This window comes from Pholcus phalangioides, unplaced genomic scaffold, assembly GCF_987345545.1.
Source record: "Pholcus phalangioides strain wild (caught in Gottingen) unplaced genomic scaffold, Ppha-v1.0 ptg000022l_1, whole genome shotgun sequence".
Classification (NCBI taxonomy): Eukaryota; Metazoa; Arthropoda; class Arachnida; order Araneae; family Pholcidae; genus Pholcus; species Pholcus phalangioides.
In genome coordinates this window covers 39,303,627-39,538,238 of record NW_028301615.1, presented here as the reverse complement: position 1 = coordinate 39,538,238, position 234,612 = coordinate 39,303,627, and the positions used below count along the sequence as shown (strand labels likewise).

Genomic DNA, 234,612 nt, shown 5'->3' with positions numbered 1-234,612 from the left:
CTTTACGAATTAATATTCAAGATCCTAGTTTAGCGTATTTTTCTCAATGAAGTATGGTCATTTGCTCATTTGAATGTTTTTTGTGAAATACGTTTTTGTTTACTGTGATTTGTTGCAGCCCTTTATTCCCGCATCTTTCAACAATTTTAGCAGTAATCAGCTAATTGCATTCCATCCAATAAATTGCAATTCCCGAAAAAAAGTTAGCGTATTTAGTATCGCAATTTTCTGAATTATCATCGATGATGTATGGTTTGCTTAGTAAATTGAACACCGGCAATCATTAGTTTAGATAAAATGAGAAGTTCGATAAAATTTTCTGTTTTAGACTTTTTGTGTATCGAAAACTTTGAAATAGCAAATTATAATTAACATTTTGTTTTAATTATTGTAATAAATTAGTGAACATATGTATAACACATACAATATTATTTGAACCCATCAACTACAACGGATGAATAATTTTATCAAGTCTGCATGCAGACCACCTACGCTCGCCACGTAGCACATCTCGTCCGCGGACCATAGATCGAGAAGCGCTGCTGTATGAGGGTCGGATATTATACAGAATAACTTGCGCAACTCCACACCAACAAAAAAAACAGCCGAATTTTCTTTTTCTGATTCTATTTAATACCAAATCTCCACTTGCGATCGTCGAAGCGTTTAGGTAACGATCTAAAGAACATAGATTTAAACCAGCAACAAGAAAAAGAGAGGAAAGGACATAAAAAGAATCACGTGGTTGTGGTGCAAATGGCCTTTTGAACATCAATTGGCTTCTGCCGTGTACCAAAAAAAAGGAAGGACAAAAAAGAGTAGAAAGACACAATGTAAAAAGGAGATATAAATGGATAAGTACGAGTAATTGAGAAAATAGACGAGCCATTCGTCTCGTTGGGCACGTGCTTTGTGGGTAACTTCAACCAGCGACGACCCTCTCTTTCTCTCTCACCTTTTCATTCATTCAACTAAACTCAATGGATGAATGTATAGCAAGAGAGACTTTACACACAGCGAATCAAGATAAGTGAAGATAAAAGCAATTCCGTAATTGCTGTATCTTTTCCTGGGTGAGAAATCTCTCTCTCTAACACACATTTTTATCAGCAAAACGACCCTGTGAAAACCCCTTTTTAGAATTGCCGTAATCTGTATTTCTCCTCTTCTTTCTTTTTTATACTGTACGAGATTTACTGCCATTTTGTCACTCGGAAATGACTAGGAGAAAAATAAAGAGAGAGAAAGAGAAAGACACTAATTAAATCGATTTTTTCGCAGTTTTTGGTACCGTATAACAATCCGTAACCGAATCAATTTCACGGCTCGTTTCGGCCAGTTCCCATTTCGAAAATATTATACAGACGGTAGTTAAATATAGTGATTGTGCAGTGATACAGGTATGAGAATTCGGTACTTGGAATGTAATTCGTCATGTTTGTGATGCTTAATCAATCATTAACTCATTTCAACACTTTATAAAAAAAACACCATTCCACTGCAAAGTAATTCGATCGAGGAATCCAATCGTTTTCAAGCCTCTCCCACGGATCAGTTCACTTTTAAATTTGCATCAGATCATCACGTGAGACAAGTTATACCATCGTGTCACCATCACAATGTTACCGATACGTAATTCATTGTCGCGTTTTTCATACTGAAATTGACGATATTTGACTTTAGAGGTTTTCGCTACGACTGTTTTTCGTAAACGAAATTTCCCTGGGATTAACTTCTTGTGGGTGGGGAATGAACCAAGTAGGAGCAAATATTTGTGAGTCAGAGTGCATTGGAACCAAGCCTCTCCATTGTGGCAATGCTCATCGCCGGGAGGGGGTTACAGGGTCCGCACCCCCCAGTGCCGTCTTAAGGCATGGATCCACCCGGGGGCCTCAAGCGAAGAAGGGCCTCACAAAAATGAGATCTGGCTGAAATTTTCGAGAATTTGTTTGGTATAGCAAAAAAATCCTCTTTGGTATAGCCTGAGAAAAATCAATTGGCCCGGGGGTCCATGATACTCTTGAGACGGCCCTGGGTACCCCCTCCCCCAAAAAAAAAAAAATTGTTTTCTCATGGTTTTTCTTTTTTTTCAATTAAAAGATCAAATTTCTTCATATTTGTCAGATTCAATTTTTTTTCCCCATTCTATATATCGAACTGACAATAATATCTGGTCCGTGTTTTCTTCATATTCTGGGGGCATTTAAAAAATTGACACACCATTGTTTGGGAACTAAGGCAACAAAAATAGACATTCGGAAGCCATTGTTGCTGGATAGTTTTTTGAAACAAGCATGCTATTATTGCAGTCATAAAACTAGATTGGAAGAAGATTACGCAACAAGTTATTTGTGTCTTAGTTCTATCAATGACATCCTGAATGATAAATATTTATAAACAAAAAGCTGTCTTTTCTGACTAACACAAATTTTATGCACATAACTTCAAATTTCGTTGTACCAGAGGTTTTCACCTTCACTATAATTATAATATTATATATTTATTGTTATAAGTTTATAATTTTTTTATAAAGCAGTACAGCAATCGCCGAAACGATTTACACTGGGTAAATATGTAGTTACACTTGTTTTCATTTTAGCTCTGAAATTTCCGTGTATCTACAAACACGTGTTTACAAGATATAGTTTTCGGTTTTCCTGAAACTTTTTTTCCACCAATGTAGAACGACGATATTGTTCCAAACAATCACAATTTCTTCAGACGTTTTCTGTGATACTGGCATTATTTCAAGGTTTCCTCAAGAACAAAGAAACATTGTGAAAAATGATAATAAACCACATTCTCCAAGTTTACATATGGTGTACACAAACCTGGGGGCCATAAACCTTAACCACTTTACACACACATTCAGCCAATAAAACATTTTTCCATGCACACATTGTTAGTTCCATACAAGTTATACATTATTTATTATTATTCACACAATACAGCAATGCAATATTTCTTTTCAGCGAAAATAATCAATCTATTGTAATAAATTCATATTTCTATAGTTATATATTAAGCAAAGATATAACTATATAAGATACGATGCAAAGATATAACTATATAAGATAAGATGCAAATATATACAAGAATATTTATGCAGATTCAAGTTATCATGGCTTCGTTAAACTCCAAAAAAAAAAGAAATGTTTCTGTAAGTACGAAAAACTAAACACATCGACTGAAAACTTCAAAATGCATAGAGATTTCTTTTGATGCTAAACAAGTCGAAAATGTTATAAAAGTGTCCCAAACACTCCACTCCCATGTATATTTTTTCTTATATTTTATTCTTCTCTTTTATATAAAAGTAAAAATTCTGTTTTTCTTTCAATATAAGACATGCAATATTTATTACATCCGTCGACGTCAAAGACACTCCTTTTACTTTTAGCTATATATCTCTGTGTTTTTCTCATTATTTCTACATTTCTTAGAGAAACAAAACTTTGTTATCTTACCCTTTTTTTATCACGAGATTCTCGTTTTTGGCGTAACTTTATTGGATACGATATTCGGCAACGATTTTTTCTATATAATGGAGTCGTGGTCCAGTAAAATGGTCAAGGCACGCTGCTGTACGCAATGGATATTTTTCAAGTGATTCCTGGGCTACGGATATTTCTCAGACGATGGCTAGGACCCGAATATTCTCACTGACGGTTCAGATTGCTTGCCATAGTTATTTTCTGTGTTATTTTGATTGATGGAGATATGGGTATTTTCTCTGGACTTCAATTCTTAACCATGGATATTTTTCAGGTGATTCTGATTCTTAGTCATGAATATTTTCCAGGTGATTCTGATTCTTAGTCATGAATATTTTCCAGGTGATTTTGATTCTTGGTAGTCATGAATAGTTTCCAAGTAATTTTGATTCTTAGCCATGAATATTTCCAGGTGATTTCGATTCCTGGCCATGGAAATTTTCAATATTTTAGTTTAAAAAAAACCGTTCTCTAAGCTATGTATATTGTAATACCTAATACTGTTTCAACCATTACATCGAGCCAGTAAACATCTCTCCACGAATATACACGCAGCGATACAATAATATAATACATAATATTTATTTTCGGTGCAAAATTAGCTTACGACTGTAAAATAAATTAAATTTTATTTAGTTATCAACAAAGATTCCATAAAACTACGAGTACGTTCATGCAGATTCTCAAGTATATAATCATGTTTTCATTAAACTCCAATTAATTTCAATTCAATTCAATTTCAATTTCAATTTTTATTAATATGTTAGATGAATGATAACAATACATTAGGTTAGTGAAAACCACCAAGGAGACACCAAGGTCCCATACTGGTTGTTACAATGAAGTTAATTCAATAACATTTCAATTATTCACTATTTACTGATTTTTGAGATTGAAAACAAAAAATCATGAAAAAAACATCAAAATAGGAAGGGGGGTTGGGGTGGGGGGAATGCGATTACACAAACACATATAATACATAAAGTACAAATATATATAAATAATGCAATAATGCAACAGTCACAGGGGGGTGCTTTAGTGATCATAAAAAAAACTATAAATCAACATATGATTATGTATGAATTGGACTGGCAGAGCAGAGTTGACAGCATGGGTATTTTAATGAATAATTCGACAGCTGGAGGTGAAAAGACAGTAATACACACACAACAGGGAGTGATTGAGATTCCGTGGATGAAATCAGAAATAATTTTCAATATTGAAAATTTGTAGCATGTGTTTTTTGAGGTTTTTTCTGAAAATTGAAAATGAGGGGGACTGTATGAGATCATTTGGAAGGCTATTAAAAAATTTAGGAATGAGAAAGCTAAAATGTTTTTTGAGGATAGTTTTATGAACTAAAGGTATTGAGTAAATAAAATTGTGTCTATTAGATGTTCTTGACGAGTTCAGAGGTAAAGAGAATTGGTTTTTTTAAATTATAAGTATGGATCGGTAAAAGTATAGATGTCTTAAAGGAAGGATGTTTAATTGAAGAAAAAGTTCATTTGTTGGAGTGATGTAATTGCTTGCCAAAATTCTAATAACTTTTTTTTTGTAAAGAAATAATGGGTGCAATATTGGTGACATAATCACTTCCCCAGAGTGGCAGACCATAAAGTAAGTGTGAATGAAACATTGAATAATAATAGGTTAACAAGAAAGATCGGTTTACATATGGTTTCAGGTTGAAGAATTTGTATAAAATGAAACGAAGTTTTGATTTTAAATGATTACAATGATATATCCATTTTAGATTTTGATCAATATAAATACCTAGATATTTTATAGAGGATATTTGTTGTATACGTTGACAGTCACATGAATTATTACTAGTACAATTTGGTTCATGGGAAATTATGTCATAGTCAATATGGGGAATATTGTGTAAGGAAAAGTTGATAAATTTACTTTTGGAAATATTGATATGAAGATCATTAGCAATAAACCAATTACGAACTGTTAACAGATCGGTATTTATATTGTTGATAAGTGTTGGGTAGGCATCTCCTGAATAAAGAATTACAGTATCATCTGCAAACGTGATGATTTTACCATTGATATTTAAATTACATAGATCATTGATAAAAATTATAAATAATAATGGTCCTAAATTAGATCCTTGTGGGACTCCTTTGATTATCTTCAGGGCCTTACTTAAACAATTATTGCATTTAACTTTTTGAGTTCTATTAGTGAGATAAGAATGGATAAAATTAAAAGTATTTCCTCTAATTCCATAGGAGTACAATTTTGAGAGCAAGATTTCATGATTCACGCTATCAAATGTTTTTCTTATGTCCAGAAAGATACCTATTGTTTTTCTAGATTGGTCAATATTCTTGTAGACATATTCAGAAAAGTTTAAAAGAGCAGATTCAGTATTTCTATTTGGTAGGAAACCATGTTGATTATTGGAGAAGAAATTATTGTTATTTAAAAAAGAATAAATCCTTGTTTTAATAAGTGTTTCAATTATTTTCGAGGTAGGTGACAATATTGAGATGGGCCTATAGTTGCTGAGGTTATTCTGATTACCATTTTTAAAAATAGGAATAACTATGGCTGATTTGAGTGATTCAGGAAATTCACCCCTTTCAATGCAATTATTAATTAGGTCAGCCAGTAATTGATACATGCATTCAGGAAAGCTCTTTAGAATTTTAGTAGTCAAGGTATCATAACAAGATGCAGTGTCCACAAAAAAACAGTTTCAGTAGAAGTTAGAAACTTTCTGATGCAAGACTTGCATGTAGATTTCTTTTGATGCCAAACAAGTCGAAAATATTATAAAAGTGTCTCAAACACTCAAAAAAAAAAAAAAAATTATTTTCTTTAATTTTTATTCTTCTCCTTTTTATATATAAAAGTGAAAATTCTATTCTATTTTTGTATTTTATCTCGAATTTTCTTTTAATATAAGCCATACAATATTTATTACCTCCGTCGACGTCAAAGACACTCCTTTTACTTTTAGCCCTATATCTCTTTTTCTTTTTGGTCTCTCTTTCTTATTTCTTCTAGTTCAACTCAAAGAATATCATTTCTTAGAGAAACAAAACTTTGTTATCCCACCATTTTTTTCCCCCCTTAAGAGATTCTATTTCTTTTTTTTTTGCATTTTTTTGCTCTTTTTTGGCGTAACTTTATCGGATGCGATATTCGGCAATTCTTTTTTTTTCTTATATATATATATAGCGTTTATTTTCCTTTTTTTTTCCATTTCCCCGATGTCCGGCGTGAAATAAATGGCACGGACTGAATCTATTTATAAGGGATAGGATCCAAAAGGAAACGACATGCCTTTGTTGAAGTCCAAGAGACGTGCTCCTATTTTCTTATCGGGCAGATAGTATAAGAAACTTGCCCAACGGACCTTTTCGAGTCTTTATTCACCGATTTCTTACACTTTGGCGAGTTTTCTAACCTCATAACTGAATGTATTATTCAATATCGTATTTCTATATCCTACTGCCATTTATATTTGTATGATATTTTTCATTTATTTTTCTTCGTCGGAAATGTCATTGCGATGATTCGAAGAATTATTTTAATGATCCGTAATATTGTTAGGTTTTCAACTGGAATTGATACATATTTTCAGGGCTTTTTATGACACGGAATTCCCCCTTGCAGTGAAGGTCAATGGTTCCTAACTTCTATGGTTCCTAACTCCTAGGCGATAATACGAGCTGATCCAACACCATCTATAGTAGAAAGCCTCCGCGCAAAGGTCGTGACGTCACTGAAAAAGTCCAATTCACCTATAGTCACTGGATAAACTGCAAAAAGTGAAAATAAAAAAATATATCGCATACGTCGGCCGACTCTATCCAATTGCTACAGGCGTAGAGGACATCATCAGTGACGTTAGCATTAGAACAACAAAAACCTGTATATATATGTGTATATATAATGTGATACAAATATGTATTTAATCATCACACTTTACTTTTGAAATAAAGGTGGCAGCACTGAAAAATCAGTCACTCATTCATGGTTAATGCCATGGTTAATTTACTACCGATCCAGTTGCTCCGGAAGTATGTGTGTATAGGTACCTAACACAGTCTCAGTGCATATATAGTATCATGTTTTTGATTTTTCAGTGCTGCCAAGTGTACTGATTGAATATTTATAACGTTGTAGGCGCGTATCTTTCTGTGGCGAGACTTTTTAACGGTAAGATTGACTCGCATTCGCACCTCGAAGTTGGGAACCACAGAAAACCGATTACAAGTCGAAAAGTGGCCGGCTGTGGTGGGGTTCGAAGTCGGGGCCTAGCGATGCTAGTCCGTCACTATGACCACTCGACCACCACAGCGGCATCACTACGCTTCGGCTAGTGCAATGGTACTGAAAAATCAGACACAATACTGTATACGCACTCAGACTGTTAGGTACACACACTTCCAGAACAACTCACTCGGTGTTAATTGACCATGTCTATAGGCCGGAGTTGTGTTAGGTTTGAGAGAAAGAATATCTTCCAAAGGTCCATATGATATGCGTTACGGGGCGCAGTTTGTTTTTCTAATTTTTGTTTCCGAAAATATTTCGGTACTTACGCATTATCCTTATCAGGTTGCCAACGCGAAAAAACTATTGTATGTATCGGAGGTAGCAATTATATATATTCTTCACTTTTCGTTTCTATGAAAATGATTTTATTTTGTTCATGTAAGTTTTTAATTTTAGCAAATTTTGACGACAGCAATAAAGTTTGTCGTCTCGAAACTGCCATCTAGTATGAATCTCTCGAACGAATGTGAGTAATAGCAAAAACTGCTGCTTCTGACAATTTGGGGGAAAATATTGTAAAATTTCATAGAACTATATAATTTTTTAAATAATTACATTATTTAAATGCATTTTATTATTTCTTGACTTGGATATGAAAATATTTTTTAATATTTTTATTATAAATAAAAATAATTATAAAATTAAGTAATCTATTCGGGTGTGGCCAGCTTCAACCGTCGCTTTAATGGTGTTCGTAACGGTTTTTTCAACGGCTTTCTGTGCAAGTCAAGATGAATTCTTGCAATATCGCTGGTTCTAATACCAGTGATACTTTGTGTGTGCTGTGATCGACCAGTGTTTCTTCCCCCTCCCCAGTGCATACGTCTGCCCCATATTTTCCCTTTTTATAGGTTTCTGAATGCACTTGGATAGCGTGGATTTACAGCTGGAAGTGAAACAACGACACGCATTGACAGTGTGAATCCAGGAGAGGCTTCGACTATCATCGACTTTTTGTTCGAGTTGTGGTCATCAGTGGACAAAAGAACCCTCAACCTGTTTTGTATTTCAGTGTCGCGGATCGATCTGTGTTTTTCCGCTATCTGCGGTTGTTTCTTTTGGGCGAGATATGTATGTTGTGAAGTGAAACCCGGTCCAGACCAGAGACGTGGCTCATCAGGGGTAAGTCTTTGCTTTTTGAGTGCTCACTTAAAATGCCCCTTCGTTGTCCCTATGCCGATCCGGCGGCAATCGCTGAAATTGTGGCTTTTCGCCGGATGGCAGAGAGTTTCGTTTTCGAGGGGAATCATAATTTTGAGACACTGACAGAGAAATTTCTGCCTTGGATTGAGAACATGTATGATTTGAGTAACGATGGCATTAGTGATGAATGTTCTGTGGTTGATCAATTGCAAAATCTGATAACATATTTTGTTGAGTTCAAAATGTCACATAACAATGATACTGTACTCAAAAAACTAATTAGTACAGGTTGTTTATTTTTTGGAGATCTTGAGGGTATTGATTGTGTTCATAAGCTGTCTAACAGCTTTAAGAAAACGCCTGTAAACTTGGTAACTGATCCTGGTCCCAAGTGTGCTAAATCAATTCGTAAGAGTAAGAAGGTAATGGCTGATAATTTATGTGTTAAAAACTCTGCTACAGGTAAAGAATTTGTGAATGGAAATGTTTCAAAGATAAATGATAAGGTAATCAGCCCAAATAATATTTATGATTGTATCAAATCAATCGATAATTCTGTATATTTATGTGATAAAAATGACTTTAATTTTGAAAATAGTGTCAATGATATGAAACCATGTGATAATGTTAAGATGGTATTAATTCATGATGCATGTATCAACAAATCGAACGAAAATGTTATCAAATCAGTTAATGGTTCCATGTATGTATCAAACAGAGTTATTCATGATAATGATCATGACAAGTGTGGTGTAAATGAAAATCTAGCATTTGATAATGATAATAGTAACCCAAAAGTCAATGTTAACAATACAGATGTTGTTGATGCTATAATTCTGGGTAATGTGGTCTGTAATGATGAACATGGTATCAATGATGTCAATGTAACCGATTGTTTGGTAAAAGAACTTGTCATGAATAATAATGTCACACTACTACCTAATTCTGATGTTGAGAAATTGGGTAAATTTGTTACTATCAGTGAAGGTTGTGATGATGATGCCAACATATCTGATAATTTGGTGAAGGCCTCAATCAATGGTTTCAGTAAAAAGCGTCATATTTCAAGTAAATGTAAATCACGTAAGCATAATGAAGCCCTTAAAAAGAAGTTGAAAAGATGTGTGTTATCCAAACTTGTGTCATCTCAATGCCCAGTGCCGAATGAGTGTGATAAGCCTCAGCAAAAACGATCGGACTCTGACACTGATACTGATCATGATGATCCGGCACTAGTAAATAGGATCACCAAGGAACTTTCCGACTGTGTTAAGTTATCTAATTCAACGGCTAATCCAGTTTTGCCATCTGTAACTGGAAATTCAGTGATCCCTGACGAAGGCAATGGCAACGAAAAAAGCAGATTCAACGTGGGAAAATTGAAAACCAAGAACTCTAAAAGTGACAAGCATGCTAACAAAAATATCACTGTTGCCAAGGCCCCTCCATCTAATGCATGTATGGCAAAAACTTCAGATCGTTATCTGCCGTCTCTTCAATCCAGGATCTCGAAAGAGAAACCGGATCCAGCACTTGGTTCCATGGTCACAACTGACGAGCCAGATAATCACCCAAAATTGACGAAGTCACAGAGATCAAAAGCTAGAAAAAAGGCAAAAAAGATGTCTACAAGAGCAAATGAGGTGATGCTCTCCACGGGAATTAACAACTCCACTGGAGCTACTGCTACCCCCATATTTGAAGATAAATCAACAAATGAGTTTGCAATCGCTTCAACAAGTCATCGAAGTCCAGTGAGAGACTCAGGTGGGGTTGGAGAGTGCAATGCAGAGTCGGATTCAGTGGAACCGAGTAGGGTAGAATCTAGAATTGACAATGATTATCCTAATGGTGACAACGATGAATTCACTCAAGTCAACAGAAGACGAAAAAAAGTTAATGTACCCCAAATTGTCTTATCCTCTTGGGGATCCAACTGGCTTGCAACCTTTCGAGATATAAAAAACAATTGTGAATTTGCTCCAGTGTCTAAAACGACAGAGAAGAACATTCTGTTAAATTTATTTAGTGAAAATGATCACAGGAACGTCACAAGGTTCTTGGACGATAACAGGTTCGAGTATCATACGTACCAAATGAATAGTGAAAGGTCCTTAAAATTTGTAATACGTGGTCTACCAGCAAATGTTAACCACTCTGACATCACCAATGACTTATCAAAACAAGGATTCGATGTGATAAAAGTATGCAATCTCAAAAACTATACTTCAGGAAGAGTACTCCCGCTCTTCTTGGTGGAAGTTCCGATCAACTCTAAAGAAATTGCCAACTTGGTCGACATCGACGGGGTTCCAATAGAGATTGAAAGATACAGAGGAAATCGTTTTCCCTTGCAATGCAGGAACTGCATGAAATTCGGACATACAAGTTATTTTTGCCATAATCAAGCCATATGCGCATTTTGTTCAGAAGGACACAGTACTAGAAGCTGCTTGGTTAAGGGAGATCTGAACAAGATAAAGTGTTACTTCTGTGGAGGCCCTCATACAGGAACGTATTCTAAGTGCCCTGCCAGACCTGCTTCCACAGGTGAATCTAGAAGAACCTTCATCTCCAAGCTTCCACCTTCGCTTCGAGATTTCCCCCTTCTAGGCAGCGTAGGAAATAACGTAGTTTTAGAACGAGGAAGAGACAGAAATGGGGAAAACAACTTTTCTGAAAATAAGTTGTCTACTAAAACGGAGTCAAATCCTTGGGTCAAGGCTAGTACAATCCCGTTGGTATTACAACGTTCTGTAGATGAAGTCTTAAAGGGACCACATATTCTTGGAATAGGCAAAGTGCATCTCACGGAAGCCGAACTGGTCGAGGAGCTGAACAGAAAGTATAACGAAGCCGAGCAAGTGAAAATATTAGATTACAAAAATAATCAATTTGGAATTAATTTCACAGATGTAATTCATGAATTCAACAAACATCTTAATAATCGTGATGATTCTTTCGGCGATCACATAGTTAAGCCGTCTGAACTTTCCAAATCTTATAATAATTCTGTAAACAGGCAAATGCCAGTACCTTACCTTGTCATTGATGAAACTGATGTCATTGATTCGTCTCTACATTCAGTTCGTATGTCTTCAACTACCAATGAAACAGTGGAGAATTCACAGAAGAAAAACATCGAGAACTTTTCCAATGTTGTGCGAGAACTTTTGGTCAATATGGGCATTTCTGAAGATAAGGCTCATAACCTTATTCAAATTCTGTTTGGTTTTATTTCAGCGCTCAAAAATTAATACACCAGTGTCAACTATCAGCAAACCGCTGAAAATTCTGGCATGGAATGCCACTGGGCTTAAACAGGAACTACAAGAATTCAAACAATTACTCTATGACCTACAAATTGATGTAGCACTGGTTTGTGAAAGTTTTTTAAAACCTTCTCATACTTCCAATATCTCTAATTTTATCTGTTTACGTGAAGACCGTCTACATGGAAGGGGTGGTGGAATTGCGGTGTTCGTTAAAAAGGACATTCCTCACCAAAAACTTTCGATTCCTTCTTCAACTGAAATGGAAGCTTTGGCAGTAAACATCTTCTTCAACAGATCACCAATAACCATTTGTGCAATTTACAAACCACCTAATAACCATGTTGATATCAATCTCCTAAACTATCTCGTTAATATCAACAATCCGGTACTAATTGCTGGCGACTGGAACTGTAAAAGCCCTACATTCTTCAGCCATTCCACAAATAGACAAGGTAGAGTTCTAGAAAGATTTTGTAGGAATAATTGCTTGTGCATTCATTCATCGAACATTCCAACCAATTATCCTACTAGTCGATTTTATCGACCCGATGTTCTGGACTATGGAATCTCCAAAAACTTTAGGCACAACATCTTTTTCGAAACAACTGCCAAACTTAATTCAACTCACAACCCTATTATTTTCACCATCGATATAACTAGACCAAAGGATATTCCATATCAACTGGTTACCAACTGGGAAATCTTCCGCTCTACGCTGGAAACATTACCAGTGTGGAACTCAGCGGAATTGACGACGAACTGTATTGAAAATGCAGTAGTTGATGTGACTGAACAAATTAAAACAGCTATTCAAGCCTCTACCAGGAAGATTAAGGCAAAAGAAAACAGATTTGGCATTTCGGAAGAATTACGGGACAAAATCAGACTAAAAAATCGGGTCCGAAAACTCTGGCAAAGATTTAGAAGACGGTCTGACAAAACCACTCTAAACAGACTAGAAAAGGAAATAAGACAAGAAACAACTGAATATGTCAATGAGAGATTCACCCACTTCATTGAGGAGGCCACAGCATCCGATGGCTCACTTTGGAAGGCGTGGAAAATCTGTAAACGAAAATCTCCAGCGGTGGACAAAATTACAAACGAACAAGGTCAACTGTTGTATACAAATGAAGAGATTGTTGAAACGTTTGCTGATAACTATGAAAAGCAATTCATGCCAAACAGTCTGCAATCTCGAAGTATTGCTTCAGCTCATCATGGAAAAGTTCAAGAATTCCTGGATAGAGTTCGCTCGGATGCCTTGCGCGGAATGGGTGCTGCCGGTTTGACCAATGTTGACGAAATCAGGGGCATGATTAACAAACTCAAAACTAAAAAAGCTTCTGGTCATGATGAAATTTCAAATCTCGCTCTTAAAAATCTTCCTCTTTCTATCCTCAAATCATTCACTAATATATTTAATAGCATGCTTCAGACAAGCTATTTTCCTAATGTCTGGAAACTTTCTATTGTCAAACCTCTTCATAAATCTGGAACTGACCCACTTTTCTCTCAAAACTTCAGACCTATCAGCTTACTCAGTAACATTTCTAAAGTCTTTGAACGTATCTATATTTCACGTCTTGACGCTTTCCTGTCCTTAAACGGCATTCTTCGAAGTGAGCAGCACGGATTCAGGCGGGGGCATTCTTGCGTTACTCAGCTGCACAGAGTTACCGAGTTCGTGATGACTGCGTTCAACTACAAGGAACATGTCTGTGCTCTCTGTCTGGATATGTAAGGCCTTCGACAAAACGAATCACACGACCTTATTATCCAAACTAATTGACCTGGGTTTGCCTGACTATTTCATCATCTTTTTAAACAGTTACCTTTCCAATCGAAGATTCCAAGTCAAAAATGGCAACTGTCTCTCAACTGTTAGACCAATAAGAGCGTCTGTCCCGCAGGGTTCTTGTTTGGGACCACTGCTCTTTGCGTTATACATCAATGACTTCCCAGCTCCTCAGCGCGGAATGCTTGGTCTATTTGCTGACGATGCCATCCTGTTGACCAATCACAAAAAAGGGAAAAAATGTATTGAAAATTTACAAGAATCAACTGAAGACGTTGAGGACTGGTGCCAAGACAACGATATAAAGTTGAATCATCAAAAATGTCAATATATTCTCTTCACAAGACGGTACAAGTTTCCAAGAACTCCCATATACATCGGCAATACGGTGTTGACAAGAAAACTCCAAGTCAAGTATCTAGGTTGTATACTAGATAAGTCGCTCTCATTTTCTCCTCAGGTGATGTACGTAAGAAATAAGGCCTCACAAGCAGTTGGGATGCTATCCAGAATCACATTCCCACAGGCCAGGCTAACATTGAGGAATAAAGTAATTCTTTTTAAAACTATTATTCGTCCTATTCTGACATATGCTGCCCCAGTGTGGGCTCATGCCAGTCTTGCAAATATGAAACGTTTACAGACACAGCAGAACATCATTCTTCGTCAGTTTACCAGAGCCCCCTGGTATGTGAGAGGAAAAAACATCCGTAAAGATCTTGACTTACCACTAATCTTGGACTATATCAAGGAGCTTGCCAATGCTCATTTTGACAGGCTACGATCTTCTGAACACCCGCATCTTAGAGAAATTGTCTATTATGACCCTAGAATACCCACAGTACACTCTAGGCCAATGGACTTGCTGAGCGTGGATTGGGTGACGAATTGATGTAATTTGCAGAACATTTTCATGATTTTGATTTTTTTTTTTTTTTTTTTCAAATTAATTTATCAATCTAATATCAGTTTTGTTTGATATTGCGGATGCTGTGATCGCAATTCAGAGGCATTTATATGTTTTTTTTTGTTTTTTTTTCGCAATTAATAATTTTTCTCATTTATTCATAATTTGCGCTTGCATAAAATGGTGCATTTGGGTTCGTGTCGTGTTGAAACTGATGTTATTACAATACAGAGATGGTATGTGTCATGTCTTCATTATAACTTTTTCTTTGACGTTCTTGATTATGGTTATATGACTGATGAGGGTTCAACAGTACCTCAAACATCTCTGGTTAGTGTCTCTCGATTATGTAAATATTTATAATGTTGGAGTTTTTGGGTAGCATATCATCAGCTACTTCCCCTAAGACATTTCCCCCTTGTTCTTCGATTGTGTTGTGTTTTATCTCGATGAGCATTCATTTCGCGAAGATTTGTAAACAATACTCTCCTGGCTTATTCATTCTTTACACACACACGCATACACTACATACCTTACACACATGCACAAACTTGTCTTTTTCCTTCTCATACCACCCCTGGTGATCTGTAAGTCGCCAGACAGCCTGCAAAGGCTGGGCAGCGACGGAAACGTTCAATTCTGGTCTGGTCTGGTTAAGTAAACTAATAATTTTATGAAATTTTATGAGTCAGAGTACTTGGTGTTAATACATTTTTTCACTGTATTGGTTACTATAACAAATGAAAGGTATACCGTATGAACACTTTGCGAATTATGTAACCATTTGTTATAATCTATATACAGGGTGATTATAAAAAAACTATCCCGACATATGGGCCCCTAACTATCATACCATTCACAGAAACTGAATGAAATTTTGGCATAAGGTATTTTGATGTATGCGCTCAAGAATGATATGGAAAACAACAGTGTCACTCTAACAGTTACGGTTACAGTGAGAAAATTTCGAAAATATCAAATGGCAACACCAAGTTTTTTGTATTGGAATGTGATCTCTATTGTGAAAAACCCTAAATAGCGTTCGAACGGCAACTGTAGCATGAAAATCACCGGCGGTAGATAGGCTAAAAGTGAGGACAACCAATAAGGACAGCGAAGCAGCATAAAATAAAGCATTTTATTGTGTTTCACAAATTTTCCACATGACCTTGTGGAGGACTGACTAATCAGGCTGGGATCTCAGCCGAAGAAACGGTGTGACGAATGAAACGAACATTAATGCTCTGGTGCACGGCAAAGTCCTCTTTCCTTGCCTAGCTCCAGGGATTTTCGTGCTACAGGTGCCATTCCAACGCTATTTAGTGTTTTTCAGTATGGAGATGTCACCAAATTTTTTATACTTATATACCAAATGGGACCGGACTTGAACAATAGGCTACTTTCAAATTTCGTAAACAGAAATCAGTGTTAAAATTGCCGATTTTACTGTAGAAATAAGACGCGAGCTGCGGGATCGAGGGGACGACATTCGCGCTCGGAGGACCCGTCTTACGAGCCAACAAGAGAGATAACACGGTTACCTATTAAAAAGTATGGCTTACGGCCGAGAAGAAAAGCATCGGTTGTTTCACCGACACCTAATTATCGATATAATTTACGCCCAAGAAGACAAGTGTCAACTGTTTCATCCTTTTCCGGCGGATGTGAATGAAATGGAGATGCCGGCCACATATACACGTCAATTTATATCTTATTACGGCTTGATTGATGAGATTGGTATATTCTAGATTGGATAAACTCAATTCGAAATTCTATCCCATACAAGACAAAAATTATGCTTTGATTATTTATATAAGGACTATTACGATTACGGACTGATTATCTGTGGATGATGCTATATGATCACAACTTTTGCTCCAGATTATTTATTGTACATATGTATATCTGTTATTTTCACATAAATGAATAAATTTCCGGATACACCCATCCCCCGGGAAAGCTTCGATATCTCTCTGAGATGGGAAGCGGGGTGTGTCCGGTCCTTCAATGTTCAATGTAGAAATGCAGAAATTTAGTGGGGGTTTTCCGGCACATCAATAATTTTAACAATTGTATTGAATTCGCGATTTTTGAAACATTGAGTTCGCTTGGAGATATACGAAGCCCAGGAGATCAAATATGATGTAATAAGCCTGACCTATATACTTTTGACTTGGATATTCATGCAATAACATTGATTTCAACCTTTTATTTATCTCTTCTCAAGCATGAAAATTAATGTCTCCGTATTCTCTTTTGATATTCAACTGCATCAATTCATGTGGGATAGATTATTTTAAAATTAATTATATGGGCCCGTAAAAAGTACATCGAAAAAATTCCACTGCTGTAACTACGCATTTTCGGAAGCAAAAACAGGCAAATGGTTAACTTGAAGTTCAGGGGCGGGGGGGAATCGAAATACCTAACAACCCTTAAAAAAAGAAAAAAGATCACTTGTACGTTTCTTTGATCTAGATTTGTTTCTCTCATGAGTCGCGCAGGAAGTCCCCATATTGTTTAACTTAGACACGGTTTGTATGTCCCTGAAAGAAAGAAGGGGGAAATCACGTGATCCAAAAAGAATCATTGAAGAAAACCCGGGCAGCGCCGAGTATAGCGAGTCTAATATAATTATCAGATGTGCAAAAGTAACATCAAATGGTTCTGATTGTATGAGGGGGGGGGGGGTTATTAATGTTCTGTAAATTCTAATAACCATTTACAAGTATGTTTGTCGAATGCTCAAAAGTCACATTAAATGGTTCTGATGGCATTGTTCGGGTTTTCATGTATATACTTATAGACATATCACCTTGCTCTAAATGAAAATATACTGTAAAAGATGCTGTAAACTTATGTTGTAAAAGATTGGTAAATTTAGCAATTTGTGGCAAAATAAATCACTTTGGTGAAATTATATTTAGTATTGTAGATATTGAGAATGTTTGCGGTGTTCGAGATTTATTTTGGAAAATATGTATGATCTGAGTGAAGTAGTAAAAGATGTTTTAAATTCCGCAAATTGTTGAGAATGGAAATCAATATACTATTATTGTATTGTAGTAGTGAGAATATTTTATTTATATAAAGGGTTTTATATAATATAAAAAAAATCACCGATGGTGTTTTTAAGCAACCATTTTGCCATTGTCTGATGAATGTCTCTACCTAAGTGGAGAAACCAAGACGGAGAAGACATGAGTTCAGTGCTCGGTACTTCGCATCAACTAGCAACGGCAATCGTCGTGATCCTCAGTAACATGCCAGGTAACAGAAGAGCGCCAGTAGAGGGAGCTCTTTTAAAGAACCTAAAAGTGCTCACATAATGCCAAAAGTGGTCAAACCAATCGCTCTTCTACTATGGAACGCAGACGGATTGGAAAGTGAATGTGGTGATTGAATATAATTGAAACCGTTTTAGGCTTGTTGCTCTCTGTGGCGACGTAACGGTGGAATACGAACCCAGTTTCCCGCAGTGCGGGTCCGTCACTATGATAATATAATCAGCAACTTAACTTTCATTTGACAATTATTTTTGGCGATACTTTGTGGTATCCGGTATGGACGTTGATTTTTTATTTTTCGTATTTTTATGAAGGATATATGGTCGGCCTAGGTATTTATTGTATTGTGTGTATTGATATGTTTCTATCGATCACTTTTGCGGACTGTAGTTCACCCATCACTGCCGTATGTCCGTTGCTGCAAATTACCGATTTGACTATTACTTAACCGTATATGCATCATGTAAAGTTTTCTCTTGGGGTATTTCTAACTGTTTGGCTACATGCAGGAACGTGTAGTGAGTAGATGTGTGGCACTGAGGTGTTTGTTTTTAGAGTTATGCTTGCTTGCTCCGTGTTCTAGATGTGATGCAATCTTTCTTCCATATTGTGAAATGAAAATGGCGAGCTCCTGAATTTTCATGTCATGTGAGTATCGTGTAGAAGGTCAGCATGCACAGAGTTTTACTGTGTATGATGCCGATACATACCTATACTCTGGGCACAGACTTGGAGAAAGACGAATGAAGCTCAGTACTTTTTAATTCATGTTTTTGTCGAAGCAAATCTGTATAGAGAAAATCAACAGTTAAATCCTTTTTTTAGATGTCCTGAAACTTTAAGACTGACTAAATACAAGCGCGGATACAGGACGATGTGTCGGGAGGGGCGACTTGTGTAAGTTCATTGGATGGTTCCGTATCCAATGGTTAATCGACATATTAAGCTGCGAATGAATGGGAGGTAGATGTCTTCAGCTTCGATTCGAATGAAACGAAGGCAGACATCTTCATCTGCAAATGCAGCGATGGCAGGCGTCTTGAGCTGTGAATGGAGCGAAAGTAGATAACTTCAGCAGCGAATGAAGGGCAAGTAGATATCTTCAGCTTCGAATGGAGTGAAGACAGACAATCACCCTCTTCCTTATTCGAACCTGCCTACATATACACTAAAATTATTTTTAATTAAAATTATATAATCCCAGTCTAACTTATCAATTATCCAGTTAAGACCCATCAGCATGATTTCAACCAAGATATATCTAGGATATATGTATTATAAAAAAAAAGAATAAAATTGATGAAAGAGATTCGCGGCGAATTCCTTTTTGAATCAGTCAATAAGATTTCATTAGCGTTCAACATGAAGAGAAAGGGCAGAGTTGCGCATACCAATAACAAACCCACGCCGACATTGATGATATTATCCTAGACAAGCACGTATTCGAGAGAGATGGATGGTCTAGTTAGTGAACGTTTAAACCTCCCTCGGGAGTTTGCCACAGACTTGTTTGAGGTAAACGTCAGTTCTAACTGAGACGCGGAAATATAATATTAAAGCCAGGATCGAGTTACATTGGGAGAACGACTTCATCAACGCACGTTCGTCGCAGGTGTACTCGAAGCAAACAGTTCAAATGATGTTCGGTCGTGTCGGGTCACGTTAAGATCACTCTGATCGATCACAGAGAGGAAACCGACTCTGATCATCATCTCTGCTGCTAAATCAAGATGTCTCTACAAATCTCTTATTCAACGACAGATACATATGTTTACCAACACGCGACTAGCACGATAATGTCCATTGTGTGCATTCAGTCAAAAAATATCCACGATATCTTCGTGTCTTCTCTTTCTCTGTGATGCAGTCGAATTCCATTTCAACGAATAGAGAGAAAATCCCGTTTTAACGAACACTTTTCTAATCCCGATAAGTTTACATAGGAACTTACATAAAGAAAGGGGAAAGGAAACAAAATACAAAAAGAAAACATACATTAAATAAGGTTAAGAGAGAGTGTTTTTCTTTTCTCAGTCTTCTCTTCATCTTCACTCTACGTGTTCTCTTTCGCCCTTACATGCATATAGTATAAACGTACATTATATGTGTGGAGGGGGGGGGGAATCATTAACAGGAGTATAGAACTAAATGAGAGGGAAAGAAAAAGCAAATTCAGTGAATAGGGTTACTATGAAACTTCATGATGGTGGAAGGAGAGGAAAGAAAACACAGAAAATTTGTTTGAATTCATTCCACTAGTGTTTGGACGCAACATTGTATATGTACAGTGAACTTTATAGTATTGCAAACACCAGGACCAGCAAAGCAGAAACAACCCTTCTCTTGCACATTATGTGTAATGAAATACAGTATCTCCATAATTCGTGAATAGTTCAAAAATTCATAAAATTTGAAGGAATTGCAAAATTTTAATGCAGTGTGTATGTGTATGTTTGCGAGAAAGCTATTCTCACGAAAAATAATTGCTTTTGGTAGAGGAAAAGCACAGTTCAATCTTTTGTTGACAGAGGGCACTGCACAAAAGTGAATTACTGAAGATGGAAATTGGAGTCATAAAATGCAGGGTGTACGATTAAAACAATTTATTTCAGAATTTCCCTGCTCCTGGCTCTTACAGAAGGTTTTCTTTGTGATGCCGATATTGGTGGATAAAACGCAATTGCTGAAGTGGTTTTAACACTGGAATGCAGTATTTTGGTTGTATTTGACATTCATATTTTTTATGGCAATCTTGCCTGATGTGGACTCTGTGGAAATTTTCGAGTCGAATTTTTTCTCGATTTGCTTTAATTTTTTTTGTGTACCGAAAAAACTCCCTTTTCGTGAACCGCATTTAAATATACCAATTATTTCAATTTTTATGAATACTACAGTCGGCCCCGCTTAATCGGATACCGACGATTAATTTTAAAAGGTTAAAGTATATAGTTTATATATTGAAAACTGATGAAGGATAAATTTTAATAAATCTTCTCGATTAAATCAGGCATCAAAAATGAAATGAAACTATATTTAATTAAAATTATCACAATAGATAAGATTTTTTTATGAGCGCTCCCTATTAGCTCATCAGAGAACAAAAGTAAAATAATTAAATGTGCGTATTGAAAACAACTTGAATAGTTGGAGAGTCCAGTACCTACTCTCAATTTTTTTTTTAATTAAATCTTAACTTAGTAACATATTTTCTATTAATGTCAAATGTTTTCTTCAATAAAAACATTATGTATACAGTGATATGTGTATATGTGTTAACAGTTAGAAGATTCGGTAGCCATTCGGTTAGCATTCAAGCCGGTTCGTAGAACGAATTCAAGAAGCCAAAATTTATAAGGGGGCCTCCCCCCATCGATGCTGAATGACTCCTTCCCAAGAAAAATGAATATTATAGCTCTTGAAAGATTCCAGAACAAGACTCTAAGGCGATACACAGGTCTACCATGGTTCGTCAGAAATGTTAATATCAGGCAAGATTCTGGAGTGCTTAACATCACAGCCTACACCAACAAAAAGAATCAAAAAGTCTGTTCGACATATTATCTAAATCGGAAATTCAGCATCTTACCGAAATCTCTCCATACGATAGCAGGCAGAAGCTACGATTAAAGAGACAAGAAAAGTTTTCTACATATGCCTAGGCCTGCGTAATGGGTCTTTGAACACATTATTCAGTTCATATGTGATAATAACTGGAAGTCTATCTATCTGGGGCACAGATCTGGCAAAGATAATTTTGCATGACTGTAGTTATTATTGGTGATAATTCTCCCCCATTGGCCCTGATAAGACTCCCTTTTGTTCAAAAAACAATAAAAAAATAAAATCTGGTCGTTGTGACTTGGCTTTCTTTTTGAACTGCTGTTGGTAAAGTTCCCATAATCCAGCCATAATCTAGCCATAATCCATCTAGCCAGCCGATGTAGCTTCGGGAATGATGAAAATCTCCTAATTGCCCAGGAGAATTAAGACGTAGGATGCTTATGGAACAGGAATGTGTGCCTAGAATGAGCTAAAACATCTGGGTGTCCGAACATTAGCTGACTTGGACAAGGACATGTGACGCAAACATGACATCGATTCGTCGTTGTGCGGCCTACACGACTAGTGACATCCAACGAACGCGGACGGACCGCCACCAACGGAATTTGATTATCGAGTCCGGACGTGCCCCAAGGACGCTATAATATCAATTTAGATTTCGATTCTTAGATCATGATTTATCATAATTATTTCGTTGATTTATACTCCTGTAATTGGACTTGTTATTTTGTTATACAAATTTATATAGACATATATACATATACATATTTAATAAAATTCCGGATGCACCCATCTTTCGGGAACGCTTTGATATCTCCTTGAGATGGGAAGCGGGGTGTGTCCGGTCCTTCAATGTTCAATGTTGGTAAAGTTGTGATCCTGCTTTTCTTGTGATGAAGAAGTATTATTTAGTCATATTTAGCCATATTTAATCACATGATCGCATTTACTCGCATTTGACACACTACATTGAAGACTCTTATGTATATTGAATCGTACACTGCATACCAGTGTGATTGTGCTTACTGTTTCTGTAAAAAAAAAAAATTATAGCCCCCCTGGGTATCAGGTGAACTTATGCATTCACCCATCTTATATTTAACTGTTATTTCAAAGCGCACTACTGCAGCAGGAATTGACAGTCATGATGATGGGGGTTTGATGTGTTATCACTACCTATTGAAACCCAGTATCACCAATTATGGTTTTCGTTATCGGTAAGAGCAGAAGAAAACACGAGACATTCGCAACTCTATCATATGATACGTTAGTACCATGCATATACATACACGACAAGTTTCTACACGTACCGATTCGTCAGAAATTCCGATGAGGAATGTGTGAGAGGTGCATGTACGGTTTTATATAAGTATTAGTTGACGTGTGAAGCGTAATATTCGATTGAGCGGGAAAAAAGCGGTTGAAATTATCATATTAATTGGGGAACCTAAAAATTGTCTCTATGGGAAACATTATGCTGCCGGATCCGTTTAAGCGGGTTATTTGCTTACCGTTTATCTGATTGAGCGAGACCGGCTGTATTTACGAATTTATGGGGCCCCGTGTAATTCGACATTTTTTTTGCCAATATAATGCATTAATCGTACAGATATATTACTGGGTCATACCAAATTATCTGTATGTTATTTGTAATAATATACAGTCGAATCCCGTTATAACGAACTCCAAGAGACCGGAGAAATGACTTCGTTATAACGAAATTTCGTTATAAAGGAATTTCAGGTTTTAGCATTGCTCCTATGTAAACTCATTTAGGGGATTAGAAAAGTGTTCGCTAAAACGAGATTTTCGCTATAACGATATTTGTTAAAACGGGATTCCACTGTATATACATTGAAGGACCTGAGACATCCCAGCTCACATCTCAGAGAGTCATCGAAGCTTTCCCGGAGGATGGGTGTATTGGAAATTTATTTATTAATGAAAATATAACAAACAACGATGTTTCATATATGTATATAATATAATATATACAATAAGGAATCTGGAATAAAAATTGTAATCATAATATCGTCCACAGTTGATCAGTCCGTAATCGTACGATTGTCGTGATGTAGATAGATAGAATCGCTCACAACCCCGGACTGATTCAAAGCACCTTACCTTGGATGAAACAGCTGACGCTTGTCTTCTTGGGTGTAAATTACATTTTTTTTATTGTAATGTGTATATTACAGCTCGATGTTACACGTGAAAAATGAGTAACTAAACACGTCCGACTTTCGAGTAAATTCACGCAGATACTTCATTCCAAATACAAAACGAAACGTGTCGTATAGACCATGTGTATCTCTAATGGTACAGCAATTCATTTCCGATTCAAATGATGATGGTGATGAGAAAGACAAGGGGAAAATCTTTGGACATTGAAAAGAGTTGCCGGGGAATACTGTACCTAGTTATACGTGCACACCCCACATCCGAAATTACCATTCAAAATCCCACCGCATTCGCGGTTACAAACGCCTTTGAATTAATTTAGCATGTCGTGAATTTTAAAACGGGACATGGACAGAAAAGACTTTTGCTATAACACGTGATTACTCTCTCGACCGTCAGAGTCGAATCCATTCCTTCTTGTTCATTGCTGTCAATGGAATGAGAGAGGTTTCCACCATGTTATCAACCGAATTCATAATAATTACATGGGCTTGTCTTTCATTGTGACAACTGCGTAGAAAAGTTATTTCAGAGCACGTTCGAGAAACTAATAAAATTGGATTGCTTATTAACTATGGAAGTCGGAATCACTTGTAAAACTACTGAATTCACAGAATTATCATTCTGAACCGCGAGAATATACTCATATTCTTTATAACCGCGTTCGGTGAATATTTATGAGGGAGCGTATTTGGTATTAAGTGTTGTCAGAGCGACCGATCGACATCAAAATGGATCACGGAGAACACAATAATCCGTCCATAATCGAACATTTATTCTCAGATAACTGTAATTTAAAATATGATAAATAAATATGAGTCAAAATATATTTTTCTTTAGTATCAAAAGGTTACTTGGGATTTAAAACGTTAGAGAATATTCAATTCAAAAGAGTTCATTTGTGTACAGGAGTATTACTAACACTAATAAATGTAAAAACGCTACAAATACTCGAACATCATTAGGACGGCAAGAAATCACACAGAAAATGATATCGTATAATGACTAATCATCAAGACTTTGTATCTACTTCAACTGAGTTTCGGTTTCTGTTACATGAGAGCGAATAGATTCAGTTTCGTTTTTCGTGAGTAATCTGCTGTTGCCAATCACGTCATCGTTCAAACCTACAAATTACTTCTTTTTCTATAAAATTTTAAACTATTTACGGATGGGACACCCTGTATGTTGAATTAGACCGGTGTTTATCCCCCTTTCTGAAAACAAGGACCTGTAAAATGTCTGAAAAATTTGACGGACCACTTGCGTCCCGTATTACGGGTCTTACCTGTAATTTCCGTTGTTCTGATTTTTTTATGCATTTGCCCCGTTTTCCGTTTTTTTAACAATACTTATTTGAATTTGTGATAATTACTACAGTCGCAATACACAGAAACACACACACACAACGTTTCATAATTACATGTATAAATTATATTATAATTATAAAAAAAAATTATAAATATTCATCTCACGTATTTGTCAGGCTTAACGCTTTAGTCACAATTTTTCATCAATTTCAATTGGGATATGTGATTGAGCCTACTTTAGGCAACGTTTTTTGACGACGATTGGCGATTTCCCGTATTTTACGGATGTTTGATTCGATGAAATATAGTCATCGGATCATTTGGATATTTTGTCGTGAAATACTATACATTCTTGTTAACCCATTAACGACAAATCTGATTTTTTAAAAACAAAAAAATAATGAGTGGAACCACTTCCACCATTTATTGGCGAAGAAAAAACTTAAAATTTAGAATGGCAAATTTTCTTATCAACCGGCGATTTTTAACATTCCTTTATTTCCATACCATTCAGCCATTAGCAGTAATTGGCAAATTGCTTTTAAAGCAATAAATTGCAATTCTTTGGCGCTATTTTGTAATATTCCGCATTTAAGATCGCAATTTCCTGCATTTTTCTCGATGATGTATCGTGACCCTAAGTATGAAGGTATAATTTTATTTCAACCAATTTGGATATTACTAATATCAATTACAACGGCTAAATAATTTTATCAAGTCGGCTTCCGGACCCCTTAAGTCATCGTCAGGGACCACCTCTGGTCCGCGAATCATAGGGTGAGAAACACTTGATCAGACTTAGGAAAGATAAGGAAAAAAGGTCTAATTCGAACAACATTTATTTTCATTCGTTTTCATAATAGGAGAAATAATCCCACACCCTGCAACTTCTCTTCACCTGAAAAACGGGTTTTAAATTTCAGTCAGACAAGGTTGAATTAACATCTCATGCCCCACTTACAATAGTTTAATCAATATCCTATACGATGGGATTAATGATTTCCTCGACTCAAAATACGCCGACGAAATACACAAATCCATTCCAATCATCCATAAGTCTCCAGAACTACTTTTCCAGAAAAAAAACCCCAACGACATGATTGTAAATGAAATGATCATTAAATTAATATCCACTTTTGCATGTATTCATAACATAATTACCAAGAACAATGCGACGCTATTTTCCATCTTTATTCGCTTACCATCGACGTACCACATCGTTATTTAACATCAGAAGCTTTAAAAATGAACACGGAATGCCATTAGAACGTCCTGATGACAACACTGGCAACAAAATAAAACTGAATAATAAACCAATAAATAACAAATATTATTTTGTTTTCAATGTGTTTTTTTTTTCTTTTATTCATTCCGAATCTGTATCTTTTCGGCACTCAAGAAAATTGTCTTGCTCCGAAGTAGATGGAATCATGTACCACGGCTATTGATGTTCCGGAGAAACATGCTGGCAGTATACAGAAAATTCCACGGAAAGGGGAAGAATGCCTTGTAACGGAATTCCTTGTCAGCCGATACGATTTTACAGTATATATGTGTATTTTTTGTTGTTGTTGCTATTTTTATTATTGTGTTGCTTAGGAAAAGAGAGAGTTTACAATATATACCTGAGATAGGGGGAAAGAATCGATTAGGGAATGAATGTGGCTGAATCCGTCTCCGTTTCTTTTTGTATTTCCCCAAGATACTCACATATCTTCAGCAAAGTTACACAATAGGAAAAATACGAACTGGTTTTGTTTGCGCAGTTCATATTTCAAGTAAAAATAAATGGAGTATTTATCGAAGAAAAAAAAAAGTTTGTCTTAAAACTATAATAATGTCTTCTCATTGAATGTAATATCGTTTTGTATTAAATCAAAATTGGAATCTGACCGAGTTGGTTGCTCTTTGCTTAAATAGAGATTAATTAATTAAAAAAAAATTAAAGAGAGAGAGAGATACTAGATTTCATGTTATGTCAGCATGAGCTGTTATGTCGCTGTTGTGCATACAGAAATTAGTCTGGTGCTTTGATTTTCGGTGGTCGTGAAATAACTTCGCCGATGCATGTGGCCGCAAAAGTCAACGAATGCAATCCGAGGTATATATGTTCCAGATTATTCGCTCAAGAATGCAGTGAGAAACAGAATCCTAGATCCCGCGGTTACGGACGCAGCAACAAAATTTCGGAAAGTTCAAATGGCAGCACTCAATCACAGGAGACTCTCAAAAACCGGGGTGTGCCCGGTCTTCAAAGGTGATTTAGGTAATCCTGCACACCCTAGTTTGATATGTGAGCAAGATTAGCGAGAGTCTATTATGTAAATCAAAGTCCGAAATCTTTGAATACCTCTTGCAACAATAGTCTTTAGTTTTAACACACACACTCTGATTTCTTCGAATATATTCTTCTTTCACAGGTCTGAAATAAATCCATTTCCAACCAGTGAAGTTGAGTGGGAAATGATGGCGTTATCTATCGATGGTCGCTGCGAGCTCAGTAGGTAAAGAACTTGATTCTGATGTTCTTTGGCCAGATTCGAACCCGTGGATCTCGACGGTAACCTTCATAGTGTTCGTCGAGCATCTTAATACTGCGCCACGCGGACACGTATTTTTCCTTCCGGAACATGTCCTTCCTTTTTTTGATGGCTCGTTGCTTTTATGGCTTTACATACAGTGATACCTCGACTTAAGAATTTTTTTTCAGACGAAGTTTTTTTCCGCGATTTTTCTGCCTCGACTAACAAATATGGATTCGCCTAACGAGCGTTTTCGTAGGTATGGATGTTCGTGCTAATACAAAGAAGCCGCTACTAATAACTACTACCACTTAACTGTACATGCACCTCGCACACACTCCTCTATGGAATTTCGAACGAATTGGTACATGCCTTGATTCGTGTACGTGTTGTGAACCTAGCGTGTCGTTTGTTTCTGTGTAGCGCTGCCATCATTGTTTCTATGTATGAGTTAAGTGTAACGATTGAATAATCATACCGTTGTAGGCCTGTTGCTCTCTGTGTCAAGACTTTTTAAACGCACCATGAGCTGCATTTTACCTCCCAATCATCAACAGAATTACTGTTACTCGAGCGTAATAAACTCATGACCAGCTCTGAATCATTTTAAAGATGTACTCCTCTTCTCTTTTGAATCATTTTGTGAGAAATAAAAAATTCAGTTAATCAATAGAAAATGCATTGGTGGGAAAAAAACCAGTCTATGTTTTCAGAGCTCATGATCTTTAGATGCGAAGCTCTCGGCATCAAATTGAACAGCTTGGACCAAAGATTTGTTCTGGAGATTCCAGTAGCTCATGTTTTCCATCTGCAGGTATCAGACGCAGAAAAATGATCCGACTAAATCACAAATGGATGGGGACACCTATGAAATCGACTGGATTGTGTCAACGGCAAGTAGTAGAACAAAGTTAAAGATTGTGTCGACTGTTGCCAGAGGTTGTATACATATTGTAAAATAAAAAGATCTTCGGCATGTCATCTGCCTGTAAATTCTCATTCATCCAACTTTGAAGATGTTCATTTTAGCCTTCGGTCGGTTTTTTCTTCATTTCTAAAGCGATCCTCGGTGTTCTAAAAAACGTATCTTGGAATTTTTCTCAATGCTTGGAACTAATTAAACGGTTTTCAATAAAACCTACGGGAAATCGGATTTCAGAAGGAATTAATCTCGTTGGCCGAGGTACCACCGTAATAAGTATATAAACCTTTTTTTCCACTAGTATCAATCTAAATCACTTAAAAATCACGCATCGTAATTCCATAAGCTCATTATATTCTTACGACATTTACTGGAAATACTATAAAATGATTTCTCAAAATTCTTCAATTTTATTTAGTTTTTCTCGCAGGTCTATGAGTGAAACAATTTTGCAGCATTTGCCGCTAAATTTGTCCGAATCATTCCAAGTCATATATCAACGATGCATTCGTGACGGGAAATCCGTTGTAAAACATATCACTACACTAAAAATCATATTTTGTTTAAAAACTTTTCGGACAGTACCGTATTTCGCGGTAGAAACAATCAACGAGTAATACAGTCAAACCTCGTTAATGAGTCACTCTTGAAAGAGCAAAAACATTACTCAGTAAGCGGAGCGACTCCTTAAACGGAGTAAGCCATAGCTGTGCCAATTCCTGCCTGAGGACAATTGGAACTTCCAAAGAGTGACCCGGTAAGCGGAGTGACGTTTTAACCAGGTGACGCACTAACGAGGTTTGACTGTATTTCATTACCTCATCTTCAAAGAAATATTTGACCCAACTTCATCCAATATATTTTTTTAAGGGGGATCCAAGGGTAAAATACCGGATATATCCCGTTATATAAGGTATGTGTTTCTTGTTCACTATCGGGTTTTCAGTCACGCAATTCACGGGATGCCTCCGAATGGTGTTCGATTCCCATGGCTTAAACTCAGAAGAAAATAGAAAATAATAAGAAAAATGGCAGAGCTTTTATGTCCTCTTTAATAAGCGACCCGACACCCACAGCATCTCGAATCTCTCTTCGACTTTTTCCTCTTTTTTTTTTCCGATTTTTATATTTCCTTTTATATCGCTCCTGTTCCAGGAAATATTAAATTAATCATCCAGTGTTTTTCTTCTTTTCTTACACACATCTTATTTTCCGATCACTTCTTTAGATTTCGAGTCAGTGAACATAACCCAATATATCTATAGTCATCTGCAGAATCCTAACAGCGGAAGCAAATAAGTAGGGGATTCGAAAGAAAAGAACGGGAATAAAAACGGGAGTACATTGTTTTTTTCTTTCTGGTCCCGTTTTGTTTTATCCCTACGACGGGGGAAAATAAAATAGAAAACGGAAAGGAAAAGTAATTTTTAACTGAGTTGTGTGAATGCCATGTCTTCTTTAGTGAGACCCCAGCTGCATGAACTGTTTTTCAATCTCTTTCCAGTTTTTAAGCCATTTACTATGGTTGCCCGTTTTTCCCCCCTTCAGAATCTACTTGGAATATCAATTTATCAGGGAAAAAGACGGCTTTATAAGGAAATTATAAAGCTGTATATATGTTACTTTTTATTGGTTAACTCGAGAGAATTTATGATCGGATAAGCATGTGAGAATACTGAAATTGCAATCAAGAAAGTACCTGTGTGTGATTGGAGAGAGAATTCTGTGAGATGGTATTCTTTCTCTCTCTGTGTTCCTTTCAGTTTTTAGAAATTATCGGCAAGTGCGACCCATCGCCTTCTGGCAATTCAGTACCATCAGCCCTGGTAGTACTAGGTTAGCACAGAAATTTATTAATTAGAGAAGAACCGGCCGAAGCTTCATTGGAATGCATATGATGATGTGGACTCTTGCAAATTTGTGTGTATATTCCAGCCGTGGTTCCCAACTTCAAGGCGCTAATACGAGTCGATCTCCCCCTTAAAAAAGTCTCGCTACGGGAAGCGACAGGCCTACAACAGCAAAATATTTAGTCATTAAGCTTCACTCATTGTTAGAAAAATTGATGGCAGATGGCAGCACTACACGTAACAAGTACTACAAGTACTTTGACAAGTACACTACACACAGAAACAAATTTTGCATTAGGTTCACAACATGTACCAATGCGTTAGAGGAGGATATTCCTCATATTCATTCATATTCCTCTGCGTAACGCAGAGGAATATGAGCGAGGTGCATGTGTAGTTTAGTAGTATATTCCAGCCGACATATCCATTGATCATTTTTTGTGTCGCACCACGGTCACTTTAAGCCCACGAGGGCTGATTACACCGCTACCTACAATTTATTGCCGATTATGAACGGCAGGATTGTTTTTAATACTCATCGGGAGGTTGGTGGGCTAACCCCTCTGTAGGGGACTCAATGCGGTAGCAATTTTTTCTGTGGCCATGTCGTCGTTTCAGTTGTACCCCTGTGTCAGGAAAGTTTTCTGACAAGGACGAACCGGGTGTCGAACTCGCGACACCTCTAAACACGAGATATCCAGTAATCATGGCACTGCTATCCCCCGATAGGCACGACACCAGATCCTTATCCCCTTATTAATACTTTATCTACTGACGGCACCCTTCAAATTACTGCGTTAGTTAATATGAACTCTAATTGTTTTTTTTAATTATTAATAACTAAAATCTGCTACAAAATAATTTACATGATAAGCATTTATTATTATTCTTATACAGTCGGCGCTCGTTATAACGATCCCCTTCGCCTTATGGATGGGAACCAGACTTTATACCAGGAGGTAATTATGCCAAACGTTTAAAAAATTATAAAGTTTAGCTTTTCTGGAAATGATTCGGCTATTTTTGGCTCTCAACATCAATTCCTTGTCAACCTCCGAGAAACGTTTCAATTTGACATCTAAATATACAGCGCGCTTTCTTTAATAACGTGAGCCATGTCGAATGAATAGCTTTCAGTAGGAAAACACGAGTTCGCTTACCTGAAATTGCTCAATGGAATATAGAATAAGATGAAAATTCTACCACGAGGGAAGTGGGAGTGAGACACCATGTGCGGAAATATAAACAGAATCGTAGGCAAAGGTAAGGGTAAGGGGGTTTATATTTTTATTTATTCGCATGCAGTTTGAACCATTGGAAATTGTGTTTTCTCAAAAGATGAACAACACTAAAATAAATCGCACCTACTTTGGCATCCGACAATACAGATAAATAACTTCGTAATGCAAAACACTTCTTGCATCCCGGGAAAGAACGCAATACGGAACACCTTTCTTAACATGACACATGCTGTATGCCCATGAAAGCAGCGAAACTATGTGTGAAGTTATGTGAAATGAGTATGTTTTTACATGATTCCCATGCATTGATTCACTGTTGTTCATATCGGGCAAAATTCGTGCTATTTGAGTCATCGTATTTTTGTTACAACTGCTGATGACACGTGGCAGTGAGGGATGGCGTTTCTTCATCGATGATATTGTTTTTTTATACCACGGCAGCAATTTTTATGTCATCGGATAGGCTACACACAAATTATTGCTTAATTTGCTAATTCCGAATGTTCATGAAGAGATTTCCATCCGTCAATTGGTATATTATCCACACCATTCTCGCATGCATTCGTTCAAAGTTATCATAATTATCACCAAATGGCAGGGCTTCTCAAACTGCGTTCCGCGGTGCACTGGCGCTCCTCCAACGTTTGCCCGAGGCGCCCCACGAGCGATGACCCTGACAGAGGTTTTCCGAAGAGATTCTTTGTTAAACAACTCTGGGGAGAGACGGTGAAGCTCGCGGATAAGCATTAAACAGCGGAAAAAGTTTGAGAACCCCTGCTTTAATGGTACCAAGTGTGTCCAGAGGTTTTAAAAATTTACAACATAAGTATTTGTTTCATTCATTTACAACGTAATTGGTGCTCTTCAATGATTCGAAACCTTATACGGCATCGACTAGTCTTAACTCCCTTTTACCCACAGACTTTTGGAAGCACATTTGAACTATATATAGTTGAAGTACCAGCGATATATCTAAGATGGTATCTTTCCTGGTAGTAAAGGATGATAACTGATGAAAGAGGATATCTTTGCTGGTAATAAAAGATAAAAAAAATTGAGTGAGGCAGGTTTTTCCTTTTCCTTCTCCACCAACAACAACCCTACACAGGTATATAGTTATTTTACTCATCAAACCCTACCTAGGTAAAAATTGTAAATGAGTGAAGGAAAAAAATCCTGTTCCATAGGGTCACCAATGAAGTGTCTGGGTAAGGGTAAGAATAGAGGAGATCGAATGTATTCCTTCCTTTAGGCCGAGATATCTCGCCCTCCTAAGCTTGATGGAAAGAAGGGAATCAAATGTGAACCGCATAATACACTAAAACCTCCCCACAACCGTTGAAACGTGACCGCTATTGGGAAGTGGCCGTTTTATTTCTGAAAAAAAATATATAAAATTTACGTACTATGTAACAGTTAAAATGATAAACCATTCTTTAATTGATTACAATAATTATATAATTGATTATATTAGAGAAAGCACGATTATATTGATACTGTACATTATATTAATTGATTAATTGACAGGGCTTTAACTAGAGGGAATCAGGAGGGTCCTGGTGCCCCGCACGAGAAAGAACTAAAATGTCGCGCTTTAAACTCTCCTCAAACATTACAACGGGGAGCCAAAATATATGCTTGCCCCGGTTGACCAAGCATCTGTAGTTGCGCGGCCCCGTAAATCGATCTACGGCTCTATTTTGAGATCCTAAAGCTTAGGCTTGCAATGCCATAGCTGCCAACTTTTGAAAATGAAAATTCGGGAGATTTTCGCGCAAACCCGTATTTTATGCTAAAACCACTCCCTAATAAATACAATAGGGATTTTTCCAAATAAAATAGGGATTTTCCAAACATAAAAGTTAAAGCGTAGGGAATAAAATCCCTACTCAAAAACTGAAGTCAAATTAAAATAGGGATTTTACACACATGGAAGTTAAACCCTTGGGAATAAAATTCCTACGCAAAAAACAAGTGAAATTGGAGGCCAAAACTTCAATGATGTAAAAATAAATATTGTGTTCAATCAGAAACGCTGTGAACAAACATTCTGCGCGAATGACTCCAAAATCATTGGAAGATGAAGGAAAAAAGCGTCAATTTTTGAAGAACACTGGCTTTTTGTGACACTTGCTTGATGTTTTTTTTTTTTTCATTTCACGAGTGATGATGGCAGTCTTTCCATGACCGATGTTTATGTCCGTAACACAACTTGTACAAAAAGGAAAAGTCGGCCCTCTTCTGGAACGTTTGATGAAAGGAAATTCATCGGGGAATAAATATGTTTAAAATTGATTATATATGTTTCTGCGGGTCTAGGTCAATTCGTCGCGATCAACTTGTCGCGCGACAATTCGTCGCAATCAATTTGTCGCAGCGTCAATTCGTCGTGCTACAAACTCGTCGCGGTACAAATTTGTCGCAGAGTCAGTTCGTCGCGGTACAAATTTGTCGCAGAGTCAGTTCGTCGCGGTGCAAATTTGTCGCAGACTCATTTCGTCGCGGTACAAATTTTTCGCAGAGTCAGTTCGTCGCGGTACGAATTTGTCGCAGAATCAGTTCGTCGCGGTACGAATTTGTCGCAGAATCAGTTCGTCGCGGTACGAATTTGTCGCAGAATCAGTTCGTCGCGGTACAAATTTGTCGCAGAGTCAGTACGCCGATCAAATAAATTTTCAAAATTCAGTTTTCATGGTATTCATGCCACACTTCCCGCTTTCTGGCGGGATCTCCATTTCTCGCAGCGAGGGGCGTTGGGCGAACACACCAAGATGATAAATTACGATAAAATAAATTTTCAAAATTAAATTTTCACCGTATAAGCCGCACTCCCGCTTTCTGGCGGGATCTCCATTTCTCGCAGCGAAGGGTGTTGCGGGAACACACCAAGATGATAAATTAGGATCAATGCCCATCCCAAAGCACAATTTGCCTAAGGGGTCATTCAAGTATTACGTCAGGATCGGGGAGGGAGTTTCGGATTTGTTGACTTTTTATGGCGGGGGGGGGGGGGGTTGAAGGTCGCTTACGTCATCAACCACCCCTTTTTGAAGATATGAAATATTCTAAGCTGCTGGTGAAATTTTGCTGACGGGGAAGGGGATGGGGGTCAGTGTTTTGCTGATTTTTGCTGACAAGGGGGAGGGGGTCAAAAATGGCTGAAAATCTGCTTACGTAATACTTGAATGGCCCTAATTCACTATTGAATATGTATCTGCCATGTAGAGAATACATCTTTGAGGAATTTTTTACCGACAATATATCTAAGGCTAGCATTACACTATGAAAGTGTTCTAAAAGTCCTTTTATAAAACTTGAAAAATTCAACCAATAAGATTATCGGTTGCATTTGCTCGAATGTAACCTATGAACTTTATTGGTTGGATTTTTTGAGTTTTTAACTTGAGCAACTTATCCGGTGCAAATTAAATTTTGAAAATGTATGTGATCGCAATTTATCATCTCGGTGTGCGCCCCAACTCCCCTCGCTACGAGTAATGGAAATCTCGAGAGAAAGCGACAAGTGTGGCTTATCCGGTGAAAATGAAATATTAATTAAATTAAATTATTAATTATTTCAGGTTCTTGTGGAGATACTGTAGTGGTTAATGTTGGTGGGAGTCTCGATTCCACATGGGACAGATACAAGTTTACACTTAAAGAGAGCCTCCGCTGTACTGTAATTTGGGGAATATCATAAACTTCGACATTTTTTTACAGAATTTTAAAATTTTATCATAGAAAAAATGATTTTTTTTAACATTTACAATAATTAAATAATAAAACATTAATATCAATTGTAATTTTAATTTCGATGTAATTTCGAGGATTTTTTTCGAAATGACAAAAAAAAAAATTAGCAAACTGTGTGCATTTCTTGATGGAAAAAAACTTTTCTTCATGTTTATTTTTTCACGTATGAGACAAAAAACCTACATACAGATCGCGTGACGAGTTGACTCTGCGATAAATTGACGTCCCGACGAATTGGTTACACGACAAATTGTCACTGCGACGAATTTGTACCGCGACGAATTTGTATCGCGACGAATTGGCTCTGCGACGAATTTGTATCGCGACGAATTTGTACCGCGACGAATTGGCACTGCGACAAATTGATGCGCGACGAGTTGAGCGCGACAAGTTGATTGCGACAAATTGACCGGCTACGTGTTTCTGCTTATCATTATTCATGCTTTGTTATATCGCACGTACGTAACTTCAACAAAAGAAATTTTGACCATATGCGCGTCACTATAATCTTCAATTATTATCCAGGACTATTGGCTGCTAAGCCATTTCCCTGCACGATAAGACAAACAACTTTCTTGTTACCATCAGAGGGCTTGTAAAACTTCTTTAAAAAGGGAATTTCCCCATTTATGACGTGTGACGTCATTTCGAAAGGGGAAAAAAAGAGGCTTTATGCCCCACAAGAAATTCCTTAGGGATTGTTTTCATAAGCGGGGATTTTTTTGAATGAAGTAGGGACTTTGTAGGGACAATTAGGGATTTTTGTGATTTTCGTAAAAATTCGGGAGATTTAAGAACTTTTCGGGAGATCGAGCGATGAAGCTAAAATTCGGGAGATTCCCGAAAAATTCGGGAGACTTGGCAGCTATGCAATGCTGAGATAGAACACCACAGAAAAAAATTTGCGAGAAAAGCTGCCATGGACAAGGACAGTGTACCAGCAACCCTTAAGCAGCCATTTATTCTCAACCACGATCAACTAGACCACATGACGTGCGAGCCAAATGTGATCCTCGGAGTCATCCGGTGTGGCCTCGCGATCCGAAAACCTAATTTTGTAAAAATGAACTAAAAGGCAAATTCTCAGATTACATCAGTGACCTGCAGCACATTCACTTAAGTGACCCGCGGTGCATTAAAGATTACTCAAGTGTCTCGCGGTAAACTTAGTGGCCTCTTTCCCTCTTCACCTCTTTCAATGTACCCAGGAGAAGAAAGCATATTTAATTTATTTTTCCCCATAGATATCCATATCATCGATAAACGATTCAGCAGTCTGTTATGTCCATTATCTAGAAGCGATATGGGATCAGTTTTCTAATTAATGTAGATGTAATTTATTTCAGAATTCAAGGTGTTCCAGAACTCAGTGGCGTGACACTACACGTCAAGCAACAAAAGGCCATATTTGTTTTGCTTGCTAGCAGGAAATTGAAGATGTTTTCTTCCTGTTTTGGGTCCTACAGAAACAACAAACAAAAGAGCAGGAAACTACTCGTATTCCACAGAGTATGCCACGAAATTTTAGTCATTGGTGCCAAAAAAGGGAGAAGAGAAGTTCATAAAGTAACCCTATTCTTAAAGTGACCCTGGGGAGTGAGACGAGAAAAAGCACATTTTCTACACATACATAACACCGTTATAGACACCAGAAAAGAAAAATATTCCCCAGTCGCTTCTCATGGTGTAAGCCAGGTTGTCATATTTTGGCGACTTCTGAATCAGGAAAATGCATGTATCCCTCTAATAAGTGTATTATGACCTTTGATTTTATCGATTTTTTTTGGTGCCCCGGCACACCTGTATTGAGGAGTGAATAATTTACAAAGTTCACCTCCAGTGAATACTTTACTGCCCATGAAGGTAAATATCTCAACCCGATTAAGGTTTTTTACCTCCCTCGATGAACAAGAATACAGCCAACTCTCGGTATATGAACATGTCACTTTGCGTGCATTTCGTTTTACGAACAATAAAAATCAGTCCGGTTAATGAACTTGTCTTGATCTACAAACATGCAAACCGGAAAAAAGTTAGACTATAATTCTGGAAGAACAATAGAAAAAAGTGAGAAGTCTATACGGCAACATGGCGATTTTAAGTTCTTTTCTCCAAATACGCCTCCTCCCATATGTTCATGGATCAGCATTCTCTCTCATTTCAAACGTTAAGAAATTTTAAACCAGAGAAATATGTTGATGTTTTACACTAATCTCTGACAGAGAATCAACACTCACTGACTATTAGAAACCTCATTTTAAAGTCTTGCATTGCTGATGGTGATTATTGGAAGAGCTTGGCAGCAAATTACTTACCATGAATTCGGTTCGAAAGGAATTCTGGCCAGATTGTTTTGCAGGCAGAATTTTGAGAGCTTTGACACTTACTATAATCAATGAAATTGATGGGATGACATGAGTCTGTCTGACTCTGCCCTAATATTAAACGCAAGCCTGCCATAATGGCGGAATTGTTTCCCTCTAGGGAAAATTGTCTTCAGTGTCAGTAGATGAATGATTTTAATTGGTTTTGCGTTATGCAGTATAGAGCGTGAACCGGCCCGATTAAAATTGACATTAGAAATATTCTTGGCTCCAAAAACGAATTAATCCTTTGTACATTGATTCCTTTAAGAAAAATAATTTCGTTTTGCGAACGGTTCGTTATACGAACGGAAGACTTCAGGGGGACGAATCAAGTTCGTAAACCGAAAGTTGAGTCATGAACCTGGAGTAAGTAAATGAAACATTGTCATAAATAAAAAAGAACACGAAATACAAATTCCGTTTAAATACAAAAAGTACTTTTTTCTTTTGTTTATTTCGCACTTTACAAATCCAAATACAAATAAATCTGCCATTTAATTTCACTGGGAACAAAACGCAAATTCACGTCGTCACCATTTTAAGCGCGAGAAAACTTGAGAATTCACGAGTCTTGTTCAGAGTTTTCCGATAATTATAATGTTGTTTTTTTTTTCAGAAAAACCAAAAAGAAAAAATCATATCAATGATCCCGGATGAAGTTGTGGAAAAATTCACACGATGACGCCAATCTACACAGAAGCAAACTAAAAATTTCCACTATAATAACGTTGAATACAAAAATTAAATTCATTCTAACCCTAGAATTTGTTTTTGTAATTACTCTCTCGTGATTCGACAGTGTCGGATTTTAAAATAGGTATGTACACATTCAAATTTATGTGAGTTTTCACTTGACCTTCCATCGTTCCGTTCACTGATATAGCAGTATGCATACCTTAAGAAAAGTTACATGTAAATCCATGTTTCTTGAAAAATAAATATATTAATAATATAAATTAAAATTATATATATATTATTTTTTTCAGAATTTTTCAGGGAAAAATTATGTTCATAATTCATTAGATCAATAATGTTTCAACATTGAATGAACAGAAATACATCAAAATGAGACATCATTAATAAAATTATCAACGCGCAGAAATTACATTCATCTCATTATAAACTAAAAACTATTTGATTAAAAAATTATCAGTAAAGAAGGGGAAAAAAAGATTTCACTCCTGAAATAGGTTCGATATTGTGATTATTACTATACAAAAAATTAATTTTTTTGGAAAATATTTGATGCAATCATTAATTTTTACTCATATAAATTAATTATGATTTATGTAAACGAATTCACTTCATTACATATGAGAAGCTCGGATTCTCATAAATATCCAAATTTCTTATTGAGTTTAAGCCTGAGTTTGCGAAGCCTCGATCATTGACATTTTTTATATTTATAAGCTCTAAAACGAAGGCTTGTTGGCATATTTAATATTCACTCGGATACCAATATGCAGGGTGTCCCATAAATCCGTAAATAGTTAGAAAATTAAAAAAAAAACTCATGAATATATAGAAAGAATCGGTATATTTGAATGCGGTTTTTAAAAAGGTTATTCTCGCGAAAGGAAATCGAATTCGTGATAAGGTTAAGCCGCTGTGGTGGTTGAGTGGTCATATTGATGGACTAGCATCGCGAGGAACCGGGTTCAAACCCCACCGTCGCCGCAGTGGCGGTCGGCTGAAGTTGATTTTCTGTGGTTCCCAACTTCGAGACCCGAATGCGAGCTGATCTCCCAGTTAAAAAGTCTCGCCGCAGAGATCAACAAGCCTACAACCGCTACAAATATTCACTATAAGGTTTTTCTCGACTCATAGTTTGAAAAAGTGATTGCAGATGGCAGAATTACACATAAACAAACTTTACTGAAGGTTCACTATACATACACACACATTCCAACATATACACCAATGCGTTAGAAGTTCCGCAGAGGAATATGGACGAGGTGCTGTTAGAGTAGCTCAAGTCTGCTTTAGTAGTAGTTGATAAGGTTACAATAAAGCCTTTTGACGGTGAGGAGTATGGAAAGAAAACACAGAGAACTGTTATTTAATAAAATAAAGAGAAAAAAGAATGAACTCTTGATTGAATTTCTACCACTGGCATTTGGACGAAATAATTCATCTGTGATCGTTAAAAGGGGTTATTAGATTATTTCTCAATTTTCCTGTCACTGGCGCTTACACGAGGTGTTCATTATGATGTTGAAATTGGTTGATAAAGCACAATTGATAAATAACAAGTTTTTTGCTTGAGCTATGAATCGCCTGCTGAGGCTTTACGAATGATTCAGACACAGAAGGGTTTGAAGAAACGTTAAGGTCCAGTCACTGATTTCATGCAGCGCCCTTCATCGAGAATAATTTGAAATATTCATTTCAACCAAACCAAGTTCCCCATTATGAGAAAAACTTTTCCGCAAATCGCACTCAAATATACCAATTCCTTTAATTTTTTTCTCGAATTTATAGCAAACCCTGTATAAATAATATTCTGTAAAAAAACACATTCAGTTAATAATTAATTATGGAATTATACTGTTAAAAAATATTATAAATTATACGTAAAAGTATATTAAATAACGTACTCTTACAATTTTCTTGCATCTATAGTATTGAAGTAATACATCTACAGTGATATGTGTGTCTGTAAATAAGGTTTCTACGCATTTTGATCACAAATTTAAATGATATGACAAAATTTCAATAAATAGCGGTCACGATATGAATCTTAGGATATGAATAACATTATTATCGGAATAAATGTATAATATATTAGTCATTTCCACATTGATATGCATCTAGAGATGTAAGATATGCCTGCAAATAATTTTCCCCGCCTATAAATCGACATGATATAATGAAACTAAAATTCTCATGTGTTACTAAAGAGTGGAACCAACTCTCTCTCCGTCAATAAAGGAATTAATATTCCTAGTGCAACAATATTATTATTGGAAGCATTTACAATGGTATACAATGGTTCTTCCTCCCCTTCGGTAAACAATCAATCACTGCTACCGATTCGTTTACCATCGTGTACGAAAACGTTCTCGCAGTCACTTTCGTTTTATGAACATAATGCGGTTTATTTACATAAATATTCTCCGACAACATTTCCCACTTACATTAAATACATACAAGACATACATACAAAAAACAAACCGACATTTATCGTATTTATTATGATTTTCTTTCCACTTTTATCGTAAAAAAAAAGAGAGAATCACACTTAACACCACATCATTCTCAATTGTTTACGTCTATTATGTAATATAATACTCAATTCCTGATACAACTATAGTGTGTGTGTGCTTTTCCTCTTGTTTTCTCTTCAGTTTTTTTTTTTAAGAGTATTTTTTGATGAATTGTTGTCCACATTCGATATTTGAGTCAGTTGTTTCCTTTATTTTTCCTCGTGGGTCGTAGTGTATATTTCAGTACATTTGAGATTACGTTGGATCAGCAGAATTCCATTTTTGTGTTTTCTGGTTTATGTGTGTGTGTGTTCCCCATTTCGATTTTCGGAAATGGATCAGAAAATAAAGAACATCAATGACAACACAAACACGCACACACAAAGCACACATCCTTTTTTTTTTCCGTGAGCTTCTTTTCTTTTATTACGAAGGCGTAAAGTTTCCACTTTCCTTGGTTGTTTTTGTATTTCTTTTTGTCTTTTTTTACTTTTTCCACCAGACATTACAAGTATTTGGCCACGAGATTAAAATGTTCCATATATGTTTCTTCGTGTCAGGGAACTGAAGTCCAACTATTAGCTGTGAATGAAAGTGAATACTTGAAATATATAAACGTTTTTATCAAAGTAGATAAATATCAGTAAAAAAATTATTTTTGCGTAACATTGAAACTTAAATCATTCATTATCGCAGATATGGTAGTATTAAAATCATATGTTTAGCAAAAAAAAGCAGTGTTCACAAAAAGTTTGACTGCTAAATCATAAGTTTCAAGCTTTCAAAGAAAAGTATTTTTTTAATAAAAGAAAATACAGTTGAATCCCGTTATAACGAACTCCAATAGACCGGAGAAATCACTTTGTTAAAACGAAAAAAATTCGTTATAAAGGAATTCCAGCTTTTTATATTGGTTCTATGTGAACTTATCTGATGGATTAGTGTTCGTTAAAACGAGATTTTCGCTAAAACGGTATTCATCAAAACGGGATTCGACTTTAATCAAACAACATATAATTAATAAGAAAAATGCATGTCATGAAAAAAATAAGTATTTAAAGATACAAAATATTCTTCCGAAAATTATGTAAATAGTCATTTTTACGTATCATGTATTACGTCATTTCTTGCCTGTAAATAATCATTAATCCATTTCTCTGTAAATAGCGCTAAATTCACGACAAACTTGGCAAGTCTCGCGACAACGAAGATTTGACGAAATCATAGCTCCAAGAGATGTGTAAAAATCACGCGAGAATCGTCGAGATTTTTGTAGAAGGTTACGTTTACCGATACAATAGTGGCGCCGCTTCCGCGTAACTAGAGTAGCTTGGTGACTTTTAGTTGGAAGATAGTCTGGTGTTTGTATGTCGCTTTTACCGCTGATTGGGAATACGTGTACATAGATGTTCTGTGATATAAATCTGTGTATTACGTGAAATTGCTTCGTAGTTTGCCATCTCAAGTGCCTGCGAGAGACATTATCCGGAACAATATGTTTGATAGATTTAAATTTAAGACAATTCTTAACTTATTACGAACATTCAAAAGATATTCATCTGCAAAAGAGGTTAAAGTTAAAAAAATGATATCTAATCAAAATATGGATATTTAATATAAATAAACATATTTAATAAAAAATGATTTAATAATTAAATACTTAATTATTCGATAAAATATATTTACTCAAAAATATAAATTTAACTAAAAATAAATATTCGATAATTTAATCTACAGACCAAACAATTCAACGTGGATAAAATTAAAAACAATTTAATCTACAAATTTTTTTATCTAAATAAAATATCGTATGCCTCTTATGCTCCATGTGAAGTGATCCTATTTTAGGAAAATCACATCTTGCATTTCAGGAAAATTCTAGTTGAACAAATTTTCATAAATGCAAGTCTAGGGAAGAATACAATACAAATACAGTACACAACAGGCAAAATGCCCAACGTGGTACCCGAGTGACACATGAATCAATTCAGCATAAAATCAGATAAACAAATAAAATTGTAGTGGAAAATAATCTATTAAATTCATTCCATTTGAAAATAATTTCAGCAAAATAGTGCAATAATTAATCAATTTTTAACAAAATAAGATCACATTAATTAATTAAATTCTAACAAATTAAAAATCTATGTAAAATTAATTAATTAATAATTTTTTTAGCAAAAAAAATGTATCAGCTTAATAATTCTTACGAAAAAATGCAAGAAATAAATTGTTGCAGGTTCATTTCACCCAGTAATAAATATGTTAGTAAGTATGAAAAAATTATATTAAAAAAATTTTACCCCTTGATACATAGTAATCAAATGAAATTTTATTTATGATTATAGTTCCAAATCAAAGTGATTACGGACAGTTTTCGCAGACAGATATGAAAATAATATAGTATTTTTCATCACGTTATAGAGCTTAAGCAGAAAATTACGGGAATTAAGAATTTTATAACGGCGTGCTTTTTGGCATTGGAATCTTAACGTGAAATTTTAAAAATTCTTCGCTTTGACAAGAACATAACTAATAACTACCAATACTTTACGTACTATCACTTATTTCTACCAAAACAATTTCACTCTATGAAATAGTAAACGAGCATGTGAGTACCCGTCCGAAAACGATTATTATATGCTAAATTTGTAAGAAGATTAAATACTCAATCACACATTGTTTTCTTCAAACAAAATACTTACCTTGGTATTTCATATTCCTATACATATTCGGGCAATGCTTTCCCTAGGTAAACAAATACAACCATTAAATTGGAAATAAAAATTCTTAATTTCATTTAGATATACGAAAAAATTTCGAGCGCATAAACGGATAAAACCCGAAATCTTTCCTCCAATTTTTCGTAAATGTTAGAGTGATTAATTTCGTCTATCATTATTGAATGCGGTATTTATTCGCAATCCATTCGAAACCAAATAAGAGAAGATATATATCAATAGGAAAAATTTAATTCTTGTTTCAGAAATTTGTATCATATAATCCTATTCGATTAATTGTTGGTTATCTATTTGACTAATGATAGAAAAATCAATCACGATCCTTTCTCCCCGAAATTAGTTTCTGTTTTAAAAGAGAAACGTAATAATATACAGGGTGTTCCGTAAATTCTTAAACAGTTTAAAAATTCACAAAAATTAAAAGAATTGATATAAGCAGTATTTGAATGCGGCTTGTGGAAAAGTTATTTCATGAAAGAGGGAATTCTTTTTTGTATAGTGAAAACAGTTCGAATTTTTGTCGATAGAGCTGTACTAAAATCAAGGAAATACGCAAATCCTATAAGATGCAGGGTGTATGATCTAAGCTCATTTCAGAATTTTCCTGTTAAGCTTACATAAAGCTTAAGCTTAAGTTAAAGCTTACACGAGGTTTTTTCCACTGCGATTATTAATTGTTGCGTTTACTTCAGATATTCTAATGTTTTTCAGTAATAAAAGAACATTTTGGAAGTGTAAACCCTTGCTTTTATGAGGTTTTTTCGTCAACCAACACTGTACTTGGTTTCATTTCCACCCAGTGTGATGTATTCAATGCGACGTACTCTCAAAATTCATTCGAAACCAAATAATATAATATCAGAAAAATTAAAATTTTGTTCATATTTTCAAAAATTAATTTCATATAAACATATAAGATCACAAATTATATTAAAATTAATCATTATTCTTTCTTCAAAATTACAGTTTCTGTCTATTTCAACAGAGAAAGGTTATAAAATACAAATTTTTCATTGTGATTTTAAACTCATTCACAAATAAACAGAATTTTAAAATGACAGATTTACTAATTTCTATCCCTTATCAGAATTCAAATTAACTGTATAAATAGAAAACACACGGTGAATGTACGTTTAATTAATGGCATATATGTTTCTAAAATTATCTGAATTTTAATTTTGAATAATCTCAGCAATTTTTTCTTGAATTAGTTCCACAGGAAAATGGAATCATTTTGTGATTTATAATACATGGATACATTATCGAAGCTTCGGATAGTATGATAACTGAAGTTTGAAACTTTTTTTAAATATTTTTCATCAATAAAAAAAAACTGTTCGAAGTAAAAACCCTTGCTTTTATCAGTTTTTTTCCCGTCGCTTTAATACTTTAGTTTCACTCTCACCCCTTTATCGGTTGCAGTTAGTTTCACTTAGCTTATTTTGTTCTTTTCTTTTTTCGCAACTATCTTGTACTAGAGAAAACTACGGCTATCGAAATATCATTAAACGGCAAAAGAAGCCAAGGAAAAAGTGAAGAAAAAGGCTAAGATTAGGGGGGTAGAATGAAGAAAAATATAAAATACGAAAAAGAAAGAAAGTGGAAAGTCTTTGTAACCTACTTCTTGCCTTACAAAATCGATGTTACTTCTTAATGCCCTTCGATTTAATGGCAAAGGCGGTCTAAAGTTGTTACCCAGAGGAGCCTTCGGGTGAATTTCATCCCCTTGCATGAGCTTCCTAAGGATATAGAGCTAGAAAGAGAGAGAAACAGCTGCGTTAATTGATCCGAAACAATCGATGGCCGTTTAATTGAACACTTGCGACAAACTACCTGATATATTTTTGCACTTTTCTTCAACAAATAAGTATACATATTTTGTACATCCGTTCAGTTTCATGTACGCAAGTATTAATAAAACGGTTCAAACCATTAGAGAGGAAACTTCATGTTTTCGAATTTTACGCAAGAATTAGTAGAGTAATTGAAAAATTCATTGATTGCGGCTGGTTTCGGTGATTTATTTCCAAGGGCAGTGGGGAATTTTCATGCAGAATATCTAAATTTCCCGCAGAAAAAATATGTAAACTATTTATACTGTTTATAACGTGTATGTATTTGAAAATGGTAAGTTTTTGATTTCAGTTAAGTGATCTCGTATTTTGAAATGTGAATAGGAATTTTATGAATCATAAGCAGTATGTCTTTTTCACGAATTTTGTCGGAAACGAATAAAAATTCTGAGGTTGATTCTAAAATCAAAATATCATTGATTGAGGTTGATTCTAAAATCAAGTAAAATATGAGAAAATGATCAGTGAGAGAAGTGAACTGTGCGCGTAGGATATAAATTGATGCAGGTAGAAGAATTAGAAATAATTAAAATGTGTGCCTAGGTTTATTAAAAGAAAAGAAATTATTCTGTAATCGTTTGACCAAAACTAATCGATGTATCAATGATTTAAATTCTCAATTTCAGCTACATTTTTATGATTCCTTCATAGTTATTCTTTCCATAATTGCATTCTTACATTCTTCTCATTATTTTCATCTTCATTTTGGCATTTAAAACTTACACAGTTATTTTTGAAACCTGGGATACACTTTCCATAGTTATTTTTATATAACCCTTTAATTCTCAAACATTGAAATATCCAGAAGACGAAAAAGTGCCGTTATATTAACAAATATGAAGGCCATAACAGACAAAATACCCAATGAGGTGGCTGAAAAAATATGCCCATAAAAAATATTGATGTCGAATACATATCTAGACACTAACGAAAATACAGCAACCCAATTAGAGCAATAAAACACCAATAATTATTATAAAATGACCTAAAATATGATACTTCCTATTAAAAATTATATTATGGTTATCGCATCTAAGAATGGATAATTTCTCGATTTATCCAAATATGTTTATCGATGTTAAGCAAATGCGGTTCTATAAATGCTATTATAAGATGTAAAAAAAGATGTACGAAATACGGGATGTTGCACGTACAGGAAACACACTGTATTTATATGAATTACATAGATTTTATTAATTCAAAAATGTCATTGTTAACCAACTTACTTTGCTATCATTTGTTGAAAAAAATACAGAGCAATTTGTCTCCATACAGGATATTTCCCTCCAAAAATCTAGGGTAAAAAATTGTTCGTATTTTTTCTTGTTAAGAAATAGGAGGCGTGCGCCTTTGAGCCATCCATTTTGCTGATAATTACAGAAACTTCATAAACAGCTCACAAGTAAAAATCGAATGTTTAAGAGTTGCTTAGAAACGAGCCGAGAAAAGCTCAAAATATACAATGCCTTTATTTGAGAAAAACATGAGGACCTTACGTTGCTTGAGAGCAATGCGGCCAAATATATGATTAAAGACATCGCCAAAAGTTCACAATTTCTTTAATCATCAATAAACTCGATGATTTTCTATCAGGATGTTACGGAGTACTTTTTAATTTGAAATCATATATTTTATTTCAGAAAAAAATAAGCCGCCTGGCAGTCGAGTGGTTAGGGAACTAGCTTCTCACTGTGCAGGTCTAGGTTCGAATCCCGGTTCGGGCATGGATGTCTACTAACCAAATACTAACAAATTCCCTGGACGGATCATGCTGATCCCTTGGGAATACGTGAAGATCACGTTATTATTATTATTCTTAAAAACACAAGTACTTTCTCAAAGGATGAGAAAGATGTTCACGCTGGAAAACATCCAAATGTTTCATATAATAAGGAAATGCATATATCATATATTTTTCATTTTTTTGCATATGCATATATTTTTCATATGTTGCATATAATAAGGAACGAATATTCTGTAGAAAAAGAATTGAAGTCAACGTTCGTTATAACGACCCCCTTTGTTCCACGGCGTAAGGTCGTTTTATTGGGAGGTCATTATATCGAACGTTGGAAAAAAAATCTTAAGATGATTCATATTTGAGCGGGATAAAAAATTAAATTATTCATTTTGTTTAATGTAAGCAGTTGCGGTAAAAATGCGTAAGATTTGAAAATGATGATAACATATTAATATTCAATTATATGCCTTAACCTAATTCTGCAACATAAAAGTAAGCGTTCTCAACCTTTTACAGGCGTGAAAAAACAGCCAAAATCCAGAAGCCACCGAAGCCAACAACAACATCAACATCAGCTTCGCGACCCATGGGACCGTATGCTTTTCAAAATTAATGAAACCAGTGACGTAATAAGTGCATTTATAACAGACTGTAACTGGATTTGTACGATCCATCTCTGAATCCCCAGCGAATAAAGTTAGGTTTGAGGCAAATAGCTCCAGATTCTCTGACTATTAGTGATTTGAACAACGCATCTCGGATGCCCTGCGACCCAAGTTTGGGTCACGGCAAACATGTCAAGAACTTCCGGTAGAGAGGGTCAATGTCAAATACGATTCCGGCGAACAAAAAACAAGGACTTTGTAAAATTTCTTTGTGAAAAAGCGGCGGAGCAGAGCTGACATTGGACGTTGTATTGGATTGAATGATCTTTGTAGCTGAATATTGGATGAAAAATAACATAGAAAGAACCATAAAAAAATTTAGGACGTGTCATTCTCCGGTCGTTATAATGGAACGGTTAATAACTAATGGTCATTAAAACGAGAGGCGGCTGTATATAGTATCCAACTGTAAGAAAATCAAGAAAAGGCGAAAAGAACGATATGAGTGATACATGATAGCAAAACTCAAAACAGCGCGGCAAAATATGTTTTATGATGGCAGGTTGTCGATAATATCTGAAAATATGAGATGCTCATAATAAAAAAAATCCGTTTCCCTCATTTTTCGTAATTTTATTTCGGTCTTTTTTCTAAAACGGATGCAAACTGTAATAATTGGCATTTTTTAATTACGAATAGCAAAAAGAAATTTCCGGATTTTTTTTTTGTTTTGCAAAATTGAGAGCAACATAAAAATATACTATTATAAAAATTGCGACAATATATGATATAGAAATAACAACTATTATATTTATGATAACTGAATTTTTCTTCTCTTGCTGATCATTTTTTCTGAACTTTTTTCCAAATTTTAAGATAACCCTGGGATTATCTTATTATTTTCGGGCATTCTTTATGAAAGAAATGCCAAATATATGGCTCATATATGAAAGATATTCATAGAAAAGCATCTGGAATCTCAACGGAATAGAGTTATTTCGATTTTACAGCATACGGCGTAAATATCGATGGGCGGATAACAGCTTAGCTCTCGCTGTGTTCATGATCGGACATATATATATATATATATGTAATATATATGTGGAACTTGACCGACCTGTTGTTTGGTGATGTATATCGGCCTGTTCATGACAAGCCACGTAACAGACTCGTGACATGCTGGAACTGTTAGGGAGCCCTCATACGTCACGAAATGCTCTGTCGAAGGCAGCAACCCATGGACGGACACATGCTGCAGCGGTAGCTCTTGACCTGAAATACATACATACACAAAAATAATTTGATAAAAACCTGAAGACTATTTCCAAAAAAAAAATCATATTTAAATCGAAGACATAATATTTGCACACCATGAAATAGAAAGTATCGGAAATTGAATAAATTCCTCGCTCTCACCTCGGTAGACTATTTGATGTAACTGACTACTGAGTACTCTCAGCTCATCATTAGACAAATTTCCTATCTAAAGTATAAAAAAAAAACTCAATATTTATATACGTTTATATTACGTATCATTATACATGATCTGGCGATTATGTATAATCACTTTTATTACTCAAAATCACCGATCAACTCGTGCAAGTACGAAAACATTACGACACCCTTTTATCACAACATATACAATATACATACAGTAAAACCTGTCTATATAACGATACTCTAACGACCTGGGGAAATATTTTAAAAGACAGGTTATCGTTATAGTCAGTTTGAACATTTGTTGTATTTTGTATTAAGTAGGGATTCCACCGGAAGTGGAACCCTTTCCGGAACCTATCAAATGAAATTGTTAGAATTCATTGAATTAACATTAGTGGCCGGTTTTTGATTAATGTGCCGCATGAAAGATGTAATATCATATGATATCAGTTAATACTTTATAAGTAATAATATTAGTTAAATTATTAAATTTGCCTCGAAAAGTTAGCAGTTGCTATTTGAATGCGGTACAACAACATTGGTAAAACTTACAAAATTTGATTATCTTGTGTTTTCTGTGATTGTAATTAAAACAATAATTTGATAGGTGGCGGAAGGGTTTTTAGTTCATTGTTGTCTTTCTCACGTACTGTGTATTGTATTGTTTTCAATATTTTCTAGAAGACACAATTTGTTGATGAAATTTTATTTTTATCCGTTTATTGGTTATGAACAAAAGTGCCTAAGAATGGCGATATTTTTCATAGCGATAAAGTTTATAAAATATGGTCATTCAGAGTCTGAGAATAACTGAAAATCCTTCCGTGTTTTTTGCATCAGCGAAAACAATTCTGTATATTGTATGAGGCAGCATGCTATTTTGTCATTCCACGCATTTACCGAAATTCTGTGAGCAGAGAAACAGGTCTGTGCAAGTGAAGTACAAGCAAATATGCCCTCTATCTGGAAAAAAAGAAGTTAAAGGGTACATTTCATGCGAGAATTTTTTTTTTCATTTTTACCGTGGCATTTCCGTGCTCATCATATCCCCCTTCAATCCTAGAGCCCTGCCCCTAATACAGAGATGTTTGGTGCGGGGAGGCCTCCTTTGCAGTGAATTTATGGTGCAAAATAAACCGATGAGGTTTGTCCCGGCCCTCCGTTTTACAGCCTTACCCTCGTAGGGATCATAGTGTTCACTTAAACCATGGGAAATACATGCTTGATTTCATATTCAGGAGGTATTTACCCACAACTCAGATGAACACCCTATAATTCAATGATTAGCGCAATGATCGTATCACTGCAAGCATAAGTCACGAGTTCTTGTAAGGGTGCTTTTCTTCTATTGTGATAGTTATAAGCAAGGCCCTTGCTTCGTGAATATGCCTCGAAATAGTCTGACATGGCTACAACCACGCCGTCCCAACTAGAAGTTCAACCGCGCACAGCAAGGAGACCCATGACCCCACATCCGGCAGTAGGGTCCCTACCTGGGCTGTGATCTGAGCTCCCATGTCAGACTCTTCATGGGCCCCCTTTTATGAATTTGTAGTATGAAAAAAAAATTAATTACACCTGATGAGAATCATCTCGGGAACCCAGTCAGGAGCCCTGCCAGACTCACTCCCTTTAATTGGGGACCATGCAGGGACCTCAGTTGAATAGGAGTTTTCACAACAAGATTAACAACGATTTACGACAATGGATATGTTAATTAAAAAGAGCTGTCAAGGCCCTGTTATTTTGTCTTGGGACTATTAGGGTCGGCAGTAAAGACACGGTTTTTTGGATAAAAATTCAGAAATTTGTTTGAATTCTATATAGCAGCCTCATTGTATCAAGAGTTCCGCGAAAAACTTTAGTGGGAAACTCTTGATATAGAGATCAGACATAGGTATACAGAAATGAGCAGTGAGAACATTCAGGAGCCAAACATCACCACACAAGAGATTCTTCTAGAATGGGTGTTGGCTGAAAGAAGCATTTATCGGAATCCAAACATGTGCTAGGGGATTCGACTAAAGGAAATATTGGAAAAATGTGTTTTTAAAGAGCGAAAAGAACCTTAACAAAAAAGAGAAGGAACCTATTTCAGAAAACAGCTTCTCTAGAGGTAGGTGGCACTTTTCAGAAATGCAAGAGAGGAGGTGTGTTGAGATGAATTGAACATTCAATAGCAAAGAAGTTGAATAGCTTTTCAACACTGAAAAGTATCGCATTCACCTGCGCTTATTTATCAACTTGCACTTTCCCTACAAAACTATTTCGATGTGTAAACATTTGCGAGAGTGAAAGCACCATTTTATAATAAACCTGTCATAAAAAATGCATCCATTGCAATAATGTCCCCACCCCCCTTCTTTAGGCGTCCGCCTCGTCAACTCATGCCTGGTGCCGGCCCTGCCGTCGGGACTAAAGAAAATATAGTTATAGACAATATAGTTATATACATATTTTTCACTGTATATCGATGATAAATTAATATCGACAAAATATTTGGTTACATAAGTAGAGACTTTTTGTATTCAAATACTGCTAGAACTGCATTGAAATTATTTTCAAGATTCGTTTATACTTTGCGAATTTCTCGTGCAATCTGAGCATAAAGTGAAAATAATAAAGAAAAATGCACAGATTTTCTCTATTAAACTTCAAACAAATATTACAATTCGTTCTCGTGTGTATTCGGGATAGGACGGCTGGATCAAAGCTGGATGCTTCACGGAAGTAAAATTGTATCCGCGAATGTGATAACGTTGGTAATTGATAAATACGTATTTCAAATTACTCATTCTATCCCAAATTTTCTAGTCTCTATATAACGAACATTTTGATAAGTTCAACTTCATTTCCCAAAAATAATAAATTTTCACCGAAACGTTAACATATGAATTTATATTATGAACATACTTTTTTTAAATAAACATTCTTTTGAATCAAAGGACATCGTTGTATGAAGACTGAACTGCACTATACGGATAAACTCGTTCAATACGTGTGCATTAATATGAATTCATAACAAAATCTATATATAAGCAATTTAAAGTATGTCTTTTGCTCCCGATTTCTTCAATTTGCTCTGCATTACAACCAATGAATTTTCATCTGCAGTTTTTAAACATTGAGTTTAAAATCCACAATCACATGAGTGAAATTAAAATAAACAACTTGGAATGAGTGTAATTAAAATCTACGATCACACCATTGACTTTAAAACTCAAAATCACACCGTTGAATTTGAAATCGACAATAACATAGGGGGGAAAAAACCATTTCTTTGAATGTTTAATATACAGCACACCATCAGTTTTTTTCCTTCGAAATTTGGTCTGTGTACGTCCAAGCAACTGATATTACTCTCACAAAAGAAGACGAAAGAAATAAGATTTAATTACTGAAATAAATAAGATTTAAATCTATTTGTATAAAAAAGTATTCTTACCTGTATAAGTACTGCGATAGCAACCAGACTGTCACTTCTGCATAATGCTAGAGCTTCGGAAAAATTGCTGTACAAATCTGAGTTGTATCCATAAATCTGAAGCTAAAAAAAACACGAAAGAAAATGTATAGAGATGGAACAAGAAACAATGTTTTGTCACACACACACAAATAATAAGTTTCACTTCCTCGAGATTCACGTGAAAAAATAGTTCTCTCATGTCGATGATTGAATACGACAGACCGAGTTTACACAAAAGAAATCACCGTACGGAATATTAAAGAAATACAACAATCATGCAAACATATCTAATTTACTGAATTGCCGATTGTATGTAAAAGCAATTACGGGAAATGAAAATTTCGAATTACGGCATCACATAACGTGTCGAAAAGAAATTACAATCGGAAAGAAGAAAACGTAAATTGCGTAATGTAAGTGAAACATTTTCCGTTCATGTTTATGTTCGACTACAAGCGCATTTTTCCACGTATCATTTGCAAGGATTCATAAGACGTTATTGCAGCATGAATTTTTTAGCAGTTCAGTAGATATTGATTCGAGTTTACGTCTAGGCAACGATTTATTTGTACAGCTGGATGGTTTCGGTTCTGTATGAGTCTGGATCAAATTAGACGTTTGGTCCAAAACATTAGAATATATCAGGAACTTGTCGTAGTTCAATAAATGCTCAAGTTGGAAATCCCAAATTTAGAGAAGGGCTGTAATTGGAATTATTATCTTCAGAGAGGTTCTTGTTGAGCAGCGGTGGTAAAAAAATGTTATGCATAAATTGCATTGAATGTCTCTCCAAATGTCAAATTACTTCTTCCTGTTTGTTTCAAAAAATTGTATTATCTCAACACTTCTTATGCGGGCAAATTTCATCGGTAAAAGTATTGTATCGTTTCTTTCAGGCGCAACAATGGCATTATATTGCACCCCTGTGGGGAAAAATATTATTTCACTTACACACACACCTTGTATCGTTCTTGCTTTTTTACACTATCTCATAAACCAGAAGAGAAACTATTCTGTCTTTATATATTATATGCCGCATTCATATTTTATTCATCAACTCGAATTAAACAAAAAGAACGGAAGGGAATAAATATAAATTTAACACCATATTTTTTTCACAAAATCGCGGGAAATTTCTGCTCGAGAACGAAGTTTATATTCCAGCCAGATGATGTTGGACTGAGATCTTAGTCTCGATGTGCAAATAGAAAAAGAGGGATTATTACATGAACAGTTTTCCATGGAAATTGACATCAATTTGAATCGAATAAAATTATTTTTCTGGTTATGTATGAACATACAGTCCTTCCATTTTAAAATTATGGGTACTAAAAAAAGGGCATTCTCACAAACGCAAAATTAGGAGCGTATTTTCTTGGACAGTATGAGAAAACACGTGCTGATAGAATGCATTGTAGCGTGGCCATTTGTTTTGAGCATGGATTTTATGCATCAAGACATTGAATTCGTAAGTCTCCGGTACAGATCTGGATTGGATCCCAACCATAAATCCTCTCGTCTCTATTGTAGAGGCGATACCAGCTGCTTTGCAATTGATCAGGATTTTTTTTTGGTCTGTCGCTACAATCTCTTGGTAGGATTAGCAATAGGTACCCTCATCAATTAATCATAAATATTAGACCACTGTTCAATAATTTTTTTATTCATATTCTTAAGCGATTTTTTTATGGTTTCAGGGCGAGTCTGGACTGCAAATTGCAACTCTGGTATTGGTTTTGTCACATTGGCTCTATTTTCTAACATATAAAGCAAAAATTTAAATTTCAATAACAATACATAAGCAGCGTACAAATCACATTGTTGTGAGTATGCATTATCTCGATAACTAGAGTCAAATTCGGCAAAACCATTGCCAGATTCAGAATCAGAATACCAAAATGATTCTAAAGTCACTAAAATATCTTCGCCAATGATTTACTGTATTTATTTATAACGCACATCTTCAATATGATTTGTATGCTGCTCATATTATTACTATTGAAATGTAATTTTCGCTTTATCTCAAAAACTAGAGCCAATGTGAGAAAACCAATGCGAGATTCTGAATCAACACCCTAAAATATCGGAAATATCTTTGAAAACAAATCAGTATTGAACAGTGTTATACAGTAGAACTTGATCACTTCGAAGTCCTAAGTCAATGGGAAAAAGTTCGAATTATCCAATTAGTCTATTCTGGATCTGTAAACTGACTACGAATCGAAACTTAATAATCAAAATTCGCATGGGATAATAATTTTCAATTATTTAAATTTTATCATTGTTTACAAAACTCTTTCCCAAATTTTATTAATTCATAAAACAATAATAATATATTAGTCTAGCTACTACATCATTCCATTGTTCTGGAATGAGCATCACTTAATTCTTATGCTCTCAAGGAAACATAATTTAGTTAACGTATTAATTTGAACTTTCTGATGCTTTTCATATTCTTAATGACGATAAAAAGATTCAGATTTTCAATGTGTCACCTTGAACTATAGGTTGAAAGTATAATCGGTATTAAGTTGTACATAGCCTCGATCCACTCCAGCTGAATAATGATATAATGGACATTAAATTATCAAAAGATAAAAGTAGAAAGAAACAGAATTTTTTCAAACTTCCATTAGTCTTTAAAAATTTGCTGTTTCATAACTTGATCGCGCGAGAAAAGCAAATTCGCTGATGCAAAAATCATGATTTCTTTCCCCATCAACTTCGAATCATCCTAAAATTTCGAAAGAAGTTCGAATTGAACAAGAAATTTTAACATCAAATTAGATAGAGATCTCAAAGGGGAGCTTTTAAATGTTTTTAGTTATCCAAAATTCGAATTAAGCAAGTTCTACTGTATGATTTACGGAAATTTCACCGACATCAGTTCGTCATGAAGTCACCGAGTCCGTGAGCGAGCGAAATATTGAGTGACGGAACGAGTAGGTAAGTGAGCGAGAGAGTGAGTAAGCTCGTTCACAGACTAGTAGCCCACTCACGGACTCGGTAGCTCGCTCGATCACATCCTCACTCACTCACTCGCTTCTTCACTCACCTGCTCACTCACTCACAGACTCGGTAGCTTCGTGTCGAACTGTTGTCGATTAATTTTCCTGGTGGTGAATTGTTGTCCGTGAATTTTCTGCACACGCTACTGTATATCTTACTTATTGGATTACAAGACAAATCTTTATGAATCCCATATTCTTTTAGGAACAATTGTAAACACGGAAGAGTCAATAAATCTTGCCAATGGTGAAAATGAAAAAAAAAAAAAAAAATACCGAATCCTCAATGCATTTCGTCACGCTACGGGTGCCGTCGTCAGAGGAAAAATATAATCACTATCACGTTGACTAGGGATCCCCTTGGATTAGTTACCAATGCTCAACTCCAAGGTTTCTAGAATATATAAGGTTAAGTATTAGCAAGCGCGCGCTTCGGAATGAAACTGGTTTTGACGTCACCCGATTCCTCACATGACCCACTCAAACGGGAGCATAATGTAAAATTGTTGGTTTTTAATGAATTTTTTCGCATAGTCTTTACGCTCAGAACTTCATCATTTTTTTTGAGCGGATGCCACAAAAACCGCTTATTGTCAAGATATTTTTTTTTTATTTTTTAAAAATTTATTTGATTTTTAATGAATTTTTTTCCCAACTCATGTATGCAATGTTAAGTCAATGGAAGCAGCTTCTCTCTTCCACGAGAGGGAAATTCTAGAAACCATGAGAGGGAAATTATCAGGAACGCGTCTTTACGGAGAAAAAAACATACAGGGAAAGAAAAATATTAGATACATTTGAAAGTGTTTAATAATTTTGGTTGAATTAAAAAAAAATTCTTGGTAATAACAGTTATTATTAATTATTATTAATTATTATTAATTATTATTTATTATTTATTACTAGTTGTTTATTATTATTTATTACTATTATTATCATTATTTTGAACTCGCCCACACCTGAACTTGTTTAAACAGTTATAATGTAGTGAAATTGATTCCCAAACAGGATGCCACGGAACCGTGGGTATGGGGCAATAACAAGAGGAAGGGGTTTTCGTTCGTTTTTTAACTGCATTAAAAAAAGTAATCGCGCTCTTTCCTAGTGTAGTCTTAACGCATGGGCCCACCCGGACACGGTCTGGGGGGTCTCACGCAGAGGTGGCCCACATGATAATGAGATATCGTTCGAGATTCAGCATGCAAATTGGTAAGCAATCACGGGGCCGGAGGAGGGGGAAGCAGTCATGTCTGGTGCCCTGGACGCTGAACCAGAAGGGGTGCAAATTTCAACCTTTAACCATAGGGGGAGATTGACTTGGAAGTTTGGGGGGGCAAGGTCATTATTGCTGGGGGGGGGGTCATTGCCCCTTACGCATTTCCTCCCATGCCTTTAACCTCTCCTTCAATATTAAAAGGAGGCACTAAAATGCGTGCTTGTCCCGACTGACCAATCATCTAGTTGCGGCACTGTGTAACCATTTCTAGTTAGGTAGGGAGGTCTTAAAAAATCAATTTTTCCGGGGACCCCAAGATTGCTCTTAGGACGACTCTGCTCTTCTCGCTGAGTACGGCAGTGCCGCGAGATATGTTAGGGATTATATTGAAGACAGTGAGACAGAGGGCTGTGATTTCCGAATGGGGAGCCACATCATCTTGAGATGTCATTGCTATTTGTACCGCAAATATTCTGATATTCTGCTGATACTTTTATTGAAAATTGTCTTATTACTACACATAGGCTTACGCAATATTTTCTGAAGGGCTGGGTTTCATTTTTTTTTCTGATGGGGGTGGGAGGCCCGTCATTTAATATTTTCTGGGGGGGGGAACAAAGAACTTATACTCAATATATGTATACACATATATCGCTTCTGGTGCATTTTTTGAAGAACCCTGCTTTATAATACGTTTGGTTAAACCTAGCGTGCACAACTTCAGGTCCCCCATGGTCGAAATTAGGCAGCTGCAAAACTTGAAATTTTATCGAATCCATTGATGAAAAATACTTCGATTTATTAAAAGACACACACATATGGTAGTGAATCTGCAGCCCCCCACATCCTTGGATGGGGACCTTAATTTTTGAAAGGACCCCCAGACTAAGATTTTTATCTGGCTTTCTTGGTTGAAATTCAAGAAATTTTATATTTTTATATATTTATAAACATAAGACCGATAACTAAAGCCCCTACAGCCCTTTCCCATAAATTGGCCATGCCACTGTGATGAGCCCTCGGTGCAAGGGACTCGCCCTATCAGACTTAAAGCGCCAGTTATCCCGATTCAAAATCTTATTTCACAGTATTAGACATCAGGGTCGCAACTAGATGCTTGGTCAGCCAGGGCAAGCATGCATTTTGGCGCCCCCCCCCATAATGTTGAAGGAGAGATTAAAGAGTGAAATTTGCGCCCCCTCTAGCACAGCGCCCGGGGCACCAGACCCGCCTGCACCCCCTCCCCCAGTTGCAGCCCTGTTAGACATTATATTGTTTTACATATTTCTCGTGAACGTGAAGCTTTGTAACCACCTGCACTGCCCATACCCAGTCTGCCCATGCGCTAGAACGGCCCTACTTACTGGGGCCTCCTCGTCGGAAATATTTTTTACGGATCCAAATTCGAAGACCCTCCCACGCCCCTAAAAGAAATTTCGGTGGATTTATAGAGCAAAGATTAGTTAACCTCTGGGCCCAACCCCTATCACCAGGACCGCAAAACTGTTCTTGCACCGGGCCGCTGAATGACTAAATCCGGTCCTGCCCCCGGGTCATAGGCACTGGAACCTGGGGTTGAGGCAGTTCGACCCCCCTCCCTAATAAATTTTAAAAAGGGGCTGAGCACCCTCCCCATAATTAATAAATATACAATGCAACAACCACTGCCCCACCCGCATAAGGGCTAGAGCCCGTATATATGGGACTACCAGTCCCCCACCCGTAGTGGTGGGATGACAAGAGATTCCATACGGCTCGCGAAAAAGTGTTGTTAAGAAAGCACCTAGTGCTTACAACACGATAATTGTATCAGAGAGAGTTTGTGGCCAGCAGCTAAAAAGTACACGCCTGGGTAACACGTATGCAAAATCGAATTATATTATATAATGCACTAATGATTGTGATGCAGTAGTAACTATGCAGAAATTATTCGAGCATCAATTAAACATTTTGAAATTAATTTTATCCCTGTTTTCATTGTCATATGGCCCGCAAACTTAAGAGTTTGAACATCCATGTCGGGGCCCAAATGAGACATGGGGGTTATCCGTGACCTGGATCAAAGACGTTTTGTTAATCAGTGAACGCATGTTGTTTAAATGTTGGAACTAGTAGGCAGGGCCGTAAACGGGAGGGGAACGGGTGGGTCTGGTGCTCCGGATCCTGGGCTAAATTTTATCCTCTAACCTTTCTTTCGACATTACAAGGGAAAGCCAAAATATTTGCTTGCTTGCTCCGACTGACCAAGCATCTATTTGCGGTCCTGTCCCAGGGCGAATGCTTCACTTCCCCATGCGGAAATCAGGCCCTGTTCTATGTTCAACAAGTAATGTGGGCAGAGCCGCAACCGATGCTTGGTCAGCCAAGCAAGTACATATTATGGCGCTCCCTTGTAATCAGGGTTGCAACTAGGGGGGGGGGGAGGCAGGTGGGTGTCGTGCCCAGGGCATGCCCCCACAAGGGGTGGGCTGGCAAGGCTCCAGCCCTGGGGCCCCGGGACGATTTTCATTATTTTTGTTTTTCACGCTAAAAATCCATCATAAAAGGGCCCGTGAAAGTCTGGTCGGTGGGCCCGCAAAAGATTCCAGCGTAGGGGCCCCACTCCAGGATCTGGGGGCCATGGCCCAGGGCGCTGGAACAGAGGGGGAGCAAATTTTCTTCCCAAACCTCTCCTTCAATATTACAAGGGGGCGCTAAAATGCACACTTGCCCTGGGTGACCAAGCATCTAGTTGCGGCCCTGCTTGTAATGTTGATTGAAGGAGAGGTGAAAGGGTGAAATTTGCCCCCTCCCCAGACCAAACCCGCCTGCTCTCCCCTAGTTGCGGCTCTGAATGTACGGCCGAGTTATAAGAAAATGAAAATTTATTCCAATTAATACATTCCCACTGAACGTTGAACATCAAAAGGCCATCATTTATGGGGAAAATGTTTTCCCCCATTCTGATAATTCCCTTTCCGTTTCCCTTTTCGATTTTACAAACGTGCATACTTCCCATTGATTTAACATTGCATACATGGGTCGAAAAAAAAATCTGTCAAAAATAAAAAAAACTTTCAAAAAAATAAAAAAAATACATTTTGATAATCAGCGGTATTTGTGGCATCTACTCTGAAAAAATGATAGAGTTTTGTGAATTAGAACTATGCAAAAAAAATTATCAAAAAACAGTAATTTTACTCAGTGTTCCAACGGGAGACGGTCGCGTGAGGAATCGGGTGACGTCACTTGATTTTTCGAAAAGAGTAGCTAGAAAACCGGTTTTACAGCACCCCCTGGCTCAACTCCTGGTTGCTTGGCGGAAGAATGCGTCTGTTCAAATCAAACATTGTGGTCAGAAACCAAAGCAAGTGGAATCCCCGGTCAGCGTGATAGTGATTATATTTTTCCTCTGACGACGGCACCCACGGTGTAACGAAAATGCATTACGAATTTTGTACTTTTGCGCTGGTGACTCTTTTGAGTATTTTTCTAAATATTTTCAAGTACTTTAGCGAATCGGTAGATAAGTAAGGAACTGGGGGCTCATTTACAGTGATGTAAATGTACGTCACGTTCTCAAAAACACACATCATTTAAGAGAATGAAGTTTTGCTTCCGCAAAAATTATTCATGACACCAAATGGCACATTTTCACCCGGCATACATTATGAATATTGGACCTTTCACTAACCCTTATTTCCATGAAGTCAATAAAACTAACACCTCTTCCACCTCCATACAAATACCACACACACACACTGCCGACTTGTATATTCATTATCATACATTTAAAAAAATGCATTTTTTACGAGGTAACAAAATAAAAATTTATGTGTAATAGACGTATAAGGAGAGGATGTTTTAAGTGCCGGAGCCATTTCGAGACTATTCAGGACAAAAAAAATCTCTCTAAAAAGTAGAGGCTATTAACGTTTACGCAACTGCTATCAAAAATAAAAAATAATATTACACATTATTTTTTTACGTCCAAACACTCACAAAAAAAATTCCTCGAGGAACAAGAAGGTGCTTAATTTCAGTGGCGTAATGCGTTAAATAAAACGTTTTTCTACGATAAAAACGAGTGCGTGACAGTGATGTTAATCTCCGGCCCCGATTTCCCCCCCCCCCGAACATTCTAATAATGCTACGGGAAACATTGAGGATGAAGGGTGGGTATACAAACCATCGATACTGTCATAAACACGGCCGTAAAGTTTGCGTTGAGAATGGCAAATAGCGGTGTAATAGCTTGGCATTTAACGAGCTAATAAACGCCTCTTTGCCGGATAGTCATGTTCCCGAGAATTACGAAGAGGTCCTGCGCTTTTGCATTGATAGCAAAGATATCATTGGAAGGTGTGTTGAGGATTTTTCGGGATATAATCTATTATTACAGTGGCTTTTATCTCAATGGAAAGAGAAATCGCATTTCTAATGTGCACATATTCCAATTAATATTTTATATGTTCCATATTTATGCTGGTGTGCGAAAATTAAGGACCAAGCCGAAAAATTGAGTTCGAGTGCCCTTTACGGATGAAAGCAGATTTAGTCTGACTAGCAATTCTGGATGAAAATACGCATCTTCAGAGAGCGAGCAACACGCTATAACCGAAGGAGGTGGAGTTCTCGTTTAGGGGGGTGTATCATGCGTACATCTTCCAAGGTGGTTCAGTCACTGGTGTCTGCTACCAGTGATGGTAACTCGTGGGAAAAGTTGGCCAAAATTTGCCAACATGGGGAATTTATTGGCGTTTGTGGGAAATTTTGAGAGTTCATCAAACAAAAGAATATTTATTTTAAAAAAAAATATAAAAATGCAAAACACTATACTTTTCAGGTGTAAAATGCTTTACTACATATTTCCACCGACAGATGACAGCACAACTTCTGTGGGGAAAAATTTAGTCAAAAGGGAAATTCTCGAGGGAAATTTTGCTTGACGCGGTTACCATCACTGAATTGTACCGAGGTTCCCCTTTACGTGCATCTTTTCAGAGGTGTTCAGTTCCTCTTCTTGGACGACAACGCTATACCTCATCGTACAGTGGCTGTCGAAGAGCTATTGGAGAGTGAAGATATTCAACGCATCGATTGGATCGACCCGTATCTAAATCTTCAACCTTCTGAAGTTCGCGGCACACTCGGAAACAACATCAAAAACTTGGGGCATCCTTCCTTGAATACAGAATGCAGTTTACTACGAAAAAAATCACCGAGTAAAAATACATCAATAGTACAGTATAGAACCGAGCACGCCCAGGCTCTGTCGCTTTAGCGATATAAGCTCATTGATCGTGAAATCGTGCCGGAAAGAAACTCAAACCGGCAAGCCGGCCGGGACCAACATCCCGCCAAACCCCAAGCAGCACAACCACACACCCAAACCCCCAATACCAGGGCACATCACCGCTCGACAAGCCAGGACAGCACCGCGGGCGCAACCCCCCCTCAGTTCCGCCGGCGCGCCCCACAACGCCCCAACACGCTCCGCGAAGGGAGACCCCTGACCATCCCCACGAACCTCCACCGCGGACACGAGAGAGAACCCGCCACAGGACGAGGGCACCACCCCCACCAAGAAAAACACTGACGCCTCGCAACAAGGGCCCCAACCGACGCGCCATCCCGACCACGCACGAAGCCACCCGACCGCCGATACCCATTCCCGCCCTCCCCGCAACCCCGAACGCCCCCCCCCCCACCCGAAGAGCCACATGCGGGCGCGATAGTCAAAGCCGCAGTTTGCCAAAAGACATGCGCCACGTCATCAAAAAAAAAAAAAAATACTACAGATATAATAAATTGGTCCTCTGCAGCCATTGCCGAGAGAGGTATTCCGTGAAGTGCTGTGAACTTTGACTCTTACGGGTTCTCCGCATCATCATCTTCGTCGGTGAGAGCTTGTTCTGCATATTCGACTCGTCTGTTGACCAGTCTGGCAGATCGCCTGAGTTGGCCCCTGTTTGCTGATGTCGTCTCCTCATCTGGGCTGTTACCTTCATCCAGTTTGGCTTTTTCTGGGTGATTTTTCAGGAATCTGACCATCAGCTTCCTTGTAGATTCAGGTCTGTCAAGGATTGCTTTGATCCAGGCGGTCTCGTATTGTTCATCTGGAGCCTGGAAGTGAAAAATCCTTGTGTGTTCACAGGTTGTGGCTAATAACTATAGGTGAATTGGACTGCTTCAGTGACGTCACGAGCTTCGCATGGAGGCTTTCTGCTATGGATGGTGTTGGCTGAACGGGGTCGTACATGGACAGCCAGACCTAACTCAGGCCAAAGCTGACATTGGTGACACTGCTACCAGATGGCGACGTACCCGATGAGTCTGTCATGCAGGAGAGTAATTAATTCGCGAAGAGAGTAATTAATTAGAAAAATTAAAAAAAAGTAATATCTTACGTGTGGACTGTCATGTGTTTTTTATTTATCTCCATAATATCTCGCGGCATCCCTTAGACGATATCGTGGCACCCTGGGGTACCGGGACACACCGGTTGAGAAACACTGCTCTAGTGCGACGCTTGGCAGATTGGTCTATTCGAATTTTCTTATAATTCCCGCTCCAAATGAATTTAAGCCGTGATGTTGCGATCGGGGGTGTAGATTTATTATCGGTAACAAGTGTAGTTTTGAAGGCCCGAATATATGTGCCTTCGTAGAAATCTAAATCAACTGTGGACTTGATTTTGTGAAAAACTCTCGCTTCTTGAAATTTGAATCTATGGCCTTCTTGCCAACAGTGAGCGGCGATGGTCGATTTTTCACATTCCTGATTCTTAACACAGCGAGCGTGTTCATTTAATCTTGCTTTTATGGGTCTCCTTATCTGTCCTACATAACCAAGAGAGCAATCACCACATGGAATGTAATAAATGCCTCATTGTTTATTTTATCGAATTTTCGCTTCTTTCTTCAACATTATTTTTTATATTCAGTTTTGATTTCGGTGATTCCATTCAGTATTTTATAACAAACGACAGTTTGAGAGGGGGGGGGGGCCCAAAATTTTCAGGTCGAAGCCTCGTTAAGACAACCTGAATAGCATCACCATTTTTCGATGGAAATAGCTCCCCCGAACAACGTTAGATTACGACTAACAGAGAATCTAGGAAATACAGACCCATCACCACGGAATATAGGCATATATATTTTTTTCTTCAACTCACTTCTTAAGGTTCGGTAATAATAAGTTCAGATTCGCGAGCCCTATTAGATGACTTCAAGGGTCACATTTGACTCGCGAGCCACATGTTGAGCACGTATGGATTAAACTCTATTCTGGATATTTGTTGACCTGAGAAAGCAACTATAAAATGCGACAGTTGGTGAATTTTATGTAAAAATTAAAAATGAATATATATATATATATATATATAAGAAATTTTTATTCTCCTCACAAATAAACATAATCAAATCAATTGTGAAATGAAAATTTGATTACATGAGTCATCAATCAAGTATTTATACTTGATAATTGATAATATTGTGATTATTTGATCATTTCAGTGAAGGCCAGCTTATATTACCCAGAACTCTTGGGCCAAACTGTACGGGAAAGTAAAGGCAAAATGCACATAAAGAAACATTTTTTGTACAGCAATGTGGGTTCGGAGATGAAAAGTGTTTTCGGTAAAAACACGAAATACTGAGGAAATGAGAGAAAGTTTTTAATAATAATTACAGTATATAAGTGCTCAAATTTGCCACCACCAACATCGATACAGGCCTTCTTTATGTGTATTTTTAGCTTTCCTTAAATTTTTCCCATGAGTTCAGGGACACCCTCCAGAAAAAAAAAAAGAGACCATATTTACCTCGCCAGGAAAAGAACTGCCGGATACAGTGTGCTCTGAACCTCTATCGTCCGATTTGCCGTAGTGCAGATGCAGCTCGTGGAACCTGAACCTATAAGACAATGGACCTCCTGTTATATTGATGGGTATCCCTGGGTCAGTAGGGGACAAACGGAACGATACGCTGTGTCCCGTATTCGTTAAGATCCCGTTCACCTGAGGGGAGAAAAAGAAAATGAAAACAATATTAATAAATGAATATCATGAAAAATATCAGACACAAAATCGTTTACGGGGGCTTTTAAGGCAACATTTTCTAACTAGGCATATCATATCTCGGATTCCGTTTAGACATAAATTAATCTCTGGTGGTAACTAACAAGGGGGGGGGGGGGTAGGAACAGAATTTACTCCCCATACCATAAACTCACTTATTCAACAATGAAACCGCTCATTGGCAAGTTTACGTCATAAACTGAACTGAACCTTTAATGATTTGCACAATCGTGCCTATCAGTACACCAGTGGATGGCAAGTACAAATATTAGTAATTAAATTATTGGAGATACACAAGACAGGAACAAATGCATAAGGTTTGAACACAAGAAATATAAATGCATAATATAGTTTCGAATCCAGATAGATTTAAAAAATAAATAAATAAATAAAATAAATAGAATAAATAAATAGAATGGCGCATGGGCAGAGATATGGAGCAAGCAACAACAGAAAGGGCGTCGAAACTACTGCCCCAAGAAAAATAGAATTTTTGATATATCCTCGATAAATCGAAAAAAATGTAGACACATAGAAGGAGAGGGGTTGCTAAACATTAGATAAAAGTTTGATCGGGAGTAGGTATGGCGAAGGTATTTAGAGATAGTTTACGTCATAAAATAAAATACATTTATTCATCTATGGAGCAATACATTGGCAAATTATGATAGAATACAAAGGAATTTATCATCAAATTATGCACAGTTTACCTAGTAAATTGAGTGATGTAGAACCACACTGGGTGCCGCTTAAGTGCTCAAAGTGCTAACTGTGCCACATATCACTCAAGGGATCGCTAAATGTGCCACGGATCGCTTAAGTGTTCTGAAACTGTGCCACCGGTCACTTAAACAATCTGTAAATGTGTCGCTTAGTTTTCACAAAATTTGTTTTTGGGGGCCAAGCCACATCAGATAACCCCCAGGATCACATTTGGTCTGCGGGGATAAAGGTTTATCATATATGGCTTAGAGGGTGGGTTGAAATTTTGAGTTCTTCAAATAGCATTGAAATTAACAGAAACTGATTATAATGACACACATATAAAGGTATTTTCTTCCGAAATTTTAATTAAAAAAATTGCATTAGAAAAATAAATTTTTGATCGTCAGAGGGGGCACAAGCCCCCTACTCCTCCCCCCTCCCCCGCGTACGTCTCTGATCCCACCAATGTGGTTTAGGAGGCAGGGGCAGAGCTGGTGACGAAATTTTTCTAACGGGGGGGAGGGGGTCAGGGTTTTGCTGACAAGGGTGGGGGGGTCAAAAATGGCTAAAAAATTGCTGACGTAATACATGAACGGCCCCCCCATACGAGTTATTTTTATAAAATTTCCCCATTTTCATTCAAAATTATTCACAGAATATTTTATCCACTAATTTAAAGACGTTAATCCTGAAGAAGAAAAAATTGACAAAATTAAAAAAGTACGATATTCAAATAGAAATTGCGAACAAGAAACGGGAAATTTATTTCAGGAAAACAAAATTTCAGGAAAACAAAACTTCATGAAAAAAAATAAGAGAAATAAAACTGTAATATTGTTTCCGAATCATTTCCTTCGTGTTTTTTTCCCCCAGAAAACGTAAAAAATAAATAAATAAATAACATAAAATATTGTGGGTTCGGGATAAACGCACGATAAACTCTCTTGTTCCTTCCTAAGAGTTTTTCTTCCCGGAAAAAAAACGGACATATCTTCAATTTGTGAGCATCCATCAAATTTTTTCGACATCTTACTTCAATTTTTATTTTTTTATTTTAGTATTTCATATACCATTACGATTTTACACCCGGTTTGATTTGGTTCTTCCTCCTCTTCTTCCTTGAGAGAGATCTCTTCTTCTTCTTCTTCTCATTTCCCAAGAGTTTTACCTTAAAGATATCATCTGTCACGTTGTTTTTCTTATTTTTTTTTTCCGAACTCGTTCCTGGCCAATGTCTTGGAAAGTAAAGAAATGGGACAGCGATTTATCCCTTCCTTCCCACCAAATCTCCGTTTTTTTTCCCCTCTTTTTGTCCCCTACTCCGTTCAAGTGCGAAATTTTCTTCATAATACTAATCTTTCTATGCCTTAATATATGTAAAGGGAGAAAATGATGAAAGGAAATAGGGGTTTTTATTGGTTGAAAATTTCGTTTTTGAAAACTGGAAATACGTGGCTTTTTTGAATTATTGATTAATATTAATGATTTTGCTCTTCTATTTTCAATTTTGTCGTCCGAGTAACGCAACGGCCCGTTTATATAAGTGATTAAGTAGTTAACTGAATTTTGAGTCGTGAAGTGCTCAAAAATCTGTGCACTACGTAAGTAATCCGGCGGTAAATGCTCATTAGATAATAGGAGACCCCGCCCACTAGCGCATGCGCATAGTTCCTACTAAATCGAAAAAATATAGCGGTTCTTGTTCTACTTGACTCTCTATGATCCTGTATATTTTTGAATTTAAATGACAAATACGTTAAAAAACTCGTTAAACCAATTTTTTCACAATTTTCCGTTATTTTAATAAAGTAAATCTTTCAGCGCCACTTTTGACAAAATACAGTTATATAATTACAATATTTTTTTTTTTTATCAAGGGAGAGTTAGTTCTATTTCGCTGCTGAAGTTTTACGTGTTCAGAGATTTATAAATTCGCACGAAATTCAGAGAAATGATAAAAGTAATTCAAAATACCATTATATATATATATATAAAATATATAATGTTATATATAATATATATATATATATATACATATATATATATACCATTACCATTATATACCTGTACCATTTGCTAAGTAAGATTTTATCTGTTTATAGATAACATCAAAATCAAAGCAAATTGTGCGTTTCACCCAGAATAATCATTTCAGCTAATTGAAAAATCCACACTAATCAATTAAATTACTATTTTGATATATTTTTTTTTCAATTAAAAAGATGTTCACGTGGCACCAATTTACATCGGTTTTTGAGAAAAAAAAATTCAATACGATTTTCTGAAAAATGAGTAGAACTAAATTTTAAGTCGTCACGCGCTCGAAAAACTATCCCAACTTAAGTAATTAAGTAGTGAATACTCATTGGAGATAATACGAAGCCGCGTCCATTAACGCATTCGCATAGTTCCTACTAAATCGAAAAGTGAGCCGGTTCCTATTCCACTTGTCTACGTAATCACTAAATCACTCGTCAACTGCACCCGGGCCTAACGAAGCACCTACCTCGAAACAGCATCATTATCATTCGTCTTGCAGAGAGATACTATTAAATCTTCAACTTCCGCATCTTCAATTCATTACATAAATGTATGTTACTGCCAAAGCCCGAAGTGCGACAGATTCGTGACGGGGCTGGCCACTTCTCGAATTGGCAAAGAGTTTTGGTCAATGTCCGAATTGCAGAAATGATTCGGACTTTCGCCGGCGGAAATGGCCGGAGATTCCTGGCCAGAGCTCGATGTGTTGATGTAAGACGGCCCATTAGGAGCCAAAACCAATTTTTTACCGCCAACATGTGATACACGTCCACCGTGTCTGTCTGCATATATCAGCTGTATTGGATTAACTCCATGTGACGAGAGAAAGAAAAAAAGTGAAATTCGATAGAAAAAATATAAAAAAATTCATATAAACTTTTTTTTTCTGCCAAATTTTGGAGGAAACAATTATCACCGCATCGTGACTGTGGTTTGATGGGTTACCATAACTACCGTGGACATAATTATCACGAAAAAATACGGTAACTTGCCAATGATCCCGAATGACATATTTTTTATCGACTTTGCCTAGGGGTCACCGGCCACTTCGTGAACTGGCCGGCCATTATAAGAATTTCGTACATCAGACGGATCAACATTTATCGGAATTGGCCAATTCGTGAAATGGGCTGCCCCGTCGCGGACTAGCCAATTTTGGATTATGGCCGTAACTTATAAGAACATACACATTTCTAAAGTTTTCTGAAGTATGTAAAGATGCTCCAGACCAGTGCTTCCCAAAGTGGACAATATCACCCCCGATAGGTGATGGAATGGTTCGGAGGCACAGTGGAAAGCTTTTGGGTGCCAACTTTTCTTTCCTGAATAACATGAAATGAGGGGGGTCTCCAAAAGTGTTTGCGCCCCTCTCCTTACTTATTGTAATATTGAGGCACAACACACGCACCTCTCCCATATTCCTCTACGAAACTTCTGACGAATTGGTACGAGTTGGAATGTGCGTGTTGTGAACCTAACGTTAAGTCTATTTCCGGGAAATGCTTGTAAAAGTACTGCCATCTATTTTTCGAACTATGAGTGAAGTGTAATGGTAGAAGATTTTGCACTGTTGTAGGCCTGTTTCTTTTTGTGACGAGACTTTTTAAAGGAGAGATATAGGCTCGTACTCGCGCCTCGAAGATGGGAACGACAGAAAATCAACTTCGGACCCACCGGTGCCACAGTCGTAGTGGCACCAGTGGGGTTCGAGCCAGGTCCTCGCGATGCGAGTCTGCCACTATAACTACTCGACCGCCACAGCGGTTACAAATGAAATCTGGAAAGCATCTCACATAGGAACTCATTATTTTATTTAATCTCCTTCCGATGTGTTTTCACTTATTTACTGAAAATGATCCACCGTAGAGACCTCCGAGGGCCACATTGGCCCACGGGTCATACGTTCAAGGCCCGTGGCATAAGGTTAACTTGATTACAGGAATTACAACTACCCGGCGCATAATCTAAGCTGTGATCTTAAAATTTATATCCGAGACGAAAATCTCTCTCTTCCTCCCGAAACCAATCAGTATCTTTTCCCGAGTGACCTCTCTTCGACCTTATCGATATTATTGACTATTCGGAAGGGGAAAAGCAAATTAATATTCATACTCTCGGGTGAAAACGAACCTTTTGCTGAAAAGTCCCTTTTCTCTCCCCGGTATATACACTAGAACATATATACGCTCAGCTTCCTTTTAAAAACCTAAAGCTTTTCAAAATTGAATTGTTCCGGCAAAAGGTTATTTATCAACGTTATGTGCATGAAAATATGTTTTGCTCCTCTCTCTCCATCCCTTAATCACCAGTTGACTGATGATAAATGGCTTCGGTAGAAAATTGGAATAGAGATGGAGTTTTCTCCCTCCTCCTCCATTTTACAGAGAGAGGTACTCGTTGTTGTTCTCAGAAAGAGAGGGAGAGAGAGAGAGAGAGAGAGTATTTTGAAAAGGGTTTTTGGTGATTCAGTTCAAGGTGAAAGTCTCGTTTCATTTAATGACCGAATCTCTCCGCGGAGATATCTAGGTTTTCTTGCTTTCTTTGTGTGGTGTAAGAGAGAAAGAAAGAGACAGAGAGACAGAGTTCAATAGTTCTTGATGCTTTTTCAAAGTGGAATGTTCTAGTAACCTTTCCCTTCTCTCTACAACGAGCGAAAGAAACGTTGGCTATTCATTTATGATGAGCAAAGGGTACTAAAATGAACGAGAATGATTCTCTCATATCTTTCAGGAGTCTTGAAACGAAAGCTATCAACTCTATTGTTATAACTGGGCTCAGAGAGGAATCAATTTCACAAGAGGAGAAATTCTCTACTTTATCTACACTCTATGAGGAATAATCTCCATTTCTTAAAAACTTCTTTCATCTGTACGTACGTATGTACAAGGCATTTACATGGACGTTATTCATGCTTGAAAACTGTTATGACTTCCGAAACTAACTGGTTATTTCCCCTTAATTTTATCTGACTGACCGTAATTATTTTTACTGCTCATGCCGTTGTGTAATTGGAAATAGTCCATATTTCGTGATTCTTTCAGAATTATTTGCAGATGTGCCTCATATTCGTACAAGCCTTTGGCAAACAGATTTGGACGATCTGTATTTGAAGTATCGGCGATAAATGTAACAAAAACATATATTTGATCGCATGTTGAGACAGAAGGAGGAAAAGGTATAGTTAGATGTATTTTTCGCCCTTACCCTCCCTTCTTCCAGATCACTAAATCTGCCCGTGGCAAAGTTCCGGATAAGAAAAGTGACCCGTGACACCCTCCACAAACTAATGAAGTGGCTTGCGACACGTTTCCAAACCAGTGGTTCCCAAACTTTCTGAAGCGTGACCCCCCCCCCCCCCCCCGTTTCGACCAAAAAAAAAGTTGTCGGCAACTCCATACATGGGCTGACGATCTGTCCCGATTTTTTTACGAGTAAATGTGCTGTTCTAAAATTAATTTTCAGAACGATTGTTTCGCTTTTAATTTGGCTTTGTTGACTTCTAAAAATATTCTCTTTTATTAAATATTATATAAATATTTTTGTTTTTTGATGCACTTGGTGTTCCTTATGAAAGATGGAAGTATATCGTGGTGTATATGTTCCTTAATTTTTGCATACAGAGTGATTTAGTGCGCAGGGCCGTCATTTCAACTTTTCCACGGGGGGAGCAAAGAACATGTACTGCATGTATGTATATATATTTGCATATGTACTGCATATATTTGTGTGTATATATATATACCATTTTTAGTGTATTTTCAAAAACCGGGGGGGGGGGAGGGAAGGTTCTTCAGAGCAACCGCTGATATAACTTCAAGTTCTCTTTCCTTGATAATATCTGAATTCATCGATGCCGTAATAACGGGGAATCGCAGCAATGAAGCAAACCGTTTCGAGTCTTGCTTTCCGTTTTTTTCCCTTCCAGGAAGATTCGAACAGCAGTCTTTTCAAAACATTTCCTGCCTAACCTAGAAGAGGGTTTTCTAAAACGTTTATTCAGCACATACAATTTATAATTTCTTGTGGTACCAGAATTAGCACTGCAACGGGTTCTCCAAAAAAACCTAGGAGAAAGACCGCGAATACGAAACCACGAATATGAAATCCGCGAAGACAGTGTGTACACCGCGGGATGAGTGTATTGGTTATTGCAAAAAAGTGAAATATGGCAAAATTACATGACGTACGTGGTAATTAGCTCAGAATAGTAAAGACATTTTTTAGTATTCGCATATTTTGAAATAAAAATGAATTTCTTTTTTGGATGTTTTTATTTTGGAGAATCTCTCGTTCATTGACACCCCCCCCCCCCGGATGTCACGATCCACACTTTGGGAACCACTGTTCTGAACCAATGAAGTGGCCCGTATTCACGAGAAGGTTGAGGACCTTCGATAAAGATCATATTTAAGAAAATCCTATGAAAATGTCTGTTATGGGAATCCGCATCCTACCTAAAATCCAATACATTCCTGAAACGAATAAAAAAAAAATTCGGTCGAATAGAATTTCTTCCTCTTTCTTATTTTATCTACTTCATTCCCTTTTACTTTGGGATTTATTTCTTAAAATCCCCCAATAATCCGATCAATGAGCTTTGGAGATTACATCAATTGTCCCATCATGTCTCGTAGGGATCAGAAGCTAATTTCTTAAAGCCTTTCAAATGTGATATTTCTCTCCACTTAACTTTCTTTCTGTTATCCTTGTTATTTTCTTCCATTTCTTACGAATCGTGGGAGAAATAATTGCTGCCAACTTTCGTTTCAAGGGGGAAAAAATAACTTCCAATGGGAAATGAAAATAATAATTAATATTTATCATCAATTTCTTTTCTCTCGAGATGTTTCTCAGAATTAATTTTCTCTAGGGGAAAAAATTCCAGTTTTTTTGGATTTTAATGATTAATTGAATTTAAAAATATAATTATAATTGAAGAGACGTTTATAATTCTAGAAATATATGTCGTTGAAATAATATGTAATTGTCGTATATTAATATAAATTGAAAAATATGGCTTTATCGCAAAGACCTAAGTCATTTAGCAATGCACTCGGTCAATTGGAAAAATATCGATTGGTTTCTAATCGGACTAATATTTCGTAGGTTTACCGTAAATGCCCGATAGTAAAACTTAGCTATAACTACCCGTAAATATAACTTGAATACATCGAAAAAAATTTTTTTTCGCAAACACTGGGACATCTCTTTGAAATACGGAACAATATGCGAGAATGTGGTATGCAGGGCATGTTTTTTTTTGAATACACCTTTTAAATCGTATCATTTATTCATTCCCCCCCCCCCTTCATCGTTAAGTATCAAACATTCCTAGCTATTCAAAAATTAGTAGGTATTAAGGTTGTGTATTCAACCACTCCCTCAATGATCTGAGTGATGCGATGGTCAACCAATCCCCTGTGGCTCTGTTATATTCTAGGGAGGGAGCCATAGAGGTAAAAAGTGAAATATGGGGGGAGGGGTGACTGTGACTACTTTCAGAGCCCATCAGAACTGGTCGTAGAAACAGAGCCATCATAAAGCATATGCCCGTCCGGGCATGCTTCAGAAGCACCGTATCCATACGAATCCTACACAGTAGGTATCTGGTACTAATGGTTTTCTCAAAATTAAATATGAAAATATATAAGCTGTTAAAGTAAGCATCACTTTGATCAGGGTCTCCATGGTGTTGGGACGACAAAGCATAAAACACCCTCAAGACAGAAGCTATTTAACTTCAGCCCAGTGGTCCGTAAACCACTGGTAGATAACCAATGAATAACATTTTGAGCACTTTCAGCGGCAACATACACAAACAGTAATTACCCTGTGTGAACTTATGTTAAGAGGCCTCAAGTGAGGGTCGAAAAGGATTTGTTCAGGATCCAGGTCAACCGGTGACTGCCTCCTTCCTTTTGTACACAAACTCCATTCTGGATTCAATAAGCCCCAAAAATCTGGACCTGCAAAGAGAAACTGAAGAATTAGTCTAAAAAGAATTTATTATAAAATGAATGCATTATAGAAAATGAATTTGTAAAAAAAATCTTTAATAGAAGTATATCTAGAAAGGGGAGAAATAAAAAGCAACTTCAGTTGAGAGATAGGGTTTACTATATAAACATTGATCAAACATTCTAACATTCATAGCAAGGGTGATTCCATTGCACCATTAAATAAGCAGAAAAAAATCGTTTAAATCAACTAAGAAGTCTTCTACACAATGCCACTTCATATTATGACTCCGATAGTTACATTTGGCCCTCGGCCATGCTGTATACTATAATAATATTATCTTCCTGATGATCCACATTGCTTTCATTCATCTTGTAAATATCAAGTGTAACGCGATTCTGGTGTCCACAGAATCGCGTGTAGTCGGATAAGTGAGAGATCAGGGCAATGGATTTTACAAATAACAAGCCATTTACACAAGTGAGAAAGAGCAACGGGCCAAAATAGGATCCTTTGAGAGATACATAAACGAAATCGAATAAGGGTCTGACATATTTTTCAACCACAGATAATTATGAAACTGTTAAAACATATATACGTACAAAGCAGGATAATGCGAAAATATATTTTGGAAAGAGAAAATTCAACTGCCCCTGCGGGAAATCGAACTCACACCCTTTCACTTTCCGGGTGAACGCCCTAGACCACTAGATTACAGAGGCAATGGATATCTCAATCTTTCCTAGAAGCTTGTGTGTACTGAACGGGACCGTACAAAGATGGTCGGATTCAATTCAGGCCAAACCTCACAATTGCTGACACTGCCACCAGATGGCGACTTATCCGAGGATGATGTCACTCTCCGCTACCCATATAAAGTTATATTTATACGTGCCGAGTTTCGTTTTTACCTCAGACTGGTAAAAAAATAGAAAGTGAAATAAACTAACTCACCAACGATTATCACTCAAAGTAAAAAAAATTAAATGTAGCCATACACCATACAGCCATTTTAAGGCTAATATTGCCCCTTCTTCAGTAGGCAATGGTCTGATATAGCGCAGACCGCTCGCTGAATTACGAGTACGTGGTCGGATAGAAAGCCGACGCGCGACGGTGATGATGAAGGCAGAGAAAGAGTTGGTGATGATGATTGAACGGTTACGATCATTAGACTTGGCGTATCGATTATGGAGTGGCAGGGAGTCAATTTTGACAATTGAGCCGATTATTGCAGATATATGGAGTGCTGGAGAAATTGCTAACCAAAGAAGATGATTTTTTATGAATATGAAGTGCTTCGAAGAAATCTAAGTCGAGGGTGTAGAGCATGTTTACATGATTTTAGCAGAATCAAAGTGAAATTGGTGATTGTTGGTCTCGCAGTGCTAAACAAGCACAATTCTGACAGCATAAATAGGTTAGGGCACGCATACACTCAGATAATATATTCCGGCATGTACCAATTCGTTAGAAAATCCGTTGAGGAATGTGTACGAGGTGCATGTTCGGTCAAATAGTGGTACTGTAGTAGTAGTGCTATGTTATGGAAGGATGAACGAACTCCTAATTTTTTAGTCATAACGCTTGTGTTTGAAAAGGTGTAATTTAAGAAAACGTTCAGTTTCGCACGCTGTTCCATTGCCCCCATCATCACCATCGCCCTTCTATTCGACCACGGTTTCTATTCTAGCGAGCGGTCTGCACTATATAAGGCTATTTCCTGCTGAAGAAGGGGCAATATTTTAGCCTTTAAACAGTTGTTTGATGGGGTTTTTTTTTTGTGTGTTTTTGAGTGATATAATCGTTGGGTTTAATTTTCTATATTGTGATTAAAAAGAATTTCTACCATCATAAAGTTTAGAACCGCAGGATTTGGGAATCAGATGAAATAATATTTCTCAACCGAATTTAAACCACTTCCATCCCTGAAATGTATGCGCATCTTGTATTATGTTACGACCTATAGATCAGCGGTTCTCAACCGGAGGCACGCGAAATGACTTTAGGGGGTACGCGAAAAGAAAATGGTAATGGCGGCCATCCATCTAAAAAAATAAAAAATAATAATTAAAAACATTAAAAATAATTTTCAATGCAGGTAGAAGTTTTTACTAATATTGTCAGTTGTAATATATTGACCTTTTCGCTATCAATAAAATCTTCTATAACAGAGGGGTTGCGTCCACTGGAAGGTTCGGCCTTCCCTCCTCCCGCCCGCTTTCAACCTATGACCGGTATTCGTGAATTCCTACCTCTCGACTCACTTTTCTTCGGCGGTTTAGATTTGATTATTGACACATGCCGGGCTGCACATAAAAGCGAAGAATTAATCCGTGTTGTGTTTAACTTTTGTTGTGGGTGTTTGTATTGAGGCGTGTGCGTGCTGTTCCCACAATTTTCTACGTCAACTTTTCTACTAAGCACCTACTACTCACGTGATTTACGCTATGGATCAGTGGCTAAAAACTAGATCTGTACGGAAGCGGACTGAAACACAAAAATGAAATACCTTGCACCTGTAAACGTGAAAACATATTTTGAATCTTCCTAAAGTGATACGTTGAACTTTCTAGAAAAGCCATAATGTTTTTGTTGCCGTCTGTTAGCACGGAGCTTGTTGAACGGGCGTTTTCTTCGTTTACTAAAGCAAATTGAATGCAGCTCCGGATTTGAGTTTGTATTTATCCTCTTTTGAGCTTAATTTTTCAAAACTTTGTAATTAATTCAATTTACAGTCCCAAACATCACATTAATTTTTTCCCAATCTTTGTGTTAATTTGTTTGCTTACTTGAAAAATGAAAAAAAAGTTAAATAATGAATTTATTTTATTTTATTTAACGTGTACCTTTTTTTAAAGTTTTTCGAAAACTGTAATCGGAAAGGGGGGAAAACGAAAGGGGGAGAATCAGAATTTAGAGAGCGATTATGAAAAGTCAGTTATGATTGAACTTTGTGAGAAAGATGTTCGCTCTCTGATTAGCTTGTAAATATGTGTAAATTTCTGTTCTGTAAAATAAATCTGTGCTTGTCCATCGAACCGCTTCTTGTTTTGCAATCTCGAAGTCTTGTGAAAAATTATCCGGAACGATATCTATAGCGATATAGTCAAGAGCATAGGAGTTTTACACTACTCAAAATTAAAGATGAGAAATATGCTAACTCCGAAATGCGGAAATGATTATACAAATACAAGGGCACAACAGGGAAAATGCCCAGCGGGGTGACTGAGAAAAACATGCCCAAAACAAACATGGATGTCATACATTTCAAAACACAGCTTGTCTTGTTCTAAGTATAGGTAGCTTCTCGATTAACCCCAACATGTTTATCGTATTTTTTTTTAACGTGTCAGTTGTGTTACAATTTACTACCCCCAGGAATAATTTCGTAACGTGTGCTGATCTCTGTATTTCAAATTCCAGTGAAATGATGGAATGCTTGTACTGTTGTGACCGTGTTGCTTTCTGTGGCGAGTATTTTAATCAGCTCACATTCGCTTCGAAGTTGAGAACTACAGAAAACTAAACGAAGATCGGCTGACTTGCGAAAATACATTCAAGCATCAATTCAGGACATTTCAATAACTTTAAATTAGAAGTATCGTACGAGGCCAGAAAATAACGGATACCGAATTGTTCAATGTTCGTTATAAAACACATATTTCTGCACACAGATAGGCCGATACATTTTTCCCAATCAAAGATGAAGCCTTTGTATTTTCATTGGTATCAATCTGCGTTGTCTCGCAAAAAGAAAGGGAACAAAGAAGAATAGGAAGACAATGTTCTTGAAGGCAGTTACTTTCTGTACATGGCCACTAAATCACCTTACATAAGGCCCTTTCGGAAGTGTTCCCCCGGGGAGAAGCGGAATCACTTTTCGGTTTGTTCCATTAAATTTCATACAAGGATACCTAAGTGACCGCTTATGTCCGGCGTAAGTGCTATATTTCACCTCCAGGATTGCCTTAAGTGGTCGGAGAACGCTCTCAAGGCGGCAATAACACAATTTCTCGTCTTCTTTTTTGTCTTTCCTTCTGCTTAATCCTTATATTTCCCCGGAAGCCTCGGCCAAAAAACTTTTGCTTTGTTCTTCTCTACGCCTTCTTTATATTTTTCTTTTTTTGCGGTTACGGTTAAGCTCCTCTTATATTCTTCTTCCGAGACAAATGGCAAAAAGAATAAGAACCAAAACTTTTTCTTTTCGCTCTCGTCTCAAGAAATGCTCCCCCCCCCTCCCTCCAGTGATGGCTAAAATTTCCTTGTTCAGCTTAATCCAAATTACTTTTTTTTTTAACAATTTTCATTTCTCTTTAGTTGCATCAAGTAAAAATTTAGTCTTGCGTAAGTTATAACGTCCACGTATTACGTTTCTGCAAATGGAGAAATTCAAGTACTCAACATGCAATAAAACGCCTGCATATCACAGATAGATTGTCCTTAGAGAAGATTCAACTGCCAATTCAATTTTTTAATTTTTTTTTCATTTCTGATGTTTAAAAAATGTATTAAAACATAAACGCTATCAGAACTATTTTTTTTTCAAATTTTCAATTCATTTTTGTAGTGAACAAATAATTCATTTTTCATTCAAATATTTCAGTCAAGATGATACAGGGCATATATTCTATACAGGCATATTCTTCTTCACATGCAATTTTTTTCCAGAAATTTAATGCTTAATTCTATGTGATAAATCGCACTTTTTCCCCGGAGGCACTTTCTCCTGGAAGCTTCTAAAAACACTTCAAATTTCAACTTCAAGTGCTGCCCTCTGACGAAAGCACCAAAGTTCATATTCACCATATTTGTAACTCAAAATCCTTTAGCGCCGGGCCCACCTCAGTGCCCCCCCTGAGTTGGACAAAAGTAAAAAATTCTACAGTGAGGAAAAACAACCCACACATTTGTAGCACCAAGGTCTAGATATGTTCTCATCAGCGAAGTCAGAGAGAGAGTAACAAATACTTCACTATCCTTCATTTCTGAGTGCTGATTAAATTTCCGTCCTTTCTGATGCTTTCCAGTTTGTGGGTGTTTTAAAGTGTGTTGTATGTTAAAACGCGCTGCTTTGTAAGTTTCTTTTGAATGTTGGCGGGTTCGTAATTCGATTTACCAATCTGACATCTTCAGGCCCTCCGAGACTGAACAATGCTTTGGGAAACAACACAAACCATCCCAACACGGGTCTCTCTGGGCGTTCAGCTGTCATGTCTGTCTGTAGGCATGTATATTAGCTAAATTTTGGCAGGAATATTAGTTGCTCGCTGGATAGGGATAATCGTGCAAAAAAAAAAAAAAAAAAAAAGTCAGAAGCACAAGGCTATGAAGAATTTTTATTCTTTACCACACGGTGCATGTGTGGTGATATCTTAAGATAGAGGGTTTCAACCTGTTAGGCATTGGCCAAATTAGAAACTTACAACGACCAAAAAGTGAAATACCAATATTGTTTCAAGATGATATCTAAGATTTACGAAGACTTCGTGTAACGTACAGTGGAGTCTTAACGATTGAGTCGACTGAGCCCTGCTTGTAAAACAGCAGCTCTTAATTTTTTTTATTATAAAATCAATTTTCAATGAAAGATTAATTTTAATGGAATTTGGAAAGAAGTGAAAATCATTTCTTTCGATGTGTTTGTATGTGTGAAAATTTTCATAAATTATAAAATTTTCTATCCCTTTCATCAAGTTCTGAAATGTGAAACAAAACTAATTGTGAAATTATTGTTCTTACTAATCCTGTATCCCTTGTTTCAATTCATTAAAAAATATCGTCAATTATGAAAGTCATTCTTTGATTAAAATTCTTGAAATTATTTCCGTGTCTATTGTGACAATTGTGAAATTATTTCTTCCATTAACTCTTTCATGCACACACTTTTGGCAAGAAATTTGGATTATGTCTATTTGATGAATCGACAATAAATCTGGTAACGTTGCCCGAACCTAGCCACGCGTTAGAAAAAAGAAAGAAAAATAAATAAAATGGAAAAAGAGTATAATAGATAAGGTAGATAAGAGATAGTTTTTTTACAGTCCTATTTCCATCCTCACACTACGGGTTCTCTTTTGCTCTAACATGTATAGAAAGATGCATTATATGTGTGGAAAAATCATTAGCAGGGGTATAGAAAGAAATTAGGGAAAAAAAGCAAGAGCTACTATAAAGCTTCGCGATGGGGAAGAGATAGGAAAGAAGACATAGAATTAGTTTGATTTTATTCGGCTGGTGTTTCGGCGTAATATTACGACCGTGATCGTGGCTAGATCATGCGACTGAGAAACTGGGACAAACCTTCATAAAAACCGAACATCTTGAAAAAATATATATATACCTGAAGACAATATAAAAAGACGAATTGTAAGGTGATGGATAAAATTGCATATTGACATTGAAAGTCCGGGCCTTGTGCGGTTTAGGTCAGTGTTTTTCGATCTCTCTCTCATTGTAGACTGATGAAATTAAAGGAAAATTTTCGCGAATCGGTGAAAAAAAAAATTCCCTATACAGAGTGATTCTAAACTCAACGTACAAACTTTTCGGGGAGGTAGAAAACAAAAAGTAATCATCACTTAGGAATGTATGGCCGGAAACCCTAACCTGCTTATGGAGGATAAACGAAGATGCAGAAATGACAAGCCAATAATGGGCGGGAACACTTTATTTAGCGATACTGTACACGAGGGGAGTACGTGTACCGTCAAGTTCCTACCATCCACAGTCATGCACACAGAAAAAAAAATAGTGATTCTGTTTTGGTTTTTCTACCTCCCCCGAAAGTTAGTACGTTTCGTTTCGAATCACCCTGCATATACACTCAGCTTTATTAACTCGACCTACGCCTATCATTGGATAGGCTAGTTCTAATTCCAATTACTATTATTAAGCTACCTTTTTAATGCAAATCAATACTTTTAAAATGTAATAACAAATACAAACTTAACAACATATTAATCGTTATAAAATTTTTACCAGTAGGTACAACCAAAATAAATAATATTTCCTATCATAACACATTCAATCAATTTTCATGCTGCATACCGTTTAAAACTGAACAACAAGTTTACTTGAAAAAAATCAAAACACATAGTTCAATTTTTTGATTGGAAGATGGCAGTAGAAACCCTATATTTTTTATTCAAAAACGCTGCATAAATATTTTCTATAATTTTGGAACCAATTGTAGAGAATTTTTATCTCTTTCGGAAAATGGCATATCATTTTTGTAGGACCATATGGTTTATAATTCATTAATAAAAATATACTTCCACTTTCTTATGCAGGGTAAGAAGTCTTTTCTCTTCTAACGTGAATACCGTTAAGGTATACTATATCGCTAAACGTGAGGTTTCCGTTTCCCAGAACAGCCCATTGGCAGTATATGATTCGGTTTTCAGCTCAGTTGTGGTGTATGAGAGCACATGATCGCACCGGGAAAAACATAACAGAAATAAAAATAGAAATTCGTTTCTATAAAAGATATGTGGACGACATTTTCGCTCTTTGGGAGGGATCGAGAGAGAAATTTTGCGAATTGTTCCAAGTCATGAATGAAGTAGATCCTTACATACAATTTACAGCTGAATTATAAAGCCACAAAACTCTTCTAGATGTCTTGTTGATCAAAAGAGAGCAAAACATTCAAATGTCGGTGTACAGAAAGCTATTTTCCATTGCATTAACCTCCACATCAAATATATCTTGTCACCCATACAAACAAAAAACTTCGGCTTTTCGGTCGTACGTTCATAGAGATTTTGGAATCTGTTTCTAGAAGCGACTGATTAGATCATGCTCTCAACTTCATTCTTGCTGTTGCCATAAATACGAGTTTTAACAATGAAATGATAAATAACATCATCAGAAAAACAATGAGACATAAAATCAAGACCAATCTCAATAACAGTAAAGACTTTTTTGTTAAATGTATATCTTCGCCAACTTACTTATCCCCACGAAAGATGCCATCTCACCAACTAAGCACGCACGCATGCCCGCACAATGGGACATATATTACATTTCGTGCACAGGTTGCCCCTCTCCCCAAAGCTACATCGGTCGAACCAAACACTCTCTGAAATGTAGATTAAGCGAACATAAAAGGTTGTTTATGTTAAAAATCAATACGTCTATAATCCCACAACTGCTTTACACTGCTGGACCACAAGTTAAATTTTCCAAAGGCGGTGATAAAAAAAATTTCGATTCTCATTACTTTTAGATTTATTTGAGGGCACATATTCATTTTGAAATATATATATGAAACTAGAGAAATACGATTTTTATATTTATATATATATACTAGGGGGGCTCTGCCCCCCTGCCGCCTTTGGCGACCAACCCCCCCCCCACTTCTCTCCCGGACATATCTTGTTTATTTCGTCCCACTTCATCAGCGTGCTATGGAAAAGGGGAAAGGGACGTGTGAAAGCACCAGCCTACTGAAGAAGCGAATTTTAATGAAAATAATAATAAAGCAACAAAAAACAAATGAGATTCATCAAGTATCCCCAGAAAACTTCCCCATGGGGGTCCCCAGATTCAATTCGCTGAATTTCAGTGGGGCCCCACACTGGATATATCTTGGGCTACCGATGTGTTGCAAATTTTACAATGTTAAACCACAACAACCAATGTTAAACCAACCTGTAAACATGGGGCCCCCGACTTGGAAGCTTGTCGGTCATCCCCCGTTGCGAGCGCCATGAAAAATTTCCATTTGTATTCGTTTTACCAACGAATAAAATCCAGGGCCCCCAACCAATTACCCGGGACACCAATTCGCATACTTTTGGTGGGGCCCCAGACTGGCTTTATCTCGGGCTTCCGCTGTTGCGAATTCTACAACAGAAAAGAATGAGATTCGTCCAGGGCCCCAAAATGAAACCTGTAAACATGGGGCCCCCGACTTGGAAGCTTGTCGGTCATCCCCCGGTGCGAGTGCCATGAAAAATTTTCATTTGTATTCGTTTTACCAACAAATAAAATCCAGGGCACCCAAAATGAAACCTGTAAACATGGGCCCCGACTTGGAAGGTTTTCGGCCATCCCACGGAGCGAGTACCATGAAAAATTTTCATTTGTATTCGTTTTACCAACGAATAAAATCCAGGACCCCCCAACCAATTACCCGGGACACCATTTCGCATACTTTTGGTGGGGACCCAGACTGGATATATCTTTTGCTTCCGCTATCGAAATTTTTCAACGTTAAAGCAGCAAGAAAACAATGAGATCCATCAAGGGCCCCTGGAAATGAAAACTTTTTACTTATATGTGAAATCTTCCCCGGGTACCCCGACCCTGTGTTGGGAGCACTGCTGTTGTGTGTGTATATTATACATATATATATACCTTTCGGCATGGACCTCCCCCCCCCCCACAAAGGAAGGGCTGACAGGGGCCACAACGATTCTTATCACTTTTTGTGATTTTTCACACTATAAATTAATCACAGAGGGGCCCCTGAAAAGCTGGTTTGGGGGCTCGAAATCTAAATTCTAGCCTAAGGGCTCTGCTGTAGGATGTAGGAGCCTCTTGGTACATGCACATAACATGGTCCCGATGGGTCAAATGGGTCCCGATATGTGAATATCGACCCAATATTGATATATGATATCATATCGATATATGAATGTGAATATCGATATATGAATCGAACCCACTTCCGTAACAGATTTCCGTCACTCAAAAATTTCACCCACTTCCGTCACTCGGTTGCTTAGCAACAGGCCCTTTTCGAGTTTGTTTGTGATTTTATATTATAGAATAGATATACCTCTCGGCATGGACCTCCCCCCCCACAAAGGAAGGGCTGACAGGGGCCACAACGATTCTTATCACTTTTTGATTTTTCACACTATAAATTAATCACAGAGGGGCCCCTGAAAAGCTGGTTTGGGGGCTCGAAATCTAAATTCCAGCCTAAGGGCTCTGCTGTAGGATGTAGGAGCCTCTTGGTACATGCACATAACATGGTCCCGATGGGTCAAATGGGTCCCGATATGTGAATATCGACCCAATATCGATATATGATATGTGATATCATATCGATATATGAATATGAATGTACGATATATGATATGTGATATCATATCGATATATGAATATGAATGTACGATATATGATATGTGATATCATATCGATATATGAATATGAATGTACGATATATGAATGTGAATATCGATATATGAATCGAACCCACTTCCGTAACAGATTTCCGTCACTCAAAAATTTCACCCACTTCCGTCACTCGGTTGCTTAGCAACGGGCCCTTTTCGAGTTTGTTTGTGATTTTATATTATAGAATAGATATATATATAACTGTCGCCATCCACATTATAGCATATGGCTATCACATGTTTCAATGACCCGAAACAACAACTAAGAACAAAAGTAGACTCTTCAAATAAAATTCCTGCTATTCATCACTACACCAAAGAGTGCGTTACAATTATTAACTAACAATCCTTCACTACATATACTATTGGACAACGAAGTGCAGAAAGCAAATTTAGGGCTAAACCGCGAGATTAAAATAAACAATGTGACGTATCTTCCTACAGATGTAGAGAATAAACATCCACCGTATCACCTGGTGAAAGACAATCTCCACTTTCCGATCCCACATTTGGATCTGTGCCTAGGCCCAGGGTAACAGTGATCGATTTTATTTATAAAACATTTGTTCATTATAAATTTAGTTTTGACCAAATTCAAATCAATAAGTTGAAAGGGTCTCACTCCTTCGTGAGGGTAGGTAAGACGAAGGGGCCACGAGAAGAAAATATGATTCAAAGGGTACCATGGGCCAATAAAGGCTGATAACCACTGTTCTAATGCATGACCAGGCATGGCGAGCAATAGATTTCTCCAGCCCTAATCGATATTAGAACAAATCATTAGAAAAAAAAACCCCATTCAACCTCAAGGAACCAGGACCCGATTCAGAACGTTATCCACGCGCAAAAGTGACACGATTCTGCTATAAAAAAAATGGCAACCTGACTCCTTAAGAATTTGTTTTCCATTCCCCCAATAGAGAAGAAACGTGATGTCTCATCCTTTTTATTCCCATAAAGAGACCAGGGGATGTATATATATATATATATATATACGTGTGTGTGTGTCCAAGATGTTTTGCCGCTCCTCAGAGACCATAAGAGCAATGGAAATAAATAACAGGCCAAAAAGAAGAACAAGAAAAAGAGAGAAATTACGTCTTTTGATGTCAGCGTCTGTCAAAAGAGGGGGGTTTTTATTTCCTATTGGGCAAATAGCTTCCATGGTTTTGGTGCCATCACGGTTGTCGAGCTCCTTTTCAGTTTCGTTCCATCATCCACTAGAGCAGATGGGCTCGCTGCTTGCTCCCCCCCCCCCCTCCTCCTCGAATGGCTACTGTATGGATGACATTCAAGTGAGTGAGGCCCGTTTTCTGCCGTCCATTCATTCATTCATTCCTTCTGGAGCAGCAATGGGAAAATAACGGGAAAGAATGTGTCGAAATTGCTTTCCACTTGGAAGTCTTTAATTGCTGGAGATGTTGCAGATCCGCTTATGTTTTCCCATTATTCGCTATATACAGAGTGGATACTATCGACGACCCAATAATTACAAGCGGGGTTCCGTGTGAAAAACTATAATGCGGAGAAGTGTTTTCGGTTTTTTGATTTGACCAATAGTTACGGAGTTGAAACGCATCAAAAATCGATGACGTCACTTTCGAATCCTGCCAAAGTCACCGAACGTGCACAAAACTTATAACGTGACGTTTTTAAGTTGATAGCAATGCTATAACTCTGATCTGTGAAAAGCAGGTTTTTCTTCCTTGCCCTTTTCATCAAAAATTTTGACTTGACAGTGAAGGAAATAAAACTACCGCATTTTGGCAAAAAAAGATGCTGATTTTGAGAAAAAAATGGTTCCAATGGGTCTCTTGTTTGGCTAACGCTTAGCGAATCTGGCGACATATTTGTCAATATAATTGGGTGAAGGTAACACTTTTAATAACAAAGTTATCGTCACTCTACACCATAGTTTCCCCAACCTCTTTTGTCCCATCGCCCTTTTCTTCAGAATTTTTTTTTCTCCCAGCGCCACTCAACGCAATGTAACCCATTGGATCTTATATTATACCCGTAGAGCTTCTACCGCCTCCCTGGAACATTGCATCGCCCACCGCGGTGCGTTAACGCCCACGTTGGGAATCACTGCTCTACACGAAGAGAGAAAAGCGCAAATCGTGAAAGAAAACAACTGAACTTGGCTGCTAACGAGGGGTTGAATGTTTCACTTCATTTTGAATTAGCGGCAACCCGCTGCATGGGGAATTTTGTTTTCTTTGGGTGTTTGGCGCGTTACTGACAATTGCAAAAACGACCTGTCACAAAATTTCAGAACGTTGTAACTCCATCAAGGTTGAATGTTTCACTTCATTTTGAATTAGCGGCAACCCGCTGCATGGGGAATTTTGTTTTCTTTGGGTGTTTGGCGCGTTACTGACAATTGCAAAAACGACCTGTCACAAAATTTCAGAACGTTGTAACTCCATCAATATTCGTCCGATCCTAAAATGGAAAATACTTTTCCATATTAGTTCTTTACAAGGAATCACGTGTATTGATTGTATCTACCCTGTGTATGTATACATCATTATCTAAAAGCATAAAAGCACACACGCACACACAAAGTGTGATGTCGATCACTTTCAACTGCAATCCACCTATAACGTCATTTTTTTAAGTGCCAGAAAAATCAGGAGATTGTCTTAGTCGCAATTAAATCACTCTACCTACTAAGTAATTTTTATTCGGTTTATAGGAGGGTGACGTTAAACGGAGGTATGGATGGATCGGATTGAATTTTGATTCATCTTGACACAAGGATTCACTATAAAGCTAATGCCCATCCTGTATTTCGTTCTAATTTATATTTTGTTCGATCGCATCCTGCTCACGCATTGCAAACCCCTTCTTCCGACTTTTTTTTGAAAGCCACGGAGGTGACACTCCAAAACATCTTCAGATACCCTAAAATTTAGAAAAAAACCTATTTTTCCTCAGGAATTTCACCAATATCTAAAACCTATGTAATGTTGAGGAAATCACGGGAAAGGTCATAGTCCACCTGGTGAAGTGATTAGGTATTTTTCGGTAAGTATACCGAAAAATTCCAAATTCCTAATGCATTTGATTTCGAGAATGAATATATTCTCACATGTATATATCCAAGCTAAACGGGGATTTCACTTTGGTTTGATGCCTAATCTTAACTCCCGGTTTTGCTCAGCGGAAGTACATTCGTCTGTTCGAGTAGGAATGAAGCTGAGAGCCGGCATGTAAATCTAATGCGACGTTCGGATTGGAACCAGAGCTTAATTTTTGAGCTCTATTTCGCAAGTAACCAATCAGAGCGTTGCGATAAAAATGGCAAATAGGGGTTCTTAACCTATGGGTCCCGACCCAAACAAAGGTAGCAAGGGCTTCCAATATGTGCCGTTAAAATCCACCAACAGCCAAGGTTTCTTGAGCTATGGGTCATGATTTAAACTTGATTCCCAGATTCGACGAGTCAGAACTCAAACATGATTCGCTGGGACTTCCTAGAGGGGTCGTACAACTCCACTATCACAGCCGGCGATTCTGGAGCTATGGGTCACGATTCAAACTTGATTCGCAGCTTCCTAGATATGATTCTTAAATAACCATTTAGAGTCCTGTTTTAAACCCACTAAACTGATTTCACTAATTTAGAAATACAAACAGTCCCATGGGTGGTAAAGCTGATCTTGTTGATTTTGGGTCGCGGCTGAAAAAAAGGTTTAGAGCCCCTGCGTTGTACCTTACACGTAGTCGCTCAGCGTTATTCAGACCAAGTCGTTGACTTGCGCAGACGTATTTTCTTGCTGAGCAACCAGGTTTGTTAACCAACCCAAGTAGGTTCCCCGGTCAGCGTGTGTAGTGGTTATATTATATTCATCCTCTGAAGACTGCACCCATTGTGTGTCAAAATGCGTTATGATCATTCTGCATTTTTCGGCGTATTTGCCATTTTTCGTTGGTCTTGTTTTGTGATTGTATAACAGACAAGACATTAAAGAGTGGAGTGGACGAGAAAAGGTTAGGAATCCCTGCTGGACATGAAGTCAACATTCAATTTTACCCAAAATCCAATATCCATCCTCATAACTATCAGGAAGACTATTATCCCAACATTATCAAAAATATTTCTCTAAAAAAACCTTAACAATAACCAAACGACTTCTAAAGATGAAAATATGCAAATTTCTAGCCAACGCCATTCATTACGAAAACCCATCATAGTCATCATGCTTGTGAAGCGTGTTCTTTCCCCGGGCATATTCCCAGAAAAAAAAAGTGAAATCCATAAAATATAAGAAACATAATAGAATGAGCTTTGAAGCAGCTATTTAAAGAAATGATTCAAAAAATGAAGGTTCGAGCGACTCAAACGCTCGAAGCGTTTAAAAGCGCGTAATATATTCCGCCGAAATGAAAAATTACACGAAATTACAACTCTCTTTGAACTGGTGGTGAAGAAAAAAAGGGAAGCGGTCTCTCTCTGTGCCGCAAACCATGGCAACCTTAATTAGAGGCAATAACGGAGGAATCACAGAAGAGAAAATTGTTATCTACCAGCGGTTACGGTTCGTTCGAGACGTTAATTGTTTTGCATTTTGAAACAGTCACGCCCTGCCCCGTGTTTATGGCTCGTGAATGTCACATCACGGTCATGTTTACCTGAAGGCACAGTCGATTTCCAAAGGGTAGACAAATAGTAAAACTCTGTATAAATTGTTTTCATATTTATGGTTAACAGATTTTGAACTCGCAGAATCACGAGCTACCATACTTGGCTATATCTCTCACGGCCTAAGCAAGAGATATAGTCAATATTCGTCAAACTGGCTTCCAAAAATTGTTTCAGTTACACGTGTCATTAACATGAGCAAACGCTTGCCATCTCGGTACCTAAAACAGCATGTAAGACCTCTGTATAACGAACGTCAAAGCGTTTTCTTGATTTAATTTTTACCATGCAATATAACAATTGATTTCTCCCCCCCCCCTCTTATTTTGTTTGTTTAACATAACAATGTGTAAGATACACTCTGTCCTGCTCCGAAGGGTAAACGCATATTTCGATTATGTGTGTGATGTTTTCGGCAAATTTCAGATTAAGTATAAAATTTCAGGGGGATTTCAAAATACAGAATTTCCACAAATTCATGGTCATTGTTACTCAAATCATTCTTTGATGGATAATTTTATTCGGATCATTGTTGAACAAACAATGTTACTTTGACAATTTTAGAATAGACAATGCTATTTGGCTCTTTGTAAAATAGACAATATTACCCAAACCCATTGTTGAATATTCAATGTGACTCGGACAATTTTTGAATACATAATGTTACACATATTTTTGAATGTGCAATGATGCGCATATTTTTGAGAATACGATGTTACTCAGATAATCACTGCTAAATAGATATTGCAGTTGGATTCATTGTTGAATAGATATCGCTATTGGGATCGCTGCTAAATAGGTATTGCCACCGGGATCATTGTTGAACAGGCAATTTGGATCAGATCATTGTTGAACAGGCAATTTGGATCAGATCATTGTTGAACAGGCAATTTGGATCAGATCATTGTTGAACAGGCAATTTGGATCAGATCATTGTTGAACAGGCAATTTGGATCAGATCATTGTTGAACAGGCAATTTGGATCAGATCATTGGTGAATAGACAATTTCGTTTACATCATTGTTGATTAGACAATCTTAATCATATAGAAACGTCCTCTCCATTTGTCAATACAAGATTCATCGAAAGACTGATTATTTGTGGAGATGAAGATTACAAGGAAGAAAATTCATCACTGCCCCCACGGGGACTCGAATCCCGGTCTCTCGCTTGCCGGACGAGTGCTCTACCATCTAAGCTATGGAAGCAGATAGAATATTTCAACCTTGGAGCGTATATATATGTTGAAAGGCACCGTACATGGACGGCGTCAACAATCAACTAATAGCTCGTGAATGGCAAAGGCCAACCAGATGGCCATATGCATATGGAAACGTCCTCTCCACTTGTCAATACAAGATTCATCGAAAGACTGGTTATTTGTGGAGATGATATCATCTCCACAGTAGCGTGTGTAGTGCTTTCAATGACTTTTTCGCGTCAGTTTTTAATTGAGATAATGATATTCGATATATGGGTATTGCATGGGGTAGTAAAACCCTCAACGATATTCAAGTGGAACACGTGGAGGTCCTAAATCTTCTAAGAAATGTATGTGCAAGCAAAGCACCAGGACCAGATGATATCTATCCCAGGGTCCTCAGGGAATGTGCTAACGAATTGTTGGGGCCAGTCGCACAGATATACAGGAGTGGTGTTGCTGAGGTTATCGTCCCAAGAGATTGGAAACTTGCTAACGTTGTTCCGATATTTAAGAAGGGTAGTAGAGAAACGGTGTCAAATTATCGTCAAGTGAGTTAGACGAGCTCCCTCTCGAAAATTTTGGAAATTATCATCAAAAGGCAGTTTGTGAAGTGGATATAGGAGAATAATGTATTGTCGGATAATCAGCATGGGATCAGGAAGGGGAAGTCATGTGTAACTAACCTCCTTTGCTTCTATGATCATGTGACTAAGACTTTGGGTAAGAGCAAAAATGTAGACGTTGTTTACCTTGATTTCCAGAAGACATTCGATCGGGTCCAACATGGCAAACTCTTCAAGCGTTTACACGAGATTGGAATTGGGGGAACTTGCTGAATTGGATAGAATCGTGGTTAAGAGATAGTTCGCAGCGAGTTATGGTGAACGGGAATTCTCTGGTTGGACAGACGTCACAAGTGGAGTTCCTCAGGGAAGTGTCCTTGACCCCATACATTTTTCACTTTTTATCGACAAACTCGATCAGGGTGTCGATGGGATTACTAGCAAATTCGCAGATGATGTGAAGCTAATGGGGGTAATCTGCAATGAAAGCGATAGGGAGTTGCTCCAGACCAACTTCAACAGGATTGCTGCATGGGCGTAAACAGGATTGTAGAATGGAGCATGACGTTTAGCGTTGATAAGTGCATGGTCGCTCATTTTTGTTCGAACAACCCACGGTTCTCATACGAGTTGAATGGTGTCACTATTCCGGATGCAACTAGGGTCACCGATTTGGGAATTCTCATTGGCGAGCCACTTAGGTATTCTGTACATTGTTCAGCGGTGGTCAAAAAGGCTAATAGAATGCTCGGTTTCATATTCAAAGCATTCTCTTTGCGTTCTCCGAAAGTCATTTTTCCACTTTTAGTTCGTCCTGGACTGGAGCATGCTGTAAGGTTCTGGAGACCATACCTACATAGGGACATCGACTTGGTTGAAGGGGTGCAGAGAAGAGCTACGCGTGTCCTTATTGGCACACAGGGCTTGAGTTATGAAGAGAAACTTCATTTTTTGAATATGTCTACATTGGATGAACGCAGTTGTCGAGGAGATATGATCGAAGTGTTCAAAATTTTCAATGGGATGGGTAGGATGGACCATGAACGTTTAGTGCACCACCAATCGACTGCTTTTACAAGGGGACACCAGTATCGATAAACATGTTGGGGTAAATCTAGAAGCTATCCATTCTTAGAATAAGACAACCATAAGTATTCTTTATGGGCGTAGTATAATATTTTATCACGTGTATATATTGTTTATAATTTGTGTTAATTGCATTTTGAATTGGGTTGCTGTATTTTTGAAATACATGACATCCAATAATTTTATGGGCATCTTTTTATCAGCCACCTCGTTGGGCATTTTGCCTGATGTGGCGTTGTATTTGTATTTGCATTCGTATAACATCAATGTGTTTTAAGTTCAATTTCCTTTCATTGCCCAATTTACACGTTAACTGATACGCAACAAAAAAGATATTTCGACATCAAAGTCGAAATTTATACTCAAATATGAATTGCCAAAAAAATTACTCAGAGGAATTCATGACCCGTATCTTAGAAAAACAACATGATCAACATGAATCCGACGTGACACGAAAAACAACTCGATATCATCGACAGAACCTAGGAAAACGCGAATATCATCGAAACAAACATAAATATTATATTTTATAATCGAATCTATAAAATTCCGAGACATCTCTACAAAATAAACAACGTAATAAATAAATAATCCAATGTAAAACATGAACGTGAATCCGATATCTATTCATGTCCACACACACACACACTGAATTCATTTCTATTTCAAACTCGTTTTGTCCTGTTTGGGGCCTCCATCTTTTGACTTCATAACTTCAATTTACTCAAACGGTTCGTAAAATTGAGTTATTCAATTTATTTTATTTATTTATTTCCTGGAAAGTTCGGAGAAAAAAAACGCTTCAACGTTTAAGATTTCATTCATGAAAGAGAAGTAAATATAAGAAAAATTTGACCTTTAATATTTATAGGAGGGAAAAAAGGACATTCCAATTCGATTTTTTTTCGACTCCTACCTTCGAATATCTCTCAAATTTACGACATTTTAATATAATTTCATTTGATCTTATATTTTATTTTATTTCATTTTTAATTTATTTTTTATTATTTTTATCATGACTTAATTTTATAGTTTGTATCAAGGGTGCTCAACCTTTAGGAGAGTTCGGGCCACTAGAATAATTTGGAACTGTACTACGTGCCGCTTAAGTGATTCGGAACTATGCGGTGGGTCACTCAATGTTCTGTGAATATACCGAGCGTGACTCAAGTGGCTTATAAGTGTGCTGCGGATCACCAAAGTGGTTTGGAACTGTGCCAATGTTCACTTCAGTTGTCTAGGAATATGCCACGGGCTACTTGAAAATCTGCAACTGCACCGCTTGCGGCTTGAGTGATCTAGGAATTGTTCCAATTTATCTGTAATTATGTCGGTTATCGCTTAAGTGATCGGGAAATTTATCACGATTCACTCAAGTAATCTGTGAATGCGGCACGGGCACCCTCAAGTACTCTCTCGAACTGTGCCACAGGCCATTTAAGTCTTGCGAAAATGTGTCGCGGGTAACTTTAGTAATGTGAACTGCACCGTGGGCCTCTTAAATGCTCTGGAACTGTACCACACGTCACTTAAGAGATCTTTACGTATGTGCGGATCACTAAAGTGATCTGTGAATGTGACACCGACCGCTTAAGCGATCTGTAAATGTGCCAGCTAATTCAGTTTTTATAAAATTAAATCGGGGGCCCAAATCACATGATTTGGCCCACTGGCCCTGTATGGTTTATATAAATTCAATTTTCACTATTTCTTGAAAAAAGATAAATCATGTATGTGTGAATTTTATTAAGTTCAATTTCTCCTCATTGTCAATTTACACGTAAACCGATACAAGTCAAAAAGCAATTTCGACATGATATTCTAAATGTATACTCGAATATGAACTAAAATAATAATAATCATGATTCATGGCCCGTATCTTGGAAAAACAACATGATCAACATGAATCCGACGTGACACGAAAAACAACTCGATAGAATCGACAGAACCTAACAAAAACATGAACATCATCTGAAGAAACATAAATATTACATTTTGTAATCGAACCCATAAAATTCCGGGATATCTCTACAAAATATACAACGTAATAAATAAATAAGCCAATGTAAAACATGAACGTGAATCCCATATCTATTCATGTCCACACACACACACTCTGAATTCATTTCTATTTCAAACTCGTTTTCTCCTGTTCGGGACCCCCCCTATCTTTTGACTTCATAACTTCAATTTACTCAAACGGTACGTAAAATTGAGTTATTCAATTTATTTTATTTATTTATTTCCTCGAAAATTCACAGGAAAAAAAACGCTTCCCGTTTAAGATTTCATTCATGAAAGAGAAGAAAATATAAGAAAAATTCACCCTTAATATTTATAGGAGCGAAAAAAAAGGACATTCCAATCCGATTTTTTTCGACTCCCACCTTCGAAATATCTCCCAAGTTTACGATTTTTTTATTTATTTTATTTTTTTTTCTTCATGATCTTTCAAATAATCTTACGATCTTTTTCGTTATTTTTTCTCGTGATATGCCGAGAAATCTTTCGAGTATTTTTTCCTTGGGAGATGATCGCTACGTGGAGCGGATCCAAAGGCTCTTTTTCTGTATTTTTTGTTATATATTTATCTATTTACTTACTTATTTATTTTTTCTCGTTTTTCTAGTAAATTTTCCAACATGAAATATTTCACCAGATGTTTTCCGTGATTTTTCTAGCACTCGTGGGGCCTATTCATCTTTTCGATGCCCCTTTTTTTGGAATAAAATCGCCCGAAATATTTAATGCTTTCGTGGATTGTATTTCACATATATCGTATCTTTACGATGAAAAAAAAAAACTAACTTTATCGGAAAATTGAGCTGAGAAGTATGAAAAATAAATGATTTTTTATCGTGCGTGAAACGAATTTTTTTAAATATTAAAAGTGCAAAATTCTACGAGTTTTCCGATGTTTAGCAGTGAAATATCGTATTTGTTTGGTATTGTAAACACGTATGACGATATTGTGACAGATGTCATGACGTTTTCCAATTTGAGAAAAAAAATGTATTTAATTTTTTTTTCTCATTAAATATTTTTGGGATAAATTTCTGTATACACTTGTTTATATGATGGTAATTTTTTTGTCAGTAAAATGTAATATATGCCATGGTTTGTGATATATTTATGGAAAAGAAGCTATGAGGAAATACTGCTTACGACGAATATATATCTTATTAATTAATATGGTGTGGTGTAATATATGAGTGGTGTAACATTACTTTTCCAATAATGCATTGTTCGTTAAAAAAAATGATTTTAATACCGCTGTTTTTCAACAATGAGTGTAAAAGTGCTGCTATTTTAACAATGAGTACAGTAGCGCTTTTTCCCAACAATCAATTTAGTAGCGCTGTTTTTCAACAGTGAGTATAGTAGTGTTATTTTTGAACAATGGGCATAGTAGCGCTATTTTTAAACAATGGGCATAGTAGCGCTATTTTTTGAACAATGGGCATAGTAGCGCTATTTTTGAACAATGCGTCTAGAAGTGCTGTTTTTTAACAATGAATTTAGTACTGCTGCAACAATGAATTTAGTACTGCTGCAACAATGAATTTAGTACTGCTGCAACAATGAATTTAGTACTGCTGCAACAATGAATTTAGTACTGCTGCAACAATGAATTTAGTACTGCTGCAACAATGAATTTAGTACTGCTGCAACAATGAATTTAGTACTGCTGCAACAATGAATTTAGTACTGCTGCAACAATGAAAATAGAAGTGATATTTTTTAACGATGGGCATAATAGCGCTGTTTTTCAACAGTGAGTATATAAGTGCTGCTTTTTTAACAATGAATACAGTGGTGCTGTTTCTCAACAATGGATTTGGTAGCACTGTTTTTCAACAATGAGTACAGGAGCGCTGTTTTTCATCAATTAAAATAGAAAAGATTTTTTTTAACAATGGGCATAGTAGCACTGTTTTTCAACAATTAGAATAGAAAAGTGATTTTTTTAACAATGAGTATAGAAAAGTGATTTTTTTTAACAATGAGTATAGAAAAGTGATTTTTTTTAACAATGAGTATAGTAGGGCTGTTTTTAACAATGAGTATAGTAGGGCTGTTTTTAACAATGAGTATAGTAGGGCTGTTTTTAATAACAGCAAATAAATTCGGTTGCTGTATGTTGGTTATATTTGACATCGATATTTTTATACTCATCTTTTTTCAGCCGCCTCGTTGGGTAATTTGTCAGTTGTGGCTCTATGTTCGCATTTAAAGTAAAGTAGCACCGGTTAAACAATGAGTAAAATAGGAGTGCACGATTAAACAATCAGTAACGTAGAATTAAATTGAGCAATGTCTAAATTAGCATTGTTTTTCCACAATGGGTGAAAAGGCATCGTTCACCAACAATGAATGAAGTGGCATCGCTCGCCAAAAAAATAAATGAAACAATAAAATAGTACAATTATTATTTTTGAAACATGTTCTTTAATAATAGATGTAAAAAAAATCATTTAATTTGAATGAAATTTTTGAAATTTCCGTATATTTTTCGTATCGTCGAAGTTGATGCTGTAAATGTGATTAATGCTACGATCCTCGTTGAATTTTATCTTGTTTTATACAGTAAATATGTACAATATATACAATATATACATGGAAACTTCCCTGGAATTTGTGTAACTTGCTGGAATTAATACGGATATCAAATTTCATTTCTGTTTCAATAGATTTACTCAATGTTTTAATATGCATTTTTTCCATATTTCGAACAAAATCTTTCCTATTCCTCATTTTTGTAAGTGCGTTACTGTGTATACATAACAAGTATGAGCCTGTACACAAGCAGTATTAATATTTTATGGCAAAAACTTTCTGTAGATACTATAATCTTACATGTAAATATGATTTTTTTTTTCATTCTTGATGTTAAAGAGAAAAATCACGATTCTTAATAATATAGTTTTTTCATTTTGAATATTTAAATGAATTTCAAGTGGATACGCTTTCGAATATGTTCATTAAAGGAATTTTACAAGAAATGCTTGGATTTTAAACATGTCACTCTTGTTTGTCTATTACTCCTTGATTCCAACATATATAAAAATTAAATATACAGGGTGACTCCGACCTATTCTGCCAAACGAAAGGGGTTGATAGACGAGCCCAATTGGATCACGAAACAACCTACCAACCCTGTGATATCTCGAACAGTTTTCGAGTTGTGGTGGATAATCGATAATGGGGAAAAATAAGTACGTGAAGTTTAAAAAAAAAGTTTCTGAAAGACCCATACACAAAATAAGCACACGTTTGGAAAGAACAGAAAAATAATATAAGAAGACCCCGATTTCACACACACACACACACACACACACACACACATCCAAATATCTGGTTTTAATGGCAAGCTACAAGCGATGAAAGATTGGCAAAGTTCAGAATCAAATCGCCAAAAACATTTTGTCCATTCTAACGACTTTTGAAATCACTTAGAAAAACCAAATTTCTCATCTAGTTCCGGAGAAATTTAGTCGTTTCATACATCACTGAAATCAGCGTTTGTCCTGAAGTAGATATTGAATGAAAATTCGGAATTAGCGCTTACAGATTTTGGCGGAAATTTGATTTTTCTCAAAATATCTTGTAAGATGGCATTACCTCTATCTACAGGATATCCGTATTTAATGGCGAGCTAAAAAATGCTGAGAAGTCGGTAAAGCGAAAAATTGAATTGCCTCCAAAGAGCTAAAATTACTCCGACGAACGCAAATTTCAGTGATGTATTGCAACCAAACGACTAAATTTCTCCTGAACTGGTAGCGACACCACGTTCCATTGTAATTTTTGTTCCCCTTGATGCCTACTAATAACCCTCTGAGTTTGTCGGTCCATTAACAGAACACCCTGTATATAGTGGAACCTCCCCTAATGGAGACTCCGTTAACGGAAAGTTTTCTGATTCCCGGTCCAGTGAAATAGGGCTTTATTGTCTTGCACTCCTCGTTAGCGGACAGTAAAAATCAGGAAAACTAATTTTTTTGCAAACTTTAATCTATTTATCTTTGGTCATAAACCGAGAATTCATCATATCCAACTAAGATTATTTGTAATCCCACTCTCGGGTTGATAAATACGATAAATCGTCAATTAATTTTTTGATTAACTGATCTATATGGTCCAGGATGGGGAATTCGACTGGTAGTGTCGGTTTTGTTTACCGATAATGTGTGAAGAAAGCCAACATTACAATACTGATGATGTTGTCGTGAATTTTTTTATCATCTTCACACTTAATTTAATTCAATTTTTATTGCAAAATATACGTATAGTGCACGTGCCATGTGCGGGTAAAAATAATTAATTGGCTGAACATAAAAATGCAGAAAAGAAAGGTTATAAATTTTCCCATATATTTGTTTCAGACTTTCCAACTTTATTTGGCAATTATGCATAATCACCGGTAAGAGTGACCAATGTAGTTAAATTTGATAACGTTTGAAAACGTTATCAAATTTAACTACATTGGTCACTCTTACAGGTGAATTGCCTATTCTGGTTCGAAGACCGTCGTCCATTTGAGTTACTTCGCAACGTTTCCCCAACACTGGTCGTTGGCATCTTCAGGAGAAGCGATAAAACGACTTTGGATCCAGTTTTATCAAATCTCGTGAAGATGCCAACCACGAGAACTATCTCAAACGAACGACGTTCTTCGAACCCGAATAGACAATTTCCATCGCAGTGAAATGTAATCAGACTTTCATTACAGTGACGGTCGGTGATTATGCATAACCACCGGCGAATAATTCTTACAACTCAGAGTAACATATACATTTCAACAGTTAGATGTATAAGAACCAATTGTGACTGACGCCATACGTCTTATAAATGCGAAAGTCGTATAAACGAGGTTCTATTGTATATCGCATTCCCCCATTGTCGGACACTCCTCATTAGCGGACAAAATGTTTGGTCCCATGGGTCTCCGTTATCGCAGGTTCTACTGTATTTGCAATATCATAGCCAAACGCACATTCATTGAACAATGTACTCGTGAGCACATAAATGGATCAGTTTATTACTGCGATATTTGAATACTAATCACCTCAAAAATATCAAAATCAAATCGAACGAATTTATAGTCCATTTTCCTCCCATCTAAACATTAGTAACCCTGGCTCTCGTTCACGTACTTTTAGTTATACATAATATATCACTTCAGTGGTACATAATAATAATCTATACATACTGGCGTAAAAACACCATAGTACTGCGTGGGTTCAGAAAGTAAACGATAAGATATGGAAGCACACAAAAATGCACATGCGTTATCATTTCTCCAACTGCGTTCGCTCTTGTTCACATTTGTGTGTGTTTTACAACACCCAGACGAGTCATTCCAGTATCTCGACAGTATATTCCGGATTCACGTGCTCCGGAGTTTTCCTCTATAAATTTCAAGTTACAAATCAAGATATTTCGAAGCAAAGCCGGAGGAACGAATGCTTGAAACAACATTCACACACATTTCACCATTTCTTATACGCATTTTCTCGTACCTGCCCATAATGTTTTTCCCGATCTTTTAAAGGAAATAACATTTCTCTCACCTTTTTTCTTAAAAGAAATATTTTCTGTTTTTTTTCGAAGGAATATTCTTTTCGTTTTTGATATAGAAATATTTTCCATCAATTTTCCCGTTTCCTCCCTTCCTCTTGGGATTCCGTATTTTTGGAGTAAAAAAAAAAAATTCCCATAATACTTCCATTGGCTGGAACGAAAAATCCCGGAAAACAGGAAACGGTTTAGATTCTCGCGGAGTTGTTCTTGTATAGGAAAATTGCCAGAATTGTGTCTGGAAAAAGCGGAGTTCCCGTTCAATATCTTTTTACCTCTGAAAATACTCGAGGAGGTTCTTGTTGGAAACTTCTCGTTTGTGATGTATTTCAACTTCAGGATAAGATCTTCGTTTAAAAATGTTAAAATGGTGGATTTTGCAATATGTTATCTTCAATTTTTCTTGAGTAATCATAAATAAAAGGTGATACGGAACTCATGACATGAACGTCAATCGCTGTTACTTTATTCATTGTTGGAGAACGATGCCAATTCGTTCAGTTTGCAAAAAAAAAAAAAATGTCAATTTGTTAATTTTTGCAAAAAAAAATGTCAATTTGTTCATTGTGTAAAACAATGCTCCTTTACTCATTGTTGGCGACCGGTGCCACTTCACTCCTTATTGAGGGAACAATGTCACTTTACTCATTGCTCAATTCAATGCCGTTTACTCGTTGTTGGCAAACGGTGATAATTTGCTCATTGTTGGCGAACGATGTCATTGAATTGATTGCGGAAAAAACAATGTTACTTCGCATATTGTTTAATTTAATTCTACTTTACTCATTGTTTAATTTGATGCTACTTTACCTTAATAAAAATACAAGCACAAAGCCGCAATCGGCAAATTACAAACGCATGGGTGGAGATACGGGAGGGGGAGGCATGGGGGACAATGCCCTCCAGCGTCATTAGTAAAGCCGACTGATCTAATGTATTTGCATATATATATGCATTAACACTATCATCATCACAATGCCCCCCCCCCCCCAGCAATTATCGTGCCCCACCCTCAGACATTCCAGTCTATCTCCGTCTACGTACCAGCGAGTGGCTGAAAAAATATGATCATAAAAATATGAATGTGTAAAAAATAACCAAAATACAGCAACTCAATTGCTTTCCTACTGTTGGAAAATAGCGTTTTTATACTAATTGTTGAAAAACAGCGTTAATATAATCATTGTTCAACAAACATAAAACATTCAACTTTTCAACAAAATGATTGGTCAACAAAAAATACTCGGCATTTTGCTTTCGTGGCCTTTGTATTTGTATTTATTCAATCAAATTTTGTATGTTTTATATTCATTTTTAAAAACATGTCGTTTTACTCATTATTGAACAACAATGTTATCTTGTATTTCACTCATTATTGAACAACAACGCTGTTTTACTCATTATTGAACAACAATGTTATCTTGTATTTCACTCATTATTGAACAACAATGTTATCTTGTATTTCACTCATTATTGAACAACAATGTTATCTTGTATTTCACTCATTATTGAACAACAATGTTATCTTGTATTTCACTCATTATTGAACAACAACGCTGTTTTACTCATTATTGAACATCAACGCTGTTTTACTCATTATTGAACAACAATGCTACGGCACTTGATATGATATTCTCGGTATACCAATAAATCCATCTACAACGAAATTTTTCCGAACCTTCTTTGGAATTTCTTATGGTCTAAATATTGACCTCGTCTCGATAGAACGACATACTTTACCTCGATAAATCCCTCTAATGGAAGTCTGTGGTAATTTTGAAACCACTACAACCGTATGTTTTTATAATAAATATATATGTTCCACGGAGAATGTTATAAATACGGTTTGTGTATAAATAACATAAATAATGTATAACGTATTTATAACATGTATAATGTATAACGTATTTATAACATGTATAATGTATAACGTATTTATAACATGTATAATGTATAACGTATTTATAACATGTATAATGTATAACGTATTTATAACATGTATAATGTATAACGTATTTATAACATGTATAATGTTATAAATACGTAAATGCATAATTGCCGACCATTTTGGTAAGTTTGATAAATAGGTTTATCACTTTCACGGGCAGTTAGACATAATACTTAAGCATCACTGGTAAATTGATAAGCACCAGAAAAACTATATTTTCTACCAGCGATTATTCATAATTCCCAAGTTTCTTCGATAAATATGATTAATCGTACTGAATTCATCATATTTTTGCCAGTTATTATGTATAATCACCATTTCGTACTGGCAAATATGATAAATTGGTCCCATTGCCGTGATAAGTTGTTAGATGACCGTAATGGTGAGCCTGAGTATGAACCGGATATAATGAACTCTGATTTAATGAATTTTTCCGAGCATCTCCGATATAACTTCTATAATTAATTCCTATTTGTAATAAACTAAAACTAGTTTCTGCGACGACAGCAGAAACTTTCGGTAACGGACAGTGCAACACATTGAAACCCGTTGATGTAATTGAAAAAAAAGTGTCCGCTATAACGGGAGGTGTCCGCTAACGTGTAATGCTCGTTATTCGCGGTTCTACTGTAGCGCCTTTTTTGCATGAAGTGATGTGATTCTGTTTTGCGCATGCGCCACGAAAAACGTCCCGAAAGCTACGCGATTCGACACAATTCCCACTAGCGTCGTAATAACGGAGTCATAAGCCACATAAAGATGATACAGACACGCTTGGAGATCTTCCAAGACATGGTTACAACACTGGACAGTTTGACACCATGACTAACAGTATTATCAAAGCTAACCGGAAATGCAACACTCTAATTACTATTATCAAAACGATAGACGTTAATATGCCTTACACGACTTACAATAGCAAAATTTCGAAACGAGAATTTTATTGCTCCATGATGGTTGTACGTCCGTATCATTTGATGCATTTTGAAATTTTGCTAAGTAAATAGTATTTTCGTGACAACATGATATTTGTTTTGCGAGGGTCTTGCCCTATCCCTTTGCTGTCTTACCTCATCCTTGGAACGGAAACTACGACAATGGAAAAGACTATCAAGAAACAATATCCATTTCATTTTTTATGTCTTTCTGTCACGTTACGATAGAGAAATATTGGAATTAAGGTGACTTTAAATGTCAACGGGCACGTATCACATACATTATGGATCATTCTCTAATATATTCCTGTCACGGAGTCTTCCGTTGGTGCTGTGCAAACAATATATCTGCCACACGAGTCACGTGACAGTTGCCTCAAATCTGTTTGATTGCATTTCTTTTAATGGTTTCAGTAAGAATTAAAATTCTTTAACCATGGACTTATATACATTTGCTATCTGACGTTTTTAATTTTTTTTTTCCATTATGAAATGTTATATGATGATGGGGGAAACAAATAAATTTTCATCAAGAGATGACCGTGATGATACTGATGAGCACTATCTATCATCAAGGAAACGGAGATTTTCTGGATATTATGCTGAGAGGTGAACTCGGAAAGAAAAGTCATCTTGTCTCCGCCGGGACAACATGCCTGAGAAAAAGCCTTCTATCTCTCTCTCTAAACCAGGCATCTTCAACCCGTTGCTAGCGAGCACCACGATGCTCATTGTAGCACCTAGAGTACTCAATGCTCGTGTCCGATTTTGTGCTCGCGAGCACTTGTTCAGCGTTCCAATTAAACATCTTGTACAAACTGCACTCAAGTCATGCATTCGTATGTCAAACTTGCCGTAATGGTGCTCTTTTTTTGATGATTGGTACAGGCAGTGCTTGCGACTAGTAAAAGGTTGAACCTGCTCCCAACCGTCCCACCTGGTGGGCAATTTCCTGAAGTCAATAGAGGCTACTAATGTCTATTTCAGCGCCTCACACTACAGTGCGTGAAATAATGAAGGCAGGATCGTGTCTCCAGTGGTGTAGATGTCACACGGGTAAAGGGCTTACATCCCGGAAGGGACAGAGCCCGGGTCGTCTCTGGTCTGTCAGGGAGAGTGGTGTAGATGGTGATATGCTTGCCTGGTACGCAAGAGGGCATGGAGTTAATGTCCCGGTGGTGAAAAGATGGCGTTTCTTTCCGAGTTTACCTAGGCATAATATCCAAAAATATATGTTTCTATGTTATCTTGGGCTGAGACAAAGCCGTCTATCTCTCACTGTGTATAATGATGAAGACGAAGTACTTCATTGAATAATTGCAAATAATTTCAAAGACAGGATATTGAAACATACTGCTAATTTATTCATGATAACTTTTTTTTATTCTGCTAGTTCTGTTCATAAGAAACAATGCTAATTTAAGCAAGAATGATGTTTTACTCATCAGTTAAAACAATTTTACTTCACTCGGTTTTTTAAACAATGCTGCTTTACTCATTGATTAAAACAATGTTGCATTACTCGTCGTTAAAAACAGTGTTACATTACTCATTGCGTAAAACAATTTTACTCATTGTTGGAGAACGTTGATTGTTGGGAAATATTGCTACTTTGGACATTACTGAAAGCAGTGCTATCTGCTCATTGTTAAACAAACAATGCTAATTTAATCATTGTTGAAAACAATGCTAATTTAATCATTGTTGAAAACAATGCTAATTTAATCATTGTTGAAAACAATGCCAGTATATTCACTATTAAAAACGATGTCACTACATTTACTGTTGAAAAACTATACTACTTTACATATTATTGAAAAAAAATTACACAACTCATTGTTGATGACGAATGGTACTTTACACATAATTGAAAAACAATGTTACGCAACTCATTGTTGATGAGGAATGCTACTTTACTCATGATTGGAAAAAAATTGCTACGCCACTCGTTATTACAGAAAGATCTGCTTGAATTATCGTTTATTTTATTACAGAAAAAAATGATGCTTATGGAAAAAAATGTTGCTTTACACATTACTAAATTATAATACTGCGGTAATCATTACTTTACTCTTTGTTGAGAAAGCACTGTTGCTTAACCCCTTCACTTACAAGCGAATTGGCAAGAAATTCGGATGTTCCCCATTTGACAAATCGGCAATAAATATAGTATATTTATATACTATATTAAGTAAGCTACATTTCTAGTAAAAATAACGTTATATATAATAAAAGAAAGTTATATTTCTTTTCACTCTCACCCTACCCGTTCTCTTACTCTTATGAGAAAGATACATCATATGTGAAGAAAAAAATCACTATCAGGTTACAAAAGAAACCAAAACGAAAAAAAAGTTTAAGGTAGCAACAAAGCTTCGGGATGATCAGGAGAGAGGAAAGAAAACATACTGAAGTCCCTTTTTCTCTCTCTTGTTTCAATTCATTCCACTCGAGTTTGGATGCAATAATACGTCTTTCGATCGTAAAGTCGTTTACGCACGATCGTTTTTAACTTCTCAGAAAATACTAATATTGTTTTACGTCATTAATCAGTGCTCAGTGATGTAACAAAATACACACGTTATTTCTCATCAAGACATAAAATATCAACATAAAATACATAATATCCTAACACACACGTGCAAGGTGTCAAAATATATCGTTATTAACTCTTTTCCAGGTTCCTTCAAGAAGAACATGTCAAAAGCCAACAATTGTATGTGTTATTGTCGTATTGAGTTCCCAAAATTTCTCGGAAGCTTCATTGCGATTTGCAGGATAAACAACACACGTTATTCGCGGATTCCAAACAGACGTTCATTTGCCGAGCTTTTAGTATGGAATCTCTCGCCCTCCACGGTATCAAGTAGGTACATTGGCGCTTGATAAATCATTCAGTAACAAACCGACACGTGCCTTTCCGCCTAAAGTGGCTCTAAACACGTTTTCACCCACTTCGGTTTGAATAATTGATCTGCCATCTTTACGTGGGAGCGCCAATTCTACAATATGGCGGTGGCGGCTTCGGGAGCCAAGCCTCTATCACTTGTCGTGAGCAATGGCTTCCCATTTTGACTTCCCTTCTCTTTTTTTATTCAGGTACTTTGTTCATGCTCCCGTTCATATTTTATGTCAGGGTTTCATGTCTGTGTTTTATATCCTCTCTCTCCCTTTTTCCTCTTGCTGTGTGTAGTTTTCACGGCTTTTTACGACAGCTAAGTTTCAAGAGTAGCTCTCTCTCTCACACAACCACCATTCACTTCAGCGAGTTCATGTGATCTCTCTCATGGTACCTTAATTCCACATGGAGAGAGAGTGAAAGAAGAGATCTATCTCTACTACACTGAAGTTGGAACGACCGTGGAGGTGTGAGATGTGTGTGACGATAAATTGGACATATCCGCCTTTTCCCGTTGATGGGACCGGAGTGGAACTAAAGGCTAAAATGGCAGGTCGTGTAACACCAGACATACGTTTTTATAGCCCGGGAGAGAGAGAGAGAGAAATGGGAAGAGCTGCGTTGGTTGGGGCTATAGGCCTCTTTTCTGTTTGACGTCAAGATTGACTGGCTAGTTCTTGCCTTCCTTTTATTATTTTGAAAGGACCGTGAACTGTGCCGAATGGCGAGAGAGTAAGGAGAAGAAAGATGTTATACACATCCGGGTAAATTGAGTGGAAGACGAACAATGGTAGCAATCGCGGATATCGTTCCAGTGTGTCTATATATTTCTCAAATGGAAGTACCGGCTGAATATATTATATGGCAGAGTCTTTTTCAGAAGGGTATATAAAATTGTGTTTAGAATTTAACACATTTTATTCGAATATGCAATTTTTTTACTTTTTAATCCATGCTACTTTACTCATTGTCAATGCTCACAACGATGCAAAAACAATGTAAATAAAACGCTATTTTACTCATCGTCAAAAAAAAAAAAATGCTACTTTACTCATTGTCGAAAACAGCACTTCTACTTTATTTGATATTGAAAAATACTGCCACTCCATCCATTATTAGAAAACGATACTTCTTCATTCATTACTGAAACAAAAATATCATTCGATACTAATCAATAGCACAGTGACATCATCCTCTGAGAGGGCGTGATAGCCCAGGTAGGTAAGATACTCGCCAGAAGTACCAAATTATGTTTAGAAGTATCGCGAGTTCGATACCCGGTTCGCCCTTGTCAGAAACTTTCCTGACGCAAGGGTATAACACAAGCGGAGACATGACCACAGAAAAAGATAGGTATCGCAGGGAGTTCCCCATCAAGGGGTTAGCGCAACAACCTCTCGATGAGTATAAAAAATGGCTGCCGTTTGGATGCGGCAATGAATTGTAGGTCCCTGTCTAGTTAGCTCTCGTGTGCGACAAAAATGATCAAATGATCATCCTCTGACGAAATTTACGAATTGCTTGTGTGTCGGAAAGTTTCATTTACGTGTGCCTTTGCTTTAATTGCATTGAGTGAAAGTTTTATGCGTTTTTTTCTCTCTTTGATTGTACAGATTTTTGTTGGTTTGCCTGATCTATGTGTAGAGACTTGGCTGTAGCTTCACAGCAAGAGTGATCGACTAATTTTTTAACTGCAGCGAGAGATTAAACAGAACGCGGGTAAATATTTCAAATTTTGGTGGTATGGGCCAATTTTCTACTTTTTCGAATGATGCAAATGGGTTCCCTACTATGACAGGTATATAATGCGATCAGTGAAATTTTAAAAATCCCTTATAAACAGAGGTTTTAACCTTTCAGACGCGGAGGGACAAATTGAAACTTCCCACGAAGCCCACGGGACACCAGCTTGATAAAAGGATCCAATGGGGCCCCAAGTTAAATAAGGACAAAAATTATTGAAGATTATTTTTTCTGAAAATATTTGTTTTATTAATTAATCAATTTTTATATTTCTTCATCAATTCCCAAAAAAGATTTGGATTAGTTAGCGATTAAATTAATGAGCTCTGAGATTGATTTTAATTTGAATTCACTTTAAAGCATCCTTAAATTATTTATTTCAGTAACCCTGAAATTATTTTCCTTCTTAATATGTTTTCAAATACTTTCGTTCAATAATTATGAAATAACTCTTTGATTGATTGTGAAATAATTTCTATCAGAAATTACAAGATCATTTCTCTCATTGATATATAAGTTATCTTTTTCAGTAATTCTGAAGTAGTTTGTCTAAAAAATTCCGAAATTATTTTTTTCATTATTTTCGAATTTTACCAGTTTGTTACGAATAATTTTTCTTTCATTTATTTTAGAATTATTTATTTCTTCCATTTATTCTGGAATTATTTCTTCCATTTATTTTAGAATAATTTTTCATTTATTCTAGAATAATTTTTCTTCCATTTATTCTGGAATTATTTTTCTTCCATTTATTCTGGAATTATTTTTCTTTCATTTATTTTAGAATTATTTCTTCCATTTATTTTAGAATAATTTTTCATTTATTCTAGAATAATTTTTCATTTATTCTAGAATAATTTTTCATTTATTCTAGAATAATTTTTCATTTATTCTAGAATAATTTTTCATTTATTCTAGAATAATTTTTCATTTATTCTAGAATAATTTTTCATTTATTCTAGAATAATTTTTCATTTATTCTGGAATTATTTTTCTTCCATTTATTCTGGAATTATTTTTCTTCCATTTATTTTAAATTATTTTTCTTCCATTTATTTTAAATTATTTCTTCCATCAATTTTATAATTATTGTTAGTATCAATGTTTACAACCATTTTCTGAAATCATCGGCAGCCACACCAAAAATCTCCAAGGGCCACATGTGTCCCGCGAGCCATGCGTTGAAGATCCGTGGCTCAAAGAATTAAGGTAATCGAAATTTTTCAAGTAGTTAATTTTTTTGTTTTCATCCGAAGACAAAAAAAAGATTGTAAAGACAACAAAAGGACGGGATTCTCTCCTTAAGGACGAGATGGTGGTACTTCACGGCAATCCTTGCGTGCGAAGTCATCACGATCACCATGAATCAATCGATCGATACGAATATCAGAGTCTAGGAAAACTCAATATCCGCATAACTTGAGGGAAAAAAAAAACGCAATATAATCCAGGAACTTGAGAAAGTTTCGAAACAAACGAAACACCAGGGAGATATATTTTTTTTTGCCGTATAGTACATTATTACTATTAAAAAAAAAGGAAATGCAGAGTTTTTGAGAAAGTTTCTCCTTTTCTCTGCAGAAATGGTTGCTGTGAAAGGAACAATTTTATTTTTCATCCACCGACGATTTCAGATTTTTCTCTCCGGACTCCATCTTGTTTTTTTTTTTTCTTCTTTTTTTCACTTATTTTCAATTCCGTATATATATATAAAAGGCATGACGTTTGTGCGATAAATTTCAGTTTAATGTTCCATATTTCTCTTCCATTTCTAGCTAACGGCGGTGGAAGATTCCAAGTGATATATTTTTATTGATTCTACGAGCAGAGAGAATATAAGAAAAAAAAGTCCGACTGTGTGCACAAGGACTAAAAAGTCCTTTTTTTTGTGACGGCGACGAAAAAAAAAAGGTAACGGTCCGTTATCCCTATCAGCAGCCTATATATACTGTCCTTAGGTGCGTGCTACCTATCATGCCGAATTAACACCAGCACATTGAAATACATTTTACTGCCTGCATTTTATTTTTTTTCGCTGCAAAGTGACAAGACGAGAGATAGAGTAATAAACGTGCCAAAATATTAAGAAATGGTCCATAAAAATGATAACTTCCCCTTGATATTTTGCTTTTCTTTTCTACTGCTACTGCTACCTGGTCGTTCGCGAGAAGATGGTGGATCCGGAGAGAAAAAAAAAGGAACGCTTTTCCACGGAAAGTGATAAGATCCTTCATCTCCCTTTTTTTTGTTCAGGAAAAAGAGGAAACTTATTTTTCCATTACTTCTTTTTCGATTCCAAATTCGACTTATATCATTGAAAAGGGGGGGGGGATTGAAAACCTCCGTTAAAATGCGAAAGAAACGGTAGCCATATTAGTTGGTTTATTTATGAAGTAGCTCTCACATCTATATATATACGAATCGGAACGTTTTATGCGTCTACGCATCTGGGATGAATATTTATCAAACTTTTATGTCTGATTTCGACATTTAGGCAATCGCTCAGGGCCGACTATTTAGGGCTCATAAGTTTACGCAGAATAAGTTGTTCCTGACAAACAAATTATTTTTTTACCGTAAGGTCCGTCTACACGAGTCAAGTAATTTAGTAGTTAACGAACTTTCGAGTCAGTCAAGTACAGGGTGGGCGAAAAGTCCGTAGTAACTTCTAAAATGAATAAAAACCGGAAAAATAACCGAAATAAAAAACGGTATGCATCGCTAGGTCATGAGAATTTTTTTTGACAGGAAAAACCCTAAAAAACAAACGATAGGTGGGGCTGATACGAGCGACTTCGGTGGAAATATGCAAATTGGACGGTTGTAAGAACCTGCGCTCCTAATTCGCAACCGTTCACCGTTGTAAACAGTGTATGTGGACCTCCTGCACTCTGCCGTTGCTGGATTTGTGACTCGTCTGCAATGTGTTTTCCCCTGTGGTGGTGGTCCTGTCAGCTGTCCTGTCTTAAAAAAAATTCGCGTGTTCTAGCGATGCTAACGCTGCAAACCACTTTCTACACCGGTTATTTTTCCGGTTTTTATGAATTTTTAAAGTTTCTACAAACTTTTTGCCCACCCTGTACATTAAAATGTAGCAGACGTTAAGGACCGTTTACACGGAACAGTTGTTAAGTTGTCAAGCAGGGAAGTAGGATAGAGACATGGTTTTTTTTCCTGTTAAGCTGGCCCGACACGCAAGTAGCAGTGGGAGTGCTCTCGTATCATCAAATGAGTATTCACCACTTAATAAGAAACGTTGGAGCGTGATTTAGACGGGTTGTCTACTTAACTACTAAATTACTTAGAAAAGGCCTGTGAGACTCAAGGCCCGTTTACTTTAAACGGCCCTTAACTCTCACAGAATAATTTATGTCTCGAAAAGGCTCGATTTTCCAGGTACCACCACCACCTCTCCCCTAAAATGAGAGTCAGGACCTGGGTGTGTGTGGTCGAGAACTTGTAATCATGCTATGTACAAATGAACATTTTTGTGACTTGTATTGCTACAAAAAATTACGTAGATATTCATTATTTATCATGTATTATGTCATTTTTCGCCTGCAAATAATCCTTCATGCATTTCTCTGTAAATTTCGCCAAATTAACGACAAACTTGGCTAGTCTATCGACACCAATGTATTGACGATGCCATATCACCAAGAGAAGTGTGAGGATCACGCAAAAATCGCGAGATTATTCTAGAAGTTTTCATTTCACCGCTTCCGTGGAACTATGAGCAGTTTGTTGAATTTTAGTTGGATGGGGCGAGGTCTTATTTGTAGGTCGCTCTCTCTGTTTAGTGTGTTTTCGTCGATGCCGTTGCTTGTGAATACGTGTGCATAGCTGTTCGGTAAAATGAATGGGTTGTCCTTCGAATTGCTTCGTAGTTTGACGTCTCGATTGCTTGTGAGAGACATTTTCCGTAATAACATCTACTGGTTTGCAGTATCGTGGACAGACCCTCAACACGATATTCACGAAAACACGAAAATACACTTCCACAATAGAAGACAGATGGCAGATTATAGATTGAACCGATCACTACCGGGTTCTGTCGTTTGCGATGTATAAGACCATCTCCCCGGATAGCGTACTCGTTACCTATGATTACTCAATACAAGATTTCTATGATAATTTTGATGGTTTCTGATGATAAGCTTTCTTAATTGGATTTGAGGTACGATTAAAATATATGATAAAAAAGGCCTGGTGACAAAAAATCCTCCCATTGTAAAAGTTGTTTCACGTGTGACAATCCGAATATCAGCCCTCACCATAATTATTAAAAATAATGAATGATGGTTTTGAATGACTAAATAGCCCCCGCAATACATCGAAATGATGCAGTGGATTTGGGTGTCCCATGAAGACCACAGTGTGTATTATATATATATATATATGTACAAGTTGATCGTAAAATAACTTTGCTGATATACAAGCTCCTATATAGCGACCGCAAAAAACCTACAAATGCGAATGAAATTCGAAATATAGGTGTTTTACAATATGCATTCCAGAGTGAAGAGAAAAACACATACCAAACTTTTGCGGTTACGTATACAGCAAGAAAATTTCGAAAAATTCAAACAGCAACATTCACTTTTACGCATTGCAAAGTGATTAGTGCATTGAAAAACCATAAATGGCGTTCGAACGATACCTACGGCACCATAAACGCCAACGCAGGATACAAAGAAAGAAGATTTCAACAAGGGATTGGTGCACTAACCGTTAGGGTTAATGGCTTTTGCGCTAGTAATATGATCTACACACAATGGTTGTTTCAACAATTTTTTTTTGTCTGCGTCGGTGCCGGCGTTTAATCGCTCATTAATAAAAACATTAATCACTCTAACGATCCGTGTTTTTCCACTGCGCCGATCACTTTGCAATGCATAAAAGTGAACGTTGCTGTTTGAATTTTTCGAAATTTTCTTGCTGTATCCTTGGCCACAAAAGCGAAGCTCTTTTCATTTTTGAGCGCATCTATGCCTCTTATTTTCCTCTGCATTAGCAGAATTTTCCGGCCGCTAGGGACTCGTACATCGCTAAAGCTATTTTACGACAGCACTGTGTATGCATTTTTAATTTTGTATTGATTCTCTTTATTGTTCGATATTTGTGTAATGTGCTTGTATGTGGGTTCTGTAATTTTTGCGAATGATAAACAATAATTACGTTATTAATTCTATATCACATCAATTCCATCACCATTTCAACTGAATACACAGTTATAAGGAATTTAGGAAAAATTTCAAGGACAATATCATGACAAAATGAGAACATTTATCATTTTTGCTTAAAATATGTTTGACTAAATACATAACCATACATACATACATGAACAGCGTTAAATGTGGGTAAATGCGAGTTTTCATGTTTCTCCGCATTTATAGCTATTCTTTCCCATACTTCCTCCGTTTTTCGAAGTCGAATATCTCAGTGAATATTGCACTTAAAAACATCGATTTTTTTAGGCTTCAGGAGAGACAGGACAACAACTTTCTAGTTGAAAGTTAGAGCACAAGGGGGGAACTGTCTAAAAATTTAGATTTTTTTTTATTTTGTTACAAACTGTATTTTCATTCTCAAAACTGCTACATGAAAATTTTTGAACGCCTGTTGAGCGTTTTTTAAATTGGAATCATACCTCTACAACGAACGGTTGATGAGATAAATGCCCTGCTAGCACTTACCCTGTATAATCATGTAATTAGTTATGAGAAATAACGATTGATTATATAATAAGAGAACTGATGAAATGTAAATTTTACTACAGTGAAATCGGTGTGAAAACTGAGAAACCCATCTGTTCACTTAAAACTAGTTCCATTAAGTAGTATAATTAAGTTTTAGTTTACTTAGTTATTAAAAAAAAATTAAGTTAGAAAGTTGCAAGCGCGTATCTTTAAAACGACACATTACTGATCTAAGAATCTAACCACCCCCGATTATTCATTGGCATCTTAACCAGTTGACATGACATTTTAATGCTCGAAATTGAACGTGGGAGGGTGGATGGATCTTTAAACAGCCGTAATTGAATAAAATCACTGACATTTATGCCATTATCATACTTCCCTATTTTTCTTCGTTAGTTAATTGTATCATACCCATTCAAATTTCGAAACTCGTTTGTATCCTAATAATCATAACTTGCGCTGAATAATTTACATGCAGGGAAGAATACGAAGATCTTTGGTCTTCCGTTAACCGTTACTAAATCATCATTAACTATCCTAAATTCATTGCTGAACTTATCGTACAGGGATCCTTTCATTACACCCTATCTGATTCTTGTACTATCCAGTTTAAAAAAAAAAAACCGAAATCCTAAAATCCCCAAATCTTCCACGAAATCCAACTCAAGGCATCTTTTGATTTCGTGCTTCCATTTTGTTTGCGCGTGACTTCTCGGACGTTTATTAGTTCAAGATATTTTTGTTGTGTTGTCTATTTGTTGGTTTGGGTTTTCTAGCGATTTTCTCATACCTGCTACTATTGGGGTACAAACACGGTGAGTTCGTGTTTTTCCGATTCTGGAAAAAGGTGTCATTGCCTCATTGGTTAAAAACCGTAATTTGATTATTATTATTACAATTTTGTTTTCTAGTTTTCATGTAACAGACGATTCACTGAAAAAAAAACTCGCTTGGTTTTCTGACTCCGGGATTGGATGGTGATCTGAGTACGTTGACAATAATCCGAACAAAGAAATGCTCCGTATATACTCATATGCGTGTCACTGGTTTGAGCAAGCCGCCTGTGAAAAAAGCAGACCATTCATTCACCGGAAAGTATTTTGCATTCCGTTTTCAAACGCCGCGCGTGAATTCGAACTAGATTGCAAGTGATATATGATACTGATTTATCGATTAATATAAATTGATATTTGTGAATTTTTTTTTGAAACCTCAGTTTCACAGATTTACCGGAGTAGTGTTGCTGAGGGTATCATTCCAGGGGATCTGGAGCTTGCTAATGCGTTTCCGATACTTAAAAGGGTAGTAGAAAAACAGTGTCGAATTATCGTCCAGTGAGTTTAACGAGATCCCTCTCGAAAGTTGTGGAAATTGTTTTTCGAAAGGCAATTGGTGAAGTGGATAAACGAGAATAGTGTATTGTCGGATAATCAGTATTGGTTCAGGAAGGGGAAGACATGTATATCTAAGCACCTTTGCTTGTATGATCACGTGACTAAGACTTAGGGAAAGGGCAAAAATTCTGTTGTTGTTTACTTTGATTTCCAAAACGCATTCGATCGGGTACCAACATGGTAACGTCTTACATCATTTACACGAGATTGGGATTGGGGCAATTTGCTGGATTTGATAGAATTGTGGTTAAGAGATATGTCACAACGGGTGATAGTGAATGGAGAATTCTCTGATTAGACAGGCATCGCAAGTGAGTTCCTCCTTGGCCCCTTTTTTCACATTTTATTGATAAACTCGATTAGCGTATTAATGGGATTGTTGGCAAATTCGCAGATTATGCGAAGCTAACGGGGTAGTCGACAATCATCAAAGCTATAGGAAGTTGCTCCAGACCAACTAAAACAGGATTAGAGGATGGGGAAATGAATGAAGCATGACGTTTAGCATTGGCAAGTGCATGGTCGCTCATTTGTTCGAACAACCCACGTTTTTCTTACGAGTTGAATGGTGGCACTATCCCGGGTGCAACTATGGTCACCGATTTGGTAATTCCCATTAACGAGCGTCTTAGGTTTTCTGAACATTGTTCACCGGTGGCCTAAAAATCGAATAGAATGGTCGGTTTCATTTTCAAAAATGTCTGTTTGCGTCCATTTAAAGCCATCTTTCCGCTTTTCCGAGGCTTATTTGTACTGGAGTATGCCGTAAGGTTTTGGAGGCCATACCTACAGAGGGACATAGACTTGGTTGAGAGGGTGCGCAGAGAAAAGTTGAGCCTGCCCTTGTTTGCACACAAGTCTTGAACTAGAAAGAAAGACTTGATATCTTGAATACGTTTACATTGGAAGAACGCAGGTGTCGGGGGGAGGGTGGGTATATGATCGAAGTGTTTAAAATTTTCAACAGGATGGATAGGATGGACCATGAGCCAATCAACTGCTTCGACAAAAGGGACACCAGTATCGTTTAGTAAGGAAGAATTGTGGGTTGTGATCTCGCGGGGAGTTTTCACTATTAGGGCTGTTAATAAAAGATGTCAAGTTCATCTTAATTGTGTACAGTCCCTTGAAAAGTGAACTTTCAAGGCAATGGAAACTCGCCACTACAGTGATAAAATGCCAAAACAAAAGTATTTTTATATATTTAACATCTCGATAAATATTGCAATTGAAATATGAAAATTTTTGCAAATTTTTGTTGCAAAAAAAAGGGATCTACATTTCAATAATTGGAATTTTTAACACACTGGAACCGCATAAAAAGTTATTTTCTTTGTTTTCCATGTATAAGACTCCTCGGAAATATTATGATATTTCAAGTAACAGTATCTTTTAAAAACTTTTAATAATTAAGAAATATATTTTCTAGGTCAATGGTGGCAGAGATATCTGCTGTGAAACAATTTGAAAACAGTCTGTATATAGCCTCATACTACAGTCCCTTTATAGTTCTTTATAGACTAGGGAATGCGTCGCATAATCCCGGTCGAGAAACACTACTTTCTGGTAACATTACGGATAAATTAGTACGGGAATGTTCCAATCCGTCAAATACTTATTCGACGTCAAGCACAGATCCGCGTTACAAATGTGAAAAGTTATAACTCAATATGTATAGTATGTTCAGTGCTGAATCCATGAATGTCTATTTCGAGCTGACGTGTGAATGGTTCTCTGGACCGTCTCCGGAGCATGAAATGATTCTTTTTGAACAGTTTCGGGAAATAGTTTCGAGATATGATGAATCAAAGGAACGGTATATTCCCCCAACTACTACGACGATGGTAAAATGAGAATTCACAGACTCTAAATTCAGGGGGCTTTGAGCTTCCTTTTGTTCCAGGCGATTTAGAGAAAGCATACAACTCTTTCTCTCTCTCTAGGAGGAAACTATTCCTTGCCTGTATATATATGTTCTCCTATTTCTGTGCATTTTCTTTTTCGGTTGTTGTTCCCCTTTCTGGATTTCACGTCGCACCTTCAGAACCAGACATGCGTGAAGAGAATTCCATCCTTCCCATTCCAGGACCTTCTCTCTCTCTATCCACCCCCTAAGGAGAAGGACAGTCGCTGGACCAGAAACAAAATTTATGTTGGAAATCCGGGACACTCACTTCTCCTTTTTTTTCCCGGTCACTTTTTCCTGACATTCGATAGGAGGAAAACATTCACTAAGGCAGAATTCCGGGACGAAGTATAGCCAGAAATATTTCTTATATACAGTGTGTATTTGCGTTTCTCTATAAGGTTTTGATACCGGAATATTTCTGGTTTAATAGTTGAGTGGAGTTGATGTACTAACATGTGGACATACCAAGTCTATTGTTATTATTACTATTGTTATCACCCAATACAAGACTGAATTGAATCATTTTTTTTTAATGTACCCAGATGAATATTTTCAGAAATATCGCGTAATCATGGATTATGACATCGATTCTTTTGTTTGTGGCTGTCTTATCCACGTCTCAATCCCAAAATGATACCCTTTCTACTAATTGATGTTTTTTTGAGTAAATTTAAAGTAACGTTTATAAAAATTGATTCGATTTTGGTACCGTAGTGCTAGGAACTAAAGAGATTCTGTGGGGTTCTATACAACTTCGCCAAACACAAACTCAGGCTATATCGCTATATTGCATTTTACTGCCATTAATGAGGGTTCGAAATGAAGCCGTTATCTATCGGTTGCCTCAATCTCGTTGGGGAAAATACCTTATCCATATCCTTCCTCGGGATAGAGCCTAGGACCGTGACGGCAACCTTCACGATGGTAGACGATGAGCTTACCACCACGCTACTTGGACTTGGAGTTCTATACAGGGCCGTCTCATCATCATTGACCCTCGGGAAAAATACAGATCGGACAGTACAGTACCGTTCCTTTGATTCATCAGATCTCGAAACTATTCCCGAAACTGTTCAAAAAGTATCATTTCATGCTCCGGAGACGGTCCAGAGAACCATTCACAAGCCAGCTCGAAATAGACATTCATGGATTCAGCACTGAACATGCTATACATATTGAGCTATAACTTTTTACATTTGTACCCTCTATCCGCAGCTCGAAGTAACTACCTATATATTCCTATACTCCCGAGTCGGGAAATATTATGCCAGATCTCATCATGTAGGCCAACTATTGCAGGAGGAACCCGCGCTGTGCGTCCGGATGGGCTTATGGTTTTATTAGATTAAGACATTAGTCACAATTCTCCCTACCATATTTCACTTTGATAATTTTTTTTTTCATAGTTGACGTGCACATCCTTCTTATTTTTCTGAAATTATCCTGTGCCGTGGTTTATCACTGGCCTCATAGCTGGCAGCACGGATAATTCAAAAACACGACAATAAATACGCACTCAGACTGTTAAGCACCTATACACACATATATTTCCGGCACAACTCATTCGCTAGTAAATTGCCCATGGCGATAGACCGGAGTCATGCTCGGTTTGAATGAATGAATGTACAACTGATCCTGGTTCCCAAATTCAAGGCGCGAAAACGAGCCGATCTCCGCATTAAAGAGTTCGCCACAAAGAACAAGCAAGCCTACAACAGTACACACATTCAAGCAATACACTTCACGTATAGTTCGATTAACAGTTGACGGACGACAGCACTATAACAAGCATTACATACAAGAGCAAACTTCATGTTACGCTCGCGACACGAACAAGCACATTCCAACATGTACCAATTCGTTAGAAATTCCACAGAGGAATATGGACGAGGTGTATGTGTTGTTTAATAGAATCACTGATCATACTTCTTGCACGGCATCTATCACGACGCTTTTCGACCATTTTCCCAACCTAGGAAGTTAAATTTTTCTCCTACGCTTTTCTGAGCATTTCATGTCGTGACACATGTACAATGAGTGCACGCATTCACCAGAACAAAACATTAATGAAAACAATGCTTATCCTTTTAATGAAACACACAGTCCATCTCTTTTACACTATTAGGAGCGGTGGGAACAAACTTTTCAACTAACTATTCTCGTACTTTCCTCTAATATCTCGAGACTCGTCCTAATGTTCAGTGAGGAAAAAAATAATATACTTTTCCAGTTCCTTAATTCTTGAAATCCTTTCCGTCTTTCACAAAAGACATGGCAAGAGAGAGAGAGAGAGAGAGAGAGAGATCTCCCTTTTCATGTCGGGTGAAATGTAAAACACTCAACACGACAGACAGAGGGGAAGAAAATATCACATAAGCTCTACAGAGCGTACAAAACACGCGTCTCTTTTCAAAAGGAAAAAGGGGGTTTGAGAGGAAGAATATGCCACGATGTAAATTGATGAAATAAAAGGGAAAAAAAAAGTAAAGTAATAAAATGGCCAACAAGATGGAGAGAAGCGAAAATTTGGTACAGATGAGGAAAGATTGGCCGTGTGTTAAATGTATTGATTTCTCCTTCATTAATCGATTTCACGCTGTCCCGGCCGATAAAGTTCAGTCGAAAACTTCTTATCCGCCCCAAAAAGAGAGGAGGCTTCTTGGCATGATGCCGAATCTTTTCAGATAAAGCCATTTATTCAGTTGCTCTTACTCCATTCTGACCTGACCTCTCTCTCTCTCTGTCCTGTTTCCGTAGCAATTCCGAGGATATATCCGGAATTTTATTCCTTTCCCCCCCCCCTGATAGTGATTAATGAAAGTACATATAGTGTATATGAGTTGCTGTTTTTTTTTTTTAAATTCTGTTCATTATTCTTCTTATCTGATAACACCAGAAACACAGACTTACACAGGTTTTTTTTTTCGTATATGAGCCAAAATAATAACCTATATATCTTTGTTGGACCCAATTTAGGCTCGATAGCTACCAGAAATTCCATAACTTTAAAATAAAATAAATCTGAATATCTACATATTTAACCCTTTAAGCGGCAAACCATTAAGCCCGTTTCAAAATGGCATATCTTTCTTTCTTTTTTTTTAATGAAGTTATTCTTTCTTCCGATTTTCAGCAGGTGCAAAATAAGGGGTGTAGGAAAAAGTATTCCATTGAAAAATCGAATTCACATAATATCTTGGCTTATCAATGCTAAAATCAGTAAATTTTTAAGGAGGCGGCATATCTTGTCAATGCCACTTAAATGGTTCAAATAGGATACACGTTTATTTTCAATGTTCATTTTGCATTAGCACACATGAAAGGGGGGATATATCTTATCCAAAAATGAATTTATACCACCCTTATCCAAAATCACTCTATCATCCAAAATTGTCTCCTGTCCAAAAAAAGCTATATGAAAGCTAAAAATAGCTAAAATAATAAAGGTCTAAAAGTTCTAGAAATTCACTTTATAAGAACACTATAAAGCGTTAATTTCACTATTACAATTTTATAAAATTTTAACTAACTCAGCTTGATTATTTCAGGGATTTCTTTAGTTACTTTTATCCCATATGTATGGTTCAGCAACAACCAGGTTGAACTTCGAACCATCCCTTGAAAGAGGATCTATTTTGTTCAGAAGAGAATCTGGGAATTTTGAAGGTGAGCAGTACAAAATTTATATACCAATCTGTATTCGCCTGGTCTTCAGTTTCGTTCGCGCTTGACACATTAAGACATTTTATAAACTGCCAAAATACCATTTAAATCCTAAAAAAGGAAAGAAAGAATATATTTGTATTCACCAAACTGATTCTGATCAAGACAGGAAATAGGGAGAGAAGTCGTGGACAATTCCACCGGTTTCAATCTTGTGGCGGAAAATTTTGTGAGAAACAAAAAATTTCGTTGCAAAGTGATCCCCCGAAAATCTTGTTATGATTGTGTTTCCGGTGGTTTCAACTATGAAAACGATGATAATGGACATCTTCATAAGTGTAAGTTTGAATGATATATAATAGGCACTAGAGAAAAGCAAACAAAACACAATGATAGGACATCTGTTCCTTCAAGATTAATGTTTGCTTAAGAACACTATCCATTTTCAGAAGGTTTTTCAAAGTCAGTTAAATATCTCTATAGAGGTCAAATGACCAATGCTGTCGTTCTTGGAAGATCTTCGTTTTACCACTAAACTAAGGAAACTAGAACTTTTATATTTTAGGAATTTAAGAGCTTTGACAAGCTGAGAAAAATCTTGAAATTTCAATAATCTGAAATAAATCGTTTGGATGGAATCGTACGTCAAAGTAGCTTTTAGGTCAAAACTACCGCTTTCGTCGTTCTAGTGTGAAAATTATTAGTAATTCATCTCACGAAGTAACTCAGAATAAGCGATGTCACATGACTTGAAGATTAAGAAGAATACAACCTAAGACTCAAACTAACATGCCAAAAAATGCCAAAATTTCCAAATTATCATCGATGTTGCAGAAGGCAACCATTCCTAATTTTAAAGCTCCAAAAGAAAAGTTTCCACGGAACAAATTTTCTTAACAAAGCTCTATCTGCCATATGTTCCGTCTCATAACAGCTGGGATATAAAACGTGTTAGGAATTCACCTTTTTTTTTCTATCCATCTCTCTTTTATCCTGGAGTAACATCTGCTTCTAAAATGTAAGGAAAAGACTGGCACCGGATATCTCTGGAGGAAAGTTGCCTATTCTTTTTATTTCCAACATCATTGGGAAGAATGTTCGACTTGCATATGAACAGAGCAATGAATGCCTAAGTAGGCTGAACGGAAAGACATGGACTAGAATAGTTAATGAATCTCTCTCTCTCCCTTCAAACCTTAACCTTTTATTTTCACTGAGAAAACTCGGAATCCTTTTGCTTTATTCTTTTCTCCCATCCCTCAAGTATATTTCTACGAGAATTCCACGTTGTTTTCTAGAACTTCAAGCATTTCTAATGAAGTTGCCGAAATTCCATCTGAAAATAGCGTGACGTTTTCAAACGTTTAAAATTACCATTTACGTTATTATATTCCGATCCTTTGGGGGTAGTCGAATATAATGACCTTAAATTCCAAGAAACTGCTCAATGAAAAGATGATGTCATTACATTTATATAAGGAAAGTAAATTAGAGTAATTGGATTCGAGATGCGATATTATTTCAGTATGAAATCTTTCTCTGAAATTGAAAATAAATAACTTAATACAATGAATCACTTCTTCGAATCATTCCACATCAGTAAAAACACAAACCAGTTGCTCAACGACCTAACTAGCACACCACCCTTCTCAAAAACCTGACAACAGTTTCTACAATAAATATTCTTCTCCATCAGTATCACTATCAAAAGGCAATACTTACTTTTTGTAACAGGTGCATATAATAATACGCCAACTAATGTGTTACAACTTTCCACTGGAACTTTACCTTTGGACCTTCAAATAGAAGTTATATCAAAAAGAATCCGACTCCTTCTATTAAGACATAATGTCACATGTAACGATTTCAGTCTACTAGCATCTGCATACGAAGAAAAAATAACCTCATGGCCTCATCATCCAGCCATAGATCTTCAAGATAATCAGCTCATCACTGAAGAAAAAGACATTCCAACTGCCATCGAAATATAAACGAAAGGCTCGAAAACTTCTAATGGAGTTGCTTCGGCTTTTGTCGTCTTTCGCAACAACGTCATCATACACGAGTGGCCGCAAAGGCTCCAAGACTTCAACTCTGTTTTCCAAGCAGAATTGTATGCTATTCATCAGGCCATTCCCCATATACTGCATGAGAACGAACCTATTCAGATTATATCCGACAGTCTTTCTAGTATTCTCGCGCTTAGTTATAATTTTTCCCCCACAGAACTTGTACGACAAATCAGGGAAAATCTAATTGACAAGCCCAACACTTTCATCTCATGGACCAGGGCCCATGTGGGTAATCAAGGTAATGAATTAGCAGACACACTTGCTAAAACAGCTACTTCATCAGAAAATATGAACTCTGATGTTTTTCTTCCCTGGTCTCATGCCAAACACAAGATACTTTGTGTAGCGAAAGAAACTTAGCAGTCCAGATGGATTGATGGTGAACAACGGGGCAGAAAGGTCTTCCAAATCATAAATAAGACCAAAATCTTCAACCAACCATGGATTAGAGAAAGGACAATCCTATATAGTGAGCACGGCCCAGTTCCGTATCACCTAAGGAGATTTAAAATATCTAAAAATAAATTATGTGCTTGTGGGGAAATCGGTAAATTTCCTCACTATATTTGGTCGTGTCCTAGCACTGCATCCTACCATCAGCCCCCGATTAATCTAAAAAAAATCCACGTCTGGAAACGTCAAGTAATAAAAACTAAAAACTGGCCTGGCATCATTAAACTTATCAACTTTCTAGAGGAAAATTTGTCGTTATTGCGCAGCAAAAATGAAGATCTCTTTGAATCTGATGAGAGTAATGAAGACATCCCTGTCTTCACCATGGTGTCTAGATCGATGACCGGATCAGCATCGACACCCCAAATCTGACTACGCTGAAATTGTACAAATGTGTTCACATTTTTTTACTTCTCTCGGACTGTGACCTGCATCGTGCTTACCACAGACGTTTAATTTTCATTGTTCTGTGTTTTCCAGTGTTATATAACTGATATATAGCATATATAGCTGACGTTTTCCCCCACCCTTTTCATACATATGTGCCTGGACTGTGACGTGCATTGTGCTTCCACAAATGTTTAATTTTTACATTATTTTGTGGTTACTATATATATTTTAATTTTTTCGCCCATATACTTTGAAAAAGTGTTCTCATGTTTGATCAGGTAGGGTGGATGGATTTGATGGGCTGGGGAAGGTGTTGCTACTTTTCCAACACATACCCTTTACGTTAGAGGTTCTGTAAGGAATATTAACGTGGGTATCTGTCTGGTAGTTCAAGTTCAAGCATCACGATCTCGTTTGCGATTGGCTCCACCATTTTCTTTTTTTCTGTCCTCCTCCTCTGCTCTTGTTGCCGGTTCATTTTGAATTCGACTTTTCGACTCTTTTGTCCACAACAGCGAGTAACTCCCGCTATAAGGAGTATTTTCGATATTTTTCTTTGTTTCTGCTACTGATGAAGGAACTTCATAAAGTTCCGAAACGCGTATAGCCGTGGTTCTTTTGCAATTTTGGGTTGAGATAACGTCGGTCGTTCCATTGTATTATCTAACCAAAAAGGTAATTTATTTTCTAATTAATAACTTGCCTGATATACCGTCGTACGTCCACCATTCTTCCCAGTTCGCTAAAGCACCTGCGAAAAGAAAAGAAAAAAAATGTGTAAATATTTCTGATTGATTGGATTTGTTTTTGGATACATTTAAAAAACTTACAGGGGCTGGACAAAATAATGTGACACCTGTGCAAAAAACAATACCCGAGGGAACCTGTCGTATACGCCCGCCGTCTAGTATGGAAGAGTGGGCGATAATGTGCAAATATCAGTCTAATCGTAGCAGTGATAGCGTTCGGATGCAATGTACGAGTATATTGCGGCGTTAAAACTTCGTTATGGCTTACCTCACAGATTTCGAAACAGGCATGATTGTTCGATCGCGTCTTGCCGGGGCAACAGTAATGTAAACGGCCACCCTTGTTGGTTTCGGAAGAAGTATTGTGTAGATGATAATGACAGCCTATAACAAACAGGGAAAGACATCATCTCCCGAGCATAACAGTGGCCGAAAGTCGAAAATGGCTGATAGACCCAGAAGGGTTTTGAAGCGGATTGTGTGTGTGGCCAGAAAGCACAAGATAAGAGCATCCCAGATAACATTTGAGATGAACACACATCTACAGGAAAGTGTATCGACAAAAACTATCCGACGTGAACTGCATGCAGCAAACATACTAGGTAGAGCGACTATTCCAAAACCGTTGGTGACACCATGCAATGCCTTGAAACGACAAACATGGTGTCACGAACATAAGAATTGGACACAACAGCAATGGTAGAATGTCATCTGGTCAGACGAATCGTCGTTCACATTATTCCAGATTAACGGACGCGTTTACGTTTGGAGAACGTCAGCACAAGCTTATGATGTTGACTGTCTCCTTTCTACTGTTAAGCATGGAGGGGGATCAGTGATGCTGTAGGGCGTCATATCTCACCGTGGTCTTCTCGGCCCACTTGTTGTCCTGGATGGGCGGGTTAAAACATCGGTTTATGTCAGTATTCTGGCCGACCATCTTCATTCAATTGTGCAATATTAGTTCCCTGATTCTTGACCTGTGTTTACCATTACAGATGTAATTCGCCCATTCACACTGCTGGAATTGTCGGAGACTGGCTTGATGAACCATGATGAACTGCAATTGCTCGTGTGGCCCGCTCAGTTCCCTGATCTTAATATAATTTAACCTTTGTGGGGTATTTCGCAGGCCAAAATGTGCAGTAGGCCTTCACCTGCAATTCACGTTCTGAATTAGTGACCTTTTTGCAGGAGGAATGGCTACGTATCCTCGTGACTGTGGTGCATGACTTGTATTTGTCCATCCCACGACGGATACAAGCTGTAATTAATGCAAAAGAAGGGCCAACAACCTATTAATAAAGATTTTGTCTCATTTCACAAGGGTTCATATTATTTTGTCCAACACCTGTATGAAGGTTTTTAACAACTAGCGGTTGCGAAATATATTTTGGAAAGAGAAAAAAAATTCAACGGCCCTGCGGGTAATCGAACTCACGTCCTTTCACTTTCCGGGTGATCGCCCTAGACCACTAGACTACAAAGGCACCGAATCTCTCGATCTTTCCTTGGAGCTCGTGTACACTGTAAGGGACCGTACATGGACGGCCGGACCAGACTCAGGCCCAGCTCACAGCTGCTGACGCTGCCACCAGATGGCGACTTATACAAGGATGACGTCACTCTCCGCTACCATGCGAAGGTTTTAACAACTGGCTGTTGCGAAGGTTGAGAGATTTGGTGGCTCTGTAGTCTAGTAGTCTTGGGCGTTCACCCGGAAAGTGAAAGGACGTGGGTTCGATTCCCCGCAGGGGCAGTTGAATTTTCTCTCTTTCCAAAATATATCTTCGCAACCGCCAGTTGTTAAAATCTTCGTATGATAGCGGAGAGTGACGTCATCCTTGTACAATCCCTGTATATTACCGTTGGAATGAAGCTCTCTTATGGTTTGGTTTCAAATAATAAAAGCAATCTGAAAAATAATTTAAACGGAAGAACTTGGTATATGAGTGTAGTGATATAGAAATGAATCTCATTTCTCGATCTTATAGAGTTGGCCGAAAGTGGTCTTAGGCTGACAATTCAAGCATCAAAATGGGTTTTGAATTTTGTGGTTTCTCGAAATTTACTTGCTAATGTGTGGTGAGCAAACATCACGAGATAGGCGATATGGATATGCAATTAATTTAATACCAAAAACCGCTCCTATTCATACTTTATTTTGTGGTACAGGTCAGTACTTGATCCATAAATATATACATAAATGTATCTATAATGTAAAAGTTAGTTATGTACTGTACTGACGTTTTAAAAATTTATTACGGGTAAAGAAAGAGTCCAAGTATATAAATATTGTTCGAAAATTATGCGGAAAGTTATTTATCATTTATTATGTAATTTTTCGCCTGTAAATAGTCATTACCTTTTGTAAAAACGCAAATTGGCGCATTTTTCTGTAAATATCGCCAAATTGGCAACAAAAAGACAGCTCCGATGATTTGGCGACGTCATGGTGCCAAGAGACTAGCCCGGATAGTATGAGGCCCATCGAACTTATATTGTAATATAAGCTCGATGATGAGACAGGATAGTTGAGATTCTACAGTAGTCTGATTCGGTTTTTATGCGTCCTCATTATTTCTTATATGGAAACTTCTTCCGATGATTTACAGTCACGGCTGGATTTCCAGGGCAAATTAGCGACTAGTAACCGTTGTATAATGTTTTTTAAAACCAATTATTTTAATTAACAATTATTTTAAATAACAATTGCTTCAAATATAACTATATTTTAATTATAATATTTAGTTATAATTATAATCAAATCATTCATCGCCGTCCAGTTTTTGAATATCGTTAAAAAGGTTTGCAGAATTTCTGAGTGGTACGGTATCCAATAAAAAACATTTATGAACGGGGCTTCATTATAAAAACACTTTCTGAAAATTGAAAAAAAAAAATGTTCAAAAGACGAAAATGTCGAAAAATGTACCCTAATACAAAAATGCATTCATAAAAAATACTATTTTGCTTAAAAAAGTGTGTAGTTAATACATTTTCTAAAATAAACAGAAGTGATGCACAACCAATTTAAGAAAGCACTGAAAGTCATAGAAAAATAGAAATTTCTTTGACACAAATTCTGTCAAATGCATTTCAAATTAAGAAAACTGACACTTAAAATTACGCAAATCGCACGAAATTGATTTTTTTTGAATAAATCAAAGTATTTTTGAAAAAAAAAATTATATATATGAATGTTTATATTTGAAAAAAAAGTCCCGAATGTATTCAATATTTTTGTAACAAATATTCCAGTTTTTCAAAATTTTCATACAATAATTCAATTATATAAATCCAGAAACATTTTCGCAGTTACAAAAACAAATTCTAAAAAAAAAATCATAAATATTTAATTGGATTTGCATTTCAACTAGCGTAAAATTATATATTTATTCAAATGCGTGTGAAGTTTCAGATTCTTGGAAATGTATTTCAGAGATGAAACATGGGTAAAAAAAAAAAAAAAAGAGATAAAAAATGGATAAACGGGACGATCTCATATGAGAAGAAGGAAAAATAAAAAGAACAGCAAAAATAAGCTTATCTCGCAACCATTTTTCATCAGTGTTTATCGATTCCGGCAGACAGTGGACAATGTAACTTTTTTTTTCTCCGGAGGAAAAAAAAAATGATAAGGAACACACTAAATGGATAGATGATGTGAGTATCAGTAAAGACATGATGACCTTCTGTAGGTCATCCTAAATGTTTCTCCTCCAGGTTGAAACTATAGAAATGGGAATTGCTCTGTTTAGAGACTAGTGATATTTGTAGGCAACAAATGCCTGATCGAATTAAATATTAATTTTACAATTTTAAAGGGGGTCTCGTATCTTTGTATATGGTCAAAAATGTAGAAATATTGTAAAAAATGTTATTTATTAATGCATTGATTTTTTTCACATTTTTACCTCATACTGTATGTTTGATTGTGTATGCCGGGGGTGGCCAACAGATGGTCCACGAGAAGATGCGAAAAAAATGATTATATGTATTGATATTAGTTTCAATTGATTAAATTGCGGTTAATGTAGAAAAAAATATGTTTCTGATTTCTGACAGAAACAGATTGTGTTTTCAACACGCAAACACATAATCTCTTCAAACACACGGGTCACTTGATTGGTGCAGGAGTTATGATAGCAGATTTTCTTGAGCTGTCATCGGAAGTGATAGTGATAAGAACCGAGAGACACTCAGGCTCTGTCAAAGCCCCATCCCGCGACGCAGGGTAAGGTAATTAAGGTGAAGATTTAAAAAAAAGTCTTCGTTGGACATGATCCGCACAAACCACAGCCGACGTGAAGGAAACCCTTACTTGTTCGGACACTTCAAAGGAAGACGCTTGGTGGAGAGAAAAAATTGGGGGAGTGTGTGTAATAGGTTCAGAGTATGTTAGCTGTAGGACAATACGCAGCAGCGCAAACGAGCAGTCTTCCTTCTCTATCTATTTCGAAATGTCTGAACGTTCCCTGTTGTTAGCTAGATGTTCCTTCCGTTCCGTGGCCTTTTCATTGAAAGCCATAAAAATTATTTCTTCCCCGAAGCCCGAGAAGACCACGGATCCTAACAAAGACTTTTATTATCTTCTGCTTTAATTATCTTACCCTGCGTCGCGAACCAAGTGATCGTGGGATGGGGCGTTCACACTCGGTGATATAAGCACATTGTCCCAGGGGACTCGGGTGCCTACGGGGAACCTAACCATTTATCGAGCTTGAGAAAGATATATATATATACATGAGCAGGTGCCATATTACGCACATCACCAGTAAACAAGTATAAGTGCCCGAGTGGCAAGATGCTCGTCTACCATCGTGAAGGTTGTTGTCAGGGTCCCGGGTTCGAACCCAAGGGAGGATATAGATAAGATATTTTCCCTAACGAACTCGAGGCGACCACCGATAGACAGCGCCTTCACTTCCAACCCATCTCACTAATGGCAGTAAATTGCAATATAGCGATATGGCCAGAGTTGGTGTTTGGTGAAGTAGTAAACAAGTATAACATTTATGATCGGAAAATGGTGATTGAGGTAAATAAATGACAATTATAAATCACAGGTTATAAAATCACGAAGTCGTCATATAATTGCCATAATCGAGAATAGTTGTTGATAAAATTTGATCTGCTTCTCTTCAGGGATTTTCATTGAATCAGTTACTATCACATCAATGAAAACGCAATCTGCTGCTGGGTTAATCTAATCGCTGCACCATGTGGTCTGATTTGGTCCAAAGACATTCGTCAGCAATTGCTGCCTGTATCCAGCTTCTCGGTAAGCCCGCGTGGATAGTAGCGCTGATATCCTCAGGATGCTGCTCCAGAAAGCGAACTAGTCTACATATTTTACTTTTCGAATCTTCCCGCTTCAGGAGATGCACTCAAACCAAGGTATTCGCAGATGTTCATCGGAAGTGAGTGATGGTAAAATCGACGAGAAAAATTTCCCTCAAACATTTTAAGTAAGTAAAAATATACTACAAAAATTTGTGAAGGACACAAAATAGATTTTACCGAGCTGCGAGCAACTGGCAACATCAACTGGATAACTAAAAAACCCTCAAGTGCTTGAGAAAAGTTTTGCAATCACGAAGAAAGCGATGAAAGAAAGCGAAAGTCCAGTTTTGTGGAGTTGCAGAGTGGATCTCCAACTTTGACAAAAATTTTGGAAAAATTTTATTCAGTGAGGACTTGGTCGGAAACAGTCTCGTCTAACTTACTGGCCGTACATTAAATATACTTTAATAGGCTGTTTACTAATCCGTCTGTTATCACACCATCAGCCCTGAGAGCTGGGCATGAGAGCAAACATTTCAGTCTAGGTCTGGTAAGAAATTGCAGTCTTAAGCAGTTTCCTTCTGCGCTGATTCCATTGTCTATGAGAGAACGGATGAAAACTCTTTTCCGTGAAATGAAGAGTTCAATTATTAATTAATGATTATTTGTGTGATTAGTATTATTTAAATAAATGGAGAGTTTAGTTAATTAGCTAATAAATCTCGCGAATAGGTTTCCGGCCAGTGATGCTATAGTAAGCAATCATATTGGGTGCGGCTTACTTACCGGAGTTTTCTCCCTGGTGCGGCCCACGACACTGCGTCCGACCATTATGTTGGCCTTCAAACAGAGGGAAATTGGCCACCCCTGGTGTATTCTATCTTATGCCAGTGCAAAATTTACGTACTTTAATATTTAATTTTCTTTAAGAATTAAAAAAAAAATGCATTAAAAAACATCTTGCGAGCATCATAAAATAACATACCATCAATGAAATTGAATAACAATCAAAATTGTTCAGTTCATTGAAGTGACGAAAAAGATTTGAGATTCCCATTCATAAGTACTTGGGTTATAAATTTAATTTTGTTTCTTAATTTAGAGTTTAATTCTAAATGAGATCGAGTCGATAAAATCACAATTTTTTCCATCATTTTAAGAACTGAACAGCTTTTTTTTTAATTTTAATAATTTTTGTATTCAATTTTATTGTTTTCATGGAATTTTATAATGCGAGCAAGTGGTTTTCAATTCATTTTTTTTTTTAATTTGTACAAAATTTAGTTTCGGAGATATACAAAATGAGTTGATGATAGAATGAGTGACCTAGTGAGTGAATGACAACGTGAGAGACTTAGTGAGCATGTGAGTGACCATAGTGAGCGACATTGAGTGAGTGGCCTATGAAGTTATTGAGTGACCTGGATAGCAAGTGAGTAACCTAGAGTTTGAGTGAGTGACCTAGAATTTGAGTGAGTAACCTAGAGTTTGAGTGATTGAGCGAGAGTGAGTTAGCTCCAGTGACTCCAGTGACAGACTGTTTTCATTCATTCATTTCACTCGTTCACTTACTCCCTCGATCATTCCCTCATTCATGTCAAACTGATGTCGGTGAGTTTTCCCTGCGATGAATTTCCCATTCTGTGAATTGTTGTCGGTGAATTTTTCGGCTAGTTTACTCATTCCGTGCGGGCAAAAGTACAGTCTCGGCCCTCGGTATTCGCGGTCTCTTTCCCAATTTTTTTGGTAAACACTGTTGAAGTAATAATGCTCGTATCTCGGAACAAAACATATAATAAGTTGTGCGTGTTAAATGAGCATTAAAATAATCACTCGTAAGGATTTTCCTGGTTATTCTGAAATTATTTATGGAAGACTGTTGTTATGTTATACAAGGATGACGTCACTCTCCACTACCATATGAAGGTTTTTACAACTGGCTGTTGCGAAGATGAATTTTTGGAAAGCGAGAGAATTCAACTGCCTTTTTTTTGAACGCACTGGACTACAAAGGCAACCAATCTATCAATCTTTTCTTATGTTGCCTCACCCGGAAAGTGAAAGGACGCGGGTTCGATTCCCCGCAAAGGCAGTTCACAATTTTGTGGAGATTTTGTCATAGTATTGTAGAGATAAAGTAAATTAAAGAATTAGTTAATTAAATAGCCATGCAGAAATCGATAGAGGAGGGATTAATCGAGCTTCCGAAACCGAAGCTATGTCTTCCTTATGAACATTATCAAGATTGAGCATTAGGGGGAAAGTCCATTATCAGCAACATAGCAACGCTTCACGAGTTTAAATCTATCTATGGTACATTTTTCACATTTACTTATACATTTAGAAAAGTTAGTAAAGGAAGCTTTGCTACTATTATATATATGCTACGCCAAAGCCCGAAGTTGTCCATTTCGTGAAGTGTCCAGCCCAGTTGACCCGGTCAGGGTGAGAAATTCGGCCGGCCCCTATATGTCGATTCCTATACATCCCCATGTATGGGCCACTAAGATATTGATAATCAGATTCCTTTAATCGCTAGGGTTGTCATAGCTAACCAAAATTAATATAGTTAACTATGGCTAATTATAAATGACCATAGTTGCCGTAAAAAAATACGCCAACGTGCCGATGACCCCGAATCATGGAGATCGATATAGGGATCCATAGGGATAGAATTTCGGACATTGGCTGGGTCAACTGGGCTGGCCACTTCGAAATTTACAAGGAACCACTAACAGAAATTATTTTGTTCTTTCCAGAAAGCGTCGCCTAGAATCACTTGAATCCCCCCCCCCCCACATTTCTACTTCGAATACTACTACTACTACAGAATTCAAACAAATTTTTTAATATTTATAAATAAAAAAGCGTGCCCTGCTTCCATCTCAACAGTATTATTACCCCAGGGCACAATGAAAGAGGGCTTGGACAAATTTCTTAATTTACATATTTATTGTCATAAATCATTGTGACAGATCTCATTGTGGAAGTTCCTATTGAACTGATGTCCCTGCATGGCCTCCCAGAAGGGAGTACGTCTATCAGGGCTCCTGCTCGGGAGCCCCGGGAAAATTCTTATCAGATGTGTGTGATTCAATTTTTTGTTTTTTTCACACTATAAATTCATAACAGAAAGGGCCCCCCCCCCCGTGAAGAGTCTGATCTGGTGCCCACCAAAGATCTCAGTGTAGGGACCCTACTGCGGGATATGGGGTCATGGGTCTCCGTGCCGTGCCAGGTTGTTGAACTCATGGTTGCGGCTCACGAAATTTGGGTCCTGAGTGCCTATTCGTAGGCATATTGACGAATCAAAAGAGCTTTGATTATAACCATCACCAGAAGGAAAACTCCCGTATGAGAACTCTGGACTATATGCTTTAACTGAAATAATCATGATGCTATAATCATTGAATCATAAATAGAGGTTTGTTCATCTGAGTTCTCGGTGATTAATATCTTCTGAGTACGAAATCAAACATCTATCCCGAATGGTTTCAGTAAGCACCATGCCCCCCCCCCTCTACATAAAGGTAGGGCTGGCAGGGTTCTCGCACGGGGCCCACGACAAATCTCATTGTTTTGCATCTTAACACTATTAATTTACTATTGAGGAGGCCCCAAGCCGAGGATTTCAGTCTTGGGAAGGGCCTAGCTCTACGATGGGAATGGAGCACGATGACTAATGTGTAAATGTAGTTGTCATACTAGTAGTATTTTACCACATACGAATATCTACCGTTAAAATTTTGAAGCAAATGTAACAATTTCATTGATATTATTTTTATAAAGTATTAGTGCCATATAATATTTTCATTTTGTATACGATACATTACTAAAAAACTGGTCGCTTATTTGAATCGAAGAATTTTAACAGTTTTATTTGATAGGTGGCGGAAGGGATTACAGTTGATTGATATTTCTCGCATTTGGTACATAATACTATACGTATTGTATAATTGCTTTCAATATTTTTGAGAATGCATATTACTTGCTCTGATGGAATTTCATTTTTACACCATTATTAGTTCTTTGTTACACATGTATAAAAGTGACAAAGAAATTCACCATTTTTTTAAATTCCGTGAGCAGACTATGACTGTGCTGGTGAAATAAAAGAAACAATGTACCCCCCCCCCTACGTTTTTTACCAAATAACAACTGTTAAAATTTCGGGACAAACGTGTTAATGTAGCTAATATTACTGCTTATAATGTATTACTTCAATATCTTATGGTTTTTTTTTTACTGCGACAAATTAATCAAAAACCACTCGCTAATTTCAATGGAAGAATTGTAACAGTTTCATTTCATAGGTGACGGGAGGGGGTTTAGTTAATTGATGTCTTTCTCGCATGTAATTTAAAACTGTGCTGTATAATTGTTTTCAATACTTTCTAGAAGCTGATAGCATTTTATTTTTACCCACTTATTTGCCATGGACAAAAGTAAGAACAAAAAACAGCATTTTTCCATGGTTAATAAATTTACAAAATATGAACGTTTAGAGTCTGAGAATCACCGACTATTCTCAGTCTCTCCGTGTATACAACATTTTTTGCTGCGAAGAAAAAAAAATATCCCATATTGTATTCAGTATGTCATTTTGTCCAACCATATTTCAAAATTTTTCGCGCAGAGAAATTGTTCTACGCAGGTGAGGATCCTTGACACCACCGAACTAAAAATGTTGATTCAGTTCAACGAGATTGTTTAGTATGATGTTTAGTATTTTTCATATTTCATAGCTGAAAGCAAGGGTGTCAACGCAACGATATTGTTTATTGTTCGCTGGATATTATATATTACTGGATATGCGATTGAAATCGTTGAATGCCAGAAATTCCTAAACTTGGACATGATGACGCATGAGCGCACATCTTTGGCTTGCTCCTTGGATACGTTTACAACAGATCGCGCCACTACACCAATTAACAAAAATGTTTTTTAACCAAACGAACATATTTTTATATGTTCGATTAATTTTCGTCCGAATTAAATATGTATAAATTTTTAGAAAAGGTGGTGTCTTTCGGGGGATATATTTCTCACTTGGAGAAGGAAAGATACTGACTGATTCTTTAATAAACTTTTCCAGGGCCGTCTTGAAGCATGGACTCACTAACCTGCTCGGGTGCATATAGTCGCTCCACGATAATGGGGACAGGTGCTATGATAAACAGCAAGTGCCTCTACGGAAAATACCTCATTTATTTTCCACTCGAAATTTCGAGCAATCGATACAAGGGCCCCATAATTTTGGTGTCCTCCGATGAGGATTCTGCCTAACGCCACCTTCCTCCGTTCGGGGAGGCGGTATATAGTTTTGTCACCGGTAGAGTATAAAAATCTCGCCACCCTTCAGCCATTTCTAGTCTAGTTTTCTTGACAACTCATTCGTCCAAATGCCGTCCTGGACCGTGCTATATCCCCCCCCCCATGCACAATTACAGGCAGTAATTCACAAGTGTAAAATGTCTATGACACGCATGGCAATATTCACAGGCATAAAAATCTACACGTAACTTATGTTTCATCGTGTAAGAATATTTTCGAAACTAGAATGTGAAATCGGAAAATGGAAACTTTTAACACTTGTATATGTACGTACTCACAACACGCGTAATAAGAATGACATCAAAATTTATAGAATTTTCTAAAAAAAATATTGCATACATCAAACACATCCTCGCAGAGTTATAAATCACACAGTATTTCAAGAAACTGAATGCCTTTTACGCAATTATAATGCGAATATTTAGACAAAAACCCTTTTCAATATTAAATGCATGAAACCCCAGAAAAGAAGAAACAAAGTTTGAAATATATTTCAACTTCAAAACAGACGTATTGTTAATTTACGACGTCTCCGAAACCGTCCGGTTAATAATCTTAACATTAATCTTTTGACGAGACGATTCTCTCTCTCTCCCTCTATTAGGGCGAGTATTCCACACGTAAGCATATTATTAACGATCAAAAACGCATTCAGGTCTGTTCCAGAAATTCGCTGTAGCAATTATTATGCAGGGAAATGCTGAAGCAATGAGCGAAATCTGCTTAAATTCCGATCATTTCCAAGACAAACGACGTACGCAAACTTTATCAATCTCGTCCCATTTCTCATTTCCGTGAACGAGTCTCTCTCCTCGAGACAATCTAATTAGGGTCATTAATTCATTCTAGATGAATTAATTGAGCGTATCTGTTTACGTCGGTGGTTTGAGTGAATATATATGTATATCCATGTGTATAATAATAAATGCTGAGTAAAACGGTGTAATACAACCGACCATTTCCTCTTTTACCAGAATGAGAGAGAAAATCGGATAAAATTAATATTCGCGGGACCGTGTCGAGCAAGACGTGGTCGCTCCATAAAGACATTCTTCTCGAATTACGTTCGGTTAATTTGCATAATGGCGTTTAATAATATACATGCGTCGGATCAATTAATCCCGGAATGAATATACACGCGTGTGAATGCATGCAACGATCCCTCCCGAGATCGGCTGCGATTGTCAATTTCATCGTTGTGTGATGGAACTTGGATTGATATGTAAATACTTGCGGGATGTGTAATTGATTGTTTTTTCCTGGAATAATTCCTAGACATGATTCTCATCTATTGTTTGATGAAATACTTATACCAATGGAGAAGAGATATTTCATTCCCCGGTGAGATTATGTATTTATGTGTATAATAAATTACCTGTCTGCGATCATCGTTCATAAAATTCGGATTTGTTGTGGATTTCGTGACGTTAAGTTCAGACGCAATGGAAATAAATAAACTTGATTCCGTGAATGATGTTATTGAAAACTTGTAGGTCCTTTTTCCTGAGAAATCCATCTTTATAACTGATATACCGTTTCAAGAAACTTACGGGCTTCTCAAATGATATTGCTGATGATTTTCCAGGAGCTAGTACAAAAGAGATTTATTCTTTTAACGTCAATGTTCCCAATTGGGAACATAGGTTACATTGATATGGAAGAAAAAAAAAAATCATTCATCACTCATCTCAGCATTTGTGGCATTTATTTTTATAAAATCACCCATTTTTCAAGAAAGGAAAACATTATTTTAATGTTATTTCTATCGATATTTAAAGTTGAGAAAACTTACGAGAAAAAAAATTGTTTGTGACATTGTTGGTGGCTATCGCTAAACCAACGTTTCTCAACCGGTGCGCCGCGGAGCTCTTGTGACTCCATGCGCACTTCCCAGGAGCTCTGCGGCCACTCGAGGATAATAAAATAAGTCAGTAAATTTGATAAACAAACAAAAAAAAGGAGGCCTAAATGGTACCGTCATATAAATAGTAGACTAAAAATTGTTCCTCGAGTTAAACACAGGGCTCGTCCATAGAAATTATACAATGAAAAGGGCTCCGTGAGTCAGAAAAGATTGAGAACATCTGCGCTAAACTAACAGATCAAAAGAGAAAACTGAAAGGAAAGAAAAATTAGAAAAAATCTATCCGAATGATGAATTCACTTTCTAATAAGTAGGTTAATTCACATCTATGAAAAAATGAAAAACATGAATTTTTCCAAATGGGAAAGAGATGTTGTGTATCGATTCACTAGACTACTGCTATTACTTAACCGTATAGGCATCTCGTACACATTCCTCTACGGAATTTGTAACGAATTTGTAAGTGCAGGAGTCCCTGCTCGTGCCAGTATTATCGTTGCGCGGAAAAGAAATGATCGATCGGGCTCAGAATTGGCGATTTTTATGTCCCACACCCAATCACTATGCGGTATTTGTGAGCCAATCAGGAAGATTCTACGCCAAAATAAGAAGAAACGAAATAGGATGAGGTGTTTCTCAAAATGTGGCAAACTTGCTAGGTAGTCTGAATGACGTTTATAGCAACCCGTGTGCGAAGGCTTTCTATTTCTAGGAGGTGCTGGGCGGGCCAATACCTTCTGTAGCGAAAAGTGTCCACGCGAAGCTCGTGTCGTCACTGAAGTCGTCAATTTCACCTATAGTTATTGAATATACTGCAAAGAAGGTAAAGATTTCGCATAGATCGGACTGCTACAATCAATATCTACAGGTGCACGACTTCAGCAACGTCAACCACGGAGTCTTTTTGCTATAGAAGGTGTTGTTTGGGCTCGCATTTGCGCTTCGAAGTTGGGAACTACAGAAAACCAACTTCAGCCGACCACCACTGTGGCTACGGTGCGGTCCGAACCCGGGTCCTCACGATAGAAATCCGTCATTATGACCACTCGACCACCATTGCGGTGACTGACGAGACTGCAGAATGTTTTTGTCCAAGACATACAAAACAGAACACTGGTATAATTGAATGTAAAAAAGAGAAAAAAAAATGTAATTCTCTCAACCAAAAACATTCAAATCCTTACAGAAAACGTTTTCTCCTTAAATTATTTATGTACAGCATCAAATGCGGGAAATAATTGACAAAAACGCAGAAGAAAAAAGTGTGCAAGACGCGAGAGTAGTTTATTATTTTTTGCATTAAGCAGGTGAGAATCTTTCAAGGAAGAGAATAAAACGTAATTGCGGAGATAAGCGCTTCTACGAGATGATGACGCGTCAAAGAAACTGATCTCGCTCGTGAAGGCACTTGTAATTTAATTGAACTGACATGTCTCGACACTTTTTGAACGATCTATAATGCATAAATATTGCAAAAAATATTCTAAATTCTCGATCATTGTATAAAATAACAGTTTGAATAACTACCTCCGCGTGTAATCGCCACGCTTACATGTTTTTAAATTGATAACGGGAGTCCATTTAGGTTATAAGAATGAAAAAGCCAGGTAAACGGAGTGATAAAATTTTTTCTATTACAGTATAACCTCCCTTATTGGACACTTCCCGTTAGCGGACACCTCCCGTTAAAAGGACATTTTTCAAATCCCCGGAACCCTGGGATAGGGCTTCAATACAGGGTGAGCAAAACGTCCGTAGAATCTTTAAAAATGAATAAAAACCGGAAAAATTACCGAAATAAAACACGGTTTGCAGGGTTAGCATCGCTATGTTACGGGTTTTTTTAAGACAGGAAAAACTCAAAACACACACATATAGCCGATAGGTGATGCTGGTACGAGCGACTTCGGTGGAAATATGCAAATGAGACGGTTATAAGAACTTGCGCTAACAATCCGCAACCACTTCACCGTTGTAAACCGTGTATGTGGACCTGCTGCACTATGCCGTTGCTGGATTTGTGACTCGCCTGCAATGTGTTATCCCCTGTGGTGGTGGTCATGTGGAACACATAATGCTGTAATAAACGATTTGGAGGCATTCTGCTCGTTATTTGCGTATCTTTTCTTTGAATTGAGTACGTCAGCGGCACCTATCGACTGTTTTTGAGTTATTTTTTTCCCTGTCTTAAAAAAATTCCCGTGACCAAGCGATGCTAACGCCGTTTTTTTTTTTTTTTTTTTTTTTTTTGGTTTTTATGAATTTTTAAAGTTTCTACGGACTTTTTTCCCACCCTGAATTTTATAATCCGTCAATTATTTACTTGATTCTTAACTATGGTCCAGGATGTGATTTCAAATGGTAATGTTGGTTTTGTTTGCATGTTGATACGTGTGAAGAAAACCAACATAACTGATAATGCTTCTGGTGCACCCTAGTTCCGCCCCTAAGGGCATCCAGTAGATTCAATGCCACCAACATAACTGATAATGTTGTTATAAACGTATATTTCTTCTTCACACTTATTTTAATGTACGGATAAAAATAATTGATGGGTTTAATGAAGAGAAGGAAAAAGTTATAAATTTTTCCATATTTATCACCACTTCGGGAATTATGCATAATCAGCGGTAAAAGTGATAAATGTAGTGAAATTTAATCAAACTTTCTTTATCGGGACGACTGATGATTATGTATAGCAACCGGTGCATCACTTATACACAAAGTAACATATAGAAACCAATTGCAACCGAAGACAAATGTCGTATAAATGTGAAAGTCGTATTGAACGAGGTTCCATTGTGTATCGTACATCCCCGAAAACAGACATTCACCACTAGTGGAAGAAAGTATTGGTCTCATGGGTATCCGTTATCGAGAGGTTCTACTGTACAGTAGGACCCACAGCTCTCGCCCACATACACCAGTTAAAAGTTCAAATGGCGTGTATTTCGTACTTCGACTAGTCGTACTGTTCAAGACCCTCTGCAACTTATCAACGTGCTTGAACCACTTTGTTGCATCGTCCAGAGTCAACTTTGTTAGGACTGGTATTAGAGTACGGTGGATTCCTTTCGACCTGTCCGTTCCCACGAGGAACACCTGTGGCAATCTGCAAATGCGTGATGCCCTCTTTAGCACAATAATCACTGAAAGCTTTCGAAGCGAATGAGCCTCTGTCAGTTATAATCCGGTACGGACTCCCAAAAGTCTTCTGCTGAAGTTTCAACTTCTCTAAGGCGTCCTCTGCTGACGTAGACTTAACCGGATACAACCATGTGAATTTCGTGTACGCATCACCAACAGTTAGTATATGCTGGTAATTCTTATTCGTTGAAGGTAAGGGAGCTATGAAATCAACGTTCCTAATGGTACATCTGCTTTAGGGATTGGGTTCAAAAACCCTTCCTTTTTCTCACATTTTTTGTTTGCCAATATGCATGGAACACAACTGAGAATAACTCTTTCTGTCAGCTTGCTCAAGTTAGGAATATGGAACTCTTGCTGGACAACCTCTTCCGTCTTAGATGTGGAAAAGTGACCCTTTTCATGAGCTAATTTTATCAGCTCCATCTGCATGTTTTTTGGAACCACAATGAGTTCACGACCATTCATAAACTTGTAGAGAATGTCGTTCCTTACAAAGTATTCTTCAGATTCACTGTCAGTATGCAGTGTTCTAAGGGCACAAATCTGTTCATCTTCTAATTGGGCATTCTTCAGTTTCGCCGTCAAGGTGTCATTCCCAACTATCATGACTGGGTGTCTACTTAAGGCGTCGACATGCTGCATCCTCTGACCGGGCGTATGAGTGATTTCATAGTCAAATTCTTCCAGAAGAAGAGTCCATCTAGCGATTCTTGTAACAAGATCTTTCTTGTCCATGGTCTTCTGAAATGCTGAACAGTCCGTGACAATTTTGAATCTAGTACCCAACAGATATACTCGGAACTTCTTCAAGGCTTCGATAATTGCTGGTACTTCTAAATCATAGCTGCTGTACTTCTCCTCAGCGGGACTTGTTTTTTTCGACATGTAGTAAACTGGATGTAAGCTTCCGTCATCAGCTTCTTGTAGTAATACTGCACCGTAACCATGTTTGCTGGCATCTGTATGCAACTCTATTCTCCGCCCTTGTTGAAAAATACTTAGCACTGGACTTTCGGTTAGTAACGTTTTGAGCTTCTCGAATGCTTCTTCTTGTTCGGGACCAAAATCAAATGTATGGTCTTTCCTCAACAAATCACTTAATGGTTTGGCGATCTTGGCGTATCCTGGGATAAACTTTCTGAAATATTCAGCAAGTCCTAAAAAACTCTGTGTTTGCTTCATGCTCGTTGGGACAGGAAATTTTTTCAATGCTAGTGTCTTTTCCGGAGACAGGCGTATCGATCCATTTTTTACGATATGGCCAAGGAACTCTACCTGTCGTTTGAAAAATTGACATTTTTTCAATTTGATCTCGAGGCCATATTTTGACGCCACTCTTAAAACAGTTTCTAACTTATCCAAGCCATCCCTTTCATCAGCCGAGGGAATGATCAAGTCATCCATATAAATAACAACAACACCTTTGTTCATGAGGTCCCTGAAAATGCTGAAAGACACTTCGGCTGGTGCATAACCCGAATGGGACCTTATTAAACTCAAACTGACCGTCGGGGACCACGAAGGAAGCGTACTTTCTGCAGTCTTCATCAGCATCTACGTGGAAAAACACTTTTTTTAATTTTGCAATTTTGCACCCTGCAACTTATCTAAAACATCTTCTATCAACGGCAGAGGAAACCTGTCTTTGACGAGCTTCCTGTTCAATTTTCTGTAATCAACACACAACCTAGTTGTGTTGTCCTTTTTCTTCACCAATACCACTGGGCTGGCATAGTCAGAAGAACTTGGCCTGATAATTCCTTCTTCTAGCCATTCATGGGTTTGCTTGTCCACTGCTTGTCTCTCAGGAAATGATAGGCGTCGAGCTCTCTGATATACAGGTGTTTCATCATTGAGAATAATTCTCATAGAGACATTCGTTTTTTCAGTCTTTTCCGGCCTGTAAGACAAAACAGTCTTTCTTAGCTTCTCTCTCACTTCTCTATCACAAATGTGACCCAGTTCACGTTGATCTTTGTTGGGAATAGTACAAGATAACGTTTGTAATCCCTCTGGTCACCTCCAGATGGCGAAACTGATCCGTTGCATGACTTTTCGCTTGTGTCTTCTTTTCCCTAGTATGTATATGTTCCTTCGACGCCTACGTGTACGGATGTCTCGCTTGTGTATTACGTAAATAAAATCGTTTCTTCTACGCATTTGCTCTTCCAATGAAAAGCTATTTCGGCCCCGACATATTTTGGTGCACGAAATCCGCCGGAACGAATATTTTGGTGCCGAAACCCGCCGGAACGAATACTTTGATGAACGAAACCCGCCGGAACGAATACTTTGATGAACGAAACCCGTCAGATGAACATTTTGATCAACGAAACTCGTCTTAATATGGATCAGGAGAATTTAACGACGCTCCATCGGAAACGGAGCCCTCCCGTGGTTGTGTTGACGACTGGCCGACATTCTGGCAACAATTCACCTCTTTGATCGATGAGAATCCTCAACTGTCAACCATCGACAAACACGTTTTTCTACGGGGGTATCTACAAAACGAACCCAAGAAGCTCGTCGAGGGAATCGGCGTCACATCGGAAGCCTACGAGACGGTGAAGAAGATGCTGATCGACAGGTACGGCAACAAGGATACCATCATACACACCCACATCGATTTCTTCGACAGCCTACGCCCAGCGACAGCTTCATCGCCCGAGTTTCTCAACGACACCTACTTGGAAACTAATGCCCATATTCAAGCCTCCGATCACTCGGCGAAGATGTCGATAACTAGAGTCGTATTTTGATACCGAAGATTCTTCGCACATTTCCTATGGGCATTCGTCAACGGTGGACTATCCACTCTAAACGGCAAGATATCTCGGACATGGACATATCCAAGCTGATGCAGTTCCTCGGTGAAGAAATCGACGGGGTCCGATTTTCAAGCAAAGTGCAAGGTGAGTTTCCTTTGCCACCTTCGAATTTCCGCCCGACTACGGAAGCATTTCATGTTCGCACTCGACGTAACGAGAAAAATCCGTCACCGTTTTGCCCATTTTGTGAATCGTATGATCGATCATTGGCCCCAAAATTGTTCGGTGATAACTGATGTTCAATTACGACTCCAGAAGCTAAAAGAAAGCGTTGTTTTCTGTGTACTAACCATTCGCATAACGCTAAAACTCGCCCACGCCGTGCTAGAGCTATCTGTTCTAACTGTAAAAGGAAACATCGCGTATCCATTTGTCCTTCACTTCATGCCTCTACTGCTGTTGGTAAAATTGATGTATCGCCCCGTTTTACGTATTTGCAAACCGCACGTATTTGGGTGTCCGGTCCCAACGGAATTTGCAAATTGTCTCGATGCGTATTAGACGCCGGAAGTCAAACCTCTTTCATTCACAGCAGTTTAGTGAATGCACTGCAATTGCATGTGCTGCAATCGGCCAACTTGTCTATCAGTGCATTCGATGCTGTGCCAAAACAATCGATGTATCGACGTCAAGTGCAATTTTTCTTTTTCTTCCTACGCCTCACATCCTACAGCTCCGGTAGCCATTGGTACATTTGCTACATCACGCAGAATTCAGCTTGCGGACCCTCACTCGTCTGACGACATCCCGATTCAAATTCTCATCGGTAGCGATTATTACTGGAAAATAGTGAAAACTGATTCGCCGGTCAAATTGTCAGACACTTTCGTTCTTGTTCCGTCTCATCTCGGACATATCTTGAGCGGTACCCTTGTTCTTGTCCAACACACTCCTGCTTCGAACAACACTACTGCTCATTGCATGGCTACTACTTGTGCTGAAGAAATAAATGACTCGTTCAAACGCTTCTGGGAACTCGAGGCCATGGGAATCGCCGATGTAAACGAAAAATCACTCTCGACTTGTGAAGCAAAAATATTGCAGGATTTTCACGAATCTTCCTCCGTTGCTCTTCATCTTTCCTCCGCTGCTCTTCCATTGCGTCTCTCCTCCGCTGCTCTTCCTTTCTATCACCTATGATAGTTTTTAGCAACTCTTTGCAAAACTCCTCGTCATATTCTTCGCTTTTCAGAATGGCGTTCTTTAAATCTATGATTTTGAAATTAGGGGGGCGTGTCCAACCCTAATTCACTCGCGAGCACCTTCAAGTCCTCTTTGATGCCCTGTGCCAAATAATCCATGGCTACCTCGTGTAAAAGGACGTAAAATGACACTGCAATGTACTTTCGGCCAGAAACACTTTTTTTTTTACGGGCACGAAACACTTATCGCAATCCACATTTATCACGACGCGCACTTTTCGAGTCTTGGCGACCCACGGCGAAGACGAAACCGATCGCGAAATCTCAAGCACAGCCTTGTGAAGACGAAACTGATCGCGAAATCTTCAAGTCTCGCGAACATGAAACCAATCGCGAAATCTTCAGCACAGCCTCGCGAACATGAAACCAATCGCGAAATCTTCAGCACAGCCTCGCGAACATGAAACCAATCGCGAAATCCTGAGTCGGGCCGACTCCCACGAAGACGAAGCCTTCCTGCAATCGTCGAACCTCCGAGTCTGGGTGGCTTACTTGAATCAGCACGCTCCGCAAACGAAACTTGAATCAAGACGATTCGCCATCACATCAAAATGCAACGAATTCAAATTGAGTCGGCTCCAACAAAGACGAAACCTTCTTGCGATCGTCGAACCTCCGAGCCTGGATGGCTTACTTGAATATAAAACTCGAATCAAGACGATTCGCCCTTACATCCAAATCCGATGAATTCACATCGATCCCGGACGAGCCCCCAATTTCTCTGTGGGCTATTCACAGAGAAAAACACACAGCCTCCATTTTTGAAACATTTATTACGCGCACAAAACATACAAAACGATCACACACAGACACAAAAAAAACGCGGCCTTTCCCGCTGACTTTTCCCGGCAAACTCACTATTGCCACCACTAATCTTTACAATATTACTCATTCACTTGCGTGCCGGAGCGCCATCTACCGACAACAAAGAAACTGAAAATAAAAATCCTACATATATATATATATATATATATATATAAATTGAAGAAAATAATAAAAGAAGAAAAGGAAAATAGTATGAGAAGTAAAAGAAAGGAAAAAAAGAAAAAGGCGTAATCATGAAAATACTTAAAAATATAATAAAAATACGTAAAAGAAGAAACGAAAGAAAATATACACATATAATACAAACAACACGAAAGAAAGAAAACAGAAGCCTCAGTTCTTAATGCTCTTCGAAGGGCACACAGAGTCTCTTTTGAGTACACCAATTTGGATGGTATTGGTGGCCATTGGATTGATAGCTTCCGTATAGATCACGTTCAAATACAGTTCTCTGAATTGTCACCTTTGAACACTCAAAGATCAGATGTTCGGGATCCTCCTTTCCCTTTCCGCATCTGCATACGTCACTCTCTGCTAAGTTAAATCTAAGTTAAAGATTTGAAATTTCCGTGTCCAGTTAAAAACTGGGTGAAAAGGAAATCCGGAAAAAAGTAAGATTGCTTTAACCGATTATGCACTTCAAGATTTGGACTTTAGCGTCGAATAATTGAAGTTTTGCGTCGAATAAATGAAGTATTATAATATTATAGAAACCAATTGCGATCGAAGCCGCATGGGCGGAGTTACGGAGGGGGCATTGCCCATAACCTGGCGTCAATGGTAGAGTCTACAAATCTGATGTATATGATATATGAATGGCATCTCATCATCATCCTTTCAGCTTTAATTATCGTGCCCCAAGTCTTTCATGTTTATGTCCGCTTATGTGAAGACGGTCGTCGTATAAATATGATAGTCGTGTAACTGAGCGCTTTGTAAACGAGGTTTCACTGCTCTTTACACCTCTCATCAACTTCGGTCACGTCGCTATACGGCAGTTTACTACCGATCGGGTTGGTTGGGAAATCTTTCTCTCAGTAGCAGGTGTCGCACAACCTTGACAGTCCGCGGGACAGATGTGCAGTCATTCTGCCTCTCGAGGGAAAAATATTTGTGTATATGGGTATATGGGGGGGGGGGTGTTCATATGACCTGCAATTTTGAGGGACGTTCCAGTAATTTTCATGTTCAGCATACGTTCTAGTAAAATATCCCTTTTTTTCCCTTCTTATTTTCAAGGAGACTTACTGGAATTTTTAAAATCAAGAATTAAGATTGATTTCATGATTTATAAATTAATGAATTTGACATTTTTTATTCTGGCCGAAATTGGCATCTCTCCTCGCCTTTGACAATTTTTTGGCTTATTGGCCACTTGCTTCTGAAAAATATTTCTCGGCTGAAATTGGTGATTTTACTTTTTGCTCGGACAAATTTTTCTTCGGTTGTAATCGGTGACTTTACTTGCATTTAACATTTTTTTGGCGAAAATAGTCAACTTTAATTGCATTTGAAAATGTTTTGCTTTAATTGGTGATATCCAGTACGACTCCTGCTTTCCGTAGTTTTATGAAGGAGATACGGTCAGCCTAGGCGTTTATCATGCTTTATTGATACTTTTCTACCGGAACAATATTCGCTGGCCGGTGGTTGAGGACCCCTGCTCTAGAGCACAAGGTGCACAAAATTCAACCATGTTGTCGAAAAAAATACATACATACCGTCAATATCTTTATATGCCTCAGGCAATAAATTTTTCCAGCCCTGATCCTAACCTCCTGAATCCAAAATACGAACAATGCCAATGAGCATTACACATGGTCGGAGGCACGTGATAACAAGGCATCAATGGCCTTACCATCAGTGATTTTAAACCCTCATTACCTGAAACAACCATTTCATAAATATGTTGTAAACAATAACTGAAGACATAACAAGACCCTTTCTCTCCTCTGTACTCTCTCTCTCTCTCTCTTCTCATCCAATGATCTCTTTCATCATAACGATCCCCAGCACGAGAACGAGCCAACCTTAATAATTAGCCATTCACGGTTAATTCAGTTTTTACTTTCATTACCATCACCGAGACTACAACAAAAGTTAATCTATGTCTTATTTAACATTAGAGGCCCAAGCAACGAAAAGCACTGGGAAAAGCAAATGAATTTCTCCATTAAAACGAACGTACACGCTTATTCTCGGGGCGATGTTAATATTTTTCTAGATAAGGACACTTAATTCTTATATTTCATCGGAATTCGGTCCACTTTAGGAGCCTCCTCATCCTCTTCTCATCCACACGGCCAAGGCAAGAGAGGATGTTCCTTATTAACAATAATTTTCACTAAGGCGTCTGTTGCCTTAATGGCTGTGTATGTGAGAGAGAGAGAGAGACACGGTTGCTTTTGCAGCACCCGCACACGTCCCTCGACCCAAAACTCCACGTCGATGAATCTTAACTAGTCTCGACGAGTGTCGTCCCACAATCTACCTTTTCCTACAGTTTTCCAACTCTCTCACGTTCACGGAAACAATCTTCTCCCCAACCAGCCATCTACTCCATCGACCCGCCATGTACCACTCTCTCTCTCTCTCTCTCTGTGTGTCTCTCCTCGTCGAAAATTGCCTTTTGGCAGTTAGCCTTGATATGCAGGCAATTTGTTGCGGAAAATTTGACGTGAGGCAATTTGACTCGGCCCATTAGACGCGGACGCGAGCAGCAAACTATGATTCGTGCATTTGGTTGGTATCGAAGGGTTGGAGCCTCTCTCTCTTTCTGGAGGAGCCTAGGGTGTTGTATGTATAGGGATAAAGAACAACGATGTTAAAAGAGGTGGTGGTGGAAAAAGATGTGTATTCCCTCCCCGACCATCGAAATAACCTCGTTGGAGACATTACAATTATCTACACGGGGGGGGGGGGAAGGGCAATCATTTTAAGATTCGATGGAGCTTGTAAAATTTCTGACTTTTACAAAGCCCTTACTTTGGGTTGCTGCTGTAGGGTAGGGTGTGCGCCAATGCACTTGACTGTTACCTTCGCTTTAACTAACCTCTCCAAAAGAGAAAGTGACAATGTGAAAGTTATAATGATTATCACTTTTGAATACATTAGTGGCAAGAAACATTGTGATAAAGAATCGATTATAATTTTGAGTGATGTCGCGGATATGTAATGGGAGAGAAAGAGTGTGTGTTTCTCCGACTGATAAGGTACGGTTCCGATGATTTTGATGTTCTAGGCTCTCCGGTGGCTGATTTAGAAGACGATGCTGAAGGAATTATGGGATACTAGATTAAATGTTGGAATGAGATCTTGTGTGGAAAAATTGTGTACTTTTTTTTTTACATATGTTAATATGATGCTAGGATAGAGAAAAAAATGCCTCTCGCATTGATTTCTTATGTTTTCTAGTTATCCATTAAGTACAGTAATAGTGTCCGACGCATGATACTTTGAGTTGCACGATTTCAGAATGATACGGTTTCCTACGGAAAAGGCGTGTGTTGTTGCACTTTCTCGGTCGGTGGTGTATTTTGGTTGACCCTGGGCCACACTTACCAGACGCTGGGCTTGATCTTTGGTAGTTTCACCACCGGTCATTTTCCGCACACGAGAACAAATTAGACCGGGACTTGAAATACATTGCCGATTCCGAACGGCAGGATTCTTTTCCTTACCGAGTGGGTGGTGCGCTGACCCTTCGGTGTTGGACTCTCTGCAGCAGCAATTTTCTTTTCCGTGGTAATGTTGCTACCATTTCTGTGGTACCTCCGCACCATGAAAGTTTCTGACTAGCACGAATGAAGGATTTCGACACCTCTAAACATCTTGTAGTTTAGAAGAGTATCTTATCGCCCACGCTGTTCTTGGTGAAAATAACCCGGGGTCACCTTTGCTATAAGATTATACTTTACAGTGCTCGATATAATTTTCCTATATCATTAAAATTCTCTGGAAATTTTTCACAATAGGAGCGTAGCCACTTTGTCTTATAATCATAAATATGCGCAGGGTGCATAGCTAAAAGCTCGCACCACAAATTACTGGCGAACCGTCGATCCTAGAGGCATACTTCCAATTAGAAAAAGTGCCGAAATAACATGTAGAACTCAGATGCATCATTTATATTCCCAGGAGCTGTATATAATTATCAAATTAAAAAAATAAACTGTTTATACCATCACCCTGCATTCAATAAACCTATTACAAAGTTGTTGCCCTGTCTCTCCTGAATCGAACGAAGACAAATTCCACGTTTCCGAGTGTGTAATATTCACCGAGACATTCGAATTCGAAAAATTGGAGAAAAATTGGGAAAAAGCAGCAAAACCTAACGGGCAATGTTCCTTTCCCAACTTTTCCCTGATTTTTGAATTGAAAATATTTTTGTTGGTTTTTTTTTATTAGAAGAGACAAAAAGGACAAGAACTTTCTAATTGGGTTTTTGAGTACAGGGTGTCTGAAAAGAAGTTATTTTTTTATTTTAATAATTTGTACGACCCATTGCAACATGAATGACGTATCTGAGGTCCACACGTTATTTTGGTACGTTTTCTAAATGGAAATATACTCCTAGGATCAACGGTTCACTAGAAATTTGCGGTGCAAGTTGTTCGCTATGCACTTTGTGCATGTCTTGACTCCTATTTCCGCGAGTAAAGGGCTCGGTGAGGTCGCTCGTGTCGCAAATCCCTAAAGGTGGCTATGTCTTAGACGTAGAAGTATCCCGTATATTTATTAAGTAGGTAAAGTGCCGCCATAATATCTGCGAGGAAATTAAAAACAATTTATATAAAATTGATTTAGAAAGATTGAGAGCGTTTCATGTCACTAGTGAAAGCTTTATTTTATTGTACCAACATTCAAAAAATCTCAAACATGTAAACAGATATAAGGAGATTATAATCTACATAAATTATCTGTTACTGAAAACGTGATAAATAAGTTATTATGCATAATCGGCAATTCTCCCGGTAAACAGCAGTTATATTGGGGACTGGTTGTATACGCACATCTTAAACGTAAAGGTAGATCAAAGGATTTGTTGAATAAGAAATCATTATATCGGGGTGTGATAGTAAAATTTATTAAATGAGAGTGCGTTATGTCGGAACACGATTTGAGAATTCGTCAATTTCGGGGATGTTCGGAAAAAATCATCAAATTAGAGCTCATTAAATCTCTGGCTTGCAAGTGCAATCATCTAAATGTCAAATCTTATCACGGCAATTGTATTATTTTTAATAACGTGGTCCTCAAGAATTCCCAAGAGATCTTCAAGATCTGTCCAGGACCTAAGATTTGTCAGTGTTAGTAGAAATCTACGCCCGAACCCAGACCTGCACAGTCAGATTCTAGCTCCCTAACCACGAGACTGCCAGGCGATAACCAGTACGAAATGGCAATTACGCATAATTACCGGCCGTATGAGATAAATTTAGCGGCATTTATAATGTTTACGATTTCACATGGGTATTATGCATAATCACCGATAAAAATGTGCGTGATGATTTTTTTTAGTATTTATTAAATTTACAACGAGGATTGGGTATTATGCATTATCACCGGTAAAATTTAAAAAAAATTATTTAAAGAAATTAATCAAACTTACAAAATGATCGGCGATGTTATGTTTAACAACACGATTTATCACATTTACCGAACCATTTATTTATTTTATTCGTTAAAAAATACAAACTACAGCCTAAAGCCCAGTTACAGTTTGCAAATAGAAAAACCAGATAAAATAGAAACGTGTGTATAAAATAAAAGTAAGGTGAAATATCAATATCAAAGTGAAGACTTGTTTACGAAAAACCTGGTAAGGACCCCGAGACGGTGAATTTCAAGTGAATTATAATTGAACGATGAACGAAGTATTTCGCTTTATATATAAGTAATAATTATATGACTGATGTTTCTCAAAATGCACATAGCGTAAAAACCTGTTTTGAGCACGTTCAATTTCAAATAAGCAACACGGATTCCAAATGATGCTACAGTATATTGCAAAACAGATCGTGAATGGGAATTGAAAAGCAACATTATGGTTTCAATATTCTGAAAGAAAAAAAATAACTACAGTCGAATCCCATTTTAACAACTAATACCGTTATAGCGAAAATCTCATTTTAACGAACACTTTTCTAATCCCCCAGATACGTTTACATAGGAACAATGCAAATACCTGTAATTCAGTTGTAAAGAAATGATTTATCCGGTCTCTTGGAGTTCGTTAAAACGTGATTCGACTGTATTACGAATTATAAAACCAAGACTTCTGGACGCTTTAGACGCAACATAATAAATATGTTGGTTAATCGGAAAAAGAACTGTGAAATATCATACCTAAATTTTTTCGCACAATCAACTCTTCGAAGTAATTTACCATCAATACTCTGATCATATACAAGTATGTGCAACCTACTATAGAGAATAAATTTACACTTATCAATGATCCTACAACTTATTATTTTCGCACCACAAATTTTGTTAATAAATAATAATAGATTCCAAGTTTTATAATAGATTCTTGTAATTTAGCCACGTCATCGAGATTATTAATAACATGAAGAATTTTTACATCGTCTGCAAACATTAAGCATACAGTATCAATACACAATCGGGTGAATCATTTATGAATAAAATAAAAAGTAAAAGACCCAAAATTGACTCCTGGGGAACACCAAAATAACACGCATAACAAATACAGGACCACAACACGCAAAATGCCTAACGAGGTGGCTGAGAAAAAGATGCCCACAACAATATGGATGTCATACACTTCAAAAACACAGCAACCCAATTAAAAATGCAATTACAAACAATATATATTACATTGTAAAATACTATGCGATGCCTGTAAAGAATACTTATGGTTGTCTTATACCAAGTATGGATAGAGTTTCTTGATTTACTCCAACATATTTATTGTATTTCTTTTTAAACGTGTCAATTGTGTTAGAATTTACAACTCCCTGGTGTTAAGCTATTCCATCTATTGACAACCCTGTCAGAGAAAAATTCCCTGCGACACCATAACCTAGAATTGCCCCTTGCCAAAATCGATACTGGTGTCCCCTTGTAAAAGCAGTCGATTGACGGTGTAATAACAATAATTCATGGTTCATCCTATCCATTCCATTGAAAATTTTGAACACTTCGATCATATCTCCTCGACACCTGCGTTCATCCAATGTAAGCATATTCAAAAAATGAAGTCTCTCTTCATAACTCAAGCCCTGTGTGCCAATAAGGACACGCGTAGCTCTTCCCTGCACCCCTTCAACCAAGTCTATGCCCGTCTGTGTCGGTATGGTCTCCAAAACCTTACAGCATACTCCAGTCCAGAACGAACTAAGTCTCGAAAAAGCGGAAGAATTACTTTAGGAGAGCGCGAAGAGACCTTTTTGAAAATGAGACCAAGCATTCTATTCGATTTTTTGACCACCGCTGAACAATGTTCAGAAAACCCAAGCCGCTCGTCAATGAGAATTCCCAAATTGGTGCCCTAGTTGCATCCGGGATAGTGACCCCATTCAACTCCTAAGAGAACCGTGGGTCGTTCGAACCAAAATGAGCGGCCATGCACTTGTCAAAGCTAAACGTCATGCTCCATTCCTTTGCCCATGCTCCAATCCTGTTTAAGTTGGTGTGGAGCAACCCCCTACCGCTTTGATTCCCGAGAGGATTTACAACCATTAAAAAGTACTCTCTGAGGTCTTCCAGTAAAGTCTTCCACAAAAAAAATCTGAAGCATATATTGTATATTACGGATGACATACAGTGATATGCAACAGATTTATATATGAATTACGATTATTGATATTTACAGATTTATACACGGATTTATATATTATGGGCTGTTGAATAGTCTTAACGTGTTAACTAGGCGACCCTTCAATCGCTTTATTATGAGGAATTGAACGAATCAACTAGGAGTATAGGCATAAGATCCAATCCGCACCTTCTCGTAGTACAGTCTGTAAGTAGCTATGTCTAACACGTGGAGAACGGACGAAGATGGGCGTCCTCCAACCCGCACTGGCCAGCGTGGAGGATTACGGCCAAACACCCTATAAAAAATATATGAACTCTGTCCCCAGCCCTCAGTCCCCAGCAGCCTGAGTGTCCTTGGTTACTGCAGCGACCAGCAAGACATGAAGACAAAGGGTGCTAAGAATCTCTGGGTTGTACCAGGCTGTCATATAGGTGAACTATATCATAGATTTATACACTGAAGAGCCAAAAAAACTGGTTCACCTGCCTAATATCGTGTAGGGCCCCGCGAGCCCGCAGAAGTGCCGCAACACGACGTGGCATGGACTCGACTAATGTATGAAGTAGTGCTGGAGGTAATTGACACCATGAATCCTGCAGGGCTGTCCATAAATCCGTAGGAGTAAGAGGGGGTGGAGATATCTTCTGAACAACACGTTGCAAGGCATCCCAGATATGTTCAATAATGCTCATGTCTGGGGATTTAGGTGGCCAGCGGAAGTGTCTAAAGTCAGAAGAGTGTTCCTGGAGCCACTTTGTAGCAATTCTGGACGTGTGGGGTGTCGCATTGGCCTGCTGAAATTGTCCAAGTCCACCGGAATGCACAATGGACATGAATGGGTGAAGGTGATCAGACAGGATGCTTACGTACCTGTCACCTGTCAGAGTCGTATCTAGACATATCGGGGGTCCCATATGACGCCAACTGCACACGCCCCATACCATCACAGAGCCTCCACCAGCTTGAACAGTCCCCTGTTGACATGTAGGGTCCATGGATTCATGAGGTTGTTTCCATGCCCGTACACGTCCATCAGCACGAAGCAATTGGAACCGAGACTCGTCAGACCAGGCAACGTGTTTCCAGTCCTCAACAGTCCAATGTCGGTGTTGTCGGGCCCACGCGAGGCGTAAAGCTTTGTGTCGTGCAGTCATCAAGGGTACACGAGTGGGCCTTCGGCTCCGAAAGCCCATATCGATGATGTTTCGTTGAATGGTTCACACGCTTACATTTGTTGATGGTGCAGCATTGAAATCTGCAGCAATTTGCGGAAGGGTTGCACGTCTGTCACGTTTAATGATTCTCGTCAGTCCCGTTCTTGCATGATCTTTTTCCGGCCGCAGCAATGTCATAGATTTAATTTTTTACCGGATTCCCGATATTCACGGTACACTCGTGAAATGGTCGTACGTGAAAATCCAAATTTCATCGCTACCTCGGAGATGCTATATCCCATCTCTCGTGCGCCGACTATAACACCACGTTCAAACTCACTTAAATCTCGATAACCTGCCATTGTAGCAGCAGTAACCGATCTAACAACTATGCCAGACCCTTGTTGTGTTATATAGGCGTTGCCGACCGCAGCGCCGTATTCTGATTGGTTCAATATCTCTTTATTTGCATACGCATGCCTGTACCAGTTATTTTGGCTCTTCAGTTTATTGTTTCCAGTTGTTATGGGCCTCTTTTTCCTCAGCCACCTCGTTGGGCATTTTGCCAGCTTTGGCCTTGTGTATTTGTATATAACAGTAGCATATTCTTCAATGAAGGATAAATGAAATTGAATGTCTAGAGAGAGAAACGAAATTGGAAAATATGGAATGAAAATCTACACGTTTTCTTAACAAAATTGATTTCTTCGGCACCTGTCGCCGTCCATAACTGAACCGAAAACCTAGTTTCTATGGAAAGGCCATCAGCGAAGTGCATGGGTGGGGTTTCAGCCCCGAAAAGAAATAGAAAAAAAAAACACAGTAAATTGGTGCCACACGCACGCGTATTAAGACATAAAAACCGAATTCCTCGAGGAATTGCCATCGTGGAGTTTTCACGTAAATTAGTTTGCCATCAACGCTCGTGACGTGAACACGATGATGATGATGTGTTTTGCCCAGCCTCGGTGGTGATTTCATTTATTCGTCTCATTTTGTGGAAAGGGGTCGACGCGCTTTCGAACGTTTGTGCGCCTTTTGTCCTGCATTATACAAAAATTGCTTTTACTTTCATGCTGTTGATTATTTTTCGAGAAGAGGTGTGTGTGATCAACAGGTTCCAATGCAATCGTTTTTCGCCACTAGGGAATAAAATCCTATGATTTTAACTCCGTAGATTTTTTAAGTACATACAATCGCGGATCCAGTGCGATGCGACGGGAGGGGCGACTTGTGTGAGTTCGTTTGACCATCCCGTATTTTACGGGGTAGACAATTTTTACGATATTATTCGGCTGTTGAGAGGACGCGTTTCTGTCGCTCTCCCACTCCCGACGAAAGGCAGACATCTTCAGCTTCGAATGTAGCATAGGCTAGGAATATTCAAAATGGGGTGGAATTCGACATTTTCAGCTGCTGATAGAGCCGAGGCAAGCACCTTGAGCAGCAAATGAGCTGAAGCAGGTATCTTCAGTTGCGAATGAAGCCGAAGTAGACATCTTTAGCTTTGAATTGAAGCGAAGGTAGACATCCTCAGCTGCGAATGAGGCGAATATAGGCATCTTTAGCTGCGATTGCAGTTGAAGCAGGCATCATCAGCTGCGAATGAAGTCGAGGTAGATATCTTTAGCTGAAAATGAAAGTCGAGGTAGGCAGCTTTTGCTTCGAATGGAGCGAAGGTAGGCATCTTCAGCGGCGATTAGAGTGGGGGCATGTGGATCGACCGCGCGGGGCAATGAATGCATCGAAGAAGCATATGCATTATGCATAACTCGTATTTCATGCAACAAACATATTATTTTTACGTGATAGAGCTTATTTTCAAAATTTTAAGGGGGTTGGTGCACGCAAATTTTCCAAAAAACACATTTTGGAATTTTAAAATTTCGCAATACTATGAAATTTTCTGCGTCTAACTGTGTTCAAGTTTTTGCTCTACCCCTCTATCAGAAATATTTTTCAAAATATTTTAATGCAAACTGTGCTGGTACTCATTTTTGATGCACTGATGTTTTCCACTAAAATTCTGTTTTCCCAAAACTAATTTTTAAGCAAAATTTTTTGGGGAACACCACTCATTGAAATGTCTTGAAACTTTGTCTGTCTCTCAACACTATGGTATTACATACTTTAGCACGAGGATTTTCTATTAAAATTATTTTAACAAATTTTTATGCCACAAAATATGGGTAAATTTTGGTGACTCTGGAAAAGTAGCATGTTGTTGTTGAAGTTAAGAATTCGGGGAAAAATAACCAATAATTGAAGGTAATATTGAAGGCAATAATTGAATAACTGTCCCTTAAAGGAAGGATATTTTTATCACAGAAAAGCATGGGATCGTACACCAACCCCCCTTCCTTAAGGCATATTTTATGATTTTCGATAGAAAGTAAATTTTTTCCTGGCTATTCCAATCCCGCTTCAAAGTGGTTTCTACGGTTCCTGCCTCTGGCGAAAGCTCCTAGGAATTTTATGCACTAAAAATGGAACGTCGTTGCTAATTGGTAAAGAAATCCTGAAACTCGGGTTTTTCAACCAACCAGCAATGGCATTGAATTAGCTAGAGCATAAAAATACTAGCCCTTCAGTGACACTGGTGTGTGGATTAATCATCGGAATGGTTGTCGGTGATGGTAACTCAAGGGAAAAATTGGCTGAAATTGGTGAATGGGGGGGATTTTTCAATGTTTGTGGGGAATTTTGAGAGTTTTATCAAATAAAAAGGTTTTTTTTCTTTCAATTTTGTGCTTTTCGAAAGCTAAATACACTACTTGGTTAGGTATTTTACCTATAGATGGCAACACATATTCTGAATTCGTAGAAGAAAAACTTGCTCAAAAGGGAAATTTTAGCTCGATGAGATTAGTTGGCAAAACGAAGAATTTCTGTTCATACAATAAGTAATAGTTAAAAATAGTTTAGACAGCATCAACGCTTCTCATTATCATATTATTCTGCTAAAGCTAATGTTATTTGAGATAGGAATGAAAAAAAAAAAAATTAGGGAATATTTTTCGTTATAGGACATTTTTACAGTTTTTTTAAGAGCATAAAAATACATATTTTACAGAGCATTTTTTAGAAGTTTTTGTAGAATAAAAATCCTAGCCCCCTAATGATAACTACTCACATAACATCTGTACGGCAAGCATCAGATGCAGTTTACTGTCTGGCGTCTTCAATATACGAAACTGAATAAAGTCAGTTCGCGTTTTATTATCTTCAGTGATTGCCAAGAATATCAAAGGATTTCCACGACTCGCATTACATCAAAGTTTACCGTAAATGAAAGACGCGTATTTTCACGTCTCCCGTTGAATTCTCTAAGGACAACGTTTTCTCTCTCATCCCTTTCCTAAACAATTTCCCTGTGATACGCGTATCCGACGCGTTCATCAAAATATGAGTCGAAGACTTGAAATAATCATACGCAATGCGGAACGATGGCACTCAATTACGATCAACAGACACATTGATATTTTTATTTCCTAGTTTCATGAAACAATTCGTCTGAAAATCCTGGCCGTAATTAAGGGTTTGAACCGTTATCAAAGAACATTGTTTATCTCAGCTACTAAAGCTTGCAGTAAAAAAAAAACGCCTACGTATCTCAGAAGCATAGCTAAGTTCGTATCATTCTTCGTTGGGAAATCATTCGCCGCTTGGGAAATAAATCATTATCGATTTATGTCTGGGTTTTTTCTTTAAATTTCAGTTTTGATTCCGTTATAAGTCTGTGAGTTTTCATACAGGGTTTCTCAACTTCGAGCAGTGAATGCGAGCCGATCTCCTAGTTAAAAACACTGTTTCAGAGCTACAAGCACTTATACGATGGTTTTTTAACAAGTGGATGTTGCGAAGATATATTTCGAAAAGAGAAAAAATTCAACTTCCCCTGCGGGGAATCAAACCCATGTCCTTTCACTTTCCGGGTGAACGCCCTAGACCACAGAGGCACCGAATCTCTCAATCTTTCCTTGGAGCTCGTGTACACTGAAAGGGACCATACATGGACGGCCGGACCAGACTCAGGCCAAGCTCACAACTGCCACCAGATGGCGACTTATACAAGGATGACGTCACTCTCCGCTACCATACGAAGGTTTTTTTTTAACAACTGTTGCGAAGATATATTTCGGAGAGAGAGAAAATTCAATTGCCCCTGCGGGGAATCGAACCCACGTCCATTCAATTTCCGGGTGAACGCCTTAGACCACTAGGGCAAGTGCAATAGCCAGTTGTTAAAAAACCTTCGTATGGTAGCGGAGAGTGACATCATCCTTGTACAAGCACTTTTATACCTAGAACCGCGGTTTGGGTCATTTTGACCCAACATACTATTCTATAGGGAAAAGGAGGAATGTATACTTTTTTTGGAAGTGGTTACCCTTTTTAAAACGTATTTCTAAATGAAGATAAGAAAGAATAAAGTTTTTTCAAGGTCAAGGGCCAATTTATTGTCCGAGGAGATTATCTGTTTTGCAATGAAGGAACCGCAAGTACAGCTAAATATTTTTTTCCCTTTGTAAATTTGAATACCTGATATTCTGTCGGGACTCAAGAAAAAGAAGGAAACTAAAAACTTAACTCCAGAAAAAACATGTAGCTGAAATTTCTGTACGAAAACAATGTCACAGAAAAATAATAAAATTCTGGCTCGCGCCAAAAACGTTTTGAATGGAATTTTAAACGATGCAACGAATTAAAAAATTTGAGAACGAGGGCAGAAATGCGTCAACCGACACCTTCTTTCACTACACTGAAGTTTTCTCAAATGTTGAAAGCCAAAAAATACGAGCTCAGTAGGGAGGGTGAGACGAAATCGAAGAGCAATGTTATCTGACGCAATGAACATAGTGAAACTACAGTTGTATGAAACATCGCTACTGGAATACAATGATTTCATAACGAAAATTTATCAAAAAGATAAAATGTTTTTTTACTCAGCATGCTTCACCTGACAGTCAATATCGGCAGTGGAAGTCCCAAAATGCTTCCAGAAACTATTTCACACTACAATTTAACGCAGTTTGCCGAAGTTGTAGCCGATCAAATGACCAGAAAATATTCGGTGAAGTTTCCATCATTTGGGGTAGCGGGGGGGGGGGCTGTCCACGTTTTCTACAACATCCTAGATCTCACTATAAACTATGTTTATAAGTTTATAAGTTATAAGTTTATAGTGAGTAATAATATAATATTATACACCTATAAATATAGTTTATAGTGATTAATCTCACTATAAACTCACTTAACTATAACTCACTATACAGAGAGAACCCAGAACTATTCGAACGCAGTGTCTCTAAAATCTTATTGAAGAGCTACGTTCATCATAAGTGTTGCCCTTGCGCAAGAGGAAACATTCGTGGGCTCTTGAGCCATCAAAAAATAAATTAAACGAGTCTGATGTCGGGTAACATAAAAATTTGGAAACAGAACTGTTAATTTTCGCATGGGCTGTGCAACTTCGACATGCGGTGAATGTGCAAGAATAATGAAAAAAAAATTTCTCTAAACTGCTCATCATAAATTCCACTTATCAGTAAGAAATCAATACTTATTTGAATCATATTATAGATTTGTCGTACTTAATTTCACGTGCTTATTTTACATCTTTCCCATATTGTTGGATTACTGAAAAAGTTTTTGTAATGAATAGTGTGAATAATATATACTAAATCTTATTTTTAGTGAATTACATATTTTTTTAGCTAATTTTGAAGCAAATTTCATATTTATAAACACACAAATATAGCTTCCCGTTATAAATACCCAATTAAACAACATTGAAAGTAGGAAAAAACCCAGGAATCGAAAAGAAATTCCGGTTTTCGCTATGAAACACCGTTTCTTCAGGGTTTGGGTCAATTTGACTCAGTCCGTGGTTCTGGTGTTAATAAGCTTTGCTTGTAACGTCGGTGGAAAGCAATCACCTCTGATATAACGACAGATTTTTTAGTCACTTTTTTTTCCGTCTCAATGACGTTCTCTCAAGAAATTTCTCTGATGTCTTGCTCATAACATCCAAGGGTTATTTATAAGAAATATTCTGTTATTTCGTCGTCGTTGTTTGGGAACATACTTGTTGGGAATCGACGGTGTGTGCGGTACTGATTGTCCCGATTTCCCGTAATTATTCACGATCAAATATGTATTGGTCACCCTAATAATAAATAAATAAAAACTTCAAGCAAAGTATTTGATTGTTCTTTATTGTATTTGTCGTCAAAGAAAGTGTCCCGAAAACAAACGTCAACCTCAGCTGTATATAACGACAACATTTTCTTTAATATTATACACCGTTATAACGGAGTGCGACTATATGTTTTGTCTTTACCCATTTTTGACTGCTTCTCCAATTCATTACCAAATTGCACGATTTTTTTTATATATATCCCTTAACATACTAAGCTTTTTTATCAACGTTGTTTACTAAGCTGGGGTCCTTCAAGGACCCCAATTTTTTTTCTTTTATTAATCAATTTTTTTGCGGTATATTACTTAAATTAGGTTTTTTAGATTTCTGAAAGTATATTTCAGTGATACAAGCACTTTTAGAATTAAATATGTTATTTATTTCAACAGTACGTTGTAGACAGTAAAAAGTTAATATAAAACTAATTGTATATGTCATCGTAAAGAATTATGTAGTGCTGCAGCCCTTAGCACAGGTCACAGTTGTGCAGGTCTTTCTGTGAATATTGATGAAAGAAGGTCTCTACATTTTGCAGTTTCCATCATTACAGGAATATCTGGCTTTTTTACTCTCAATGTTCCTGTCATAGTACGTTCTTCTGCAGCAAAAATTCTGCAGTTTGCACAGACGTGAAAAAATTGTCAGTAGTCACACCTCTTCCAGATCCAAAGAATGGTTTCGTCAAGTCACGTACTACGCGGTGTGCTAAGTTTTTTTCTGGCAGGTTTCCTGGAAGCTTTCCAGTGTAGACTTGCATATTGTATAAATGTGACGTCTTCACGTCCGCAGCTGCCCAGACTTTGATCCCATATTTTGCTGGTTTAGATTTCATGTACTGCCTAATTGGGCATCTGCCACGAAATGCAACTAGTTGTTCATCTATTGTAATATCTTCAAATGGTTCGAAAAGCTTCTTGCAGTTTTCTACAAATGAATCCCAAACATCACGAATAGCTGCAAGTTTATCATTTGCCTTTCGTTGGTCACGTGTCGATTTATCGTCAAACCTGATAAACTGAAGGATGTGCACAAATCTGTCCCGTGGCATAGCAGCAGTAAAAACTGCACGACGAATTTTTTCATCTGTTGTCCACATTTCAGAAATGCTTTCTTTTCGGCACCGAAGAGCACCAGCAATCAGTAACACACCAAAAAACGCTCTTATTTCCACAGGATCTACATCTAACCAAATTCTCATTCTGTTCAGAGAAGCATTCACGTTGAAGTTATGAACAACACGTGACGCTTCAGCATTAGTGAAGGTGCATATAGTATCTACAATTTGGTCATCAAGGAACATGTTGAACACTTCGGACATGTTAGTTGCAAAATTAGTTGCTCTCGTTGGACCAGGACGCCTTCTGACAATGTTATGTTTGCGACGACGAGTCACGGAAGGGACTGAACTTGTCCACTTTCTTCCTGATTTTGCAACTAATTCATCTCCATTAGAATCAGCATCCGAATTGTCGCTAGCAATGTCACTTTCTTCAGAATTCACTTCAACGTTGTCTTCAGATTCTGATTCATCTTCTTGTGGAATGAATTCTTCATCAGAGTCGCTCAAAATGTCTTCCGGGCCACTGAGGTCACACTCTTCTAGCAAGTGAACAATATCATCATCGGAAAGTTGTCGGCGAGACATTTTTCAAAATTTCCAATCAGCTTGTTTACGTTCAGTCGGCGTGTAGGGTAACAGTACACAAAATAACCATCCTGGTCGGCTTTGACTTTAGAAAACAAACACGTTGCCACTCAAACCAAATGCAATAATAATATGACATGAATGTCGCTCTCCACTTGTTAATACAAGATATACAGAGGACTGGATGTTGTGAAGATATTTATTACTTGAGATGTTAATTTTTTAAGGAAGGAAAAAACTCATCACTGCCTCTACCGGGAGTCGAACCCGGGTCCCTCGATTGCCGGACGAGTGCTCTGACCACTAAGCTACAGAGGAGATAGAGATTTTCCTTCGCTAGAGCGTATATATGCCGAACGGAACTGTGCAATGGACGGTGAAACCGATCAGCTAATAGCTCATGGACGACGAGCCACCAGAGGGCTATATATATGACATGAATGTCGCTCTCCACTTGTTAATACAAGATATACAGAAGACTGGATGTTGTGAAGATATTTATTACTTGAGATGTTAATTTTTTAAGGAAGGAAAAAACTCATCACTGCCTCTACCGGGAGTCGAACCCGGGTCCCTCGATTGCCGGACGAGTGCTCTGACCACTAAGCTACAGAGGAGATAGAGATTTTCCTTCGCTAGAGCGTATATATGCCGAACGGAACTGTGCAATGGACGGTGAAACCGATCAGCTAATAGCTCATGGACGACGAGCCACCAGAGGGCTATATATATGACATGAATGTCGCTCTCCACTTGTTAATACAAGATATACAGAAGACTGGATGTTGTGAAGATATTTATTACTTGAGATGTTAATTTTTTAAGGAAGGAAAAAACTCATCACTCATAAATTAACATCTCAAGTAATAAATATCTTCACAACATCCAGTCTTCTGTATATCTTGTATTAACAAGTGGAGAGCGACATTCATGTCATATATATAGCCCTCTGGTGGCTCGTCGTCCATGAGCTATTAGCTGATCGGTTTCACCGTCCATTGCACGGTTCCGTTCGGCATATATACGCTCTAGCGAAGGAAAATCTCTATCTCCTCTGTAGCTTAGTGGTCAGAGCACTCGTCCGGCAATCGAGGGACCCGGGTTCGACTCCCGGTAGAGGCAGTGATGAGTTTTTTCCTTCCTTAAAAAATTAACATCTCAAGTAATAAATATCTTCACAACATCCAGTCTTCTGTATATCTTGCAATAATAATAATTATTATTATATACAGATGAAAGGGTCGCTGAAATGTTCATTTTCTATGATTTAAACAAGAATTAAATCTTTTCACATTTGTAACGTAGAATACTAAGCGGGGTATTCCAGGGACCCCAAGCGCATTTTTAATTTTTAATTTTTTTTTTGTAGAATGTTCTATAAATCTAATAAATATTTTTTATCATAAGGTGGTGCGGGACACATACAAAAATTAAGAAAACAATTGTTCTTATAGTTAAAGCAGGATCGATAGAAATGTCACTCTGGGGTCCTTCGAAGACCCCGCTTAGTGTGTTAAGGGATATGATAACTAGTTACTCAAATGGTACAATTCAGAATTTTCAGGAAATTGGAAATTTATTCATTATTTTCTTCTTTGTAATTGATGTAAATTGTCTGAATTTATAAGCTTTTTAATTTATGTAAATTTATTTGATCCACTGAATTAAATTTATAGTAGATTATACGATTTTGCGAAATCTCGTGAAACACGAGACGAAACAAAATCAAGAGAAAATTATTTTAAAATCATTTTTTTTTATAATTTTAAAAATTTATTTCTCTCCATGATCATGGGAAATCAATTGAAGATGGAAATCAATTGATCAAATTGAAGATGGAACATCAGGATGTAATTTGCAAAAATTTCACTTTTGAAAAGTCATAAAAAAATAAAATTTCATTGTAAACTGATTTTTAAAAATACTATGACACTCATTAGAAGTTTTAATTTCTGAAAATCTCAATATTATACAAAAAGTTGTATGAAAAATAATTGAAAAAAAATTTAAACAAAGCGTTGCACAAATGTAACCAAAAATTTATTATAGGTCTGGATAGGGATTAATGATATATTGTGTCGTGGTCTTAATGGTATATTGGTTAACATGCTTGTTCCGATTGCAAGAAAAGGGTTTGATTCGCACTAGAGAATACACTAAAACCTCTTTTTTGCGATCAGTGGTGGGACAAAAAAATTCTTCCTTATTACAGGGATGAATATAAATCATCCCTCTTATACGGACAGGTGTTAATCGGGGGTTTGAAATTCAGACTTTTATTATACAAGGGGGAATCATTATTTGGCCGGAAAAGAGGGCCCACCGCATCGGAGTGATGTCTGTTGAGAGTTTTACTGTACTAACTTCCTTTGTCGGCATCAATGTCCCGAAAGTCTCTTTCCATGATGTGACGTCGGCTGAGAAAACAACATGTCTGTCAATCTTCACTTTAAACAAAACCCTGGTACAGGACGCTGATTATCTCATACTGGCGGTGTAATATGTATGTCAGGTTTTTTTTAGTGTTAATTGTTGGGTATATTTTTGAATTTTCGTTCTCATTCTTCTCCAGAGCCCAAGTTTATAAGTTATTTAACCCTTTCAGACCCTGTTGCGGCAAATATGTGTGTGTGTATGTGGGTTCCTTTTTCCCATTGTAGGATTGTTTTGTTTCGATCTCAGGGAGTCCTGATCTTTAAGCCCTGATATGAATGATTGTGTGAGTTTTGAACTAGAATTGTTGTGATTAAATGAATCTTGGGGGTTTTTCATCGTTTTGTGGCAACAACTTTCAGGGCGTCTTTTGAGATATCCTCCAGGAGAAAGTGGCTCCGGGAAAGATGTGATTATTTTGATGAAATTTAGCGATAAAATTCTGAAAAAAAAATTGTATGTGAAGATGCTGCATCACGTCTTGGAGGAAAAATTTGGACGCAAGGAATAATTTTTATTCATACAAAAATATGAATACTTAAAAAAAATATTTGCTGACAGTTACATTTTTAATTCATTTTTTGATTATCAAAATTTTAGAAAAAAAATTCAAAAGAATGCGTTTTCGGGGGTGAAAAGATTAATACAATGACATTTTTTCTATCTTTTTTTTACTGTTGTTGAACTCATGATTTAATTTGAAAAAAATTCCATTTCAAAGTGAATGAACATCAATTTTCACATATGACAACGCTGCGAACATGAGTGATAATTATTTGAGTGGATGAGACCATTCCCACTAACACCATTCAAAACAGTTTCCAATTTAAAAGCGCTTTGCTCCATCTAATTTTCCTCTCTAATATCTTTGGGAACTATATGAAATTCCCGTAGGGTTATTCGAGCCCATACACGCACGCGAGAGAGAATTTCATTATTGCACGGTACATTCCGATTGAAACGCAGGCACACGTTGTACGACATGCATAATGACATGCATCAACACGAAATGCTTTCATACAGATGGAAGGGAGAAGATTTCCATCCGTTTCGAATACATATGTTGGCAATTTGTAGAATGTGTAGAAATCATCGTTCATTTTGTGAAAAGCCATTTCATCCCATTGATTAGAGTGGCGTCCGATTCATGACGAAATGATTCATAAATACACGGAGTCGGTATTCAATATCCACGGCACGCATGTTCTCTCGGAATGCCGGTGCCACCCTGGATACTACTGGAAACAACATGGAAAAGCAGTATGATCCCGAAAACCCTGACAATTAGCCGATTTCACGCGTCATCAATCCCAACGATCCCATGTACTGAAATGAGTAGGTGTTTCCAAAGTACAATAGCACACTCACTACCGAATAACATCACGGAAAGCTAAAATAAATAGCGTGAATGAATATACCCCTTCGAACGATTATATCCGTCGCGCTCAAAATTGGTCTCCGTTCAATGATTATGATACCTGTGATAACTATAAGCTCCCGGTGACCGGATAGTAATCGCATTTGAATAATAGGATATTCCTGTCGAGAAACGGTCTGAATTTTCGAAATGGGACTGTGAAGTGCGTATAAACGTCCAAATTGAAGTATACGGGCGAAAGAATGTATGGCTATATAAAATGGAAGCACATAGTCATTATTATAGTGATTATAATATGGTAATGACCGTTCTGCCACAGACTTCAGCAAGTCGTATATACATTGCGTATTATGTGTTCTACTTCAGATTAAGCCATGAATTTATTGACCTTGCATAATTGTTATTGTAGTTGGGTATCAACTACTTCATCAGAGCAGGGGTATATATATATACAGGACATTATCGCGTTGAATTGTAAGGCAATGGATAAAATTACCTATCAGTACTAAAAAAGCCTGGGCCAAGTACAATTTAGTTCAGTCTTCAAAGTTTTTCTGCTTGCAGACTGCTGAAATTAAGGGAATCCCGTTACGATCTAGCATAAATGGGCGGGATAGTTAAGGCGAGAAAAAAATCGCAGGAAAATTTCTTAACTTTCTGACTCTTATCATATTCCATATTTTATTATGAATACGAGAAAACGGTTTGAGCTAGGAAGTGTGCTGTCACCTATTAAATAAAATACAAACTATCTGTTAGATTTTTAAAATTTAGTTATCGGTTTACAACCAATGTTGAGAGAGAGAGAGAAAATGAACAACACATATGATATTCACACTATGATTTTTTATATTTGCATATTTGGATTATTAATGCCAAAATACCAGTTATTATGTTTCTTTGGTGGTTATAAAAATCGATTCAGCGGCAAACATAAAAATATATTAACTGGTATGTTGGCTCATTAACGTTACCCCAACATGCATCAAATAAATAAATAATATATGATATCATAGAATATTTGTCCGTTTTTATGTTGCATACCGGTTTGGAATCAATAACTAACTTCATTTCAGTAATTGTACCAGATGGTTTAGTTTTGATCTGATAGGTGGCAGCATAGATTCCGATTTTTGTGATAAATATTTCTTTCTGATAATTTCAAACGTGCGTGTACAGTTATTTTCCTCAAATTCACAATAAATTGAAGAATTTTTATCTATGCCGGACACTAAATACTGTATGATAAAGCCATATAATATGCAATTATTTGAAAAAAATATTTTTACGTTTTTATGCAAAGTTTTATCTCTTCTTCCATGGGTACCATTAGGATATGCTATGCTGAAAAAGTGAGGTTTCCGTTTTCCAGAACAGCCCAGGTGATGATTTCATTTTGAGCCCAGTTGTAGTACATGACAGCCCATGACCACACCGGGCTGCTAAATATTAGTACCGTGAAAATAGATCAAAATACATATTACACATTTGCATCATAGCTGCCAAAGTAAACATTTCTGTGGAATTCCAGTCGTGCGTGAACACACATCATCCTCGATGAAAAAATTGAAAAAAAATGCATGTCCGGTCGAATTTTTCACATGTCTAGGGCATGTCGGCCAATAAATTTATTGCCCAGCCCTGTCACACATTGAAAAATGCACAATTACCCTTTAAGTCACCATCTTCCTATACTATACTATCCTGAAGGGAAGGGGAAAGCAACCTCCTTTTCCTTCTGTTATGAAACTCGTGAACGGAAACCGACTCCGCCCCACTGCCTGTTGATCTGACAGTTTCTGAGGGAGATCGAGACCATTTCATTTGGCTTGGCTCAGTATTGCCGAAATGAGATGGTTTTAAGGAAGCGAGATTGCTCGGAGAATTTCCGAAATAAACGTCATCAAGTTAGGCGAGATATTCCGTCATTGCCGCTATAAGGATTAAACAAATCTATTCCAAGGAACTCACATTGGCTGCTTAAAAAAACACACTATGTTATATTGAAAGAAAAAAAACCATGGCTTATTTAACACTGTTTCCGAAAGGAATCAGAGGAATGCTAAAGCCCGACTGAACATTTCAAGAGAAACTTTGAGTACAGAAAACGGAGTTGTCCCGCTTTCACACGAAACGAGACAATCTTATTAATCTGAGTTTCGTCAATATAGTTATCAATTTGCCATTGTAATCAGAAAATCTTGGTCCCGATGTGGCGTGCACTGAATATTCCTTGTACTTGCTCTCGTAGAAATCAAAACATTCTTTGGATAGTGTCCAAAACCTCGGACACAATGATTGGCAGGACGACATGACTTTGATGAATACGCCTACAAAGAAAGTTGTAACTTGGATAAGTATGGTATTGTCGGTACTTCTTTTATCACCGACGGCTAACTTCGTGCCAATGAAGCGGCTGTGACACCAAACTTGATACTCGACTCGTGGAAAAATTTTCACATTTTTTTTTCTCCCTCTTCTTTCAACTTTTAGATGTCCAAAATACCACGGTTGACGAATCTCTTTGGAAATTCATGTCGCGTAGAGATAATGTGTATGTGTGTGAGTGTGTAATGTTATCGCGACCTTCTCTCTCTCTCCTCCTGTAGATTTACGACTTGTTAAAAAGTGGACGACTCGGCAGCAGTTCAGATAACGGCAATGCATCACATCGGACGCTGCTTGCTACACGCCCGCCCTTTTTCTTACACGTAGTTCTCCACACCACCGGGACAAAATTTATGATCTGTCGGAGACGTTAGTTCTGCGTCGATGCATAAGCCTTGTGCGTACTACTACTACTAATACAAGGTACGAGTATAGGTGGGAACGCAAGGTAAGGCTGGAGAGGAAAAAGGACCCGGATGAATGGGTATAACATTTTTACAGGGTAGGGGAAAAATCTGGTTAAAACGGGTGAAGTCACTTAAATGACTGTAATCTTACAAAATGCCAATGAACAAGAGGAGGTTGAATATTTCACTATCCTCTCTTTTTTTGGTCGTGGCTCGCTCAGGATTTATGGGAGTCCATATTGTGCTTTAGAAACCTACAGCGAGGAGTAGAATGGGAGAAAAAAAAAGGATTTGGCGATCCCTGGATTATGCATCATGTGCGGTGAGCGATCGGATCACACACAAACTGAAATTCAGGCGCTGCTTCGATTCAACTCTGCGCCGGTAATTTATCCTCAATTTTCATTTGTCTTCGTGAAACTGAGTCTTCCTTCATGAAGACTTTCACAGTGAACTTTGTGTATGCGGGGAATTATTTTTTAGCTATTGAAAAGATCGAACACAAGCCATTCTTTTAAAGGGCCATTCAAGTATTACGTCATCGATAGGTGGGATTTGCTGACTTTTGATGACAAGAGGGGAACGGTTCGAGTGATACTTCCGGATTTATCTGTTATTGGTGCTTACATAAGGTTTTCATTGTGGTGTTGACATTGGTGGATAAAGCACCACTGGTGAAGTTTTTCTTACCTCCTAAGCCCACCAATATCCGGCTGAATTTTTACGAACGTTTCGGACTCAGTAATTTTGTAATTTGCTTTCGCAGCCCGGAATCGACTCAAATATATCAATTCTCCCAATTTTTATGAATTTTCTAAATTATTTACAAAGTTATGGGGTGCCCTGTATTTTTCTCTTATTTTGTTCGTCCGTATGCTCACTAATGTTACTTTCATAGCAATAAGACTAATTGTGTTAAGAAGCCCACATTACAGACTGCTGAACGAATTTTCCTCAAAATTTCAACTCTCACGTATACTGAAAGGAGTGACACATTTGTAATGCAACCCAGGATAGCAGTTTTAGAAATAACTGTGTTTATCGCATTTAACATGAAAGTAAAACAACTAGCACCGAAGATAGGAGGAAAAAAATTAAATTAACCCTGGGAATGACGCGAGGGCGCGCGAAAAGTATTTCCTAATTCACAAGTAACAACATTAGAGAGAAAGAACTACACCCCATTCCTCCTCAATTGCCAGTGACTGGAAGAAGCCTGTCGCTCCTCGTGATGTGACTGAAGTCGCCATGTATTGTTGATAAATGAAGGGAAATGAATAATGCACGTACCCCGTGAACAATTGGGTTACGAACATGTATTTCATTGCAAAAAAAATGTTTGTCTTCACGCGTACTATCTCCCCCTTAGTACTTACTCTCAGCGAGATCAGCAGATTTTTGAGCACTCTATAGCGATGGCTATTGGTCAGCCATATTGAGACCTCAGTGTCATTTTTCGGCATTGAATATATTTCTGACAGACTATGAATGACGCGTTCTTGTTATAAATTTACAACTCACAACACGTTCATTGAGGTAATTCGATTCACTAGAAAGCAATTTATGTCTTGACCATTATAATCCCCTCATTATCTTTACTTACATTGATGCCTAACAATGCCCCCGATGAGGCATTCGGGTTATATCCCTTAATAAGCGCTGTAATTGATCAAGGGTACGTGCAACGTCACGCAAAACAACAATGATGATGAGCGTCAATTTCAACAACATCTTTCCTCGGCAACAAGATACCTTTATCGACACGAGTCTCGATTAGGGAACCCCCGCCGTGGACGTCGAAGAAGAGACCTTTAGGCGACAACCGAACGGTCGACGTCCCGATATTTATAACCGCTCCGGGACCTCTGCTCTCGCAAAGCCACGGCAATTACAGGATAGGTGTTGCATAAATATCTACCAAGTAACACACACACATACCGGGAGAGGGTTTGCGATCAATGATTTTCTCATTATGTCCCTTACTTAACGTTACACGTCCCAAGTATCCGTAGATTAAGCGGAAGCATATTGCCTATAAGCTGTATATCCCACGTAAAGTGCAGCAATATCCTTCTTCGCCAATCTCTGATAGTTCTAAATGTAATGGATGCTGCCTAATGAGATTGCTTGCACTTTGATTAAAATCATTGATAATAACACATTTATAATGTCATTTATAGCGATTTGTCATTGTTTCACGTGTATTTATTTTCTAATTCACGTATGCGAAACTTCTTGAATTTCTGAGAAAAATCGTAAGTCGGTAGATGTAATATGATATATGTAAATTCTCTCATGAATCAATGATAAAGCAAGAGTACACATTTTTTTTTTGATCCACGAACTAGATTATTCATATCGCTTCCGTTCGTAGGCCAAAAACTGGCATACAGTGACCACATTATCCCCGTCTTTCACGGACATTCCTGTATTTTCACGTAATTTTGACGGTTCCAAACTGTTTTTAAAAATGTCCCGTATTTTTTCCGTTCCGATTTTTTCCCGCGTGAAATGTCCCGTAATTTTAACCGCCCCCCCCCCGTAAAATCCCCGTACTTTTTCCATCATTTTAGTTGCCCGACTTTTAATTACAGAAATGTCCCGTATATATACATATATGCAGGGTAGTAGTAGTAATTATCCAAAAAAAATTTTTTTCCAATTTTGTCTATTTGTCTGGAATAGCGAGTAACTCCCGCTATAAGGCATATTTTCACTATCTTCCAATTCTTTTCTTTGCTACTGATGAAGGAACTTCATACAGTTCCAAAACGAGTCTAGGAGAGGTTCTTTTTTCCAATTTTGGGCATATACACGTTATTTTTTCCTAGTATAGAGCCACCAAACATATTTGTTCGGAATCTCAGCAGTTTCAACAGGCATATTTCCTAAGGATTTAGCAAACAAATCGCCAGGCAAAATGTCTCATGCCCTATGGGTAACTCGTACTAATAGAATTATACGTTCCCATGGAATCTCCTTCTCAAAACTTGATAATTCTAGCAGCGTATGTCGTCAAGTTTTACGCTCCAACTTGGTTTGCTATCTAAATTCACCCTTCCTATAAACATGGAACACAAAGCACATGTTCAAATTCATCGCTGCAACTAGGTAATTGCCCGCAGAACTGAAAAGCAAAACATATCCCGCCATTCAAAGAAACACTGACTTCGCACACCCTGAAGATTTATTGATCGCAATGCTGACCGACTCTGAACCGCACACTCGTAAACTAGCAGCTCGTCGCATTTTGAATGCCCGCAGCATTCAGAAACTCCGACTGTTCTGTTCAACTTCCTATTGTAAAATTTGATGTATCATTACATCGATCTCATTGACTGGCAGAAGGAGAATATATCTTATCCACCAATATTGAAATCCATACCTGACGAAGTCATCCAACTGTTTGACACCCAAAAAACATAAGCAGAACTTCTTTTACTACGCCGACCATGTCACGCACAAGCTATTGAAAAGAGGGTCAAGACTGTTACAGAAACTTCAGCCGCATTGTGCAAAAATCCGAAATTCGAGAGCAAGAGGGATTTTTGCGTTATTTGAAATATGATAATAATAATAATAATATAAAAATGCCATTTTTGCAAACTTTTTTTTCAAATAAATAAATGTCAATCATGCAATTTGTATCTGTTTTATAGACAAACATGAAATTTCAACTTTAAAAACCTTATTTTGTAACAAAACCCATCATTTCCTTTCTTGGCATACAACAGTCTGTGGCCTTTTCGCAAATTATGACCTCCGAAATAAACTCGCCATCTAACTGTTTTAAATTGATCCAAATTAATAATGACTGTTTGGCATCTTCAATTGCTTGCGATCGCTGTTTCGTTAGCACATTCACACCTTTCGCTACATTAGCCTTCTTTACTGCTTCCTTTTTCACCAGAATGGATCGTTAATATCGTTAAATAGCGACATCCCTTACATGTGGCCGGTGAAAGCAATTTTAATACCACTCTCGTATTTTTCAATGATTTCCTTCTTCAATTCAATCGTGTTCTTGGCTTTCTTTTTCGAAGGGCTGCTGGTTCTAGAAACTTTTATTGGTTCTACGGAATTGTTTGGCTAAAAGCGCAAGGTGATGCTCACACAACAAGAACCACACTGAACAGGATAACGAAAATTAGCAGCGATGTCAAGTGGGCACATCTACGAAATCCGAGGCAACCGACGAAAACCAAGACAAATTTTTCGCGAAAAAAAATTGACGAAAACCGAAACCGACGATAACCGAAGTCAACGAAAACCGAGGTATTATTTTAGTACGATTTGGACATGTTTGCCAACCATGCGACGATTGGGTATTAAGCGTAATCGCTGGTAAAAGTAATTAATTTAGGGGAAAATATAGAATTTATCAACGATGCTTAGGTACTATGCATAATTGCCGGTGAAAGTTCCAAATTTAGGGAATTTTATCGAATTTAACAAAATGCTTGGCGATTATGCATAAACACCGTTTATTATAACAGCATTTACCTTAAGATATACATTGTATTTCGAATTTCTACCGGTGCTCATTTATCATACATTCCTGATAGTTGATGTTATGCTGGTGGAGTAAATTGTTAATATCTGCTAATCTATGAAGTACTATCAATATTTTGAGTACAAGGAAGTGAAAATTGATAATTTGATTAGCATTATATCTATGTGGATTACCTAGCGTTAAGATATTACAGAATTTATCTCTAAATGAGTTCAAATTCGAATATTCTTTTATATTTTTTTGAACAAAATAAAAATTTGACATGACAAAAGAAGTTGTACAAGTTTTCTTTCATGATCGGATCGGAACAAAAAACTTATACAAGAACGTAAATTTGAATAAATAACAACGTGTATGAAATATAACTCTTCTTGATATAGTTAGTTTTGTTCGGATTTCTATGATTTTTCCTTTATTTTGCGAATTCTGAATTAGATATTTCAGAGGGCAAAAAAAAACTTTACTTGTTTCCATGTTCTTTGTGCTCGTTAGCGGAAAGACTAAATTTTGAGAGAGTTTGGTGATGTGCGAGTTGCGTTAACATCACCCGAAATGAACTTCAATGTCTTCTATATTTTCTTTTCTTTGTTATCCATTTACGTCTTATTTTAGCAGATATTTCGAAGAAGCATGAAAACACAAAAGGAAAAACTTAGTATTTACTTTTTCCGATTTCATCCGCAATTCCGATTTCTTGTACGCAATGATGGCAGTACATATGCAAAATGAATAACAAAAAGATATAATTTTTTGGTTTTAGAATGTAGATAAGTAACTGACCCATATTTTAGTTCATTTACAAAGATAGTTTAACCAGATTTCAGTTTTTTTTCTTATCATATTTTTACTAAAGTTTACAACTCTGACGAAGTTTGTGATTTAAGTATGGTGTCATTTCCTATATGATAAATTTATTTCTTATATTTAAAATATATTTACTCTAAATAATTTTTACTTGTACGCAATGCAATTAAAGGAACTGATACGAGAATTGCTTATGTAATATTTTACAAATTTTATAAAGTCTATCTTAAGAAGTTAAATGTTAGTTATTTTACCTTAAATGTATTTGAAATAAATACATTGAAACCAGTAATTTTTTGGTAGTTTTTATAGTTTAGAAAATTATTTTTGATGTGATAACATTATCTGTTATTATATTATTATTTTTACTATCTGAAAAACCTCTACGAATATTAACAACAATGATTCCCCACAAATTATATAATGTTATTTTATTAACATTTCTAAATTACATTTATGAATCTTTTCAGAATAATTTTAAATTTGCACTCGTTTATCAATAACGAGAACTATATATATATACTATATATATATCGAAACTATTTTTCCTACTTAACGAAATCTTCAACGGAAATCTCACATTTTTTTAGTTCACAGTGAAAAGAGAATCATTTCTCTATAACGAATCTTCTGCACGGCAATTTATTAATAAAACAAATCCGTTATATGTGGAAAGACTTCACTGTATTAATATTTATCACATTGAAATTTTTTGTATGAATATTATATATGTGTATGTATTAATATTATAATATTTTCAGAAAAACACGTTTAATATCCCCGCGCTAAAAACAAATGCTAATACAGAAAACTACCGTATAACTTAAAATTATTTAATTTAATATAATTTAATATAATTTGATATAATTTAATTTAATTTAATTTAAAATTTAATTTAATTTAATTTAATTTAATTTAAAATTTTCAGAACCATTCACTGACGTTAATAAAGATTGTCCTTACAAATTATATAAAATTCATTATCTCATTTCGAATTCATTTCAATAGAAAAATTATATATAACATGCTTTAAAAAAATAACCTTAATTTCTCCATAACGACTTCTTTTAAAATCATAAGGATTCTTAAATCTAATGCGGAGTCAAGAAAATTTTTTGTGGGCTTTTCACAACAAACGGAAGCTTTGAAAAAGAAAATAATATAATCAATTTGAAAACAACAGAGAAATAACGTGTCGTTTAACTATCGTGTTAACAGTTTTTCAATTTTTTTTTTTTCGTTTTAGTGTTTTTAGGTTTTTTTTTATTTAGTTTTCTTTCACATCATCAAACGGTAAAAGTTAAAATAAAAAAGGAAGAACACAAAACCCTTAAAAAAAAAAAAAATAAGAAAGCAATGTTTTTCACGCTTGGAACTGGTAACTGTTTAATTACAGGAACGATTCCTTAAGGAATGCTTGAAAGAATTCGTTTTTCTTTGTGGCTAACTATTGTTCTAACACTGTCTTTCAAGAAAGGAAAAATTAAAAGAATAAAGCAATTGTGTGTATCGTCTTCTTATATTTCTTGGTTTTTAACTTAATCTTATTTTTTTACCAAATCGACGTCTTGTACTCCAACAAAGAACATTATTATTTCTTCTGAGTGTTACGACAAAAATGTATAAATAAATAAATCTACGTCATGATAGCTTTATCTGTAATGTTCTAATCATATTATTATGAAATTTCAAAGAAAAAAATATTTTTTTTTGAGATTGAAATGTTTCATTTCTTCATTTTCCGGCTAATGCGAGAGAATGTGGTAATAATCCAGGTAAATATCAACACATATTTTTACTATCTGAAAAACCTCTACGAATATTAACAACAATGATTCCCCACAACTTATATAAAACACATCACCTATCATCCCGTATTCATTTTCTAATCCAGTGTAATTTTTATTGAAAAATTTGGTACAAAATATGTTTCAAAAAATAATTCCAATTTCGACACAAGGACTTGTTTTAAAATCAAAAGAGTTCTTAAACGTAATGCTCAGCCAGTAATTTTTTATGGGCATTGCTACTTGCAACAAACGGACGCTTTCAAAAGAAACTAACAAAACCAATTTGGAAAAACAGGAATAGCGTGTCGTTAAGTGACCCCACGGTACAGTCTCTGATGACTTAAGTAACCCGCGGGACATTTGCATTTCTTAAATAACCTGCAGCACTGTTCCAGACCATTTCGTTAAGTGGCCCGCGACACGTTTTCAAATCGATTAAGTGGTGGCCCGTTGGAAGAGGAAGAGGTTGAATATACCCTTGACTTGAAGCATAGCATTGCGTCTTGAGCTTCGACTCGAAATTTTTGTGACGTCATCATCGGAATCGGAGAACGAATGGGAAACGCAGAAAGTGCACCCACATCAATTGTAGGAGAGACGAAGAAACGAGGAACGAATCATTTAAGAGATGAATGACGTCATCCGTCATAAGGGGTATAAAACCGGTTGTTTTTATACCCGCTTGGAAGATTTTGAGTGACGTCATCAGATTTAGCGTATGCCATCTTCTGAAGTGATGTAAAATTACTCTTTTTTGATCGATTGTATACCAGAGTGATCATTTTTGAAACATTATGACTTTTCTTCGAGCACATGTCCAGCAACATCGTCCATTACCAAGATATTTATTTTAAATTTTTAAACAGAGTAGTTGATTTTCGTCAAAGGTTTTTCCGAGCTCATCCATGTTAAAGTAATAGGGATAAATCATCCTGGAAAATAATACCATTGATTTAGTAAGTGAAACGTGGATTGTTGGAAACAACCCACGAAGGAGCAACCATGCACTTGTTAACACAATTCAATTGCTGATGCTCCATTCATTAGCCCACGCTGCAAATGCATGTGAAGTTGCATTTTCATATTGCACCAAATACGATACCCCACCCTTCTTTATTACTACACTTCATTTTTTCTCGTCATTGCTGAACTTACCTTAGAAAGGTGCACGTGCCACAGGATGGGAATCACTGAAGTCGATAGAAAATTCTGAGGGTGTTGTTATGGAAAAAAAACCATTATTTCTTGATGGATAAGTAACGGATACACTGCCGTGGCCAGACATATACTATTTCAGAGGTGGGCGCCAGGTATAAAAAACAGTCATATTATTTTCTACCTTTTGGGAGGATCCATCCCTCCCTCTCGGTACCCTCTTGGACGACCCGGCCACCCTAGAGATTGAGTGACAAGTCATTTTAGTTATGATTTTTATGAAAGAGAAGAGTGTTTTCTACGGGCTAATTGCAGCAATCAAACAGCCAGGGTATTATTGCATACCCCAAAGTCCCGCGTATCTTACTTAATCAAAATCGTATTTATACAAATACAACGCTACAACAAGCAAAATGCCCAACAAGGTGGCTGAGAATGAATCGGAAGGTATACGAGTGCCAAATTCCCTATACATTCTCAATAGACAAAAATTGACTTGAAAATTTCCAACTTTCATGAGTTAAACGTCCCGTATTCTCTTAAGCTACCGTATTCACAGTTTGTTAATTTTTTTGTTTTGTTTCTTGTATGTTTTTTTTATACTTTTTTTAGTTTTTTTTCCCTTTTACATAATTAAACGAGAAAAGTTAAATAAAAAAGAAAACCCACAAAACTTATGAAAGAAAAAAATAGAGAGGAAGCCCCGTTTTCATGCATTGGAACTTGTTTAACTACAGAAACGATCTACCTTGAGACATGATTGAAATAATTCGTTTTTATCTGTGGCTAACATTTGTTCTAACACTGTTCTTCAGGAAAAGAAAATTAAAAAAAGATGACAATTGTGTCAATTTCATAATGTTTTTTCAATCATATATAGTCTCGAGCTCCAACTAAGAAGATTATTGTTTTCTATTTTATAAGTATTTAGGAACCAAAATAAGCAAATACACGTCGTAAATAAATCTACGCTATGGTATATTTTCCTGTGAAATACGTTATTATTCGTATTATTCTGAAACTTCGAAAAATAAATTTATTTTGTTTCGAGATTGAAATGTTTCTTTTCTCTGTTTTCCGGTTAATGCGGAGGAATACGGTTATAATCCAGCTACAAACTAACGTATATATTTACTATTAAAAAAAAAAAAAAAACTACAAATATTAACAAAAATGATTCCCACAAAATACAGTGAAACCTGTCTTAAACGGAAAAAGCATATAATCTTGTGAATAATTAATGCTTTTTCAACCATAGGGAACTTCTTTAGGACGGAAAATCTAACGCGGAAACGGAAGGCATATTCAGTCTATTTTTAGATTAAAAAAACTGCTAAAAACGGAAAGAATTGTTGGCCAAGTGTAAGTTTTTGTTCTCTGGATGGGAGGAAAGTTAAGTCATTCTGATCTCCCTTTTGTTAGGCGAACTCTTTCACTTCATGGAAAAACGATTAATACTTATTATCCATCTGAACTGGTTCTGGGGATCGGGCTAGAGAGGAAGCGGATTTACTGTTCGAAATTTAGTAAAAGCTTGTTTAGCATTTCATTTATGATGAACATGGTGACTTTTGTTAGAAAACACTCCAATTTTTTGGATCATTTGATCATTTTTGTCGCACCACTGTCATTTTCTGCACACGAGAGCTAATTAGACCGGGACCTACAATTTATTGCCGATTCTGAACGGCAGGCTTATTTTTTACACTCGTCGAGGGGTTGGTGCGCTAACCCCTCGATGGGGGACTCTCTGCGGTAGTAATTTCTTCTGTGTTCATATCGCCGTTTCTGTTGTACCCCCTGTGTCAGGAAAGTTTTCTGACAAGGACGAACCGGGTATCGAACTCGCGACACCTCTGCACATCCTTTGGTACTTTAGGCGAGTATCTTATCGACCTGGGCTACCGCCCCCCCCCCCATTTTTTGGAAGAGGTTTGATAATTTCGGGAGAGTAATAATACGCGAAGGAGACTGAATTATTGTTCACAATTTAGCGATACCGTGTTTTGGCTACTGCGGTGATTTTCATTCAGTTGTACAGATGGCCACCGGCAACAAGAAACGCGTATTGAGTATGAACACGAAACTGGGGTTCGTAGAGGCGTAAAAAGTTAGATTTGAGTGTGTTACAGATATGTAAATCTTTCTTTCCCAAATTGCTGTTGATCGCATTGGCACTGGTTTTTTTAAAGTACGCAATTTCACAATTTTTATTTCAAAGACAGTGAAACCTATATATATATATATATATATATATATATATATATATATATATATATCCTTTTCTACGATAAATCTCTCCATAACGATATTTTTACGACATTTTTGAATCTGCTATTAAAAACACCAATATTTTTTAAATACTTCACTCAAAATCGTTCTGAATTTAATTTAAACTTCGTCACTTGTTTCCTTCTTCTGAAGGCCTCCCATAACATCAGCATTTTGGAAAGCTGATAGTTATTGGTATAGGTACTTTCTGTGTAAGACGAAAAAGTGCAATGCGGTAAATGTCTTTATAGGGACATTGCATCTTAGTGAGTTTTTATAAAATAAACCAATCAGTTATCATTTTTAGCGGCCAATAAATACATAAAATCGTATTTTCTGATCATATTAATAATGTCGATGTAGAAAAGATGACAACAACAGCATAAATTTGATCACACGTAAGGATAATTTTGCCTCTCGATATAACGATAACTCTACAAACATATTTTTTCTTGCTCCGCAGAATATCGTTATATTGATGTATCAATGTAATGAAAAAAAATCTGACTTTTGACAAAAATAAGTGTTCATTCTATTGCCATTCAGGAGAGCGTTTTATATCGAAGCTTAAATATTAACGCATTAAATATGAAATTTCAAATGCATAGTTATTTGAAACAGCAAATATGAAAAAAACTCAAAATTATAATATGTCTGTCTCTGATTAACATTCGTTGGTTTATAGAAGTTGGGGTGATGTTCTCAAAACTTAAGTTTCGTAAATGATAGCAATAAATCACTGCATATATTTTTATGTGTACCATAAAACGGAAACCTGTCTGGAACGGAAAATGATTTCAATTTCTTTACCATCCGTCTTATACAGGCTTCACTGTACATAAAAGTATCTCTCATTTTACCTCATTCCACATTCATTTACTTAAAAAGTAACTTAATAGAGGATTTATATACAACAGGTTCTAAAAATAATCATAATTTCTGCACAAGGACTTCTTTTAAAACCATAAGTGTTCTTAAATTTAATCCGCTGTCAGTAAATATTTTATGGACTTTACAACGAATGAATGCTTTGAAGAAGAAAATAATATAAACAATTTGTAAACAAAATAAAAATCTGCGCGAGAATCCCGTGCTGTAGAAATGAAACTTCTAGGTCGTTTAACCACGAGGCTGTGGGAATAGTGAGGGAACACTCACTCCTTCCCACGATGCCCTATAACCCAATTTTCTTCCAAACTGAATGCATCACCCGTCACACTAAAGGGGACGTTATACTGTTACAGTGGCGTCACAGGGGGGAGGGAAATATAATAAACTGTCTTTGTCCAACACAAAACGTTCAAACCAACCCCCAACCAACTTTATTTTCGTACTTGGACGAATCTCTATTAACATTCCACCACCATACATAATCAGTCATTCTACGGAACCAGTTTTCAGGTAAAAGAAAGTGTTCCACTTTCTGTGACGGATTTTCTTTCCTCCATAATATTGCTCTCATATGTCGTTAAAGAAGTTTCACTTCAAAAATAGCATGTCGTTTTAAGCTATCGTGTTAAGGTTAACAGATTTTTTTATCTTCCTTTAGTTTGTTTTCTAATTGTTTTTACTTATTTTTCTTTCATATCATCAAACAGTAAAAGTTAAATAAAAATGAAACATGCGAAATCTTTGAAAAAACATAAAAATGTCATGCTTCTCACGCATTGGAACTGGTAACCGTTTAATTACAGTCCTTGAGGAACCCTTGAAAAAATTCGTTTGTCTCTGTGACTAACTGTTTTGTTAACGCTGTGCATGAAAAAAAAGGGAATACATTGTGCGTATATCTCGTGTTCTCTTATAATATTGTATATTTCTTAGTTCTTTACTTGATTTTATTTTTAAATCGTCTTGTACCCCAACTAAAATATTATTATTTCTTTATTATGGGTCTTTAGGGAGAAAAATAAATGGATAAATGAAGTTTACGTCCTGATAGATAATATTATTCATACTAATCTTAAGTTTCAAAAAAGAAATATATTTTGTATCGAGATTGAAAAAAAAAAATGTTTCTCTTTATTTTCCGACTAGTGCGGGGGGAATACGGTAAGAAGCCAGATATAAAAATAATTACATATATTTTTACTATTTTCAAAAAAAAAAAATTCTACAAATATAAACAAAAATCATATAAAATTGCAAATTATATAAAATTCATTACCTTATCCCGTATTCATTTTCTAACCCAGTAATTTAATAGAGAAATTGTATACAACATGTTTAATAATAATTCCAATTTCGCCACAAGGACTTCTTTTAAAATCATAAGGGTTCATAAATCTAATGGAGAGTCAGTAAATTTTTTATGGGTTTGCAACAAACGAACGCCTTGAAAAATAAAATAATATAATCAAGTTGGAAGTAACAGAAAAATAATATGCCGTTAAGCTATCGTGTTAGCGTTAAAAAAAATTGTTTTACAGCTTCTTTTTCTTAGTTCTTGTGTTTTCTAAAATTGTTTTTTTTTACTTCTTTTTTCTCACATCATCAAAAAGTAAAAGTTTAAAAAATTAAAACAGGAAACACACAAAACCTTAAAAAAAAATATATAGAAGCCATGTTTTTCATGCATTGGAACAAGTAACTGTTTAATTACAGGACCGTTTCCTTGAGGAATGCTTGAAAGAATTCGTTTTTCTCTGCGGCTAACAATTGTTCCAACACTGTTCTTAAAGAAAAGAAAAACCAAAATCAATTGTGTGTGTGTATCGTGCTCTTATACTTCTTAATTTTTAACTTAATCTATTTTTTAATCATTTTTTCTGTACTTCAGCTAAGAAGATTATTGTTTCTTCTTGGTGTTTAGAGACAAAAATAAATAAGTCTACGTCATGATAGATTTTTCTGTAATATTTTATTGTTCTTATTATTATGAAACTTTTTATTTTGTTTCGAGATTGAAAAGTTTTGTCTTTCTTTCAATTATTGAAAAGGTTTGCAATAAAAAATATTGAATAAATTTATTCATTATTTATAACCTTTTCATAAAAATTATGAAGAGTGTTTTATTATATTATATATTGTTGTATCACATTTTTTTCTATAAAAGATGATAGTATTTTATGGTTTCAAGCACTGAATATTTTTAATATTAGTTTCCTTTTTAGATAATTCATTTTTTGGATATGTTGTTACATGATAAGTTATTCAATATTTTTTTTGTATTGCATGCTATTATTTATATTCTTAAATTTCCAAAAAAGAAATTTATTTTATTCTAAGATTTAAAAGTTTGGTTTTTTCAATTATTGAAAGCATTATATTAAAAAAATACTAAATAAATTTTTTCATCGTACGTTATAATCCTATCACGAAAATTATAAAAAAAGATGGCGTGTGTTTTAGTGTATTTCTAATTACAAGATGAAATTATTTTACAATTTCGTGCATTTGATATTTTTAATTAATTTCATTGTTGATAATTTATTTTTTAATATGTTACAACATAGTAAGTCACTGAATTATTTCTTTCTGCGACATTTTTACTCTTATCTCTTTATCCCCTTCAATTACGAATTAATTTTTTTTATCCTATTTACTAAGAAAATGAGCAAAATTTGTTACAAAGAAAGCAAATTTGGCATTTGGTTATCTCTTCTGAGGCCAGTAATAGAAATTCCACATTTCTAATTCACTGCGATATTTGAACTCAAAAAAAAAAAGAAAAAAGAAATTCAATTCTAAATCAAGAGATTGAATTCGAAAACGGAAATCTGCCCCCTTTCAATCTAATGTATATGTCTGTGTAGGTATGTGGTCTCCAAAACCTTACAGCATACTCTACTGTTATCATCCAATAAGGATAAAATATTTTGTGAATATGCTTAGGGTAACTCCAACACACAAAATCGTACATCTTTCTATAAATACACATACAGTATTTATGGTGGCTCAATCTTCAGGGATCTAAAACTGGTTCACCATATGATTCTTTTTAAAATGCTCTCTCTCTTGATGATATTAAAATTTATGTTTTCTTGTGCATCACCTATTACAGCGTTTCTCAACTTTTCTAAATCCAAGGTCCAGTAAAATTTCTGAAACCCAATCCGACGGACCACAAACTTTCAGCATCTGTTTTGTGACAATATGACGTAATTTGCTGTACGTTCCTATATTACTGACCATCCCGAATTTTTTTTTTTTTTTGAAAGAATGCCTCGATTTATATCCAGCATTTTCACCGAAACTTATCTGTATCTGTAACCTTTACTGATATTGTAAATCAAGGTAATTTCCATAACTGATAAATTTCATTATGATAATTATGCTTATAAATATAAATTTTTGTCTTATCTGTCGTACTCTTTCAGTGAACTAAATTTCAATTCCTTACAATTTCGTGTAGCAATTCATTTTCCCGTTGTTTGGCGTCTTTTTTTTCAGAAATTTTCGAAAGAAAATATTTGAAGGAAACTTACTTTTCTGAATTCATGTTTGCATCAGCTGATTGTCTAAAACTTTGTATAAATAGTATAGATAGTTACGTCATATTTTAGCAACGATTGCTGATTTTGCCAAACCATGGCAACGTTTCGCATTAAAATCGGCGTTGTACCGTACTTTTCAGAATTTAATATCTTAATCTCTCGCTTTTATCTTAATGAAATAATGTGACTCGGTTATAATGTACATTTTTTGTAGTCCCTTCATTTCGTCTCCCTTTGGAAATTTGATGAACACTGAGGTTTTTTTTTTGGCTACTTTAACTACAATTAGCGGCATACCGCATTTGATATCGCAGTTTCTCAAATATTTCTTGATGTAATATGATTGCTCTAGGTGTAAAGGCTTCCGCTTTCATTTGAGCACATAAGGACATTAAACTAATGTCTTAAATTTTCATGTCTGCCTGTGAACCATATAATGTGAAACGCTGACCAATCTGAACAACTCACAACTTCATTCAACTAAAGAACCGTATATATTTCTGCTTTAATAATTTTATGACAGATAGTTAAGTCCGTAGGACAGCCCAGAACATGCTAAATGAAATCGTGCATTTACCCTGCGTAATTGAGATTTTTAAAAACCTCACACATCCCTGCCGCTTATCGGAATTTTAACATTCACACAGAGCATACAAAACACGATACACTCATGCGTAAGTAATCACACAAATCAGATGTAAAATGATCACCGGAGTCCAGCACAAGAATATTTATATCTCACACGTAACAGTAAATCGATAGTACGTAATGAGTTATGAATATACAACAGAAGGAAACGACAACATATTCGATTGAATTAATGGGAACAGGACCAAATATGAAATGACAGTACATTTTTTTTTGCCATATCTCCTTATTTTCGGAATGTATCCTATGAATTGTGTCTGGAGTTTCGAAATGTATAATTTGGATCCTCGCGTGAGACACACACACATACAGGATAATATATCAATCTACTATACTACATAATTGTGGTGCTGCGAGAAAGAGTAGTTATATCCGGTAGCTTCTCCCAAAAAAAAAAATATATATATATATATTATTTTCAACGCAAAAGGAAATAGAAAATTAATTTTTTTTCTCTATATCCATTCCCTGTCCGTGTGTAATTTTATTTTGTTCCGACTGCTATCGACGCCATGTTCGCTAACGACCGTTTTAACGACATTGACATCGATTTGCTCAAGTCAATTACACGACAAAGGCTTTTCATTGTTTTCTTCTCTCCGACCCATCCCTTGTATTCCTTTTATTTTTATTTTTCCCATTGTATTGAATCTTCTCTAGTTTCCAAAGACAAAAGAAAAAGAAAAATAATTTTTGGCTTCTGTTCCGGAAAATTTACAATATATTACCGTTATTATTAAAGGAGAAAAAAAGTTATTATCTTTTATTATACATAAAAAAAACAATTGTTTTTTTTAGGGGAAATCATATATTCAAAGATAAGCATTACTTGTGTTTGAGCGTATCCGTGATCATTAAGGAAATGTCCTAATTTTGTGCGAAATTGTTCCCCTTTGGGATATATATCGTACATAAACCGTGACCGTGGAGTTTTCCCTCAGCAATTGAAGAAGTTGTGGAGCGTGATTGTGTATGTCTCTGAGGGGGAAAGCGATCGATCTTATTTCCATATCCCAGATCTCTTTAAGCGAGAACTTCATTAAAGTGAGTAAAGATGGAAATCAATAGAATGTTGAATGGATGAGAGAAAATTAAAATCATCGGAATTGTAACTGAATTCGGAGATATTCTTGAATTGTCGATGAAAACTATGTTTGGGGAAGTACAAGAGAGACAATTTCGCAGCAAATGTATTCACCTCATTGATTTTTACTCTGATATTTTCGAAATAATTTGAAATATCCGATAGGAATCTATGCACACGTGTTGATAATTCATTTTTTGACCGACAATTACTGGGAAAATCAGTTCAGTGTCTCACTTCGCTAGTATTTAAAAGTTGCAAACCGATTGAATATCCGCTGAAATGTTTCATTTTACGAGCAAATACTCGATATAAGAGCAGTTAAACCCAAAAGTCTCAGGTGCTCTGAATAGGTCGAAACAGCATCGAATATCTGATTGTACTGTATTTATTTTTCAGGGCATGTTTCTCATATGCAATTACACCGTACATTATATTATGCAAATTGGTTTTTATACGAGTATTAATACTGTGAAAATTTGATCGACGAAAATCAAATCAACGAATTGAATTAGATATAATTCTAAATAGGAAAGTTTTCTTCTGGATACGAATTTTTATGGCATTAATTCGTTCCAGGAACGATTGAACTCATAATACGTAGTATAACTGTATTCTGGAGAATATTGAAGGGAAATACCTATATGTGCGTGTGTAATTACTGCAAAACGGTAATTGTATGTATGTATTTGTACCAGGTTTCCCCAGCAGTATATTTGATAAATTTTATGAATAACTTCAGAATAGCAGTACCGTAATTTTCTGCGTATAATTCGAAGACATAAATTTCACTACTATGAAGTAAAATACCCCTGTCAAATTTTCAGCGACGCATAATCCACAAGTGGAAGTTTCATTTATGTGTGATGCTATCGCAGGGATCTAAAAAAATGCCAAATTTCTACTCATATCTGTACGCCATCTATACAAGTGCATATACCACAACAGATGAAATGGCCAACGAGGTGGCTGATAAAAGATGCCCATAAAAAATATGGATCCCGGATATATATCTCAACTATATCCAAAACACAGCAACCCGATAAGCGCAATAAAAAACAATAATTATGGTAAAGTATAAATATGCCTACTGCCCATAACAAATTATGATTGTCTCATCTAAGTGTGGATAGCTTCTTGATATATCCAGATATGTTTATCGTATTTCTTTTTAAACTTGTCAATCATGATAGAATTTACGACCCCCTGAGGTAAGCTATTCCATTTATTCACAACCCTACTAGAGAAAAATTCCCTGAACCTAGAGCTATCTCTTAAATATTTATACTGGTGTCCCCCCTTGTAAAAACAGTTGATTGATGGCGTATTAAGATTGTTCCTAATCCTTCTTTTTCTGAAAGCACTAATTACAGTGAGACCTACAGTATAACGTGAAAGGTATTTAACTTCATCCCACTTATAAGATCAATTTTTGGAAGTGTCAGGTGACGGAATAAGAATTGTTTTGTTATATCCCATGTTTGGTGTCATGCTTGAACTCCAAAACCACTTGGAAAGTTGTTTACAAACTTTTTTTGCGATACAAAGGTTCTTATCTTTGTAAGACATTAAACCTTCAGAAAATTTGTGGTGAAGCTACCCAGATGAAATCCAATATACGACAATGGACAGCAATGTCTCTAGTTCTTCTGAAGCTTCCTTTACAGAGATAGACAAATGGCATTCTTGTCAGGGAAAATAAATCAGAGATATTAGGTGATAACGCTAAGTCTCTCCTCTCCGGAAGTTGGCGCACGAAACTTTTCTACTCTGATCTGATTTCCACTTGCTATTAAAGCATTATCAAACGTGAAACGATTTTTAATAGTCCCTTTATAAAATTCGTACCTCTCGCACTTCATCATTCTATCAAGTTCGATTCCGCGAGAGAGAGAGAGAAAAAAAAATGATTACCCAATAGAGGGAATCGTATTTGGTGAGAAAATTAATGAGTTTCGAGTTACGGAATCGTTTCTTGCGAAAATAGGTGATTCAATAAAGGAAAACCAACTCTACAAGGTTAACTGTTCGAGGGCAAATTTCGCCTTGTTTTACTCGATTGATGTTTTTGTTTCCTCATTCCTTTTTTCTTCAGAACATACAGGGGAAAAAAACTCCTTCACAAAAGCAATTACCAATCCTCTAGAGGAATTTAAGCACACACATACATTCCAGTCCCATGCAATGTGTATAAGTAGTACGTATTTAGAGAGAGAGTGTGTGTGTAGAAAGTTGGAGGCCACGGGGTTTCAAGGAACACAAAACCCTCCCGGTTTCTAATTAAATCTCGGCTGCCTTGCAGACAGTGAGTTACGGCTTTATCCAATTAGTCTGATCCTCTCTTTTCTACTTTTCTACAACTATCAGATTCCTGAGGACAAACACCCCCTCGAGCTTAACACGGACAGAAGCTCTTTCCATCTGATCTGTTGCCTACGCCCCCCTCCATTTGCTAATAGTTCTAACGAATTGGTTGGGCACGTCATAAAAAGAAAAGTTATTATCAAAGGAATTTTTATCTTTTTTTCCTAAATTTCACTTTGCAATACAAATCATATGGAATTGGTTTTTAACTGAAATGAAAAACAATCGCTTGTTCGAAATTTATAAAATTAATGAGACGTTGAAAATCTTCTCTTGTAGATAAATTTAAATGGATAGAGAAGAGAAGGAATTTAATTGATTTTAGGATTTAATTGATTAATTTTTAACTGAAACGTTTTATGATTTATTGGGACCTGGTGCAATTATTAAGAGAAATTCTGTTAGATCAAGGGTGTCCACTCTCTAGGAGAGTGCGGGGCTACTTGATTGATTTGAAAATGTGCGGCGGGCTACTGAATTAGTAGCCAGTAGTAATACAGCAACGCAAGTAACTTGAGTGATTTTTAAATGTGCCACGATACCCGGAATCAGTAAATGTGTCATGGGTCACTTGAGTTATCTGGAAGTATGCTACGAGCCACTCAAGTGCTCTAAAACAGTGCCGCGAGTGAATAAAGTGATGCGGATCACAGTGGACGGGGAACTGCACCACAGATCACTTAAGTGCTCTGCTTATATGCGGCTTTATTAATTTTTATAAAATTAGGTCTGAGACCTCAGGTTGGGTCCTGGAAGAGGCCACATCAAATGACAAACACGCCTCTCGAACTTAACACGGAAAGATGCTTCTTCCCGATGATCTGTTGTCTACGCCCCTCCTTTGGTTAATAGCTCTAACGAATTGCCGGACACGTGATAAAAAGAAATTATCATCAAAGGAATAAGTTGCAATAAAAATCATACGAAATCATTGAAATTTGTTTTAACAGAAATGAAAAATCGCTTTTTCTGAATTATAAAATTAATGAGACGCCGAAGATCTTCTTCTGTCGTAGATTAATGAAAAGTGTAAGAGAGAGAATGGATTTAAAATAATAACTTTTCTTACGTATTTAATTGGTTTTCTGAATAATTTTCTGTGATTTATTTTGGGATCTGTTTCAGTTATTAAGATCAGTTGTGTTAGATCAAAGGGTGATCAGCCCCTAGAAGTATGCGAGCCACTTCGTTGATTTGAAAACGTGACGCGGGCCACTGAATTGAGTGATCTGCAACAGCGCGACGCAGGTCACACATATGTCATTAGTAAATGAGCAGCGACTCATTTGATTGATCTGTAAATGAGCTCTAGGAGTGGGCCGCGAGTCACTTAAGTCATTTGTAAATGTGCTTTGTATCATTTAACTCATAGTTTCCCAACCTTTTTTTCTCCCATCGCCCCCAATACAATCTAACCCATAGGATCCTATGTTATACCCGTAGCTTCCACCGCCCCCCTGGAACTTTCCATTGCCCCCAAGGGGGCGTTAACGCCCACGTTGGGAATCACTGATTTAACTGATCTGGAAGAATGCTTCGATCAGCTTAAGTGCTTTAAGATTGGGCCACGAGTCACTCAAACAATCTGTGAATATGTTTGGAATTTAAGTGATTTGAAAATGTATTTCGGGCTACTTGAGTGATCTGGAACTGTGCCGTGAGTCTCAAAAGTGATATTTCAAAGTGCTTCTGGTCGCTCATGTGCTGTAGAATTGTGCGGGAGTTACTCAAGTGATCCACAATTATGTCGAGACTCAATTTATGTGGAATGCACCGCAAATCAGTTAAGCTATCTGTAAATGTGTAATAGGACAGTTCAACGATTTGGACCAGCGCTTAAGGCCATTTAAATAACCTGGAAGTGGGCATCAAGTCATCTAAATGCTTTAGTTACTTAAGTGCTGTAGAACTATTACTCAAGGCATATGCAAATTTATCACGGGTCACTTTAGCGATGTGGAAATTGCAGCGCGAGTCACTTAAGTGATCTGATTTATATGCCACTTAATTCATTTTTACAAAATAAGGCCCGAGGTTTGCAGGTTACATCAGATGATTCCGGGCCCCACTTGACACGCAGGCCATGGATTGATCATGTATGTGCTCGATTGGAGAATCCATTAGAAGAACAAGAACATCCGAGAACAAGTGGCGATCACTGACAGGCGGAAGCAGCGGAATGCACATTTAACCACTTCACGTACAAGATTTTGGCAAGAAATTTGTATTATCTCTACTTAACGAATCGGCAATAAATCTGGTAACCTTGTCCCAACTTAACCGCACCTTTGGAAAAGAAACAAGGGGGTAAAGAAAAAATATATAAAAAGGAAAAGTATAATAGATAAGAGTTTTTATGTCCTCTTTTCATCCTCATCCTCCGTGTTTCCACTCTTACGCATGCATATAGTAGAAAGCTACTTTATAAACAAAGGAGGGGAAAGAAAAAGCAACTTCCGTAGAAATAGGTTTGCCACACAGCTTCGTGATGGCGAAGAAAGAGGAAAGAAAGCACAGAGAGAGCTTGGTTTGAATGCATTCCACTGGTGTTTGGACGTAATATTACGACCGTCATCGCAAAGAGGTTAATACAAATAGAAGTTCAGAACAGTCCAAAATTCCCAACGAGGTGGCCGAAAAAAAGATGCACATATGGATGCCATACATTTGTAAAATACAGCAACCCAACTGAAAATGCACTTATAAAAACTAAAAACCATATACTGCACATGATAAAATATAATATAATGTCCATGAAAAGTATTTATGGTTGCCTTATTCTGAGTACGGAAAGCTTCTCGATTTACCCCAACATGTTTATCGTATTTCTTTTTAAACGTGGTAATTGTGTTACAATTTACTACCGCCGACGGTAAGCCATTACATTCATTAGCAACCATATTAGAGAAAAATTCTCTGAAACTAGCATCGTCCCTTTATAATCGATACTGGTGCCCCTTTGTCAAAGCAGTCGATTGGCGGCGTATGAATAATTCATGGTCCACCCTGTCCATCCCGACACCTGCGTTCTTTCAATATAAAAATCTGCACAAAATGAAGTCCCCTCTTCGTAGTTGAAGCCCCGTGTGCCAACCAGGACACGCGTAGCCCTTCTCTGCACCCCGTTCAGAACTAAGGACGAACTTAGCCTTGGGAAAAGTGGAAAAATGTGATTATAGAGAAGAACGCGTAGAGACCTTTTTGGAAATGACCCCGAGCATTAGAATTAACTAATTAGGGGTCCTTCAAGTATTACGTCAGCATCGTGGGGAGGGGTTTTTGGATTTGCTGACTTTTGATGACAGGGGGGGGGGGGTTGAAGGTTGCTTACATCACCAACCACCCCTTTTTGAAGATACGAAATATTCTAGCTGCTGACGAAATTTTGCTGACGGGGGGGAGGGGGGGGGATTAGTGTTTTGCTGACAAGGGGGGAAGGGGGTCAAAAATGGCTGAAAATCTGCTTACGTAATACTTGAATGGCCCGTTAGGGTTATTAAAAAAATTTTAGCATTATTTCGAGAATTAGTAAATATGTATGGAAAAGCAAACAAGAAATTATAGTTTCGATTTAATTACTTCGAACAACAGAATTTCATTGAGATTACAGCCCTAACGGCCGTTATTAACCGCAGAGTTTAACTGCAATCGCAGGTAAAAGGATTAGAAATCAAAACGGTTTAGTTAAATTCAGGATTTTAACCAATCCGTGTCAATATCTAATCCTTTTACAAGCGACTGCAATTAATCTCAGTCCGCAATTAAACTGTCAGTGAATATGGCCTTAAGGGTGGTAGGGGTTTAAAATATAGTCACTATTTTTTCGGATAGGAGATCGACACGGATTGGTTAAACTCGAGTTTTAAACGAATGCGTGTCAACCTCCTATCCTAAAATTGCGACTAGTTTTAACTAGTGATGCGCAAACTACGGCCCGCGGGACAGATGTTTCCAAGTGCAATATTCACTGAGGTATTCGAATTCGAAAAACGGGAGAAATTTGGGGGAAAAAAACAGCTCTAAATGTAGAAAAACAGTTTACCCGCATTTTTTTCTCACCTTTTCTTCCGTTTTTCGAATACGAGAATATCTCGGTGAATATTGAAATTAGAAACATGAACTTTTTTCCTTTGCATCAGGAACTACAGAGAAAAAGATTACTAATTAGGTTTTTGGGCACATGGGGACTGTTTAAATAGTTATTTTTTTATTTCAATAACTATACAACCCCTTGAAACGTGAACGAAATTTATTTTTCCTAATTGAAATCACACTTCTAGAATCAATGGCTCGCCAGTAAAATACCATACTCACTGTTTTCTTATTTTCTTTTAATTTTTTTTAATTTTTTAATTAAATGTTTAAATTTAATTATGCGCCTTATGAGCTTATTTTGTCCACGACAATCTTAATAATGCACTTTATTCATGTAAATAGGCTCTATATATAAGCTAGCTTATAAGACCTCGCTCATAACATACAAGTCGGTTACAGCATACACTTCTCGAATCACCAATGGAGTATAATATAAGCGAATTCGACTCTATATGATAAAATTAAAACGACATCGCAGTTTAGATTAATCCGGGGGAAAAAAAACATTCCAGATCCAACGGGAGTTATTAACCCGAACAGTCTGACACATCCCGGATCCTAATATCCTCTGAGGCTACAGTTACAGCGCGTAAGATTTCAACTCAACAAAGTACGTGCTTCAAACCAACATCCCAAAGAAAAAAAATAACCAAACGAATAAAATATCCTGACATATATACATATATATATATATATAACAAGAAAACTAGAAACTTAAAACTAGAGATACGTGTTCAAAATTTCATGTCTTCATTTGAGTTTGTTCTTGTTTTTCTTTTTGGAAGTCGTACGAGATGGAGTTCATCCTCCCAAACGCCATTCTGGTAGCATGTCGTTCCGGAATGGATTTTTCCACCGAATTTCACCCCCTTTTTTCCCCCTTTTACTATCATAAAATTATAAAATAAAAATATATCTAGAAGAGAAAAAGCGCTTCTCACTAAAAGACTGGGTATTTCTTTCGTGGAATACGGCACGAATTTTATGGGCACCCGTGTCACTTCCCAATCTCTCCCCTAAAATAAATTTTTATTGGCCAGCCAATATATTTTTTTCCCTTTCCTTTTTACCTATCAAATATTTTCCTCAAAGTAGGGAAAAAAAGCGGTAGTAGTTGTAGTAGCCGTATTATATTGCTGTATCGTTTCCCTTATCCAGCCAATTGAAATTTCCCAAAGCTATTACCTTATACATATAAAATCTATTTTTCCCTCTTACTATTTTTCGGCAATTTTTTTCCCATTTTATTATACAACTACAACTTCCGCTTCCGTAATTTCAAAACGAAAATGTGATTCGCAACCCCAAAAAGAAAGGTACATAATATAATATTCCTCCCGTGGGTATTATTCGGAAGTAATCGTTTTTCTATTTGTTTTTTTCTTTTTATTATGTATTATGGGTAAGTGGTTTGTTCGGTATTACTTGTACTTCCTAATGAGGTATAATATATATACCTTTTAATACCGTTGCTGTTTGGGAATCGGTAATAAAATACATATTTCTATTTTGCGGTGATGAAAAAAGTACGTGATTCCTGGGATTTATCACGTCCATGTGAATTTAATTATCAAGATAATTCTAATTTTGTTTTTTGTTTTGATATGGTCGATAACATTACATTCGATGGGAGAGGCGGTGAAGCGTGCGACTTTACTCTAGATTGGCATGCTCACTATGCTTCTCTCTGCTGTTAATTAGTAAGTGCACGCGACTGCACTCCACATCACTTTGATACGTACAGGGGTTGGACAAAATAATGTGAACACCTGTGCAAAAAACAACACTCGAGGGATCCTGTCTTATACTCCCGCTCTCTAGTGTGGAAGAGTTCTACTTAGTGGGCGATAATGTGCACACATCAGTCTAGTCGTAGCAGTCATAGCGTTCGGATGCGATGTAGTATATTGGGGCGTTAAAACTTCGTCATGGCTGACCTCACAGATTTCGAAACAGGCATGATTGTTGGAGCCCGTCTTGCCTAAGCCACAGTAAGGAAAACGGCCACCCTTGTTCGTATCGGGAGAAGTACCGTGTCGATGGTAATGACAGCCTATAGCAAACAGGGAAAGACATCATCGGCCAAGCATAACAGTGGCCGAAAGTCGAAGATGGCTGATAGACCCAGAAGGGTTTTGAAGCGAGGTAGCTAACGCAAGTCAAGAGCAATGATATCGTGAGATGCACACGGCAAAGGTGCATCCAGTGATATCACTTTGATTTCAATATCTCTTCCCGTATAGGCACCAGGCCCGCGGCCCTGATTCATAGCAAATTGTTTTCCGCTGTATCTGAAAAGTACGCAGCGCACGTCAAAAGCAATGGTATTGTCAGATGCACATTGAAAAAACAAATCGAATAATTTCACTCTAGCTTCAATTTCTCCACCCGTCTGCTCACCAGGCTCGCTGCCCTCATTCGTAACATATCCCCCCCCCCCCCGCTATGTCTCGAGCCTTTCATAACGAAAATAGACGACATTGATATCGTTTGCTAGCTATTCCAATAAAATAAAGCCGATGATCATTAGGTAACGTCAATACCTAACACCCGATTCAAAGCACAGAAAACGCATTCGCGTCAGAACTCGCGGCCGTATCTATGACACAGCCTGGCCCATTTTTATTTATTTTAATTAATATTCAGATATAAATTCATAGCAATAAAGAATTGTGTTAATTATAAAATCAATCAACCTATTCCCTCCCCCCCCCCCCCACCTCTTGTGCTAGTTTTAAAATCTAAACTTTAGAACAGTCCAAATAGCTTTTCTTCCACCTCATCCTCCGTTTCTTTTTGGTTTGTTTCGAAAAACCGAAAGGGGAAACAGAACCATCTGCCGTTCACCCCTGAATAGACAATTTCTATTCTAAGAATCACTTGACTATCTCGGTATTTGAGGAAAAAAGAAGTATTTGTATTATATCAATTATGCAAAAGAGAAAGAAATGAAGTTCGATCTCGGTTCTCGCGTGACAAAAATCTGATTGCTTTTTTCGCATTCGGTATGAAGCGTAATCCCATCTCCTAGAATATCGGCAATAAGAAAAGATTGACTCTCACGAGAGACTTTTTCTTTGGTTGCTTCGAAACGAAATGTGGAAAGTGCTCATAAAGCGATAAGTTAATACCTTGATTTATTGCTCGTAGGCTTCGTACGTCGGCAGTAAAGTGCCAAAAAGACACGTGATTTGCACACGACGCTCTGGCAGGTTTTATTGGGCGTAATTGTTCAGATTAGGAAACACCATTCATTTCAAAGAAGTGCATAGGGTTCGATGAGAAGCTTGGCCGAACGTTCCACTTAATTGAACTCTCATTTATTTAGCCGTAATCGCCTTAACGCCGTCGATTCCTGTTAAGAAGATAGTTCTGAGCTCAGGAGTCATTGTCTGATTGAATTTGGATTTGCAGATGTTCCACCCACCCTGCACTTTGATGGAAGGAAAATCTTGGCTTCTATTATTTCCGCTGTAAATATCAGAGAAAGATGGCATCACCACCAGAACATAACTCTGGCATCATAAATACGCTATGCTCACACATATACACCCAGAACACTCGTTCAAGCACGTTAAAAAATCTCAATAGATACGTCTAGGAGGAGGAGGAGCATGTTCGGTTAAGAAGTTTAGTCGGTTCAACCGCATCCTACGGGAAGCATCGACCACATCCTGCTGAAGATGTCCTTCTCAGACTTTCTTCACCGTCTAATTGGTCTTGTCATCCCCACACGACACCGAAAACGCTGTCTATTTATGCCAGGTAAGTTGAAGCGAAACAAACTGATTGTGGCTTTTGAATTGACACCTGCAGGCACTTCGTTTTCGTGATCGTAAGGTATTCATGTTTTCAGAATTACGCTTGTTTCTTGTTATACTGGTGTGGCCATCCGCTTTCTACATTCCGAAGTGAAACTGATAAATCCTATATTTCCATGTTGAAGTCCGCCTGGTCTCTGTAGAAAAACTCTTTATCAAACGGAAGACCAGCACGCATTGGCGCCTCGAAGTTGGAAAACCGCAGAAAACAAACTTCAGCCGACCACCATTACGCCACCGATGTGATGGCATAGCTATTTATACCATGTCCGCAATCAGTTCAGCACACAAGAATGTGGTTTATAACTATTTATTCAACAACGGGAGGGTTTCTTTGGAATGTTGCCGCCTAGAATTTTTTGTGTATTTGTAGGTGCTGCCATCTCCATCCCATATTGGCAGCGCTTATAACGGAGGTAGACGGCTTTTTCTCTGCCCAAGATATCAAGGGGGAAACAGATGTTTTCTGGGTTTCATGCTGAAATGAACTCGAAAAGAAACCAGATGACTTTTTTTTTTGCTTTTTCGAGTTCACCTCGGCGTAAAATCCAGAAAGTATCTGATTCTTTGAGAGGTTATAATGTTGAAATTATATTTGCATTATGATTATTCATGCATAATAATCTTCTGATAGTAATAATGGACGAATCACAGACATTCATATCTCTTGACTTTTACAGAGTCTGTGACGAGATATCTCTCCTAACATGATGCCTCTTATACAAATACAAATATTTCGGCGATTCCTAGATGTCTCTCTTCTCTAAAACCCCCCTTACGTCGGCAATGCGAATAATGATACCGTTTTAAGTTTCCTTCCGCTGTGTGATGGCACTTTTTTCCATTCCCCACTCCCAACTTGTCAGATCGACTGCCAGAAGGCGGAGTCGGCTTTTGCTCAAAGTTTCATAACAGAAGGAGATTTTTTTTTCTATTTTCTTTCAGGGTAGTATAGGAATATACACACAGTAAGAATAATAGAAAAAATAGGGTATTTCTTCTTCCTGGGTTTTCTTTTTTTCTTGTGTTTTTATTATTCTCGATGTTAGGGAGAACACACTTTTCAGCTGCACAAATTCAGGAAAAAAAATTTTCCTCTTGGAAAAATTTTGGCATTTTACAGACGTTCTATTGCATAGTTCCCCAACCTCTTTTGTCCCGTCGTTCTTTTCTTCAGAATTTTTTCTCTCCCATCGCTCCCCTCCCCCACAACGCAATCTAAACCATAGAATCCTATGTTATACCCGTAGCTTCTACCGTCCACTTGGACCATTCCATCGTCCCCAGGGAGCGTTAACGCCCACGTTGGGAATCTTTGGTCTAGTGATTTCCACTTGAGCACTTTTAATATGGATCAGGAAAATTGCTAAAACCTTAAAGGGTTAACAAAGATAGTCTTCAATAGCAAATTTTCATGCAGTTTTTTGCTTTTTTTTGCATTTCCAGTTGCTCTCAAAATGCAAACTAGAGAATTTTTCTTTCCCGTTACATGCTTTAAGAAAAAATCCGCACGAATGAAATACTTTATTTTGAGATCAAACAAAAATTATAACGCAGAAATATTTTATGGCGAAGCAAGTTATTTTTGTTATTTAAAACCATGATATAGCAAGAAATTGCCATTTTTTTTATTTGGCTCACAAACCTCCGCAGCCATAATACAGATTTATACACAACATTCCCGGAATAAAAAGCGTAAGGGAAAAATCACTGTTATATACGTAACTGGATTAAAGCGCTTTATTTCCAAACCATCGCCTCCTTCGGCGAGGAGTTTTAAACGCATAAACGCGTCAAAAATTTACGACAGAAACGCTTCGTTCTTTTATAAATGCTCGGCACTAATATTTTGATCCTCCCCCCAAAACATCTGGCTATTGGCGCAGTTAAGGCACAGATGAGCGATGCATATTATAAATCACTGGTGACGAGCCGCGACAGCTCATCGTTTTTGTCGAGCGTCTTTATAGCTGAACAAAAGAGGCTGAACCGACGCCGCAGCCTATTTAGACGGATGATGGAATGAAAAAATAGGCTCGGCCAAAAAAAAAATATATATATAACATAAAGGCTTTTTATTTCAAGTTTCAAGGGAAATCTATTCGCCACCTCTTGGAATTTTCCAAAGGAAAACCCGTTGCCTCTTTATGCGTGAATATTTTGTTGTTCTATCAAGCTATACCATCGACTGTACACATTGAATATCTAACCTCCTAATCTTGGTAGACCTCTACACGTTATTTGGACCATCGGTGAAGTTATGAGTTGTTATATACGTTATATTTAGATAATTAACTGCTGTAAAAAGCGCCACCTTTTCACGTGGTGGTGAAACATTTAACTATTTTTAATTGAATCTCATTTGCCTCCCTCTCTATCGTCCATATATGTATGTTTCTCAACCTAAGGTCCGCGACGATAACACAGGTGGTCCGCAGATAGACTTGATAAATTTATTTACCCGTTAGAACTAACATTAGTATTATCCATATGGGTTCAAATAAAAATCTCAAAACTTATGTTCGCCTTGCATCATCGTGAATAATGCAGGAAATTGCGATCCTAAAATACGGGATTTTATATCATTAAATTTTGCCAAAAATTGTTCTTTGTTGCATTTAATGCATTTCGATAATTGCTGCTAAAATTGATGAAGGGGATGCGCAAATAACGGGCTCCTACAATATTGCAATAAACAAAAATATGTTTTACACAGGAAAAAAATCGAATGATCTAATGATCCTATTTCATTGGTAAATTGCAATTTTGAATAATAATCTGTGAAATACGGGACATCGCCTACTGCCATAAAAAATATTGCCAGAATTGGACAATCAACAATCGTTATTAAAATTGAGGACAAAACGTTAAATCTGAGAAATTAACACGCGAGATATAAACATTTATAATGGTTGTCATAATTATCGTAATATAATTCATATTATGAAAACTGTGCATTCACAACTTTGGTAACAAATATTACGGATTCAAATAAGTATCGCTGAAGAAACGGGACAAATATATTATAAAAAAATCGGAACAACTAAAATTACGGGAATAACCCCTTAATACGGGACGCAAGTGGTCCGTCAAATAGTTTCAGACATTTTATGTTTTCATAAAGGTTGAGAAACATTGCTGTACACCAGTAAGGCCAGATACATTACGCCTTACATCTTTTGCAGATGACTCTCAAGACGTTCCTAAGTGATTGAAGCGTCTAGCGTTTATTTACAAATCAAACTGTTGTATACAACGATGATCATAATCACATCAAAAATTGGTTAATTGAAGATGATAAGTTATGAACATGATGATCTTGTACATAAATTTCGTAAGTTCCATATGTATATCCCATATTATAACCATCAAGTTTCATCAACATACCTCCATCGGAATGGGACCTATTATACGGCTGAGTAGTGTCAGTTTATTTATAGGCCTAACCCACCGTGTATGTTAGGGCTACCCATGCACACGTAAACGGCACGTTCCTGCATGTATTGATTCGTTAGAAATTCCGCAGAAGAATGTCTAGGAGTTGCATGTACGGTACCACTGAGCAAAACATGTTGACAGTGATGCGGATAAGTCATCTGAGTGATCGGAATAACTGATCACATAAACTATGGTAAGAATGCACAAAACGAACTTCACAATACAACAAAAGATTCTGAAGCATGAGAAAAAATTGTGAAATTTGTGTGTACGTATTTTTCCAAAAAGTTATACGTAGTGTCTGTACTATACCAATTACTGTCTTGATGAATTATCGCGACATCGTTTTCATGTAATCACTTCTAATAGGGTTTGCAGAAAATTCACCGACAACACTTCGACACGAGTCAGTGTGCCAGTAAGTGAGCGGGGAATGATCGAATGAGTGAGTCAATAAATGATACAGTAATTAATGAGTGACAAAGCGGCCAGTGTTGGTGAGTGATCAAACTAGTGAGCGAGCGAGTGACAGTGCGAGTAAGTGCGTGAACTGCCGATTGAGTGCGTGACAGACTGAGAGACCTAGTGATGGAGTAACAGTGTGAGTGACCTATAGTCACATAAGAGAAACAGTGTGGGCTATCTAGTTAATGAGTGAGTGAGGGATTGGCAGAGTGAGCTATCTAGTGAGTTGGTGATTGAATGAGCAACCTAGTCACCTAGTCAGGGAGTAACAAAGTGAGTGATCTAGTTAATGAGCAAGCGAGTGACAGAGTGAGCGATCAGGTTGTTGGATATATAACAAAATGAGAACCTAGTGAGTGAATGACAAAGTGAGTGACCGGCCTACTGAGAGAGTGGTCTAGTGACATAGTGAGTGACATTGTGAGCGACCTATGAAGTAAATGAGTGACTTGGTGATCAAGTGAGTGACCTAGGGAGTAAGTCAGTGATCTTTTGAGTGAATGATATAATGATCAACCTAGTGAGTGAGTGATATAATGCATGACCCAGTGAGAAGTGATAGAATGAGCTACCTAGTGATTGACTGAGTGACCTTGTGAGTGAGTGAGCTAGAGCTGTAGTTGACAGACCAGTTTCGCTCACTTGTTCACGTGATCATTCATTCACTCGTTCTTCCACTCATGTCGAACTGATAACGGTGAATTATTGTCGCGGAATTTTCTATTCGCGTTCTAATAGAAATAGGCAACGTACACCCCCGTGATGTACATATTGATAATAACCTCTATTGCGGACAGATTCAACACGCGAACTCGCTTACGCAACTGATACACTAATGTGGTCATAAATAAATAGCGGATTGTTTGTTCGTGTCCACCTTATAATACCTCCGTCACACTTGGCAAATGAAATGTTGCCATAATTAACCTCTCGCTTAACAAGTCAGTTTCGCGTCCCTATACCGTAGTAGTTTCAAATTCTATTCACAAAGGTACGTGTCGGTCTAAATTTAGCCTCAGTTTGTATGAAATTTCCTCGGGGCAAAGGAACGAATTACTTACGCGCCCACGAACAACAGGTTAATTATAGCTTCGTGAATGTTACTGGTGAAACATTCATATTAGGAAATGATCATTATTCCCGGACAGTGTCTAATATATATATTTGTGTGTGTGTGTGTGAGAGAGAGAGGGGGGGGGGAGAGAGAGAGAGATATTTCCCCTCATTCCTTCTTTTCTACCAGAAAGCTCTAAAATGATTATTAGTCCCCTTATCCTCCTCTTAATCATTAAGGACCGTTCAATTATTACGTCAGCAAATTTTAGACATTTTTGACCCCATCCACCCCACTTGTCAGCAAAAGTCAGCAAAACGCTGACCGTCTTCCTCCCCCCCCCCCTTATCAGCACAATTTCGTCAGCTCTGCCCCCCCCCTCCTAACGCATATTGGTCGGATCAGGGACATGCGCAGGGGGGCATAAGAGCTCTTGCTCCCTAAACAATCAAAATTTTATTTTTTAATGCAAAAATATTTCAAAAAATAAAATTTCAAAAGAATTTATATGGTGTTTAATCAATTTCTGTTAATTTGAATGCTATTTGGAGGTATGAAATAAAAATTTCTGTTTTTAAGAAATTCATTGTGATCCTCTAAGCCAGTGATTCCCAACGTGAGCGTTAACGCCTCCTGGGGCGCGATGGAATGTTCCAGGGTGCGGTAGAAGCTACGAGTGTAATACAGGATCCTATGGGTAAAATTGCGTTTGGGAGCGATGGGAGAAAAAAAAATTTCTGAAAAATGGGGCGATAGGACAAAAAAGGTTAGGGAACTACTCTAAGCGTCTCAGCCATACACAGTAAAACCTTGGCCCGTGCCTGGGGGGTTGGTTGTCTGATGTGGCCTGTCCCCTCAAACCTAATTTTATGAAAATGAACCAAGCTTCACATTTACAGATCTCTTAAGTGACACGTGGTTCAATTCCAGAGCATTTCAGCTGCCCGCGGCAAATTTTCAGATCACTCAAGTAGGCCCGTGACCCATTCACAAATCACTTCAGTGACCCGCGACACAGTTCCAGAACACTTAAGCGATCCGTGGCACATTTAGAGATCCCAATAAGTGATATGTGGCACAGTTTTAGAGCACTTAAGCTGCCCCCCCCCCCATTGTGGTTCTACATCACTCAAGTTACCCGTGGCATTATCAGATTACTCTTGAATGAGCCGCGGTATAATTACGGATCACTTGAGTGACGCGCGGCCCAGTTCCAGAGCACTTAAGCGGCCGGTGCACATTTAAAGATCACTTGTATTCGCAAAATATTTAGCCATCAACAAAGCGGCTCTGTAGGGCACTTATGAATACGCAGAATGTTAGTTCAGGTGCCCACAAACTAGCGAAAGGTTTTTCTCGTTTTTTGGCGCACCGAGTAAGATTCCATTAAGAATATTTCGTACTTTTATATAGGGTGGTAGATGACGTAAGCATCATCAAATCGGGAACCCCCCCCCCCCATTGATGCTGGCATAATACTTGAATGACCTCCTAATAGATATAATAAAAAAAATATATACTGTATACAGCAGGGATGCACACACTTTTCAGTCCACGGATCAGATATACTTCATTTCATTTCACGCCATGCAACGCCCAGGCTCTACGGACCATTGTTATTTTTCGCCAATGCCCCGGATCAGGGGGCTGGCGAAAGTGTCAAAAATGGGGAGGAAGTGGTCAAAAATGACTGTCGGGTACCTTATTATGCATATAAAATACCGTACATGAATATTATTAATACCGTACATTATTAACAAAAAGGTATGTATACAAATATAAAAATTTCTATTATAGAAAATTTATATCGATGATTATTTATATTTTAAGATCTAGAATCAGCACTTGGAAATTACTTAACCCCTTTAAGGTCGACCTAATATTGTGTCCAAATGCCTTTGGAATAAAGTCAAACAAGCTCTTTCTCTCTGTTTTCTTTCCTCTCTTATCACCGTCAGGCTTTGCTGTAACCCTACACACACACGCGCGCGCGCGACGCTGTTCTTTTTACCTTCCTTTTATTTCTACACAATTATTAGTGACTTGTTCGTCACGTATGATGCATCCTTCTACTATACACGTATAAGAGCAAAAGTGAACTGGTTGCGTGTGCGTGTGTGTGTGTGTAGGGGGGGGGGGGAAGAAAAATCTACTTGGTATGCTCTATCTCTTACCTGTCTATCTCTACACTCTCTTATCTCTCTATACACTCTGTTATCTCCCTATCTCTACACTCTCTTATCTCTCTATACACTCTGTTATCTCCCTATCTCTACACTCTCTTATCTCTCTATACACTCTGTTATCTCCCTATCTCTACACTCTCTTATCTCTCTATACACTCTGTTATCTCCCTATCTCTACACTCTCTTATCTCTCTAATCTTACACTCTCTTATCTCTCTATCTCTATACTCTCCAATCTCTCTACCCCTACACTCTCTTATCTCTCTATCCCTACACACTCTTATCTCTCTATCCATACACTGTCTTATCTTTACATTCTCTTATCTCTCTATCCCTACACTCTCTTATCTTTTTATCCCTACACTCTCTTATCTGAACTTATGTACAGTATCATACTGTTTTCTTTCCATTGTATTTCCCCCCTTCAACTTCTTTAGTTAAGGTTAGGACGAAGTAACCATATTTTTCGTCTATTCGTGAAATAGAAACATCCGAATTTTTCGCCGAGACCCTGTAACCTGTAAGCGAACCGGTTGAGAATAGATAAATTTTTCCATGTTACGAAAACATTGTAGACCAGTGTAATTAACAAAATTTATATCTGCAACAGTGTTTCCCCAAAGTGTACAATATCGTCCCATGGTGGGCGATGGAATGGTCCAGGGGGTGGTAGACGCTACGGAATGGTCCAGGGGGTGGTAGACGCTACGGAATTAACGCAGGATCCTATTGGTTCACTTGAGTAGGGTGGCGGGGCGATGAGAGGAAAAAAAATTCTGATGAAGGGGACGATGGAACAAAAAGTTTGGGAATTTGCGATAATCTATCCAACGAACTCATAAGTGGCCCAGGCGGCAACGGATGCAAGGCAATGCGTCGGGGATGGGGGCAACTAATTGTGTAGATCAATAGCATTATTCTGTATTTTTAGGGACAGATAATTTCCCCCTATATTCTCCCGCACTTAGGAAGTGCACATGCCCCATCGCTTTGTTTGTTATAAAATAATTACCACTTATAATCTTGGTTAGCTATGGCAACCCTAACGATTATTTATCTTTTTGGTCCCGTTTGCATGGGAAATGAAAAAGCCAGTTTCTTTCACTCTGCATTAGGAAAAGATTGCAAACGATTATGGGAAAGGAGCATGTATAGGGATTTCCAGCCCCTTTCGACCAATACCCGAAATTTCAAAGAATTCATTATATGTGTCAACTGGCCGGCCAGTGGAACGAGCCGATTTCGAGCTTTGGCCGACTATTACTACTACTAAACCACACATGTAACTCGTTCATATTCCTCTGCGGAACTTCTAACGAATTGGTACATGTTGGAAAGTGCGTGTCAATGTTGTGAACCTAAACGGGAAATTGTTTCTGTGCAATGCTTGTTACAGTGCTGCCATCTACCACATATTTTTCGAACTATGAGTGAAGTGTAATGTTTGATGATTTTACCACTGTAGGCCTGTTGCTCTCTGCGGCGAGACTTTTTTAATGAGGAGATCGGCTTGCATTCGCACCTCAAAGTTGGGAACCGCAGAAAACCAAATTCAGCTGACCACCACTGCGCGGCTGGTAGGGGGGGGGGGGGGCTTTGACCGACCGTAACACACGCACGCACCACGTTCTGGCATGTACCAGTTCGTTAGAAATTCTGTAGAGGAATGTGCATGTGAATAATGGATATACGCGGATAAGTAGTGGTAGAATACTTGTCCGTACTCTCGGTATGTAGTCTCTGTAAACACCTTTGCAGCTTATGTAATTGATAGTCAACTATATAGGTTACAGATACTCGTATTCCGTGAGCTCTGAAGATGTCCATCGAACATGTGAACGAAACGTCCGGATTTCCCAGAAATATCTTCTCCCACACATTAAAAATTATACAATTCCAAAAATTTTGTGGTAAAATAAAACAAATAAAAATTTTCAAATTTTTATATTGAGGTATGACAACGTATAATAATTCCATCCAATAAATCTACAGAATTTACCGTAATCTAAAGATTTAAAATATATTCAGAACACACTATTTGTTATCCATACAAACTATTCTAATATAATACGAGAGATGTTATATCTATTCCCAAGGAATTTTTGATGCTCCGAGAACATAACGATACATCCATAGACATTTAAAAATCACAATTTATTTTAAAATATATGAAACGGGGGAAATTGCATGCGAAAAAAATCACTAGAAATTTCTTTCCCACAAAAGATAAATGAAATTTCTTTTGTTAATCATCTGATGTTTTAGGCCGTTTCCCTTTTTTTCCTTTTTTGTGCCGGGGAAAATGCAAACATATTACGTAAGAAAGTTGTGTAACAATACACAACGTCCTATTCCGTTACTTTAAAGGAAAAAGAAAAAAAAGGAAAGGGAAAAAAAGCTATATTATATCATTTTTATTTCAAAAAGAAATTCATTTCTTCGAGGAACTTGACTTTTATAAACGGTATTTTCCCTAAGGTCAAGGAAAAAATACATTTTTAAGATACATTTTCTCAGCCACCTCGTTGGGCATCTTGCCTGTTGCAGCGTTGTATTTTTATTTGTATTTGTATTACAATTTTGAGGAACATTTAATAAATCCGTAATGTTGGCTTCTTAACATGCTACATCTATTTGCTATGAAAGTAACATTAGTGCTCGCACACGATGGCTATAAACTCCGTAAAGAACAAGAGAAGAATGAAAATATAAATATGAACAATATACAGGGTGCTACCTTGAAGTAGCCACTTCAAGTAGCCTTGAAGTAGTAGTTTATCTTGGTGTTTTCCAGAAATTTATGCATACGGTATTCATTCGATTATGAAAGAACCAAGTTTTTCCTCTCTTATTACATAAATTTTAACAGCATTCGATGTGGTTTTGTGTGAAATCTAAAGTATTAATCCCCTTCAACTAAAAGTTATTTAACATTTTTCTGTGTAATACGGAATTATAATACAAATGCGATTTTAGAATGGATTTCGGAAAGAAAATATTATTATTCCAATCCACGTGAATTACACCAAAATTTTGTAAATTATAATAAAGTAATAAAAATGCTCACGGTTTTGGTAAATACGTAATATATAATTGTATCCATTAAATTTCATTATAAACAGAAATTATAGCTATCTAAAGATTTAAAATATATTAAGAACGCACAACTTGCTATTCACATACAAAATATCTCAGCGTAGTACGAGGGATAATATCATATATTTATTCCTAAGAGGACTTTTGATATCCTGAGAACATAACGATATATCCATAGACATTTAAAAAGCACAGTTTATTTTAAAATACATAAAAGCGGGGGAAATTTGCATAAGAAAAAAAAATCTCTAGAAATTTCTTTTCTACAAAAGATTTTGTAGAGAACATTTATTTTGTTAATCTTCTGATGTTTTTGGTTTATTTAGTTTTTCTTGTGCAAGGAAAAGGCAACCATAATTTACATAAGAAAGTTGTAGAACAATACACAACGTCCAATTCCGTTACTTTAAAAAAAAGAGGAAAAATAATTTTGAATTTTCCTTGGAAATAAAAATAATTTATTTCAAAAGAGGTCAAAGAAACAAAAATATTTTTTGAGATAATTAACTTCTCTTCCGAATTCATTCGGTTATTATTGAACAACCACATTCCACCTCAATTATTTCATGTATTTTACTAGCCTTCGATTCATTTCCGTGAAATCCAAAGTGCGAATCCCCTTCATCTAAAAGTTGTTTCAGATTTTTCCGAGCAATACGGAAATGGAATACAAATGCGATTTTGGAATAAATATCAAAAAGTAAAATATTATTATTCCATGACAATATGCATGTGAATTATAAAACAAATTTGTAAATTATAATGAAATAACAAAATTTTTCACACTTTTTTATTGGCAAACACCTAATAATTCAACCCATTAAGTTCCACTAGAAACAGAGTTTATAGCGGTCTAAAGATATAAAATATATTCAGAACACACTTTTCGCAACGCATACAAAATATCTCGGCGTAACAGGAGATATATTATACTGTAATATATTTACTCCTAAGGGAATTTTGATATCCCGAGAACATAACGACGCACGCCATAGACATTTAAAAAGTACAGTTTATTTTAAAATACATAAAAGCTGGAAAAATCGCATCCGAAAAAAAAATCACTAGAAATTTCTTTTCTGCAAAAGATACAGAAAATTTCTTTTGTTAATCTTCTGATGTTTTCGGCCGAGGTTTTATTTTATTTATTATTATTTTTTTTTTTTTTGTACATTGGAAAATGCACTCATAATTTACGTAAGGGTATTGCATAACAATACACAACACCCAGTTTCATTACTTTAAGATGTAGAATTATTTTGATTTCAACAGAGAATCTCCATTTCTTCGAGACACTTGACTTTCACAAAAACAGTATTTTCCCTAAGGTCAAGGTAAATACATCTTTTTAAGGTAAGATATTTCTGAATTTAATTCTGAAATTAATTCTCAATTTTTGCATGTAATACAAAAATGGAAACAAATGCGATTTCAGAATAAATTACAAAAAACAAAAATTATGATTCCAATCCACAATATATTTACAACAATATCTGAATAAATTGTATTGGATTTTTTTAGGTTGAATAAATGAATTGATACATAAAGGCATCTGAATTATTTAGATGCTTCGAATCATGAATAAAAATTATATTATTATTCTCGAAAGTATATTTTTCTAATCAATTTTACTTTCCCACAAGAATCACGCGGTTTATTTATTATATGCCTTTTACAAAAATAACCAAAACTGTACGTATTTTAACAGAAAATATTGTTCTGAATCAATTTAATGAAACTTGGAAAAGTTATTTGTCTACACTGGAAATTTGAAAATAATCAAATTAATGAGATATTAATAAACAATTAAACACAAAAAATAGTTGATATCTGTATTATATGATTATGTTAGGCGCGTGAATGAGAAAGAATGCACTTAATTTATCCCATAATTTTTTTTCACAATATTAGAAGAATTCCCTTTAATACTGTTGCTTGCGATTTAAAAAAAATCATAGAAGCTAACGCGTTGCTTATATATAAAGTGATATATCAGTTTATTCTCGTATAATACTCAAAAATTATGAATAAATAAATTTCATTTTTATTTTTCGGAGTTGGTTCTGAGCATTTAGAAACCATTTTCTAACTACTAATTATTTTTAGAATACAAACTGAGGTACTTGACTTTTGCAAACGATATTTTTCCTAAAGTGAAGAGAAAAATATATTTTTAAGATAAGAAATATTTCTCTTGGGAGGGTTTTCCCTGAAATTAATGCATACGGTATTCATCAGAATAATAAAAGAATCACATTTTTCTTCGCGTTTTGTATGTATTTCAGTTAATCCATCTATTTCTGTAGTGTTTCTTCATCTGAAAGTAACTTCTAATTTTTATATGTAATACGGAAATGGAATACAAATCCTTTTTCTACCTGAATTTCTAAAATAAATTATAAAACCAGGGAAAAATGTAAACATAATTTACGAAAGAAAGCTGATAACAACATATACGACGTCTGCTTTGCTTATTTTAAGAAGGAGAAAATGCATTTTTCATTTTTATTTCAGAAGAAAATTCATTTCTTCGAGGCACTTGACTTTTAGAAACGATATTTTTCCTAAGGTCAAGGAAAAAATTCATGTTGAAGATAAGAAATTTCTCTTGGGGTTTTCCAGAAATTGATGCACGCGATATTCCTTCGATTATTAAATAATCACGTTTCTCCTTTCGTATTACCTGTATTTCAATAGCATTCGATTTATTTCTCTGTGAAATATAAAAAAAGTACCAATATCCTTCATCTAAAAGTTATTTCAGATTTTTTTCTGTGTAATACGAAATTACAATGAAAATGTGATTTTAGAATGGATTTCGCAAAGGAAATACTATTATTCCAATCCACATGATTATTACATGACAATATCCACTTGAATTATACTAAAACTTCCTAAACTTTAATAAAATAATAAAAATTCTCACACTTTTAGTAAATTTGTGTGTGTAGTCATTATATCCATTAAACTCCATTATAAACAGAAATTGTTGCTATTTAAAAATTCAAAATATATTCAGAATACACAACTATTCATACAAAATATCTCAGTATAAACGAGAGTGCAGTATAACACGAGAGATATTGTAATATATTTATTCCTAAGGGAACTTTTTTTTGATGCTCCGAGAACAAAACGATACGCTGTAGATCTTTGAAAAAAAGCACAGTTTATTTTTAAAGCACATAAAAGCGGGAAAAATTGCATCCGGAAACATCACTAGAAATTTCTTTTCTACAAAAGATAGAGGAAATTTCTTTTGTTATAATCATCTGATGTTTTAGACAGTTTTTTCTAGCTGCCGGGGAATACGCAAACATATTACGTAAGAAAGTTTTATAACAATACGCAATGTCCAATTACGTTACTTCGAGAATGGAAATTTATCTACCAATTTATCCATCATTTAAATCCACTTTTTGAGAGACTTTCCTAAGGTATACTATTCGAATACGAGTAAATAAGTTTCATTTTTAATTTTTTGGAATCGTTTGTGTGAGATCTCCTTCTCTCTCTCTCTCTCTCTCTCACACACACACACAGCTATTTTCTAAATAATTACAATTTTAGAATGCAAATTGAGGCACTAAAAAACACCAATGCATTAAAAAATGGTAATTTTCTTAAAATCACATGAGAAAAATATGTTTTTTGGGATATAAAAATTCTGTTGGTTTTTCTGTGATAGTAATGCATATATTCAATCGATTATTATAGAATCACATTTTTCCTGTATTTGCATGTACGTATTTTAATAGCGTTCAATTCATTTCTGTTGTGTTCGTGTTCGTTTTTGTGAATTTTATTACTTATTTTTCTGTGTAGTACGGAAATGGAATAAAAATGCTGTTTCGAGAAAAATTTCAAAAAGAAAATATTATTCCAACCCACATGGATATTTTATGGCAATACCAATATGGAATTATAATAAAATAAATTTTGTAGAATGAATTGATGTAAATACATTTCAATTACCGAATCGTTTATGAATCAGAAAGAATTATATGAACATTTTCGAAAATGAATTTATCAATTCGCCCGTATTTCCCAAAAGAATTAGTAATTCACTTATTCTATTTATTTTACAGAATAAACCAAAGCTCTACGTGTTGCAACAGAATAAATTATTGAATATTTTTGAATATGTTATGAAATTTAATGCAGTTAAGAAAAGTTTTACATTGAATTTACTCCGTGTATATAAAAATGAAAATTAACGAATTTGTTTGCTACTAAAACTAAAATTGAGTACGTCCAAGTCCATTTATAAAATTTGAAAAAAAATTCAAGCAATAAGATTATTGGTTGCATGCGCAAAAATGCAACTGATAACCTTATTGGCTGAATTTCTCGAAATTTATAGATGAAATTTTATGAAACTTTTATGGTGTTATCCAGGCCTAACACACTCAATCACTTTTTTTTTTCTAAATTTTAGAGGATTTTGTCGTATTGCTTGCAATTTTAAAAACATAATTTTACATTAGTGGTTCCCAACATTTTTTAGGCCATCCTCCACCAAAGCATCTCTGATATACCGATATCCCGCCACCCCATACTTTTGTCAGGCGGTGTCCTCACCGTTGAAACCTTAGTTTCATGACGAAGGGTTTTTTCTCTTCCTTTCAAGTGCAAGAACCATTATTTTTTTTTTGCTTCGCCTCCTTAAATTTAGAAGCCAGGGGCCTTTGTTCCACCTTTATGTCTACTTTTACTTAGTTAAAAGCGGTGGTTCTGAATCGGGTGATCGGAGAGACATCAGAATGTTCGTGAGCTCGGATGAGAAAACTATTAGATCATTGTTTTACACTGCTATATGCACAAAATGTTATTTTCAAAGGAGTTCGCGACCTTCATTTTTTTTATTGGCACGAGGTCGGTGGACTTCATCTTACTTTTAAAAATTGTTAGTGAAACAATCACAAAATATTAAGAACTCTTAGTACAACCCCTTCCACTTGAAAAATTAAAGAAAGAAGTCATCAAGAAATTGTTTAAAAATTAAAAATTTTAATGGATACAAAAAAATGAAGGTTTCAAATTCATAGAAAAACTCAAATTGTCCCCTTGTGGGGCGTAGACCTCACGGTTGGGAATCATCGCTTTAGAGGCTTGCGTTGTCCAACGTAGTGTGGCAGCTACTTCAATTTTCTCCTTAAGCTTGATTATCAATGTCATCGTATTCAAAAATTATGAATAATTAAATTCTATTTTTATTTTTCGGATTTGGTTCTGAGCATTTAGCAACTATTTTCCGACTAATAATTGTTTGCATAATACAAATTAAGTCACTTGACTTTAAAAAACGGTATTTTTCCTAAGGTCACAAGGTAAACAATATCTTTTTGAGATGAGAAATATCTCTTTTGGGGTTTCCAATGAAATTAGTGCATGCGATATTCATTCAGTTATTGAAAAATCTGATTTTTCGTGGTAATTTTCATGTATTTTATTAGCGTTCGAGATTGATTTCATTGTGTTTCTCCATCCATAGGTTATTTCTAATTTATATATGTAATACATAAATGAAATAGAAATGCGTTTTCGGACTGAATTTTTAAAACAAAATATATACACCAGAGAAAAAGTGCTAACATAATTTACGTAAGAAAGTTGCAAAACAAATACGCAACGTCCAATTTCGTTACTTTAAGAAAGAGGAAATAATACATTGTATATTTTTACTTCAAAAGCAAATTCATATTTCTTCCAGGCACTTGACTTTCACAAACTGTATTTTTCCGAAAAAATGATTCTCTTGGGGTTCACCATGGAATTAATGGATACGGTATTCATTAGATTATATTGAAAAATCACATTCATTTTTTTTCTCCGCGTATTACATGCATTTTAATAGCGTGCGATTCATTAGTGAAATGTTCCTTCATCTGAAAATCATTTCTGATTTTTATATGTAATGCGGGAATGGAATACAAATACGATTTCGGAATAAAATTCGGAAAGAAAATATATTCATTCCAATCGACAATGATTATTTCGTGACAATATCTGAATGGATTATATTGAATTCTTTTGACTGAATAAATGGATTGGCATAAGTACATATGAATTATTTCTATGCTTGATTTATATGGATAACAATTATATTATCATTCTCGAAAGTGAATTGATCAAATTTATACGTATTTCCTATAGAAATTACGTCGTTTGATGATTGTACTTTATTCGAAAAATTAACCAAAACTGTACGTGTTTCAACAGAAAGTATTGTGTATAGATAAATAATCTATCTATAGTGTTAATAAATTCAATGAAATTGAAGAAAAGTTTGTCTTCCCCAAAAATTTTGAAAATAATCAAATTTATGAACACTTAATGAAATAATTAGAAACAAATAATACTTGATACCTGTAATGCATTATTACATTAAGGCAACTGATTACATTCAAATCACGATTTTTTCGAAAGTTGTCGAAAATGGTTTCATGAATTCATTTGGAAGAATGTTTGACACGGAATCCAAAACTAATTTATTCTATTATATGCAATAGGTAACAACAGAGTTATAGCTGATTTAAATCATGTGGAGCAATGATTTTGAAGCCAACAAACAATTTTCAAATGCGTTCTTTGAATATTCATTTTTTCGTTACTTCATTTCACGCGAGACAAAATTTCACAAAAAAATATGCAAGGTATTCTCATGAAAATTTTCGACAGAGTCTTCCAGATAACATTAGCCGTGCAATGAACTAGGATGTTGGCTATAAATTCAATATTTAAAATTTTACAGCTGTCTGAATAACAAAAATCGAATTCGTTTGTGAAAATTCACGTGTTGTTTCACGAAAACTGCCATATCTCAGAGAATATTTTATGTATCTAAAAACCTTTTTCAGTTCATTGCACAGATAACAGTCATAGAGACATACAGTATAAGAACTAAGCAGCTGTGGTGGTTGAGTGCTTATAGTAACGGACTCGCATCGCGAGGATTTGTTTCAAAGCCCACCGTCGCCGCAGTGGTGATCCGCTGAAGTTGGTTTTCTGCTGTTGCCAACTTCGAGGCGCGAATGCAAGCCGATCTCCCAGTTGAAAAGTCTCGCCGCAGAGAGCAACAGGCCTACAACGTTACAATTATTTATTCATTGCACTTTACTCGCCGAGTTGAGAAAAAACTCATAGTTTAAAAATTGATTGCAGATAGCAGCACTACACACAACAAGTATTACACAGAAACAAACTTCACGGAAGGTTCACTATACGTACACACACATTCCAACAGGTACCAATTCGTTAGAAGTTCCGCAGAGGGATATGGACGAGGTGCATGTGTCTGGTTTTGTAGCAGTAGTATCAAAACTGTTACAATTGTGTGGATTTTCAGTGTACAATGTCTGGCGTAAGTACTGGAAATAAGCCAATTTTGAGAATATAATTTAGAATATCTGAAAAAACAGTTTCAGAGATATTTCAGAAATTTCACTGGATTTCCTTATTTCATACAGCATTTTGATTCAAACAACACTTGTTTTGTGAAAATCACAGTGTTTTCAAACATAAGTGCCCCGAACGTTGTCAGATGCCTTAGGGCGGTATTCACCGACATGGTTTAAGCTATAGTCACAATTTTTTGATAAGAGATCGACACGGATTGGTTAAATTCAGGGTTTTAACCAATCTATGTTGATCTGTTATCCAAAAATTGTAACTACAGGTTTAAACCATGTCGGTGAATACCGCCCTTAAGCGGGTGAATGAAAGAGAATAGCACTTACTCTGTAGATTTTGTTTTAAATTCAGAGTACTTTTTTTTCCATTGCTACAACCGTCGGAACATAATTATAGAAGCTCGTATCGCTTACGGTGATGCGGTACCTACGCTGAGTTTTGTTTCAAAAAAGAACTACCTTTTCAAGAACTTCGATATCAATAATCAAAAATATGAATAATTAAATTCCATTTCGATTTTTCAGAGTAGTACATTTTAGCCAATATTTTCTAACTGATATTTGTTTGCATTATACTACAAAATATCGATCAATACACGGCAGTTTAATTTCATTCTGCAAAGGTGGGTGGATACCCGAAAATGTGGTGCCTACGTAAATAACGCAAAAACTACATTTTTTTATACGGTTTCATTTCACAACCTGGGGCGCTCTTTCCGAGAAACACGATAAAAATTAATTTCAATTCAGTTTTAAAATAATCTATAGTTTTCTTATAATTTATTAAACATTTCAGAGTGAGAGAAAGAAAGAAAACAGAAAACTTACACAATTTTTTTTTTACTTAAGATATGTATTTATACGCAAATTTTACAAAATAGTAATTTCAACACGTTCGAACAACTTTTTCATATTGTTATGTGCCAGCTCTGCACTAGAATACATAAAATACGAAGATGTTTTAGCCCATTAATGCCCATTTTAACCTCCGACTTTCGGCTAAAGTTTCTCAGGATACGTTGGAAATGTGTTGAAATGGAAATTTCTGAAGTTTCGTTACATTCCCATTTGTTGAACCAGAGATATGTTGTCCCATAAATAGGACGCTGGACGAATGTGTAGTCCGAATGTTGAAAACGACAAAATTACCTGTCTTTTGCCGTCCTCCGCTTAAAGCGATTTGCCCCCTATTAGCATTTTTGGTCAATTTAGAACACAGATTAGACTACGGGTGTTGAAAAAGGTCAAAATTGTACTCGAACTAATTTTTGAAAGAACTTTGATGAATATCTTTATAAAATGGATATGAAAAAGTAATATTTGCTGGCTTTTTGTGAAACACATTGTACAGTGCAACATTACTCTCGAACAGAAGGGCTTTCCTTAGCACAAAATCGGCATCTTTGAATATTTCCAAGACAAAATAAACTTCGTACCCCTTTAATGGAGTGGGAGGGAGCTGAGATGAAACTCCAGCCTTGGAGCTCTGGATATGTAGCGTGATTTTTTTAAACTTTAAGTTTTTCACATTAAAACGAGGACCTTCAAATATCTTAACCTAAGGACCCGACTCCATGATGTGAGGGAAATAGATAGTTCTATTTTGCACAGTCTCACACTCCATGAAATTTACATTATTCTGGAATGCTTATCTAGACTATGGTGTACCGATAATTCTCGTTGCATTAAGCTTGACTTTCAAGTCCTAAAGTGTATGACAGGACTCATGTAGCGTCCTGCCCCACATCCTGATCTTTGGCGTGACCCCCAAGCCCGACTTTTCACGGGCCCTTCTATAGTAACTTTATAGCCTGTAAAAAAACCGATGGTATTTGTCCTGGGACCCACGCCTGGATTCCTGTCATCCCAATCCTTGTGGGGGCCATGACGGGCCCTGTTATAGTGACACATGACACAATGACATTCGAGACTGAGGAAGGTAACTGTAGGTTCGTCCTTCAATTTATGTAGAGGTCCAGAACATTTTATTCGAGGAACCATGAACCGCCATACGAGTAGCTTAAGTTGCCTGAAGCTTCCAGAGAGAGAGACACCAATGTACATAATTGCAAAAAGTATTAAGATGCGATTTTTTTTTTCAACCCGGGCAGCGCCGGATATATTTGCATCTAGTGAGTATATAACACTCATTTTTCACATAAAATTGCAAAATCAGAATCCACAACAGGCAAATTGCCAAACAAGGTGACTGGAGAAGACTGAAAAGAGGGCAAAGGCAAAAAAAAAAAATAATAATAATAAATAAGAAAGATAAGACATTTTACAAATATATAAAAAAAGTAATATTTGGGAAAAAACAGTCCAAAAAAAAAAGTTGTCACACAAAGTTGGAAATAATTACAGAAAAAAAAAAGCAAAATAACTGAAGAAGCTCGTACTGGCAAAATTTGAGGGAAATTTTGAAAAAAAAAATTTACCGCTTGTATAAAATACATCTATTTTATGTTCAAGTTCAAACTTATTGTTGTGGTCATAAGACCAATTGCAAAAGTGGGAACAAAATAAGGTGCAAATAATAATAATACAATTAAATATACTCGTATATAAAAAGATGTTGAAAAATTCGTTCCTCAATACAAATACAACGCCACAACATGCAAAATGCCCAACGAGGTGGCTGAGAAAACGATGCCCATAAAAATATGGATGTCATATATTTCAAAAATACAGCAACCCAATTAAAAATGCAATTAATAAAAGATATAAACAATATATACACGTGGTAAAATATTATATAATGCCCATAAAGAATACTTATGCTTGTCTTATTCTAAGTATGGATAGCTTCTCGATTTACCCCAACATGTTTATCGTATTTTTTTTTAAGCCTGTCCATTGTGTTAGGACTTACAACCCCCTGGTGTTAAGCTATTCCATTTATTAACAACCCTATTAGAGAAAAATTCCCTGCGACACCATAGCCTTTCATTGTCCCTCACCAATCGATACTGGTTTCCCCTTGTGAAAGCAGTCGATTGGCGGTGTACTAAAAGTTCATGGTCCATCCTATCCATCCTAAAGGCAAAAATGTGGAAAGGGGGAAAATATTTGCGGAAAATGCTTCTCTCAAACGAATAGAAAGTAAAATAGAATAAAAACAAATTTTCATTTTAACTTTTATGGTAGGAAAGTATACTTTCACCCTCCACTCTCAAATAAGCTGATTTTTAGGGATCAGATTATACACGGGTTCTCAATTTATCACGATCCTGAATGGGGGGGGGGGGGCTAGCATGACCAATCAATCAGTCGATTTAAAACATTGAGGTTTGTACTATAATACTTAAAATTAATCATGAAAAGAAAGAAAAACAAATTTCGCTCACACGTGGCACTCTAAAACAAAAAAGGATCGAGATAATACAGGGAATGCAACATAACAGTTCATACTCAACGTTTGTGACACAATTTGCGTCACATAAAGCTATCACATCTCATGTATGGACGCTTTTTGTGCTCGGGCTATACTAAGCGTGAAAGGGACGCTCGATAATTTTATGTAACGCAAATTGTCATAAACCTTATTTATACACTATTTGTATCGCATTTTATGTGTTATGTCCAGTTTTTCGTTTTACAGCGCCAGCTGTGAATGAAATCTGGACTTTTTTTCTAATTTTGTCAAAAAAAAAAAAAAAAACGCAACTCTAGGACATAAGTGTTTTAGTACAAAATGCAGATGGAAGAGATAAGCTCTTCAAATGGCCAGACTGTTCAGCTTGATTCTAAGAGTCTTGCACTGAATGAACGCCTGCTCTCAAAGCATAGACTCTCCCTTTTTTTCAATGCATTTCCAATCAGCTGAATCTTTCATTTTACATGGAATTGTTTAAAAACTTTCAGTAAAGAAGTGGAAGTACATCTGGAAAAAAGATTTCGTGGTAGAGATGAGTGGATCGAACTCGAGTGTCAGTAGTGTCAGTAATTCTGATGATTATCAGCGCTAAAATTCAGTTCACGATGCGTCTGTTTTATGTCAGCGCGTGAATCTGCATCCAAAAATAACCTTCGTTAGCAGAAAAAATCGTAATCCGAGGCGTTCGTTAGCCGAGGTATCACTGCATTTCCAGTTTTCGAACTAAGATGCTATGCTAACATTTTTGTGCACTGTGATTCACACCAAATTTATTTAATCTATATTAAACGGCTGCGACGACGACGATTTCCACAACTAATTTTTGCGAAAAAAAAGTAAAGTCTTGTATTTTAACTATCGTAATAGAGAAATATTGTACCGGAGAGATATCATTGAATGAGCTACGAAATATTTGAAGTATTTATTTTGCAAAAAAACAAACACACGTATTCTTATTATTCTCTTCTTCGGGAGACGGATAAAGCAAAAAACCAACATGAAAATAAACTATAAATTCTTCTCTTCAATTCCATATACGATAAAAATTTCGAGGAAACATTTCTCGGGACCATAAACAAAAAAAAACAAAAATTCCGACGTATTGTTTTTGCTGGAAAATTCAATTTCTTATCGCTGTTCTCTTTTGGATGGGAGTGTATGACAATTTTGTAGCCCTGAGGGAAATTTACAGTTTTAAAATGGAAGAGGTTACAAATACTTTTTGTTTGCGAAATAAATTCAAAAATATTGCTGCGAAATAATGAAAAAAATATGGATGCAAATATGCACGTTATATTTATCTCTGTATCTCTATGACTTCGAGTCTTGTCTTAATTTTCCTTAGAATATGTTCCACAGTAATTTTAGAATTGAAAATAACAATATTGCGTGAGTATGGGATTGCGTCACCAGTTGTTGAATATGCATATTTTATGTATCGGCAATGCACGTAATTCACGAAGCATAATAAATTGAAACAATAAATTCCACAATATTGTTTCGTTTATTTCACATTTCTCGTCGTACATTAAGAATTGTGTCTTCTTGTGTTGTGTATGAATGTTTTTTCTTCGTTTATTGTTATCATTACGTGCTTGTTTGAAATTTTTTTAATGTTTCTTAGTACAAGCCGCAACTTTTTATGTCAGTTCGTTGATTTGTTATTGAGTCTTAAAATATTTCCACGACTTGTCATCCACCCTGTAGTTTCGCACACGAACAAATTATTATAGGATAAGATACGAAATACCGATCGAGAACCAGGCTAACAAGCTTTCTAGTATGAAAAGCGAAGTCGAAAAGAACAATTTAATCCTTTGATAATCCAAGGAGAAGAAAAACCCAGAAGTTAACAAGCAAATAATCCACATTCTTCAATAGGATTGGATTTTCACAAATATTTTTCATGTTCATGTAGTATTTTTTATTCCATTCCGTGATTTCCATGTAAGATTTTAATCATCCGTGCCGGCATCATCGCCTCTGGATGGTAAATATGTTTTACAAAAATTAATTTTAAATCTTTATGTATGTGTAAAAAATTAATAAATTTGATTTGAATTCAAGAAAACGTTCTTTATTTCCAAGAATCCTTGAATGTTCCCCTTTTATCTTTAAAAACATTTTCATTTCCGAATTCTATATTATTCGGACAGGGAGAAATCAATTCCGTATACCTCTTTTAACAAAAGTTAAATTTTTCTCTTAATTTACTGTATAACTTGAATTAATTTCTGTAGCGTTACTTTGACCACTGAGAATAAAATTCAAAACCATTTTACTGTTGAAAATTGACGATATGTATGTATCTATCGCTTTTTCAATGATTTCCTTAATTTGCTTAAAATATATATCTCATAGTCATTTTGCACAATTGGGAGTGACTGTGAGAATTGTTTTGTGAGTATGGGCTGGCGTCAGTAGTTGTAGACTATATCTTATGTATCGATATTTAAAGTATATTATTAAGAAAAAGAACACAATAAATCCAATGAAAAGTTTTATACGTAGAAGAATCCCATACACACATATTTCACGTTTTCTTAAAAAAAAATTCTTCCGAATTATACAATATTCGAACAAAAAAAAGTTCTAGATCTTCCAACGAAAAGCAAATATTTCTCTTATTTTTACTATATGACCCCCTGATCCCCAACGTAGGGCCAACGCCCCACAGGGGGACAGTTAATTTTTAGGGGGCCTATTCGATTTTTTACTGAGAGTAATCAGGTTATTCATTTTTGATGAAAAAATAATTTCTCAGAATTAATGAAAAAAATTCATATTCAGTGGGGAAAATAATTTCTCGCAATCAAGAAAAAATTGATTATTTGACAAGGAAATAATTTAAGAAAATTTAATGAAAATTAATGAAAAAAGTCTCAGAATAAATAATATTTTTTCGCAAATAATATAAGGCCAAAATTTATCTCCAAGTCCTTGGGCCCACCTGTTAAGACGGCACTGTGTGAACATATACCACAATATACGAATTATCAGCCACTGGGCCTCATGGAATTTTTTTTGGCCTGCACTATCTCAAAGGTTCAAAATTCCTGCTTTAGGTCAGTTTGATAGATTTTTGGCTTTCTCTCGTCAATATATAAATCTTTCTTTTCAAACACTAAAAACACTAACTACATTAAACTTCCCTCAACAAACACTTCCATTTAGCGGCCAACTCCCGATAACGGACGTTTTTTTCAATTGCATCGATGGACCTAAGTTCATTTTTCTATCCATTAAGGGTTAATCCTCGTTAGCAGTCAAAATTATCGGTCCCATGGATGTCCGTTACCGAGAGGTCCTGCTGTACATGCCAAGTAAAGGAGACAGGAACGTAAGTAGGACCTACTTTTGGGGGCCGGAGCATACACGCTAATTTGGTGTTTAAGAGGAGCGCTGAGAATCTCCCCTCAAAGATATTTTGTGAGTTTTCAATCTTCAAAAAGCGTTTCAAATTCACAGAAATTGATTAAAACAGCATTTAAATATATATATATTTTAAATTTAAATTTTTTTTGTTCTTTTTTTCAATTTTTGATCACCCCCCCCCCCTCCCCTTCTGTTGTGCCTCATAAAGGATGGGGAGGTCACCAGTTTATTACTAGATGCTCGGGTGGGACATGGTGTTTAAAAAAGGTTGGGAACCACTGATACAACCTGAGTATATCTCTGTTGTATAACTTCGGCCGCTTAGAATAAAATTCAAAAAACTTCATGGATGCAAATACACGTTTTTGCCTTATAATACATTTCATAGTAGGTTTAGAACTGAGGATAATTACTGGAATTATTGTGTGAGTATGGGTTGGCGTTAAAAGTTGTTGAATGTATTTTATGTATCTATATTTGATGTGCGTAATTCAGGATAGGGAACCAAAATAAATCCTAGAAATGGTCCTTCACGTGGAAGAATCCCAAATATTCTTCGTTCTCTTAAAAAAATTAACTATATTCCATTTCCGATTTACATATTATTCAGACAGGAAAAAATGAATTATAGATCTTTCAAAGATGAATTGATTTTGTTTCCTTTTAAATTAATGTATAATTTGAATGCATTTTTGCTGCATTAGTTTGACCACTGAGAATAAAATTTAAGGAATTTCATAGATATATCAAATCCTAGATTTTCGTATTAATTCGTTTCAGAAGACATTAAATACCACGTAAGATGTATCAAGAATAAATAATTTACGTATAAAAATATGTATGCGTATTTTATTTCCATAATTAGAATAAAATGGAATTTTATTATCTAAAACAAAGGTTTTAGCAATTTTTCAATAATCGTTTAGTCTGAGATCATTTGATCAAGGTTACAAGATATTATCTCAGATTCATTAAGTTATATAAAATTATTAAATGAATGAGTTACATTTGTATTATATAATTGCAACTTTATAATCATTTTCGTATATATATATTCGTTTATATTCATCAATCTTAATGCTTATAAGATCAACATCGACGTTGAATTTCATGATCAAAATACTTAGCTTAATTTTTTAATTGAGTTCTGGATTATATCTGGAACGCCAATAATTCTTCATTACTCCTCTATAATGATAAACTCGAGTAAATTATTCAACGAAGGAGAGAAAATCGACGATTTTTCATGAATAATTATGCCGCTTAAAACTAAATAATTATCTAGATCTTGGGATTAATTTCCCGATTCGTGCAAATGCGAATCTCTTATAAATTTGGATAAAAAACGAAACACTGTTATTCATTTGAATCTTAACGAATAGGAATTCTAATGAATTTAATTAAACTGGCTCTAAAAATTCCAAAATTTCTTTTATCAATCATTCAATCGAGAAGAAGTAAAATTTAAAAAAAAAATTATTTTTCTTCTCAGCAAATCAGCGTCTCTGTATAAACACTACGGGTTGCGCGTTAATAAATATGAATGAAAAAAAAAATTACTCACCATCAATATGTAACAGAATATACCACACCATAAAGAAATTGCAGTAATCACCGTGTTTCATGAGTAACACTTTTAACCGCAAAACGGTTTTCACACAACGTCTATGACGAGTGTTCGTATAAAATAATACGACTTTTTTACGCAAAATGGTCACGAACACGTAAATGCATGATCGCACAGTAGCATATTCCCATCATGAATTATACGGATTCGGGTAAGCAAAAAAAAAGCACAATAAATCCGAGGAAAACGTTTTTTTCTCACGTGGAAAGAATCTGTTAAATATATTCTGCGTTTCCTCCAAAAAATTCACTTTCAATTTCAGAATTCCATAGCATTCAATTGAAAAAAAAGTGAATTCAAGATCTTCCAACGTCAAATCTTGTTTCTTAATTTACTGGATAACCTGGACACATTTCTGTTGTCTTCGAGACGTTGGACAAACTTCGTCGAAAACTTTACCGATGGTCGAAAAACAGAGTTTACCACGGTAGCAAAACAGCGAGAGAAAGAGAGCGCGATGTCTACAGGTTGACTCTCGCAGCATATACACTTCGATGTTCTTACCGCGATGGCTCGGCAATAAATGATCAGTTACCTCGACCACTTCACTCTCCGCGGGCTCCGGAGAAATAATAATAATAAAAAGAAAAAGCGGGCAAAAATAAATACATACATACATACGCACATTCACGCACCTATATATATATATATATAAATTCCGCCGACAACCGCCACCATTGCCAACGGACCACAGTAGAAAACCCTCGCCAAAATTCTATTCCCGGACCGGCGCGGCGTGTTTTGGCGCCATCTTGCGGGTCCCGTGAGCTATATCCCGAATCGAAATCACAATTTCCTGTTTAGAGTCGATTGCAACTTTCTTTTTTTTTTTTTGCAACATTTTTGCCTTTTTTTTTTATGCGTTGGGTGGAAAAATAATCGCCCCTGGGTATAGACTGTAAATGAACTGAAAATAAAAATAGGAAAAAATATTTCAAAGAAAAATGAAAAACAGGGGGAATATATACATTTATAGTTTTCTTGTTTTTATGTTATTTTTCTTCACCTTCTAAAAAGATGACGTTTTCTTATTTTTTCTCATATACGAGAACGAAATACTGGGTTTTTTTTTATTTTTTAAGAAGAAAAATGAAAATATGCAAGAATTCTTGGAATTTTTCTTTCACTTTCTTAAAGCATCTGCTTGTGAAGTTATTACCGTAAACGAGGAAAAAAAATCATTTTTTGTGATTTTTTCTTGTTTTTCAAATTATTGTGTGATGAGTTTTCTTTTAATATGGAAGAAACAACTTTTTCCTTCGTATGGGATGACGTGAATTTTTCATATTTCGCGAAATTGATTCTGCATTCTTATGGAGTTGGTTACTCGTAACCCCTTGAGGAATCTTATTTACTTAGCAACACCACGGTGTAATTTATTTTAAAAGTTTTTTTTTTTCTTGTAATATTTTATATTGAATATTCAATTATTCATTGTGCGTTATTATTAATTATTTGATAATATAAGATTTTTTGCTCTATTTTTGAGGGGAAAATATTGATTGTTGCAAGCTTTTCCAGAACGTAAATTATTGGGAATGCTGTATATTTTTCACATAATTTTTAACTGAAAAAAATTAGTTTGATGAAGATATATATTTTTTTCAAGTATGTATGATTTCTAATTGATATTTCATTATTCATCGTGTTTTGCGATCAATTACTTCATCATATAATTTTTTTATATTTTTTAATGGAAAACCTTGATCATCATGTAAAAGATTTTCCAGAATGAAATTATTGCAAATCCTGTATTTTTACATTATATTGCATTACTAAATTATTACATTATTATTCTTTACCGAAAAGTATATTTATAAAGATATTTACATATTTTATTAAATAGTTGTATCTCTAGGAAGCATTTCATGGAAATATTAAATTTAACGCTTTCACATAGTATCATGTAATCCGCATATTATCACATAATTTCCCATGATATCACAATTTCTTGTTTAGAGTCAATTGCAGGTTGCAGGTTTTTCCTGTATTTTTTTATATGCGTTGGGTGTGAACATGATCGCCCTTGGGCCTAGACTGTAAATGAAATGAAAATAAAAGTAGAAAATGATTTAAAAATAAGTAAATGGAAGACACAAAAGAGATTCCCATTTCTATTTTATACATTTATACTATTTTCTCATTTTAGGTATTTTCTTCACCTGCTAAAACATAGTTTCCCAACATTTTTTGTCCCATCGCTCCCCCCCCCCCCACAACGCAATCTAACCCTTAGAATTCTATGTTATACTCGGAGCTTCTGCAGCCCAAGGAGCATTCCATCGCCCCCCCCCCCTCCCCAGGGGGCGTTGACGCCCATGTTGGGAATCACTGTTCTAAAATGACACGTTCGTATTTTTCTGCATTTACTAGAAAGAAATTACTTCTTTCTTTAAAAAAATATATTAAAATATGCAAGAGAGAATTTTCAACTTATTTTCTTAAAGCAACTGTTTGTGAAGTTATTACAGTAAGAAAAAAAATCCTTTTTGATGAATTTTTTTTGTTATTCAAATTATTGTATGATGAGTTTTCTTTTAATGTGGAATTAGCTTCTTTATTCGTATGGGATGTCATGTGAATTTTTCATATTTTCCGAAATTGATTCTGCATTTTTATGAAATTAGTTACTCGTAAACGTGAAGCACACATGTTATTTACTTAGCGAGACTACAGTGTAATTTATTTTTCAAGTTTTTTGTGTAATACTTCATATTGAATATGCAATTATTCATTGTATGTTGTTAGTAATTATTTTATAATATAGCTTTTTTTTATATTTTTGATGGAAAATTTTGATTACACAAAAGATTTTCCAGAAAAAAACCACTGGAAATGCTGTGTATTTTTCGCATTATTGTTAACTGAAAAATTTGTTTCATAAAAATATTTACATGACGAATTAAATCGCCGTATTTCTGGAAAGTATTTCATGGAAATATTAAATTGAACTTTCGCATAATTTATATAATTTTGCAAAATATCACAATCTTCTGTTTATAGTCCACTGCAATTTTTTGTAATGCGTTCGGAGAATAAAAAAATCGCCCCTGGGACTCGACTGTGAATGAACTGCAAAAATTTTAATCTTTATCTTAGAGTATCTTGCTTCTGAAATTATTACCGTAAGAAAACAAAACCATTTTTGGTGAATTTTTTTTTAATATTCAAATTATTGCATGATGAGTTTTCTTTTAATGTGAAATTGGCTTTTTTTTCGTATGGGATGTCGAGAACCTTTCATATTTCAGGAAATTGAGTCTGCATTCTTATGGAGTTGGTTACTTGATGAATCTTATTTACTTAGCAACATCACGGTTTTTTTTCTTGTAATACTTTATATTGAATATTCAATTATTTATCGTGCGTTATTATTAATTAGTTGATAATATATAATTTTTTAGTCTATTTTTGAGGGGAAAATATTGATTGTTGCCAGCTTTTCCAGAACGTAATTATTGGGAATGCTGTATATTTTTCACAGAATTTTCAACTGAAAAAAATTAGTTTGATGAAGATATATATATTTTTTAAGTATTTATGATTTCTATTTGATATTTCATTATTCATCGTGTTTTGCGATCAATTATTTCATCATATAATTTTTTTTTTTTTTTAATGGGAGACCTTGATCATGTAAAAGATTTTCCAAAATGAAATTATTGCAAATCCTGTGTATTTTTACATTATATTGCATTACTACATTATTACATTATTATTCTTTACCGTTACTTAGTAAGACCACGCTGTAATTTACTTTCAAGCTTTTGTATTATTTTATATTGCATATTAAATTATTCATTGTGTATTTTTATTACTTGTTTACTCAAATAAGTATTTTTTTTTGTAAATTTTATAAGGATAATTTTGATTATATGCAAAATTTTACAGAAAGAAATAAAAAAAAATTGGTCGCTATATATATATATATTTATGCTTATGCAACATATGACAACCATATTTTTATGGGCATCTTTTTATCAGCCACCTCGTTGGGCGTTTTGCCTGTTGTGGCGTTGTATTTGTATTTGTATATTTATATATTTTTTGCATAATTCTGACCGGAAAAACTAGTTACATGTAGATATTTGCATGACTGCGAATAACTGAATTGCCGTATTTCTGGGATAATTTCATGGAAATATTGAATTAAACTTTCACAAAATTTCACATAATATCACATAATTTCACATAGTTTCCCATAATAACACATAATATCACAATTCACTGTATAGAGTCAATTACAACTTTTCCATATATATTTTTAAGCTTTAGGTGTAAAAATAATGGGCTCCTAGGCTTATACTGAAAATGAAGTGAAAGTAGAAATAGGAGAAAATATCTAAAAGGAAAATAAAAAAATGTGGCATATATCACTCATATAGTTTCCCTCCTTTATTATTATTTTCTTCATATTCTAAATGACTTTTTTTTTTTTGCATTGCATTTACCAGCACGAAATACTGTATTCTTTTTACGAGAAAAAGGAAAATAAGCAAGCATTTTTCTCGTAATTTCTTAAAGCTATGTGCTTCTGAGCTAATATGCTTATGAAGTTATTACCGTAAGAAAAAGATTGCGTTTTTGGTGAATTTTTCTGTTTCTTTTTTTTTTCCATCAGTGTGCGGTGAACTTTCTTTTAATATGACCAGTTTTTTTCTTATGGCATGTGATGAATTTTACATGGATTCCGTACTTTTATGGAGTTAGTTACTCGTAACCACGATACAACTTATCTACTCAGTCTTTGTAAGACAGGCTACACTTTTTTCATGTAATTCAATAATTTTATCACATAGATTTTTTTTCTATTTTTAATGAAAAAAAATTCAATTATACAGAGTGTTCTGTTAATGAGCCGACAAACTCATAGGGTTATTAATTATTACAAGAGTTGTTGGAAGTGGCTGACGCCATTGCATAGTCTACAACGACTTAAAAACGATTCGAAGATACCAGGTATGCTTTTGATATCTGCCGCAGCGACGACAACCCGCGCTATGAGATCCTCCAGGTGTCGCATAAACGAGTGATTTAAGGTGACCGAAGTCACGCGGATTGAGATCCGGTGAACTTGGAGGCCAAGCAGCGGGTTCCGCGAGTCCAATCCACATCCTCGGGTATATAACATCGAGGTAGTATGGTGCGGACAACGCCTCAACATCCGCTGTGCTAAGCGCCCATTGCCATCTGCTCGACCGTGAATCAGATGCATATCAACGTCTTCCTCGTCCGTGTAGTCATCCAGCCATCACGATACTCATTGAAACCGACAACTAACTGCTACACGTGCTCACTACTGCAATAGCGCTAATTTACGTCGTCCGCAGCGCGTAATCCTACCCCAGCGCATGCGTTTCGCGACGCTGCTTACGTCCGATATGGTGAGCGAACCCATGAACGCATTCAGCGATCAACTGACGCCCACCTTTCGTCTCCTCCGGACTCAGACCCTGCATGAGTATTTTCGCGATTTTCAGCCTCTCAACGTGGTTTGCGACACCATGTGCCATTGCAATTTTTTTTTCTCTTGATGCCTATTAACAACCCTCTGAGTTTGTCGGTCCATTAACACTGTATGTATAAAAGATCTTCTAGAACGAAATCACTGGGAATGTTGGGTATTTTTCGCATTATTCTTAACTGAAAAATTAATTTCATAAATATCTTCACATGAATAATCAAATTGCCGTATTTCTGGGAAGCATTTCATGAAAACATTGGACTTAACTTTTTCACGAAAATATTGCATAATTCATATAATTTCACATAATATAACAATCTTCTGTTTAGAGACAGTTGCAACTTTTTATATTTCTTCTCATGCGTTGGGAGAAAACATAATCGCCCCTGGGTCTAGACCGTAAGTGAACTGAAGACAACAATAAGAGAAAATATTTAACAATAAAATGAAAAACACGGGGGGGGGGAATGAAGGAAATATGCATCTGTATAGTTTTCTTATTTTTTACTATTTACTTCACCTTCTGAAATGGCATTTTCCTTTTTTTTCTGCATTCACGACGACGAAATACTTTTTTTCTCATTTTCTAGAAGAAAAAGGAAAATAAGCAAGAATTTTTGCATTTTTCTCTGACTTTCTTCTTCAGAAGCAGATGCTTCTGAGGTTATTAGTGTAAGGAAAAAAATCTCTTTTTTTGGTGATTTTTTTGTTTTTCAAATTATTGTACGATGAGTTTTCTTTTAATACGGAACCGACCACTTTTTTTTCCGTATGGGATGACGTGAATTTTTCATACTTCCTGGAATTGATTCAGCATTTTTATACAATTGGTTACTCGTGCCGTGATGCAGCTTATTATTAACCGTCGTGCAGCTTATTAGTAAGACCACACTATAGTTTTTTTTCCAAGCTTTTGTAATATTTTATATTGAATTTTCAATTATTTATTGTGTTTTGTAATGAATTATGCAATGATATTTATATTTTTATGTGAAAATGTTGATTTTATGCAAGATTTTCCAGAATAAAATCATCAGCAATGGTGCATATTTTTCACATAATTTTCAACTGAAAAATTCAGGTTCATCAAGATAATTACATGGCTAATGAAACTGCTGCATTTATGGGGCTAGGCATTTCATAGAAATGTGCACCATCTCAAGAAATACAATGAAGCGTATTTGTGAGTTTAACATAAGTGACATACCAATCTTCTATTGGATTCAGCGTTACATTTCTCTAAAAGAATATTTGCCAGAAACTACTGTATTTACCAATGACGAACGATTGAAATGATAGTGTGGTAGCATATCATTTTCCACTGATTTTCAGCATCATTCTGAAAATTAGTCGCCAAGTTAATTGAGACTTCTGGACGTTTTATCGACGTCTGCGGCGCAAATCGTCAGCACCGGTGGAACCCGAAGCCATTGTGATCTTGACGACGACCTGAACCTTCTCTGGTATTTCCAGAAAGCAGGTTCAGTCATCTTCAGGCGCGTATCGGAAGCTTGAGTAAGTCATGAGAAGTGTGCAGTCATGAGGGGCAGTTGGACCATTAAAGTAGTGGTTCTTAACCTGAGACCATATGGTTCCGTAGGGGTCCTAAAAGGGCCACGGATAGAAATGAAGTGGAAGGCGAGCCATGACTGGTAATTAAAGAGCTACAGAAGGTTTTGGAAAAAAATATACAAATATGAATAGATTAAGCTTTATAAAGTGTGACTGTCCATAAAACCATCTCATGCAATTTTATATATTGCGGTTTCATTTTTCGATTATTCCCGAAAGAGCATGTGAGATGGTGGTCCAGCTGCCATAGCTATCGTCCTAATTGTAATATAATATCTGGTTCCTCTGGCTCTTCTCGTGTTTTCCGGGTGGGCTTTGGGGTGGATGCGATGGTGGAATTTGGTTTATGCGCCTGATGGGGCACTCTGGGCCTTCGTGGGAAGCTTGACTGCTTCCCTACATGCTTCTTATACGTTACAGGTTCCGATTGGAATATTAATGCCCGTGCACGCACGCGCGTTTGTTGTGTGTGTGGTTCTCATGTCCACAGAACCAAATTCATCTTAAAGAACGAGTCCGCCCTTGAATCATGTCCGTAGATATCTACATTATGAGATTTAGTATTATTTTTCAGAATATATTAAATATACCAAGCTTTTATGTCCAGCTGAAGACGGGAGGGGACGCAAAACATCACTTTGCTCGAGAGGTCATGATGTTATAAACGGCCTGGCATAGATCCCCTACAAAAAGGAAGCTCGCTGAACACAACAGAGGATCCGGAAATTGACCGCGTTTGTAAAGTTTTTGTTCACTGTAAATTTCTGATGTAAATTCAATTAGTCGAAACATTGTTGCTTCTGGACGCTGGTGGAGTACCCTGCACATGACAGCGAGTGGGGGGGAGACATGAGAAGAAAATGTGGTTCAAAGGGTGCGAGGGAAAAAGTTAAGAAACTCTGCACTTGACTGCAGCTCTTTAACTTCGAAAGGTCTTCTTAACATGTAATTGGTCTTGAAAGCCTTCACAATTCCGTAAATTGAAATTAAATTCAAAGAAATTGTTCGCACAAATGTAATGTTACATTCGTTTATAAGTCAATACCTTTGAAGTTTACATTGTAAAAATGAAAACTAACGTTGAGTTGTATCAGCTAAAGATAAATAAACTTCTATCGTTTTATACAAATATTAATCAGCACCACTGAGTTCATACAGTCAAAAACTGCAGTTATTTGAGTGACACGAGAGAGTAATTTGGTAAATAAATATTCATTTGAGTAGCAATGCAACTCTATATGCGATATCGTATGGCTAACACCACGGATTCCTTTGAGGAAAACAAACATTAACCCATGTTTACTCTCCCGGTAGATTTTCTTTGGATGTAATAAGGACAAACACTACAATATTTACCATGTGCCGCATGATTTCTGTTAAAGGAATAAACATTATTGCAAACGTGTTTATATGCGAGATGCAAAGTCCTTCCACACCCTCTAACTTTTAAATAGTTGATCATGTAAACATATCGCCATTAAAAAAAAACATATTTTGTAAATATGTTAAAATTTAATGTAAATTTGTAGAAATATTTTGTCTATAAAAGAAATTTCTCGTCTCCAATTGAAATATTGCACATTGAAATAATTAACATGTTATAAGGAGCATCGCAGAAGCGAGAGAATGTGCAATACTAATTCACTCATGCACTGCTTTCATAAATGTATCTATTTATGCATGAATGTGCATAAAAATACTTTGGCATAAACATGGTATTCAACATTCAAAAATATGTTTGCATCCTCAACTAACAGGTCATTCATTTAAGTTATTTTATCTCATTGCTGGTCCCGCGTAAAGTTGGAATGTCTACGCTGAGCCATAGTATATGTGTCACGGTAAATGTGAGGTTATCATGTTTAATCGCCAACTATTTTGGTAAGTATGATAAATTTCCACTAAATTTATCAATTTTGCCGGCGAATATGCATAATGCCTAAGCGTTATTTGTAAATATTATAAAAATCGAACTAAAATTTATCGCATCTTCTGGTCATTATACATACAAGCCACTGTGGTGGTCATAGTGACCGACTCTCATCGTGAGGGTCCGGGTTCCCACCATCGACATAGCGGTAGGTCGGCTGAAGTTGGTCGAATGAATGTGAGCCAGTCTCCCCGTTAAAAGTCACGCCACAGAGAGCCTACAACGGTACAATTTGTCAATCATCACAATTCACATATATTTAAAAAAATTGATGATAGATGGCAGCACTACACTTAACAAGCAGTACACAGAGAGAAACTGCACGTGAGGTTCACAACACGCACAGCTTCCAGCATAGGTCCAGGTCTTCTTCGACCACCTGCTAAAATCTCTTTACTAAGACAGAGTGGCGGGCCGGGATCTGGTTTGAAGGTTATTATACATAATCGCCATTTCGTATTGTTATATATGACAAATCGGTCCCATTGTTGTGATAAGAGTTAGGTGGCCGAATTTATGAAACTCTGAACCAGATATAATGAACTCTGATTTAACGATTTTTTCCGAAAAACCCCAAATAACTCCTATCAACGATAATAGTGATCTCTCATTTGACAAATTTTACGATCGTACCCAGATATAACGAACGCCCATTTAACAAATTCTTTAGTTCAACGACTTTTTTTACAAGTTCGTTCATTTGATCATTTTTGTCACACAACGGTCATTTTATGCACACGAGGGCTACTTAGACCACAGGACCAACAATTTATTGCCGATTCTGAACGGCAGGCTTGTTTTTTATACTCATCGAGAGGTTGGTGCACTAACACCTCGAAGGGCGACATCCTGCGGATGCAATTTTTTCTGCGGTCTTTTGTCGCTGTTTCTGTTGTACCCCTATCAAGAAAATTTTCTGACAAGGGCGAACCGGGTATCGACACCTCTAAACATCATTTGGTGCTTTTGGCGAGTATCTTATCTACCTGGGGCACTGCGCCCCTTTTTTTACAAGTTCATGTGCGCGAACGCAATATAACATACCTCAATATAAGCCGATAAAAACCCAAAACCAATGTAACAAAGCTTTATTTTGACGAATTCTACAATCCGACTTCGAAATAACGAATGGCTCTTCAACAAATTCTGTGATTTTACCGCGATATAATGAACTCTGATTTAACAAATTTCACTATCTTGCCCCGATAAAAAATGAATTCTCAGCCGGCAGTCAATAACTCATTTTACAATCTTACCCCCCGATATAACGTTATATTCAGAAAAAAACTTGTCGGCATTAGAAAAGAGTTGGAACCACGAAAATATGTCGCACTAAGAGGTAGGATTTATTCACACAATGAAATTCACTCTACTTAAGGGGCCCGCGGTACATTTACAGATCACTTAAATCATATTTACTCATCCAATGGCCAGCTGGACAACTGTGGTCCTCGGACTCATCTGATGTGGCCGGCGGCCTCAAACAGAATTTTAAAAATATGAACTAAGCGACACATTTTCAGATCTTCTGAGTGATTCGCAGAACAGTTCCAGAGCAATTAAACGTCCGTAACACAATATTTACATCTGTAAATGTCCCGTAGCACATTTACAGATCACTTAAGTGTCCAGTGGTACATTTATAGAGCACTTGAGAGGCCTGTGTGTACAGTTCTATATCACTCAAGTGATCTGCGACGTATTTACATATCACTTGAGTGATCCACTGCATAGTTTTAGTGCATTTAAGCAACACGCGTTACATTTTCAGATCACTTTAGTGATACGTGGGACATTTGCATATCACTTAAGTGTCCCGCGACACGTTTTCAAATCTAATGTGGCCCGCACTCTTCTGAAGATTGAGCAACCCTGGTCTATACAAGTGTTCCCCAAAATGATCAATATCGCTCCTTGATGGTCGATGGAATAGCCCTGTGGAGCGATAGAGGCTGGATGAATGAACGCCAAAACGTTGCCGAAATCTCGGACAGATTGAGGACACGGATTTAACATGTGATCCTGTGGGTTCGCTTCAGTTGGGGGCGATGAGAGAAAAAAAATCTCTGAACGTGGGGCGATGAAAAATTTTTTTTTTGTTAAACTACGGTTTGGGTCAATCTTTCTCAAAGTGGGCAATGCCGTCTCCTGGGGGCGATGAAAAAAGTCTAAGAGGTGGTAAAAGCTACGGGTATAACATAGGATCTTTTCAGTTGGGTGCCAATGAAAAAAAAAAGTTCTGAAGAGAAGGGGGCGAGGGAAAAAACATTTGGGAACCTGTGCATTGGTGTTTTGGTCACCTCATTCCTTTGTCCCGTATTTGCAGAGGGAAAAGATAAACTCCCAGAACTGTTCAAACTGTCCAGACTGTTCAATTTGATGCTCAGTTTTGCACTGAAAATATTTATTTTCTGAAAACTTAGACTCCTTTTTTAAAATAAATTTTCGATAAGCTTATCTTTAATTTTTCATGAAATGATTCGAAACTTTCAGAAAGAGAGGTTGAGATAACTCTTGGAAACGATTCGAAAGTGGATATGAAGTAATCGAACTCGAGTGACAGTGATTCTGATGAGGATTGGGGCTAAAATCCAGCTAACGACGCGGTTGTTTTCATGTTAGCGCGTGCATCCATATCTACAAATATATTCGTTATCCGAGGCAGAAAAATCGGCAAAAAATATTCGTTAGCCGAAGAATTCGTAAGCGAAGGCGTTCGTTAGCCAAGGAATTACTGTTTCAAAAACTTATGATTTTTACCTGCAAAGATCCTCCGACTGGAAAACACAACAGGGACGTGTGCCCGTGACAAAATCTGGAGCAATAGGCGTATAAACATTATACAAATCTCCTCTTTTTCGTAAAAAATTAGGAAAGGTAATTTTACAAAATGGTCAGGAGGCAACTCACTCACTCGCTTTCTCAATGTCATCAGATAATTATTCAACTCACATATTCCAGGAAGCGGCCGTTCGCTGCTACGCATACAAATTGCCTCCTATAACGCCCCCCCCCCCCGCACATTGTAAAAGTATACAAGAAATAAAACGGCACGTTTTTTGGAGGAAAAAATATATAAATTTTTCTCTCGTCTCTATGAAATGAGACAATTTACGCTTTATATGAAGAAAATAATTTTGTCTATATACAGTGTATCTATACATATTTATGGACTTAAAAATATCATATTTGAATATATCTACATACTTGATTTTTGAATGCATTCAGTAATCAAGTGGTGTCTGGATGTGAATCTATGTTGTATAATGTTTAGGACGTATTCACCGACATGGTTTAAACTGTAGTCACAATTTTTTGATAAGAGATCGACACGGATTGGTTAAATTCAGGGTTTTAACCAATCTATGTTGATCTCTTATCCAAAAATTGTAACTACAGGTTTAAACCATGTCGGTGAATACGGCCCTTATCAAGTCAAAAAATAACGAATATGATGTAATTGCGTAAATTATATTTATAATAGGAAATATGGATGTTATAACCCGTTTAGATTATACAGGATTTATTAACTTGGAACAATTTGTTTTTAATATCAATAATCTCACTAGATTTTTCATTGGTAGAATCGGATAAAATGATTGGTGAGGGGTTTGTTTTGAATGTAATACAGTACTTAATAATAATCCCTATAACGAAATATGCTTTATTTTGTTTGGTGGATAACGATTCGCTTTATTCAGATAAATTACATTGTTCTTTGTGTCTATTGGGGAATAAACTATCATAACAAGCGCGCAATTTATATTCATAATAAGTTTGTTATTACTATTCATTTATATGAGCCACATTTGAATCTCATTTTCTTTGTTTTATAATCTATGTCGGTGGTATTCAATCTTTTATAATTTGCGAGAATTCATTTGAGCACAGTAAAAATAGTAAATAAATGAGAACGATTATCTGTGGACCGGCAAAAAAATGAAAAAAAAGAGAAATAATTTGAGGACCTGCAAAAAATAAATAAATGGGAGAAAAATATAATTTTTCAAGTTCTACGCTAGATACATAAATAAATGGGAGAAGTAATATATGGAGCAGCAAAAAATAAATAAACAGGATTATTAATTTTTTGGGACGGCAAAAAATAAATAAATGGGCTAATTAATTTTTTGGCACAGAAAAAAAAATAATAATAGTCATAATTTTTGCAGACCAGCACAAAATGAATATCTGAAGTAATTTGCAGATAAAGGCAAAAATTTTAATAAATATTAGAAATAATTTTAGAACAGCAAAAAATAAATAAATAAGATGTAGAATTTACGAATCGGCACAAAAAAATTAAAAAAAAGCGGGAGGAATAACATTTGGCAGAATTTTTTTTAATTTTTGAAATAAAAGGAATTTTTTTTTTCAATATTTGAGGATTTTGGCAAAAAATAAACGAATAACAGAAGCAATTTTAGGACCGACGAAAAATAAATAAGAAAAAAAAAATTAGTGAACCCAACCTGCGGCATAGAAATAGGAATAATAATTAGTTGGTTCATCAGAAATAAATGCATAATTAGCAGATATGATTTGAGAGCCGTTGAAAAATTAACCCAAAAACAATAAACAGTTTGAGGACTGGTAAAAATTCATTAGATATGATAAATAACCTGAGCACCGACAAAAATAAATGTAATAATGAAATAAAATCAATTGGCCAAATACATAATCCGCAGTGAGTGATGGGCAATGCGCTCACACACACACCTTTCCTAATACCTGAGGATATTCAGGTAAATTCCGTATAAATCAGATGCCGCCATTCCACTCAGTATAGATCTGAGTGGGCGAGACGGAAATAATTCCCGAACCGAGAGTCAGCGGAGCCAGATTCGAGGGGGTGGTACCAACCCACTTGACGTCCGTCGTGTGGGTTTTAGCTATAGCTACAGAGCTGAAGCCGCATACTACAGGGCTTAGTGCTACGTGCACCAAGCTGAAGACTCACCCCACTGTATCGATGTGGAGAACCCCAGGCTGTCAACACAGTAGGGTAAAACTAACCTGTCCACTGATGGGTAAGACAAACACAAAAGGAATATAGAGACTATATGATATTTAATAAATTTTGTTATTATGCAGTGGCTGTATAAATTAAGCGAAATTTCATCGACAATCAAGGGGTTATTCAAGTATTACGTCAGCATCCATGGGTAGGGGAAAGGCTTTCCGATTTGCTGACTTTTGATGACAAGGGAGAGGGGGTGGATGATGATTACGTCATCAGCCCGCTTTTCTGACGATATGAAATATTCTTAATGACATCTTATTCGTTGCGCCAAAAACGCAAAACACATTTCGATAGTTTTTGGGCGCCTGAACTAATATTCTCCCTATTGATAAGTCCCCTACAGAGCCAGTTTAGTTATCTCTAAATGTTTCACGGATCCTTCAAGTGCTCTGGAAATGTGTCCGGGCCGCTGAAGTGCTCTGGAACTGTACCACGCATCACCAGGGCCGTCTCAAGAGTGCCATGGGCCCCCGGGTCAAGTGGTTTTTCGGAGACCCTACCTGGTAAATCCTAGAAAATTTCAACGGTATCTCATTTTTCTGAGGCCTCTCTTCTCTTGAGGCCCCCGGGCCGTGCCCGCGTGGGCCCATGCGTTAAGACGGCACTGCGCATCACTCAAATGATCCGTAATTATGCCACGGATCACTTAAGGAATCTGGGAATGTTCCGGTTAACTTGAGTGGTGTAGAACCGCACTGGGGCCGCTTAAGTGCTC

General features: G+C 36.6%; 1 protein-coding gene across 1 annotated transcript; it reads right to left on the bottom strand.

Annotated features, from left to right (window-relative positions):
- Positions 1-38,333: 38,333 nt before the first annotated feature.
- LOC149070421 (carbonic anhydrase-related protein 10-like) lies at positions 38,334-220,459 on the bottom strand. The gene is made up of 10 exons (XM_089249811.1): positions 219,846-220,459; positions 122,974-123,021; positions 73,822-73,958; positions 64,993-65,187; positions 52,944-53,045; positions 49,475-49,541; positions 49,176-49,330; positions 45,481-45,612; positions 43,824-43,866; positions 38,334-41,700 (listed from the first exon to the last, which is right to left on the bottom strand). Exons 1-10 carry the CDS (start codon positions 219,904-219,906, stop codon positions 41,675-41,677), a joined length of 966 nt encoding a protein of 321 aa, XP_089105937.1. The 5' UTR covers positions 219,907-220,459; the 3' UTR covers positions 38,334-41,674.
- Between the last annotated feature and the right edge of the window lie 14,153 nt (positions 220,460-234,612).

Bases quoted from the DNA above. Each gene is read 5' to 3' on its own strand.
- LOC149070421 (XM_089249811.1), bottom strand. From the start codon at position 219,906: ATGAAACACGGTGATTACTGCAATTTCTTTATGGTGTGGTATATTCTG. The intron at 65,188-73,821 runs GTAATTACTGTT...TTCTCCCCTCAG, and splicing joins TTAACATAAGTTCACACAGG to GTGAACGGGATCTTAACGAA. The intron at 53,046-64,992 runs GTAAATATGGTC...TGTTTTTTTTAG, and splicing joins GCAGTTCTTTTCCTGGCGAG to CTTCAGATTTATGGATACAA.